General features: G+C 36.1%; 2 protein-coding genes and 2 long non-coding RNA genes across 8 annotated transcripts; 1 reads left to right on the top strand and 3 right to left on the bottom strand.

The window, feature by feature from the left end:
- Window positions 1-17,701: 17,701 nt before the first annotated feature.
- LOC126869710 (paired box protein Pax-6-like) lies at window positions 17,702-29,517 on the bottom strand. Its single transcript, XM_050626588.1, has 4 exons — window positions 29,047-29,517; window positions 24,220-24,509; window positions 20,078-20,165; window positions 17,702-18,932 (listed from the first exon to the last, which is right to left on the bottom strand). The coding sequence occupies exons 1-4, from the start codon at window positions 29,117-29,119 to the stop codon at window positions 18,469-18,471; spliced, it is 915 nt and encodes a 304-aa protein (XP_050482545.1). The 5' UTR covers window positions 29,120-29,517; the 3' UTR covers window positions 17,702-18,468.
- A 25,916-nt stretch (window positions 29,518-55,433) lies between these two features.
- Window positions 55,434-168,171, top strand: LOC126869708 (protein tipE). 5 transcript variants are annotated; one of them, XR_007690976.1, is made up of 4 exons: window positions 55,455-58,445; window positions 60,692-61,025; window positions 164,476-164,713; window positions 165,785-165,919. XR_007690976.1 is itself a non-coding variant. In XM_050626585.1 (3 exons), exons 1-3 carry the CDS (start codon window positions 57,887-57,889, stop codon window positions 166,041-166,043), a joined length of 1,152 nt encoding a protein of 383 aa, XP_050482542.1. In that variant the 5' UTR covers window positions 55,434-57,886; the 3' UTR covers window positions 166,044-168,171. The 5 variants fall into 5 exon arrangements, 3 of the variants coding, with proteins under 3 accessions (XP_050482542.1, XP_050482543.1, XP_050482544.1); XR_007690977.1 differs by lacking the exons at window positions 164,476-164,713; window positions 165,785-165,919 and adding exons at window positions 101,059-103,780; window positions 106,176-106,615 and having other exon boundaries at window positions 55,461-58,445; XM_050626585.1 differs by lacking the exon at window positions 164,476-164,713 and having other exon boundaries at window positions 55,434-58,445; window positions 165,785-168,171.
- On the bottom strand, window positions 102,685-106,178 carry LOC126869713 (uncharacterized). The gene is made up of 2 exons (XR_007690979.1): window positions 105,057-106,178; window positions 102,685-105,016 (listed from the first exon to the last, which is right to left on the bottom strand). It is a non-coding gene; the product is annotated as an uncharacterized LOC126869713 (long non-coding RNA).
- LOC126869712 (uncharacterized) lies at window positions 121,182-176,731 on the bottom strand. Its single transcript, XR_007690978.1, has 2 exons — window positions 175,532-176,731; window positions 121,182-125,278 (listed from the first exon to the last, which is right to left on the bottom strand). It is a non-coding gene; the product is annotated as an uncharacterized LOC126869712 (long non-coding RNA).
- Window positions 176,732-235,499: the final 58,768 nt, after the last annotated feature.

The following is a 235,499-nucleotide window of genomic DNA, read 5'->3' as shown; positions in this document are numbered from 1 at the left end:
TGGTCGACGGATATCTCGAAGATCGGCTTACGCTCGATCCATGTCCGCATTATAACGGTCGCGTGCTGGCTGGTACGGGCGGTGGTTTAAATCGTCACGGAACGATTCGAAAATTCCGAGTGCCACCCAGGGGAACGGTTTGACAATAGTAGCAGCGGCCTCATCAAGTAAAATCATCGTCACCAAAACTCGCAGATGGCTAAACGTAACGCGTTCCAACCCTCCTTCCCTCGTTTGGTATGGGGGCACCGCCGCCACCTCCACCCCCACGCCATTTTCAGCCCGCGTCACATCCTTCCCTCCTCCAATTCAGCCGCGTAATCTACTTTTCGTTTTGACCGTGAATGTCGTTAGCACGTTATGAAACTCATTAATCTCGCAAATACTAGCCCAACAATTTCGTGCCGCGTAAACGCACCATTGAATTGCTTCCCGGCCGCTCTCTAATGGCGAAAATACCGCGGCGCCTCTTTTCTTTCCCGTCGATTTCTCGTCGGTCCTCGATACTCCATGCTAAACCTGTATTCGTCATTCAGCCACGCGTGAAATTTCCTAGATGCGCGGAGGAGACGCGGATCGAAGTTCCCTTTTTCCCCTGTTTCCATAATTAACTATTGGCCGTGGGACTATTAGAGTGATTAAAACGATCAATTCGTAATTTTTCATGGAAATTTATAGATTTATCGTCGTTTTCGTTATGATTTTTTTAGAAATGTTGATAATAATTTATAAAGTATATGAGTAAAAAAACATATCTTTCACGTTGCGTTATGTATTATCATTTATATATCGTTCCACTGATTAACAATCCATTTGCGTACTATAATTACTTCACTGAACGTTTCTGTGAATATTATTCTTCTCGGACTAACTTATCTATTAATCTCAATAAACGAGTTTTTCCAACAGGCCTAAAATCTTGAATTACCAATCGTAAAGATCGAACTAATAAGAAGCGATCATAATACAAGTATAGTCGAACGTCTAATAGACAGTGTAATTACGCGTGTCGATTAATTAATATTATCTTTGGTACAGGTTTTACTCCATTCTAATGATAAATAGAATTTCTTGATCTATTGGAAAACATTTACTCGAATTACCTTACGGGAACGTCTCTAGCTCAAATTAGCTGCTGCTCTTCGCCAATTTCCGAATGACGAACCATGGTCGTTTACAAATCCATCGAACAATCCAAAGGTTGTTTGTATCGCGACGGTTCTCGAAACGGTTCTGTTGGAGGATCGAAGTCAACGCGGAACGATAATGGCTGGGATCGCTGAAGCGGGATCCGCGTTTAAGGAGGAATTACCGTGAGAAAGAGTCCGCAGTGGCGTCCGCTTCAGAGGTTTCTGCAAGGATATCCCCTCGACGAGGAGAGACGCCCGCGCATAGCCAGGTACCGGTAATGAACTCTTCAGGATCTCGAGGGATTTTTCGTAAGTACCTGTGACCCACAACCTCTTTTTTCCGTGACACCTTGAATGGTGTTAGTTCTAACGCCTGCAGATCAGCCCGGACAGGCCACTAAGACCGTTGTGGAGGGCCATTCGCCGCTCCCTGGATCCCTGAGTTTCGCAAATTCGGTTCATTTGCCGCATTGTACGCGGCTTAAAAGAGAAATGAGACCCTCTCGAAATGGAGAGAGCGAGCGAACGAACGAGAGTAAGCAAGTCAGGCGGTGGGGGTTTGAGGTACGCGAGCAGATCGAGAGAGTGGAACCGGCGGAGATAGACGCGGAGAAATCGCGGCAAAGAACGTTGAAGTTTACCGACGAGTATCTCGAAACCAGCCAGGGGTGGACCAGCCACCACTTGACACGCACCTTCCTCGTCGTGATGCGTTTGTGTGTCTGCGCCGCGCCGCGCGAAACCCAGTCGTTTGTCGATTTCGAAATCGGTTGCCTTCGTCAGAACTGCTATACACCAAGAAGTTTTGTCGGAAAAGGGCAGACATTCGTTGAATTGTAACATTTCATTCGTTCCGTTTCGAGGCATCGCGTTTGATATATTTTCTGATCTTCGTTCCTGAAATTTTTGCTACGGCTTGAATTAAATTCACACGTAATGAAATTTATATCCTTGATATAATATATACCACATAGATACATAAGTACGATTTGCGATATTAACGCTAGAATTATCAGTGTGGGAGAAAAATGATCAATTCGCGTCAAAACGATGAGCTTACTTTCTTTTTCGGATAGCGGTAATCGAGGAAGAGAAGCAGAGACTAGAGTGAGTTATCGATCAGACGATATGAATTTGGAAACGAGTTATTTGCGGGTGACACGATTATGGTTATGCCGCGAAACTGATGTTCGGTAAATTATGGGTAATACGATTAAACTGGCCACGAGATTAGAACTTTGCATATTGTTCTCTTCGTACGATATACGACGCAGTGATTAGATTGCCGTTACTTAGCCAGTTCTGACTGTTTCAACGGAATTACTTGGTGTCTATAAACGTTTTGTAAAATGTTCTCGACTCAATAACATCTTTGAGAATTAGCCGACTTTTCTCGTATTTCCAGAAAATAAAATGCGTGCGCGAACATCGTTTTAATAGATCCTCCGTTGTATCTCGATCGTAAATGCAAGCCATTACTTATCACGAGCATGAAATGGTAATAACGATGATCAAACAATTTCGTACGTGTCGACGAAAAAAAAAAAAAAAAAAAGGAAAATGGAAAAATATATATTTTTTAGACGAAGCGTCGTACCCGAGTAATTACGATCCTTATCAAGTAGGTGTGCGCGCGCACGGGGGTCAGTGAAACGGAAAAACATCGCGTGTGATTTATAATGTATCGAATCGTAAAACGCATGATGAGCGACTTCTTCGTTGTGTACGGGTGCGTGAACGAACGATATATTAATCATCCACGCGTTTCAACGAAAAGTTGATGGAATCATGGAATATTAATTGTGATGCAAATTCGATGACGCACGTGCAATCGAAAACGCGATACCTGTCCGCCGATTGTAATCTCGCATCGGTCCCAAAAATATTTGAATAAATCGATCATCCCTCGTCTGTATGACAGCAATTAACCTGCCTCCATTAACGCCTTAGAATTCTTTTTTAAAGAACATTACATCGATGATCGTCGACAATCGTTCCAATGTATTGAAAACATCGCGTTTCTGTTTTTAAATATCCTTGTGTTTGATTCGCGTTTTGAAATTTTTTGGAGAAAGGTTTCGGACATTTTAATTAAACTCCACCGTGATTCATACGTATATCTAAATCATTCGTCAAATGAGTATCACGATTAGACTGAAGCCGTTTACTACCGAGAACACAGAAATTTATGAATTATCACAAGACATCTCTTCATTCGAGTTTTATTTCTCTGTCAATGTTCATAAAGGTACAAATCCGTATCGAAACGTTCTTAGAGCAATTATCATGCAACAAAAACGGAATGAAAAGCTGCTAAAAATAATGATCGAAGAACGCGAAATTAGACGTTAACCAAAATGATTGTGGCAATTAGCCCGGGGAATAATTTAATACGTTCAATTTCCATCAATCGATCGATCCAGATGAAGCGGTAAAGAAGCGACACCGTTCGAAGTCCGATCTAGGATCAAAAATTACTAGCTAAAAAATCCTCTAACGCCGGAGAAAAAAGGAGAGAGGACCTTGCCGAGCAGTTATTAGTTTTGCCAGCCGGGGAGCTTAAGTTTTAAGCCGGAAATCAATGCACCCGGTCGGACGGCTTTGTAAGCTTCCTCGTATGACGGTTTTAACGAGTGCGAGTTACGTAAAAGTGACGCCGCGCCCTGATCAACCAAAAAATCCTCAAACATCTTCCATCCTTCCTGACGGGAATCCTTTCTCTACGAAACGTTGTCGATTTCGTCTCTTCCCTCGTTGGTTCGACTCGGTTTTTGCTCGATTTTCACTTTTCAATTAAACGGCGCCTCAATGAGGCGAACGTCTCTTTGTGAAAGGGTTAGGTACTATTTTGGTTTTTTAATGACAGCAAAGCCAGATTTCCGTCGTTTACTGTCAATAATTTACGTATAGTAACGTTGAAAATAATTTTAAAAGGGAATAAATAGCGGTTTGATTTCGTCTTTAACGAATGTTGTAAATTCCCCAAAAAGAAAAAGAAAACAATTCTCACGGGTACAGCGAAATGTTCCAGCAAGTACCTAATTCAGAGGTAATAAAGAAATCCGTCCTTTGTTTTAAATGATTAAAATAAATATTAAATTATTTAAATTATAACATTAAATCAGAAACATCGGCGTATATCGACAAATCTTTGTGCCAATTAGAACTAAAAGACAAATCCAATTATATGTGAAGTGGCAGAAAAAAAACCTGGGACTGAGGGACCGTTGCAAGTGCTTGCTTCTACCGAGTCTCCGACTAATCGTCATCGATTCGAAATTAGTAGCAACTTCTTTTAGTTCGATGAATTTTTAATTAGAACGCTTGTTCCAAGATAGAGGAATTCCAAGCTGACTATCTTTATAATAAGTATCGCGGGTCAGTAGTGACGCTAAACTATCGATAAGGGCATTCTAAGTTGATTTTGTTTGAATTTTATGAAACGCTGGTGATTCCACATTTTTAATTCAAACTACTCAACGAAGGTTGGGAACCGAGGAAAAAGTTCCTATAAATTCTTCATTTAGAGATGATGAAGGAATCCATTCTACGCTGACCCGAGGCAGACACGAACAAGGGCGTATATCGACGCGCGTCCGAGTTAATCAGCGCTAACCAAAGAAGTCCTTAAATACTTCTGTAGGCGGCCCCATCTTAGCCGGGGGAAGGTCTTGCTCGCTTTTCAATTAAGCGATGCGCCGTGTTTAATTTTCACGGAAAGATCCATCCAATCACGGTTGAATGGGATGCACCTTCCAAGTATCGATCAAGCCGAATCCACTCCTGCCTTTCATCTCACACAATTCGAACTTATAATAATTGGTATAATTTAATTAAGATACCAAGGTCCCGCGGGCCACGTCAAATCGACGTACAGCCTCCGGAAATGGTGACAGATATATTAGCTACGATTCAATAGAGGAGGTCGCGTTACACATTATTCGACTGGTAGATCTCTACGACAAACACAACATCAATTTTTCCCATGCAGCCCTCCCTCCACACGGCAGGGGTTCTCAGAGGCTTCCACAAGGGTAGTTCTCACTGGCCGCCCCTTTCTAACCAGCCTGTCTCTCGATGTCAACCCTGTATTTGCGAGAATCTTCCCTCTGGACAAACGTGACGCACAGGAGGAATCATTGATTCCGACCGGGTATGTTTATCGAATTTCGACTGTGACTGCTCTACTCTCGCGGAAGATGATGATCTTTGGCCTCCGATAATTAAGAATATTATCATTTGGTAAAGTCTCTGACGAGGTAATTGTGAGATGCTGACATATCAGACAAGTGCATATCTTCTTGAAATAGGTCGAATCAGCGAGAAAGTAATTTCGATTTTTGACTGTTTAAGATATGCTGCCTTTAAGCAGCTTACGTATCATTATGTGTCGTTTATCACGGTGATGTCTTTGATTTATACTACATTCAGTTTTTCTTCGAGAATTTAACAGATTATATAGATTATGTCACTATTGGACCAAATATGTAAGAACTACTTGAAATTCATTCTCGTTTTACATATTTCACAGACATACCATTGGATTATTTTTCCCAAGGGATTTCAAAAATGTTGTGAAAGAATACGATTACAGAAAGCAGTGCACGCAATAATTAATTGAACAAGGCATTAACATTGGAATAAGTTGAGTTAAAATATGGCAGTGCGAGAAAATACAGTAATCCAATAGAACTTGTCTTTTCGGCACATTCTTTTTGGAACAACGGATATTTTTCCTAATACGAAAACGACGGCCCATATGATTAAAATATTTCGTGGTTTTCCATCTGCGGTAAGGAAAGCTTTCCCTAGAAAGCCTGTTGTAGGTATGTTAAACGTTCAGACAGAATACACAAGCGCTCGCGATGACCGCAGTTATCCGATACAAATTTCACGTTGCTTGTAATTACTCGTGCTTACACTATTATTATTGAAGCTCATTAGCAGACGTTAAAAGCGAAGTCTTTTCGGCGAAGTGGAATGAACCGGGCGATACCGTGTATCACCGAGTCCGGTCATCCGGCAGAGAGTTTATGGAAGAAGAACCTGGATTTATTCGTGGATACACGGATGTTCCGTGCGCGTGTAGACGAACAACGCAAAGTGTATGTAGTGGTACGTACGTAAGTGAAAACAGGACGAAAATGGGAAGCGCTGAACTGGTATAAACAAGGGTCGCATGCAATATTAGGGGCATTAAGTCGCCATAAAGAGCGCATTAGGGGTGCGCTCGTGCCCTCGAGGGGTAGTTTAGCGTTTAATTGTCCCACCCCGTGTATCAAAGGTTTCGATTTCTGCTTGACTACGCGCGTTATAAATCCACGTACGTTCGCCGTTTCGCACGTTTATACATGATCCGCGCTCAGTTATTGTTACACGTAAGACATCGCCATTAATCTTCCATCATCGATAAAAAAAGCAAGTAAAAAGTAATAAATTTTGTTACGTCACTTCTCTCCTCAATTGCTCTTATATTCTCCATCGAAATTTCATCGAAATTCCTTCGTGTATCGTTTGACCGAAGAAATTACAACTGTCCCTGTTCTCGCCAAGAATCGTTAAGAAACGCGTCCTTGTTTAAAGAAATTATCCCAACTCTTCGATATTCCTCTGTTTTCTTTTATCTTCGTAGTCACTTGAAAAACTGATTTTCGACGCATAGTATCAAAACCTCGGTAAGGGGCAACGTGCGGTTATTCGCGACGATTCGCTTGGTTTGCGATGATGACGAAACGGCAGGCGGCGCGGCGGCGTACCCATCGACAAACCATATTCGCTCGCGTTCGCATACATACACACGCTACGGATATCTACGTACACATACGTATACATAGATAGCCGCGTAGACATTATATGTGAGGGGGTACCCGAAACGTATAAGAGGAACAGGCGAATACCCAAGTTGCTATTGAACCGATTTTGAGCAAATATCACTTGAAGCAGGTCGGGGAGATTCGCGATGCCGTAGTGACGGGGGTAGTTGGAGGTTGCTGAAAGAGCAAGGGAGGAAGGAGGAGGCTGAAAAGGGACTTGGAGGGGGTGGTAAAGGGACCAAGAGGTAAGGGTGCGATGCCAGGGAGGGAGGGGGGGTGGGTTGATGGGGAGCGGCGAGGGGGCGGGTGGAACGGAGGCAGAGACAGGAGCAGAGAGCTCACAAGCCCTTCGGCAAATTTCATAACCGAACTTGTCGTATTTGCCCAGATTATTTCAATATATTCGACTCAAGCCGGGAATCTGTTTGCGAGCGAGTGTATGCGTGAATGGAACTTGCCGCGGTCGCCGCGTCCGCCTATGTGCGGTTCCTGTCTATCTTCGCGCTATCCTGTGTTCTTCGTCGATGAAACTACCTATGCGGTGGCGCGCTTCCTCGTCCAACGTGAGTCGCGCGTGTCGTTGATGCGGCTTTTTAAGGAAATTCCATGGACGCCTCGACAAACGTTTCCCCCTTGATAGGCAATCCATCCTTAATCTTGACAGATTCTGTTTGTAAAAAGCGTTTGGTTCGGGACACAGATTCACGCAAGGGTAGGTAGGTATGCCCACTCTGCTCTGTAAGTAGCGATAGGAAGACGAACCGCGAGAAATTGCCACCGCGAGGATCACGGAACCGAGTTATTACATTTGGCGATCACTGCCTCGTGCTTTCTATCGGCCGTACGGAAAGTTTAATAACACGGTTCTTTGGAAGGTTTGCCGGTATTTCGAGAGGAGATTTTCGAAGCAGAGGATTGGTTTCTGATGATGTTTTGGTAGATCGACGTTGGTAGTGGTTTCTGAGATTTACTTGAAGCATAAACTCTGATTACGAGAATGTTATTGCAGTTTATGTCGTTATTACAACGTTATAACGTCGTTATAACGTATTATACGTTAATGCTTAATTGTAATTCGTTTAATTTACAGGAATTTATTTCATAGCCACCTATCGATCGTGCATAATATAATTCATCCAATTTACGTGGAATTTAACCCAAGTAGGCATTGATTATGCACGATATCGAGTAGCTGATGAATATTAATGCTAATAAATGTAAATAGGAAATCGGTTAGACACGATCAAATTTATCCAAAACGGATTTATGCTTGCGAAGAAGAATTTCAAATAACCTATGATATTTAGCTGAAAAGGATATCGAGGAAAGAAAATATTAAACGCGCGGTGGCCGATCAATTTTGTTATTATTAGCGACTGGTTAGCCGGGATAGTTGGCAGATTGGTTGGTCGTTGATCCGTCAAATTGGCAGGAAATGGAGCGGCGGCTAATGCGAACGCGTGACGCATTCATGAAGTTGCGCTAATTAAATAAAAGGACAGGCAGATCGCGGAGGATGAGAATGTTGCCGGTCGTGCATAACGCGAGCACGTGTCGGCACGTGTGCACGCCTTTCCCCCAAAGGCCAATCCTACGTTTCCTATAATGTATTATTAGTCCGTGGAATGCGATATATATTAGTTTGGGAACCGTGGACAGATTCAGGAATCAATTAAATAACAATAGCCGCTCGTTAATCCCGCGTCGAGACCGCAGACGCGACCGTCTGTCCGGAACGATCCCGCGATCATTAATTACTCCTACTTTACTCCGTGGTTTACGCTCTTGGCGTTCTCCGTTTCATCGCGGTCACTGCTTGTTACTATTCAGATTTTCTATGTTTTCGATAGAATGCCTGGCAATTTAATAAAGCTGCAAATAGGAGAAAATTTGCCGAAAAATGAATTGTAACAAAACGTTGTGATCGATATTTCTCTAATATTGATAATTTTCTTCAAATTTGTATTATTACGATATGATGTTACACATTTTTATCTTCCAACTCGGATACAAGTCCCTTATTCATAATATTTCCTTCCTATTTGCAAGTTAAATTGCGTAAATCTTAATCATTGCTTCAATTCTTTCTAAACTTCGTCACTCTTTATTATTAATTTATTATTCTAACTGTGCAAGCAAAAGGACATCGTAAAATGTAATATTCCTGCTATAGCTAATCGAGTTTATATTACATGATTCATAAATGAAGCTTGAATTTCGTTTAAAGAAAGCACCAAATTAATTTAGACAGTTCGTACGTCTAATATCCAATACTTTTAAAATATTTAAGTTGGAAGAATTTCTAGGAACAAGGTTCGTCTCTTGTGGAATTACTGTTAAAAATTCATTTTTTCGTTAATCGTATCTTTCAAGTTGGAACGTTCCCAGAAAAGTTATAAAGATTCGAAAGAGAACTCGCGAAGAAACTAATGTTCGGTGATCGTTCGATGATTCTGTAATCGTGTTATCGATGCCACTTATAGCTCATCGATCGATCGTCTAGCTCATAGAAGCGAGAATACCCGAATTTCGGAACATGGGGCAGAAAACATGGAGCGAAGGGATCAGAATCGAGAGTTACTGTATAAGTAGCCCATCCTTACCCCGAAAAAAACCGGAAAGAAGGGGTAATAATTGACGACAGACAGCTGATTCGAGCTAAAATTAAATTCCCTCTCTCGACGACACGTTAGGCGGATAATCAGGATTCGAGGATCGCAGTAGACGGCAGCTTCCATTGTTTCATTCGATTTACACCCGTGCTCCATACCCATAATACAGAACCTGCAATTTACAGGAGAATGAAAAGTTAAGCCCGTGCAGAAGGCTCAGGGGTGGCGTGCAGACAATGGGCCCTGGCTTTAAAATCTCTCCGGCAAACAAATGGGAAAGCCCGGCTCAAAACGTAATTGAGATATTGAGATCTGATTAAGATGAAATCAATAACACGGGACCGGTTGCCGCATTTTGCCTCGTCCTACATTTTGTCTGTTCACGAATCTTGAAACGATCTCCGATAGCGAACGGTGGCTGAAGCGAAGGGTTGGGTCGGGGGTGGTGGCAGAGGAATGGCAGCTCCTGAATACTTTCGATTTCTCTCGACGAATTCGACGAGTTCAAAGCGCCACTGCTCGAGCACAAAAGGGTTTAAGGGCTAGCCGACGGAGTGTATTAAGTAAGGTTTTCAATGACGTCGATTCTTACCTACCTAAAAAGGTAAGCTGATAACGCGATAAAAGTAGCAAGGAGAAATTCTATGGAAATTAATAAACACGAACGATATCCACGTTGCGAACGTTATCGAATGTTGCAAGGTAATCAGATCTTGGATAAAAATTATAGTTGAGTTAAATAAAGCGTGATCGCGTTATAGCGTAACCGGAAGGGACATTTATTTATCTGTACATTCATGTAACAGAATGTTCGTATCGCAAATCGTCCGCTAGATATTGTATCGAAACGCTGAAACGAAGCACGCGAAACCTAGTGGCACGAAACAAAAAGCGCGTAAAAGTAGTGCATCTTTTCTCGTGTTGACCGGTTAGTTCGGCATCAGCCGTTGTGACTGCTTTCTCCTTCGCTCCTTTTGGGCATATTTAGCACGGGCGCTAGAGACCAGACAGAAGCTTGTAAGCTTACACCTCTCGAGGGGTCCCTTTTTCGGGATCTCCTTTTGGGACGACTGAAATTACAATAAAAGATACTTCTGTGGCCAAACACTGCGCGAACAGATTATTATACGACCCTACGACGTATATATGCGGACGTACACACCGGAGACGATGTATATCCATATATACCGGGTGTCTACATCTGCCGCGGCGCCGCAGGAGGTCGGTCATAGGACCCCATTGAGGAGAAAGGCCCTCGAAAAATCTCCTTCCACGCTTCCGTGCGGACGAGCCTGTTGTATTTTCGAGTCCAGACGATCGTCAGCGCCTTTGTACCGCCAATAAGAACGACGAATTCGTGCTGGATCTACCAATCGTCAACGAGAATTCGCCACCGTGCTCCCCTGTCTCCGTGTAATCGTGTAACCGACCCCCTTTGTCGCGGCTTTTCACACCGAGAGGCGCGTACATACCAGGACGACGCTTCTTTTTTATCCAGTATCGCTAATTATCCACCGAAATCCCCTTAAACGGCCATTAAACCCGCCCCTTAAACGGCCGTAAAAGCACTTTAGGACTAAACGGATACAGTACAGTACGGGTCCTTGCTCGATGTCTCTCTTCATCTTTCTTTGCAAGGTCTCTACCTTGCCGCGACTACCGCTCTAGGGCTACCGAGTTTGATAATGTCGCTCGACTTCTTACCGCGAATTCTTCAGGGATGAAACGACGGTTTCCTCGATATCGACAGGCCTTCGTGTTTCTTCGACGACATAAACGACGCATTAGGACGTCTTCGATTTTTTAATAGCCAGCTAAGTTTCGTGGAGGACAAGACGACGGTCAATAACTTCGCTAGCAAAAGAAAGGGATCAGGGTACAGCGAGACGTTCCTCTTTTCTTCTCCGTTTCTTGAAACATTCTCTGAAGAGCAGAACCTGAAGCGTTAATCAAATAGCGTAACGTCTTACTTTCGTATTCTAACGTGATACCAAGATCAAATAACAAGATATTTTCGTATAATTTGGATAATAACGAGATTTCATAAGTTACGTCTAGGTAACCGATACTTATCAGTAAATTCTCTTACGTAATAGTCTATGTTTGATAATAAAGTAAACGAAACTGTATCTATAGATTTTATAAATCACAAATTTTTCGATTGGCCTATTTTACGCGGAATTACGCAATTGGAAAAAAGAAGTTTAACATACAACTTGTAACGTATCGGTTCAATGATATAATTAGTTGCATAAATTACTAGATTATCATATAAGGGACCGCAGATCTCGATTTTTTTCCTTCACTTAAATCGACCAATATGGAACAATACACACAGCGCAAACAAACCGCAGAATCAGAGCGACTTTTCGCGTAACCCGATTTTTCCACGTTGGGTAGCGAGCATTTGAAAAAAAAAAAAAGAAAAAAGAAACGAGTGAATTACGGTGCGATCTAAGGCCGGCTGATAAAAAGTATGTACAACCGCGCGACACAGATAATCAGCTTAATGTAATATAATATTACAGGCGAACCGAGAGACGGGGAACGGATGGTTTATCAAAGTGTACCCGCAGCCTTTCGTGTCTCACGCTTTATTAGATTGCACGCCGCCTGCTGGAAATTAATAGTACGATTAATTTATGACTACATATAAAATACGCCAAAGTCGTTTTTTCTTGCCGGCACACTTTTCCCTCGGCGAATAACGACGAAGGGCGTACACATTGTGAAACTTGCCTGTTAGACCCAATACGTATTTCTTGATGTAATATCTTCTCCATTTTTTCTTGTTACAGTCTTCCTTTGATCGCAAAGTATCGATAGCAATCGGGTTAGTAACGCGATAAAATAGTTATAAACGATCGAAGATTGGTTCGAAGAACGCGTAGCACGATACATGGCGTAAAATTTGTTCTCCGGATCTATGAAATTTCGTCGCGTTTAGACACCTCACGGCCTCGTATGGGAGACGATGGAGGACCCCCGATGCGCGTCGTATACGTGCATGGCTTGATGCACCTTTTATCCCGCGAAAACCGCCTCATTCGAGAAAATTGATCGAGTGTGAAAGACCTCGTTCCACGATCCATTAGAATGCCGTGAGCTTTGATCTTTTCAACGAGCTAGAGCATCCGATCGGTCGGACCCCCTCTTCCTCCGCTCTTTTTCCTTCTTTTTTCCCCTTCCTCCATCCTTTTTTTCTTTTCTTTTTTTTTTCGTCATGAAAAGTGTCTTTGATGGAATCAACCTCGATCCTTTTTAAACTGGATCAGGGTACAACCTTTTAGCACGTCTTGATTTACTGTAATAACTTCTTGCGCTCTTAATCGAGCTGGATTAATGGACCACGATTTAACCAGGAATAAATCCCAACTCGTTACTATTAATTTGGAGGTTGTGTACTAATATTACAGATATAATGTTTCAAATTTTGTCTTGATTGCTTGTTTTAATCTATTAATGGAGGAAAACGAGTTAATTAAATCTATCAACCTCTTGGATCTAATCTCTCTAGTTCGAGATCATTTAGAATTTTACTTAAGTCAAAGATAAATTATCACGTATTTACATTCGCGAAGCCTAAAATTGATTTGATTTTATTAACTTTCGCTTCTGTGATTATAGGAGTTTCGGCTTAAAATTTTTTCCTCAAAAACGTCCCTATATTAAGTCATAATTATTGTTCTAACACATTAATTACTGTTTTGTTTTACGTTCTAGATCATTTTATAAAACATGCAAAAGTAGAAATACGATAGTCGCGTTAGCAAGTTGTTAGAAAGTTGCAACAAAACAAGGTGTGCATTTAATAGCACCGAGTGTATTAACATGTTAGCTACCTTACTTTACGGCACAAAATGTTAATTGGTTCTTTTTCGATACAAATGTTCATCGATTCGATCAAAATTTACTTTTTTTTCTAGCCTGAAAATAACGACGAATAGTAAAAACGTCGAGATTAGAAGGAACAGAAAATATCCATGGACCGTGCAGGTATCTCAATTTCCCGGGGTGCAGGCGTATAGGGCGCTTACGATATCTGGTATAAGCCTATCGGCGTAAAAGCTATTATTGTCGGTCACCCTTGGAGGGGTTGAAAAGGCGAAAGAGATCGGCGTCGGGGGTTGCAGGTCGTCGCCTTGCTGTGCTCAGATGCCTTCTAATGGCCTTAATGAAGTGTGTATGCACCGTGTGTATAGAGTTAGAACGCAACGACACTAATTTTTAAGCATAATCGTACACTCAGCTTCACAACGTGTGAACACGAGCGGTTCCCAAAACCGTCCGCGTCGCCGGAACGCGTTTCTGCGTCTTCGCGCGGAATTTTTTACACCGCGGGTGTCCACGAATGTTCCATTGAAGTTTTGGGAATACTTTGGCCAGGAACTTCCCTGTAATTGGCTGTTTTTTTCTTTTTTTCCTCCTTCTTTTTTTATTATTTGCCGCCTGCTCGAACGGCTTTGTTATTTTGTACGATTGTGTTCCATCTGTCAGTACGAATTTCGATCACGTGGAATTTGGTACATTTAAATCCTGACGAATACTAGTAATGGTAGTAGCAGGTGGTACTAATACATACATATACATATATATAGAATAATAACAATATGAATAAATAATTATTAACAATTAATTAATGTTGATACAATAGTAACTGTGCTGTAAAGATCAATAGTAGTAAATAGAGTATGAGTATGGTGCCGATGAGATACGGTGTACCTATGACGAGTCGAAACTCGTAATATCTCTGAAAATGGAATGATTTTCCACAAGATAAAACGATAAACAATAGCTGTGCAATCGTATCACAACGGCTTCACGTTGCCTACAGTAAGCGCATCGTTTTGGTACAGCATCGTACACTATTATATCATAGTCCTATTTTCGAGTGGCTCGATGCTGCCTAACGAGTTGCAAATGTGAATACAATTTAAGCTTCGCGAAAGCTCGTGGGAACGAGAGGAAAAATCGTTGCACCTTTTCCGGGGAAATAAGGTAATTAAGTTGTGGGAGGAAACACAGGAAACCGGTTTATAATATGCTGTTCGTTACAGAACGAAAAGTAAAATAACTTTTAGATAGAATAATTGGATAGAATATTGGAATAATAATTAAAAAATCCGTTTCTCCCGACTGAAATGAAATTTGATCGGCAAGATTGATTTCAAATCTACGACTGACGTTGGAAGAAGAAATATTCTCCTCTTTGTTGCTTCGTATGGAAGCTTTGAATACAAAAGAACGTGGAAAAGGAAACGTGGAGAAGATAGAAATGGATATTTCCAAAGCACGAGAAACTCGAGGACCGTTCAGATTCCTCGAATTCAGGGCGAGTATCGAGTGTAAGTAGTACTCTATTGGGGAGAAGCGTCGGACAATAACGAAACGGGATAGGAATACACAGCGAGATAGAGAGACAAGTGATTTCAGGTTGCATGGAACGAAGTTTGCCCGTCGTTAATATTATGCGCCGTGATTTCGCGGAGGACAGGACAGTGCAATCAGTGAAAATCAGTTACTTAGCGTCTAGTGAGTCGTTGCGAGGAAAGAACAGGCGTTGAGAATAGGTAGTAATCTCGACGATGGAGGTTTATCACGGCAGATGGACTAATTGATGTCATTCAGGGTGTCATTAATGCTGGTGTTCTTGGACGTAGGTATCAGCGTAGCTAGTGATTTTCACAAGCGGAGAAATCTTTTCAGACCGTGCCATTTCTCCCGACTTTCCGCTTCTCAAGAACAGAGGAAGAGAGCAGGATGGAAAACGGGAAAAAGAAGACGGGGCGAAATAGAGATAGAGAGATATAGATAGAATAGAGGGCAGAAAGAGAGTAACGAAACAAACGTGTATGTGCAAGCGGAGAAAAGAGAGGGAGAGAACAACATAGTCGTGTTCGTGGGTGTCGAAGGCGGAAAAAGAGGGTGAGGGTGTAGGAGGGGATAGAAGTATGAAGTGAGCATATTACTATTGAGAATAAGTACCTGGCTTCGAGATGGTGGCTGTGCTCAGGGGAGAAGGTGGAAGGGGCTGAAGTAACGGCACACGGGGGTGGTACGTCGGGGGTACAAATGGGGTGGTACAATGGGCACTAATGGATCTCAAGCCGCCGCGAGAGGCGCTGCTTTTAATCTAATTGTCCTTCGTAGCCGTCGCGATCGCGATCAGTGGTATTCAACTCTGATCCCTCGTCCACGGCCCCTTAAAACATATGATTATACGCGGCGAGGAGAAAAAATATAAAAGGAACCAAAAGAGGAGAAGATGAACCACGCTTCTGCTTCGCGGCGCGAACTTGTAATGCCGGCAATTAAATTCCAACGAATAATAAACGTTTATTAAATTCCTGTATAGACTGTTTTATTAAAAATTCATTACATTCGGAATATCCCAAGTTCAGACGGAGACCGAGCAATTCGCAATGTTTCACGCCGTCAATGTTTCGCGAAACACCGCCAACCATCGTGCATCGCACACGCAAAATGAAGTTTTTCCCGCACCCTTTGTTTCTCGTTTTATCCGTTTGTAGCTCCGTGATTCGTGCGCGACCGAAGAAAATATTGAGTAAAAATTTTCCACCGATTCGACGAATGTTTTGACAGAGGAACGAACGCAATTTCCAAAGGGGAAAGAATTTGCCCGCGACCCGGTCGCTTAAACACTGGCGACTATCGATACCTAAGTGCATATCGTATGGAGACAAGTATAGGTGTGAATGCTTACGAATCGACACGATGAATGAAAGCAGGGCGAAAGTAGACCCGAAGCGTTTCTTTCTCCTTCTAGAGGTTCCATTTAGCGAAACTTTACAGCATTATGCGACACGGTCGTTGAGCTAAAACGCAAGGGGAGAGGAATTTCGAAAGCGTGCGAAGCATGTTCTTTCTAATGTTGCGAATATAAAATGTCTGCAAAATATCACGAGTATCGCACACGATCGTTCCTCTTGCTACCACATTTTCAGCGTTTTTTCTCCTGAAATAGAGCTATAACAATATTTTGCGATCTTTAAGAATCTCGTGAAGAAATATTGTTCTTCTTGTCTCTTTGTTCCTCCCATTCCACCGTATGTTATATTTTAAGCATAAAAAAAATTCTATTGATGTATGTTGTCAACAAAATTCCATAAGAATTTTTTTTTTTTAACTAAACTCAGAAAATATAGTATATAAATTTCATAAACCAATCAGCGAATCGTAAACGTAATTCGTTTGACAAATAATTCTACCAATATTCTATTGCCTAACAAAAATGAAAGAAAACGAACAGAAACGAAAAAAGAAGGGAAAAGGGAGAAATAAAACTGAAATATCATAACAGGAAAGCTCGGTCAGGAAACAAACCGCAACGTTTCCCGCAAACCCGTGGCATTATCTGGTCGATCTTATCGAGACACGACGATGACGATCGTCCCGGCGCAGGTGGCGCAATAATTACTTCCCCTCGGTGCTTTTGCTCCCTCTACATCGACCACGGGCTCGTTCAATAACGATAACGATAATTGTCGCGCGGCAGTGTCGTCGCTACGCGCCTCGTCCTTACTGAAGATAAATTTCTGATAAGATGGATAAATTGGTTGGATTGTAATTGCCGTTGTGCGTGTTATACCCAGGATGAGCAATGTATACTACAGGCCAAGGCACGTGGGAAGGCGATCCGGTGAACAGAGCGAACGGGTGGTGCGATTAAATGCCACCGTCGATGTTTACAACGAAAGAGTCCGTGGGAATGGAGTCCGCCTCGCTTGCGTAGACGAGGGCGGAGACCGCAGTCGCCAGCTGCCCGATTCAGAATTCAGGAAATTGTCGTAACAACGCCAATACCAAATCTTTTCATGATTAATGGTACGGAAGCGATTTTGTCGCGTGTAAACCACGTTAACCGTATTCTCGCAGAGGGAAAATTATATAAGAGACTAATTTTGGGTGAAAATACGTTCATTAGCTGCCATTTGTGCCGTTGTGCTTTTGATATTAACTTCGATCGAAAGGACAGAGGCGTTGAGCTTGAAAAAGATCGAGGTTACGTGATATTGGAATTGGATTAGTTGGCTTAATAGACAACCATATGTATTGATTCTTTCTCTAATGACGCAGCCTGAAAAGGTAGTTAGGCAAAGGATTGCAAAAATGACAAGTTTGTAAATCTTAGTAGTGTCATATATTTCTCTCGAGATAATTAATTAACTACATATTTACACGAAAGAAACTATGCGTGATCTATATATTTATATAATGTATGTACGTTTGCGTATAGTACATATATGTTACAAAACTTCTTTGTCCGCCAGATGATCGTCTCTTGTATGGTTTCTAAGAAATTGGATCGTCCGAGAAAGTTCGTGTTCAGCGCAATTTAGTTAGTAAAATGTCGTGAACGATCCCACGGTTTTGGCAAAAATTACCATCAACGTCATGTTCACGCGCTGAAGAGTACCAAAATCTAGTAATTTCCGAAACCATACAATAATCCATAGGGCTATTCATTAACCAATACCTTCCATATTGCATTTATACGTGTACATCAGTAATCGTTACTCAAAAAAGATTGAAAAAGAACAAAGGTGATAAGATGTATCACGATTACAAATAAGAAAAAATACCCTGCATCGTCAAAAAACCGCCAGCGGTTTCAACATCAACACTTTCCGGCTCAAATTAAACGTCTGTATCGAATAACTTGACAGACTAGCTTGTTGCGTTTCGTTCGAAGCGAGTGATCGCACGAAATTTGTTCGGTTCCAGATGGTTCGGTCTGAGACCCTAACCATCGATACTCCACTGATTTCATCCCTCATTGTTTTACTATGAAGTCAAGGCATTCAACAACGTCCAATCCAGCTCTTGTTTCAGCGTCTTCTATTCTCCGTCATATTTACATCAGGCCGCTGATAAATTTTCGAACTTGCACAGTTAATTATCCACTTTACGTAGAACTTCCTCTGCCTTCACTCTGAGCACCTCCGCGCTTTGCCTTCTGATTTCATCGTCTGACGAAGCGGAATCCTCCTCCTTGTCATGCTTCGAACTGAGATTCTGCGGCAGACTCTGCATGCCTAAGTTCAGTGGATGTCCAGGTATGTGACTTCCAAGCGTGTGTCCATTAACGTTGTTGTGGTTGAGGGTCGAGGCCGGGTTCAAGCCGACCGGAAGAACAGTGTTCAGAGACGCCAGGTTTTGCGGAAGGGGTAGGCCAATATACTGAGACAGGATCGCGTGCAAGGGGGGCAGCTTTGGCGCGCTGGCCGGCCACGGCGGTGGGAACACCGGCGGGATGAACCAGGGAAAGGCACCCGCTGGTCCTGTCGATGGATCCGCACCTGGCACACCGCCGGCGGTTTGGAGCAGGCGGGCGTGAAGGGACAGCTCGTTGACACCTGCAATCATACCGTTTTTTGCAGAGATTTTAGTTCGTTGCGAAAGTTTTTTCGACCGCCACGGGGTTGCTCCGTTTTGGCCGCTGAGGAGAATTAGCATTTCGCGATCCAACTGCGTCTTTGTCTCGATCGTTTGTCCAGAATCAATTGGCCGCTCGTTAAGAGCAATGGCTCTGATCGTGGCATTTATTCTATCTGCTGGTTTCTTTTCTCGTTTTGGCTGTGTTTCGGTGTGATGGTTGTTAGATGTTCGCTAGTGACGTTAGATGAGAGGAAAATTCAGGAAGAGGAGGTCGTAGAGGAGAGAATCGAAGGAGAAACTTGCTTGTTCGGAAAGTTCTAAATGGTTTTTAAGAAAATTGAAAGGCAATGTATTTTCATAGACTGCACACTTTATCGCATGTTATGTGCTCATACAATCGAAAAATGTATGGTAACACATGTATTCGATAGCTTCATCGTTGAAAGAACTGCATGGAGACAAAAATAAATAAATACTATGCTATGTATAGCGAATAAAATTGATCATATTTTCTCATTGAAGAAGGAAACATTGTAGATTAAACCTAACATTTAGATAGTTGGTAAAAATTCGTGATAAAGGATCCTCTTCCAATCCTGTCAAATGCAATGCAGAACACATTCACTGTTAAAAACTCGACAAATTGTTTTAACAGATCGGAGGATGGGACATCTTGAACAGTCAATTAATTTTGGACAAAGCACATCTGAAATTAGGTGTTTCGACTGAAGTAAAGATTTCGTTGGTTTGTTTACCTAGAATCTTTAAAAAATTAGCGAATGACTAAAATGATTAGATTATCCAAATTAAGATGGACGATCTATCGTTTTTCGAAACCAAAAATTTATCCGTTTCTTCCAGATAGCTGGCCGTAAAGTTTCACAGAGCACCAATCGGACCATTCATGAAAAATTAAACGATCAAGCTTCCGTCGCACGTTGTTCGCGTGTGGTAGCTACGATGGCCGACACTGAAATTAGATGTAATTGATGTTGATTGCATCTACCTTCCCTAACTTTCGCGACTCGTCTTTTCGCATATTAAATCGGCAGACCACGCGATTCTCCCGTATTGAAATAAAAAATCGAACGAGGAACAATTCTTAAAAGAGACATGTACTCACCACTTTGTTCGACGTGCATAAAACTGGTGTCTCTGCCGAGTACTTTCTCCTTCTTACGCCATTTCGCACGCCGATTTTGAAACCAGACCTGCAATCATAAGAATAATAAATTTGATTTCATTTTAATACAACACTTGTAATGTATCGTAAAAACGTTTAATCGCCTGAATCATTTGAGATGTTTTATCTTAAAATATTGCCTTCAATTTAGATTTGCAAGGATTAATTATTCACCGATACAATATCATATCAGAAGAAAATATCGAAATATTTATTTAGTATTTGACGATACTTGTCTTATAATTGAAGTTTATGTTAGTGGTGAAACTATATTATGTTACAGATACAATCTGTCTGTGTCGGATCGCAACCATAATCCATACGACGAGTATGAGGAGAAATTATAAAGATTGATGAAACGAAATGGACACGGAAAATAAAATTATTAGAACCTACTCTGCATATGTAAATAGTGCGATTTTTCATTAGAAAATAGATAGGATGCAATCTTTTCATCCATTCCCTTTGTTCTGTATTAGGGGGACGATCGTCGCGTAAAATCATCGAATTATTTCTTAGAAGAAAATACGCGCGAGCGACGCATGAGAACCCCAGGCGGCCGTATCAGAACCAGCCAACAAAAGCTTGCTCTCGAGGTTGATTAAGCTAATTGTTAACAATTATCCTGATTTCCTCCGTACTCCTGAGTGGTAGCAACCCCTGCCCTCGCACCTCGCCGCCCCTTCGAAAGCCCCCAGCACACCGTTACCGCTGGCCCCGTTGCCATATAAATGCTTTCGCTTTCCGCCTGGGTTGCTCTGATTTTTCGTGGCCACTGGCAGATTCCGCGAGAAGCAGACAGAGAACGAGGGAGAGATTGCATTTTACATCCTGCCTCCATTGTGCGGAAAATCCAGTGTTTTTCAGTCGACGACGTTCGTCGCCATTGATCCAATACGCGTAGATCGTTCGACGATATCTATTGCATCTGGATCGTAATTTCGAAGATGTTTGCTCGAAGATTTTTCATAATTCGTTCCTGAATGATTAGACACACGCGGTTCGAACCAATTCGAAATTATTAGACAGACATGATACAGATTGGAAAAGGATTGTAATTAACGTGTGTGTAACGTTGGAAATTACCGAGAATATTTCGAAATAGAAATTAGGAATATCGTTGATAGAAACTGGAAATCAAGGAAAGTTTTGAAAGTGACTTGGAACGTTCAGTTGAACGGAGGAGGAGCTTGGAGGAAGGGAAAGAGGCGAACGTCGCGAGGCTGGAGAAGGAAATTCAATTGCCTAATTGCTGTTAATTATTTAATCGCTCCTGAATACCCCGCTAACGCCTAAGTGCTCGCAAACCTTGCAGCGCGTCGTTTAACCGACCCAGCGCGAACCCGAAAGTTTGAATCCCCCCATCTACGGTCCGTACAATCTCGGTGTAACGTTTCCACCGCCGTCTCTACCGCAAATTTCCTGTCGACGCTCTCTCTTACTTGTTGAAAGCACCAGAGCCAACATTTTTCCTATGACCTTCGAAATTCCATCTATTACGACCTTCTAATATAGTGTTACAAAATAGTAGATATAAAAAGAACGCTCAACCTGTTAACCGGCTTATTTATTACGTAAAAATGAACTTGAAAATGAATAAAGACAGATTGACTTTATGATATAATTTGTTTTTGACAGAAATAAAATGACGCGCAAAAAACAAGAATTATTTAAATACCTAATTTGAAATTTGCATGTCCACAAAATTAGCAACCCTAACGGTAAATTAATTTCTCTTCTTTGGGTAACAAATGAAATTTTACTGGATGTGAATAGTTCAGTAATGTATTTACTCTGTTGTAATGTATGTATTTCATATTTAATACGAAAAAGTAATTTGCTCATCGTAATATACTTACAATGAAATAAGCACTAAATGAACATGGATATCACTATTACGGTGTTTCCATGATCGAACAAAATTTTGGTTACGAAGAAGATAATTCCTGCTGTTTCGCACGTCTCTCGAGACGCGGAGCGTCTTTTGTTCTAACTGCGATTAAAAAATCTCTTTGAATCGATAAACAAACACCGTAACAAAAAAGCGAAAGCTAGAAGGCTCGACGCGACGCGTCTGTTACGCGGGGAATGGGAAGCGGGGCAGAAACGATTCGCGATTCCATTACCATCCAGGCCGATCGACGATCGAACACGATACATCGGCCGGCCATTAATACCGAAAAATGGGTAATTTCGCATCTGGAATTGAGGGCGGCGTGGGAGGAGGAGTAGCGGAGGATTTCCTAGATTGAAATAAAGTGGCCGTGGCACCACTGCGCCGCGGCGGATCATTTAGCGGTTTTGTCGAGCGACGGCCAATTGCCGGCATTGTCGCTTGGCTGTACCACAATGGGCCAATCGGAATGCTCTCTGTCTCTTTTCAACTGCACGCCACCCTTCGACGACGGCACCATCCACGACCCTTCTCTATACTCTACATATACACACACACATATATATATCTACTATCTATATATGTATATATATATATATCTATATACACACACACACACACACATATATATATATATATATACACAGTCCTCTTTCTTACTCTCTTCTTCTCTCTTTCGTGATCAATCCCTTCTTTCGCCCCGCTTCAATTCACTGTTTCATTCTAGCTAAGAAGATCCACTGTTCGTCTCCTTGTTGCACGTACGAGCGAGGGTGCCATGATGGTTACGCTAATCGTGTAACCGATTTCCATCCATGGAAAAGTCATAATTTATGGGAGCGTCGCCAATACTTCAGTTCAACCCCTCTTCTAGTCTCCATCGCCGACGACATCGTCGTGTGCCGATTCTACGTCACGTAATTCGGACTCGTTTCGTGAATGATCGAGTGATAATGTTGGTGAACCCTAGGGCTGATATTTATTTGGGTTCGTGATCAAATTAACGTGGTCAAAAGATTTCCAGCCGAGGACCTTTTTCGGAGGGAAAGAATATTGTAGAATACGGGGAAATTAAAGAATACATCGATATCGAAAACGAAGTTTTCTCTGTCAATTTTTAGAATCGACATTTAATCAACCTAACGTGAACGACGAAGTCATAAGGAAACGCGTTGGATAATTATGTCGAGGCTATTTCTTTGAACCTTCAAACCGATTAAACAATTTGAATCGTTTGAAAATTATAATTGCGCATGTAAATCTCTTTCCCTTCTTTCTCGTCTATCTTTTTTTCGTTTTTCACTTCTTCGTTCTTTTCTTTTTTTTTTTTTTTAGTTCATAAATTCAGTTTCTTTTCGCTCCCCTTTTTTATTTTTATTTTTTGTTTTCACTGACGTCAAAATATGTGCAGGTGGTGCTCTCTCACAGCCGTTAAAAGGCACGGCTGGAAAATAATTTCAAAGCAGATTACGACCCCGTACGCTCTTTACCGTTCGACTGGCTCGTATAAAATTAATCCCTGTAGCATGAGTATGGTTTGGCGCGTCTTTCGCGAAATTACAGACGTCGAAGAGAAGCGGCAGATTTTCGGTACAATAGTATGTAATTAGTTGAGAGGCCGGCGCTGAAGTTGCGGCTCATTCACCAACGGCTTTCGTTCGAATATCAAGCTTGAAAAGCTTGCGGTGCGCATACACAGTTTTAAAGACAATTTCGAACATCTTGGCTAGTATAATCTTATCGAGCCGTGGTTAACGTTGAAAGAAATATCCTACGACGCACATTCAACAAATTCTTTCTTCGATCACGAAAATTACTTTGTGCGTAAATAGATTTAATATAAATACAAGAATACAGCTCTGGAGTCGTTAAAGAATTGTACATATAAAATTTAAATTTCTTAAAAAATGTATGGTTTGCTATGATACGCTACCTACGTTTTCGTACTGTACAGTGGGCAAGTTAAATAATATATATATGCTTAATAATTTATAGCTGAGAATCTTTTATAAGACAGAATAGCGAATTAAATAAATTGTGTCAGATGTTTTGGTACTAATTTTATAATATCAGCTATTTTTGCATTTAATTAAAAAATATTTACTTATCATAGTCCCCCTTTTCGGAAGTTAAGCTATCAGCAATGAATAATGAAAGTAATCAGTTTCGATTAAATAATTGAACTCACCTGCACCCTAGCTTCGGAAAGGTCTAACCTCATCGCGAGTTCTTCTCTGGTGAACACATCTGGATACTGTGTGTTTCCAAAGGCCTTCTCGAGCTCGTGCAGCTGGTACGTGGTAAACGTAGTGCGGGACCTTCGAACCTTGCGTGGTCGATCCGATTCTCCTAGATTTAACCGGTCCGACTCTCCTAGATTTAAAGGGTCGTGCAGGCCATCGTTTATCTGATGATCACTCAGATGACCGAGTTCTGTATCTCCGGCATCACCGATGGCATCGGACGACGTCGCGTGATCTGCAAACAAGAACGAAAAGACTAATTCACTTCGAGTTCGGATCATTCAATGAATTAAGACGTTCCTTTTCCTACAATTCTTTATGCGTCATTCGACTAAACCATTGCTATTAGAAACTAAATTTATTTTCTGATTGGCTAAAATCAAATACATCGAAATACTACTGAAGATCTTTTATATTTTTACTTTCTGAGCTTAAAGTACACAATATTTCCTTCTTCTTGCATTATTGTATTATAATATCTTGTAGTATACATCACAGTTTAATTATTCTATACAAATCTGAGGTTGAATTACAAAGTGTAGAAGCTTAACTGATTCAAATAACTCTACCTTATCATCGTTGCGGTGTTAAGCGACGATATTGGTCTTTAAATCGTTAACATCTAGATTCATCGCGAGGTATAGTGAAATAGAGACATCAACCGATGGCTGGTGTTAAAGGGCCAGGGATCGTATTGAAGTTCGGATAGATACGCGTATCAAACGGTAGCGCGGGCCTTCGATACTTGAGCGGAAGAGAGGATCGGGGCGATTAAGCTAAATCGTCAGCGCTGCCAAAACGAAATTGACGTTCAGTTGATATACACAAGCGACGAGAAACAGCGAGGAGCACAGCGTGAACACTGGCGCGGGAGGAGGTGGAGGGGAGTGTGCGAGGGACAGAGAAGGGTTGGAGATGCTGCGGGGTCGGTGTGGGTGCAATTTCATTTTTAAGCCGCGCAACGACTGGACGCCGATATACGCCCGATACGCCGATCATGTCCGATCGGCGGATTTGCCAATTTTAAGCCTCACCCGGCGCTTCATTTTTTGTACATCCGCCTATATATGAAATATAACGCATCGATGCGAACCTGTACATTATACGTACACGCTCGATAGTACTTAAAAACCGTTGCCGTCAGTGATTAGCAAATATCACGAGTGCATGTCGTACACCGGTGCCCCCCGCTCGTTCGAACCCCCCTTACGATGCAACAACCCCTTGCACGTAGCGAACGCGTATCACACGCGCCCGTTTCTCTGACCCTTCCTTCTCCCTCTATCTAACTTTTATTGCCCCTGTCGCCTTTTTCACTCGCTCTCTTCTTCCGTCTCTATTTGTGTCTGCTTTGTCGTCTTTTCTATGAACATCTACGTCGACCGAGTTTAAAGAGCTCATTAGAGTATACTACACGTAGAATGTAGTATGATATTTTTTTGTAGACTGTTCCGCAGCGGGAAAGATGCTTATGATCTCTTTAAAAGCGCGTGTTGATAATACTTTAGGTGTTTATTGACAAGAAAAAATTGTCGAGTGAAATTGTATCGGCTCTTTATCATGCAGTTAGGATTTTACTTGCTTGGTGAAGATAGAACATATTTATAAAACGAGACTTGTGTTCCATAAGTTTCAAGTTGCGTTATTTGTAAAATTTTCTTCTGAAATTTCATTCGCCTTATTACTAAACTAGTCATGTGATACGTAAAAGAATTTATTATAACCTGCAACCTGTAAAATTTCATTGATAACATTGATTCAATCGTGCAAGACTATAGAGTTATAGGAACGACCACGAGTAGAAATAGTGTCCTCTGTAACGTGTTTTAATCTAGAAAATCCTAGGTTCATTAGCGGAATCTATCTAATTAGACAGGGCGACGCTTTTGATCTCATCAACATCGACCACGAAATTAGATAACAACGCGATAACGACCACCGCAGGTAACTTACAAAGTTCCAATATCAGTATCTCATCCTTGTGCGCCGCTTCCATCATCCTCTTACACACGTTTGCTTGAACTAATTAGAAGCGCATTTACTACTCGTGCGTAATAACGCTAATCCTACTTTTCGGTGCCGCTCTAACTGCCAGTTGTTATAAATTGCGAACGAAGCGAATTGTTCGAACTGGCACGCATGTCGACTCTCTTTCTCCCTATGCTGACAAAGAGATAAAGATACGAGGAAGAGAGAAAGGAGTGATACGTGCGTGCATATGTGTGTGCTTGTGCGCGTAATCGCACTAACATTTACGCAAATAACGTACGGATAATCCACAGTGAATAGAGAGATTTTTATGTTTTCATGCTAGGGGTACAATGGGGCACCCACTTGATGCCTAACTCTCCGCTGCTTTTTATTAAATCTGCGACCGACCGATAGGGGTTGAGTCGGAGAGGGTGGCCCGGAAAGGCAGTTCGCGGCGCGAAATTAAAGATTTATTTACCGTGTTACGCTGACCACATGCCTCGATATATCTTTTTCATCGATACCAGCTCCTCAAATTTATCCTTCAATCGAAATCTTTCAAAGCTCGCATCGAGGAAACGTTCAACGTAATATGGAAGACTGAGGTTTGGAATCTAGGATCTTTGCTGGACTTCATTTCGATAATACGAACCTATTCGCCAAACATGTACAATAAGATTCAGTAAAGAAAATTCAGTAATATAGAAGATTGAATTTGTTGGTTCGGAAAGCTACCTAAACTTCGATTGATGTTTTTATCAAATGAAGAAATATTATAGCTGTGTATATGAAACGCACAAACTAGACCAAAAGTAATAAACCAGAGAGAACGATTTCGTCCCTGTAAATCACTGTATCAAAGGAACGAAAACGAAATTCTCCGATTATTTTCCATTTCTCGACGAATCTAGATTCTGTTGATCCACGAACCGAGAACGTGTCGATCTGTAGGTGATACTCGGCGAACCGTATCAATGGACACTCGATGCACGGGTATTGTCAGACGCATTAATTATGTTAGACGACTGTACGATCGAAATCCGCAAACACATCCTGATTTCTGCACGCCACAATCGGGACGGGCCAATAATCGGTCCACCTGTATACAGTGATCATCGACTGTATTCCTACTTGTGTACTCGCATGTATCATGAAACATACGTAAGCACGTAAACCAATTCGTAATGTATGGAAATTTGATCAAGCAGGAATCGTCGTAATTAACGACTACCTGAGAAAGAAAAATGAAAAGAAATTGTCTGTATAGAAATGTACATAGCTTTCCTTTGTATTTAGTAAATCCCTAAACGTTGCAGATAACGAGTTCAGGATAGCTCATACCCCACGTCTTGCTGAACAAGATATATTTCGCTAGAACGGATTACACAAGGTCCGGCTTTACGTTGAAAATCTAATAAAATCCTTAAGAGGGTTTACGGGTAATACGTTCACCGCTAAACTGGTCGGGATAATCCTTTACGGAGCAAAAAATCACCGTACCACGAGTATCTTCGCGGAAATTTAATAAGTGTAGCTTTACGCGAGGTTGATTAATCTTCTATGTGTGTCAGTGGCTACGTATCGGTATGAAATACGAATCTACGATTTTTCTACGAAGATTCACGTGACTACTGGTACACTGGCGGAACAGTTTTCCCTTATTCCGTTAATCGCTTTATACTTTCATAATTGAAGAAGAGAAAACCCCTTCTTTGTAACGTGTTAATAGTCACATCGTGTTTTAAAGCGTCTTTTGATGTCGTGTCGTGGCGCAGTTATATAACGTCCTGACTCGTGTATAGAAATGACTCTCCATAATTTATCGCGAAACAGCGAAAGCAGCACGTGGCGCGAAGTAGGAATTAACAATATTATACGTAATCGTGATTTTTTCTTGAGAAATTCATTGTTGGATATGTTTTGATGAAATAATTGCGTGTTCGTGCGTTTGCACGGGGAGCTCCCACGTAAAATGGCCTCGCAAACAAACGTGCACATGCAGCGGTGCTGGGTCGTTCGCGTGCTGTAAGTCACGTTGTAAATTTACATCGCGCTGATCGTCGCTATAGATTCGAACTTCGACCTAATTAGCCTTTTTACGCTTACGGCAATTAAAGTTACGTACGCGTAACGAAGCGGAGAAGCTGAGAAACTGGAATTTTTCCTAACACGATGATTAACGTGCGTATTACGTAGATTAGAGAAAAACGCAAACTATAGGCAGAAAACTACATAGAAGATCGATCGGTCGATCGATGTTAACGATTTTAAAAATCGGTAAAACGCCATTTGCTAAATTGCCATACAATTACGTCGGCCTATCTGATGCGGCTGGTCGATGGGTTAAGATAGATAACCCACTTTGTTTTAGTTAGAAGGAAACTTTTTATCGCAATCGTGACCAGATCGATGCGGCAGTAATAAAATGTTGGTAAATGAGACCTTAGTTTACTTAACGATATTAGATACTAGATAATAATACAATATTGCTCGGCGAGTTTGTGGAAGCCGCGCGGGTGTTTCGCGGCGAGTAAATAGAAACTAACAGGCCCGGACCGTCTCATTTTCAACGTTATAGCTATTTTGTTTGGAATAATTACTGTCTAAATAAGTTAAAATGTGACAAACGAGACGAGAACGATAGAGTATTTTCGAATGGATTCGTTAACTGAACTCGCACAATCCGACGACAACGATCTGACGATCCTAAATGCAACGATCGACGACGTTAACTTCATTTTTATTCGCCACTTTCTTTTACGTGATTATAGGAGATACACGAAGAAAAATAAAGATCTTACCTTCGTCCTTGCCGTGTCCTAATATCTGATCGATGCTGTACACGTTCCTCTTTTGATTATAAGTTTGCGCCATTCTTCTTCGCGGCAGCGTCGCCGGAAATTGCAGTTGAAATCGCAAGCCAAATAGCTATCGGATGCAGCGTTCGGTACACGATAGTTCACTGACGACAGATCCTCTCTTATCGGGTATACCCGATCAAGAAAATCGTATTTCCCGCTGTTGATTTGCAGATAGATGGAGCTTCGTGGGAGAACGTTCTTTTTGGCGCGAGTGAGAGAAAATGGAAATACACGTTGAGAAAAAATACGCGCGTGTAAGATAACTGAACGATGAAACGAAGAATCGAAGGAGGATAGAGAAATGGATAGAGAAAAGGAAAGAGAAAGACGACGGAGCGTCGGTAGTTCCACGCGACTCTGACTTCGAAAAGAAAATGCGCCAAACGACGGCGCACCACGAACTGGCTCGTCGGACATGAAAGCAGCCCTTAATATCCCATACAGTCGCCCCACCTCGCATCCCCTAACACCGCCATATTAGCCTCCCCGCCAATGAGGGCGCACGCATCTCACCCAAAGCCACCCCGTACTCGGGGCTTGAATGAGACCTGGGCGGGGAATATTTTGCCCTTTCCGCGTAAATCCCCGGATTTTTTTCCACCTCCTCTTCTACCCCCTCCCTATTCGAATCTTCCTCCTTCAATCCGATCCTCTCTCACCCTGTGTCCATCTTCGTTCATCGTGCCCTCATCCCTTTATCTGTCTTTCCAATCCACCTTTCTCCCTCGCGCCGTTTCGTATTCCATCCATTGCCGCGATATTTTCTTCCCCTTCCTTGAGAATGTGAGATTATTTACCGCGTTCTTCGGATGTACACGAATCTCTGTAATCGCAATTAATCTTCCTCCTCCCGCGTGGTTATCTGGCTAAAAGTAGATACAATGTTTTAGAGATTTCCTTTTTTTATTTTTCTTCTTTCTCCGAGAGAAAAGAAAAAGTTCGTCAAGGTTTAATTTCTTTAATTTGACTATCGCTAATTGTCAGCCTAAATTTGGTCGCTGTAGAAATTTTCAATTATTCCAGAAAATTTGAAAAACGATACGCTACACAAGCGCCATATGCCCGACAATTTATTTGTTTGCCAATTTGTCCTTAGACAAGTTTGTCCTCGGACAAACCTAACGGTCACATCAGGTAACCCAGAAAGATACTGTAACCCCATGCTTTCAACGTAATTATGAGAAATAAGATCGCCTATGTAGATCGTGCCTATTCACGAGAACCATTCGAAAATTTGCTAACGATTATCCTGCTTATTCTAAGACAACACCTTCCGATGCACAGTCTGGATGGAATCAGTAGTCTAATCTCTAAGACGTGGTTCAAGCCTGGACAAGGGAAGGGACACGCTCTCGAAACCCTGAACGTCCGTGTTACTTTGCAAGATTTCATCCATTCTGTGAAATCTCTCTTCGCAATCTGTCCTCATTGACCTGCTGTTAATCCGAAAAATTTCCGAAAACTTTCGTCCATTCTTTCGCAGATCGTTGCTTTAACAATAAGTCACTTCGATTGGCGCGACGAAACGATCAAACGAAGCAACCTGTTGGTTTTCGGATAATTGTTATTTTAAAGGCATTGGCATCCTTTTTGCTGTACCTGCGATTATAAAAGACAAATATTATTAAACAAAATAGCCCTCAAGTTAATTTTTGTAGCTAGACTGCGAACGTTCATGAAAATTCTTATTTTTATGAACATAACTGAAGAAATAGAACCAAAGTAAAGACTTGTTTCGTACTTTAAATATTCCATACACTTTTACGTATTGTGTACTTACTGTCTACGCATTTTTGCACCTTTAAATTTGCTCACAAATGGACAAACATGCGTGGTTGGTTTATAACACGACGATTCGATAAAATTAAGTTGTAAATACAAAATATCTATACTAAGAGGTTAAGATTAAATATAACTATATTTAATTCGTTTCAGCGACTTTTAACGTGATTTTTGGAACGATAACGTTACGGGTCGATAATAGGAACGCAATAAAGATGGCGATCGTAAATCGTTTATCGGGCAATAAATGAGAACCGCGGCGAGTATTCGAATATCTTTTATGCCCGATGGTGAAATAGTTCGTTTCTCTTAATTTAATGTTTGTCTCCGACGCGTTTGCGTGTAATTTTACAAAATACGATCGCATGCGACGACGCAGCCCGCTTAAACGAATTTAACGGACTCGTGCGTTTAACAAAGTCGCGCAATTAAACGGTTAAATTTCATACAATTCGGGGAAAAATTTGATCGTTACAGGAGAGTGTGCGATTCGTCGATCGAATATTAAATTTCCGGGATTTATTTAACCAAACGGAGTATCTTCCTTCAATCACGTAAAGGTGTGGGTGCACAGTGTATCGCCCCGTTCCTCCCCTTTTGTATAGTGGACTTTATAATGCAAATAAACCGTTGCAGAGGGGAACGAGGGGACGAAGAGGGTTGGCCCTGGGTCAGTGCTCCGCGTTTCGTCACGCTACAAACCAGATTTTTAGGAATATCGCGGCACCGTATCGCCGAAAAAAAATATCTCTTACACGGATGATTTTGGAAACAGAACGCTTTGTCGACGAGAAACGACGTCATGGTTTTACATACATACGAAAGCAGATTATTCGGTGCAAGGGGAAAATCGACAATGCACGCGAACGTTATATTAAAAAAAAAAAAAAAAAAAAAAAAATGGGAAATGGAAATGGTATGAGTTAAAAGTCGATCTAAAAACAAGTATTTTAAATATGATAGATAAATATCTTGAAATGATTATCGTGACATAATTAGGAGGTGGAGGTATATATCTACGTACTTTTAATTAAATACTTATTCGAAGTTGAGAGGAATGTTTCGTTCAAGGAAGCGACACAATCGAACGATGTCAAAGTGCCACCGTTTACATCGTGTAGACAACCTGAAAGGAATCAGGATGGTCCCGGCAGCCGATATTAACAAATTTTTAATTCCATACAAATGTTAATTCCTTGCTGTGGGTATTAGCGACTCCGGATGTATGCACAGAATGTATTTACAAAGATAATGGGAACCCCGATTTTACGCATTTCATAGTTTTCACGATAGTAAATAAAAGATTATCCGAAGCAATTTTCAGTTATTAGTTATTCGATTATTAGAATCTTAAAGTTAAATACAGTTTTTAGGATGACCAGTCTTGATACTTATGATTAATAGTTGAGAAACTATCCTCGATTTAGAGTCCTATTCCTTAGTTATGTCCACAAAAATATGAATTTGCATGAATATTCACGGTCTATTAGTCGTTTTACTTGTACAAAGTGATCGTATAGAAGACACTAAGCTACGATAGCGTAGAAACGATTTTTCTCGAATTGACGCGAGCCAGCCTGCTTTTGTTATTTATTTATTTGCGCTGCTCGCATATGACATATAAAAAATTAACTGGAGAGGGCCACGATATCGAATGAGATATCGAAAAATGATGATTGAACAATTTTTCAATAAATAGCAGCAAGCAGATTCGCGATGGATCAGTGACACAATAAATGTTCGCAATGAAATGACGCGCGACGTATCCTATACATTTGATGTTGAATAATTAACAGGTTTGATTCTCAAGGGAACCGACAACCAGGTAAATTTCCAGCAAGCTAATTAATGTTTATTTGGACACGCTCTTTGCATCGGATATTCCTAACTTTGAACCGTTCCCTTAGCGAGTAACACTTTGCGAAATCTTTTAAACTATCTTGCTATCCTCGCAACTTCTCAACACGGACATAGATAATCTTTCTCGTTAATCAAACTTAACTAGTGTTGATAAAAATATTCATTATTATTCGTAAAAATAATAAATTCGTCTAACATCGTTTAACAACGAGAACAATTTTCACAATTTATACTATCACTTGCACGATCACTGTGTGTATCTCGATTTGGATGTGGGACGAAAATGAAAAATATTGCAATTTTGAAAAAGAGTTTCATAATAATGTAGATACGTAAAACATGTTTGCGATATTCTATAGTATAAATATCGGATTTTTATATATAAATTGTTTATTTGCACATAGCATTATGAATAGACTGTGCAACTGAAGAAATGGAACGTACGCAAAAATTTGCTTTACCCAGTAAATATTATAACGAGTACTATCCTTTGAATATTTTACATGCTTTTGCACATTATGTGTATTCCATAACTTTTTGCACGCTGAAATTTCTCTTTAAAGTACTAACATTTGTAGGGTTACCCTGGTTTTCAGGGTTAGTAATACTAGTAAATTGACAAGTTATAAACTTGTGTTGGCTAAATATTGAATTTATAAATCAATTCACTGATTTTTATAATTTCTAATATTCATTTGAAAGTCTTTGTATCATTTAAAAACTTTATTAAGACTGGTAACCTGTAACTCGTGACTTGTGCGATCTCACCAACGATATTGTGCAAGGAAGTCTTGGTAATTTCTTACTCGTAAAATTTCGCTAATAACATTATTTCAATCGCGCAAGTGCATCTATTAGTGATCGCGTTAATCATTAAAATCAAGCATCATCGATAAGTAACTTCGATCAGCGAACCTGTGAAACGGGCTACATTTCCTAAGCAGACGAGGCAGTTTTCGTTTCTTTTGAAACTGCCAAATAAAAAAGCGGAAGGTGTATCTTTGATACGAACGACTGGAGGGGGACTTGGAGAGGGTAGTAGCTGATAACTCGTGGGTGTAATTGTTATATCATGAATCCAAGCAGGGGTGAGTAAGGGATGAATAAAGAAGGAAAGCGGGTGCAAAGAGAAGCAAGGAAGGGACAGGAAAGAGAGGAGGAAGGTATGCGAGGCGACGTTCTACAATAGGCAACATTAAATCTGCAAAAGAGGAGATTCTGTGCCGCGAGCGCGACGGTACGCGGTACGGGATTGAGGGAGTGGAAGAAGGGGATGGAATCGGACGTAAAGGAAGCAGATACAATTCACAATAGACCCGACGAACCGGCTCGAAGATCAAACGCCAGCCCCTTGGCAAGAACTACCGACGCCTATAACCGGCGCGCGACTTGGAGTGTCGAAAGTTCGGTCGTATCTCCCCCTTCCCTCTTCGTGTATTTGCTGGACGACGACGAAATAACGCTAACTCGATCACGAGCAAACCAACGAACGAAAAATAAAAAAGCTACAAAAATATGGTGAAATCTTCTCTATCTACCAGCTTCACGCTGCGGTTGCATTGTATTTCATTAACGTGACGAATAATGGCGATGGGGGCAGGAAAATCGTTCTGGTAGTTTAATTCGGCCGAATATAAAAGAGATTCGTTCTCGTTCATTTCCTTGTTTTCCTTTTGTTATCTTTCCTGTTTTATTTTCTATTTTCTCCATTTTATCTTCATATTCTTTGGTTTTTGCTTTATCGGATACGATAATCGAAGGAAATTGCGGGGATGTTCGAAAGTATATGTTGAATTATTAACAAGACCGAATTGTTGCGGATGATCGTACAGAGTATCTACTACGCGAAGAAATTGTACAGTGCTTCCTTTAAAAAATATCGAATAACACGATCACATTATGGTGGATAATCTAGCGATATAATTCATTAAACGCTAGAATCGTAACGATGACGACAGGAATTGATGAGCGCGACAGCGGAGGTGGTTGTTAAACGCGTTAATATCGCGTAACAGCGAAATGATATCGATGCTAATGACAAAGAAGGTAACGAACGAACAGCAGAGGGGGAGGAGATATTAAATCAATGTTAAAAAGGCATCGGGAATTGCAACGATGAATGAACGAACGAATCTGCCTTTTTCATCGTTAAAACGGGAGCTGAGGGGTAAAAGTCGTTTGCCTATGCGATGTGTCGCAGTCCGACTTATCGAAGCGTGTAAAAACAACGAGATAATACGAGCCTCAAATTGGCCCGCGTCCTTTCTTTTTAAGGAAAAAGGGGGAACGAGTTTAGCGCGGACTCTGTAAGGGAAGTCACGATATCAAGGACGCAGTTATTATCCCCCGGGGGCACGCGCGTATTGTTGCCGTCGAATGAACCGGAGAACCATTGAATTTTACGAGACAAACGAGGCGAAGACTGCATGTTTAAGCAATCGACGTGGCTCGAATCGGATTGAAGCCGGACGAGAGCGTAGAAAATAATCGGCGGTTTCGAACGTTTAATCTTACAATTATCGTATCACCCTTCCATGTTGCTATCCGCTTTATCCATTCGCTGATAAATTCTCCTCGATGCCTATAAATTATAAATCTCTTTTCCTCGCTAAGACAAGCTACTCTGAATTTTGCCTTTTATAAGTGAACGTTTTGATCGAAGCGATAACATATTTAATAGAAAATTATTTATAAATTCCCCTTCAACAAACATTATGTTTACATAATACTGTACGAATTACTCTTGTTCGTTTTATCAACGCGAGTAGAAGTCAAACAAGGGTGAAAAAACTCAGCGTCATGGAACAATTCTTTTCCAAAACTATCCCCTTTCTTTCTCCTTCTTCTCGTCTTTTTCCTTTTTCTCTTTTTTTTTTTTTTTTTTTTTTTGTTAACGCCCGGATCCTTTTCAAGCGATAACAACGCGGTCGAGCAGCCACGAAGAGGTCGGTGGTCGGGGGTGGACGCTCTTTCGTGGTTGTATATCAGGGGCGTCGCGTTATTGGCCCCTGAGGCGCCACTAGGCTTTGTCGGGTGGCACGCTGCGCACCGGATAAACCGAGACCGAAGAACCGCTGACTTTTATGGGATAAACGGGGTAAAGACTACCTCTTTACGTTTCTGTGGACGTGTACGATCACCAACGACCCTCCGCGTACGTATATAACGCGAAGTAGATTTGTACACGCTGTCCACAAATGAAAGAGTGCCAGAGAAAGAAGTAAGGGAGGATTACCAAGGCATTGATCTTATTGTGTCACAGATTTTTCTGATGAACATCTTGTGGTATACGAATCCCTTATAAGTAATCTTATTACTTGTTCCTTTAAGATAAAATTCTAGCATATAACACTTTGCTGTGTTTACTGGTAGAAATGATTGAATTTCTATAATAAGGGGACAATAGGCAGCAAAAGTTGACATATGTATAATATATCTTTTATAAAATACTTATTTGGTATAAAATATCGTATCTGGAATTTGTAAATATCGATAACGAAACTAAAGAACGTATACCTTTTTATATCAAGTTGTTAACACACAAGGAAAGTGACGCATGTATTTAACAAATTTTGTTATTATCGAAGAAGAAAAAATAGAAAGATATGTAAATGGAGTTTGATGAAAAATTATGCAGGATGCTATAAATATTGGATGGTAGTGAATAGAATCGTGTAATCGCAGAGAAATCAAGAGTGTCGACGAGACAGAGGGACAAGATTAAAATGTACTTACTAACCGTATAGATGGATAGATCGACAAAAAGGAAGGATAGAAACGAGGAGATGCCGACTACGCCTCTGCTAAATAAACTAACCCCCGAGGGGGTGAAGGGAAGGATCAGTGGAGACAGAGGGGGTGGTTACTGCGCACCCCGACGCGGCTGTCGGGATTTTATTAACTTCTGCACAATGACGACGCGCACCACGTTCCCTTGGAGCCAGACAGGGATGGAAGAGGCCGAGATCTCGTCTCCGACAAACAGCCAAATAAAGAGACAGTAATTATTGTGTTTGTGCCCGGGTTATTTCTTCGTTGGTCCGTGCCCTCGTCACTCCCACAATCTCTTCTTAACGCGCCATAAGCTTCAATCTCCCTCTCCTCTTTCCTTTTCTATATCTCTGCGTGTTTCTTAAAAAATCATCACGATCCACTTAGAAAAGTACCCGTCTCAATTAACTCTGTGGCGATTGTGTTTTCTTTGTTTGAAAATTACATTTTCACGGCCCTCGTTCGAGCTCCCCTTGTCCATTAGCAGAACCTTATTCCTTGTTACCTTTGAACAATCCTTATTTCGTAAAAAATTATATTTAAATTCGAAATTTTTGTTTTCGAACTTCTTTCACAAGTATCTTATTCAAGTCGTTATGCTTTCACGTTATAGTTTACTCGTAGCAGCGTTACAGGGATGCCAATTACCGCAACACAGCTAGAACGCCATCGAAAGCCTATGACGAGGGTATGATATTAAAAGGTGAGGATTGCTAGCGGGGAATGGTATAAACGATAGGATCGACGACGTAAATCGCGCGCACGAGGACAGCCCGCATACACTGACGTACAAAGTGTGCTAGGTGGATGAAGCAGGATTGGATAGAAGGACCGTAGACGAGGAACACCGACGGAACATTCGGAAGTCCGATCAGGGCCATTGGCTTTGATCCGTTACGTAGCGTAGCCGTGACTGCACGTGGCTGAATACTCTCCCCATGAGTCCCACCACCGTCATCCCTAGAAGACACCCCACCACCGCGGCAGCAAGTCGTCGTTCCGCCCTGTATTCACGGGGAATTCCAAATGATCGCGAAATAACCGCTCACTTATATCAATTCACCGACTGCTCTTTATAAAGGCGCATTCACGCGTGCCATCCACGAACGATCCATCCCCCTACGCACGTTAAGGACTCTATATTTCGCTCCGTCTCCCTCTTCGTTCCCGTTCCAACAGCTTCCTTTCGCGGCGTCCTTCTTCATTGGCCTCCTTCGTCGTTCTTCCGCGTCCCTTTTGCGCCGATCTCTTTCAGCACCCTACTGGTAACCCAGCAAACGATCGGAGCCCTCGACACAACGACAACAGAGGGACCCATCGCCATACGCACAGCATCATAGGCAGGGTGACCGTCCCCTATATCTTCCTTTTTTCAAGGCAGCTTTTAACGTCGGCCTCGAGAGGCGATCGGGAATTATCTTAGTCAATTAACTTGGACGCGCACCGCGCGTTCTCTCGATTATCGCGCGTTAATCGCTCATTGAAAGGAGCTGAAAGAGGAGCAGCACTTTGTTTGCGACGTGTGCGTACTGTCTACGTGTGGAGCGTCGTTGAACAACGACTCTGGGGAGTGAACCGACCGATTGTTGTTAGCTGGAGAACGATTGGCTCGCATGGAATAGAATCTGTCGGCTCTTTTCTTTTTACTTCTTTTCTTCCTCCTCCTCGTTTTTTGTTCATTCTGTGCTTCATCGAAGCGAACCAGGAAAACGACCGGGTCCGGAACGGGGATAATTTTAATAAACTGTCGCCGTGCGAGGAGAAAGGAATTCACTTGGACTTTGATGAACGTTGTTATACGTGACGCCTTTTTTCAGTTTTAAGCACTTCAAGTCGAGAACGTTTTACGTCGCCGGAGAAAACGTAAATTGTATTTTACATCGTTATCGGAGAAGTTACAGGTTTAACGGATCTCTGTTTATCCTCGATTGATGTACAAAATAGCATTTTATTAACGCCGGAACAATCAGAATAGTTAAAACTATTAATTCGTAATTTCTCCTAAAAATTTGTCAAGCTTATAAGGATGCACGTTTGCGCATCACTTTTTTGTAACATTGTACGCTTTAGTCCTCGACGATTCTAGCGTTAAAGTACCTAAAAACAAGCAACCGTTTGCTTTGAAAAATGCACTTTGAGTAGAAGTAACGGTGATACTCGATCGCGTTACCCTGTCAACACAACCGTCTCTATGATCTTACGTCTGCTCTATCGAGTATACATGACACGGCTCGTTGTCGAATACTCGATATCTTTGTGCACCGGCAGAACGAGGAAGAATGATCGAATTAATGGAGAGCATTGGCAGGAACGAAGAAGAACGAGACGCCGATTAGCCGTTGAAGAGGCGGCCGGATAGATAACCGGGCTCGATGACGCAGCCTGAAAATCGACGACGAACGAAGAACGAGGAAATGATCGTCGCCGAAGGAATTTCGCTGGCGGTGGGTAACGGCGACGGTGGATTGGTCGGTGGCAGGATTCAGGAGACAATAGCCAGAAGGAACGAGGAGGAAATATAATTGAGCGATTTGAGACGTCGCCGAGGGAGAAGAAGAGGAGCGAAGGATCTGAACGGGGGTGCGGAGAAGAAAAGAAGAGGAGACAGGACCGCCGCGATAAAGTATAATTATTTTCCGATAGAGTGGAAATTATTCGGGAACGAGCGACGAGTTATTGGCGATATTCATACTTTTATTAAACGGTTCTCTCTTCCTCCTTCTGGCTGTCTCCACCCCTTGCGTTCAATCCATCCCTCTTCCATCACCCCTCTTCGACTAGCACCCCTTTCCTCTTTTTCCTTTTTCCTTCTCTCTTTTTCTTTCTTTTTTTTTCTTTTTTTTTTTTACTTCAGCGTCGATCGGAGATGTATAGCCGGCACTCACGGCAAATTAAGCCCTCTGCTACTATTTTATTCCATTGTCCTTTCGGTTGAGGAGGAGATGCCGTGATTCTGTGGCCAATCGCCGAGAATGTAATTACCTGGCTTACCGTTTGTCGTGATGCGAATAACAACGATATGTCTACGGTGTAATCGCTTAAATAATTAGTTCCGACGATTAATCAGGGTTCTTTTTAGTAATCGTCACGCCGATACAGGATCCAACGGGATATCAGAACAGGAAATTTCATTACATCGAAGCCTGCGCGCTCTTACGCCTCCGGTCGGGGCTGAACGATTCCGACAATCGGAATTCGGGACTCGAAACTCCAATTCAACAGCTAACGAAGAAGAACACCGGTACTTTCGTTGTCACATCGATGATGACGAATCCGAGTGGTGCTCGAACGAAAAATTCTGTACGTTATTATCCTTTGTTCTCTGTGAAACCAGCTTGTTAACAATTTAATCGTATCCAACAGGTTTCTCCTGTCTACTCTCATGGTATAGTCGTGAAAGAATCGATCTCGATTTCTGAAAATACATTTGTCCACGCAAAAGATGTATCTTTTTTAAAAGAGCTCGAGTTGGGTGAACATAATCGATAAAAAAAATCAACGAAACACCTGCAAGAGCACGTTAACCCGCATCGGTCTAGCCAGCTTCCTTTCTGCGCCATGCTATCTTACTTTATAAAAGCAGACGATCCTCGTCCTGCTGATGACACGTTGATAATGATACTCCGCAGCTATTCAAGAACGAGTAACATTGTTAACTTTGCAATAAAGCTGGGGTGATATCGTCAGCCGAGGGAATACAGGGAAGGAGAAAGATGGGGACCGGGAGGAGGCAAGGATAGCTATGAAGCGACGAGAGCGAGAAAGAGATGGGCAAGAAGATGAGTAGAGGGGAGGGGAGAGGTGGATAAAGCAACACACAGAAAGCGAGATCTCCCATTGTAAGGTAAGGGATGATAATAGGTTGACATCTGCACTCAGCAGCCCCCGGTTCCAGCAGCTCGTTGGAAACGCAATTAATATTCGTAATTATGCCACATCCCCACCTACATTCCACTTCTAGACTCTCCTCCCAGCCCGACCGTTGCTTTCTATCCGATGCCTCGCCTACGTATTCCGACGGTTACTTTCTCAGCCCCGTCGAAGAAACAGGAATTTAACGAGATAAGTTGCAATCACGACATCGGGAAGGTATTAATTTTCTTTTTTCCCTATTTCGTCTCTACCTTCGTAACGAGTGGAGGGAGACAGGTAAGGGAGAGAGAGAGAGAAAGGTTACGCGGAGGTGTACGCAAATTTTAACGATTAACAAGAAAACGAGTCATTGTGAAAGGTTTTAAATGAACTTTCCTTTAAGGCACGTACCTAATCATATTTAAGCTGCAATTTAGGAAGACCGTCATAATTAGATTAGTTTTACTTATATTGTACGAATGATTGCTTTAGGTAATTCGTAATATGTTGACACAAATCTATTCAAACATCCTTCAGAAATATATACCTAAGTTAAAAGCTTTTACTCGTTAATACGTTTTAATCATTTGTAAGACACATAATTAACATGGTTAGAGGAGGATGGATTATCGAAGAACGTTAAACGAACGTTACAGGTCACACCGGATATACTGCGTTCCCTGATCGGCCTCGTTACTAAACAATAATGGAGTCGGGATTTATTTGCGGCATTGAGGTAACCCTCTGTCCTTTCACCCTACTAAAACTGTCACGTTCAGCTTACCACCTGCTGTCCTTCCTAATTGCCGGCGAGGAACGCCAAGGATCGATATGTCGAAGATCTTGACGATCCTAATGCGATTGCTATTTTTTAATTGCAAATTATGGTAACAAAGGGTATAGTAAAAATTTTTACAAGTGTTCTTTTTTATATGTGCAACAAGTAAAGCAACAATTCTAACCTGATATCGTCGAATCCTGAATGAGATCTACAGGTTTACTGCTGTTTCAGTTTTGGAAACATAAACCACAAGCGTTTCCTAATACCGTTATACCGTACATTATCTCTTTTAGTGACAATGACTGTAGCACAGGTCAAGGTATAAGAAGGTTATGATTTAAATCATTCAAAGACGACCGTAGTTGACGTATTAGGTTTAAGTCCACTTGGGACTGTACGCTGTATTTAACAAAATAAACAGAAATAAGATTTGAACAATGCTGTTTATAATTTCATTATTTTTTCTGTATCCCTTTGTGTATTTCCGTCTGAAAGATTCTTCCTACAATTTCGATCAAGATTTCGTTATCTGCTCACGTTTTGTTAATTCTCTTATCTTGACACTTTCGAAACGTGTTTATCGGAATTTCTGATGAATTTTGTGATCTCGCTATATCACCACGCGTACTATAATCCATAAAGTGAACCTTATTCGTCCCTTAGAAATATTGAAAGGTGACAACCATCAGAAATTAGACAAGTTACACTTTTTTTTTGGTCGATGCACTAGGAAACGCTGGCAAAGGTTCGTTTTCGCGTTGGCAGTCGCCGGTACGACGTCCCTAGGCGAAACACATAATTCCATACCTAAGAGAAACGCTCAATGGGGCGGAAATTACGCAACGGAATTTGCGACTTCTCGTCCACCGAAAGCCCGCTGTCCAAATAGAAAATGGATTAAGAGCATCGAGGTACAGTTTCGAAGCTGAGTCGCAGATATTATCGGTAATAGCGCAATTATGATAATGGTGGGTAATTCTGCACAAAATTCAGATAGAGGGAGAGAACGCGAGAAGAAGTGATAGATAGAGATAGGATGAGGTAGGGAGTAGCGAAGAGAAGAAGGAGACAGCTGAGCGAACTGAGACTGCTAATGAAGGAAACAGTTAGATTCAAACGGCCTCCAATAATTATCCTGCCAGCCATCCATATTATAGTCTCGACAATGCACGAAATTGTTCACACTTCCCTTGACAGTACATCTAACGCTCCGTAGTTCCTGAATGTTGGATGCAAAGGATGCTTCGACACACCAATACGATTCCCTGATCCGTTGTACATGGTCCAACACCCGCCTCATGACGTCGTTGTACACGTACAATAAAAGTAAACTTTGGCGAATTAAAGGTTTTCGACCCTATTGGAAGGATTAACTTCCGTTCTTGATAGACATGGTACCTATAATCGGATTTCAAATATGTACATTCAGAGGTTAAAATAATTAAACTTTGTTCTTAGGAAGCGTATTGAGCAGATATGCTCATGCCGGATTACAAGGTTAGAGAATCGCAAAATGAGATAAGTGGATTAGGAAACCGCAATTGTCAAATACAGAGCCTTCAATGGAATTATTTCTAAAACGTTGTGTTACGACCGTTCGCGGAGAGACGCGGCCACTAGGAGAACGCGTCAGCGAGAGTCGTAAATTCTCGCTACGATCATGTTAATCGACACCGCGAAATAGTCGTTCCCCTGTTTCGTTTAGGATAACAGAGGTGGTTTAATGAATGTAACACTGTATTAACAGGTTAACATAGAACAATATATTTTACAATAATCTGATGAAGATGTTACAGAAATTTGACTCGACTTTGATCTCTAGATAAATTCGTTTGCTATGTTCGGTGTGTCACGTTTGACTCGTCAGAAGGAACTGCCCGCCCTTCGATTATTTTCGTCTTTTCTGGAAGGCGACCCCCACTACATTTGAATCACGCCACATTCTTTTACGCGAGGTAAAATAACGGCCACGAGTCGACGTTTCTGGAGGTTGCCCTGCTTAATGAACCATGCGTTTGCCACTACAATGTTTGTTTGCCGGGCAGCCGCGACGATCCGTCTGCGATGTTGTAGGACCGCGAGCGACGGTTAGAAAATACAGCCTGTTGTACGTCTCGTGGCGTAACACGTTGCCTGAAACGTCTGCTGGTTGAAGCAAAAGAAACAAATCAATGGATTTGAGAATCTTCCATGTGCAGTTATTGTTCAAGTATTTCTTGACGAGGAAATTGAGGGATTAGGAAGCTGGCGAGGAGAACGCTGGTGAACGCGTTAAAGTAGAATCGCTGTAATTAATGGTAAATTATGGATTACCAGGTATGTAAATATGAAACCGGAATGTTTGCATAGAAAATACACGTTTATCGTATGAAAATGATTAAAAATATTTTATTCGAAGTATTGCCCATCGCTAGCTATACATTTTTCCCACCTGTTTGGCAAATTGGCGTGGATGCCACGCCAAAAAAACTGTCGCTCTTTTGAGTCAAACCAGTCGTCGAGCCATTTACGTACATTTTCGTAAGAAGCGAAGTGCTGGTCAGAAAGCGCGTATCCCATCGATGCAAATAAATAGTAATCCGACGGAGCCAAGTCTGGTGAGTAAGCCGCGTGCGAAAGTATTTCCCAACTGAACGCTTCGATCGTTTCCTCGACCGGTTTTGCTGTATGTGACGGTGCATTATCACGAAGCAAAATTACTTTGTCTTGCCTTTTTCGATATTCTGGTCGTTTTTCACGCAAAGCTTGATTCAAATCGATCGTTTGTTGTCGGTAGCGCTCAGTATTAACGGTTTCGCCAGGTTTTAACAGCTCATAATAGATCACAGCCTTCTGATCCCACCAAACACAGAGCATTGTCTTCCGTCCATAGCGATTTGGTCTTGTAGTCGATGTCGGTGGTTCGCCTGGAGCTACCCATGATCTTTTACGCTTAGGATTCTCAAAATATATCCACTTTTCATCGCCAGGCACAATTCGGTGGAGTAATGACTTTCTTTTGTATCTGGCGAGCAGCATTTCGCAAGTGGTTTTTCGGTTTTCCTGCTGTCTTTCATTCGGTTCATGTGAACCCATTTTCCCATCTTCTGGATCTTTCCAATGGCTTTCAAACGTATGTTTGAGTTGTTGTTGCGTTTGAGCGTCATCCTCATCCAACGATGCTTGCAATTCGCTGTCTCGAAACTTTTTCGGTGGTCTTCCGCGTTCTTCGTTCCTCGCGTCAAAATTGCCACTTCTGAATTTTTTAAACCACTCAAAGCACTGTGATTTACCAAGAGCATGCTCACCGTAAAGCTTCGACAAACATTCGATGCGATTCTGCAGCAGTTTTCTTCAAATGGTAACAGAAAATCAGTGCTGTCCGCAAATCGTAGTTTCCAGACACAAAATTTGACATGTCCAACGCTATTACAAACTATGCTGTTGTATGAAACTTGTATTATTCCGAGTCGAAAATGTTTGTAAGATGTCAACAAAGACTTTTGGTATCAGTGACACAGTTTAGTAATAACTACATTATCAGCTAGGGCCATTTATAGGCAAATTCCGGTTTCATACTTATAGACCTGATATGTTGTAAAAGTTGCAAAATCACACATATTTATAAATCATTTACATCCAAAAGTGACTCGACTCGCCGTTCTAATCGTCCTAAATGTATTTCCCATTATAATCATTCGACTCCTGAATCCCACGATCGTGCGCACCCCTCGACGATGTTATTGGTATTAAGCTCGTTCCTTCGAAATCCAACATGCATGCAGCAGACTCGTGATTGCGGACCTCTTAGGAAATATAATCAGACCGATGAATGCGAACGTCGAACCGATCGTTGGACACGTAAATTCACGTCATTCGTCGCCGTCGTCAGGGCTTAAACCTCCGTAGCCAGACACACTGCGCTGCGTTCCGTGTTGATGTGTTGATATTAGTAGAGCTAATTTGATAGTTTAATCAATTTCCGTAAGCCGACGGGAGTTTAATGGTGATGTCATCATTTTCAGCGGGGTACAATGGGGTTAATCTCGCTCGACGAGCTAATATTCGGAGAGTTAACAGAGTTTCAAATGCAGGCAGGGCCGTCATTTGCTCCCGCATCCGTTCCCGATCGTGCACGCCAGGATTAGAAAAAGGAAAAAATGCTCGAACGTCGATCGTTGCGCATCTCTTTACCATGAAAATCGGTGAATTCGATATTTTATAAGCAGAATCAGTCGACAAAGATCTAAGATCTAATGAAGAAAAAAAGAGAAAAGTATTTAATGATTAAAGGAGGGAAAAAATATACATACGGTAATCGTTTGAAGTATCATTTTGCAGCATTTCTCTCTTTTTTCTCTCGTTGACGATTGAACGATACGTTCCTAGCATCATGATACGCTATGATGACACTCGATCGCGAAAATAAAGGATCGAGTTATTTCGTGCGTGTTCGAAAAACAACGAGTGAAAAAAGACGGGAGTAAAAATGATACGAAAAAAAATAATACTTTTTCATAACTGATAACTAAATGAACCTCTCGTGGCGCGCGCACTTCAACTGGATATTCCATCAAAAATTTATACGATGACGAGGAGAGGAAAAAAATATGGAAGGTAGATAGAAAAACGAACAAAAAAAAAATCGGGTACTTTGAAACAAAACAACGTCGTCATTAAAATCAAAATGCATAGGTGAAAAAAACAAGAGAGTAGATTAGAGAAAAGAAAAAACGCTCACGGATGCACGCATGAACGTGAAAAAAAAAACGTCAAAAAAAGATTAAAAAAGAAAAGGGTGAAATCAATGTGTAATGCAGGTATCGACGATCGTATAAATGAAAAGTCAGCACGATGCCGGAGGTTCGTTTGCAAACGGACGATAAAGAATTCCCATACGATACACAGTTCGTCTCTGGCGAACCCAGGGAAAAATCAAGCCCGAATAGGCCGGCTGACTGTGAGGTGAAAGGGGTGGGAGTGCAGTCAGAGAAGAGAGGGATGCTGGATTACCACCGGCGGAATTAAAGATTCACAGGCGTGTTTCGCAGTTTTCGTTCGAGCGGCCCTGCATGCGAATCCCCGAGCGGGCATATTAGGTGGAGGCACGCAGTTAGGCAATAACCGCTGTCAATAGAACCCGGCCTCTCCTCCTCTCCTGGAGTGGCCCCCACTCGAAAATGCTACTCGCTAAATTAGGTAGGTTATATGGGCTTCGTTTCATTTGCGAGCAAACTTTAATAAACGCTAAAATTGCGTAAAAGAGCAAGGTTTTCAGACGAGCGAATCACGGTCGGGGGTGATCCTTCCTCGTCGTCAGCCTCCGCATATACGGTATTTCTTTCTTTTCTCTCTTTTTTTTTAATTCTATCCCTTTTCGTTGCTACCGCCGTGTCTGTGCGGTTAACTGTTTGCCGAGAAATGTAGACGAGCATGCCTTCTTTATATCTAGGGATTTTATATGTATCTAGGGATTAATTGCAGAGGCAAGGATGTCGAAAGTTCTCTCGAGAGAGAAAAATACGGAAAAATGATGATGTTACAATACAATGTTTAAAATTGATGTCATCTTTTTGCGGTAAATGAATTTATGGATGTAGATCATTTGTTTTATGGGTGTTCAATTAGTTGTCTACTTTCAATGAAAGTAAGAAATTAATCACAACTGGAGTTGATCAGTGTGACCTCTAAGTGTTTACGTAACAATAATATTGGTCCTATTTGTTTCTTTGGACGTTGTTTCTTCTGCCGAACGATCGCGCTGCTTCGGTATTTTTGAAATGAATGAATAATTAACACTTAAAATTTTGATGAAACAATGATTTGAATTTGTTTGTTTACATGTTCTGGTCCTCGTTTATGTGCTTTCTGTATAAAGTAGGAGATTTGTTTGAATAATCTAATAATTCTATATTTGAATGTTTTTATAATTGCGGGGTAAAAAAATATTCAAATGATAACATTACTGCCATCTGTTATTCGACTGAGAAGACATTTCCACTACTAGCTTGATAAATACAAGTTATTTACTTTCTATATCCTAATATAGTAAATTGTGATTAGTATTCTTAGATGACGATATTAAGATATAATATTGTGTGACAATTGTTTTAGAAATTATAATATACGTTGTACTTTTATTTACGTCTCAGTCGGTAACATTGAAATGACCGTATCGATGCCGGTATAGTAATACAGACCATCTGTGATAATAGCACTATGGACGACCTCGTCTATAATAACATTGACTATAGACGATACTATTCAATGATTACATGTATTTAATGCGTTATCTGATTTGCAAGATTCAACAAGAAGTCGAGTCAACAAGAGTAAACAAGAAGTCGATTCGAATAAATGACAGATTCGAAATTCTACCATGTGTTAAATACAAATTACAGGCGATATTTAAAAACAACAATATAAGTAATTATATTAATAATCGAAGTAAAGCAATACTTTAACATAATCTTATATTAGAAAATAAATCAGAGCTGAGTATATGAAAACATTTTAGATATAGATATTATATTATATTAGCTACTATTGTCTGATTTCGAAAACATGATTATTAATAAAATTATTTGAGAATCCAATATAATGGTGTCAAAAGTTCTTAACAATTGAATCTACATATTGTAATCTATTCTCTTTAATAAATTAGGTATTAAGTATTAATTAAGTATTAATTACAATAGTCGCTACTTATTCACTATCAAATAGTTTTATATCTTCTACTACGGATAATATAAATAACAATTACTTGTGAACTAAATATAAATCTGTCCAATTTCTTCCCCCCCCCCCCCCCCAATTATGCATTAAACTCACCAAACAAAATCTATTATAATGTAGGATAGATATTATATATATAAATAAAATTAATTTACGATATATAACGGGACTCGAGCGAAATTAATATCCTAAAATAGTAATGTAAATATTAGAGAACTAATATAATATTAATATAATATTAATATACGATGATTACTAGGGTGTCTATGGAGTCCAATCGAAGATCTGCAGCCTTGCCTGATATTTCGGTATACGGACAGGGTTAGGGGCTGTATTTTGATGTCCTTCATAATCCTATTCAGTAGATTTCTACTATAAGTTGACCCAGTAGTTCAGTAGGGACATGCCTTTCTAATCCTGGTCAATGGACCCTCGGGGCCGAAAATCCTACTTGTTCGGTTAGAGTGTTTCAGTTTACAGGCCTATATGTTCAATCCTTGAGGTTACCGCGAAATCATCGATCGGTGGCTTCGTGTGACTTTCCGTCCGTTAACTGTTTCGAAAGATCGTGAACTCGTTGGTTCCGAAAGCACCTCGATTTTTCCATTTTTAAGGCAAATTTAGTTCAGTCGTCTTACAGTTTATAATTTTCCAATATTTCAAAAGATATTGGTATGTATGAAGATAGAGTATTAGAGTTTGGTATAACGATTCGAATTTTTCTTTGCAAGACAAGGATTATAAATAAAGTGTTAGTAGCTTTGGGAAGTTGGAATTTCCCAAGCTATCCATTGTAAGGTCTACTACTCGGACCGCACCGGGTTCGAATTGGCATCCTAAGCACTCGACGGATCCTCTCAACAGGAAACCACGTGCCATAAACCTTAAATAACCGATGAAGCTCGTCAATAGACCGAGGGCGGTGACGCCAACGAGACGTTACACTACGCACCTTCGGCCGTCAATTGGATGACCGTGATTGGACAAAAACAGATTCCCATCTTCATACGATACGTTGACTAAAACACATCCAAAGTTTGCGATCTTAACCGAACAGTTGCAACCTGATTAATCGCCACCTAATCAATAGGTCGTGTTGACAGTTTTTATAACAGTTAATTAATCTTTGGAAAACAATAGGAAGCTAAGAATTACACTAACATAGTCTAGTCCAGTTTAGACCATCCAATATTCTTTTTGAAAATATTTGCTGTTGTGGCACGGCGTGGAATATCGCAAATAATTGTAAAATAGATATACATACGCTATAACCTACGATTTATTATTGTATAATTTTTGTAACAATCTATGTAATCGTTCTATGGAAACAGATATTGCTTGGTGTACGTTTACCTTTAAGTTTTAGGTTTAAGTATCAGTTTTAACCCTCGATCTATACAGGCAACGTAGAACGCATGCGTCTTAGCTTTAATTAATCATAAGATAGATCTACTTTAGTAAATTATTAGCGCCTGTTAGGACCGCTAGGAGCGCTAGGAGCGTTAGGACATTGTGCCAAGTCCTGGAAGATCTAAACCATGTCCATTGTGCGCGCTTTATCTACAAAAATACATTATAACTTAGGACGAAAAGTTAAGGGCTTCTAATTCTAATCTAATTCTCTAAAATACTAAATTATTATATAATGTTAAGGTTGAGGTTGACTGATTGAAGAACGAGTGGATGAATTTGTAATAGAAAAGTATATTGAAATAAATAAAGGTATGAGTATAAGTATAACTATAATGTATAAGTATAATGTATAAGTTTATGCTGATTCAGATCCTTACTCTCTTAGTGTTACAATACAATGGAATCGATAGGGAGCACGATCATATATTTACAGCAAAAGGGCATTACCAAAAAAGTTAACCTTATAGCTTTAGCTAGAGGCTACAGAAAACATAAATAGAAATCTGTTTATTAGTTCCTTTATTCCTAGACCCCAACCCAAAACATAGCAGTCTCTAGGTCACGGATGTACATAAATAAAAATATAGAGTTTTTCTTGAAGTAGTTACTTCAACATATGAAATAATTGATTTAATAAAGCGTTTACAAGTTCATTTTTTAAATTTTGCTCCAAGTTAAAGTCTTTTATACGAAAGGCTGCCGGTAGATCCGCGATTTAATGTATTTTAGTTTAAGTAGGTTTTAATGCTAAGATCTAAATTAAGTTTAGATTAATTTTTAGTTTTAAGCCTTGTTATTAGACGAGGGATGGCGAGAGATCGTGATAACGTGTAATACTTTCTGAAACGTTGTAGGAAGTTAGAATTCTATACTTCTTTGCGATTACAGAATATTCTGTTTCACATTTTATTCATAATTTCATAAAAGGCTTTAGTCTTACCTGAAACTAGTACCATTGACTAAGAATAGGAGTCGTATAGTCGTCTGTGTCAGTACTAAACCGAGTACTGTGTCGATAACGTCGCATGTGATACGAAAATGGTAAGGGGCTCAGTTAACTCTCAAAATGTGGGATATGAAAAAACATTGCATATCGCGACCATTCTATATTACCGATAAGGTACATTTAGTATGTGTACACTCTGTAGGTTAACTGTAGTACCATACAGAACCTCTTGTTCTTTGAACGATCGATATTTCAGAATATGTATGTTACATGAAGTCTCGTAAGATGTCAGGTCTATGCAATAATTCGTCTGTGTTTGATCTACTTTATCGAATCGGAAATATCACGTGTCATACTAAAATGGTAAGATAATCTCGCTCATAGAATACAAACCATACAAGACAAACCATAGCAGACAAAAGAGCATTGCTTGTCGGATTTACACTATCCACGGTTAACAATGTGTCAAACCATTATTCGTTACTCTATGTACAAGATAACAGAGAAGTTTATGATGGAATGAAAAGTGCTTGAAACGTATCTTAAGGAATATTATTCCATTTTGAAGTAATATGCACTATGAATTAAATTAAGTTAAACACTTCAAAATTATGGAACATTAAGCAATAACGATAGATAGCTTTGTGTACTTCCTAGAAATTAATTTAACGAAATTATTCATTATATAAATTATTATCAAATGCATATTTGTAGGAAAATATATGCTATTTCAAAATTTTCGCATCAATAATCTCTTCAATACATATTTCTATATACAGGGTGGTTGGTAACTGGTGGTACAAGCGGAAAGAGGGTGATTTTGCGCGAAAAAAGAAGTCGAAAATATAGAATAAAAATTTTTCGTTGAGGCTTTGTTTTCGAGAAAATCGACTTTGAATTTTCGCTCGGTATGCGTAGATCTCACTGCAGATCGTTGTCTCGATGGAAAAATGAAAAAAAAAAAAAATTTTTTTTAATTTTTTATTCTATATTTTCGACTTCTTTTTTCGCGTAGAATCACCCCCTTTCTGCTTGTACCACCAGTTACCAACCACCCTGTATATAAAATTTCAGTATCAAGGAGAACGGTCTACAATTTCCATAAGTACAATATCAGAATTTACATATTATTTTCTGAAAAGTTTCCAATAAGGTATCTCATCAACGTGCACGATTAATCATTCATAGTATTCATTACAAAAGATCTTTAAGGAATTCAGTGAGTGAACCCAATTTACAAGCACGAATATGTTTCTAGTTTCTTGTCCTTTATCTATAGCAATTTTTTTATCGGTGATATTGGCAGCCATTCTTCAGGACTACATCGATGAAGAAGATGAATCGCGCTTAAACAACGAATAAAAGCGGAACCAAGAAGAAATCCGCGAAATCGATATATTTTCTTCTAGCGATTAATTGAAACGATTGTTATCGGAAACATTGTGTTTCTACATTAAAGCTGAAAGATAAACGCGGTGAGTGGTGAATTCTAAAATATTTCAATGCTGCTTATTTTTTGATAAAACTGCGGCTTAACTGAATCCTCTTTATTCTTTTTGTACAACTGATGTAAGTTTCTTTACTTCGTAGTTACTTGTTGAGTTTATTTTTTAGACATTTCTGTTGTTTTACAAAATTCACGTATATTTGATTGATTTGTTACGGGAATACGTAACTGGAAAGATGGATTTAATTGTTTATTAAATATATCTTTGATTCAGATATATGTAGGTACAAAAGTAACGAGAAATATTTCTCTTTTCAGTTTCTTTTTAGCAGAATGATTATTACTTTGAAAATCTTTCATCTTGTAGACGTGTCATTATAGAAAATTGTCTAGCGTTGAATATCTGTGGGATTTTTTATTTTTTGAATCTTTTATCGCTTTGAATTATTGAGTGACTGCATTATCATTAAATTATAAAATATGAAACCATTATGTACATACATTTCAAACCTAATAACGATAAATATCTCGTTAAGCTACAACATTTAAATGCAATTCGAGTTTTCAACAAAATCAACTGACCACGATATTAAAAAACAGTTAGAAACGTTTTATCTTTTACGCAAATGCCATATCATGCCGAGACCCTATTCCATTCCATTCTCTACATTTCCTGTCGCTAGCGTCACGTAGGAGACACAAGAAATCACGAAATTGACAGATCACCGGTGATCTCCTCGCGTCTTAGTTCGAACGTTTCACAAATAAGCCAAAGAATTGAACGTTAGATATAGTAGTAAAATTTATTGTGCGAATTCAACAGAGTGACGGTTTAGAGTGTTGGAACAGAGAATGTCGAGAGCTGATTTTAGGAAGATTTATATACTATGGATTTGGCTCGTATGGAGGGGGTGTCGCCGGGGCCAGGTCAGAGATGGCCATGCTTTTTTTTTATTTATTAATATTTACAATCAATTCTCGCCTTGAGAATTTTCAGTAATTTTTTCTGGCGTGGCGCAGTGACATGGTTAAATACTTATAATAAGTTAATACTTATTATAGATAAGTATAATTTTTAAGTAAGTGTGGTAAATAAGTAAATATTACTTAATATAAATAACTAATTAAATCTAGTGTTTAGATCTAACGGGTAGTGTCTCTTCAGCCTGCGGATCTGGTCCGACGTATCAAGTAGTCGAGTAATTAGGGGGGTTTTGATGTTTGTTGACTCTTTTGTTATATCTGTCGCTATATTTTGCTATTTCCTCTTTGACTGTGGGTATCTCGAGGTCGCGATGTATTAGTTCGTTGGTGACATGAGATGGCCATGCTGTTACTGTTTTTTGACACTGTAACACTCTCTACGTAGTTGTTTGGATGGCTTGCGGGATGTTCGTTAGACCCCCTTGGTTTTTCTATCGCTAACTTATGGCTCTGTGACACTAGCCATGTGGAAACAAAATCATACCTTTTTACAAAGCAGTTGCTGCAATTGCGTATCATAGAAATATAAACTGAAAAGGAAGGAAAGAGGCAATAATATTCACGGTGTATCAAAATAATTTATCGTACAAGTGGATAAAAATCGTCTAAAACGGTAGAAAATGTGAAACGAATCAACGACTCGTTTCTTTTGCATATTTCTGTCGCGTAATTCTGTAGCTCGACGAGAGATCGTCGAGCAAGATCGGAACACGCAATCGTAAGGATAAAAAGGCAATAATGTTCGCCAACGACCCCGTCGACGAAAACTTTAACAGCATGTTGTATCAGGACTATGAAGGTGGCACAATACTGGTTCACAATCTAGAATCTAGATTCTAGATCCTCTGACGAGGAAGGGTTGCGCGTTAATAAACTCTCCGGTGACCGTCTTCCTATCAGGCGTTCACATCGTGGCTTAAATAGTGAATTAAGGTCGCGGGGCCGGTGATCTAGGACAATCGCCAACACCGTGCTTGATTTTCTATTGGATCATTTTCCGCTGCTCGTTAGACTCGGATAAAATCTCTGGGGAGTTATGCGACCTTTTAGTGACACGTGTTAGTCTGGAACTGAGAACTTTCGAAGGATTTCAGTCCCTTTTGGGAAGGGGTTGTAGAAGACGTAGATTTATGATAGTCGTAAAAGGGGGGATCATATTGTACCGTTATATTATCATGGGAATTTTCCGGTTATTTTATGGAAGTAAGTTTATTTAATATTTCTATATTGAGCACTATATTATTAACCCTTAACGCTCCGACTTTTAATTGTGAATATCGTCCAACTTATTCTCATCACACTTCGACTTGCAAGTTTTTAAGTGTCAGATTTTAAATGATACAATGACGTGTAAATAATAATATTAAGGTCATTCAAAACAATCTTTATTCTTATTATTTAGAAGTCGTATAATTTTGTTTACAATATTTATATTAATTATAGTTGAGTAATATGTAGAATTTTTTGAGCACCGCACATCGGCGGTGCTTGAGAGGCACACTTGGAGCATTAAGTGTTAATAGCATTGTGCGACCTGCTATAACGTAAGAAGCGTTATTGAGTTTTTATATTGTTAAGATATCGGTCTTAAGTTTGTTTGGACGATTCTAGTTTTGATAACATTTTAATAACATTGGACCTTCATTACGTAATTTTCAAATTGTTAAGATATTAGTTTCGAGCTTATCTTTCGTAATTAACAATCAAACACGTTAACGCTTGACTTAAACTTCATACTTATTTTCCAATCCTATCTTTATTTAAATGTGAGATTTTATAAAATGCGAATATCTGTGTCGAATGAAACGAAATTCGAGCGATTTCGAGTAAATCGCGATTACCATTGCAAAAGCAACGTTTTTCCGCTCCGTAAGTATTCCTGAGATGTTGAGAACACGCGTAATTAATATTTTAACGGGAATACAGGAAACGTGCCACGATACTTTTTGCGCTAACTTAACAGCCAGGGGATTTACGAGCAAACTGTTGCTTTTGTGCTGGTCCACGGTTTTGCTTTCAAAATGCTACTCGCGAACACGAATCGTTCGATTCGCGGCAAAAAGATAGGATATAGGTTTGGATAGGTTCGTGACAGGGGTTGATGTATGTATCGAATAAACGATGTCGCTAAAGTATCGTATTGTTTTTTGTACGAGGTGCCATAACCGATTGAAAACTGAGATGTGCGAATGATGTGAAAAGAATTTTCTCTGATGCTGTTTTCAGGTCAGGTCAGTTCTTGTTTCGATATCGAACGAGATCGACAAATAAAAAAGTTTATCGAAGCTAGATTCGGTGATAGAATAATATGGTTCTTCCCTAGGACGAAATTAATTAAAACTATCTCAGTTGAATAGACAGAAGTTCGCTATATCAAATGCTTTGAAATTTCATCGAAATAAATAAAGTTGCGTTATACTTAAAGTAAATTAAAGCTCCCCTTTCCAATCACGTCAGACCCATTTAACAATTAAAATTCCTCTCAACAAATTCGATCAAAACATCCTTTGCCTACCCTCTCTAACCCTTTCAATTTCATTAACGAGCGAAAGTACGCGTGGAAAAGACGGCACCAAAAAATTGGTTTAATTATAAGTCGCAATTAAATGATGATAACGGTCGGTGGGATAGGGGATGGTCGAGCGCGCGGGCATGGCGCGAAGGCAAGCAAAAAGGGAGCAAAGCAGGAGCGTAAACAAGGAGAGTGCAACGTGGGGGTGGCGGTGGTTCGCGGAGGGTGAGACGGCAACACACGCGCTCATGCGCGCCTGGAACCCCGCCCTGTCGCTTCGGACGAAAGCTTGTCCCGTCGAGGACTCTCGGTCGAGTTTCGACGAGTAGTCACGCTTTAACTCGCGATCCGCGAGGCGGATGTTATCCGGAACGCGAGTTCACAGGTGCAGGTGTGCCCAGATGTAACACGCGAAAGCTTTGAAAAAGCTGGTTGATCCTAGCTCCTGCACCCTGTGCCAGAAACATCCGGACGGAGACGTGGTTTTGAGCTGGTGACGAAACTCCAGGAGCCAGGAGACAGGTGTAGGTGTCAGGTGTCGCAGATAGGTGTTGGGGTGTTTTAGATCTTCGAGCCTGGGTCTGTCTTTATTCGACGAATACGCGGCCACCATTCCAATAGAATCGTTGTTTCGAACACTTGTGGATCGAAGCAATTCTAACGAATCACATACATATACGCGGCGACAGGTGTATTTTTTAAAGGTGATAGTAGTCGTGGAAGGTGTGGAAAGATTCAAAGATTCATTGATCACACAGCAACACGGGACACTCGCTGTCTTGGATACGCGCCTTCGCTTGTTCGAGTCGTTTAAGGTAAACACCGGTGTGTGCCACCGATCGGCCGAGATATCTAGGTCAACAGGCAGTGGCCAGAGGCAACTAGTTGCGGCTGTAATCGTTCCTGTAACCGAGGCCAGCGGCAGACGTTGTGTTCTTTTTTGGTTGAAAGAAGGAAGAAAGAAGAGATCGTTCGTGATAATCTAACGCTGGACCAATAAACGTCCGAGATACCAGAGGCGGGAGGATTTATCTAAGAGGTGTCGAGAGAAGAACGGAGAGAAATAGCTAGGCGAGAAAGGGGTCTATTGTTCGTTAAGGTCGCGTCGCTCACGATCGGATTTCCTTGATTACGGTTACGGTATCGACGCGAAGGAACAGCAGCCGTGTTCTTTCCGGTGGAGGAAGAAAGTAAGAGAATTTCGATCAATCTCGGCCAAGCGACGCGAGACGCGTTATCCTTCATCCTCGTTCTGGACGCGACTTTTGCCGATTATACGCGCTGATGACAACTGCGGATTTATTAGAAATTTTCGTTAATTAGAATGATCCTCGGATGTTTATGTCTGTTCATTCGAGTTGTTAGTTAAGGCGAAGGAACGAAGGAAAGAAAGAAGCAAAAAGACAATAAAGTGTATCATATCCGAGAAGATCGAAGCCAATTGGAATATTACAGAAATGATTGGTTGATCCGTCTTTTATCGTGTTTTGAAATATTTTTATTCGGCTTATTCGATATTCGTTAGTTAGAGTGTTTGTAGCAGTGAACGGGAATTACCAAGGCCTAATTAAGGATTTAGTTTTGTAATGATTCAAGTGTCGTCGATTACGCGATAGAGTTTAGTGATAGTTATCTAGAGAGGCGGTTTGTAGGAGTGCTCAGAGCAAAGATAACGGCCTTGAAACTTTTCCATGCACGGATCGGAAGACCGAGCTAGGAAAGATGCTCTATGCCTGACAGCGTGACTACAGCTAAAGGTCGTGATCGATCGACTTACTTCGATGGCCTAAAAGAACTTTAAACGTTCAAGGTCATTATGCATAGCGATAAAACGGAAACGTAAAGTGCGGACAAGTCGGTTGGTCCGTTCGATTGTTACGACACCTAGCTATTTCGTTTTGAAATAGCGTAACGCACGAGTCCTATTCTATTCCATTGCATTTGGCCAAGAATCTAGTCTCAATAGAAAATCCTCGTTACAGGCCAGATGAGGCGATAGCGGAATTCGTTAATCCGCACGATGTCGTGTCAAGGATACTCAACCGATCAAGAACGTCCTGGCATTCGCGAAATGTGCCACGCACATCCCTCGATCTCTCTCGAGTTCTTACAGAGTTTTTATAAGACTTCACAGACACCGTCGTGCTTAACGAAGCGACGATAACGGAGGATCGCTTCGTCAGGACTCAGACTGTTCTCGCATCACCTATGCGTTGTATCATCTAATTCCACTCTAAAAGCGGAACGTAAAAGCAACGTCGTCGGACTGATAGAATTAACGAAACCACAAAGCGTACCGATCGTATTTCCTCGTTTCCACACGGTCCTAAACATCGCACAGCCTAAAACCTCAGGTGGATCAACAAAGGCAAATCCTCGTCGATCCTCGCTTTAATTAACGCTTTGATCAAACAACCTCTAGACCAGTCGCAAGCCAAAGTGTTCGCCAGATGACATAGTTCGCTAAATGAGATCACTGAAGCGACTTGTCGATTGAACGATTCAGAAAGCTGCTACTTGTGGTCGATGCGAAAGGAGGCTCGACGGTCGACCTCGCGAACGAAACAGCTCCCGACCCCTTAGTAGTCAACGGACAAAAGCGGCCTGGCCGGCACTCGATGAGTCCTAGTGAAGATAAGGATCCTCGAAAACCCTTGATCGTTTGCCTGGAACGTCTGAAGAAGCTCCGGTTGGCACCTATTTGAGAGCGGTCGGGTGATGCGCGGGAGCAGCTCTGAACTCCTGCTGGAGGCAAGTTGCGTCCAGTGTCAGAGCGATCATCACGCCGGCGAGCACACCACCAGGCATCAGCAGCAGCATCAGCTAAACGAGAAACACGACTTTCAGGAGCGAGAGCTACGTCGTCGCAAACTGTTGGAGCTCGGGTTCGGCGCTTCGCGGCGCCGACCGCCACGGCGTACCTGCCGTCAGCGGTTCAACTTTTACGCCACCTCGGCGTTGGCATTTGTCGCGACGTCCGGCGGTGCGGCCCTATTATTTTTGGTGCCGCTATACGTCGATCCGGCCATCAGCACTCTAGCTGCCGATTTCTCGCCAGATCCGGTCATCTGCACCACCTCCAGGCGCGAAGAACTCGCTGGCTTGTTCAATTGTACCTGGAGTTCCTGCCGCGAAGGATGCACCAGTGACGTTTATAGGTGTACGCATATATACGTCACGTATACACCATGGAGCAATACGAGCATGAAGAATGACACCGGGGGTAGAGGCAATTCGGAGAACTCTACCGGCGTCACGCACACCTCAACCACTTCGGGTAAGAAACTCTCATACTGCAGACTTATGGAGAGTAGTTCTATCTTCACAGTTTAGAGCATGTACTTGTTGTTGGATTCGTGTAATTTTGGACTGTAGTGGAGAAATGGTGACAGAATGTTTTGACGAAGTAATTAAATACTGTTTTGATCATTGATACATATGACGAAGCGTGCGTCTCTATTTAATTGTGCAGGTAGCGGTGCTTTTCTATGTCGTTTTAGATTTATTTTCGATTTCATCAGTTGAATTTGATTTTTATTTGAACTTACACAAGTTTCTGAACAACTAATACCATAGAAGGATCCTAGCCTTTTATTATCATTCGAGTATTTGTTTTTATATAATTATTTTTGTTAAACTGTTAATAAAGTTTGTTCTTACTTTCAACCCACTTCTTGGCGTTCATAAATATATTCATAATTAATATTAAATATATCTTATATATAAATATACAGGGTGGTTAGTAACTGGTGGTACAAGCGGAAAGGGGATGATTCTACGCGAAAAAAGAAGTCGAAAATATAGAATAAAAATTTTTTTTCATTTTTTTTTTTTTTTTTTTAATTTTTCCATCGAGACAACGATCTACAGTGAGATCCGTTATAACATACCGCACGCGTACCGAGCGAAAATTCAAAGTCGATTTTCTCTAAAAGAAAGCCTCGAACGAAAAATTTTTATTCTATATTTTCGACTTCTTTTTTCGCATAGAATCACCCCCTTTCTGCTTGTACCACCAGTTACCAATCATCCTGTATAAGACGCATGAAATTTACATCATAAAAATCCATAGTCGATGTTTGGTGTCTGTGTTTGTCGTTAACCTTGCAACTTCGCACCTCTTTAATTCGACCGCATCACAAGGTCGATATTATCGATATCGTTTCGCTGAATTGGCAGAAAACTTATTACTGTACGTTGTACATTGTCTAGAATGATCTTGATTTTGTCTAGGTTCCTCTATTTTCTAATTCATTGACTTGCTTTGTATCATAGCAGCATTGAAAGATTTCTATTTCATTGACTTGCGTTGTATCATGACAGCATTGAAAGTTTTCTATTAAATAGATTCTATTATTGAGGTAAATCAGCGTATTACATCACGATTATAAGGTTAGTTTACTTCCAGCAATTCTTTGCAAAGCAATCACGAGGGTACTGTACAATTTTTAGAATCAGTTTATTCATTGGAAAATTATAAGTATAAATTTATGTTTCATATATTAATTTGTTAAAATATTTATTATAAAAACATGTAATTGTTTTCGTAATGAATGAATGAACGTTAAAAAATACTTAAAAATTTTCTAAGTAATATTTTTAATTCTTTTAATGTTATTAGATATATATTCATAGAGATAATTACATCTATAATTTTAAATTTAGAATTTCAATTCGTTTCGAATCATTTTGGTTTGAAAGATCTCAATTTTTCATAAGAAGGTTCTAATTGTTCTTCGCTTTAATAGCAACTTAGAAAGGCATTTTGCAAAATGATATTTATACAGTTATAAGAGTTTAGAATTTTATAAAATTACATTGAAGAAATTGAAACTAAACGGAAGGATATAAAATATTGCTTCTATTTCTATTTCGATCCTGTGGCAAATCCTTAAAATCTGTCTTTTGCTTCGTATGTTTAAGAAGCCATTTCATACAAGACTAGAAATCCCGCTATAGCAACAATAAAACTTTAAAAATATCATAACCATGTAACTTACTGGGAATAACATTACTTGCGTTTATACACCATTTTTACCCAGAATAATGCTTCAAACAATTTCTCAAAGCTTTTTATACCTTTTCGAAGATGTGTATGAGTGACATAACCATGCAGTTTGACCTGTAATGTTTTTCTTCTCGAAGAAGATCCCTTTATTAACCCTTCTATTGCGTTCTGGTCTATATCACTCAACCGTGTCTAGATTAATTTTTTGTTGAAATTCGATTTCGTCGAAAATCAGGAAAGGATCGATAATAGAAATTTCATCGGTAATTTATTACATTAGTATATAATTTTTCACATATTTGTCTACATACTTTTCTACGCACCTAGTAAAAATGTACAGAAACTGCCATGTATCCAATATTGGAGTTCAGAGAATATACACAGCCGCTGTCTCTGTGAATAGGTTAAATATAGGAACGAGGGATGAAAAAAGATCATAATAGGATTAAAAAACAAAGGTGGAACTTCAAATTGTAATCTATTCTAATATAATTTGAAATTTTGTTTTTTAACAGTGCCGACGCCAGGCGACGTGGAGGCAGTGCTCCTGGTGAACATCAAGGGGTGCGGCTATCCGCCGATCGTCGACTGCGAAAACTTCACCCGCGAACTAGGCTACGAAGGCGCGAAATTCCCCTGCCATTACAGCCGCGTGAACGGCAGCATAGTGATGGCGAACTATAACCGCGAGGCGCAGGTCACCACCATCATACACTTCTTCGCGGCGCCTTTCGTAGTGACTCTCGCGACCAGCGTCGCTCTGTGTGTGATGCACTGTGACTGCAGGTGCAGTCCACCGCCACGGCATTCGTCGCGAGGAATGAGAAGAGGCAGGGGCAACGATCTCAGGTAATGTGACTTTAAACATCGGTAAATCATCTAGTGCCCCTGTAGAATGTCTATCTTGTTGCCTGTTCCGAATGAACTTCTGGCAGTATAACTTGTTAGACAATGTTCGATTGACTAGGTCCTAAAATTTTAATCCGTAACAACATGAAAGTGCAGATCTTAGATTGTTCGGATTATTATAGTCAACATACAAGGGGTTGCGATTCGAGAAAGTTGGAAAACACTAGATTAGGTTTTAAGAAGCTCTCAAGGGGGCGGGAACGGCTGGGATGTCGACAGTAGATCGGTGAACGTTTCATTATTCATTGAACTAGTACTTGAAGAGCACGTTTCCTCTAGTGAATTGACAATGATCAACGAAGACGTGGAATCTTTCTTTTTCCAATAGTGTTTCGTGCTTCGACAGGAAGATTTTGGAGTTAGAATTGTCACGTGGTGAGATTTGAAATCGGGAAGAAGTTGGAGATAAATATAGGATACGGTGATTGTTTGAAAGGAGAATGAAAGCTAGGCAAGTTGCTTTGGGAATTTCGAGGTATAATTCGAGTATAAATTTGAATTCAGATGGTTGGCGTATGGAGTACAAAGTGGTTTATTAGCGCAGGTTCTCAAACAAATCTTGAAGCTCAGGTAAATACGATTGTTCAAATATTAAGATTGACCGACTTGCTTCTATGTGCGACATGTTGTACGTAGATGAGAGAATTATTAATTGCGAAACTAAAGCGGGGGTAATAAAGATATTTCACATGCATGGTGATAATTTTTCTATTTTTCAACGAAAATTTAAAAAGAATCTTTATATTCTTAACAAATATTGAATTTAGTTTCTCCTCTTACAAATGGTATACTAAAAATATTTAAAAATAAAATGGTAATATATACAATTTATAAAAATTTTAAAACGTTTTTTAGTATTTCAATTTTTACAAGATTATTATAATTTGTCATTATATTTTAATATTTTCTGGATATTTATGGTTTTAATAATCTAAGTAAAATATTTCACTTGTAGAAATTACGATTCTTTATTATTCTTCGTCTTAAAATAAGAGAAGTGCAAATTTAAAACTTATTTGTTTTATTCGTTCTTCATTGCACTCGGATGTCCAGCGTCTAACGCATACAAGAACGTGACAGGAATACATTTGATGAAATCCTTCGACTGATAAACATCGAACGTGATACCGCTTCAGACTGTTTCATCTCGTTAAACACAGAGAAGAAAAGAATTCCTTTATAAAGGGAATCGATCGTATCTTTAGTGATTGAGCGTTAGATCTGGAATTTTGTTAACCTATTGATGGATTTACCGTTGCGAGAGATCGTGAACGTACTGTCAATGAGGCGAAGTGTCGGGGTAAAAAATAATAGGAAGGTTTCTCTTCATTAGATGAAAATTGGCCAGGCAGCTTTCGAAATAATTTTCCTTTGACAAAAACGAAAGGATCTTCTGGTATTCAGATAATGAGATTATAGGATTTTGATTTCAACCACTCTTACCAATCGTATATAAAAAATCTTATATTGTACGTAGCAGATATTTTAATCTTAAGAGTTGAAAATACTAATAACATTGAAGGATAAAGGTTTATGCTTTATGTACAAAAGTACAGAAAATACTTACTAATAAAATGAAAAGCATATATATAATTGTCATTTACATAAAAATTATTATATTCATTCTTTTTAATCTAGTTGAGACAATTGCCGTAAATTGAAGTCGACAGGTATATTTGTTAATTATCTTCACGCGGTTATAAAATTCGATGGCCGAGGAAGGTTCGAAGAAACGAACGTGCATCCTAAAACAGCATTTGCGTTCCACAAATGCTTTGCTTGCTAAAAAAATACGGGCACATTCTGCGCTCGAGCACAGTTACATATTTAATAACAAAGATACGAGTTCGTCTTTTATTTTATCGTTAGCCCACGGGAGCTCGCGTTATTATGCGGTATCGCGAAAAAAAAGCTCTCAGAGCTTTGCTTTAAACTCAAGTCTGCTCCATTACAGGCCACTGCGTCACTGAGGCCACTTTTCCGTGTCTTTCGACTTTTTGACGTGCTTTTTGATGGATCTCCGCCATTCCCCAAATTATTCACCGCATATAACCAACACGCTCGTATAATTATTGGAAGGACAACATTTATTGCTACGTATAGAATGAAAATTAGGTATCGAGTACTATTGACAGTTTTTGCGTTTTTTGATAATAGGTCTTCTAAGTCACTAGGAATTTCTCATCTCTATAATATAGTACTACGAAGGAAATGATCTAAATAAGCGAGATAACTTTCGTAGAACCTAATATCTATCTTTCATTACATTTCCAAATCCCGAAATTACAAAAATGAAGCAACAAAATCGATGTTCATTTTCTGACATGCTTTTAACGGAATAGTTTGTATAACCACACAGGAAGTAACATTTACTGCAGTCTATAAATTTGCAGCTAGTACTCTAAAAAATGTATGTAGTAACTGGTGGATTCTTAGAGTAAGGACAAGTGATGATGGTAGAGTTTAAAGTTTAAGGTATTTTAATGAGTGATATTCAATAACAAAGGACAGACTACGATATCGTCGCACGCCGACTCACACTCCGTGTCCGCCCAACTCGCACTCTGCTTCTCGACTGACTCTCTCTGGCCGTTGTAGCATTCTATTGTCTTTTGCTGGGCCCACCGCACACGTGTTCTACAGACGCTCGTAGCCAGGGTCACGTAGGTCTTTTTGGCAAAGCTATTTACCTGAAGGACCCGGCAATGCATTGATGGAGCCGACAGCGCCTCGGCTCTCGCGACATTGTCTGTAGTTAGCTCGACGTTTCTTGGGCCCTTCTCCCCGATACTACATGTATGAACATCAATAGGCAAAGAGGGGAAAAAATATTTGACGTTTTCTCTTGTCTTTTAACAAATATATGCCACGTCTAAAATTATTCAAATATGAAATTCAAAATACCTACGTATCAACAACTTGCTACAACGTACTCGAACCTTCACTGCAATAGACAAAAAGTCAGAAGCAAATGCTAAACGAAACAGAAAAAGAGGAAATATAGAGGCAGTAAAAAACAGTTTGGCACACTTCTTGATTTACGTTAAAACCCGACTGACACAAAGGGAACCAGACAAATATACACACAAATGGCGGGCTCATAAAAGAGCCACGAGAGTTACACCGTGATGTCAGCATATCGTTGCGACGAAAGAGGTCGTGATTCCTAACCGAAAGTCGAGACATGCCCATTTTAAACGTCGCGATCGTTTGCCGAGCATCCTGCAGGCTCATCATGGCCGGCGGCTTGTTATTTTCCTGTCGTAACCCGTTTGTCATCTTTATAGCTGTCGCACGGTATACTGTATCGTGGTTGGTATTAGGAGGAACAGGCTGGATGCTCGCGCGAAAAGGATAACTCAGACGCACCACTAACCTGGACCATGATATATCAGACCTGGATTAATCGACCAAACCATCGCCCTTCTTCCAGTTCTACCGCTTTCTCCCTCTTTTCATGTCCTCCAGATCCTTTGGCTTATGAACTCATCGCTTTATTGCCCTTGGATAACGTTTGGCGAATAAATCTTTCATTTCTCCAGCGAGTGGCGTGTCGCTCTGTTTACTTGCGTATTTATTTTCCGCGATACTTTTGATGGAAATTTAGTTACTTTACGAGCACGGCGTTTTGTCTTTTATTATTTTAATTTACAGTAGTTATAAAAAGTATCGGTACACCATTGTATTTGTTATAGCATTTCTTACTGTAGAATATTTTTCAAGATGATCATTAGGAGTCTTTTTCTTATCATCGCTAGATGAACATCTCGTTCATTTCTCGTTATCTTTAATACTAGTGAAAAATTTATTTTTATTGCTGTGTACTAGACTGATACAGGCAAAAGCCGGAATACTTTTTAAGATGACTTTGAATCTTTTTTTTATCATCACTGAGCACGTGTTCAAACCATATAAACATCTTTTATGGCTGCTTCTTCTTATCCTCAACAACAGCAACAACAATTTAGACCTTCATTCTAAGTAAACCACATTACACAAAGCTGAAACGATCCTTTAAGTAAAAAAACACGGTGTTTCCAGTCACTTGCCTTAAATCCAGATCTCGTAACATTCGAAATATTATACCATTCTACATATATTGCCTATTATTTCTCAAAGTATCATCCACTCGCGCTTGTAAGCTATCCCAAAATTCATGCAACGGAATATAAACCAGGCTTGGAACCCGATATTCCATGGGTCTTTTCTCTTATCTCACCTTTCCATGAGCAGGAAATTCGAAAGGGAAGCTATTTTAATAAATTTTCAGCTGTTTCACGTATCGGTGGTCGAATGCTAAGCCCCGCAAAGCGAAAAGCACGTTGCGGAACGAATTTTCATTTGGTCGAAAGGGACGCGACGTTTTGTCAAGTATTCGAGATCTCGCGAGGCGATTTTGAACCACAGGCGGCGAGTGTGTTTAGGAACATACAGCATTGACAGAAAAGAAGCGTAGAACGTCATGGAACTTTTAATTGGAATGGCGTTCCAGAAGACTCACGAATTGTTCCCTTGACACCTGTACGAGGAAAGAGAACTCGGGAATTCGTTTCAACTAGCGGGCACTACATGTTCGACCTTGTCATCTGCAAAAATGCAGTATTTGGGACTCGGAAGTTCAGAGCATGTTGAATTACCTCGAATGCGAGAGAACAGCGTAACTCTGCGTCGTTTTGGGCAGTTTCGCTTCCAGTGTTGGAATTTCTTGAAGCTGATTTGTTACAGATAGCTTTAATAGCATTGGAGGATTTCTCACTGAAAAGTCGAGGTAGTATTCTTCCTTTCTTCTGGAAACAGTAATTATCAAACTATTCTTTATTGGAACGGGCGAATTGGACGAATAGTTCTTCAAAAATAATATGACTGTACTCATTAAACGATTCTGAAACTTTTATCGAAAAAACGTCAACCTTTAAATTTTTACAACCACGTGAAGAAAGATCGTATAATGATAAGTTGATGCTTTCAGACTATGATTTTAAATAGACATTATGGTATTTTGGAATCTTTATGGATCGTATTATGTACGATTCAGACTGAGTATGGTTTATATCCTTTTACATTCTTTTGGTTCTTCCACTTATAAAGTATTCACGATGAAAGAAACTAGTTTCTTGACGATAACGTTAAAACGTGTCTAGTCGAGGATCAAAGTAGAGTTGTTTTATAATTGTTTTAAATAATTAATGTTTGTCTTTTCTGCGAGCTATTGGAGTTTCATTGCTTCAAACTATAAAACACTTGCAATAAAGATGTAATAACTCCGAGATACAAAGGAAGTACTAACTAGCAGACGGTTGAAAAGTTTGTTCAAGTTTAACTTTATAACTGGATACATCCGGATCCCTTTGCCTTATTCTCCACTGCTCTCTTTGTTTTTGATTAATATTATCCAGGTAATAAACAACTCTTTCTCAGCCTGTTCCATACAAAGTAATTGAGTATCGTGTACACTGCTTTAAAATATGAGAATGTTGTCTTACGCTGTGTGGCAGCAATAAATTTTACTAGAGCATCTGGTGATTTTATAGTAATTTTGCTCGTGAAATTTGCGTATTTTATGAATATATATGCTTATTTTAAGCTGTGTATTTGAGTATTTAATATCTCAAATAGTATATTTTTAACGGCTTATTTGTTAATTAATTATTTATGAATTAATTATTCAAACAATCTAATGTCCAAAGTCATCATTATATCTCAATACCTCTTTCATAGCACTAACTCCCGTATTTCCACCAGAAAATAAGTTTACAGAATAGAGCACTCCCTTTCAATTTTAAGAAAACATAATAATATCCATAATAGAACCCTATTCTTCCGAGAACATGTTCGTTTTTCAATGTTTATTGTATATTTTTATGTTTTTCTATGTTTTTCTATATTTCTAATTATCTACCATTTCCGAAACATTAATTCCTCAACATGCGCAATCATTCTCTCATGGTACCCTTTACGTTCTCCATTAAATATTAACCAACAATGTACTCATCTTAAAAGAAATTAATAATGGCGAAGCAATTTCATCCTTTCAAAAACATATTCATTATTTTGCAATAATTACCTCATTGTTTAAACATCCATTCACAACATTTTCTAAACACCCTTTCTTAAAACCCAACCATATATTTTCATTTCTTTTCTAATTGCCTATCATTTTTCAGACGTCTATCCCTAAAGCTGTTTAACAAGTCTCTGGCGAAATCAACTCCCGCATTCCCCCCCCCCCCCCAAAAATTGATTCAAGCATCCACTCTAACTGCTAAAAAAGAACGTCCTTCTTTGTCGGAGAAAAACGGACATCGAAAATGTTGCTCGAGCGTATCCTCTAAAGGAACCTCTTTCCAAGAAAGTACCTACAAATCTGCTTGGGAAAAACGCAGCCCACCCTCTTAACCGACAGTTCCATTTCCTCTCCCCACATCCATATTACACCTTACAATACGAGGTATTCGATATTCCCCTATATACCTCCCGGCTTGTGCCTAGCCCGCGAAATTACGGTTTCGATCAAACTGAATCAGTCTCACGGCGTGGCTTCGAGGCCGCTCACACTTGCACATGCACCTGCATACAGAGAAATGCGGTTTCACGAGCGAACTTCTCTCCTATGTACGCGTACATATATACACATGTATATATAGGATGTTCATATTATTAGTTTTCAGCATCTTCGGTGTAAATGATAAATTCGCGAAAAAAATGGAAAAAGAAGTTTCATTAATATTTAATAGTTTGATTAGTTTAGTGATATTTTTAATATTTATGATATGTAGTATTTTTAATATTAAATCTGTAGATAACTATAGTATAAAAGATATACTAGAGAAATTAGAATGAAAGGTATAAAAATAATTATACGGTATTCCTCGTAAGCGTTAAATTTGAGATAGGAAATGGCAAAGAGAGAAGTTTGAGAATCTTTTAATGATAAAAAAGCCATACTATCTATAAAATTTCTACGAAAATTTAGTAGTTTAGTAATTAACCATCGCACATAGAAAATAATCGGACTTTGTTCTCTTCTAGTTTTCTCACAGATCTCTGTCACTTGTAAGAATAATACTGGAGACTAATTGCGTGAACATCCTGTATACACAGCCAAAACATGCATACCCATAAATCGGAATGCAGTTTCAGATGACGTGGCTGGTGTTACGAACGCTTTGGAAGCAGTTATCTGGACTGCCGTTAGGCATGATTGTAGTTTAATTACTTCTGACGCAGACTCGCAGATTTATTCGAATCCCAGAGCACCCAGCGGTACGAATCGCGTTGATCTTATTTTTTGTGGTAAAACGTCAGGAAATTGGAGCGCAGTTAAGGTTCTAGTGGTTCTACGGGGATTGCAAATGTAACAGCTTTGAAAGATACTTTTAACCGGTTGATTTCAGTGGTAGTTTGTTGTAAACAACAAATGGAGATTTATTTGAAGCTTCGCTTTACACTACACTGGTTGAAGTTTAAAGGTGGTATTTGTAACGCGAAATGGTTTTCGACTGCCTTTTGGAATACGTCTGTTAATAAATCTTATCCTCTGAAGGTAACCTTTCATTAATTATTAAACGAATTTTTTCATTGAGGTAATTTCTCACTCTGGTAATAAACAGTATACTGTGTGACAAAGTACGAATTCTAGATACGTTATTTCCTTAAATTGTTAGATTACAGTTTTTCAAAAATAGATCAACAAAGTTAGAAATCGTTATTTACAAACTGCAGAAATTGGGTTTCCCGTTTCCATTTTCATACACGATTAAGCTGAAACACACTATACTCTCTCTAACTCTCTTCTTACCAACTAAAATTAGCGATGAAGTCATCCCCCAAAATACAACTCATTTAAGAACTCAGTTTCGCCCTGTGATTAACTTAACAATTACCGAAAATTGCAAGTTTCCTACAATAACCAGGCCATCGAGATTTCAAAAAGATGAATTATACGGTTAACGAATCGGCATTAAAGTTTCTACCACACGGCATGGCTTTGTTTCTCGCGCTGTCTGCACCGCGAGAAAACATTTCCGTAATATTGCAACGCAACCCTGGTGAGTTCGTTGTCGATCGGTCTGTAACGAAGGAGAGTTGTTGCCGGAGGAAACAATGCGAGACTCGAAATGCGGGTCACGGCTCTGTCCTTCTCGAGAACAGAGTTTCTTCCCTCTGAGTTCGTCTTGTCGCGCTTTAAAATTATCCATCCGAGAGGGATATGTTTCGCCCAGGTCGCATTAGTTTTGTCGAGTATACAGTAGTTCACGAAAGTATTTAAACTCTTACCATAGAAAACTTTTATTTTTAAACTTTTATGACTTATTCTACGTGTTATAAAGAACATTGCAAAATTTCATTAACGCTGTCATGATTAAATTGATTAAAATCGAAACCAACCTGACATAGAAGCTATAACACATTTACTGTAAATATATATTTAGTAAAAAATTAGTATAAAGTACGAACATAATAAACGTGTTAAAAATGGTTCCATTGAATATCGAGGCTTGTTAATATATCGAAGGAGAATTTATAAAATTGTATTGTAAACAGATATAATATTCTGTCAACTTCATACAAATTCAAGGCAACGATCCATAACTATGTATAAAAAAAAATAAAATCAATAACGATATGTAATATCTGTAAAATTGAAAGAATTCAATGTACCGAGTCAATTATGATGTATTAACTCGAAATCGAACACGTAAATAACGTATAAGCAAAAAGATAACCATTACATTTTTGCCATTCAGATTCTTATGAATGTAAATGTTTCGAATAAAAATTACGAATTATTTAACCGGTGAACACGAAAGGGATGAAAATACAGTTTCACTTACAGCTGAACCACTGTATAGAAGGTCGCGCGAAGCTAGTACCTTCATTCGATAAATGAAACTTTAATCTCCGTGGAAATAAGGTCAGACTTCGAGTGGCGACGTATAGTGGATTCATCTTTGCTTTGGTTAAACAGTCAAGCGCTTTTAATAACTACAAACTGCGACATATTGGTTGCATTTAATCATTTCTTCGAACACATGTTTCACTTTGCGCGGCTATTGTTACGAGACGCGCGTTGCTTTGTTGCGTTTCAAGTTACACGTATCTCGGTTACACACAATTTTGGATCCTTTTGATTTACACGTAACTATAATCTAGAAAATTATCGGATTACATCTATATGTAATATGTAATTACATCTGGATATATCTATATACATATACATATTAAGTTTCAAAGAAGCGTAACTGTTTTTATGGTTAAATAGACGATGCTCATATTCAAAATACTATAATATTAATTTTCCTATAATGTAAAACCTTATACATTATAGGAAATATAGGTATGTAAATATGAAACCGGAATTCTTTTATAGAAAGTACAGGTTTATTGTATGAAAATGATTAAAAATATTTTATTCGAAGTATTGCCTATCGCTAGCTATACATTTTTCCCACCTGTCTGGCAATTGGTGGATACCACGCCAAAAAAACTGCCGCTCTTTTGAGGCATCGAGCCATTTTCGTACATTTTCGTAAGAAGCGAAGTGCCGGTCAGAAAGTGCGTGTCCTATCGATGCAAATAAATAGTAATCGGACGGAGCCAAGTCTGGTGAGTAAGCCGCGTGCGAAAGTATTTCCCAACTGAACGCTTCGATCGTTTCCTTGACCGGTTTTGCTGGATGTGACGGTGCATTATCACGAAGCAAAATTACTTTGTCTTGCCTTTTTCGATATTCTGGTCGTTTTTCACGCAAAGCTTGATTCAAATTGATCGTTTGTTGCTACCGACAGGTAGCGCTCAGTATTAACGGTTTCGCCAGGTATTAAAAGCTCACAATAGATCACACCCTTCTGATCCCACCAAACACAGAGTATTGTCTTCCGTCCATAGCGATTTGGTCTTGTAGTCGATGTCGGTGGTTCGCCTGGAGCTACCCATGATCTTTTACGCTTAGCATTCTCAAAATATATCCACTTTTCATCGCCAGACACAATTCGGTGGAGAAATGGTTTTTCGGTTTTCCTGCTGTCTTTCATTCGGTTCATGTGGAACCCATTTTCCCACCTTCTGGATCTTCCCCATGGCTTTCAAGCGTATGGAGACGGCTTCTCGTGTCACGTTTAATCGATCAGCGAGTTGTTGTTGCGTTTGAGCGTCATCCTCATCCAACGATGCTTGCAATTCGCTGTCTCGAAACCTTTTTCGGTGGTCTTCCGCGTTCTTCGCTCCTCGCGTCAAAATTGCCACTTCCGAATTTTTTAAACCACTCAAAGCACTGTGATTTACCAAGAGCATGCTCGCCGTAAGCTTCGACAAGCATTCGATGCGATTCTGCAGCAGTTTTCTTCAAATGGTAACAGAAAGTCAATGCTGTCCGCAAATCGTAGTTTCCAGGCACAAAATTTGACATGTTCAACGCTATTACAAACTATGCTGTTGTATGAAACTTGTATTGTTCTGAGTCGAAAATGTTTGTGAGATGTGAACAAAGACTTTTGGCATCAATGACGCAGTTTAGTGATAACTACATTATCGGCTAGGGTCATCTATAGGCAAATTCCGGTTTCATACTTACAGGCCTGATATTAATAGATATTACCTTTATTAAATTAGGATCATTAATATCCCGTTCATAATCTAAAATATAATAAATAGTTTCGTTAAACATAAATTTAACCGATGTGTCTTCCCTCCGCGGTATACAATATATTTCTTCTTAATTCCATAATAATAATCTGCATCATAAACGGCAACGGTTATTGTCCCCCTAAAAAGAAGCCAGGGCATCTATCATTCTTCATTACAGAGCCAAACAGCAAAAGTGCATCGGAGAAGTGTGTTGGACGTTGTCCAAATAATCAACGAAAACTTTGTAATTAGTATAGTACACTAAGATATCAGACAAGCAGATCCTGGAGCAGCGTATTTACTCGAAGCGATTAATCTTCGCCTAATACATCGATTCACAACGGTGCACGAATTACCATCACTCCATTAATTCATCGTTACTTCCAAACTTCCGAAATTTTTTCGAATAATTATAATGGTTGACAAGAAGCATATGTCCTGGCAAATAGTTCGAAAGATAAAATGGTTCTTATTCTTTTGTTCCTTGCAACTGTTAGAAATAATCAGAAAATTTAGCGTAGTTAAAGTAGATTATTATGAAGTTGAAGTTTAATTCTTTAACTCTTTTTTCTTGAAACTTCTTATAAAATCATTATAAATTGTATAATTATAATAAAATTTATAATATACGAGTAATAATAACATCACGTTATAAGTTGTAAATAATCTTCCTCTCTAATTTATAAATATACAAAATTCTGATTTCTAGAAAATATCATAACTGGTAAAATGGATTCGAGGAGAACTCGTCTCTACTTTGCATAAAACTTGAGATCCATCAATTTTACCCTATCTTATTCTTCTGCTCGTCGGTGTTAATGATGTACTGGATTCATGTGACAACGCGTCTCCGATGATTGTATTGCAATTAAACTTAAGTGAAAGATTCAAGTGAACTGTAATCCTTTTCTCTCATAAGCAAACGAAATCTCAGTTATAGGGATTTATACGTCAGCAGATAAATTAGATCCAAGAGGATATCGTTCTTGCTTTGCATAGAAATGAAGGCGATCCGCCAACTTTGCTAATTATTCGACATTGATGCATTCACATCGTTTATTCGGACGTTTTAGCATAATACGTTCCGCGCCATCGCGCAACGAGCCGTGGGGTAAGAGAGATAAATTAAATTTCTTCTTACCGTTTGGCTTATCGTTCGATCTTCTGCACTCGTGTCGATAGGAAAACATATTTTTCAGGATTTTATTAAGACAGCTTCGGACGGTGAACACCATCTGGTCCAGATTCGAAGAAAAACAATTCTTTCTGAGAGATTCTAACGAAATGAGCTTCCGGAATACCATTCTGTTTTTTCCAATCTCGCCAAGATTTTTCCATTTGATTCATCGAACCTATCCAATTCATGACAGATCAATAGAAAAAGAAATTTCATAAAAAGTTTTCCAGCAATTAAAAGAAATGTTATTTCTGTATAATAATTATCTATATCACTATGTAAATTTCTGAAGAAGAAGTTTTTACAACTTAATGATTAATTAAAAATATAAAAAATTAAGAAATAATACGAGGAACTATAGAAAGGAAAATATAATTTGAAGGAATTAAAAATGCGAGATTTTCACATCATTATTTTAAAATTCAATACAGAGCTACAGTAAAATTGTTCCAAAGAAAATTGTTACCATAAAAATTCTGTCTGTTATAAAATTTAGAAAACAAACTTAAATCTGACACAGGATGGAAAATCGTTAAAACGATTTCGCTTCAACGTTCTTCGAATGGAAATCAACGAGGATTCATCATTCGGACAAACAGTTTCAGACACCAATATGTAAGGAAACAGAGTTCGCTCCGTTTGTTTTCTCGAAGGGACCAAAAATACGCGCCGAGAACCGTGCTTGTAGGCTGAAATATTCAGAATATTCTTTCCCAGTTCTGTTGTTTCGAGAAGTTCCATCAATAACGAACAGACGTCTTTAGATTTCGCGTCGAGGTGGAATAATACAGACTGAAACAAAAAAAAAAAAAAAAAAAAAAAGAATGGTGGGAAAGAAAGATTTTTTTACGTTGACTAATATTCACTCATAAACCTATTAATATGTACCTAATCTATAACGAAAATGCATAACACATATATTTCTTCCAAATACATATTCATCTTTATATATGTAATATCTGAAAAATTTTTATGTTCGGTTGTTTATTCGACTTTAACTGAAAAATGGAAGATTTTTAAATGTTAGAGACACACTTATAAGTCTGTAAATGTGTAATTTATTGTAGAAACAGATTTTGTATTTCGAACGTTTGCTTGTTCCTTAAAAAATATCTTTAACATCTAATTTTAACAATATTTAATTCTGATAAATATGTAATACATTTCCGACTTTCTTTGTTGATTAATATAAAGATACTTGTTATCATTGAGATAAATTCGAATATTCTGATAGTATTCTTAATGTTTAACGGAGCTTCTAAGAATCTATGGGTTGGTATCGGTTAGCTAGTTAGCTAGTTGGACCTTCTGCTTTGTATCCTGTCCCCGTGAATCTGGCGTAGGCGGTCGACTGCAAAAACGTTCCTAATGCAGTTTGTGGACTGGGCCGAGTAAGTTATGCGGCAAGTATAGAACAGTGAATCAAGTTTCGAAGAAGTAGTTCAAGAGAACAGATGGCGAAACGAGACCCATCGATCGTCTCGCTTGTCGTCTTACTGGTGGCTCGTGAACAGAGCCCCACGATTCATGCGAAAGGGAAAAGTATATGAATGATCTTCGTTTAACTATGCCTGAAGACATATAGAGCCGAGAAAGAGTCTTAGGTCATCAACTGATCTTACCGTGACAACTATATATATTTTTAGGAAAATATATGTTGATATAATTGAATACTATTTCCATGTGTATGAAAACAAACTTCAAAATATGTGCTACGTGGTGTTGTTCGTTCAAAAGTTATTTAATATCGTTCAATACAATTCACAAGTTTTTGAAGAAAAGTTAATATATGAATCAATTAATAAATTTTTCAACTCGTAATGTAACGGAATACTAAAATTGTTAAAGCACCGATTTAAGTGTCGTAAAATACGGATGAAATTACTCCATATTTGGAATACCAAAGGTCAACGATAGCAGCTGATGGTTAAGAATGTTGGTAATAATATATGGAAGTTAAATACGAGATCCTGTAATATAGCGATCTGTTTTACATTATTAGATTATGAAGAATTGACGATTCTAATACTTTTATCGATTTAGAAGAATTTTTCTTACATAACTTATAGCTCAGAGAAATAAAATAATCTTAAGGTTTCATAATATAACATGTCCTTGATTTTAAATAATCCGTAAGATGAACATTTGAGAGATTGAAGATTTGAAAAATATACAGAAGATGACATTTGAGTAAAGATTGCCGCTATAAATTGAACAACGCTGCTTCGAAAGAAAAGACAGAAATGTAATCTGCGGTTGAATAATCTTGACGTATCACGAGATCACTTAGGAAAATGATATCGATCGGATTGGCTGTTGGGTAAGGCTTGTAGGGAAGAAAGGGAAGGAGGTAGGGGTAACGCGAGAAAGGAAAAAAGGAAGGATAAAATCGAAACGAAATACGGCGAGAAAAGTGAGGTGGAACCGGAAATTTGAAGACAGTCCGTAAGTTAAAAAAATCAGTAAACGATATAAATTGTACGAATATATATAAAATCAATCGAAGAAAATGTCCACTTTCAGAATTTTCTTTAAGTTTGATATTTATTTTAACATTACGTAGGTAGTCTTTTCTAGCTATAAAAATTACAATCAACATCCAAGAACAATTAAAGCTTCAACATATATTTATTCTAAATGAAATTAAATATTTATTGGAGAATAGAGTATTTAATAGAAAAATATTCTGAAGATTCTAAAGAATTGCTTAAAATAATTACTTTTCTTGATAACTCTCAGCGATAATGAAGCACTTGGTAAAAAAAGATTTTAAATAATTTCAGAATAATAACTATACGTGATGAATGTTTTCAGATAAACTAAATTAATTTAAAATTGCGAAAGTTTCTCACCAGATATCTACAATTCAGAGTAGTAGAAACGAAGGAATGCTCGGACTGAGAAATTTCAACGTACTGTCAAAACTTTGTTCCCGAGTAGAATGATTCGTTCGAGTCGTGTCTACATGGCGTTGTCGGCGTTGGCAATGCACTTTGCCCTCGTCAGTCGGTGTTTCAGCACTCTTACTTGAACATTCACGACCGCGTACACTTCGTTTTTATTCTTCGGGTACTTTGGCACGAAGCAGAAAAAAGCGCTGAGGTCGAGAGTATCCGCTGTAACTCAGCTATCAGAAAGTCGTTGAGAGAATGGTTACATCCTCACTTTGCTAGCCAGCAGGAACATCGTGTCCGAGATCGTGATCTCTTTTCACATCCGCCTATTCCATTCAGTTATCCTACGTTTTTCGTGTCCAAGATAATTTTCGTTTTCAAATTTATTGTGAAATACTATGGTCTGGACTGTATGACTTACACTAAGATTACACCGTGACATGTATTCTTTTTAGATTACTTTCTTTTCTATCTTTTCCTCCTTCTATATGATTTTTAATAGATTTTTAGCTCATCAGCAGTAATTTATAAACGGTATACGTTCATTTTTATTGATTGCCATTATGTTATGTGCATTTAGATACAGGTGTATTAATATATTTATAATTTATATATGTACATACATAGTATATGCACACGTACCTCACGGAAAAAATGCAATTCTACTGTCATTCCTATTATTATATACAGAAACAAAGAATTAATTGGTTAGAATTTATTAGAGACATTTATATCTATTTATAAAGATATTTATAAGTATTTGAATAGCTTGGGAAACGCATAATTATCTGTATATTGAAAAGGCAATAGTACACATATTCCGCGTATATGTGTCGTTTTAACACACATTCCAAGCCACAAACTATAGTTTTTATTTCCCAGCTGCTTTAGCATGGAACGGAAGATTTATCGTTAATGCCGGCTATCAAAAGGTCGTTGGAGAAATTTCCTGTTTGCTTTCTTTCGTTAACAGAAACTGCTTTGTGAAGTATAATAGCAAACCAGAGCTAAACTACAGGAATTTCGTGGAACAAATGTACTTTTAAGCCTCTCTAGACCTTTCATGTAATATTTTGGCTTTCATGGTATTTCACGAGATGGAGAAATCTTTTTTCATGTTAAAAGAATTTTTTTAAATATATCAAATGTCGGTTGTTATTCCGTAAATATTTTATAAGCTGCTTTCACTGGATCAATAATTAATTGAATGATTGCTTTCTATCGAATATTTGCTATTTGTTAATGTAAATAGAGTCATTATTGATGGAATGAAATTCATAATTGAATAATTGAAACAATAACAAAAAGAAAAGGAGCTTTTCAACTGCAAGTTTATTTTCGTATAAAAAAAATTTGAAAAAATAAAAATATTAATGAGAATTTGTTGTTTTTTGATATGATATACATATATGATTTTACAACCTTCCATTTCATTAAAGAAAAATTAACTTGCAATTGAAATCTTTTTTACTGCACTGAATACTATTGTAATTTATACATAATGTTTTCTTCTATATCATATATCTTATGAAAAAGCATATTTTTTATATCTTCAGCGCCCCTACAAAGTATTATTCCATTTTTGTATAGAAGGTATAATACAATAAGAAAGGAATAATATAATATAATAATGTAGTATAAAAAGAAATATAATATACAAGTATAGAAATATTCTATACCTGTGCTTCGTACCTTTATGTTTTAGTATATCCTTATTCAATGCAATATTCGTGCAGATAAAGAAAATAGGTCAAAATCTTGTTCTCACACATGGCTTCAAATGCATATCTTTTTTTTCTCGTATTGAAACCATATTTTCGCATTCAATCCAACGAGGCGAAACAGATTTTTAATTTTCTCTCGTGTCCGCTTTTTTCATTGTTAATTTCAATAAATGTGAGGAAACAAATATTCTTTATATTCTTTCAAAGAGAAATTCACATTGAAGAAGTTTGTATTTTATTTCAATTATCCTTCTCTTCTACTACGAATATACTTTTCCCTCAGAGATAATATATTTCTAGCTAGTTATCTAGGTTCCTTGATGTGGAAGATTGGGCATAAAATATTTTACTTTCTAATTAATTCCAAGTGTTTCTCTTGTAGAAGATAATTTTTATTTTCTATGTATCAGAGAAGCATATTTTCTTGCTTATTGGTCCTTGCTTCTATGTTTATTGCGAATTGGTGAAATACCAACAAATTAAATGATAATAAAATTAAAACGAATTGTTAACAGATTTATGATATAAATATTCTCATATTTTAGTAAACAGGAATATAAAATAAAATACGAATAGCTATTTAATACGATTCATAAAAGATGAATAAATTGTAGATAGTGATGGAGCACAAGGAATGTAACGAAAATTAATACTACTAATACGAAATACTCATAATATATTTCTATATTTTTATGTCAACACAGCTTTCGCAAATTCGAATAGATTATAGATTCATCTGTAATCTGTATTCGTCTGTAATTTTCCAATAAATCCTTGCAACTGCTTTTCCACAGATACGTTCCAAGAGCATCAATTTAATTAACACAAACGACGTTATAAATTCAATACCCGGAGGTACAATATACCAATGGAATTGCTAGTTGGCTAGGTAAAGATTAATCACGAAATAATAAAAGCGAGAATTCCACAAACCCGTAATGAGTCGTTCGTTTTTCATTATCGTACGTAAAGTGTGAAATAATCTCGACGAGGCAGACTTTAGATGCCGTGCCCCGCTAATTAATTAGTTTCGCTCTTTGTAAGCGGTCTCTAATGCAAACTTTCTCCGTCTCTACAAACTTTATCGCGGTCGTCGGTGCAATTTCCATCGAACGCGGATCCATACGGCCGGCTTACATTTTTATTCCCCCATAATTGTTTCCGCCTCCATTTTAATTTCACGGAAAGCGAATGTCGAGATAGAACGGCCGGAAGATTCCCTCTAATCTAACTAAGAGGCTGCAAAACAAATTGCATCCATATTTTTATTCGCTTTAGATCCAGCTTTTTATGCTACAATTTATTTCATGTTTCCCTACTTTTCACTTTTTACACGTTTGAGAGGTAAAGGAGATAAAAGTTTGATAGCTTGTGAATTTGCAACGCTGATTTTTTATTGCCAGTATACGAGGGTGAATACGATAGAAGCTGTTTAATAATCTCGCAATTCTAATTACTAAAATATTTCACGTTACTCGGTAAAAATCATATAATCAATGTTTACAACGTTTGAACGTTTATGTAACATTTATGTAACTCTGACGTAAGGAACAGAGAGAAAGAAAAATTCACTAATTATAAAAAATAAAAAGAGTGTAAAAATCGCATTATCAACATCAATATTTTACTCTGTGTTAAGTATATCTTCTGTATTGATTACCAATAGAAATACATCTCATCGAATAGTTTTGTAAAAAAGACATAATGTACTAAAATTGTAGACTAATTTTACAGAAAAAATACAATTATCGTTTACTCGATCAATGATTTATTAAAGTAAATATAACGTTACGTGTTCACGACATTGAATGTATACCACAACATTCACATAAACTCTGGTATGAAAGATTTAAATTACACAAAGGAAAACTTACTTATACAATACTAACGACAAAATCGAAAAAGACAGTAAAAAGCACGCCATCGTTGATAGTCAAACACCCATTGGTCGAACATCCGTTGTTCGTCCTTGTTCTTGTCAATATCGTTTCTCTCATTTACGTTCCACTTGTTCTCGTCGTCTTGCCCGTCGCGTTGAAAGCTTCCAAGGGCCGGCAAAAAGATGTCCGGGCTTTAATTCGATCACGGCCAGGCCGGGGTCACGAGCTTTCTTCGAGCAAGTCGAAACGCCCTCGGAAACCACTCGCAACGCCACCCTCTCGCGTCCTTTCTCCACGCGTTCGAAGGAAATCTGTTGCGTCCTCCACAATGAATGCGTCTTTTGCAACGCCCGACCCACCTAAGTTGTTCCTGCGGAAACAACGATCTATCGCTACTTGCAGTAGCGTGGGCAGAGGAGAAAGTGCCAAGGAAAATCGGCCAACCAGCAGTTTCGCAACGTCTGCTTGAGATTTGACAATTTCCGGCTAGGTCGTGTGAAACAGCTCGACATTTTTCTAAAGGGTCGTTCAAGAAAAAAGTACTGCTAGATTTTCGTAGAAAGATGAGGCTAAATGGAATAGTGACATGTGCTTCTTTTCATCGGATAACTTTCTTCCTCGATGGTGTGGTGAATTTAGGAAATGCTTTTTCGTTCGGCGAAATTTATGGATTGTATTTCTGTTTTCAGCTTATTTATTTTTATTCGATTGAAATATGTCATGTAATCTTGTTCTTTAATGGTGTGGTGAGTTTAGGAAATGTGCTTTAATTTGGTATTTTATATCGAGTTTATTGAATGAATCGAGTTCCGAGAATGTAGTGAAAATTTGATGAATTTTACTTTTTAAATTTTGTTTATCTTCGCGTTTTTATGATATGGTCTTCATGTTACATTATGTCTAAAATATATGAATGAGTCTTTCATTAATTTTACTAAAAAGTATTGGCGTAATTTTTACAAATATTATAGAATCCAATAGAGGTATCGATCCTTTTAGGATTGACAAAACATTGTACGCAAGAATTTCGATCGGTAAGTCTATTTAACTTTAAACGAACGATCGCAGTCAAAAGAATTCAATTTGATAGCAATTCGTAATCAAACTTGTAACGAAGCTTTGCCAAACTGGGACAATTACAAAGGCCAATTTCGTATTTCTTTTTCTGCGCAAGAACGGAAACGTAGTCACGATAAGGATTTCTTACGTTCTCTATAACGTAGAACTGGAAACGAAATCCGTGTTTGAACAGAAAAATTCAATAAAGACGCGGAGCAGGTAATCTTGTTATGGAAAATCATGAAGCTCACGACACTTAGGAGAACTTTTTCAGTAAAATAAAAGACAAGAGATAGAGGTATGCAATGAATTTCAGTAGCATCAAATCGAATTCTAGTCTGAAAATATGATGTAAAACGACTTTTTGACTCGCACCGAGGAATTCGAATTGGATAATTAGGATGTTGCGATATATTCCATATCCGCAATATAAAACCCATATTCCCGAATACTTTTCTATTTGATCTTATTTATTTATTAATGAAATCGAATCACAGAATGATTAAATTAATATAAATAGTAAATAGTTAACAACGATTATTGTGAATTGTGCTTTTCTCATTTGGTTCTTTTTTCTTCAGTGTTCCTTAAAAACAAGTCTGTTGGAATGAATATATAAAATACAGTTTTCTAGTTAATTACGTAAGGGGTCTTCTATCTATTATATAAGAAGTGATGAGAAAATCCGTAAGAGTATCACAAGTCTTAGATAACAAGTTCAAAAGGATTTGAGTAAGACATAGAATATATGTGAGAAGAGCGTAAGAGAATACTGTGTGGAAGAAAATAGGAAAGAATCGTAAGAAGAAGGATGAATGCAAGCAAAGAGAGAAATATATCGTCGCAACGTGAAAGGAGTTTTCATTTTTTTTATATTTTACAGAGATATGTTGCAATATCTGTTTTTTTTTCTTAAAAAACATAAAACTGCTACTACCCGATAATTATCTGTTTAAAATCAAGATCAAGGATCAGATAAGTAAAACAATTTTCAATGAAAAATCATTTTCCACGTATCAATTTTCCATTTAATTTTCATTTGATCATCGAACAAAACCATAACTAAAATTTCATCACGCGAATCACCCACTCGTATCGGTCACAATAACATTATCAACGAACGTACAAAGTTACGTTTCGCTTCAGTATCGAGCAATTCCGCGAATACGAACAAAAGGGGTCTGAAATATTCATTAATTCCGAAGTGACTGCTCTTCGAGCTTTACTTGGCCAAGATAGAAACTTATAAACGAGGCGGATGCCAGCGAATGAGAAACGATCGTTGCTCTTTAATTGGTCGACGTTTGTCCACGTTCGTGAAAGTTTCCGCGCGTCAAGTTTTCTAGAATCGATCCGAGGCTTGGAAAACGGAAAGGTTCATTTGCTATGGGGCGGAGTGCAAGATAAAGCGGAAACTTTCCAGCCTGATATTCAAAAGCTGTGCCCCCTTTTAATGTTATAGCCTCTTTGACACGTCGAATCGTGGAAAAGGAACTCTCGGCTCTTGCACTTTGTGCTATCCTCCTTTATGCTTTTATCGGTAAAAATTATCCTCGACGAATTGCATTTTAAAGAGCAAACCTTTGACAAGCTTCAAAATTCAACTAACATTTGCAAATCGATCCCTCGTAAACCTGTGAATGTTAAAGCAAAATCACGTTTCGTTCGTTTCTCACTTGATTTCTTCTTTCCAGCCTTTTTTCTTCATTTGCATTTGAAATTGTATACATATTCAAAGAATCGTTCGCTTCTTCGAGCAAATTTATGAAAATCTTCGCTCTTTACATTTACATCCGTTTATCATAACATTTTCACTTGAAGTTTTGTAAGAAATCTGCCGCATTCTGCGTTTTACGACCGTACATCGTGTACCTTCATTGCTTAAAAGATGGCATTTCAGATGGCACGAGGGAAAGAGGAGAACTCCGCTCGCTCATTCTCGAACAGAAACAACAGTGTCATAATAATTATAGCGTGTTAATTTTTTAGTAATATGTAATAATTCGATCGTGGATGTTTATGCTCATTGTTTGTGTCAATCACTGGGATAGATTTCTGTAATTTTCTACTGTAGGCGTTTCATTCACGACACGAACACAATGAAGCTTCTAAAGACGTGCAGGGCTTGCTCGATAGAAGCAACAAGGGACTGTTGACAGAACGTTGCTTACGCAACTTGGGTATTGCCCAAGAACTCGATTCACTCTAGTCATTATTAGAGAGTAGTAGTAGTCATTATTATATGATCTTATATTTTTCAAGAAGATAGATTCTTAAAGTTTGTGAAAAGTTCGATAAAATTGGAGTAGCTGATAAAACTGAAAATTGACACTGAAAATTTGTTCTTTTAAAATAATTCTAATTCCTCGCATTTCTCCTGAAGATTGTAGGCCTTTCTGTAAATGGTTTCGTTTGATTATTCACTTTAACAATTGACAACCAATATGAATTTATTATTAGAGTCGACACACATTACGGAGTCGAATAAATATTGTACAATTTTTTTAGACAATACGTTTTTCACAGTATGATTAGTTCTTTGAGATATAATAAATTTTGTATAAAAATTTACTATAGAGGATCAGAAAGCAATCACAAAACTCTTACGTTAGTATCATTAATTTCCTACCCTTTACCTATATTTAAGGAACACCTGACTTTTAAATTCCTGTCACTGATAATCATGGATACATTGGTCCATTAACTGTTATTTTTCTTTGTCATATATTGTATTGTCATATACACGCAGGTGATCGGGTCAAATGGAGATTCTATTTATTATTTGCCATAGTTTATTACAGTTTTCAGACGGTACAAAGCTGCTGTTTTCCTTCTTTCGCGTTTTTGTATCTCTCCACGAATTTATATCTCATTTTATATCTACCATCTTTTTCCGTGGACCTACATTTCTGCATCTTTTGTGTCCTTCTCGCGAATATTCATATTTTCCACGATTTCATATTTCCGCATTTAAACTGGGTTACTTTCTTTCCTATTCACGATACGGTTCGGAGGCATTCTTTCTGGCTATTGTTCTATCTAGAATGTTTTCGCGTGAACGTCAGGACGAGGCGATGTGAAAAGGATTTAAAGTTAATCCCTCTCGAGCAATTCCAAACCGTCCAGATATGAATTAAAGGTTCATTAAAAGAGAGGAAAGAAATGACTGAAACTTGGTGCTTTCTGATAATTATAAGTTACACGAAGTTCCGTAGTTAATGTTTAGTCAGACGATATTGAATCGGAACTTCTAAACAATGATTACCTATATGATGATTTCGTAGTGACAAAAATTTGAAAAATTTATTTTTCACCCTCAGTTTTTGCGCTAATGAAAAGTTTTATATATATATTGTCTCAATATCTTTCATTTTTGTATTTTCTATAGAAAAATTCCGGTTTCATATTTACATACCTGGTAATATTGATCCTTCGAATGTTTTGTTCAATCATTTGTTCAATCCTTTTTACTGAATCTATTTTACATTTTTAATATAATCATCCTATCAACTAAATTTCAACTAATTATAACAAAAATCGAATTAGCTATTTTGCCTAATGTCAATATCACGACTAATTTTAATTTTATAGGATGTTGTTTCGATATATGTATTATTTTATTATATTTTGGGACAATTGAGAAATTCTTAATATAAGGAGATTCTAAATTTTCCTGATTCTCAAATCTGGAAGATGACATAAATTATTTTTCCAGTACGTGTGGAATTATTCTACGGTGCTGGTATAAACCTTCTCCTATCTTCCTTGATATGCTTTCGTAGGACCTCTATTATGCCAGTCGTAAAAAAAAGACTAGAAATTTCATTCTGGTACGAATTATGCAGTGAAAGGCAGTAAAGGTCTGACAATTACGATCCCTTGGAAATCTAGGATACCGAGGTCCTCTAGCATCTGCAGAATTCAATCTATTGAAGATTTGTGGTGCATGTTTCGAGAAAATGAAGAATAACTTCAATAATTATCAGGAAGATTTGTTTGAAGACAACTTTCTTCCTAGAGAACCGTAAAGATCCCTTATTCTTTTCATAAAAAGTTATTCTCCTTTGTAACAGCGAACTTCTTTGTAATCGCATCAAGTCGCCGAAGTTATTGTTCTCACTGACTTATGATATTTAAGGCATGTAAATATGAAACCGGAATTTTTGTATAGAAGATACACGTTTATGAAAATGATTAAAAATATTTTATTCGAAGTATTGCCCATCGCTAGCTATACATTTTTCCCACCTGTCTGGCAATTTGGCGTGGATGCCACGCCAAAAAAACTGCCGCTCTTTTGAGGCATCGAGCCATTTTCGTACATTTTCGTAAGAAGCGAAGTGCCGGTCAGAAAGTGCGTGTCCTATCGATGCAAATAAATAGTAATCGGACGGAGCCAAGTCTGGTGAGTAAGCCGCGTGCGAAAGTATTTCCCAACTGAACGCTTCGATCGTTTCCTCGACCGGTTTTGCTGTATGTGACGGTGCATTATCACGAAGCAAAATTAGTTTGTCCTGCCTTTTTCGATATTCTGGTCGTTTTTCACGCAAAGCTTGATTCAAATCGATCGTTTGTTGTCGGTAGCGCTCAGTATCAACGGTTTCGCCAGGTTTTAACAGCTCATAATAGATCACACCCTTCTGATCCCACCAAACACAGAGCATTGTCTTCTGTCCATAGCGATTTGGTCTTGTAGACGATGTCGGTGGTTCGCCTGGAGCTACCCATGATCTTTTACGTTTAGGATTCTCAAAATATATCCACTTTTCATCGCCAGTCACAATTCGGTAGAGAAACGACTTTCTTTTGTATCTTGCGAGCAGCACTTCGCAAGTGGTTTTTCGGTTCTCCTGCTGTCTTTCATTCGGTTTATGTGGGACCCATTTTCCCACCTTCTGGATCTTTCCCATGGCTTTCAAACGTATGGAGACAGCTTCTCGTGTCACGTTTAATCGATCAGCGAGTTGTTGTTGCGTTTGAGCGTCATCCTCATCCAACGATGCTTGCAATTCGCTGTCTCGAAACTTTTTCGGTGGTCTTCCACGTTCTTCGTTCCTCGCGCCAAAATTGCCACTTCTGAATTTTTTAAACCACTCAAAGCACTGTGATTTACCAAGAGCATGCTCACCGTAAGCTTCGACAAGCATTCGATGCGATTCTGCAGCAGTTTTCTTCAAATGGTAACAGAAAATCAATGCTGTCCGCAAATCGTAGTTTCCAGGCACAAAATTTGACATGTTCAACGCTATTACAAACTATGCTGTTGTATGAAACTTGTATTGTTCCGAGTCGAAAATGTTTGTGAGATGTGAACAAAGACTTTTGGCATCAATGACGCAGTTTAGTGATAACTACATTATCGGCTAGGGTCATCTATAGGCAAATTCCGGTTTCATACTTACAGGCCTGAATTTTGATGCTCTACTTTTAATTTAATACGATAGATAATCTTAATTTTGTGTTTCTAAAAATCGTAATATTCCAAATTCTTTATTTTTAATTATAAGCACAATCATATTACATCTTTGTAACCTTTTACGAATCTTCTGGAATACTTATGCATTAACCCTAGTTATATTCTCTTCGAAATTCTCCCTTGTAATCATACCAAATTATTTAAATTTTAAGACAAGTTATATTTTGTTAGTACTTTATATGCGTTTTGAAATATTTTTGCAATTTAAAAAGATATTTCGATTTATAAAATAATTTCAAAGCGTCTAAGAAGAGAGAGGGAGATATCAATGTACGAACAGTGTCGGTTTTTAAAGTTCTAAAACGTAGAGCCATTGAGGGTGGCCAAGTCTCGTGTAACAGAATTGAAAAGAATGTCAATAGTTGTTCGCAAAATTTCCTCAAGTATGACCTAAAATCTGTATCGAGCTTGCATGCCGGTTACCGTATTCAGTGCTCGGTATTGTTCGGTTTCAAAAGCTTTCCTAGAAGTTTCCTTCTTCCCGGTATACGTAATCTATTAACTTGGCCTAAGGGACGATATTATGTAATCAGTCGAGACGAGGCGCATAAGCTGCATCGAAACCTCTGTTACGTTACCTTGCCTTTTATAAATTGCAACGACGCGACCGTCCATGCATCTCGTGGATCAAATGCATAAACGTGCACGTAATATCCAGCAACCCAGATATTCCGAATGAATGCATACACTTGTAACGCAATTCTGTCCCTTAATTTGCAACCAAGTGTGATATAAATTCAGATAAAAGGAGAAGACAGTGTACTTGGATTTATTTTGAAAAGTATGCAGATTTATAATTTTGATCGATTTTAATATTACCTATTACTAGATTTACATTTTTGCAGTAGAAAGTGAAAGAGATGGTGGAATTGTAATGGGATCCTGTTATCTGTATTGTTTATTTTAATGAAGCGTACGGAGGAAAAAGGATATTCACGTTTATTTAATTGTATTTTGGAACAAATATACGAATCTAAAATTTTGATTAATTTTACTAAATATAAATTTTATGAAAAATGAAAGAGGTAATCAAATAGTAGCAGAATTTTGTTACCTGAATTATCAATTAAGATCAAGAAAAATAATTTAAAAAACGAGAAAGCTAATTTCCAATTTCCAAACTGGATGTAATCAAACTCAATTTCATAATTTGTTTCGACATTCAAAATAAAAATGAAAAAAGTAATCGGTGGAAAAATTCATATTTTTACAAAAGTACACTTACGCAAATTTGATCGACCACTTGCAATGAAGTTTTTTACGTTTGCCATCAAATTTTGTTTTCCTCGCGTATGTGTGTTTTCTGCTCGCATAGTAATTTTATTTGTTCAAAAACACCGGAGTGTTCGAGCAAATCTACTTTTTTCACTAGACGAATAACGTATAGTCGCGAATATGTAGAAAAAGATAAATGTTCGGTCGAATGTCATCATGCAAGATAAAAAGTAAAAAGTAAATATAACGAGAGGAAGAGAAATGGTCAATGAAATAATGATTTATCGAAGGCGTTCTTGTAGATTAGTTGCAGCGTAAGTCACATTCGCTTTAGGAATTCGTCAAATCTTCACGACAGTCCCGAGATATCGCAGACTGTTCTTGCTCCATGAAATTACGATATCATTCACGTTGCTTGACGTGGAAATCTGTCTCGTTCAGAGTTCACAAATAGATTGAAAATCGTTTCTGCCAGTCGTCCCGCGATATTTACGCTACCTGTAATTTGATTATTATCTTATCGTGTTGCGTTCGTCAAATTGTTAAATATCTGGCTGTATAAATTAATCGGCTGATTTAATCGAATCAACTGTAGCATTAGCATTGATTTAATCTTTTATACGGTATTGGAAGATAAAAAAAAGATGCAGAGATAAAATTGAATCTACCTATTACATTAATGGTTTTTAGCATCGAATTGAGTGAAAGTTAAACGATTTATGTTACTGTTTAAGTAGTAGCATATATCTTTTAGTGGAAGAAACGCAGTAGTTTTTAACGCAAAATTGAATGAAAATTAATCAATTTAAATTGTTGTTTATGTAGGAGTATACATTTACGAATGAAAGAAACAGGTAGTATTATAATACATCCTCATTCCATGAAGATAATTGTATAATTTAGATTGCGTGTTCTTCGTTTCCACATGCAGCTTTCTCTGGAAAACAAGACATTCTACGATATCTGCCGCCATGTCGAATCTAAATAGACACACATAGGTAGTACGTGCATATACGCATAGTACGTTTATCGAATGCATACAAAGATCACCTACTCCTATAATAGTACGAGCGTTTCTGAATTTTTAATAGTAATTTCAAGCTAAGTGAAACTTTGTTGGATGATTTTATGGAAGATTTCTAAGTTAGAATCTGTAGTAAGAGTTGTTAAAGACGTATTGAGAATTTTCTCTGTTTGGAAGAGAATTGATTCAACCGAATAGTTTTTAATAGCAAGAAATTCTTTTGAATTCTTAATGAAATAAATTTTTAATCTTCAGTTCTTCCTGTCTTGAAGATAATCAGGGGAGCTGATAGTTAAAATCTATCGTGTAAATCATCAAAGAAAAGTTATGAGTTTAAGTTGTAGAAGACGAATGTTAAATACTTCCTGCTTGCAACACAATTTCTTTGGTCTAGATTTTAGTAAAAGAGATGTTTTTTTCAACTTTGTGAATCGTAGTACTTTTCAGCATTATCAAATTTGATTAGGACAGTTTCATGGAATCTTTTCATTTTTATTTCTCCGGGATTTCAAGACACATTTTAACAAATAGTTCATTGAACTCCTTCTATATACAAAGGAATTAAGTTAGATCTTTTTCCTTATTTAATCATTAAACATTTGTTCGAAATCTTAATTTAAACTTGACACAGTCAAAGGATCCGATATCATGGAACGTACAAGCTGTGCATAAATATTCAGATGAAAAGACACAATGACACTATGATCCATTACCGTTATAATACTAAATACCACCTCAAGGCAATTCGGAACTTTATCCCTTGAAAAGCATGAATGATTTCGACCATGCCAAGAGTTCAGCTTTTACGTGAATTTTTCATCATACTTCCAGTGACGTTTGTTCGTGTTAGATCTGATATTGTTCCTTGATTCTGTTCTACTCGGAAATCAAATAAAGACATTTAACCGCGTTTCTTGAAATTAATTTTGAGTAGTAGCCTAACCTAAATTAATTTTTCATTGTAACATATCAGCATTATCAGATCAAGAGGAAAATTTTCGAAATTCTTACAATTTTAATATCTACAATCTTCTTCGCAAATTCAATCAAGTCTTTATAATTATAAAGGTCGACAAAGAAATGAACACATAATTAAAATTTACAAACTATACGTCATCGCCAATAATTCGATTTACAAATTTAAATAAAAGAAATAAAAAATTGAAGACCTAGAGATAAAGATAAAGATAAAAAAGCATTTTCACCTGCTTCGTCAAGAGGAAAATTTTAGGACATACGGAACAGTTTGTCAGTGCAAACATTAATTTAAACTCCATGATCATTTAACATCGAATTCAAATGACACGTGAATCGCTGAATCGAATGGTTCACTCGATCGTTAGTATTTGCAGAATCCGACAATGAGTCAGACAGTTAATGAAGGTTGCAGAGGTCACGAGACGTAATCGACCAAACGACCATTCATTATTCATAGAAAACTTGTTGAAATCGATGTTTCTTTCACGAGCGCGTACCGCTCGTTATCAGGGAGAACAGAAGTCAGGAAAAACGTTGATATCAGTGGCAACGTGAATATACCCGAGGCGAATAAAGAATTAAACGAAAGGCCAGAGTTAGCAACGTTGAAATTATTGATGATCGCGAGACTTTTCTATGCTTCACAGTGGCTTCCTTTGCTTTCCCGAACAGATGTATGAACATACATAGTGTATTTCTGTATATATAGAAATAAGATTATCGTTAGTGGTGAAACCCATACTTACACAGAGTTGCTTTACCTGAAAGCAAAACAAAAAATACTACAACGGAATTTTCTATTTATTGCAACGAAATATTGATTAGTGCCTAGTTTCGTCCATTGAATCTACTTAATTGAACATCAACTCGTATTATATAAGTAAAAAATTATACAATAGTTTTTATCACAAGTCTTCATAAATATATTATATACGTTATATCAAACATTTTTAATTACCAAAGATCGAGTGGCCAGTTAAGTTAGTCAGTTGGTTAAGAGTGGTTAGTTGAACAAACTAGGAGATCAAAATAAATAATGCATCAAAGAACCAAATATAATATACGCGAAATATAATTATTTCAATATTTACCACAGAAAATTTTTATAAAGGTATAATGTGTTTTATAAGAGACTTTTTGAAATTTCATTACTATCTTGTAATGACACGTAACTATCGTATAAGTAGTCAATGTAACAGATGGATGATATTCCTATGCTCGCATCTATTTGACATATGTAGTAACCAGAATTTACCTTGAATATTACCATCGCGCATTACAAATCACCCTATGGCTGCGTAGTTACCATATTCATAGCTCGATATTCCTTTCCTTGTCCCAATTTCAGCGCTGGTAAGTGAATTCGTCAATGACGGGATCAGCTGTGAATCGAGATATGTAACGTTGTTAAATATCGTGTTTGATCATCGGGATGATAGGAGAATGATGTGCAAACATCATATGCATGTTAATCGGTCGACCATTTCGGCATGTTAGCTAAATTTCTCGCGTTAAAGTGATATATTCGATAGAGCCAAGTTAGACCAAAGTCAAAGTTTGTATCAAGTTGCTAGTACAATGGTTTGACGAAGTATTTCGCGTAACACAAACGTGGAATGATACATCGGTTGTTTATTAAGGAACCTGTCGCCTTGAGAAGGTTAGATTCACGAGGGTTGGATAACTGAATCGAGATTCCTGACAGTCGACTCGAATTTTAATGATCTTCGTGTTACACGCGAGATGGTATGTGGGTTAGTGCGGAACGGTTTTAATTACCTTTTGTTGATTCTGTTTGTTTATTCTGTTAGACGAGATTGTAGACGATGGATAGTCAGAATTGTGGTCGATGAAATTTTATGCGAATTCTATGCTTTAGGAGAGAAGGATTTTATTCTTTGTGATATTTTGGTTCGTTGCACATTTCTATAAATTGATGAAAAATTATGTACATATCTCACTGCTTTAAACATTTCGTTGACGTTAATGTATAACATGAGAAACTATCTATCTAGCCAAAAAGTTAATGCTTGTCTATATCTAGAAAATACTAGTATCTGTAGAATATAAGCATGAATTAATAATAATTGTAAATGTGTATCTATAGAATATTTATTATTGCCTACGAATGATGAATTTTTTCATAATTAAATTCAGGGTAAGACGAATAAAGTAAAAATTAAAAACCGAATCTTTTACAATTACGAAGGCGAAAAGGTGAAAGTTCTTATAGATTTCGTTACACTTCGATCAAGAATGATTCATCGTGGAGGTCTTCCGGAAGTAACATACAATTATTATACGCATATTTCATTTCCTCCATGCTGTTGGTTTGTTCAGAAAGTTGCACTTTATACTCGTACGTGAGTTCATGCAATTTTAAGTACATATACGTTGACCTCTACCCATGAACTTTTTACGATTGCTTTATCAGTTCCATCTTATATGTATTTTGCTTTATCCGTGTAAGTATGTATATATACATTATTTTATTTTATTTTCAATATGTATTACTGTCCGTAGAGATGGTAATAACTGTTTATATAAGTAATAGGTCGTCCCAAAGAAACAAAATATCTAATGCTATCAGTCCCTTTTTCTTCTTTCTTTTTTCTTGGTTACCGCGTATTATTATGATTATTCTGTTCCTCTATTATCTTTTTGGATACTCTTTTCATTTGTCGTGCGAGATAATTCATAGTTTGCGTGTATCAACTGTGGATATAAGATGTTCCACAGTTTTGGTTATTTATCATTGGAAGAATAAAATATGACGTTTCTTTCAAATTTACTACTTTTTGTTAGAAAATTATGCTTGAGTTAGAAAACAAAGTTGATGTTGCATTTGATACTGTTGTCATTGCACTTGTTTACAACTGGTTACCTTTAAACTATAGAATATAAATAAAAATAAGGAATATTAAGAAGAAATTTTAAAGAACTCAAACACAAAAGTATCGCGTGAAATATAAGATAAAAATAAGTTATATTTCTAAGAAGAAATATATTTCACATAGCGCATGTGTTACGTTTAAAATTACATGTATATATTCTAATAAAATGATCCATACGTTAATTAACACGTAGAAAATTAACAGTTTCGACAATACAAATTTACGATACAAGTCTTATAGTATCAAAAAGTTGCTCCGCCTTTTATCCATCACGTGTCATAAATCCGGTCGATTCTCCAAAATGCTAACAATGGGAATAAAATAGGTACACTCGCCTAACAAGCCACCCTTCAGTGTATGATTGATCCCCTAAGTGGCATAGATGGAACCTTTTCGTGACCATTACAAATAGCTTGAAACTCATACAGAATATCTTGAAAAAAAAAGAAATTGCCACTTAATTCATATTCCTATTAAACCACGCTACAAACCAAAAATTCCAATCTCTGACAAAGTGTTTTTATACCCATTGGCTTTAAATTCATATTGTTATTCGTGCAACGAGATTATTAATTCCATTACCATTAACCACCATGAACGATTCTGGTTTAACAGTGGTAAGTTTCCGAGTGAAACACAATTCGTGGCGGACGACAGAAATATCTACAACTTGGTTACTCTTGAAAATGGAACATGCTCTTCGTGAAACTCAGTCGACGAAATACCCAAATGAAATTCTGCGGTTTGTTAGTCAGATTAATTGTTCTGCGTCTGTATCGCGTCCGGTGTGAACATCGAAACGAAGGGTGCATATCGGTGTATCTCGAGTTCGACAACTATCCGTATATTCGTAATTTAATTACGTCGAGAGCAGATAAACGAATTGTTTATGTTTGTACGCCATTCTTCATCGCAATATTAAGTTTTCTGCGAGTTTGCTAAACGCACACAGCGTTTCGTGCCACTTGAATTAATTGAATATTTCGCGGTTTAATTGGATTCTTGCTATACGTCCTCTATGTCCAAAGATAAGAGATTTTGTTGCTGCATTACGTTCAAAAATATTTTGATTTAAAGGAAATTTGATATCAAACACTCTTGTAGGATCTTATACTACGATTAATTTATTTACAACAAATGGATTGTACAGATGTTGATTAAACAGGAAACGATGGTTGTTTAACGCGAACTAATCACACTAACGTACTATAATTTAGACAACTAAATAATTAATTTGCAACTCTCGTCACCATGGATCCAGCGTTTTGTCTCACGCGGACCACACTCTCTCGACAACGCAGTTCGCATTCTCTGACTTTTCGACTGATACTGACTGTTAATTCGTCTTTCTCCCTTAGCATCCCTTTGTCCTTTTGTCTTAACCCCGCCACGCACGTGTTCTGCAACCGCTCGTAACTAGGGTTACGTAGGCCTTTTCCACGAAACTATTCGATCGAAGGACCGACGACACATTGATGGGTCTGTCAGCACTTCGGCTTTCTCGCGACATCGTTTATCTCTTAAGCCTTTTGTCCACGATGCTACACTCTTGATTTTGCTTTTCAAATTAAAAAAATTAAATGGGATTTTAACAGTTTCCTCTTTCTATGAAAGTGTATAATAACCATAGTATTCGGACTAGTCAACGGTCAGTGATAATCGAATCCGGGCAGTATTCTTCTCTCTCTCGAGAGAGGACCAAGAAAATTTACAAACGTTGAAATACGTTTTCGATAGTGCGAACAACGGTATTCGCGACGATATTCCACGATCTTCGTCGTTTGTTTCGCATTACGACGCCGTTAATTTCCACCGGGCGGCCGGTCGCTAGCGTCGTAAGTCTCCTAGAGATATTTATGTAACGCCAAACTGCTTCCAAGCACCTACATTTCTCACCTACTGTTTTTCGTGATTCATCCGCGAGACAATCTTATCAGTTTCTTTTCGTGCGCACGATGTCACGAAAAATTGTTGTTAACGATGATACAAATAATAACTGATAGACTATTGTTTTATTTATAATTGCTTTGAAGGTTTATATATGCAGAGTAGTTTGACAGGAGTAGAACGTTTAGCGTTTTTTAATTAAATAAGTGAACAGAGAAATATGTTTAAGATGAGAAATAGGTTGCTTCATGGTGTGAACGATGTGTAAAAATAATTTGTTGAAGTTATTTTGAAAATATGCTGAAGAACTAATGATTATATTTTATAATTTAGTTAGAGAAGTATAAACTATTTCAATTACATCAATATTATAGTAACATATTGTTTGTTTTCATAAGCTTTTTGCTTAGTGTAGTAAGTCTCTATTTTCCCCAATCAATTAAAAGGAGAACATAGTAATGTTCTATAAATACTGCAGCAACAAAATGAAACTGCATTTTGAAAATTTAGATGTCATTATTAAAATATTACTCGTAACACCTCATTTCCAGCGTGTATTAATATTACATTCTAATTATAATAATCAATGCATCAATTCAATACATTTTGCATCGTAATCATATATCATTTCTATATCCCAAAAAAACATATAAAACAGTAAACGAGTAATAATACAATATCAACATAACGTATATAAATTAATATCAAGTCAAATATGCATTAACTAAAAAATCGATTAAAAAATATCGAAGCTAGGGAGACTTAAAGGAAATATATTCTTTTAGATCTTTTTCCTCCTAATCACTTTAAGTTATTACCTCATCTTTCATAACGGAATTTCATCAGCGATCTCAACAGAACGAATGGAATGAAAAGACAGGAAAATCGAGCTGATCTTCGAAACGGCCATCACGAGGAAAATTACTCTTACCAATGGAATAAACTTCCATTGGCGAATAAAAGATCTCGTCGGTAGTTGTTATTAGCCGAATGTTTCTGGACTATTTCCAACTCGGGATCAGTTTCGTTTGCGAGCCCGGACTTCTTGTTTCATTGGGGACCTGCTATCGGACCGTGACCTCCTCAACAAGTAATTATCTCAACTTTCCACCCCTCGATGTCTCCTTCTCTATTCATCACCCTTCAATCGGCTTGGCCTCTACGTGCATCGCATTATTACGGAAAATCCAAGGAAACCGCGGAATGTTCAACAGAATGATATTGCGTGGAAGAATTTAACAAGGCCGATATGTTTCCCAGAACATCTTCTACCTCGCTGACTCCGTCTGAGAGGAAAGGTTAGCTCATTACCGTGGAAAATGGAGATCCTCCGGTAGAATTATTTAATATTTTCCTTTTACTTCCTGCGTCGTTAGCGGAATCTTTTCTAATTTGCAATTAGTTTTATTTGTCTGATATCTCATTGGATATTAAGTACAGGGTTTGGGAACCACCCTGTCATTTGTTATTCGTTTTATATTATAAGGAAATATTGCGCGTTCTATTCATTAGGGTTTTATTATTGTTTCGCTTCGTTGATACTTTAGATGAATACCATTATATTATTCCTTTGAATATATTAATTATATGTACTAACGATATTTATTTTATGTACACATATTTTTATTACCTCGTGTTCTTAAATACCTACAATACAATTTCAAAGATTTTCCATAATTATGAAATGAATCTGTGATATGGTCTTGACGTTTTTAGCTCTCAAAGAGCCTTGAATTTCGATGACGTAACTCCCATGATTCTTCCTTCAACTTACCCATTTCAATAGCAGAACCTTCGTGGTGCTCATTGAAAGGACTAAACGCTCGTTAGTAGCGAAATTCCAGTATTATTGGAGAAATATACTTGCATTAATTTTGAACATACCCAAGACATCTCCGTGTTATAAAAATACCAAGAGGGCTCTGTCTTTCCTACAAAAAGCGTTTCTTACATTTATTTCCGTATATCTCGACCCACGCTATTAACTAACGTTAAACCCTATTTACCATTCTGAATTATATGATAAGATATTACAATAAGTTATTATTAATAACAAAGCCATACTGCTCATTCTCTCAGCTACCATACTAAACGATCCTGTTTCGAATAAGAATCTTTATTTACTTATTTACTAGTCGTTCATATCTGTTTCTAAATTACTGTAGTAAATATAAGCTACTGTAAGCATCCCGGAATCATTGAAAGCATTCTGACATTGTCAAGAAAGTCAGACCTTCGAAAATTCATTCAAAGTTACACCGTAGAAGATAAATGAGCCATGATGTTCGAAGCTTGTGTTGGAAGTCGGAACAATTTTGTAGCGAAACACAGTCAAAATTGGCGCACTCTACGAGGAACCATCCTGCTGGTGGAACACAAATAAGGGACGTACAATTCTGAAATGGAATACCGGCTGAGAAAGTATACGCGCTTGTTTAGCAGAGCATAAAATAATTTGTATCCGAGTAGGGGCTGAGGGCAGGTTACGTCTGACAAACAGCTGGATTGTTGTCAAAAAATAATAAAATAAGATACATTAGTACCTTCTTAATTTTCTTTAAGAGTATGGCTTTTAATTTGAAATTTTGATCACGTTATATTTTTATATTTCTCTTTCCATAGATATTTAATTTTTCTATTAGATATTCATTATCAGTGTCTATTTTTCATATCCTGATTTAATCTTTTAATAATGTTACTGATATTCTGTAATATCTATTCTCTCTGGTTTCTCCAAACTCAAAGTTAAACTTAAACTTAAATTAAGGAATGTTAAGTGTATGAAATTCTATTACAACTCACGATCTAGAATGCCAGCCATCTCCTCTCTTCACTTCAATTTCATTCACCTACTTGCGAAAAATTAAATCGAGTTTAAATGTATCGTTTCCGTCTCCATTTTCTCAAATTGGGTCAAATCCACGAATTCTGAACAAATAGTTCATGAAAAGGGGAAGAAAAGATTCTAATTTATCGTGTTCCACGTAGCGTACTAACACGAGGGTGAATTTAAACGTGAATTCCAGTCAGCATGTTCGCGAAAACATCAGAAACGTTCATAAGTGAGGTAAATTGCCGGTGTTGAGCGAGGTTTAAGCTTCTACGAGGAATACAACTTAATTGCAGCTTCTTAAAAGCACCGTTTACCAAGATATTCGTGTTCACCCACGACAGAAGAAAAAGAAAGGAACACGTACGTTCTTCCAGATGGTTCTAATTCCCCTCATCAAACTGGCAACGTAAGCATTTCAACACAATCCTTAAACGTTCTAAAACCTACTTTCGGTAGTCTAAGCTTGATGCTGTTCGTAAAACAGGTAAAAATATCCAACGTAAGAAACGAATTTTAATATCAGCGTAATTGTCATTCGTACGAACTGTTCCTGATTTTAACGAAGGTTGAAACTGAACATATTCTGTATGGTTATGTTATGGTGATTAACTTTAGTGTTTTGCAATTGTTTGAGACTAATTTGTGTAGTGCATTATTTTGGAAATGATTTAAAAACTGGCGATTTTATTTGTAATACCAAAAATAAGTTTAATATGTAGATAAGTATATTTGAGACTATAAATTAATGTTATTTTTAAATGATGCTGTATATAATATTTGTTAATCTGCAATATTTAACAAATTTTTAATGCTTTATTATTCATACTGTTTTAGTTTTAAATAGTTCGTGTAGTGAAAATCATATTGAATAGGATACTTTTAGTTTCAATAGATAACACAAATCGATTGTACTTTAAACTATTTCAATATCGTATTGAGAAACTTAGAAAAATATTGAATATTGAATAAAAATACTGATATTAACCGCATTGTCTGAAATCCATATGTTAGCCATAAAATTATATTAGTAATGTTGATGTCTTATTTCGTTCATTTTATCGTTTTTTACCAATATCCACAGAATTACCAATGTATTAATATAATTCTTTTAATTGATCTGGGATATGTCACAATCATTATTCAGTATAATTATTTGAAATGACAAAAATGGTAGCATGTCATCGCAACATTACCAATATAAATCTTCTTCGTTTGACTTTGAAAACACCAGATGAATTACGTGAATAAATGAACGCAAAACATGACTTTCGAAAACAGAAACTAAAAGTCAAATACGAGCTACGTAAACAAACTAGCGTACTTAACTTCAGACGATATTGCTATCTATGAAAAAGCAAAACAGCGCTTTTCGTTTAGACGTCGAACGAAAAATAAGTAGTACGAACAAATTTTTCTTCCATCAGACTCCATAAGCAAATCTCTGAAACTTCAAAGATCAACAAATTTTTATTCAAACAAACAATAAATTACTCTCTTCCGTAGCGGAAAGAAGGCTGGTTAAACATTGAAAGATCGGGACAGAATTTCTCGCTCTAATCAGATACGGAACGAAAAGTAAGTAGTACGAACAAGAAATTCATCGGACTCCAAATTTCATAGATCAAGAAATTTTTACTCGAAACTTCCAATAATAAATAAAATTCTTCGAATGACCAAACAAGCAGTAAATTACTTTTTTTTCGTGACGCAAAGGAGGCTGGTCAAAGACCAAAAGAAGTCTTTTCAGGCCTTAAGCGTATTAGGGGATAGCGAACGTCTCGCCAAAGAGGCGTATAAAAAATGTCTTCGAAGCTGGAAATCGGATTTTCTAAAGGTCACAAGATCAAAGTGGCGGGCTTCGTGTGCTTTCGTCGTATGCCAGCCACGAAATTTTCCAGCTGGACTTTTATCGAATTTCGTCGGTATCGTGACCGGTCTTACAACGGGAAAAGTTATCAGCAAAAAGGAAACGGGAGTCCTTTACGTAGAGGTATCTGCCGTGATTTTGAACATCCTCCAGGACCATCGTACATACGTGCCCCACACATGCGCGTACAGTTTTTTGTGTGCAAGGCACACGTAATGGCGATATGATGTTTTAAGGGATATAGGTCAAGGATTCGTCGGATCCTTCATGCGAAGGCTCCGAGTCGGTTGTTCTATATCGAAAGTTAACCTAAATTTTCACCAGGTCTCCCGTCTTTTGTCCACCATAGAAATCCTGCTTATAAACGAAAAGCTTATTTCCAGGTCTTAGTCGCTAATCCACTTTTTCAAACGGGACAGATTATGATTCACCCAGTTTCGCGTTACGTTCGAACTTATTACGGATTCAACTACTTTACGATGTAACGAGGGTAGAAACAACGATACCGAACGATGAAATAGATTTTGTACATAATTTCTTTTTTTTATTTTAGGTTCTGTAAAATGTTTATTTCCGAGATTTGTCTCTTGTTCTATTATTTGTTGAAATCTCTTTCTATTCCGTTAGTTATGCTTTGAATTTAAATAAAATGGGAAGGAATTCTACAATATAATATACCTATATACAATCGTTCTAATATAGTGTTATAGGGAACTAGATGCCCTGATCACGAAAATGAATAAAAGTAGAATATTTAGTTAGGTGAAGAGTAGAATTTTATTAACGTAACGACTACTTCAAATAAAGGTCAGATCTGTTATCGAGTAATCTTCATATTTCCTTGCCAGAAAGTGATCAGGTAACATAAATAACAAAGAACTACCACTTTTCATGATTAACTGAAACAATCATGTTTTAAAAATAAAGTTTTATTCGTGTTCAAAGAACGATAAAAGAATACTAAAATTAATTCCTAGTTTGATCAATTGAACGGGCGAATTTCTTTGTTCCGTGTTCTGAAATTTTAATACGCAGAAAGCATTTTGCCTCTCTTCGTTTCGGTGTATCGATTGAACGTCTTTTCTATTTCCATCGTCGAAGAACAGAGAAGGTTGTATTTATCGATAAGCGAATTAATTTACATAATGTCGACCTTCAGGTTCTCGAGATACACAGCTTCGTTTCTGCATGAAAGAATTCGACGTAATCGTCGCGTGTCCTGCAATTTGCGGACCCATTCTGTGAATTCCTCCCTGTTTATTACTAGAATTTGTTTGGGATGATAACAATCTATAGGTTTTAAGCTCGTAACTTGGAACTTTCAATGTTTGTTTATTCAACAATCATGACTCTGATGATGTATCAACATTTTCTTGTCCTCGTCCTTCATTGGCCGTTGAATACACATATGTGTGAATTTATATTAAATAAATTTTTGAATAATTACATTTCTATATTTAAATTTCCGTGGTATACAAATTATTCAAAATTGTTAGGCAATTATTAATTTCAGTTGGAGATAAAAATATTCGAACGTGCTGTATAAATAAAATAAATATAAATAAAATCTAAGCTTAATAAAATGTTCAATGCAGCTATGATTTTTATGCTCTGTATTTTAAATAAATGTAGTACTAAAAAAATGCATTGTATTATATTATCACATAGCTTTCACAAGGCAAAAATGCAATAACTTTTTATTCATTAAATATCCTCCTTCGCGCGATAAATAAAAAAATAGAAAAGCTTCGTTTCTTACACAACTCCTTCATAACAAGAATCTGTCTTTCCATTCGTTTGCTCTCTTCTCATTAAATCGATAATTCAAATTAATTAAATTATACCGTGATTAAAACGCTGCGATAAACTGAGATAAAACAAAATTAGTTCACGATTCGCATTCCAATAACGTTCGCCCTCATTTATCATTGAGACGGAAGTGAAATCGCGGCCAGTCTATCAAAAGAAAAAAAGCGTCAACCATTATTTCACCGGCTTTCCAATCGATCAGATTCCGACGGCGCATGCATCGATGGCTCGCTATCGTCGGTTTAACACGCGATTAAAAATCGTTATCCAGCATATGAATTAATTTACATAACGCAGCGCCCCGATTTGGCGACGTTTCGGAATAAATTTACAAAGCTATATGAAATTATGTAAATATCTGAGCAATTCCATTCCTTCTACCGACGGGAATAGTGTTTGTTTCGAGCTCTCCCCCTCTTTCCTCTTTTTTCGACAACTACTTTTCTCTCACTCCTACCCCCTTTTTCCCTGTCTTTTTCTCTATCTATCACGCTGTGCCGCTCTTTCTCTTCCTTTTCTCTATTCTTTTCACTGTTTCTCTGCAATTCTTCGCCCTTTCTTCTATCAATCTCGAACCGCGAATAACAATATCGGAGCCACAACTACATTGTTGCTAATGTTTCTTTTCAGAATCGAGTTATGTAAATTCTGCAACATACATATCGGCCGTTAGAACCGTCACTGTTAATATACTCGGTGTGAGTATACACCAGCTTGGTGTGAGTATCGCCGTTTTGTGATTTCGTTTTGTCTCGTCTATCAAGTGAACATGATGTTGCGTATGTTACGTTTTAAACGAGCGTCGTCGTGCGCGCGCGCGCGCGCGCAAGGTGTGCGCGTTTCGAGACCGCTTTTCACGATCGATGTTCAAGCTGACGATCTTTCGAGGCTTCTACAGAGAGTGCTTTTCAAACTGTCGTTCGTTATCTCCATTGCATTTCTATTCGTTGCGAGAGTGAATTGATTATACATGGTTACATATTAACATGCAGGATGGAATCATTTCTTTATTATGCTTCTGTGAGTTTCTGTTGGTCGATTCACCAGCTTTTGATTATTTTTTGTGGTACAAAACGATTTTATGTTATGTCAACGACTACAAACATTTTCCTTTTATAAATAGTATTGATGGTGACGTTATTTTGAAGTTTCAGGATGTATTCTCATAACTTTGTTGCGTTTGATCCTTAAATGACGTTATTGAGTCATAGATGACAGAGAATAGTTAAATTTAAGCAGGTTACCTAATTTTGGATAAAAGTAATATTGATAATTTTTAATTATTACATATAACTTAATTAATATCTGATAACCTAATTAATATCTATATAAAATGAAACTAAGTAGCCTAGTTGAGATCTAATTTGAACTATTATGATCATTTATGACTTAAACATACAAGATAAGAGAATATGACGATTTTGTAGATTTTGGAAAACTTTTTCTCATATTTTAGACGAAATTATTTCGAAATTTGGGCTATAATGATTTTAAGTTCTGCAATAATTTATATTTCACAATTTGGGACGTTTGGAATAGCTATTCACTAATACATTTATTAAGTATGGTGAAGTGCTCGACCATTCATTACGTGTATGGTACATTCTTCACTCTCGAAACGAGTAGAATAAATCTTGCTACTAATTTTGAAACCCCCTGTATGTGTCCTTAACATGCTCAGTGTTTTGCAAACATGAATTTTGGAGCTTCGTTTAAACTTTCATATTTGAAATAATAAATATTGATTTGAAACATTGGTTTATTCGTTAATGTTTATTTCGTGAATGGATCGTGAATACATTTCGAAATTGAAAAATTTTCTGACTATTATACGAAAACTATTAATTCAGTGACACTGAACGTGCTAAAGATAGAAAGTTTAATATTGTAAATTGGTTCTAACGTATTATTATTCGAAGATATTAAACTTAAATACTCACAGTTCCAATAAGTTTGTCTTCTTTTCGAATTTATTTTATTATTATTACTGTCGATAAGTAAAAAATTTTTCTGTGTAAATCTTTCTATAGAGTAAAAAATAACGATTTCAAGTTATTCATTTTTTATCACGAATTTTTCAAGTAATTTAAAAGATATCTTATTAACCTTCTCATTTGTCTAATTTCAATATTCTCTTTTTACAGTGAACTTAATGGAAGAACTAACAATAAGATATATAAAATGTTCAATTGCTATCATTTTAACCGTATCACTTTTAATTGATTATTCAGCAAATTTTTTCATTCCATTTTATTAAAAAAAAAATTTCATTCAAATCTATTATGGATCCACACAGCATATTCGCGAGAAATGCTTCAAAGAAAGTTTTGCTTGATGAAAGCTTGTGTGTTGCACTGCTGATTGCCGAGATATAGGCTATGGAAACACATGTCTGCGTGATGCGAAAATATCTCGATATACATATAACACAGAATACCGCAGTTTATATTATTCTGATATTTACGTAAATATTAATAATCTCGAAGAGACTAACTTGCGCCAATGAAACGTTTCCAGCGACGAAGGTGAGAAATGTTCCTTTGGCCCTCTACACATTATCACGTTCGGGATATTGTGCAGGGAGTTAAAAAACGGGAGTTCAGAAATTTGCAGATTTCGAGTGCTCGATGAGCTAAGCAAAGCTGATTTATCGTCAGCCGACTGTTTTATATAAAAATCATTCACGCAACTTTATTATTTATTATACTCATAATTACCTTGAATTTCAGAATTGTAAGTTGTCGTTTTCTGTTGTTTACCTTTCCATATCATCAGAATCGAAGAAAAAGTTCTGAAATAAAAGAAACATAATTTTTATTATTATCCAACCAAGAACTGACAAGTTGCGTTGAAACAGTTAATCTGAAAATGTTTAATGTCAATAACAATTTCTTGCCCAGGGACATCGAATATTAGAAGCCATCAATTTCCGAAATCACCTTTTTTAAATCTCTGCACTTATTGCTTCTAACTTGTGTGCTATTTTATTATTGTTGACCGACTCGCACGAATGTTTCTCACGTATGCGTCTTTGAGAAAGAATCTTAATTATTAAAGTCATTTACATATAATATAACAAGTATATTAGCGTACACATCGAAGCATCGTCTATTTTAAATCGATCGAAGAAGATAAAAAAGCTAGACTACGATCGATTCGTAAACTCGTGTAAGCTTACCTGTACGTTTCCCAAGTTTTTGGAAACACAATTCGATGGACCAGTCGCATTTTGTTTTATGTGTGCGTTCGTGTACCGTGCCAAGATCTCTTCGAGTTATCGATACGATTTGTTTTTCAGCTACTTCCATCGACATTGCCAAAAATCGTCCGACTTGCGACTATGGTGTCGTCGGTAAGCAATTCGGGATATAGTTTCAAGCTGACTATTTCGTTCCAGTGTACACGACACGCGTGTACACTTCGAGATTTTATTCTTTCTTTTCCTTCAATTTCTACAATGTTTCATCTTCTCGTCTTCTGTTCGTTTCTACGTGTTGCATGAATACACGAGGATGAAACGCTGGGCACAATATCAAGCACGGATAACTCGTATGGAAATTGCTCGAAACTTGTTAATTGTAGCAGCCAGTTTTCTTGTAGAAAAAGAAGTAGCAGGAGCATAAAGCTACACATAGATAAATTAGACTTTTATTAGAAATTTATATATTATAATTAATTTGTTAGTGTGGAGTATAATTGACTAAATGATAAGGTACAGAGATAGACGATGCAGAATGCCAAAGGCGATTAAACCAATTTATATAACGTATAAATCACAACGAAATGCGACTACAATGAAATAACGAAAAAGTATGGATGCAAAGAGAATTCAAGTAAAAGTATACAAACACGTTAGCAAAATTTAAAGAAACGTGAATACGAGAAATAAAGCTTAGAGCTAATCAACAGTTGACAAGGGAAACAAATGCAACTCATACTATGTGAAGCTTACGAGTGAGTTAGAGTACTGGAACTGCGAGGCACGCGGATAAGGCCAGCAATATTCGACTATGCAAATCGTAAGAAAAGTTGCAGTCAGTTGGTAAACGCGCGGTCGAAAAATTTTGCTAAGTATACTTTGTGGGGCACGCTGGTGATGCAAAAGTGACAATGCTGCACGTCTGACAAAGATAATTCGGAGCGCCCTTTTCGCTTTGACGTTTGACAAAACAACTCGCGATCGACGTAAACACGGTCAAACCTGTGTGCGTATGCTAGAGTTTAGGTACCACAAGACCACTGTCTTAGCAGAAAACGGCCTAGGCTCGAGCCCGCCGACGCTCAATGGGCGACAAAAGTGTCGTTTGTTGACATACCGTGCTAAAAATAGAACTACCGGTACCTACATGTCGATGAGTCATCGGTTTACGAAAATAACTCCGAGCATTATTCTATATTTAAATTACGTGAATTAGATGATGCCCCAAGGTTAAGAATACAATTTCTGCAACACTTAGGTATTTGTGGATGTTTCTTTTGACTACTTACAACATCTTGACAATATATGTAGCTGTTTACCATTGTTAACCCCTTCCCGTGCCATTTAGTTGGACGAAACTCGAGCCCAAGCGGTAGACATCGACGAGCGCTGAACAGACCAGACTGATGCTCGTAAACAATCGCAATACGAACCGAAATGTAGAAACTAACATTCAGTCACGATCGTAACGGGGCAACAAAACAATCCGCGAGCTCGGTTGTTATGTTTACGTTTGACCCAAGTATCTGGTCGCGAGTCAGACTCGCGATATTTACGTTTGGCCCAAGTATCTGGTCGCGAGTCAGACTCGCGATGTTTACGTTTGGCCCAAGTATCTGGTCGCGAGTCAGACTCGCGATATTTATGTTCGGGCCAAAATCTTCATCGCGAGTCTGACTCGATAAAGTACGGGAAGGGGTTAGATATCTGTGGTTCAGAGTTGAAATCTTTTTCTTTTTAAAACTTTGACTTACATTTTTGTTATGAAAAATTCTGTATCTTAGAACATTAATCAAGGTATTCAGCAAATAAAAGTAATAGTAAAATAATATACACTTCAGTAAACAATATATATTATTCCTAAATATTAAATGGTTTAGCGTAAAAAGTTATACACATAACGATTTTCTAAAATTTTTACTATCCGACTGCGAAAAAAGGAAGAAGAATGTGAAGCGAAGGTTATAGTCGAACGTAACAAGTTTCGAACATTTTCCGTAGCACACACATACACAACAGTTTCGCAGGAAACGTCGAGTTCGTTCATTAATGCGGGGCCAAAAAGTAGATGTTAACACTAACAACTCCTATACTCTCTAAGCGCGACCTATTTTGATGCTGAATTTCACTTTTTCGAGCATTTACAGTGCATACATACATACATGTATATATACATACATATATATATATACACAGACACATACAAAAGCTTTTTGAAAATTGTAATCGTTTAACAACCGAAGCTATATTACGAAAGAATCACACATTTCCATTTTTGTACTAAAAAAAGAAAAAAACAAAAAGAAAAAAACGCGTTAAAAAATATTCGGAAATAAAAATTTAATCAAGAACGATCTTGATTACGATTTGCACTTCTTGTTATAAAGATAAAATCCATTTTAACGATTGCGCTTGTATTTTTCGCTGTGTGCTTTGCATCGTTGCACGTGCAAACATCAAGAAATCAAATTAAATCCGATTGAAATCCGGAGAACGGAAATCGAGGAAGAGAGAGAAAGAGATCTGCAATTTGCGTACTTTTCTTTAGGCAGATCGGTCTTTCGAGCAAAGATTCGACGCTACAGACGCGGCTGCGACGCAATCGAGGATGAAAGATCGTCGTTTGCGATTTTCATCGACGCGCTTGTGCACGGAAATCGAGACACGAGATCGTCGTATGGACGACGTGATGGCGCGCGCGAATTGCCGGAAGTTATAGTCTCGCGATGCAGAGCTGCAGCTGGAACGCATGGAGCACTGAGAAGATCCGGGCTCCACGGTAAAAGTTCTCGCGGAAGTTAGAAATGCAAATTCCTGGTAACCGCGCTGAAGCGGAATCCCGTTTTTAAGGGTGAGAGGAGGAGAAGGAGAAAGAATTTCTTGGAGTCTCTCAGCGAGCTAGACTCGTATCGATGAACGGCGTACATTATGCTTGAATGAATGTATGTAACTATGGTGTATCATTGAATGTAATAAAAGAATTGTACAGAGATATTCGTGTCAAGATCTGTTGAATCCAAAATGATCTGCTTTAACACTAGAATTACCAAATCTCATTTAATAAAAGGAGAAAGATTATGTAGGTTTTGGAAAAGTACTCAAGCGCTCTTTAGCAAAATTTCTATTGACTTATAAATATGATATATTTGACTTATCAAATAGGTACATAGGTTTGTTTTTATCGTATCATTCTATAATTATGTATTAATGTTAATAGATTAATAGATTAATAGATTTACAAGTCAGGAATTCTGGTGTTAATGTTACGATACCTGTATTAAAGCCCAGTAAGTATTTTAGAATTTATTTATATTATTATTATATTTATTATTGTATATTATACTTATAATCATTCATTGACCTGTTTAATAATATTTTTACGTTTCTTTGAATATTTAGTCGATTCCTTCGAAAAATGGAAGTTTGGTAATGAAATATTCAGCGGGTAGATACGCAGCAGAATATCGAGAATTATATTGTTTACTAAGATTTTGATATATGATATTTATCATTTTTACCAATTTCAACAGCATCTATTTTAACAATGGTATGTATATAAAGTGTTCAGGATTCTTTTTTATATTTTTTACTTCTTCTCTGAAATATTGTTACTGGTATAAATGACCAGGTATTGCACGTAAAATTTTGAATCATTGTCAACTTTATTGAAATCACGGGAATTTGCATGTAATTTTTACATACTTTTACATATTTTATTGCTATCATATTTTTGCAGTTATATTGTCTTTTTTCACTGTAGAATTATCTGCTACTATACACCTAGGTTTATTCAAATATTTAAATCTTTAAACTTAGACCAATTTTCAGTTCCATTCCTGTTCAGACTACGTTGACTTTTACGAGTATTACATTTTTGCCATACATTGAAATATATTACTGTCCATTGTACGTAATTTTCTTACGTATTCAAGTTATTACATACATTATAAAAACTTGTCTTTTGTAAAAACATTTAGACATCTTAATTTGGTAACATTACATTTTATTCAGAACAATACATATGTTACCTTTTGCATAAACTCGGTCATTTTTATGCTTGCCTGCTATAACCATAATTGTATTATCTATAACTTACTATACTACACATATATCTAATACTTAGAGTCTCCTAATACAATTTCTGAAGCAACTTCAACGATCTACTTATGCTAAGCCCTGCATAATCCGAACTTCACTAATCAATATCTATTATTTATTCCTTTCTAACTACACTTTTATCATAACTATAGTCCGTTTCCAGACTAAACCTATAACTTTACATCATTTTCATTCTCCTCAAACAATCATCGAACTCCAATTCAATCAAACATCAAATTACTTAGATCTATTTCTATATTTACAGTCCAAACTTTATCAATCATTATCTATCTATTATATCTAAACTTCAGATTTCTAGGCAATTTATGGTAAATTTGAAAATGCAACATACATACAGAATGTATATACTGAAGTAAGAAATTTTAAGTATATAAAATATCGAAAGTAAAGCACTGGTTATAATTTCTATCGAATAAAACGAATCCTTTATCTATCAAAAATATTTCTTTATATTGTATTTATATTATTACTTAAGAAGTTGCTTTATGCTACATAAAAATATAATTCTACTCAGTCTACTTACAATTGTATCTCACCTGCAGATTATATCTACAATGTTATTTCTATTCTTCTTAAAAAATTAACTTGTTTAACTAAGCCATTCTACATACACGATCCGAATCGATTTATAATTGGAACATCAGTTAAGCAGAACAGGGTGCATCGATCGAAACCGAGGTTCGAGGCGGCCGTTATCGCCAATTCTTCCAGTGTGGAATAAAAATCGGTCGCTTGCAGGCTCGCGTGGCCGCGCTGATAGGAGCGTGTACGCGCGCTGCCCCAGCTGATATGACGGAAAAGGGAGACACCTATTGTTCCGTCTTTTGTCCGCGAGATTTCGCGAGTCTTTTGTCCCGCGAATTGCACCCTTATTGTTTTCAGGAAACGGGGGAAACCATTTGCGCCCTTATCGATGACGATTTACCCATCCCACCAACCCATTATACCTATAGTAATTATACCAGAGTTATTTAATATATTCCTAATATATTCCCATTATATTGTCCTAAGTTAAGTCGCTGGAGAGAGGAAGTCGTTTTCCTTCGAGTCAACGTATTCATTTGCATGTCCACGTGGATATAACGGCACGGTGGATCTGTGTACTTAAATTAGAATAAAAATGGAATATGCTAGAGTCCGAAGAGTGGATTGGAGTTTATGAATGTAAAAATTATAAGTGATTTTATTTAAAAACAGACAGGACTTGGATAATTGAAATTGAATAAGATTATTTCTGAATGAAAAAGAAATATTGAAATACATAATATAGATATATTAATAAGAACTTGAACTACTATTGCTAAAAATCCATTGAAAGTAAAATAAATAATCCTATAAGTCATCGATAAAAGTACATGCATTGTAATTAATGCTTCTTGATCGGAGAATCAGTGATAAACATTCTAAAATATCTCTAACATGGAACAGCTGGAATTGTGGATCTCCAGCATAATATCATGTATTCTCGAAAACCTTAGTCTTACCCTCCATTTCCATTTCCTTCTCCTGTTCCACTCCAAAAGTTCTCTTTAACCTTCTCCTTCTAAAAGTATCAACCCCAAGGTAACATCTGATCCCTTCAGCTGTTCGTTTTGTATCTTCACGATTTCTATATATATACCACAGTTATTGCCTCTTGTATTTTAAACTTCCCCCATTTGAAAATACCCAAGGACCCGGTCTTTGTCTTGCATATTTTGGGTCGCGGCAACCGATAAGTCGCACTTGTTCTATTTCGATTCGGACGCCGGTACCCAACTCGAAACACGTTGTTGAAGCGCGAGAAAAAAGCCTGCGTACTGCTGAACAATTTTATCAGCGGTAGGTCAACCTTATCTTATATTTATGAGAAATTTCGGGCTGCCGGAAAAAAGGATATAAAATTAATTGTAAGACCTGGACAAAAGTTAATATTGTAGGAATAACGGAGCGGATGACTGTCACGGGAAGTTGAACTATTAATTTATTCCATTAGCTTACACTCCCTGGCGAAGACTCTCTTGTCTTCACACACACACACACACACACACACACACACACACACACACACACACACACACACACACACACACACACACACACACACACACACACGCACGCACATCCCTTTTGGCCTAAGCCTACATGCCCCACAAGGATTGTACGTGGCCACCAGCCCCTCATCGTCTGCTAACGATTAAAAATAAACAGAAAACTATCGGCAGTCAGTTCCACCGATAACTCTGTTTCCTTAATGTATTTATAATGTAACCCTTATCCTAACTTATACACTGACGCTATAATATATTGTTGGAGACTTTACAAAAGCGAACTGCTTAAGTTGAATAAAACATCTGAAGATATCAGCATGCAGAATAGTAAGTTTTACTGTACATGGTGTCTTGTAATGGAGTAGAGTATATATACTCGTAAGTAGAAAGTTATTTTGTTTAAGGGGTTACATTTTTATGCATTAATGCGTCTTTTAGCGTCTTTAAAACAACACCGAACGAACTTTTTAATCGTTATCCGTTACATTTTGAAACTATACACATTTCTCTTAATTGTCTGCTTGCATTTTGAATAGCAGTAGGAATAGTTTAGACGTACAATTTAAGTGGGACATTTTATGTATTGGGATGTTTGAAAGTTATATTCGTTTATGTATTTGAAAGAAGAAATCGGTTTTTTCTTCAATAAGATTTTCATTCATTAACACTGTCTTTTAACTTATCGCGTTTTAACTTACTTCCTCGTTATAGAATTCTTCACATTTATTATTGAAATATTAAAAAATATATAGTATTACCAAGTAAAAGAATTTTTTACAAATGATAAGAATATGCAGGGTGTTTCGCTTAACCTGACCATGTTAAGCATCTCGGTTATTTTTTATGATAGGCAAAAATATCAAGGGAAGCATATATTCGGTCCGAAGGAGTAAATGTGGTGATAGATAAAAAATTTTTCTCAAGGTTACTTTTTTCAAGATTTCAATGTCATCGAAATATTTTTAAACAGGACAAACCTATTTTCATCGTAACAGTCTTATAGCTGATAAAAAACAAATTCAACGATGTGCAACATGTTGACCTTCGCATAATCTGCAACGAGAAAATCATGTTTGTATGGAGAGAAGGTAAAGGTAAGATTCATATGTTTCAATGCAAAATATTTATGTCAGAAGGTGCGTAAAAAAGAGGAAAAAGAAAAAGATTCTTCGAATCTCTCAAACATTTACATTTTCCCAACAGACACATACATTATCTGAAAATATCTTATTTTGCTTAATAAAATTCCTATTCCTATCTTCTATTGCTTTGAAACCAGAATTTAATCCAATTATATGAACCATCCTGTAGAATTAAGGTTCTTGCGTTTCGTAGAAATCCAGAAAGCTGGTCGTAAACGTAACAGGTAAAATATAGTGACGGAACTTTCCGATCAACCTTATAATTCTTCGTTTTCTCTGCAGAGTAAGACGGAGGATTGGATCGAAATACGGAAGGGTGGAATTAAAACGGGACAGTCGGGGTTTATTTTTAGTTAGAAACGCTCGACGAAATTGGCAGTCTACACTTTCACCGATCGCGATTAAATATTGAACATAGCCGTGGGAAAGGCACGGGGTGAGAAGGAGAGAGCTTATTTCGTAGAGTACCGTCGGCATCCAAGCCGAACAGCAAAAGGCAGGTTATTTATAGGCGAAAAGTGTTTATAAAAGAGGAATCTGTTTATAAAATCTGTCGTCCGATGGAAAGGTTGAAATCGCACCTTGTCCAGATTTCCATTATAACTTCCACTGTATCATATTATCTTATTTGGAATTAAAAAAGTCATGTCCACACTTTTATAATAATACTGCATTTATTCATTACTAAATTGTGGGTGTTTATGCATTTATGGAAAATTTACATGTACGTAATATGCAAAAATATTATATATCGCAAATAACATATTCAAAATAAAGCATTGGTTACAATATTTAATGGATGAAACAAGCTTTTACTCAGATTCCACTTGTTTATTTATATTAATAAAAATATGAATTTGCATAAACATCCGCTATTTGTTATCTTATCTTTTTACCCTCGTATTTTATCTTTTCAGCAATCACAAGAAATCTATTTATAAAAGTAAAAAAAAAATTGAAAGTGATTTTAAAATTATTTTATAGTTTATAATATAAGAACATAAGAATCTATAATCAATTATAGTTTCTCTTTTTCCAAAATCAGACAAAATTCGGATTATGGAAGATTAACCTCGCGGATCAGCGAGGTATGTGATTAATTCAATTATATTACGTGCACATTAATCCTCTTAGCCGAATGATTATGATCACTCACGTACTATAAGCTTATAATGTTTTGATTGGTTTTAATTTTAATATATACGTATATTTTGAATATGTATATATTTGATTCCAGTGGAAATTACATATTTGGTTCTGATTCGTTACAGTTAATATGTACTTTTGGATGCGTGCGTTAATTATGTTTTCGTTGCGGGAGGTTGGAATGAAACGAATGTTTATTTGCCAAATTGATTCTGTGAAACGACGATAAAATGTTTTTTAGGTACTAGTAAGGCAATTTCAGTTAATGGAAGAATATTGATGGTCGAATGATGTTTTTCTTTGCTCGTCACAATTAAAGGTAATTAGAGAACAATTTGCTTTAATGCGTCTTTTCATGTCAGATTGCAAACCAGCTTGAATTCTGCCAACGTACAGGTCGCCAGATAATTGCCATTAATAAAAAGACTATTTTATTTTTTTAGCTTGGTATTACGATATCGTTATCGCGAACAATACGTTGCGAATTAATATTCCATGCTTCAAATTTCATCATTAATGATTATCAGTGAAATAACAATCGACAATTAAACCGTGGAAATTTCATTCTTCGTTAATCTGACAGATATCTTCATTATTTAATAATTCCAAGTTAAACGCGTCTCTATTCCAAAACATCGTTCAATAATCCACAAGTAAAATTACCTTGAAAAATAAATCAATAATCCACTCGTCAAAACGTCTTTACTTCACTATCCATATTACAACATATAAATTGAAACCAACCAAACGCGAACCAAATGAAACATACTTGCACACGGTTCTCATTAGTCTATCCAGCCGTCCATGTATTTCCGAGGTAGCCGAACACAGCATAATCTGAACGTAGCAGTTTCTAGGGAGGTAATTCACCAAATATTCGAAATCATAGTTAAATCCCAGGGAATACGGGTAGCAGGCGAAATTAATAACGCGGGACCAAGTATCCCGCTCGTCGGTTGCTACTGGTCGAGTCCAGCGTAAAGCTTTTAGTCTGGTAAATTTATTACGATCACGCTAACCCGAGATACGTGCGTGAGTGCACGCGCTTCTTCATCAGCTACACTCGACTAGGGAAATGTCTGAAATTTCTCCGCGGAGTGAAACGGTATTCAGGGGCGCACCGAGTCGATCATTTTCTTAAAATCAGCCCGTCACGCGAGCTTTCATGCTGTCGATCGTGGTGCGTGCGAGTTAGACCAAGGGCAAGGACAATCACCCTCCGCGGTTTCCAAGTATGTGTTCACCTAACTCCCTACCCGTCAGCGATCGTTGATGGTATGGATGTGGAAGTTGGATGATTTTTCTCGGGACATTGTGTAAGGAAAGATTTTTAACAATATTATGTATATTCCTGAATTGAAGAGTGTTTAGATACAGTGAGAATTCTGGTTTTGGAAACACTATAATATTTCACGCATAATACAGTTGAATTTCTTATTTCTACACTTCCGATCCTAATAACATTATGTAAATTACAGAGTGTGCAGCAAGATATTTTTTGTCATGTTGTTTGTCACTTTATCATTGTTAATAAACACTCTATATAAAAAAAGGGCTTGGGTTCGTAATCGCAAAGAGTGGTCGTTGGTTTGAATCTCAATAAACAGGCGAGTTTTCAGCCGAATCTCTACAACTCGATTTATTCGTAGTTATATGTGTTTATTTCAGCGCGATCTCTGGTATTTTAGAACCTACCTGAAACTGTAGCTTCACTAGAGACACAAAATGATGCTAACTATACTTTTATTTCTTTATTTAAGCAATTTCAAATTGCATCGATATTAATGTTCGCTTTTTGGTTGATGCATTGTTATCAGAAATTGGTTTGGATAAACTTTCCGCCTGGTGCTCGCATAATAAACTTAGTTTTAATGTGTCTATGTGCCGTATCACATCTGCCGTTTCAGAGGGCAGTTATGTTAACAGGGCCTGTATTTACCTTTTAAAAAATGTAAATTTTAAAAAGCCTCTCTAAAATTTGCGTTTTTTAAGTTTTCGTGCCACTATCAATGCCAGGCAGGGAAATAACCAGCATTTTTGGTTAATTTTAATACACCTTTTATTTTATTTTTTGTTATTAAACCTATAAAATTTCACTGTCACCAGTAGATACCATATACTTCTTGTATCTTGCTGCAACTTAGACCACTTTATTCTAACAAACCTCCGTAAGCATTGTGCTCAACGAACAAGAATACTTGGAATCAAGTCTTGGTATCTCAATTTCCAATTATCCGGTCACCAATATTTGTCGAAGTGAAAGCATTCGATCCTTCAAAAGAGCCTGTCTCACCGATTCAACGGGGTTTAATCCTCTAGATGGATCCTCGTATACAAACGTTGTCGTTAAACGCGGCTCTGACCTTTTCAGAATGTCAGCGAACGTTATAGACAGTTAACAGGGTGTGGGTGTGGCGGAGAACGAGATGGGGGATAGAGCAAGAGGACAAATACTCGACCCCCTTTTCGCGTCGTGACTTGTATCCTCGACGGAATTGAAGTTATGATTATGAGCAGCGTGATGGCAAATTTTAAAGCTGCTTCTCGGACCAGATTTCGTCGAACGCGAGATATTGGATCCGTAGCGGAGCACGCATTTAATAAGGCCTCCTGTGGCTGAGATCGAGACGATTCGAGGATTTCGATTTTTACAAGGTCGAGGATGTCTGTTCATTTATTTTTTGTCAATATTTTTTTCCATATAGATACGTTTTTCTCAGGTCCTTTTTATTATTTTTTATAATGGCTTAAGGTTCCTGTTGTGTAATAAATTAGAATTTTATAGGAGATAGAAGAGTATGTGTGTATCTGGAGAAGAAAAAGAGAAGCAGAGGTATATGTAATTTAGATCATTTTGATTGTAGGAATGGACGTATTAGGATATCAAGGAGAGTTTGATGACTGGAAGATGTTTTATTTTCGGGTCACCTTGCAGTTGCAAAGATAAGATAAAAATTTCGTGCGGATAAAAAGAAACGAATCTCTGTAGTGTTGTATCGGGGAAATAAAGGCCATAAATATCAAAGAACATTCAGAATATTAAAATGATATCTTATAGATCATGCTAGTAATTATGGAATTTATTTGACGTAATCCAAGTTTATTTCCACTTAAATCAACTATTCATAGTCACGGTAGATACTAAATTAATCATATTGATCTCCTTAGCTCTTCTGGATATTATTAATTATCACCGTATGATTTTATTCTATTATATACGATTTCGCGCTTTATCTATGCATTACGTATTTAATACTATATATTTTCTACCATATTCTCATCGGCATCATTTTCATCTCTTATCATCAGCAGTAGTAACCCATCCAATTTCCAAACCATTCCAGTAACCTTTAAGATAAGATCTTTGTCATAAAACGAATAATATATCCCTAGTACAATTTTACCCCTAAATTGTCACAATTACACAAGGATTCTTATCAAGGCAATCTCGAAGGCCATTCACAGGCTATCGGAAAATCAGAAACACTCTTATTAGCGATTTCGCGGTACAATGTTCTTAGAATTGAGTTTCTTTCGAGAACTATCGTAAACAGTGTTCGGTGTGCATTAGTTCAAATCGATAACTCGGTAACACGACAGTCGGCTTGTTAGTATAATAATGTTGACACATAACTAATTCGGTGGGACAAAAGCGGGGAGCACCGGTTTCGTGATCGATCTCTTGGTTACGAGTATGATTCGTTCCGCCTGTGGGTAGATCGAAACCGCCGCTTTAATTACTCTTGCCGGTATCTTGTTCCATGCCCAGCAACGTTTTTATCGTACCATATTGCAGAAAAAAATATATACGGAAGAAAGGTAAAAAATAGCGAAGAGAATAAAGAAAAAAGTAGCTAGTGGCAGAAGCAATCGATAGCTGCGCCACGATAAAACACCACTACCAACCACCTTCATATTCCGCGGCAAATGGAAATTCTGCTGCGCGGAAATCGATATTTAATAGACGCTGCTACAAATTGAAGCGAATCACTCGTAATCGCGATTTAATCGCGTCTAATATCTATAATACCGTTCTCGACATTGTCGATAATTCGAGCATGGTGTCATTCGAACGATGATTACTAATATCCTTCTATCTTCCCCTTAATTCATTAAATTCTTTGCGTTTGTGTCATATTATCGTGATATTAAATATTCAGTGGCTAACATTAAGTGATATTAATCTGTTTCGTAAATTCTTTATTGATACGTATTTATCATTCAACGTTTTCGAGATTTTGAAAAAATTCTGATGAATCGGAATCTTATCAGAATCGTAATATCGTTGCGACACGTTTCGCCTACGTTTATATTTCCCCGCAACGAAAAAATTTAAATTAACAGAACGACCGTTTCAATGCCTCACTAAAATTGCTTCCGCACATCGTCGTTAATGGAATTTCTGCTCAAGCAGATCGATTATTAACCATTAATAGGTCATACTCGATTTCCAGGGAATGAATTGAATGTCGGAATTTTCATCTCACTATGTCTTCGATCGCTATTCTATCTACTCTGCTAAACAATTTTAATAACATTCGAAAATTAATTATATGTAAAATTCCATTTAGTGAAAAGTTTCAATAGTGAAAAGAGAAACAAAACATCCTCTGTCCTGTACCTTCGACTCTTTTAAAGTTTAACCTTGTTGTAACTTTTGGATCATTTTAAAAAAAAGTTACAAATTTTTTTCCCGCCTTATCGTTCTGTTCTTCCGTTAAAAATTTCTTAATTTCATGTCTTGCGTTAAAACTTCTTTTATCTCAAAATTAACAAAACAGGAACACAATTGGGTCGAAATAAGCCAGGAAGATTTTATTACAGTCAAAAAGTTTGTAATATCTATACTAATCATCGTTAAAATAAAATAATGACTAAAGTAAAGTAGAATTTTAATGTTGTTCCTGATGACAAAGATGTCTGATTTAATAAGAGACGTCGTAAGAATTAACGCGATTATAATCGTGCTTGTCGATTAAATGCTATCAAGGCATATGCGTGTTCTGATCATAAACAGTCGTGACTACTAGCTATCTACGCTCGACCTCATATTACGCGTTTCGAACGATTTCTTCTAAATCATCAAAATGCTTAAGCGTTGCGAGCATGGCTGGCGTACTTCTCGATTACGCAATTGATAAATACATGGTATCGATTTTCATCAGCAAGCTATTCAAATAGATTAAGAGCCTTTATATAGGGCAACAGTAGCGGCTGCTCGAAACACTTTCCACGTATCAAATAATTGGTTTTTATACGAGGGCGCTTGCATGTATATGATATATATATATATTATTCATGTCTTTTTTCTTTTTTTTTAGTTTAATATATCTCAACATATATAGGAGGAAAAGCAATGAATTGTAATATAAAATAGAATTTTATTAACTATGTAGTATATATTATAATTTATTCATTATCCATATTTTCATGTTTGGAATATTTTGTATTCAATTACTTCCTTTGGACTAGTTAATGCTACAATTGTATATTATTATATTTATTGTATATTTTATATGCTTTATATGAATTGTTTAATGTTTATTAACCTTTTGTGACGAATAATACATAAATATTAAAGAACAACAGGAAGTTTTAATTTGAAAGAAATCATAGATGGGAACATTTTATGATAAATGAGCAGCAGTGTTCGCTGCTTCACATTTTCTAAGCTACGTTCTAAGAAACTTCGTTTCTATAATTTATTAAAATTCATCCAAACAGGTATCTTATATTATTATATATATTATTACATATGTTACATATTTCTTATGTCGTTCTTACCCTTTTCTTAAATTTTCCATTCAAAGGATGTAGCCATCGAAATAATTGGATTAATCTGAATACATGTAGCGTATCACAAAATATTAAGATGATTTATTTCTAATGGATCACCCCATACATTAAGAACAATTATTAAATGCATTGATGGGTTCATCAAAATGGACTCACAGCTGCGCAAACAGAGACGAGTAAATAACTTAAAAATTCTTACGTGCGCTCTAACGAGGCCTATCACGCAACTCACAGCGTTGTCTGACCATTATCAGGTCATAACTACTGCGCGAGCTTCGTTGCCTCGTCCGATATGATCGGTCCGCAACCGCTGACAATGGCCCGGCCTCTATTCTCTGTTCTTTTCACAGCCGCATCGATGTAGGTCATGGTAACATCATATTCAGGTTTTTTACAGTGCAACCAGTGAATTGCTACCAGCTTTGCAGTTCTATTGCCATTTTCTTTTTCCATCCGTCCTAATATTCTTTCCTGTTGTCTCACCCTCTATCTTCCACTTTCTTTCTTCTCTCTTCTTCACTACGTTTCTTCACTTTCATTTTCCTTCTTTTACTTGAAACTTTAATCTGTCCCTCTCCCTCTGTTTCTATCCTCTTTGTGTTCCATCCATCCTTTGCCATCTTTTCTAGTTTTGTCCTTCACTTGATATTCCCCCTCTTCCTCTCCACTCTTTGCCCCAAATCCTCCTTTTTTCTTTTTATCCTTTACAATGCTCTTCTCTTATATCTTTTTTACTTCCATCTTATTCTTATCTTTTCTTCTTAATCCTTTTGAAGTATTTGATATTTGTTTCTATGGTGTTCCGTCCTTGTTTGTTAAGGCATTATAGCACTTCTGTATTAGTTAATAGCTCATTTATTATTATTATCGTTGTTATTACAAACATTTCACATAAGTCTTGAAAATATTTTCTAAGGCAAAGGGATAATTTCTTGCTTTTTTATAAAATCCCCTTACAACAGCCATCAAACAATTTATCACGATTCAACTTTCAGCTATTAATACTTAATACCTCAAAACACCAATTTTTCAATGAGCCTTCTATGCTGAAGTAGCAGCCAAGCCCTATTCTTCACTCAGGATGTAATCAAGGGAATCAATCTACGATATTTGGATTGAAGCATTTTTTCGACTCGTGAACGAAGGCCCGACAACGTCGTTGAACACGTTGGAAGGTTCGAGGAAAGGATGGAAAGTTAATTTCGACCACGATCCTCGTCTCAGCGGCTATTGTAAGCTGGTTGAATCATCAGTCAGATCATAGCGAAGAAAATTATTCGCGGCTTGCAGACCTATTGTTCGCAGAAATTGATCCTTTTGAAACATGAACCGAGGATCTAACGTATTGTTCGCGACAGTCTTTTATGAGACACATCTGTCCGCGGCGTCGGAAATTATTTGCATTTTCGACGAGCATTGTTCGAAGAATTTAATGTTCATATCGTTCATATTCACGTGCACTATCATCCGAAACTGCTCGAACTTCAGTATCTTCTTTTAAATATTATGTGATTTAGTTTATGGTAACATAAGTATCAACAATTTTATTACTTAATTATTTTTTGCCAATAAATATTATTTAAACTGTTGAATAATTTTATTCTTCTAAGAATATTTGCATAAGAATAGAAAATTATTGCAATACACGTGCACATCACAAATTTGTTTAGATTGTTTCACTATCTGCACTCTCAAGTGAATTTGTCTCTGCTTTGGCAATTATGGTGTTCTTGCAACTATATCGATACACTAAGTTACTTAGATTAGATTATTAAGTCATACAAACCGAATTGGGCTACTTTTAATAATCAATAATTAAAGATGTAAGTGAATTAATAAATTAATAAATGTAACAAAGAGCGTTATTAGATGGCACAGAAACAAATATAAATATAATATGATAGTATAACATAAAAGTAAGTATAAATCAAGGAATAATGAGTAATAAAATCTGCAAACTTTTCTATAAAAAATGGAAAAATGAAATTTCTGTACATTCGAGGAATCGCAAATGATGAAGTACCGTTGCTGCAACAATAAAATAGTCCAATGGATAAAAGAAACGAATGCAAATTAAAACACGTGCTTTATTGTAAATATATCCGTTATATTCGAGAATTCTTTATCTAAAAAATATAATAAAATCGATCTGTTTCTTCTGATATTCATTAATATCATCTTCGGTTGTCTTCTTTTGATTATCAAATTAATTAGCTCCTTTTCTTCTGTTTCAGCGATCACTCGATAAGCAATCGCGTGGATCGACGAGGTCATCCAACGCACTGTGAGTGCGGCGAAGTGACCAGACCCTTATGACGACGCGAGGAAACGGCCGAGAGTGCTCTGGCCACGTCGCAGTCCGACTTTTAGGCCTATTCCACTCACTTCCACGTCCCGCCCTCGGCCGTTTCAACCTCTTCGAAAAACTACCCCTTGCCATCTGTCCAACTCATCGCACCTTGTACGTAATACACCTGATCCTTCCCTTCCACTAGCATTCCATTACACCTGTACACGTATAATACACATGTACAAAATGACACGTGTAGCACCGTGTAAGGAACGGAGCAAGCCAAGGTATAAAGAGAAAGGAAACGATCCTTCGAACGATGGGAATGGAATTTTTACCATCTTTTTTCCAACAAGAAAGTTAATCTCTGTTAAGGATCTCGATGCAGGTAATTCGTCATTTAATTCTTGACTCTGATGAAAATTAGGTGTGAACGAAGATGGAGGAGGAAACGTTTGTAAAATGTGCACTCGATAGAATCAAATTGAATTATTGATTTTATTTGTGTATATAATATTTTTAATTTATCATGGAAATTATTTTCAAAGCTATTGGAAATTATTTGGAAACTGTTATCTAAGGAAGAAATCATATATGAAATATAGGTTTGCGTAAAAAATAGCGATGTAAGTAGATAAAGATATCTGTAAGTGAGAAGGATTTGATTCTGGGGTGCGATGAAGATTGAAAGTAGGATAAAATTCATCAGTTGTATCTCAGGAACAATAAATAGATAACTTGAACATGCCCTAAAGTGTCTTAACTTTTACTAGGGGAGAAAACGTTCTTCCTTTCCTTCGGATTTGAACTTGGAGGAATTGTAGGAAATTTAAGGGGAACGAAAGACAACCGTAGAATGCTTTCTGACTCTCCAGATATATTCGAGTCAATTTAGTAATGAAACAAGATTCAAATATATCAATTTCTATTAGAAATTTTATGCAGGTTACCTCTTGCCGATGTTCTGTACATATTAACATTTCAGACCCTACACGTAACCTTTCATATGTCCGTAATAAAAGAGGTTCCGATTTTGTTTTTTTAATAAAAAAATTCATCTACACAGCGACTTGTAGAGATTCTTGTCATCATTTCATCTTCAACTTTTAAAGATGGAACATTAAAACACATTCTAATCTTCACAAGTAAGAGACATCTACTTTCCCTATATTTTACATAATGCAAAACTTCTATCAATTCCTCTCTTCCAAAGCAGAGCTGAAAAGACAATAAAAAAGCGTACAGGAACTTCTGCATATTACTACACTTCCATTAACCATTAAGCCAAAGCGTCGAAGCATTATAGCTTGGAACGAAAGCCGAATTTCCATAAATTTAGGAAGTTTCACAGGCAGTAACTGTTTCGTGTGCCATTTTACAAGCGTCCTGTTGCGTGGCTTTTATCGTACAACATCGTGAACACGTTGTTATTGCTGGAATCAAAACTGCGACAGGAAGATTCAGGCAGTAATTGCCTTTGATGTTTGGAAACGAGCTGGAAGTTACACGATAATCGAGTGTCATTGTGTCGTGATATTACGAGGTTGACATACTTCTAAAAGGAACTGTAAATACCAAACGTATAATAGTGTAACTTCATTAAGGAGAGTCATGGCAAACTTATTCAAAATTTATCTTTTTTATCTTTTCTTTCACGATAAAAAGTTCATTGTGTGCGAGCTTCTTCTAATATTTATTTACATTAGTATTTTAATACTCATGTTTAATATTTACGTTTCAATTGTATCAATATTTTAATATTTTTTAAATATCTTGAAAATAATTGCAACTTATATTAATACGATAACGTATACATAATTGAGAATAATTCAGAAGAACTTTGGAATAAAAAATAATGATAATCTATATAATATGATCTAAATTTAGTAAAATAAATCGTTTGCATAGAACGGTCATTCATTAGTTATCTTTGAATACGAATTTTAACAAGTAAATTTCCTCAATGAAGTGAAACAGTTGATTATTGGTGATTGTCAGTTTGATTTACCATTGCATTAGATGGTCATTAGGGTATAATTACTTCGCACATTCGATCGTACGACATGAAATTTTTCGGTAATTACTAGTTGAATTAAAATGACATGATGCACGATAACGGACATGTTTATCGAATGAATGCGACAACAATGATGTGAATTTAATTTCCCATTATCGATGGTTGTTTCCAGTTAAAAGTACATTCACACGTGTAATAGGTGCAGTCGTGTGTTTCGATGAAAAGGGTGTTAAAAAGTTTCAATGAAAATATGTTAGAAAAGAATCGTTGGATCGTTTCCTTCTAAAGAAAAGAGAAAATAAAATTGACAAAATAAATTATCCTGAAACTATTAAATTAAGAGTTAGGTCAGATAATGTAAAACGGCAATAGTAAAATGCATAACTGCCTGAATAGCCAGACGAAAGAAAAACGATCGAGTTGAATGAAAATTATCATAAAATTTATTTTTTATTACGTCGCAAGTGGCTGTTTTTGAAGCTACGGTCGATCTAACTTGTAGGACCATTTTTCCTAGAAAACCTCCGCCGTTCACAAACTTCGTTTCATACGTATTTCAAATTTATGCGAAACGTTGAAATCTTATAAAATTTCACCCGAATGGGAATCAGAATTGTGTTTTTAATATTTGATATAAAACTAAGTAAATCAAACTTTTGTGCAATGCAGAAATTTATTATATATTACAATCTATTGAAACAGAAATTCTTTTAATTCATTGAATTTTTATCTGTTTCATTAGGAGAAAAATTTTATGCGGAGTTTTGTAAACTCGCAAATTTTCAAAAACTTTCGCAGAAAACTTCGTAATCAAAGTAAGAAGTTCATGACAGGGATCCAAATTATAATTTATTTAAAAAATTTTTCGTTTGCTATTTGCTAGGTTAAAGAATTAACGATTTTGCAAAATTTATGTTTCAAAGAAAAATTTTTAAACGAAGGACGAAAAATTTATTTTTTATTAACAGGAATTACGATTTACGTAAGAAATTATATACCTACCTATAAAACTGATGCACTAGTTGACAATCCACTGTTTAGCCCATTCTCTTATCTAGAGGAAAGGAGAAAAAAGGAATTGTTGCTCGGTTGAAAAAATTTACTAATTGGCTAAAGATTTACCATATAAAGGAAGTCAGGTAACCAAAAACGTTGAATTTCTTGAAATATTGCAAATCGATAGAAAATATTCTTTAAAATAGCTTAAATGTTCTATATGAGTTTTACATAAAATTATAGCGAAATTAATAATGATTTCTTAAAAGTTTCATTTAAAGAAATTTTACATTATGTATAAATATCGTTTTGCCAAATCAAAAAACGTATAATATATATAATAAATATATGAAATCTAATTTATTACTATAATTCTACAATAATTCTACAATAATAATACAGCTATCAAGGTCCCGGCTCTTAACACAAGCTGCAAAATTTAAAAAAGAAATAACAATTTTCGAGTTACGGAAGCTGTCTTGTAAGGACGGTGGTCAGCACTTCCGGTGGCCTAAACTAGATCCTAAGAGTACAAGTTGCAAAAAAGCATACGTCCGGTCTCGACCTTTTAGGGATTATGTTCATTTGCATATTACGTGGCGGGCTTTTGGTTGTATGCGTGTGGACGGTTGCCAAAATGCACGAGGCACCGGGTAAGTTCGCGCTTCCGCTCGAGATTATCGATACCGCAATTCACGACAGCGAGAAAGAAAAAAAGAGGTGGTCGTTTCGTTACTTCTGGCAATATCGGTGATGGACAGGCGAATCTGCATTTATCTAATAGCGGAAAAACATTTCATCATGAGATGCGCCAATTACATTATGATTTGGAACATTGTACACAATTTTTGTTTTTCGCTTGATCGTGTAGAATTTGAATCGTATAAAGAAATTTAAATTGAATTTTGTTAATGACAGACGAAATTTAACATGAAAATAAAATTTTAAACTTTCATATTGCGTAGAGAAGAAGCTGTAAAAGAAGGGCCGATTAATCGGAGAATTGAATTAGGTTTCGGAAATAAATTATGAAATTATTCTAATGCTTTTTTATTTCAGTGATATTAAAATGCTCTTTCTGTCTTTGGAAAAATTTGTCAACAATTTTTTATTTAAGATATGTAGTATATGATAATTTTCGAAGAATCGCTTTGTAGCGCTTTTATTTAAATCAATTTATTGCTACGTATGCTTTAAGATAAATTTTGAAAACTTCATTCTTAAATTAAATCGATGTTCGATAATTCTTTTAATATAAAAAAAGGTATTTTAGTTGGGATACCTGTGAGAAAAATATATGATCTACTATAAAATGAAATTGAACTACAATAAGTTCTATAAGTTATGTATTTATCGATTTCTTATTAAGTGTATCCTCGTTCATATCTCACCTGCTAAAAATCTTGACGAAGAGATTCTTTGAAGTATTTCGAATGAACATAATTATGAATAGAGTCGAAGAATTGCTTGGCAATTTTGTGCCAAGACATCATAGATTGTGCACTACTATTATTTTCGAAATATGTTTCCCCAGTTTGCGATGGCACCTCATATTCGACTTAAATCATAATGAATAAAAATAGATTTATACGAGAAACGTAAAAGTAAATTGGAAGATTCTTCTTCTTGTTTTATTAAATTAATTTTAATTATTTATAAAGTGCGATAACTTGTTATTTTTATTAGCAGAAAATTTTAATTGTTTGTTTGCTGCTGTACACAGAGTTGTGTTCGATAGATCAAAAAGTTACACGAGGTACAAAAGTATTCTCGTTTTCAATTCGCTAAATGGGAATCTGAACAAGTTTCTGATTCAACTGAAGATTGCTTCAGTAAAACAAGTATGACATTTGTCACATTCGGAGATAAAAAGTCTACTTTATAAAAGCTGTACACAAGTTACAATATTGCGAAACTAACAAAATGTTTATTTTTATACAAGTTATAACCTTTCTTTTTTTTTTTTTTTTTTTTTTGTACGCGGAGAAATCCTCATAGACACTCCGTTGCTGCAGTAATCGCGTAACAGCAGAGTAGTGCAGGACTCCTACCGACTAAAACTCCATGATGACCATCCTACGCGTGTAACAGGGGTGCTCCAGGAAGAGTTCTAACCTGTAAAATACGCAATTATATTTAACTCGTTTAAATATTATAATATTATATAAATTAAATCACCAAACACTACCGGAAAGGAAACATCTATTCTAATGGTAACTGAATAGTTCGCAAAACTGCTTGATCTTTAAAAATGTTATATCATTAAAAAATCTTCTGAAACATTGAATAGAAAAATATAAATATTAGAAGAAAACATTTTTCACGATCTTTTTAAATTCTGCAATTCGACTGCACTTAAATATTCCCTGTGGAAGTTTCAAATTTTCGAATCTGGGCGCACTTGGAAATTCCGAACATCGAGATGGTCGTTTTCGCGACACAAATTTTTCCGTAAATTCCACGTCGTCCTGCCTCGACGGTTCTGTTCCTCCGAATATGTAAATAAGTCAGCTTCCATAGGCAAAAATTTCCGCACACGTCCACGGACGCGTGAATTAATGTGCGGACGCGTCAAGAAAATGACCACGCACTCGTGATCGGACTTCCACCGGTTTAAAGCCGCTCACGTACGAGTAGTAATACAAAGTCAAAAGTACAACAGAGATGGATCATGTCACGAGAGTTTCCAGTTGGTACGAAGCGATAGAAACCATTGGTTGTGATGGTAGTTCGACTTTCGGAGAACGAAACTTCGTTAAATCCGGTAGACTATGTGAAGATGAAGATAACGTGCAGTTTATCAAACTTTTATACGGTGTACGTAGTACTTATTATAAAGGAAAGTATTCTTGGTACGTAAGTTAAAATGAATGAAAACTGCTTGCGTTAAAGTTTTGGTGTCAAGTGATTCAAACATTCAATTTTCGACGTGTATTAATGTACTTGGATAAAGATTGATGTTTCCCTGCCGTGTTTATTTCTTTCTCTTATTTACTGATATTCTTTTTATGTCCTTTCTTTTGAAAGTGAGATGATTAAACGTAACGATAGATCACTTATTTCTGACAGGTGCTTGAATTTTTGTTCAGAGGATAAGATGTACGACACTGTGTCATGAAAATAAAAGATCGTAGCAATTCGCAAAAATATTGACGTGAATTCAGCGAACTAAGATTAAACAAAATTGAGGAACTACGCCTCTGAGTAAATAAAATTAATATAAAATTAGAAAATGCCTTTAACACACGGATAAATCAATAACAAGTAAATCAACTAAAATAAAATTTATATTTCATGTCTCAAAATCCTTATTTCAACAAATCACAAATCCTAGATTCTTATCGTCATATAATTTCTTACGCACAATTCTGATTTCAACGGCAGCACGAATGAAGTGAATAATCGTTAAGAAACCCCATCGAAATCTTAATCAAACGAATGAAAGGAACCCTTAAACCACCATGCAAAGTGGATGAAGAAAAATGCGACAAAAGTTAATCGATCGTAGCTAGCGTAGGTCTCCCAATAGCTAATTTATTTTCTTGCCACGCTAGGAGGTCATTATTCCGGAGAAACGCAAAAAAAAAAAAAAAGAAAATGAAAAAGCAAAGGGTACCAGAGGCAGTAAGTCGCGAAACGAACAGTAAGGAGACGTTCTCATTCTCGATACCTTTGAGTATCGAAGCGAAACAATGAACGAAAAGAGAGCGAAGGTGAAAAAGAAGAAATCGAGGAATTGGTTTCTTCGAGCCCGATTCTCCTCGAGGGTATCGAAATTCATTTACGTAAAGAGAAATTTACTTCTTATCGATCATTAATAGTAGAGACACATTTTCTGTAATATATTAGTAAAAAAGACATAAGGAACTAAAATGTCAAGATCAATTTCAGGATAAGAAGGCAATTACGTTTATCGTCTAGTTATTTAACAATTTGTTGAAATATAATGTATATCGAACGGAAAAGTTCTAATCCGGACCACCGTTGAGCAATAATCGATACAAATTTTTCATTGATTAATTTTCGAGACTGAAGTCAGTTGATCTGCAAAAATTGCAATTAATTTAACATTGGTGAAATTAATCGTCAATTGAGAGTTAGAAATACCGATCGTTAATCATTAACCGATGATTAAAAAATATTGATTCTCAATTACCAGTTGTTACCAGTTTTAAACCAAAATTTAATGAAGTATCGTGTTAAGTGAATATCGTTAACTACTGAAGCTAATCAACTTTAGATTTGAGACCAAATTTACATACTAATTTCATGGCGAATGGAAGTGCAAAATCTAATCATTAATCCAATTGGCAATTAAATGACCAATTTAACCGTTCACCTAATTAATTGACGATTACCTGCTGTAATCGTTAACTATGATTATACATTGATTGGATCAGAATTTAATTGTTAATTGTACCTCATGATCAAATATTTCAATTGCAATCGCAAACTGTTAATTTCATTAAATATTTCCCGATATTGATGACCAAAATTGGCAAATATCAAATATACGTTCTTGTAATTTAACTTTGTTGCAGTTTAGTGTCTGAGACTTTTCTGAATCGGAAATATAATTGAAATATGTAGCTAGAGAAAAGGATAAAAATTTTTCATTTACATAAGATATATTTACATATTACATAAGATATATTACATAAGACAATTTTCAAGTTTTTTTGTGTCTCCTTTCGCATTATGATTATATTAACATGTCAGGTATTACCTCGCGTGAAACTTGGGGAGTTGAAAGTATTGTACAACTGCAATTAGACATACTCGATCTAATAAGTAAAAAATCAAAGTGTCCATGGTACGCAATAATACATCATTTGACAAATTTAATCAACAAATTTATTCAATACTTCTTATTAAGCATATAACTATTTTAGAATTCGCATTCCTGCGTGAGATTTCGTCGGCTGTGTATCACGATAACAATTTACAAAGTAAGGTAAATTCCGAAATAGTTACGATTAAATCTTTAGTGTGCAAATAAATGTTTTGCTATCTCGCCAGCAGGGGAATTAACTGATACGAAAGAGAAGGAAGAAAATAATTTAGTCAAACGATCATTACCTTCGGTGCGCCATTACGAGGAATGCAATCGCGTGTAAAGTACACTGCGCGACCAACAAGACGTAATAGTTACTATTACAGCCATTATACAACATTAACGAATTACCCGTAGCACGCGACAATATATTAAGTTGGGCCACCGCTTCGGCAAATCTTGGTGAAATTGGTGTGACCCGACATCGCCGATAGACGACAGGAAGCGTATCGATTAATCGTTAAGATTTACAGAAGCCTCTAATACGAATCGTAGTATAATTCAGCTAAAATATTTCGTTTTCGTCTCGATAAATCCGTAATACGAACGTGTGGTTATAATTGGAGAACGATTTGCATATACTTTGCATTATGGAAACGGATTCAAACCTTGGATTACTTTGTTTTCGAGTATTTGATAAATTACAGCGCTTTCCATTTTGACTGGAGGAAGAGATAAAGAAATATAGTATATCTTTCATCGCTATATTAGAATATCAAATAGATTGTGTGAATATCATATTCTATGTTGCCATGTCATAAGCTGGTTAATTAATCCTTTCGTAATGTAATATAACAAAGATTCGTGCAATACATCAGAAGTGAAGGTTACTTTCTTAATCGTGAAATTATTGAAATTCTTTCTTATGATCAAATAAGAATTATTTTATCCGACATCAAAAATGCAAAATATCGTAAGAATAATCATTAAAATATTCTAACAGATAATCGTTAATTTTTTATTATGGTATCGCAATTATTTAACTTAATACTTTCCAAATTATTCCTTTTAAGCTCCTCGTCATTCCATTACATTATGAATAGAACAACTCGTGAAGGACATATAGGGCGCTTTGTTGCCACTATAAAATTAATTATGTATTCTTATTTTTTCTGAAATTTATTTTGAATTAATTACTTAATTTACTATGAGCTTTTAATAACCGCGATAAAATACGTCGAACGAATGTAGTAATAGAATTTTGTAGACTTAACAATCGTAATCTTGAAATTCCCATTAGCATTATACAAAGAAATATGAGGAAGTAATGAATTGAGAATTAAAAGAAGTACTATACAGCAGTACCAGAAGTCAGAAAATTAAGCAAATGAATACCCAGAGCACCATTCCAAATACCAAAGGAGCTTATTTTAACAAGAATCATAAACAGGCACGTAATACCTTTTATGATATTAGAGTGAAATAATGAACTAGCGAAAAAAACAGAAAATTGTTTTTCTCTTTAAAAGATAGGACACTACAAGTTCTTAAATTCTCACAAAAAGATCTGCTTTTTGTTCAGCAAAAGATAATCTCAAGTTACCCAAGTTTTACTATATTTTCCAGGAAAGAGAATCCTCTTACATCATTAATTTCCTATATAATATTAATTCACAAATTGTAAATTAACCAAATGAGTGGTTAACGAAATCGCATTTTCTACTATATTAACAGTGAACCAATGTGCTACTGATATTAAATACTTTCATTCTATATCGAATATTTTATCTTTCCCATAAATAACGAGTTAAGGTAAAAAATTACTCACTGTTAAAATTTTGATTGTGACGCAGTGTAAAAAATGAAATTCTTCGGAAAAGGAAAAAAGGTCGGTTCGACTGTGTTTTTCTGCGATGCAGAATAATTCTAGTATCGAAAGAAGCTTTGACCTATATTTTAAACAGATCTCCGTCGTACAGAATTTTATAACATTACACGCGAATATCACACATTAATTAATCATTTGCGATTCAACTTTGTATTTCGTTCTATTGATTTTATATTTAGTATATAGAATAAATTCTTCCATATCGATAAATTTAAATTAAGAGGAACGTATTAATAGAAAATATTTAATCAAAAAATTACTAACGGAAAATATTTGATAAAAAATTTATTTAATTTATAACTGTAATTGAATGATGAGGAACCTTTGAATTTAATCTGTTAAGTATGGCTCATTTACGATAAAATGTTGAATCTGACTCATTCCGAAATAGCAAATAATTAACCTTTTTTCGAATTATCGTCGTACGGATTAAGCAGCGAAATTTCATGAAAATTTCAGGTTTGACCAAGATCTCACTATATGTTTCGGATAGAACGAATCTGAGATTGCACAGTACCATAAACTGTACAATACGTCTATTGCGCCCGTATCGAACAAATCCATAGCCGACAACGTGGTAATCAACCTGAATTTCCAGAACGATTAAACCCGCTTCCGATTTTCGACTGGATTTATTGAGCCCGGGAAAACTTGAACAGATATCTGTCATCGATCGCGTTAAACTTGTTCATCGCCATGAAGGTTATATTCCCTTTAAAATACTTATCGAGTACCGTGCAAATAATTTACGAAAATTAATATAATAATACCTATTCGAGAGACCTAATCAAATTTCCTCAATTTTTGAATTTTTATTTTAAAATTAGTTTGAATTTTCAAAGAAAGAAATAAATCAATGGAAAATGCTTATATCAAAACGATAAATACAACAGTTTACGTAATTCAATCTTCGAAGGTCTCCATTAAATTAAAAAGACAAACTTTAATGCATAGCAATATATTTTAAGAATCCACCCACGTATATTTATATATCGATATACGTTTGACGATCTCATTAGAAGAAACAAAAAACTCAAGTTGGTCCGAAACAATTCTGCATTGATTAATCGCAGCAACGTAGAACGATTCTTCGCGTTCTCCTTTATATTCTCTTTCCCCTCTTCTCGTTTCTCTTTCTTCTCTCCACTGACATTTATGTCTGGTAGGTTCGCGAGTTCGCGTGCTTCTTTTTGTTGAACAGCCAGGTTTTTAGAGCCACTGAAATTCGTCCTGGCATGCAAATAATTTGTATAGCCGTGGCCGCTACACTGTCGAACACGTGCTGCTGTATAATTCGAAATGGAGGTCTCTCGAAGGCAGTGTTCGCTTCGCTTGTAATCGGGAAATATTCGACGATGACGTGGTCCTTTTCGTTCTATCTTTACACAGTTATATCGCACAAGTTTGTTCTTTCTTTTTTGTTGAGTAATAGGTAGTATTAAGTTGAGTCATGATATTTATACTATTATTTTATATTTTATAATATATATATTATAAATTATAAAAATTTTTTAATTAAATAAATTATAATTTGATAATTATTACTTATTGTTATGGTTATTATTGTAAATAAAAATTATTTTAGTTTATATATTAATTAATTGAATTATATTGCATTGTTTGAACGTCACTGAGGAAGCGTAATAAGTATTGTGTATTACAACTGATTCAAAGACTTCGAGTAAGATTTCAAAATATTATGACTCGTGTTTGAGGTACTTGCATTTTTAGGGTAAATGAATTAGCTCAGAATGTTCCATTTAGGATATTTTACACAACATAATGTTATTTTGACATTAAAATAGGCTCTTTTATCTTTTTTTGATTGAACATAACGTTGGTTTTCAAAATAATTCCCATATAATTTATTGATGCAAATTCGTTTTCAATGTTATTGATATTATTGTAGATATACAGAATATCGTCAATTTATTTTGTATATTGTCCAGCTGTTACTCTACATTAAATGCATATCAAACGAAAATATGTAACATGCGAGAATGATGAAAATAGTCAAAGTGAGATAACATTGAAAAAAATCTATAAAGATCGTATTTTTTGAAGTTAACACTAGATTTAATATTTAACATACAAATAGTGCTGGATATTTGATATTGAATTAAATTGAACAATAAGTTACATTAATTTTAGAATAAATTAGGAAAGACATCTGAAAAAGTGACAAACGAAAAACATAACACAAATTTTTTAATCACTTTTCTATAACCACATTAGAAATGCATGGATCACTTTCACTAATTAACAGGACAACATAAATAAGGTTATATTCACGAAAGAATCATATTGTTTCTCATTCATGAAGAAAAACTCATTCAAAAATTATGTTTATTATTCTACGTTTGCCATGACTATCCATATGTATTCAATGTTATAAAATACGACTCTCGTTATATGCGTTTACAATTGGTTAAATTACAATCGCAAGCTCGTTTAGCTCATTAGTTCGCCGGTGAACAACGGTCCATTTGCACACACAGTGTCGTTTATCAAACCCGTAACTACATTACCATAGATTCAACTGTTCAATAATCAGTTTTTCGGTTCGATTGTCCATGCGATACTCGTTAACAATGTAAATTGCCACTAATTATACAATATGTTTATTATATCGCGATACCAACCGGTAGAAAATAATATCGATTCGCGGGTAATATACAAGGTAATTACAAAAATAAAGATTTTATTTAATTAATGTAGTTTGACATGTATGATTAAACTTAGAATATTAATTTATAACATCGTAGCTTTAAGTCTGCTATATATTCGAAAAAATGTAAGAATTAATAGAAAAAGTGAAGTAGAAAAATATTTTCTAGCACCGAAACCTTCCAGAAATAAAAAATCAATGTCAGTTCCAAAAATGAATAGGAAAATTAAATATAGGCCAGCGGTTTTCATCTTCTTTTTTAAATACCGAAATGTTCACAATCTACCTTTTCCTTTGAAGAATATCGAGTTGAGATGAATAAGGCGACATTCGCAGTGGAATTTTCTAATGTCCGGAAAAAGGCGTTAGTAAATTGAAACTTAGGGAACGGCTTACGTTGACGAATAACGGCGGAATAGGCGTGAAACGAAAGTAATTTCGTGTCCTTCGCATTCTTTACCGTCAAAATGTAATGCCAAAAATCAATCTTCTCGCGTGATGTAAGCGTAGAGTCATCGAGCCGATGTTGCTTGGTAATATATTTTTCCACGTAGCTCGACAATCAACCTTATGAAATTTACTTTGCATGCGACGCATGAATCAAACTTCGATCGTGTCGTTCTCATTTAATTAAATCTATCCGAGTAACTACGGTTTAGAAAGGACAACATTCAAATTCACTTTACGGATCAACTAATGGCAGTACTTCTTTCTTATTTTTCTTCGTTTAACTGTTACCTAACAGTATCGAGAAAGTATTAGCTTCTTAATAAAGAGATCAGAAAATTATACGATGTAAAAATAGAATTAAAATCTTGTTACTTTATTCTGAGCACTCTGGACACTTCGATTAAAATTGTTTTGTCAGATAGATGAAATGGTTCATTTTTAAATATAGAATATTCATTTGATACAATTGGCTTAAAAATGAAATTTACTACCCTCGAGAAGAAAGCCTTAATCCTGTTGCATATCTCGAATTGTTACACGAGCGTTACAAACTTGCTCTCATTTTAGGAAACAAACAGAATGTGTAATATTTAAAAATGTTTGACATAAAACTCATATTTTGTTCGGACATGAAATATTTTTAACGCTAAAAAGATTCAATTGGATCAAGAATGACAGGAAGAACGAAATAGGATTAAATTATAATTTCTATCGATATCTTCTATGCGATTGAAGTATCAAATTTGCATTTCTCCGGTAAATATGGCGTCTTCTAAAACAGCTGGCAAAGTAGGATAAAAAAATACTGCAATTACAATTGATTGTTGCCTACGAAAAATGTTATAATAATTATCTTCTCTCACATGTATTTAAACTTCTTTTCAAATCCTTATATTATCCTTATTGTCTCGTTATATAAAATTTTATGTTAGAATATTGTATTTTCTAATTTCGACGATAATACGATTAAACTCTATTACTATCATTCAAAGCCTTCGTAGCAAAAAAAGTTGTTTCAAGTATTAGCATTCTGTTTACGATACTCAGCCTCGCGAAGAGGATTTTTCAACCTCATATAGATTAACTGTTTCTTTTCCACGAGATGAACTCGTAGAGATTGAAACTAGCTTAAGAGATGTAGATAAAGTTAGTGATTAAGGTTTCGGGAACAGACATCGTTCATTCGCGAGCAATTAACGATAACCAATTGCGCAGAAGGTAAAGATATATAAAAAGAGAATCGTGAACGTACGATGTTTGTCTCCGGTATTAATTATACATATATGGGCACTGCCAGGCTTGCAACTCTAATCAAAAAAAGACAAACCGGCATAGCCAATTTCAAAGATTTCGATGAAAATCGACAATTTTGCCTGGTCGTCGACAATTTTACTACCAACAAATAAAAAAGAAAAAAAAAAGAGAGATAATTTCGAAGATAATTTCAAAACGATTTTGTCGACGATTTCTCGCTATATTATTACGCCGGAGGAAAGCTCTGACCAAGCTTCATAGAAGACCACTCGAGAAACAAATTAAACCAAAAAATACATGGTCACGAGCTTAACGTACCAAAAATCGAAGCAGCGGGAGGAAAACAGAAACTCTAAGAAATTAAAACGTTAAATGAAACAAACAAAAAAAAAGAAAAAAAAATAAGAAATTCTAGAGATATTTAATCGAGTAACGAGCCGAATTTTCGTTAAGAATTTTGTACGCTAATCCTTGACAGCTACCCCTGTGTGCCCTTGTAGGGTGTCTTACACATAGAGAGAACAGTTCTCGTTAATCGAGAAGCGTTTCAAAGACCGAAGAGGAACAACTTTGAAAATAATTGAAAAATAACGCGACTTTTTAAAACACTTCCTAGAAGAAAATAACATAACGCAATTTAACTTGTTGTTATTCGTCACGTTTGTCAAGGATGTTTCTCTTTGTCCCTCGAGATAATCGATTGGGAAATAACGAGAACTGAGGTTTAAAATGGAGCTGTACCCGTAAACTACTTACGTAGCTACGTTTTAAAGTAATCGACAAACACACACGATCATACTCACACGATACACACAGACACAGGTACACTTCTCTACAGAGACACGCCACTGTAAATTAGGCAGAGCTGTAGCATCGCGGAAGAAGAAGAAAAAGAGGACGAAGGTAAAGAGGAAGAGACGATAAAAAGAAAAAAGATGAAAAATGTAAAGTTTCAAGTTTGTTGAAATGGAATTTAAGGTAAATGCGATACGATATGTTACAAATCGAGAATTAAGAGTATTCTATAGCCTCCCGATGTTGGCATTTAGCTGGTCTAAACCGCAAAGGGTTCGTTTCTACTAATTATATTCGTATACATATACATATACATACATGATATATAGTATATATATATAGTGTCTATATATTATATATATACCATATATATACTATACTATATTATAGCGCTGTTGAATTTTATCGATTGTGAGAGAGACACTTTATTCCGTGTGAAAAACGATCGATGAAGAAATCGATCGCCATAAATCGATATTTCTACAGAGACGCTTGTAAGGATGAGAATAGAGCTATATGGAAACGCGAAATCTGGAATCGATCGAGCTCTCGCTGGCCCAGAACGATCCGAATATCCATGAAAGTCAAATCAGAAGCTGGAATTGAAATTAAATGACGGACGTCAGGAAAGACCGTCAGATATAGAAATTCGGTTTCCTCTACGCGTGTCGAACAGGTGAGATACCCCTTTAATTTTATGATTTACCACGAGATACATTTGCTTCCGTGTTATTTCGATGCAAACTTTCTTTTTCGTTTTATTTATGATTTGAAATTTTTATGAATTGCGGGAGTAAATCAGCTTGTTCGTGGGTAATATTAGAAAACGTTTGTAATAAAAAACGTTTGAAAATAAAAAACAATATGTAACGCGAATTATAATTTTTGTGTGTTAATACATGACGAAGTTTATGTTTTAAGTTGAAAATTGTCGTTTGTACATATGATAAAAAGACGTTTAATACCTCTTCTCCACTGCAAATAGAACGTAAATATGAAAAGTAAACTAAAAAAAATTTAATGTTATCAATAGGTACGAACAAAGAATGCTTTTTAAAAAAGACATGGGATGTATCTGAACTTTGGTTTTCGCGTGGCTACAAAAGGAGATAGTTCACAGACTTCTGAGTATTTACTTCTGCGGACAACTGATTTGCTAAGAGCTAGAAGCCTACCGCATGAACCGTGTAAAAGTTTCGTTAAAATCATTGCTTTCATGTTTCTAGAATTTTCTTCTCATTTCAGAGAATAAAAATCTGAATCCTCTTATGCACTTGAATTAATATTATTAGCAAAATCACACGACTCGTACGAATCGTACGAGTAAGTTATTAGTTAGAAATTAAGACGCTAATAAATTTTACAACTTATCGCTTGCCTTAGTTCCCTAATATTGATAAACAAATTAACGTACGAGGGGACTTCACATAAAGTTTAAGCTGTATAGGCTTGATGGGACACTATCTATATCTCAGGCAACCTCGAGCGATAAATTAGCTAGTCGGTGTTCGACGCATCAGTTCCTCAAGATCGAAACCTGTGCGCGTGTACACGCCGGTGCATCGTTTCATCGTCGAGTGCAATCTCTGTTCCGGCGCTGTCTTATTTCGAGCGCTGCTCCACCGTCCTGACCTTAATTGTAGAGTAACCCAGATTACAGATGCCGAGAGGGAAACGGAGATAGGACTGTGAACGTAGAGGACGAGGGGCTAGACGAACGAACAATCTCAGAAACGATACGGTCGAGCAGCTTTGTCATTAAGAAACCCAGATCATTGCGCCTTGTTGCGGCTTTTCTAATTTTCCCGGCTATTTTACCGTCGGCTGTCTTCGTCCTGCGATGTATCTTCATCTTATTCTTTGATCGCGCTCCTGTATATAGGAATCCATTTCGATATTCCGACTGTTGTCGTCTGAGAGTTTTTTAGGTTTTCGTGTTGAGTTATTTCGGTAAGCATGATTTATCATTTTCGTTATGCCCTGTCTTCTTCCATAAAATTATATGACTATCGTATAATACAAATTATAAATTACAATCTGGTTCTTATACATATGTAGATATAAGTTAAACAAATTACAAATTTTGTTTGTATCTCTAGATGTGTAGGTGGAATTCAGTTCTAATTGAGAAGTTTTATCGGTTTATTTTTGTATGATTATGTTCACACAGTTTCAACAAAACGACGTAAGTCCTTGAAATGAAAATAGACTCGGCACATGGAGGTTACGATAATGTTTACAAATATGAAAACATTGTTTCGACAGCTCTAGATGAGTCTCTAGATAGGAAAACTTTGTATGGAGATTAAGATGTTCTTGAAAGAACAAAAATTTCCAAGAACAAAATACTTTCCTGATATTTTCGAATTTCTTGATAATTTATAACCAATTTCAAATTCGTTGCAAAAGGAATTAAAGTTTTGCGAAACTAGTTTAAGTTTCATATTTTTAAATTGATCTATTCGATTTGTACTTTAATTATGCATAATACCTAACATATAAATGCATATGTGATTAATAACAGTCTTTTTGATAGTAAGGACCTAAAAGCAAGGTCGGATGTGTCAAAAGTATACTAGACTATAGAGAACACGAGGTAAAGAGCATAGGATATAATACGATACTCATTACACGTAATCTTATAAAGTACTAATTGGCACAAATTCGAGTTATATGACCGCTTATTAATTCCTTTCCTCATAGTGACTTGCACAGAATGATAGTTGTAAACGTCGGAGGAGTATAGGAATAAAAAGAGAAACACGAAAGCACGCGAGTCATAAGAGTAACCAGTTTAATCAATTTTTCACCTAGTTTCATCGTTGTGCGTCTTTCTCGTAAAATCAATTAAAGATCAAAGGCTCGAATCCGGGAACAGTATTCTGAGAAAATATTCTCGGAGGAAATGTATTGTAATCAAAATTAACGTACTCCAGAATATCTTTTTCCCATTTCGAGACTTTTTTTAAGACCACACAATTTCCTCTAATATTATTTGAAGCATATCTAAATTTATCTTTAGATAATAATAATATGCTCGACCGATCTATGTAGGGATTCATTTCTGAGGATTTTTGGGACAAATAGGTTCTCTGAAAAGAAGGTCAAACGGTTTATGTTGTCAGAAGTACTTTTTTAGTAATTACATTGTCGTCTGAGACTACAATTTGTTCCAAATTGAAGTTCTTGCGCGGACTTACTTGCTGGATTTTAAAACATTTCAAAAGTAAATTCTTCCTCGTTTCCTCGATATATAATTATTTTCAAGAAAACTTTGAAGAACGAAAAGATTATTTGTAATTTCCAAGTCTAGAATGAACAAAGTGTCTTTTGACTCTTTGTGTCTTTCTGACTCGATTGAATTAACATAACGTACGATCACCATTCCAAACCAAACGAACCAAAAATTCTCAGCAAAGGTGACGCGTTATATAATATTCGAGCTTTCGCATTCGCAGTAATGCAAAACGTAGCATTTGTTATTAGCATTTCGGTGGAGGGATATTGTTGTGCCGGCCACAGGTCGGTGTGTTTGTACGAGGCCGATTCGCAGTGGTGTGCGCGTGCAACGCGGTTAGATGGCTCAATAACGAGCATTGTGTGATTCCCGTGACCCGCGTCGCATCGATCACATCGCGCTTCGAGCGTTATCACTCTCTCTTTACCCAGATATCGGTCGTTGTCAGTAAAAGCATCGCGAAGGCTGGCTTCGTCGCGAAAAATCTTGGAAATTGTTTCTTGGTCACGGCTTCAATGATAGCATCTAAAAGGGCGAGAATTTGCAGTGTTTGCGAGAACGGATTTTCGTAAGATCGCGCCGTTGTTAAACAAATTTACATTTCATGGAAATAGTACTTTGTCGGTGGTTGAAAAGTAGGAAATGGAGAAGAAACAACGTTGAAACAGTTCGAGAGGAAGATCTTCGTAGGATTACGTGATCGTACAATTTGCATTCTGTGAGAGTGGTATTTTGTTAAAGCGCAAAATGTGAATAACGCGAATAAAGCGGACAAGGATGAAAAATTGGTAAAACAGAGCTTTGTGGGGAGGAGGTATTTTAGTAATTAAGGAATTTTATACATTCCCTTTGCTTTTTTTTAACAGTGTATGAAGTATGAAATACTACAAAGAGTCAAAGTCGTTTTATAATAAGCTCATTCGCGATATGGGATTCGATATTCCATTGAAAACAAAGGCATGAATACATTTTATCTCATGCAACGACTGGGATTTCGACAACGCGATAAAAGCCTCGTTTTCATGGAAATATTTCAGTGAAATACTAGTGCAGATTTACATCTAAATAAAATAAAAAAAAAATACGTGTGACAACATACGTGTTGAAACGCACGAAATAATAAAAAAGTAAAGGAATGATATCGCATATTGAAAAACGACGAGCAGAGTAGGGTATATTTTTGCAGTGTCCATGTTACCAACATTATCCTCTTGTTTGATTTTGGTGTTAACCGCGTATTTTTACACTTTGTTTATAGCTTTAAAAATATTGCTCGTCATAATACTAAAATATCATTTTAACAGCTGTGTTTTTATTGCTTCTGCAAAATGTGTCAGCTATATTTCTGGATCTAACAGATTCTTTCCACTTTCCATTTTCCAGCAATATTATGTTGAAATATTTTTAGTCATAAAATGACATTAAAATAAAAAAAATCTACAAAACTGTACCTATCGTTTGTCCCTGTGAACTTCAACTAGAAATGTTACTTTTACCTCTTTTTATTGGCCACGATTAGAAATAAAGCGAGAGTACGACCGATTTCATAGTGTAAGTAACTCGAGAAAAAAATATTCGTTACGTAGAACACGTATACATGTTGACACAAGCGTAAAGAATGAACAAAAAAATGAGGAAAATTATATAAAACGTGTAAAGTTATACATATGTACATGTACGACATACGAGATTCCTGATTTTGTAAAACCAGCGACACGTGTTACATAAAACAATAATAAAGGTGATCCATGACGTTTTATAAAAGAGAGCTCATTCTCTGAGATACGAAATCTTTATTTCCTTCCGCCTCTACGTTCCCCTGTTAATCTTCCTTTCTGCCGCCGCCGAGAGGGTGGCATGCGCACGTGCCAATAAAATCTTCGTTCCTCTTTTTAAAAACGCGTATGTGTGTACGTGTACCCTGCGTGAAATCCACTTTTACGATTATTGAACCTGGAAATAGCGGAAACGGTAACTGCACGGTTTTTTTATTCGACCTTGCTTCCGGTTTTGCCCCGTCTCGCATTCTATTTCGCGTAGTTATTGCAAATGGAGCAATGGAATAATTTGTGATATATTACGAATCAATATGTGGTCTTTTTCACTTTCTATATTGCATTTGTTAAGGTAAAATTGGACAATGAATTATTAATAATTTACTGGTAATATTATGGTGACTCGTTTGTAATCTAGAACGTCGTTGATTAAAAATATATTATACAATAGAAATATCAAAGATGGTTCTCATATTTCTTCAAAATATTAAAATAATTATCAGTGATTAGTTCTTTCGAATTTTGGACAAATTTATTGCAATTGTGCCATACAGAATTTGATCTTAAATTACAACTGGCAGGTATCATATTCGAAGCACTGAAACATCAATATTTATTTTACATATTATTATTTTAATCATAGTCTTTGTGTCGACAAATAATATTTTATAATTGTACAGAATTCGACATTTCAGTAACAATGAACAATCTGTACAGAATGTACGAATAAATTTTAATATATTACACGATATCTCTTTCATTTCTATCTCAATTATTATTCATCGAACGAGTCTCATTTATTCCAATTTCAAACAATTTAATCGAGTCTTCGTAATAGTTCTTTTTTAAATAGCACTATTTAATCGATGCAGAATTTCAAAATTCTTTTCTTTTTTTCTTGATGACATAAAATTATATTTTCAAACGATGTTCGTAGCAATAGAATTCTCTTTCAAAGACCATCTTTAGTATTCCCTGAACGTAGAATCCGTTTATTTCCGCTCATCCTTAATTCTCTTTTACGCTGCATTGCCACGAAAATTTCCAGATCTCTGTGGTAACTTTCGAAGTAGAAAGCTGTTGGGCAAGAAGCGTCAGCATTCGGAAATGTTCTGCGATGCGGCCTTAGTCTGCCATAAAATACGCAAACAGATCTTTCGTTTCGTAGTTTAATCTCTTATGTACGTTGCGCCATTATAGTGACTTTCGCGGATGTCATCTTATATTACGAGTTATAGTGGGACTGCAGTGACTCACTTTACTATTCATTCACTCACCGTTTGAATGATCTTTTTCATTTGTCTTGTTTCACACTTTTCCTGCCCTCGCAACGTTTTATAACAGTGTTAACAATATACAGATAGAATATATAGTCTTTGTTTTTGATACGCCAGTGTCAGATATCAATTGTTGCTTTTCGTTAAAATAAATATACCATTATTAGATGCTCTTTTTAACATGCCGATCCGTATCCTTATAACTTTTAAGAATCTTCAACATCAAAATGTCGCTTCAAAATAGAAAACGAAGAGCAATTTGAAAAACACTATCGCGCTATGAGTGTGAAAATTGTGACGTGGGTCTGTGTGTCGTACCGCGCTTTAAAATATATCACACTCAATTGTATTATTAATTATTAAAGTAAATTATTAACGTTAAAATATGTTATCTTCAAGAAAAATTATAATTTAATTATCAAAAACTTCATTTCAATGCGTTTGCATAGAGGACAGCACTATCCGTCACACATTGCAGTGCTGTATCGTTTACGCATAATTCGCGTCAAACTCTGCCGTACAGAGAAACAGCTCCGCACAAAATTCAATCGTATCTACGGGGTTAAGGATGAACGAGAGGCAAACAATTCAGTATTTAATCGTAATTACTGACAGAATATTTCAAACTGCTTCTTCGACTTTTACTTTTTGTACTTTCCTTCATTTTTCTGTTTGTATATAATATACTATAACTTTAGTTGGAATCTCTGATTACATCGGTAATCAATCAAAGTAATGACTTTGAGACATAATTTTCAGTTTCAGCTAAAAACTTCTGCCTTTTATGACAGTTTTAATATTTATTTAGATGTACAAGATGAAGTATAAAACTGGAATCATTTCGATAACCTGTTTAATCCCAAAGGTAAGCTGTTGTACAGTTCCAAAGAAACTATACGGTGCATTATATGGTTTCCTCTCGTTACATACACATTTCGAAATTTCGAGAATATCTTTGATTTTTTATTTATGAAACAAATTCTACCTTCACATTGAAAATTATCGGTGATTAAATTAAACTATGATCACACTACTAATCACACTTAGATGTATCTTTTCTCGAGAAATCTTTTTTAAATAAAAATGAGACGAGTTATGAAAAGTACATTTCGCAAATATTTAAACAATTTGTTTAATATTTCTCTTACTTCCTTATTAAGTTTCGTGCTTAAATATTCAGAAGGTGTAAGATTAAAAAAATAAAAAAACGCACACTTTTCTCCACTCATCATTTGTCCTCGTACATTTCAGCATGTGAAGTTTCTATGCAAACGAGAAACAATGAATTCCATTTCTGTCGGCAATTTCGCCCACGCATTCAATTATTTTCTGCATCGAACGCGTGTATGCTATTTCGAAATGGAAATAAATATTTGTCACGCGTACTTGTTTGTTTGATTAAACATGATTTTCATTCTCGTGGATAAGAATATAGATTTTGGTAACGTAGATTCTAGAAAAACTTGTTGTCTCCTTGTTCAATATATTTCATTTTCGTTTTATTATATACCAGTTATTTTCTCATGAACTTTTTTCAAAAAAAAAGTGAATTAACGTTACTAGGTACACTTTACGATAGTTTTGTGTAAAATGATGTTAAATTGAAAAATATTGCAATTTTGCATTCAGTAAACTAAATACAGAAGCTAAATTTCTTATTGAAAAGCGATTGTTCTATTATTATTCAAAACTATCGATAAGATAACGATTTATGACACTGCTGAGTGGGTCCTAAGAAAAGTCTAGACCCGAAAACTTTTGGAGGGACAACAGTGTCATAAACCACTTTGTAAAAAGAAGCAAACTTTTATCCTTCACCTCCATCTTGAGCGGTAAACAGCAGAAGCGAGAAATCAGTCGTCAAGAGCTGTCGCCTTCCATCTCACGAAAACCAAAGGTTGTTGCCTGGCCGCCACACACGAGAGGCAGAGGCGCCAAGGAGCAGTCATCAAGAGTAAGGTTGTCACCCGTCTTACGACACCTCCGGGTGATGGTATGACCGCCGAAAATGACAAGACAGATTCAGTTAGTCGTCCAGTACGGTTCGTCTCCGTCTCACGAAGTTCAACGGTCCAACCGCCGGATACGACAGGGTAGATACGAGCAGTCATTCATCGAGTACGGTCGTCTTCCGTCTTACGAAGTTCAAGGACCGTAGTCTGACCGTCGAACACGACATAACAGTCAATATTGTGTATTATATCTAGAAAGGACAGTCCCTTAATAGTCACGCATCCAATAAAATCATACAGTTCGCTTTGTGATCAACTGTCTGGCCTGTAACTTCTTTCCTCTATCATCCCGCTCACAAACCGCGAGTGTTCGGAAGTTATACTGTCTTTAAAAATATTTCCAACTATTTGTACATTATTAACGGACATAGATATGTTGAGAATAAATTATAGTATGTATTATAGTTTATTTATCTAGAAACGAAATTTTATCACTATCTATTTACAGTGTTTAATAAAATATAAAAATTGGAATATATTTTCTAGATTTTTTCATTCGATAAACATCGATGGTATCGCAAGGTATCAATACTTGAAGAATTTCTGGGCATTTCAAACGGAATATCTTGCATACCATTGGCCTTTGAATTCCCCTTTTCTGTTCGTTTTCAACAACTTCCAACAAAATCGTTTGATCTACACACCGCGAATTTTCCGCAGAACGATTGCATATTCCATGAAGAGACATATAGTCTTTCACGCTCTCCATTTTCGGGACGAATCCCACGAGTGCTATGAAATGTATGCCAGCCGTGGGAGTTTCTTTCGCATCGCAATTTCACCAGGAATGATCCTGTTCGACGATCGTAGCTCAAACAACGTTTACATTTCCCACCAATTTTCATTGATTTCTTCAACTGACACATTATAATCGTTATACTTTTTTATATCTTCTTTCGTTTCTTTGTCAAAAATATAATAAAATTCGAATATTTCGTTATCGAAAATTTCGAGTTCTTCAACTCCTACAATTGGACTCTATCGAGTTATTTGCGAATGAAGGTAGCTCAAAATTCTAATTAAGATTTAGAGTACTTGGAGCTTCTATCTTTTTCTCAACGGCAATTGTGATAGTTTAAACCCATGAAAATCCTTCTCTTTGAATATTTCCTGGTTAATAACGATTATATTCAACCTATCCTTCTGGATTTTGAATTAAGGTTTAAAGATTTTATAAGCGTCAGAAAATCTTTCCAGTAATATTGTACCAATAAGTATCAATCATTTAGTACATTCTTGAATTTTGAAATTATTCAAATCTGATATCAAGAATTCCAGAATCATCGAATCACTATCATTCTAAATTTTTTCAATCAAACGAATTTCCTCTTAATTAACAGTAAGCTATTCAAATGTCTGTATTTAGAGAATGATTAGGTATTTAAAAGGTATTTAAAGTTGAAAGAAAAACTTCTCAACTAATATTTCCTAAATTAATTCTGACTTTGACGTAGCCACGACTTACGTTCCATTTGGGCTCGCTGAAAATAGCCAGAAAAGCTCGATAGTTCCGGGTAGTTTCTGGAAAGTAGCATTCCTGAAACTTTCAAGCGTGCCTCGAGCCTTTGATCGACACGCGATTTTTCTTCACGATTGCTAGCAAGTGACCACAGTACACGTCGAGTCAGACACAAAGTACTTGCGGTCGTTTGTTATACGGAAACTCGAGACAGCTACCAGACGGTTACCACGAGCTCTTTGTAAACCGAGAAGTATCCCTTCAAGATATAGTTTGCTTCAAAGACATAATTTATAAACAATTTAACGAATAATCAATATTCTGTTCTTTTGTCTGCTAAAGATATAAATAAGTTTTTATGATATTCCTTTGAAAGTGAGTATTTTACTTTTACATTGTTCCGAATAAGCTTTCGTCTCTAATTTAAGCTACTTTTACGTAATCACTTACTTTGATGAAAAGCGAAAGTATATATATTTTAATCGAAGAAGATCGGGATATCATATGAAGATCAATTCAAATAGCACTTAAATTAATAAACCAACAAATGTAGACACTTTTTTTTCTTATAGTCTTCGTATGAAAAACAAAATACATGCCATATTTTTCCTCTTTATGCGTTATGATTTAATAAAAAATTTCAAGCAAAATCAAGTACTCTTCTGCGGTTTCGGGTGTTACAATGGCATCGTTTCGTTACCCTTCGATAAGCGTTTCTGATATCATCGATTCGACCCGCTTTTTCCGCAGTTTCTCTTCGTCCCCGAACCAACAACAAACGGCCAGCCTTTCTCAGCACTGATCCTACCTAATCGGTTGGTCTACGTCACCGGTCAAGCGTTTACTTATTTGCAAGGGCGTGGCGGGCTCACTCTATATATCGTATCTTGGCCATTCAGTTTCTAGGTGGGGCCTAGCTTCAATGAACTTCTATTGGTTCGTGCCAGAAATATAAATTCATAAATTACGAAGGAAGCGGTAAACCACGGGAGCAGCTGCTAAACTTGGATTATTCGCAAATCGATACCATTTGATTTCTTCATTGAGCTTCCTTCTTCCTCTTTTTTACTTCTTTAGCAAACTAAACGGAGTTCCGTTCAAATGGTTTATGGAAATGCCAGCCATTCACTGTAATTTGTATGGTTTTGAGCTAAGTAGTTTAATACGAACAGGTAGAAGTACCGAACACTTAAGATTGGTTTAGGAGCAAAGCTTGATGCCAGTGCGTGTTTTGCTTAAATTTACTTAAATTTGGAATTACTCCGAATATTTTGACCTGATCATTTTTATCTGACCTGAATTTTCGGAACATTCTGATACTTCCCTCTTTGCCGTGTCTAACTTAGATTCGTTACAACTTCGTGCTTCAAAAGTATCGATTAACGCTGAAAAGCTTACGCGCCGAATACTCCTGCAATATGTACGGCTACTTTTCTCGGTCTGTGAAAACTTTTCGTTGAAACGACCAGCAAGAACTTATCCAACTTATTCCCAATCTGTTAGGAAATACGAGCACGTTCCACTGAAGTTACTTAATTTAAAAAATCTACAATCTGGTTTTCCGACTTTTAACATAATGTCAAATTGCACATTAGATAAAAAACATATTGATAATCTTACAATGTTCACATTGGAGGATAAGTTAGCAGTTTCGAAGCTATATATTGTTAAATAAATAGACAATTTCACTCTTACGTAAGATTGTTTTCTTGGCAGTTTGACATTATTATTAAACTAAAACTTCATAGACGCAATTAAATATTAAAACATATTATATAAGTATCTCGAAATTAGTTTGTTATTTTAATTGTTAGAATAACGGAAAAATATTATACGGCAATACAAAATAAGATGAGTTATTAATAAAACTTTACACATCATACAGAAAATCTTCGTACATATTTTAAATAGAAAAGATCGTACTGAATTTTCACGAAATCTCTATTGCTTCCATTTTCTATATCGAATAAGTAGATACTGATCTCCTAACAAAGACGACAAGCCTGGAAATTTTTTTTTTTTTTTTTTATTATTTATTTGTTGAAATTACAATCAATTCTCGCGTTGAGAATTTTCAGTAAGCCTGGAAAGTAACCTGAATTTTCAATTGTGGCTAGAGAAAGTTAGCCTCGTCACAAAGGTATCGTTTAATGCGATCGCAGGTCGGCCACGAGGGAGATCGATTCACGGCTCGTTTTTACCGCATTACAGATGGCTTCCTGAACGGATATACAGTAGGATACTGGCCTATTTTGCACCGTCGACTTCCTCTTTAGACACAGCGTATACAGAGGCCCCGAACGCTGGGTAAACTCCAAATGGAAGAGCTTCTCGCGCTAACTCGATGGCTGCCTCTACCTGATTTACGTTAAACTAATTGCCGCGGCCCCTGCCAAAATCAACTTCCGCGAGATAAATGTCATTCTACTTCGCGGAATATTGGTGTTCACGTTAAAGAGCAATTTGGAGGAAATAAAAACATTTCATGGTGTAATAGTCTGTTTTTATTGTTTTAAAACGTAGTGTTACGTCGCGTAACACTCTACCTAGCCCAGGCCACACACCGCGGGCAATATGGCAACCAGATGTCTTCGGATACTCACAGCGTATCCTCCATAGTTTCAAGTATCTTCCATAAATCTCATAGATTTCCTAGTAAAGGTCCTTCAAACCAAACAAACGTCTATTTCCGAAGAATTTCTAAAGACTATTGTCTACCACGGCTGGATAAGGGAAAGTTAGTTTTTCTCACGTACGCTGCAACTTTCCTCCCACTAACCACTTTCTCTCGAGGGCGGTTAAGACCCTTCGTTTAACCAATTAACAACGAAGCCTATTCCCTCACTCTACTGACTAAAATCGTCACCAACAAATCCGATGGTCCCGTGCGCTAAACACACCCATCCTTAGCTCTCCTCCGAGACAGCATCGTCTCCCAAGACAGTACTGTTTTTGCATCCTTCGAACGATCAACATCCTTTAACCGGGTATACACACCCGTAGATCAGCCACTCACTCATCTCGTACATACGCACCAGCGTAACTGCCTTCGTTATAAGTTGTTGGAATAAACGGTGAAATATAATTTACTCTGCTGTGTCATATTCATTTAACCACCTCTGTTATCTTAACCGAAACAGGGGAACGACTACTTCGCGGCGTCGATTCACCGAATCGTAGCGAGAATTTACGCCTCTCGCTGACGCGTTTTCCTCGCGACCGCGTCTCTCCGCGAACGGTCGTAACACGTAGATGGATAAGTCGTAAAGTATGAAATTTTTATTCGCAAGTTGTCAAACAGTGTGCTTTGTTCTTCATAGAATAAAATGTAATATAAGATATAAATCCATCAGAATCGGTGTTATTCAACTTGATATAAACACAGAAAAATAGCTGTACCGATGAATTGGAAAATTTAAAATTTCTCTTGTATAGATTTACTTCAGTTATTTATATAATTCGTTTAAATTTAGAACTATCGACGATTACAGTACAAAATATGTGGTGAAGAAATAGAACTGAAAATGCAATATAAAAGCTAAAGAAACATTTAAGATAATATTCTATTCAAGAAATTGTGTGTAAGATAATTTATGAGTAGCGTACTAAAGTGCCATAGGATTCTTTGAACGAAGAATAACGATAGGTCGTTTACTGGAGAAATTAGTGGTAAATTAACGGATCGGAATAATATTTCAAAGCGTCACAACAATACCTTTCAGGATCAAATAACGTAATGTCTTCGAGCCATTTGGACAATTAAATCTACTCTGCTTCGAACGTATTGCTATGCCAGTTGCCAAAACTGGACGGAATGTACTGAACTGAAGAAAGGCACGTCGATCAATCGATGATATGAACGAATGAAACATTTGTATAAAACAAACGAAAGATTCGAATTGCTCGATTTATTTTTTCAACATTTCCTCCTTCCTTATTAAGTGAATTAAGATTAAGTAATAATTTTCCAATAATATATATATATATATATATATATATATATATATATATATATATATATATATATATATATATATATATGTATATGTATTCGACTGTTTAAAGTAATTATAATAACATTTATATTACTTCTGGACAATTATATAATATAGAAATATTCGTGTTCGATTTTTCTTAAATTGTTTAAAAAAATTTTTAACATTTCTTAGATAAGGGTGATCAACGGATAAAAACAGAGTTGGAACGTATGTTCCTTTAAACGTTAAAACGTGGTTTTCTCGGTTACGCAACGCTTAAAGTACAATACGGCTTATTAAAAGTTCCCAAACGAACATTTATCCCTTCGCAGAACATTATTTACTTCCCACCTTTTTTCGTTCCCTTTCGTTGTTTACGCAACAGCGTCCCCAGAAAACTCTCGAGAAATTCTCGTTCTTTCGAGTGGAATCCCCCCTCCCCTCTACTCTTTTTTACTATACCCATTCAACTTTCTGTAACCAATCGGCACTTGGCGAGCACCTTCGTTTTTGTTCTTCTCGCCACGCGATAAAACGGAAACATTCAAGTTTTATAACAGCCCTTCGATTCGACGAGCAATCTGGTACGAGTACTTTACACGATCATTTCAAAATTTGTATTCTTTTGCAAAGGAAGTTGGACCATTCTTTGACGAGTTAATACTCTTTAACAAGTATTGATCGCTTGTAATTTGAGCAAATAAATTTTCCAGCAGTGTACAAGTACATTTCTTTTCTTTTTCAGGAAATACAGGATAAGATTTGAAAGCACTTATAAATTTAACCTTGATATATGTTTTGTTTTCATTTTCTTACATATTTCCTAAACACCATAAAATTATGGGTTTCTTTTTATTTTAAATTGGAATTCAGCTTCATACTTGCCAGAAATATTTGAAGTTAAATTAATGTCTTTGTTCATTTTTTAATTAATGTTTGGTATCGATTAAAATATAACGCAGTAAATCAAATTAATTTAGTAAAATTGAATTAATAGCGAACTGATGTAAAACTTCGTTACTTTATACTTCATGTGTAATCTGAATATATAATTAACAAAGCGTTCAGTCTACCAAACTGATATTCAAACTCATATTTCTTCAACAATTACATATTTCCAAACATCTCACATTTTTACACTTTTCATTCGCTCTTTCCAATTTGACGAACAGATACAAAACAATATGTAACATTGCAATATTATGTCACAAACATTAATCAACAAATTCGATCTGTTAATAATAAAGGATCTAGAAAAATAAAGATTCTTCTCGTTTTTATCTCAAACTGCATTCCACGATCTCTTCCAGTTTCCGTTTCGCGTAAATTCTTCCAGCTGACATCGTCGTCGTCGTCTCAATGAAACGGTTCATAGAAAAATCGAGCAACAGGAGCATGACAAAAGTGGCTGTGAGACACGGTCACGGAGACTTTTAAAGTAAGCTTTTCAACAGCTGCACGACGAACAGCCATCGTTGAAACATCACGTTCTTTTTTCCTCTCCGTGAGTCGCGTTTCTGCCTGCTTGGCGCGAGATTACTAAGTTCCTTTCGTTTGTAATAAAGAGGAATGCAGAGAACAGAGAACAAAATCTCTGGTCTATATTCTGCATTGTACTTACGAGACTAATCTGGGCTAAATATTCTTTCGACCGATTTCTTGGTAGCTTTGTCTTGTAGATATTCGTAGACGTTTGCTGATCCCAGATTTACTAACAAAGCGTTTTTGTATTTTGCAGTTCTTGGATGGAAAGTTGTTTGATTGAAGACTTAAATAAACTTTGTTGTATTAATTTTTTCTCTTTTCACCGATTTGAGTAGAGTAATTCTTTTATCTATATTATTACTCTCCAAATTATTAATTCTAAATTCTTCTTCATTTTAGTGTACCATCAAAGGAGTAACCCTTTCGCTTCGGCAGTCCAGTCCGCCGAAGTACTGTCACTGAATGGAAACGCGCGCCAGAAATACGCACAGTGCACGTGGTTGCTATATATACGTTTTCCTAAGCCTTAAATGACAATAATTCTTGCAAGAACCGTGTATGAAATATCGTTTCACTGTCAATGAATCTAATAGATTTTTTCTAGCATGAAACAGTATACGATTGTTTGGATGTTTGAAATATATTGCGTGAAAAGTTTTGATGTTGTTTCAACAATGAGTAACTTTAAGAAGTGTTTAATCCAATATGTCAATGAAATCAACAGAAGATGCCGATAACAAAAAAATATATTATTGACTACAGATAGCACTTGTATATGCATCATTTGGATATCGGATATATGGGGTGTCAGACCCAGGAGTCGTCGCACGGTCGCCGCCTATAAGCGGTACTCCAAGCGAAAGGATTAATCAAATCCAAATTTCCAATTATACATTCTCAATAAAAACTTTACACATTAAAAAACACGAATAACAAAAAGTGATACGTATATCGTTTAAGCTATTCCCTTCATTGGATAACGCAAATAGAGATAATTACAATCCCATATCTCATGTCAGAGATAAACATAATTCTAACCTTCTATTGCGTATGTGTACTATGTACAATAACAAGTACAGCGACACGGAAATGACAATAATGGCGAACAAAAGTAAAGGAGGTGACAAGGGAACACAGATGGAATGTTAGTTTTCCGTATCTTGCTTTCTCCTTCTACGAAGTGCTGTATGAAGTGAAAGTACGAGATTATCAAATGATAATCTAACACCTAAAGAACCAGTTGTATGCGTTTCTTAGATTTGTATAAGTTTAAATAAGTAGATCGTTGCTCCATGGGGCAAGATTGACCTCGATGACGGTACATATCGAATAAACAATGAAAACATAACGAAGAGCGCGTGGAATGCTTTTCGTAAGCGAGAATGAGAACAGGTGGATAAACATTAAGATAAAAATGAAATAGCGCGTGTCTCTCGATGGCACGATTCGATAAAAGGGAAAATAAACCTCCTGTTTAGTGGTAAGTACACCAACGAATAAATAGTTTCGAATAAATGCTTGAAATTAAGATTTTCTTTTTCGTTCTTTAGGTGCATGATTTTTCCAACTGTAGAAAATATGAATGTATGCGTTGCATGACTATAGAATAAGTATATGATAATAAAAAGTTTATTTTTTAATTTTTCTGTATCTTTTTATATCTGGGAAGAAAGATTATCTGTCAAACAAATGGAATTTGTGTAATTGTTCTGACAATGCAATAAATTATTTTATCTGATTGGTTGTATATCATCACTAATCTCGTAATTGGGGAATGTTTACTATATATAAACTACTCGTTGTTAGATTTTAAGAATGAAACAGGTTTCTATTCAGATTTTATTTCCTTACAATTATTGTTGCTCATACGAATATGAATTTACATGAATATCCGCGGTCTAGTAATTAATATTATATGTCTGTTACACTATGTTTACTACAAGTGTTACGTGTCTACCACGTTATATCTACGAGCATTATGTATCCGCATGTAATGTCAAATAGGAATGTATTTAAGAGATAAGCTGTGACATGAAATATTTTGCGAAACAATGATGAATTATTCGTTCTGGTAAAATAATAAATAAAAATTTAACTTCGTTAAAAGAAAGTTAATAAAATATTTATCTATAGTTTTCAGTAGGCTATGAGAAAACTATTTTGTGAATGACTTCTTTGGAATATTTTATTTATTCCTTTATTTTTAAAGAAAGATTTTAAATAAATGTAATGAAATTAACGTTAATTAATAAAAAATTGTATCACAAGATCGTGGCATCAATTAAACGAAATAACTTACTTTCAGTACAGTAAACTTTTAATAGAAATAAAAATATAAAAATAGGGCAGGGATAGAAATACGTACGCGAAACGTAGTTCTGAAAATAAGAAATTGCTTTTATCGGAGTCTAAATTTTTCGCTCCAAATGGTAATTTCCACGAAAAGTATACTTGATCAATATGTCATAAGATTAGAGAAGAAAATGTCCCAATATTCATATTACCAATATATAAATGCGAAGTTACTAATGGCGTAAGAGTATATCATTTTTAATTTATTCGTTTGATTAGTATTATAAACTGTACTTGACTAATATCGCCATTTTCAATGATAGTACAATTCAGAAAGAACTCATGTCGTTTGTTCTTTACGTACCTTCTGTTCATCAAAATTTGGTTTTACTTTAAGTAGCAGATATAATATACTCTCGATATTACTTTCAGAAATTATGAGCAGCTCCCTATAAATTGACCAATAATTTTGACGATCCAATAAAAATTCCGTTCACGTCGGCCCCAACCTGTCGTGTAAAGACATTTCGTTATCTCCTTTCGTACCTTCGAAACTTGTGGAACATAACTTTTGCTCTAAATAAAAGTTTAACAGTTATCTTATTTCATATTCGTGTTACTTAACTCTCTTTAAAATTACGTGTTTTTTACATGCAGATTTGGTCGCACCGAGTACATTTTGTCATTATTTATGAAATTATTTTTCTATCGAATTTGAAATACTTTACAGCTCCATATTCAACAATTTTTTTCATGTTCGTTGAATACGTTCGTTCGTATTGGCAAACATATTCCATTGTTCATCCTTATAAATATTTGAAAAAACCAAAACAACATACTTGTACTGTAAATTTTTCTATCTAATCCTTGAATATGGAAGTTTGCATTCATATAGGACGTTAGTTAAAACTCTCACCGTTTTTAAAATCAGTTCGATAAAATATTTTACAACTGCACCTATAGTTAGATATAATACATTCTCGATATTTAAATCCTAGTAGAATTCGAATGCAAATAAGAACATAAACTTAATATTTCTTTTTCTTTATCACAATTTTCAACGTTATTTTTCTAGTCTAAATATATCTATTCAATGTTTCTATCAATGTTAGCTAGTTTTTAGAAAGTAATCAATAATGAAGCTAATAACTAAATGTTGTCTGAAAGCGTGCGACAGTATCCAAGATACAAATGGAAAAACGCAATGAATATTCGATACTCTGCAACTCATGAAAGAATGGAACAAGGAAGAAGGGTGGCGAAAGAAGGGTTCGGCATGACTGCTTTATAGTGCGGCAGTAGAATAACTTTGACCTGGATCGCTTGCATTGGTCGCACATAACTGCTGGCCGCTATCACTTTTCATAGCAAATACTACGGTTCGCTGTTTGCGACACGCGGTCTCAGAGCATTCGATGCACTTACGGCCATCAAAACATCGCGTAGAACACGTGCGCGCACGCAAACATGCGCGTAATTGCTTCGTAATTGCCGCGGCGACTTGACCGATTGCATTTGGTCACGATCTACCAAAGATTTACTGAAACCCATGTCGACAATCCTACGTTTCACTTTCGAGCGTATATTTTCAGCGTGTGGTGTCGATTTAGCACGTATATTGAGTATTGGATATTGTGACTACTGTGTCAAACTAGCTGAAAATTGACCTGGGGTTTGTTAGAACATTTTGGAATTTAATATAAGAAAATATACATACGTAGGAATTTTCATTGCGTTATCTTCAAATAAGGTGAGAGAGTAGACTTATTATAAATCAGAATTATTGGATTATTATTTGTGTAATTCATTAAAACGTTATCGTATGTTATTTTGAAGTTAGAAGGTACTACCGTTTAAGTAGATTCAATTCAGAGTTTCATTGGGTTCTATGTTAATTAAGTTTACGAGAATCTTCCATGAGAATTTTAAAATAATCAATTTGCACGATTTAACCATGTGAATTAATATGATTAATTAGGAAATATATGTAGCTATTATAAAGCTATTATAAAGCTATTATAAAACGAATATACTATACAAATATACTATATATAAAGCTATTATAAAACGAAATAATAATTTAATACCATTATCTTGAAATCTTGATATTCATAAACTCTTACGAAACAGATAATTTCAATAATTTGGTATAATTCTATAATTAAAGGTTCTACTTTATAAATTTTTAATTCTAGTTATAAACTTACACTAAAAGTTAGGGGATTCAAACAATCGCACATGTTCGCAAGTTCCCCGGTGCCAATTAACTTCCATTATAGAGGAGAAATTTTCGGAAACTTTTTCCATTATATAAATAACCGTATCATAGCGAAGATATACGGTACAGTGATATGCACGTCTGACATAATATAACTTTATGATTATAAGCTAATACAATAGTTAACTTATCTAATCACTTCCTTACCTTTATTCCTCTTATATTTTTTTCCATACCCCCTTTGAATTCTATAGTGGGGACAACTTCAGGCCAAATTATGCAAAACTATTCCATATTGGATATGAAAGTATTTTAATAATATTTCTGTAATATCGGAAAATAAAGATATAAATTTTTTCTCGATTGCTTACAATTTATTAATATTAAATTGAATATACAAATATAAATTGGACAGAAACGATATTTGTTTAACTGAAACTAAATGTGATACTCGTATCTATATCAAATAACTTTACAGTTATTTGGCCACTCTCGTCACAACGAATCTAACACTCTCTCTCTCTCTCTTTCTCTCTCTCTAACAACTCGATCAATTCTCTCAACTCTACTCTTCGATGTCTCGATCAACTCTGACTCTCGCAACACACACACTTTTCGACTCGCATACTCTGACCTTTCGGTCGTCCCACCTTGAAACACGAAACCGTCCTTCTGATCTAACGTTATCTATTGTTTTTCTCATACCTATGTAAGAACTCGATGACTTTAGTCACATAGGCGCTCTTAAATGTAAACGAACCACAGAAAGACGACATACACGGTTTTTTCTAATTTCAACCGATCTCTAGTTCAAACTACTTTACGATATTACACTTCAAATAAAAATTCGCTTAGATGTAAATTGCCAAATAACGAAGTTTTTAAAATTTTTATTATCGTCGTTTCCATTTGGAGACCGTAAAGAAGAAATTTATTTGAATTTTTTATCATCCATTATAATTTGCATTATAATTAGCAAATAGAAATTCTTTTGAAAATGTAAAAATAAACATAAGAAATTACTCTTTTTAGTTTTTAATTTCATAGGAAAACAGTTAGCAAAAATGGGCCAATTAGAAATGAGTTTATTAGAATTTAGAAGTTTGAATTATTGTAATAACTAAATAGAATTTGTAAATCAGAATATTGTTGTAATTTAATACGCGACCTTCAATTACATGACACGAAAATACCAAAAACTGTGTCCCAATTTTATTAAAGTAACTAGTTCTTTGGATACTTGATGGCCTTTTATAAACTTCTACACAGTTCGTGTCCCACACTACGAATAATTACACATTCGTGTTAGGCATAACTTGTAGTTGACTTGCCTACAAAGCACGTTGACTATCGACACGTGACACGACTCTGGACACGACACAAATATAATGTGTAGTGAATTTACAATTAGAATAATAGTTTGCGTAAAATGCTGTACCCTGCATCTACATAATTACTACATTACCCGTTTATTAGTCGCACAGTGTTTTAATTTCAAATTAATGAGATACGCTTAACCTTGCGTTTTTGAAAATGAGATTATCGTCATGTTTAAATTTTGGAATTAATGCAATTTGAAAGCGTCATTGCGTTTCGGGAATTTTCAAGTAATTTTAAATTTAAATAAATTTGTTTCTCCATTTTAATATATTTTATTACATAAAGATATTTAATGATTATTCTAAAGTTAATAATTGCATTAACGAATATGAAATTTGTAGCAAATCCAAATAAATTCTATTTTAAATGGAACGAAAAATAACAGCTGGGAATGATGAATCATCTCTATCAATTTATTATTAATTCAAAAGACATTAGTTTAAAGACATTAGTTTAGGTACATCAAATGAAGGGTTGAGCTTGATAGTTAAATAATTCAAGGAAAACTTATTTTCTTTTTAGTATAAGCCAAGGCGTGAATATTTTAATATTTTTATAAGAACCACAAAAAGTAAATTATTTAAATAATTATTTGTCAAACATTCCACTTAAATAGTATGTAATCATTTTTTTTAGATATTTTTATACAAAACTATATTTTATATCGGCAAACTGTTATCTTGTGCCTGCGTTCTCCTTCATACAGAAATGGAAGGAATAACAGAATACTTTGGTGTTTGAAATACTACTGTATCAGAAATCCTTCTTGTGCTTTGATCTCGTGATTCATGGAAGCGAACAGGATTTCAAACACGAACGGAAAATATAAACTCTTTGTGTAGACTATACAGTCGTGTAACACGTTTCAATTTTTTCTATAGCACGTTGTGAATTCTGTATATGCAAAAAATATGCATACGAAATCTTGAAAATATGAAAAGACTTTACACACACGAAGAATAAATATTATTTTAACTATTTTCTTATATCTTCATTTTATTTTCTTCTTTTTGTAAGTTTATTGTTTGTCTAATAAATTCAATTTGCAAATATTACAGGGAACTTCATTTATGTTAATAAAATGTTTGTTAGTGCCTGATTAAATATACTTCTATTGGCTGAATTCACTTATCTGAATCTGAACTCTTATTATGTGAATAAAAAGTCGTAGATATTAGAAAGAATCAATGAACTCTTAGTATATAAACATACCGATTAATTCCATAAATTAAGATCCATAGAAGAATGATAATAATAGACATTATTTTTTTCAATTTTCTTTAGAATCTACAATTGTTTGGGCTATAGAATAGATAGATTTTGTCCGTCAAATGTATTTTGAATAAATAAATAAATTATTTACAGACGAATTCTGTTTATTATACTGGTCGGGGGAGAGCCGGAAAATTCAAATTCGTCTTCATTCGATGGTTACATGTAGCGGCAACATTGTTTTGCCCGGAGTTTATTTGTTCTTACATTACTTGTAATCTAACGGTCTTGGTACTCCGAGGCAAAACAACAACATGATTTGAAATGTCCTCTGACTCATGTGCCGCTACAGATTTACGAAAATAAGATTTCTTATTAACGTGTTGAATGTTAGCCCCTTCCCGTACTTTAGCGAGTCAGACTCGCGATGAAGATTTTGGCCCAAACATAAACATTGCGAGTCTGACTCGCGACCAGATACGTGGGCCAAACGTAAACATAACAAGCCGAGCTCGCGGACTGCTTTTTTGCCCGTTATGATCGTGAGTGAATGTTAGTTCTTGTTTACGAGCACCAATCTGGTCTGTTTATGGTAGCGCGCGTCGATGTCTACCGCTTGGGCTCGAGTTTCGTCGAACTAAATGGCACGGGAAGGGGTTAATCATGTGCTTGAACAATGTGAAATCGATAGGTTTATAAAAGATAGAGATAATCGGTATAACTTTTGAGAGATTCATTTGCCTTCCGAAAAGACCATATAAACGGAGTTCTGATGTATTCATTTATCTTTTACTACATGTGCCAACATCACCAAAACCTTTTTCATCAAGATCAAAGAAGCACAAATGAAAATTCCTGCAGTATACCATTATCAAACGCACAAATATCCTATTCGTTTTTCATTCATATTCGCCATAAGCATACGGTAATTGTACAAAAGAAGCCGACGAAACGAACCAAGACGATCGTCGGAATAAATTCAAAGTCTTGTAGAAGGGTATACACTCATCCACGTTATCAGGAATCTTTGTTCTCGCTTTGATCTCGCGGATAAGAGGTTCTTTCAAGCGAATCGAGGATACGCGAGTTTCGCGAGTCGGAGAAGCAAGCGGTCGGAATATCGATTTCAGATTTTCTGCTGTCACACAGCTTCGACTGATGTTCCACTTTTTAAGGGAGAGACCAGCCCACGGCACCGTCAATCGAGTGTGCATGAATTATCGATCATTGCCGACGCGGAAGCGTGAAAAAGAAGTAAGAACTGTCGACGTTCCAGTTCTCGCGAAGCCGCAAAATATCGGACCGATCGTTCGTACAAATTCTCCATCGATGGCCGTTTTCATTCCATTTCGTCAAGTTTCATTCCCTCTCGGCAGATTAAGTTGCTAATTCTCGTCGTCTCGGTATTTAGTCCCCACCGTGGGAATCGAAGCACTACGTGCTATTCGTTATACTTTTTATGATTCTTCAAAGTTTCATTCTTCGTGTGGAGCGGTGAAATTATTTTTCGATATGGTATCTTGTTTCTTTTTTTATTAAAGCAATTAGAATCGTGGTTGAATTTTTTATTCTTATATTATTAAAATACGGGTTTAATGGCGATAAATTATATTAATAATTATGTTGCGAATATGTTTTATATGAGAAATTTAGTGAAATTTACAACGATATATAGAATTTAATGTAAAAAATATGTCAAACTCCTATTACATCGTAAGTAAAGTGCTCGTTGTAATAATTAAGGGTAGATAAAGAAGCCGCTTTGCTTTGTTTATCTGCTTCATTCTAATTACTTTAATTTTATAAAAGAATGTACGTGGATGTAAAGTGACTTACAATTCTAGCAACTGTCTTCGTGATGAATGTAATAAAAGCTAAATTACAAGTGTAAACGCTGACGCTATTCTTGGATTAATTAAAGCAGTAAAAGAGAAAGCACGCGCGTGGTTAACATTTTTAATTTTGTTCATTCACTAGGGAACATATGTTCTCCTTTTACGACCATGATTCAATTTCATTCTGTTCTTCATTAACGTTTCACCCTAATCCTCAAAAGTACATAATAATTTTATGCGAGTAGATTTTTATCTTCTTACTTTTATATTTTTTATATTATGTTTTATATTGTATTTCTCTAAATATTTCTATGCTTTTTATTTGTCATAATTGTGTGAGAGGAACCATAATATTATCTATCTCTTAAAATTTATTTCGTAATCCACATTTTCCAAAATATTTCAATGAAAAGTTGTTCCTTAGAATCTAGAAAAAAAGCACCTACATAATGAAGAAGAACGGGCAATTAACCTAAAGAAGCTTATCAAAATACGAACGAAAGAGAACCGTTTTCGGAATGTTGAAAGCCATCAAGACGAAGAAACATCAGAAAGATGAACCGAAGAAAGCCCCTTTGGGAATGTCGGTGGGTCATTAAACGCGTGTAACAGCCACCATGGAACATTGTTCCATGGTAGACGAAAAATTCGTGGAACGCGGCTCACTCTGATACCAGGCGAATGTTAATTCACTGAATTCCTCGAGCACATACTTGAATGAACTCGACGATTCGTCACTGTGTTCATCACGACGTAGCCCAGAGGGTTAGGAGGCGGATCATTAATTTCCGCGGGAAGCCGAACGTTCGTGTGTCTGTTCCGACATGCACACGACTGGAGGATAATAAAAAATGCCGGGTACGCCGTCGCGCTAATTGCGCTCATCTTTTATTTGCTTCATTAGACGCGTTCGCATTATCTCGCATTCGCATACTCGCACGTGCCAAAACGCTCTCACAACGCGGGCAAGACGTCGATTCTCTGACATCTCGTCTTTTGGATCTTCATTACGCTCGGTCGCCTGCGGGCTAACGAACTGTGAATGATTTTTAATGGCACCGAGTGCTGGTTCTACCCTCGCGAGATTCATGATTAACAAGTCAATATTTTACGACGTGAGACCGTTCGAAAATATAATGGTCTTTTATTTGATTCTATCGTTATGAAAAGCGTGTAGGGTATATTAATGAGAGAAAAAAATGTAGAAGCATTAATGTTTTCTAGATATGTTATATGTTTTTCTTTATAATCATGCGATAATAAACGAAGCAGTATAAAATAACTTTTTACGGATCAACTCCTTCAAAAATAAAATTAGGATAAGGGGTATATAAATATCGTTTTTATCTTATGACGATATTAATCGAATCGCGAAGACAAAATCGAACAAGTATATATTTCTGCGCTCTGGAAATTACAAAATAAGCTTTCTAACTTTATACCTTCTTCTGAGATTGTTCAATTCTATATTCTTTTACATTTCATGATATAGAAAGAAAATTATTTGTTATGATAATTATAGGAAATAAAGATACCAAAAAAATATTTGACCCTTTGCAATCTCAATGCAAATTAAAAACAAAATTCACTGATAATTTTTGAAAAAATCAGAGTATTCTTCATAACTTTACTGCGCTACTATCCTCGATTCAACGACAACCAGTTCAAAAAATCTATCGATCGGATTGACTAGACGCCAATGACGACCCTTTACGGCGATCAATCTCGATTTCGCCCGGTGGCGTGTTACTAAACGTCCACAGTCATGTGCCAAAACACGTTCGTCCTAATTATTTGCCGTTGCATAGGGGCCTTAAATCTTCCCTAGACGAAAATTTTAGGCTACATTCCCTGGTTGTATTCGCGCCGTAACACCAAAACTAATGCGCCAGAAATCCGAGTCGTCGTTGCAAGATTCAGTAGCACGCGCGACCGGGCGTGTTGCCAAACCAATTCGATTGCGATAATATTTGCATAAACTGATTTCATCGTATCAGCCGAATAAATCACGGTCTGACACGAGTAAATTTATTTCATCTCTATTACTTTCTCCTATGTTTTCCTAATAAGTATAGAAAACGTGAAAATTGACAACATTTCATTGCTACTAAATGAAGAGGAGTCGACTTAACGAGGAGAATATGATGAATATGACGAACTCGACGCCGTTGACGTATGACGAGATAACGTGTATCGTGCGGTAAAATAGCGAGTCCCGAGGACTCATGTCGCTTGGTGGTTTACACGGGTGTCGTTTTGATGTATTTCGGGGCATATTTCGAGATCTCTGTGTATGGAAAGAGAACCTGCTGATACAGAAAATGGATTTGAAAGCGATGATTGAGGACTGATGTACGTTAAACGAGACACAAATGGACATGTCTGCGATAGAATCCTCATTTTATAGTAAATGAAATGAAATGAATAACTGAATAACTAAATAGTTAGTACTTGTCAATTATTAAAATGTATTTTGATAGTTATTGGTCTGGTGTGATGTGCATGATGGAGTTCAATTTAACGTTACAAAAGAATTTATCTTCTAACGATCTTTTTGAAATTAGGAAAATATCGAAAAGATACATTTAGAAGTACAGAGTTTAATAAATCTTTATTATATAAATAAGATAAAAGTTACCGAGTGATTGGTAGAAATGTATCTTGATAATAGTAAGCCAACCGTGATTTGCACAAAAGACATCGATTTAACGTTAAAAAAGGATTCAATTTATAAAAAGCTTTTCAATGTACGAAAACTTCGTTTCACTGATCAGAGAAAATCTTTAACTGCAACGAAAAAGTTTCCTGTAAAAGAACAAAAAAAGTTCTTACTTTAAAATCCAGTAAAGCCTAAAATGTACACTCTAGTTTAACATGTTTATAAATGTTCTTCTCTCGGTCCAGAACATATCATAATAATACATACTGAAAGAAATCACTAGTTATTATTTACAATTCATAGATTTGCATAATACACGTATTAAAATAGATACTGGATAATGGATATCAATTCCTTCCCGTGCCATTTAGTTCGACGAAACTCGGGCCCAAGCGGTAAACAGACCAGACCGATGTTCGTAAACATTCAGTCACGATCGTAACGGGCAAAAAAACAGTCCGCGAGCTCGGCTTGTTATGTTTACGTTTGGCCCAAGTATCTGGTCGCGAGTCAGACTCGCAATGTTTACGTTTGGGCCAAAATCTTCATCCCGAGTCTGACTCGATAAAGTAGGGGAAGGAGTTAAAATGGAGCTTCTGAATAAACTAAGATGTCATCTTATGTAGCTTCCCTTCGTCAGTACTTTTAGAATCATTTCATCTAATCCTACAATAGTTAATCTTCCAGTTCTATGTTATACATCCACTACCGACGCGACGCGATGTTAAATCTATATTCTTAACCCTCTGAGGAAACGTTATTTCCTAATACACCCTCATGGTATTTGATTACTGCCTAATTCTACGATCGTCATAGTTTTGAAGAATATTCGTCAAGTAGAAAATATAAATATATTCTGTTTCGATGATAAGCGAAGTGTATTAATTCTAAAATAAAAATCTTTTAGTAAAAATCCTTGAAGAAAATAAAATTTTAAGCATAAGGAAATTACATTCGGGAAGATTTTTGAGAATTAAACTCTTTCTCGTTTTCTATTCTGAAGATATTTTGTCGCTGAAAAAGATCAACAATTTTGTAATTAGGCTGCGACCAATATCTAAGAATAAAGTGACAGCTGAAATGTGGATGTGGATTAATTAATACCAACATCAACTCAGACTTGATTAATATCAATGTCAGCTAATCGACATACAGCTAATCTTCTGTTGTCACAGAATATCTTTGAGTATACAAGCTTCCTCGTACTTCCAAACAAAGATTATTTTCACACTTCAGAGACTGTTAGAATTTTAATTTCCAGCTGATTCAGTATCACGCTACTTCCTACTAGATACTTTGCTTTGATAGAATTACTTGATAACATTATTTAATAATCCAAGTGAACCATTTAGTTTAATATTTCTATCATTCATAACAAAAATGTATTGATTTCTAATTACGATACAACAAATAAGGACTACGATACAAATTGATATTTTACAAATGTATTCAGTTCGTGTGTTCTCATCTTAATCGATTAACCTATTACTTTGAAAACTAATATATGTGTCTGTGTAGGAAATAGGGAGGATAATTAATACATCAAAAGACATGAATGGTAATCCATTTGTTCACCTATAAGTTATCAATTGCAGTTAATAACCATTTTCTTAAGTAATTTCTCGTAACAATATCTCATTCATTAATCTTACTCTCATAGCAAAAAGTAACCAATAATATACAACTAAAAACACGAATACTTATAATTGACATATACAATATCAAAAATCTTATCCAACCCGATTTCTTGAAGTATGTACTTATACTACTATTTAAACGTATTCGAATACTTTACATATAATTCTTTCAAATGACAAATTTTGTAGCACTCCTTTTCCTATCCTAGTCAATTGACAACTGTTCCATTATATAAACCAATGATTAATTCACCTCAACCAACAATTCGCAACAATCATTAGACTGCACCTTATACAGTACTCGCCAATCCATCAATTCACAATTAATAAATCGAATTCATTATACAACACCCTGATCATCGCATAGAACCGATCATTTCGTCAATCCACGATAGCGAGAGAAACAAACATCTAAAGCGGATTCAACCAACTCGCATCATCGAAAATATTATAATACGAAATGTCGCGTCGTGTCGCCACTTTTCATCACGAAACGTCGAACGTTCTCTTTGTTGCGAATTCTCAACTAACTAGCGACCAGTCATTATGAATGAATTAACGCTCAAGGTGGAGTAAATGGAATATATCGAGTGCTAGTGTAGTTTGGCACTTTATTTGCACTTTTAGTATATATGCAGAGTTTGATGTTCTCATCACGACGATTGTACGATTTTGTTAAGACTGAAGATGTAATTTTTCACGAACGGCAAGACGCTCTGACGAAGATTGTCCCAAGATGTTATCGCTTCCCCCTTAGCTTCCCCCTAGGTTTTCCCCGATGTACCTGTACTCTCGGGGGTGCATATCCTCTGGTGTTACCAGGTATTTCCCTATGCCCTGACCCATTGACACTTAAGGTGTCTTTTTAATCTCTTAATAATGTTTGCAGCATAAGGTCTACAGCTTGGGGAAATAGGCAATTCGGGCTTTCCCAAAAAAGGGAGAGGTGCTGTCCGAGTCATAAAGGCCACTCCAAATCCCGAACACTCTTGTTGACAACTTACTCACAGCATTTTTCTTCCTTCAGTTCGCCAGTATCGACGAGCTTTTATCATCTCGTGGAACACTGGAGCCAGTTCGTTTGAGCTCCCGGAAATCGAGTTTGACTGTTGAACGTTGGCAACGTTCTCCGTGGCGCGCAATTTTCAGCTCCGAAACTTCATACGCACACCCGTTTAATGTCAGTTATCGCAGAATTTATGGAGCGTAACGACGTCATTAACAGCCGCGCGTTTTTTGCACCTCCGTTCCGAAAGGAGGAGAAGGTAAGTCTTTTAATCAAAGATCCGGTTAAGCTGCATACGCGGTACTCCGTTACTATACTTTCTTTATCGAAACCGTAAAATGCCGCAGAAATATAAATTAAGGAAATTTAGAGGATCTGGTTTATGGGCAACTGCAAAATAAACCTCCGAAAGTAAATTTTTAGTTTACGGCGAGATTATTGATGAGCAAGAATTATGTGATTATAAATTTATAAGATGTAATATGGTGTTGCAAAATTCCGGAATATTTTAATATCAGAGGCAGCAAATGGGTATTTGTAGCTATTAACGAATCGACGAAAGTATATGAAAGGTGTGTACGAAAATTAGCATTTTAGTTAGTAATCTCAGTTAGTATATTTAAGTAAAAGACAGCGATGAAAGGTATCAACAAAAATAGTTGGCAATGAGAAATCGTACTACGATTGTTCAATTAGCCCGTCATTTTCCCCTTCCCGTGACATTTAGTTCGACGAAACTCGGGCCCAAGCGGTAGACATCGACGCACGCTACCATAAACAAACCAGATTGGTGCTCGTAAACAAGAACTAACATTCAGTCACGATCGTAACGGGCAAAAAAACAGTCCGCGAGCTCGGCTTGCTATGTTTACGTTTGGCCCAAGTATCTGGTCGCGAGTCAGACTCGCGATATTCGTGTTTAGGCCAAAATCTTCATCGCGAGTTTGACTCGCGAATGGAAGGGGTTAATATAATAAAATGTGCAAGAGAAATAATAACTTTTATGAAGAGAGGAATACGAACGATATTCGCCGAACATATGACAATAAAATTCCGTTTGCTCGATAAGCCATCTTGATTGCCATTTCTGTTCGTACTATAGGATATTGAAATTTGTAGAGTATGCTGAAAAATTTGCGTACACGAAGATTGAAAATTTTCGCTAATTTCAGCGTTAAATCGAATGGTAAAAGAAACACGAAGCGAGAAATAGTTTGAAATTAAAGGCGGAAGGCGAATCTGCAACTGCGAAATCGATCGGCAAACAGCGGTGTAGCGGTATCCCCGTGTGCTGACTAAGGAACTGACAGTGATTTTCGTATTGTTACAGAGCTACTGTCAACAGTGCTGACTGCTCGAGCGGCAGTTTCCAATTGGAACTTCGCTCTCCCGGAACGAACGAAATTTGTTGCAATTCACCGCAGTGTAAGATGCATCGAAGACCTCTTCTATGCTCCTTCGAACAGTCAAAGCGTGTACTCGACAGTTTTCAGAGACTCAGAAGTGGATCGAAATTCTTTCTCATTATTTCCGAGATTCTCCGACGAGACCTTCGCTCCCTCGAGAACTATTCCACTCTTCCACCATAGACAAATAGATAATTTTGATTGAAGAGCAATCAGACGCAATATGGTGGCTCTTCGATAGACAGTGAAAAGATTGCTTTTAGGAGACTAATGTCAATTTCCGACTATCGTAAGATAAATAATTTTAGATAGGTAATAGTTATCACTATTTACAATATATTCAGATTATTGTCTCTTTTAATTTCTACAAAACCATTTAAATGATAGAAATATAGGTTTGAAGGAATCCTTTTACTGCAATTTTGTCTCTTTAATTTTATGGAAGATAGTGGAAGTGTACATGTTTATTATAGAAATCTATTTCTATGACACTTCAATATTTTACCTTCATAGCGTCTATCAAAAAATTGTACGTTATAAAGTCATCGTTACAAATAAAATTGTTTGAAAACAAAAGATTCAAACACCGTTAAATCGAACTATCGTTTGTTTATTACTGTTTGCTAGAAAGCCATTACTTGAAAAAACATAATCATTCAAAAAATTAACTATTATTAACCCTTACTAATTTGATAAAATGAAAATATCGATAGAATCATATACTCTGTTGAAACTTGAATGAAATTTATCTTAAGAGGACGTAACGACCTTTCCATGTAAAACGGTATGATGTTCAAAGCGCAACCGACTTCAAGTAGGTAAGTCTCGTAGTGCCATAGGTGTAGTGCACTCGATTCGTTCCTTTCTCTGATAATCGATCATTCAAGTAATTAGTATTCAGATAATTGGTATTCCCGTTAATCGACATACTGACTATCGACGTTTCATTGCATGTCATTGCTGCACTTCACTGACCCACGCCAGCAAAGACAAGTTAGAAGGTATGAAAGACACACTAGTTATAAAAAATTACGTTAACATCATCCATCATTAATAGACTGCCGATATTTATGTATTTATGAATTTAAAATTTAAACATGCAAAAATGCAAAAAATGCACGTAATATACATAAATATATAAAATATCTGGAGTATCTCTTATGATATTTATTTATTTTATATAATAACAAATAAAACAAGTCTGTATTTGAGTCTTTGCTTTAGATATGTATAAATATATAAAGTATATATAAAGTATAATGATGAATAGAATTTATGAGGAAAATAAATATGATCGGAATTAAATTTTTGACATAAAACTTCTTCCAATTAATTCTAAATAAATATGTCTTACTGACAAATTTCTGAGCGAAAATTACGTAAATTCTTATTTGCAAATTGTTTCGGCGAGTAACAAGTGCATAAATTAATGAATGATGAGATATTATAAGTTGAAGCATCTATTTCGTTATGTATAAAAGGTGTAATATGCTATTGGATATAATGATGAGATCACGTTTACAGTATAATACAAGAAATGAGTTGCACTTTAAAGAGGACGACGATGAACACTACACGCAATGTTTCTACGATAAATTATTGAATGATACTCTATGAATTATTTTGTTAAATTCTAAAAAATTACTCGAATATTGTTATAAATATAGACTATTTTTTAATATACAGTATATATTAAATTTGTTAAACTGTATATGGGTTAATAACAGCTTGTAGTTAATTACGTCAAAGTCAGCTATTCTGTCTAATCATCTTTATTTCTATTGAGATATGTATAATTTTATGTGCTAGACTAGATTAGATGCGTAGTAGAAATACTTGTATGTGAATATCAGTGTGTGGAAGTATGTGTGTGCGCGGCGTCTCGAAAACAAATGAATGTAAACTGTTCAGTCGGTTAACAGTCGGGTATGGAAGAAAGTGCTGAAACGCGTGCAAGTGTGTATCGATGAATGTCTTAGAAATCGCTCATCAAATAAATATATAACTATTCTAATATTAATTCCAAGTGTAAATTTAGCGTTCCTATACCATGTACGGCTATCAAGATCCAAAATTCTCAACAATTTCTACAGAAATATAAGGGAAATTTAAAATGGAAACACTATGTACAAGATTCTGTAGAATGTCATTACAGCGTAATACTGAAATCCGAAATCCATTGTGCACACCAAGAAATAGGCAAGAATTTCTACGAGAGCTCGCCAACTAAAACATGATAATCCGTCGTTCAAGTGTTAAGTCCGATTAATTTTGAAGAAGCACTCTGCGTAATGGAACAAAGGAATTATTTACACTAACAAAAGTTTCAGAAGCTAACTTCGAACTCTATGTAACTTCCAACCCTTTTGAGAGGAAACGAATTCCTATACAATGCACCTTAATGTCGTCTACAGTCTCGAAATAATCGACAGATCTCGTTCTTCTGTCGCGTCTTTGTTCTTTTCCTTTTGAACAAATAAACAAGGACATTCAATTAAAACTTCCATACAGTCGCGGGTCCGTTAATAAACTTTCTCGTTAAATTATAAGCCAGATAACAAATCAAGAAGTCTATGAAATTTTGTTAATCAATTCACTCCATTGACTGGTATTAAATGACGAACTGTAGATTGGATCAATGAATTCAGTAGTGATTATGTTACGGGATAACGTAATAGAATCTGATTAAGATTGTTTGATTGTATAAATAAAATCTTTGCTAAGTAGTTGCGTAAGTGCTTCGTTTATTTGAAATGAATGTTGGTTGTTTAATAATACTCGAAGCTATTGCCCGTATAAATACTGGTCTATGATCGAAATTAGTCTGTGATCAAATCGCTTTATTAAAACAAAAGTTCAGTAGTAGAATTATTTCGCGAAACAATGACGTTAATTGAACTTTTACGTTTGAGCAAATTACTTTCTTTGAACTATATATCTGAGGTTGTTTGAAAATTAAGACGTACATCAATATATGTGTAGTTCTTGAATCATTTACGAATTTAAAATTGAAATTCAAAACGTTTCTCAACAAGATCGAATCTCAATTATGCTCAGGTATTACCAAGAATTTTAAGAAAGGAATGACTACCTGTCGAAACGATTGTTGTGATTATTTAGCTGATAATGTTTTCTATATAAAACTATAATATATCAAAGTTTATGTGCGTTGAAACAAATTTTTATGTTTTCTAGATTAATACTCATTTTATTACAAAAAATATTTTAGAGCTCTTAAAGAGAAATTCTTTATTTAATGACCAACAATCTGCAATCAAAAATTCCCATATTACGGAAACATCCCTTTTTGTAATGTCGTGATTTCTATGGTACTTTTATGATTCCGACCTAAATCATAAGCGAAAAATACCTATAACTTGTTGTATTTTATACCCATCACATGTCGAAACGCAACACAGTCGAACGATGATCCGCGATCATATCGATTGACAGTTCTCCGTTGTGACTTTTAATCACGATGGATTTGTGGTAACACAATCGTTTCATCTCCCATGTTATTCCCTGTCGATGAGGCTGCGGCTCAATACACGCTGCGACGCGTCATAATCTGTCACTAAACCGCAACTGACGCGAGCACAAAGACAGCGAAGCCTCTTCGCAGGGAACACGTTCGGTTTTCATTGTGGATTTCTCCATGTCTAGGGAGCATCGTATTACTGCTTTAATGATAACACGGTTTATGTACGCCACATAAAGCATGGAATACTGTTAAGGTATAGAGAGGATTCGGAAATACAAATAGTTTAGTTTATTCACACACATATATATTACACTCTGAAGACCTCGATAAACTTCTTACACGCACGCTTGTTGTCAACCGCCTCTTCTAGATTCTTCTAACAGCCTCCAATCGTCTTTTGTCTCAACTGAGACCTGGACGCCCTCTGACGCTTACACACACATTCACATGTACAGTGTAAATGTATCATCTACCTAACCCACCTCCTTACATTATACTCTACACTTAATCGTATTTACATGCTTGTCGAATTAATTAACAGAAAATTTAACACTTATTGCTTTATTTACATTTCTCTCATTTTACATTCATCCATGACCTAAACCTTTCGAATTTCTCCCTACACAGTGCCTGTGAAAAATATCCGCAGTATTTTCGTCTGTACCTACTTTAATTATATTTATCTTATTTCCCTTTAAGCATTCGTTAACGTAGTGGTAATGAACTTTCATGTGTTTAGAATTTTTTGTGAAATTTCTGTACTTTGCTATACTTATCACACCAGAGTTATCATCATAAATTTTTACAGGGTTATTGTCTAGATTTACATTGAAGACCTTCATAATTTCTCTAATGGACATTAATTCACTCGCCGCTTTCGATAGAGCTACATACTCTGCATACGTCGAGGCTTTTGTCACATACCTTTGTTTTTTAGACTTCCAACCGATTACATTTCCATACAATTTAATTATATATACAGAAGTAGATTTCCTATCTAAATGATCTCCTGCCCAATCAGTGTCCACATAACAATCTATCGTTCCTTTTATAATGTAACCTTAAATCTCTAGTCCGGTACAAATATTTCAATATTCGCAAAACATATTTAAAACGTGTCTCGCTACAACAACCTTGAAATCTACTTAAATAATTCACACTATAACTTATATCAGGTCTGGTATTTGTACTAATATACAGCAATGCACCAATTAAATTCTTGTATCCAATGTCCTTTCCATTTATCTCAGCTTTTTCAATTTTTAAATTTGTCTCCATAGGTGTAGAGTAGAATTCGCTGTTTTGTAATTTATATTTATTTGCTAATGATTCAATGTATTTTGTTTGGCTTAGTCTCATTTCATTTTTGATATAATCATACTCTATATTTATTCCAAGATATTCTCTTACTTCACCTAAATCTTTCATTTTAAATTTATCTGTTAATAACTTTTTTTTGTTTTTACTACAGATCAACAAATCGTCTACATATATTGGCAAATAAACAACATTTTCACCCTCTCCATGAGTATATAGGCACAACTCCATGTTATTCTTCTTAAAACCTAATCTCGTCACATACCTATCTAAACACTCATACCAATCCCTCGGACTTTCTTTTAACCCATAAAGCGCTTTCGATAATTTACAAACTCTATTCGTTCCGTCTGCCTATCCCTTTGGTTAATTTATATATACCTCCGAGCTTACTTCACCATTTAAAAAGGCAGTTTCTACATCCATTTGCTCAATGATTAATCCATTTTGACAACAATATGATAGCAATATCTTGAAGGTCTGATTACTCGCTACTGGAGAATATATGTCATCGACTACGTTTCTTTGTTGAAATCCTCTTACCACTAATCTAGCCTCATACCTGTCATCTGATTTTCTCGTGTAAACCCATTTTACATCTAATACTTATGTGCCTTTTACCCTTTCTACCAACATCCAAGTTTTATTTTTACAGAGACATTCTATTTCTTTATCCATATAGTAGCATCGTGGACGAGGGGCCTGGGGTGGGTCGTGCGAATTATAAACAAGCGGTTGCTGAGCATGTGCATAATGGGGCTTAAACAAAAGATATGAGGCTAAGACAAAAGACAAAGGACTGCTAAGGGACATAAACAAATTAACGGCAGTATGAGTTAAGAAGCCAGAGAGTGCGGATTGCGTTGTCGAGATAGTGTTGTTAGCGTTGTTGAGAGAGAGTTGAATCTGTGTTGACGAGAGTTGTTAATTAATTATAATACGTTGTCACAATTAGTTCATGTTAAATAACCATTGTTTTCTGTTTAATCCATTTATTATTAATCAACTAATTATTATATTGATGATACTACAATTGGGGGCTCGTCCGGGATCGGACAAGATAGAAAGCGAAACGTTTAACAGAACTATTCGTGCTAGTTTTGAATTTGCCGGTGTGTGGTGCGATAAAAGACAATATCGCTGAACGTTGAAATTCGTGTAGTGTTGAGAAAAAATAATAAAAAATGGCAAACATTGAGGACGAACGATTGTCAAGTGAAGAGGGTTTGGCTTGAAGAAATAGCAGAAGTGTGTGGTTGGTCAGATACCCACATGGTAGCTTACGCCAAGAAATTTCTCACAGGCTATGCTCAGGCTTCGTACGACAAGAACGATGCACGAAGTCCTGGGCAAAGCTAAAAAAAGCGCTAAAGGATGAATTCGAGAACGTAGTGAGTGACCAGCAGATACATCGCGAGCTGGCGCATAGAAGGAAAAAAGCAAATGAGAGTCTGCAGCAATATATGTATAATATGCGTAAGATTGCGTGACAAGGAGGGGTTGATACACAGTCGTTAGTCAACTATATTATTCAGGGTATTACTGATGAGGTCACAAATGAGGTTACGTTATACGGAGCCAGGAACATGCAGCAGCTGAAGACACGTTTCAAGCAGTACGAAGCAATGAAAAGGGACATGAAAGTGAAAACAAAATTTGGGGAACGCAAGGACGATATGGGAAAACGATCAGAAGTGCGAAATCAGTCGAGACAAACAAGTAGTGACAAAAGAAGATGTTTTAATTGTGATAGTGAGGATCATTTAAGTGCTGAGTGCCCGAACAAGTCGAGAGGACCTAAGTGCTTTAAATGTAGAGAGTACGGACACATCGCATCGAAGCGCGATAACCTGAGCGAGTCCCTTAAAGAGGTTGGTAGCATGTTTCGATTATTACCGACGAAGCGTGGTAAAAGCGAAAGACCGGAAATTTCGAATTAAACGCGCTGATAGACACCGGTAGCGAATTAACCTTAATGCGAGCGAATCAGTATGTAAACATTGGAGCGCCCAGATTGCCAGAAAATTGTTAAATTTCGCGGTATCGGGTCCGAAAGAAATTGTACACTCGGAGAATTTTCGACGAACATTTTGATATATAATGAGTCGTACGATATAACGATACATGTAGTTTCAGATACCTTGATGCCACACTCGTTGATAATTGGCACAGACTTCTGGAATACCGTCGAATTAAACATAAAGGAAGGAAATGCTTCTATTCGTAAAACAGAGGAAAAAGATTGCAATAGACTTCCGGAGGTGTTTAAAGTAGATATAGAAATACAGCAAGACGAGGTAATAAATCAGTCTCAATCTGACTTTGCAAACCCGATCGTAGTTGAAAAAAGGAACGGATCTCTTCATGTTCCTATCGAGAAGAATAGTAGAGAATATATGGCAGTTGTAGTTCCCACGAGTGCTTGTCTCAAGGACAGCGTTGTAATGAGCAAAATTTTATTAGATGAATCGGTTGCGACGAACATAACCGCGGTAGCGTCGGGTGGAAACGACACGGACGGTTGATGAAGTTTTTGTAGGATGTATAGAGTATTATCGTGCGAATTGTAGAGTCGAACAAACAAGTTCTAGCGCGAGTTCTAAGAAGCGAATGAAAAGCGAGAATGAGGCAGCAAAGAGAAAATTTGAGGTAGTGCGAAGGCACTGGTGGCGATCAAGAGGACGCAGGGCGGTCCAGAGCTAAAGTTGCATTCGAAGATCCTTGGGTCGTACCGCGTGGTGAAAGTCTTGCGGAATGATCGCTACATGGTGCAACGTGAAAGCGAACACGAGGGGCCGCAAACGATCTCCATGGTGGCTGGTCATATGAAGTGGTGGCACATTGATAGTGTTAGTGACGCGAGTGAAAGTAGCGATGGTGAGCACATCTGAGGGCAGATGTTTTTGTCAGGTATGGCCGAGTGTAGTATGGAGGACGAGGGGCCTGGGGGGAGGGGGGAGCGTCGTGCGAATTATAAACAAGCGGTTGCTGAGCATGTACATGATGGGGCTTAAACAAAAGATATGAGGCTAAGACAAAAGACAAAGGGTTGCTAAGGGACATAAACGAATTAACGGCAGTATGAGTTGAGAAGCCAGAGAATGCGGATTGCGTTGTCGAGATAGTGTTGTTAACGTTGTTGAGAGAGAATTGAATCTGTGTTGATGAGAGATGCTAATTAATTATAATACGTTGTCATTGTAGTTCATGTTAAATAACCATTGTTTTCTGTTTAATCCATTTATTATTAATAAACTAATTATTACATTAACGATACCACAATAGCCTGTTTCCAATCTTCACTATTTTCACAACAAATCGCCTCCTCAAATGAACAAGGGATATCTACTCTACAATAATTTGCGTGAATCTCACTACTCTTTTCCTTTTCTGGATACCTTACTGGATTTCTCTTATTACGTGTAGATCTCCTAGGGATCTTTAAGCTTTCAGAACTATTATCATTTTCATTTTCTCTACTTTCTAATTTTTCCATATTCATGGTGTCCAATAAATAATTATCTTTACTATCATCGCTGTCTGCATCGAATGAATTCTCCTCAAAACCGATACATTTTGTGCCTGTTTCTATGACCTCTACATGTCTAGCTACTGTTATTTTTCCACCTAATAGGACTCTGTAACCTACTTCACTATATCCTAACAGAATTCCCATATCTGCCTTCTTATCCCATTTAGAAACTCTTTTTTGTTCTGGCCTTCTTACAAAAACTTTACTTCCATGTAGATATCAATTTTCAACACTTGGTTTTCTCCCGGAGGATATTTCAAAAGGTGTCTTTCTCTCTACAGCGTTTGCTAGTATTCGATTTTTCAAGTATGCCGCTGTACATACTATTTCCGGCCAATACTTTTTATGTACTTTCGCTTCCGTTAACAAGCAACGCGCCATGTCCATCACTGTTCTATTATACATTCCCGCTGTCCCGTTTAATTCATGTACGTAGGTTGAACAATTATTTATTATGATACCTTTATCGCTAAGAAATGTATAAATTCGAATGTATAAATTGTTTAAGTATTCTCTTCCATTATCGCATCTCAATATTTTTAACCTCCTGCCCGTTAAGTTTTCAATTCATTTACAAACTGTACGAGAGAATCAAAGGCCTCATCTTTTGATTATATACAATAGAACCTAGCTACTTTACTATAATCATCGATAAATGAAATAAAATATTTCTCTCCATTTAATCCGGTAGTCTTAAAGATACCGCACACGTCCGTATGAATAATTTCCTTTATCTCCCTAGCCTTAGATCGATTATTTTTAAAAGGTAAATTATGCATTTTACTTTCTATACACACCTTACATTTCAAAAATTCCTTTCAAGTTTATTCGGTATACCTGTCACTAGCTGCTCTTTACCCAAAATATTTAAGTATCTAAAATTTACGTGTCCTAGCATCCTATGCCATCTTTCCTTTTTACTCATACCACTACGTTCGGCACTGTTTACTAAGTGCTCCTTCCCTTTCAATATACTTTTCATTTTATATGTACCATTCTCTTTGACCACTAAAGCTGTAAGTTTATTGTTCTCATCTATTATTTTTGCAATATTTCCTTTTGAAATAACCATATTATTATTATCTATTAACTTGCCTAAACTAATCAAGTTTGCGGACATTTCTTTCGCATAAAAAACTTTATTCATATTTATTTTATTTCGCTTTTCAAATGCTTCAAAATAGCTTATAACATTTCCTACTTTTGTTGCCTTTATCGATCTATTATCGCCCAAATGTATATTTACCGGTTCTTTAATGTCGATAGATTTATCAAAATAATTTACATCGTTAATTATGTGATCGGCACAACCGCTATCTAATAGGCACATTATTTCGTTACCACTTATCTCGTTCATCTCGCTGCTGTGTGGTGCGTGCGCTGTTGCCATCCATGTGCCTGCTCCTGAGTTGCCATACTCGCTCGTGCCGGCTGCTGATTGACGATGGAAGTTTCCACGTCCCCTGCTCGTATTGCCTTTGTTTCCTCTTCCTTTGCTGCGACCACGTGTTGACCCACACCGATAACTGTTACTGCTACCCGATTGGACGTCATTTTGACACTCTCTCGCAAAATGTCCCACTCTTCCACATTTAAAACATCCTTCCTTTTTCGCAGCAAAGGCGTTAGTTTTCATTTCTCCTCGATTAGGTTTATCTTTCTTCTCCGCTATTTCTATTTTGTTTTTCACGTACACTACCGTTTGATTCTCTTCTTTCAATACATCTATTATATCCGCTATATAACTACACTCTTCGGGTAACGTATTTAGCATGTGATTCAGCTTTTCCCTCTCACTCACTTGTGCGCCCGCACGTTTTAATTCATTTATTAATTTTTCAAAATCGCTAAAGAAGGATGCAGAATCACTGTATTTATCAAGACTATCTTCTCCAATCTCCTTCTGCACACGATCTGTAATGGCGTCGACTCTTTCAAGTACATTTCGTCGAACTTTTTCATTATTTCATACGCTGCTTTTTCTTCCCTAATATATTCTAATTGTCTATTTGAGATGGCACTATAAATTATGTTTATTGCCCTATGTTTATTCCTTTTTATTCCAGTCTAGATTGTCTGTTTCAGTCTTCACTCTAGTTATAACAATATGGCATTCTTTATACCACAGAAACATCGTTATTCTTGTCTTCCACATACCGTAATCCTCACCATCAAATATCGATGTCATAATTTCCGATCTCTCGATTTTAATTGATTTCTTATTCTTTACTCAAGCGTTCCTACGTGCTCGAAGTATTTTTTCTTTTATTTTATATCCTTTGAACGTTTCTTCCCTCACTAAACTCACTCGAACTAACTCGCAAGACTAAAAACCACGCACTAAATAGCTTGGAAAACTAGTAACCACGCTCTGCTACCATGTTAAGGTATAAAGAGGATTCGGAAATACAAATAGTTTACTTTATTTTACACACAACAGCTATATATATATATATATATTACACTCTGAAGACTTCGATAACCTTCTTGCACGCACGCTTGTTGTCAACCAACTCTTCTAGATTCTTCTAACAGCCTCCAATCGTCTTTTGTCTCAACTGAGTCTTGGGCGCCCTCTGACGCTTACACACACATTTACATGCACAGTGTAATGTATCAACTACCTAACAAATACTATTTGATCATTGTCATACGGGACAACATTGTAGGTTAATTTCTCGTATTCGGAAGATTGGTTCAGTATATTAGAGCAAGGTATATTGATTAATTTGCAAGTTGTAATTTGAAAAAGTTTCTCAATTTATCGGATATGGATGACATTTTTTACTTATTGAAGCAATTATTGAATTATATAGGTAAGTCTTTCATAAATGAAATATTTCACAAGCGTTTGTGTGAAACTCAAGTTTTAAAAATATCTGCAAAAAACATATTCTGAAGCTATATATTAAAAATATATAATTAGGATTATATTAAATATTTTTGACTCATCATTTAATACCAAATGTTTAAAGTTCTATATTCTCATTTCAAGCTGGAAATATCAAATTTTTATCAAAGAGAGTATCAAAGACCCAATCCTTTCCATCATAAATGATTGGAAGCGGCCTAGAGAATTTGTTATATAGATTTGAGAGGGGATTATTATTCCTCCTCATTCCATGTTAATTCTAAAGTAACTTGTGCCAATGATAGTCAGATGAGTGTTGTAAATGGCACGAACGTTTCTTTGCCGATACAATTTGTCACGAACGAGAGCTCGGGACAAAGACGCATATCGAACGACTCTTCACCTCCATTCGATTGAGAATACTTGACAGTTCTTTTATCTACCTCGTCATTGACATCGGCCCCCTTTTGCTGACGATGCAAGATGTACCCCAAATCTACCGATCAAAATGAGATACATGCCCACGCTGAGAGCTTCGTATATTGTGACTCAAGACTCTGTTCTCTTTCTATCTCCTCTTTTTTACTGCATTGTAACCATCGAATGGGGGGAATTCGATGCTTTCTATGCATTTCTTCTACGAAGCAGTTTTTTTCAATTTTGTCCATTGAATTTTTGTATGTCTATGCTATTATATACATGCAAATATAATACATGGAGCTGTAAAGGCTAATGCATGTTTTTATAATAGAGGTAAAAAGATAATAGTGAGAAATATATTTGGAGTAACATTTAGCGAGAGGTACTTGAAGTATGAACAGATAAAAGTAATGGATGTGATACAATAGGATAAAATATGGTAATAACGCGAAATAACAATGGCACAATGACGATAAGTTTTAATAGGGCTCATTTCAAAGATAACGAAGTATTGATGACGCAGAAGCTCGATTACGGAACATAGAATTGCTTATAATGTAGACTATCGATTTGAGGAGCTCTAAGGTAACATAGAAATATTCGGTATAAAAGTATTATATGAAGTTAAATTTAAATGAAGTTGGTATACGGTTAGCTTTTCGTAGGTTGTACTTATAATTATTATTCTATTATTTGTTGTTTATTACTCTAATTAGAATTCTTTGTGAGGTTGATGAAATTTGATATTCAATTATACTACCTTCTTTAAAAAGTCATTGTATAATTTAGTATATAGAAAGATGATTGCATTCCAGTAATCACTTCTTAATTTAAATTACATTCTTTAAATGTATATTTCTATTTAATTAATTAATTAATTAATCATTTAATACAAAGCTACTGAATTTACTTATCTCCGATAAATTGTATATTTACTCCACGATGATTTACAATTGTTAGTTCACTAGAAACTTGAAGATGAGAGATCTTATGCTGTACACTATACGATACCGAGAAGTCGCGTCAAATTAAGGCCAATGCACATTTTAGTGACACGAATGCAATCTCACATCTTCGTGAATTGACACTTCTGATACGAGCATCGATAAAATATACCAAAGCACGAAGTCGCATGTTATAAAATACTAATTTTTTGCTACTTATCAGGAAAAAGTATAAAATTATATCGTTGATTCAAGTTGATTTCGTTCATTTTCTTTCATTGGATCTTATTTACTTTTCGTATAATTTGATGTCACAAGAATATTAGACAAGTTGTTTCTTTAAAATAAAATTATTTTGAGAAATATAATTCATTATTATTTTCAAAATTATGAGGATATCAGATTATTAATTATTGATTATCAATAGAACTGTCACATTACATATAATGTAATATATCTCAAACAACGTTATCATTTCTCTAGAACTTATTTCACAGAATCGTGAAATTCACGAAGATGAGCCCGTCAGTCGGTGGAGCTAATTCAGACAGGGAGGAACTCGTTTTAAGCATTAAGTGTACAGCGCCACAGTGAATTTGCTACGTGCCGGAGATTCTGCAACATGAGGCTAATGTACCGTGTAATATATTTCCGGCGTACTTGAAATTAGAACCTTATTTATTTATCGTTCGGTTCCTAAATTTCATTATGTATTTTTAAGTTTGTTTCGATAAATACATTATTCGAAATTTTCCATTTTCATACATCCTCGCAGAATGTGAACTAATAATGATAATATATACTTGAATGTACTAAATCATGTACTGAAAATTCGCCAATTATTTATTATACTAAGATTCCTCGTACAAATATTTTTATTTGATTAATTATTATTATTATATTGATTTGATTGTTATAATTATATATTATTTACATTAGGCGTCCTCGTTCAAAGAAGTAAACTCAGTCAGCTTTTGCTCAGACACTAACTGAAACGTCATGCCAATAAATGAAGTGCCAGTTCTATTGTCATAAGCCTGCGTATCTATGTTCGTCGATTACGTACAAATATTTTTAATATCTAGAAAACTTTCCCTATACTATATTTTCACAGAAGACATGGTTCCTATAGACGAAAAAGGAGAAAGATCTCGAAAGCTAGTTAAAATCGAGTCTAACGCGTTCTTCATCAGGTTCTGTCGTTCCGAATTGAGGCCAACGCACATTCCACGGTAGCGAAACGTCGATCGACTCATGTCTTTATGCAAACATCGTACAAGAAATTCGTTCCAGGTTGTGTAGAACACCGAAACGTGCGCGTGACGAGCACAGGGAAATAATAGCAGTTGCACCCGTCCTACAGACACCGGATCTGTGTCAATCGATCCTTCTTTTTTTCTGTCCATCATAGGCCGCGTGCGAATTTCATCCACCGCATGTGTACGTTCCTTCTGTTCTCGTATTTTATCGACCGTTTACGATCCTTTCTTCTCCTTCCACTTTTTTTCATCATCGCCGATTCCCCCTTTTCGAATATAAAATATAAAGATAACGGGCGTGGACGTACAAGAGAAAACGCATCTCCGATCTTATTGAAATAAAATCGTGGAACAAAATGTTCTGCTGCAAGGATTATCTAAAGTTTATAGAACGGTAAATCGAATTTGAGGCATGTGGGTCGAGGTCATTCGAATTATGGCGTTTTAGCAGGGTGAAAATGTAACTCGCTTTTGTTTATGCTCTATCATGCGTTGAAATGGGCATGCAGTAAATGGAAATGATCGTCAGATGATTTATTCCGCGGATCGTAAAATCGATTTCACAGGTGTGTTAAAGGTGGATAACACAGACAGAATTCTTTCATAATGATATTCTTAATAATAAGATAGATATAAAGTTCTTTTACATAAGGCGTTTAATAATTTGTTTAAAAGAATGTTTGAAAATTCGTGAGTATGATTTATAATCTCAGATTGAATGTCTGGAATATTTTCTTAAGTATAACGGTACGTACATTTAAGGGTAAATTTATGAGTTCTCATAAAAAGTTACTGGATCTTCGATACTTCGTGCAACAGCTTGTACTTAATGAAAACATTGTACGATTTCATTAGACCTTTGGCCTGCTTATGTTAAGTTTCACCAAAAAATATAATTCTTAAACACACCTTTTGTGATAAAATAATGAACGATTAGATTTAAGTATTAACCATTTAACCTACGATTTACGTTCGAGAATTTTGGGCCGATTTACGTTTGGCCCGATCATCGTACTACGGGCTATGCCCGTAGTTGTAGGTTAAGGGGTTAAGCTATCATTAAACTGGGTTTGAATTTATTAAAGCTATAATATGTAAATAAAAGCATTGGAATTTATAAAAAGAGTTAAGAGAGAAAAAGTTATCGATACAGAATAATCTTCCTTTCCCGGTTTTCAACAGCTTTTACATTTTTATAAATGCTTTCTTCATTTAATATAAAAACGATTTTTTCCATCTGTAATCGATTCAGATAAAAAAGAATTGGAAGAAGAAAATTAGAAAATTAAAGCTTCAATAAAAGTAAATATATAATTATATTAGTATTATCTTATGTCGAAAATTAAGATACACATGCATCGAATTTCTACAAAATTTTCTATACGATCCAAAATTAAAATCGATGATCCAAGTGTCGAATTTCTCTTATAGTTCCTCGAACGTCCTGACGTCGGGATACAGCGTAAAAACAACTTTTACCCGCGTCGTGAAACCGTTAAAACGTCGGACGTCGACAATCTGGGGAATATCGAGTCCTTTCCCTCTTATCCGCATCGTTCCGTCTCTATCCTTCGGTTTTATCCGCCGTTCTTTTTCCATTTTCCACGTTGTTACGTTATCATTGAATCGTATCCAAACGGGGATACCGCACCGTTTTTCCCTCCCGTCAATTAACTTTCTGAGCGGGTAAACCGCGCACGATCGTTCCGCGTAAATGTCGCGTGTGATTAATTTCGCTATCTATCCGGGCTAGACAGGCACGCCTCATTTTTACTTTTATACACACATTTCATGACATTTGTGGTAAACTGAGATGTAAATAGTGTATATTATAATCGTTAGAAATTGTTTCTGATTTTCGCTAAAAATATCTCAGCAGATTTTAAGATTTATTCTAAAATTAAGATATCTTCTTTAATTAATATTAATTATAAGACCTTATAAGACCTTAATTAATTATGTTAAACGGGAAATCATGCATACGAATATGACTCCTTTCATATTTTGTCCCAACCCTAAAAATACTTTCTACCTGTTAGGAAAATACAGCTAGGTTGGAAATGATCGAAAGAATGTAGCAGGTTTAATAATTTATCTCTTTGAAAAGGCAGCTTCAGGTACAAGTTAAATATTTAATATGGAGGAAAGGTCAGCATGACATTCGGTGAGAATGCAATAAGACGCCTCTGAACATCTTTCGGCCTCCATTAGATCCAGTAGCGGTTTCCGGTGAACTTTATGATTCTCGCAGGAGAACTACATCCCCTACCTCTTTCGGTTAAATTACCTGAGCATCTCCTGTTTCAGCAGTTATACAAATTTTCTTCGTGGTACATCGGTTGTATCGTGATCAAGGGAGGATATCTCGAGACAACATCGAACCGCGTTAACGTCCTCCGATAACGATCGTTAGAAGCTCAAACACGACGAAGCTTCCTGTTTTCCACGGACACGATTCCTAGCGTTGTGTGCTCGTATAACGAGTTCATCTAGCCGATTAGGTGCGTGTTCCAGACTTGTGTAGCAGGGTTGCCGGAGGATGAAAACAAGGCTGGTTTCACCATCAGTTTGTAACTAGTTAGCGCCGCGGGATCGGCTCCAATTAGTCGGACTAAGTTGAGGTCTTGCTTTTCCGTCAACCATCCAAGGTGGGTAGTCTTCGGGTAATTGAGCCACAATCGAACGGCTTGACTTAGAGTTGGAGCTTTGATGTTTGTATAGTATCAATTTGAAAAGAAAAATCTTTTTGGAGAAAGGTCTCATTTTTATTAATGAATATTTTAAAAATGGTAAGAGAAAAATAAATAAGAATGAACTATGTAATAGTTATTGATAAAGATTATATAATCATGATGTAAAAAATATGAAATCCTTACGATCTGGCATACGTAATTGATTAATTAGTTATAATTTCATAAGAATGTCTCTATGCTAATTAAATAATTATATAACAGACAACAGAAATTAAAGATCCATAAATTTTATTCTTAAATTTCTTTGTTCTTTTACTCCATTGACAATCGGAACAGTATTTCTTCCTACATTTCAATTTATATTTAACATATATCTAATTACAATTCAACCTTACTAAAGGATAGCAAAGGAATCCGTAATATCCCTTTCTAAATTCAAAAGCCTCCACCCATATCTCAATCAACTCTACAAAATAAAATATATAATAAGCAGAATATAGAATAACCACGATTTCAATTTATACATGAAATATCTCTAATTAGGGATTTCTATTTACATCTCAGCAAGATTTTATCCCGCTTAAATACCTCTGAATTCATTCATTCATTTAATACCGTGAACGATTGAATTTGCATTGCAAATGAAACAAAACAAAGCCGGATAAGGTTTTGCACCGGTCTCTCGCGTAAAAAGTTCGCTTCCACGTTATACTGACCTTTATATCGTCAAGCTTACGTAACTTCATCTATTATTTTACGACGGTTGCATTTCGTTATGCTCCGCATATTCACGAGAAATCGTGTGCTACCGGCAAATTTCAGATTATGTTCCAAATCCTGGGCTGGTTTCTATAAACAGAAAGAAACTAAATAGAAGAAAATTCAGTCAAATCAGTGCGATTATACGCATATTCGTAACTGACAGGTAGTAGTTGGTGTACTTGAAACGAAAAACACTGTTTTTCCGAATCAATTATTACGAGAATATTTCTGCTGTTTTCCTTGTATTCCAGATTGTCATACAAAGATAGAGATTCATTTACGATTTCCAACTATCCAAGAGTAAAGTATAAAGTAATATAATATAATGTAATACAATATAACATAATATATTAAAATATAATATAATACAGCGTAACACTATATAGCGTAAAACAATATAACGTCATATAATAGAACATAATACTATATAACATAACACACTATAACGTAATGCTGTATAACGTAATACATTATAAAGTATTATAACATAACGTAATATAATATAACGTATTTCAATATAACGTAATACTATCAAACGTAATACATTATAACGTAATACTATATGACGTAATATATTATAACGTAATGCTGTATAACCTAAAACTGTATATCGTAGTGCGTTATAACGTAATACGTATTGTTATTAAATATAGGTTTGGGGGTGATATTTAATGGATTCACTCAGATTGAATTCTACTTTCTATATTTCACCACCTCGTACAAAACGTCTGAACACACCGGATACACTCAGATAATTAACATGTGACGTCTATTCACATCAGAGACCAGGCCACACACCGCGGACAGGATGGCACCCAGATGTCTGCACACTCTTGGTGCGCACCCTCAATAGTCTTAAGTACCCACCAGGGGTCTTGGCATTTTCATAGTTAAGGTCCTTCGGACCAAGCGAGTATTTCCTGTCTTAGATATCCCTTTACGTTTATTGTCTACCACGTGTTAGCTTAGAAAGTTGGTTTTCTTCACATCTGGTATGTTCCGTTAGTAACTTTCTTGCGAGGGCAGCTAAAACCCTTCCTGGTCCACCAACCGTCTTATTATCCAATCGGAGACGGTGTCTACTGCCCTCACTTCCTTAACCAAAATTGTCATCAACAAATCCGATAGTCCCGTGTCCTTAGACACACCCACCTCTAGCCTTCCTCAGACATGGTATCGCCAGAAAGACTCACTTATTCTGTATCCTTAGAATAGTCAACATATCTATACCGGTCTCTACCCTTATAACAGTCGCGTACTTAACGTATCGTTGTAACTAAGTCTTACATAACGTGGTTGGAGTGAATTGTGATTTATGTTAATTCAGTGTGTGTTACATTGTGATTGCTGAATTCATAATAAAGTTTAATTAAAACAAAGTTACTAGTTGTGTTACGACTCAGCTACTTTTTATTTTCATCAACTAACCCCAAAAATTACGTAACAAACACGTGGTCGCCTCCTAAGACAAAAGAGCGTCGTTAAGAGTCGTACCAACTTAGCTTATAGGAACTAGCGATCATATCAATTACATAACGTGATACTAAATACAGTAATGCGTTATAACATAATATTATATATAGTAATACGTTATAACGTAATACTATATAACATAATACTATCTACCACAATACATTAAATGTAATAGTCTATAACGTAATACTATGTTGCGTAATATTACATAACATAATACTATATAGCGTAATACGTTATAATGTAATAATATATAACGCTATACGTTATAGCGTAATGATATATAATGATATATGTTAAACTGTTACGTCGGGCGACACTCTACCTAGACCAGATCACACACCGCGGCCAAGATGGGAACCAGATGTCCGCTCATCCTTACTGCGTACCGTCAGTAGTCTTAAGGACCCATCATAAATCTCAGGAATTTTCTAGCTATGGTCTTTCAGACCGTATAAACATCTCTTTACTGAATCGTTTCTAAAACTCACTGTCTACTACGGGAAGACACGGGAAGTTTTTCTCACGTATGATACTTCACACTAGCAACTTCCTATCGAGGGCGGCTAAGACCCTTCCTAGTCCACCAACCTTCTTTTATCCAATCAGAAGCAATATCTACTGCCCTCACTTTCCTAACCAAAATTGTCATCAACAAATCCGATGATCCCTTGCGCTATACACACCCATTACTAGCTTTCCTCCGACACAGCATGGTCACTTTATCTTACTTATTCTTCATCGTTAGAATAGTCAACATGTCATTGCCGGATTTCTACCCTTAAATCAATCACTTACTTAACTTATACGTACGCATCAGTGTGATTATCTTCTTTACAAAGTTGTTGGAATAAACATTAATTTATACCTGCTAATACAGTGTAAACTCAATTGAACCACCCCTATTATCGCAACAGAAATCAGGGGATCGATCAGTTCATGGCGTCGATTATCTAATCGTAACGGGAATTTACGACTCCCGTTGACGTGCTTTCTCGCGATCGCGTCTCTCTGCGAATGGTCGAATAAACATAAACTGTAATACCATATAACGTAATATGCTATAACGTAATACAATATAACGTAATACGTTATACTGTAATACTATATAACGTTATACGTTATACTGTAATACTCTATAACGTTATACGTTATACTGTAATACTGTATAACGTAATACGCTATAACGTAATACTATATAACGTAATACGTTATACCAGAATACTATTAATCGTAGTAGGTTATGCAGGATATGGAGGAAGTAATGGAGTCTGCATCAAAGGTAATCAGAAAATCCATGAGGCTCGCAAGTAGGATGGATAAACCAGAGGAATCAGGCATGAATCTGGTCATGGCTCCAAGCGCCGAAGCAGATGCAAGAAACACCACGGCAGGAAACTCGCAGGGAAGTGCGAGTTCGGACGTCGAAGAGCTGATGGCCTATGGGGCCCCATCCTCATCAGAGACTTCCAGAGGAAGAAAAAGAAAGCTGACACTCACAGCTCAAGACATACTATGGAACTGACCTCGGAGATGAGAACATCCTCCACAGCGGACATAGGAGCCGAACCAACTCGGCGAGTAGAAGAGATAATGAAGGTGGCGACAACATTGTTGAATTTCAAAAACACCTACCATTAGAGCTTAAAGGAGGCAGCAAGCACCATTGCCGCGGGCACTGAAGCTGATAAAGAAAAAGGGACCCGCCTACGGCACTGAAGCTGCGAGGATGGCGGAGGTGCGGGTGTAAGTACTAAAGAAGGAGATGGATGTCCTCCGGGAAGAACAAGCAGGAAAGGCCGGCGGTGTCCATCAGGAGAACGCACAGTGTCACGCCACCACTTCAGAGCTGGGACACCCTAAGGAGGATGACGGGGGGGGGGGGGGGGGGGAGGAACGTCTTTCCGCCCTCGAGAGGAAATTCGAAGTGCTCGAACCTTCACTAATGAGGGCCCTGGAAGAACATCTACAGGACTGGTGTCATAGTCCGGAAACAAGGCAGAGAAAGACAACCACGGTTGAGGGCAATGCCACTCAAATATAATCGCCCTCGAAGGAGCGTGAGGGTGGTGAATGGAAGGTGCTCGAACATAAGAGAAAGAGGAAAGATGCGAAGAGACCAGCTGCTGCCAAGGCGCATAGGACCTCACAACGAACCCCAATAGGAGGGCTGGTGCAGGAGACCAGGAAGGTGGTGCTCCCTCCACCTCCGCGGTCATCTGCGGTGACCCCAACGCTGAGCGAGGGGACGAAAACATCATATCCCGAAGTGCTGGCGACGACTAGACAGAAAGTCCCGCTATTCGGCAATGAACGAGTTAAAATCAAGAAGGGAATGACTGGGAGCGTCATTCTAGGAGTTCCCGACAGAAGGCAGGACGACAACGCGAGAGATCTACCCTAAGAAGAGGAAAGGATCACGAATGGGGCAGATGGCCGCGAGGAGGCCATGGATATGGACTTAGTAAAGTAGATTCATGCGGCTCCTCCAGATCAACTTGGGGCTATCGAAACGGACACAAGACCTGCTCTTCCAGATGATAAGAGAGATTGTTCTGGCAGAGGTAGCCGAGCCCTATCGTATACTAGACACCCTTAAATGGGCCGGAGACCTGGACGGCTTAGTCGCTATAATGTGGACGTCAGGACCGGGTACACAAGCCGCAGGGAACCTGCTCGAGCAGGGCAAGGGGTATGCCGCGATCGAGTGAGCTGGGATGTTTGTGGTGGGTGTATATGTCTTACCGAACAGTGGCCTGATCGCGTTTGAGGAGTTCCTAGACGGGGTTGGCGATTGCGTGAGACGATACTTTCACGTCAGGTCCTCGTTCTGGGAGACTTTAATGCTCACTCCTCGCAATGGGAGAACGCAGGGACAGATGTTCGTGGCCGGGTGCTGTCAGACTGGGCAGCGGGCCTCGGGCTCCTCTTACTTAACAGAGGTTCGACCAGCACATGCGTGGCGAGGAGAGGGTGTTCCGTCGTCGATATTACATGGGATATCCCCAATGCCTTCCGGCAGGTCTCAAGCTGGAGAGTAGTTGGAGGGATTGACCTGTATAAATACATGAACATCGGCCCGGAGACAATGCCCGCGAGAAGGGCCCGCGGCATTAGGGGAACGGAACGCTTTCGCCCGCCTCGAAGATGGCGCCTCAAGGATAGAGACAACGAGACGCTCCAGGCAGCAGCCATTGTCGCGGCGTGGAACTGGGAAGCCCGTACAGAGGAGACAAGAGTGGACGCGGAGGCTACTGACTCCTACCAATCAGGACGATCACTGTGGAGGTTGCAGCCGGTACGAATCCGGGACTACCCGGCGCCCTGTCCCGGAGGGCGTGGGAAGCCTAAGAAGGTTTCCTCCACGACCAATTACGTAATATAGTATTACGTTATAATGTATAATATTATATAGTATTACACTATAACGTATTACGTTATTTGGTACTGCAGTATAATGTATAACGTTATGCAGTATTGCTTTGTAACGTATTACGTTATACAGTGTTGCGGTATAACGTATAATGTCATATAGTATCACAGTATAATGTATAACAATATATAATATTGCTTTGTAACGTATAGCGATATACAATATTACGTTATAGCATAAAATGTTATATAGTATTGCAGTATAACGTATAACGTTATATAGTATTACGATATAACGTAATACGTTATATAGTAGTATGTTATAACCTATTACGTCGCATAGTATTTCGTTATATAGTATTAGAAAATATAGTATAACGTCATGTAGTATAACATTATAGCGTATTAGGCTATAGCGTATTAAGTTATAACGTATTTCTATATTTCGAGAAACTACATAACGTAATACGTTATAACGTTATACTATATACCGTAATACTATAAAAAGTAATACGTCATTACATTATACTATATAACGTAATACGTTATAACGACTTTCCATAAAACGTTATACTATATAACGTAATACGTTATAACGCGATCCTGTGCAATCATAATTCTTCACAACGCTATACGTTATTTGGATTTGACATTCGATTTGACATTGCACCTGACTGGTAATTGCATTATATTTGACAGGGACCAGTGTTGGCGCAGTGGAAACAGACTCATATGTGCTGTATTAAGCATCAAATGTCGAGTACAGCGCGCTTCGAACTGTCCATCTATCCCGAAAAGCAGCGGAGATACGGTGATTTGAATTTTTACCCTTGAGCATTAAAGAAATTTAAAATTGCATCGCATTTGACAGGGACCAGTGTTGGACCAGGGACCAGTAATACGTTATAATGTAATGTATTATAACGTAATACTATATGTCATAACCGTAATAGCAGTCGCCTACCCCGTCCGAGAACTTCTGGGATGCTGTTCATTCGCTGGTGGGCAACACATGCACGGCCACTGCCTCCATTCCTGCCCATTCGACCGCTGCGTATCCGTTGCCGTGGTCCAGTGGATCCCCATTGGCGGACGACGCCGGCGCTGATGTCCAGGAGTCTTTATGGCTCGGCCAGCACCGCTAGGTCGACCGTGCTCTCCAGGATGGTTTGGAAGAGCAGGTCTTATGCCCGTCTTGACCGTCCCTGATTGGTTTGGAGGATGCGCAAATGTTTTTCAATAGCTTTTCTACCCTTCTAACTTCATTTTTGCCGATTAAAAGTATAAAATCGTACACGAATGTACCATTTCACCCTTCTTATTAAAATATTATAGTATTGCATCATTAAAATATTGAAACGTTAAAATATAAAATTTCTTTCAAAGTGCAAACTGTTATCGTTCTTTTGTTAAGATCTCTTCGATTGAGAAAGAGATCTATCCAAGCACCTGTAACTTAATATTACAAAAATAGAAGCGAAAATCTGGCATATCAAGTCTAAGCGTGCAAAAACCTAACGATGTGTTTCCTTTTTAGCGATAAACTGTTTCAAACGAGTTCTCGCTATTATAGTTGGTACTGTAGAAATCCTCCGTCAAGGCACTCGTTAAATAAGAAGAAAATTTTGAAAGAACGAAAGCCTCCGTAGAGATTGGAGAAATGAAAATTGAATAAAATTTGACTTTCCAACGAAAAATTATTTTTCGAACCTCTCTGCGATACTCGTCTTAGAATGAGAATGGAAACTAGTCAGTTTGAGATGAAGATGAAGATTCGTCAGGCTTTCGCCAGATTCGAGAATGATCGTTACTCTTTCTCCGTTTTTCGTTAATTTTTCGATGATCTAGTCGCAGCAACCTGGGGTCCATATCATAGTTATTAATCGTGCCACGTGATTTGCCAGGAATAACATGAAATAAATTTTTATTAAAAAAAAGACCAGTTAGAATAGATCAAATCATTTTATACCTTTCTACGAAAATTCACACTCATGAAATCCCCGACAAGTTCATTCCTGTAATGATTAATTACCGAATGATTTTAAAAACAGTACGAGTTTACGGTTGCACGATCTATTTTACGAAAAAGATAGTTATCCGACGATGTTAAAAATCTGAGCATAATGGAGATATACGTACAACAAATACTCATGTGAAAAACCAACGGGACTAATAATAAAATCAATGAATTAGAGCTGTAGGCAAATATCTTATAATATACAGTGGCATAATCTGCAATTTATTATAAAATAATTGATCCGAGTAGAATCTATTATAAAAGAAGGTTGCTGAATATGACAGACATTGTCGAATACTAATTGAATAAAATCATTTAGTTAATTTTCATAGAATTTCATATTTCTTCGAGGAATCAATAAGTCTCTCGCTAATAGCCTAATAGATCCTTTGATAGATCTAACGAAGTATCTAACCGGGATTATAGTCAATTAGTTCATATTATTCGCTACATAATTAATAATTGTATCACGTACTGCGATGCAGGTGGTATTGAAGAAAAAAAGCCATTTTATGTTACAACTATAGCGAGTAAATTTACTCGTTTAACTTGAGAGGCATTAGAAAAGAACCTGACTTTTAAGTAAGCATTAAGTAAGAATTTTAAATATCGCAAACAGTGATGTAGGTGTTATTCAAGGAAAAAGTACATTTTATTTTGTAATTAGCACGAGTAAATGAACGAATATCGATAATATAATATAACGCTTAATATGAATGTTATCTGTCTGATTATTTAATACCTTGACTAATTTCATAGTAACGTCATCGACCGCTGTTAGGCTCTTTTCCCTTTTAGTTCAAACTAATTGATAGTCGAAAACTAGTATGAAGGAGGTGTGAATTTAGTCTTAGTTTGTAGAAACCATTAAAATGATAAAAATGGATATCGTATTAAATCGTTAAAGATGCCAATTTGCGATAAAAGTTAAGAAATCGTTTAATTTGATTTTGTTATAATGGAAAAACCGTCTCCTGCTAAGTCAAAAAATCGTTACCGTTTGATTAACAAACCGACACCTTGTCAAGGTATATAAGGAACACGGAAGTCGCGCGCGAGCTCTTTTGTGCCTGAAATTCCGGAGAGTGAACATCGAAGAAGAATTTAAATATAAGGTAAATAAAAAAAGAATCAAATAACAACATTGCAACCAGTAATTTATAACGTCTAAACCATTAATTTACAACACTTAAGCTATTAATTTATAACATTTATGCTATTAATTTATAACATTTAAACTATTAATTTATAACATTTAAGCAATTATTTATAACATTTATGCTATTAATTTATAACATTTAAGCTATTAATTTACAACATCTAAACCATTAATTTACAACATTTAAACTGTTATTCTATATATTTAAGCCATTAATTTATAACATTTAAGGAATTAATTTATAATGCCAAAACTATTAATTTATTACATTTATACTATTGATTTATAACATTTAACCTATTAATTTATAATATTTATGCTATTGATTTATAACATTTAGCTATTAATTTACAACATTTAAGCTATTAATTTAAAACATTTAAACTATTAATTTATAACATTTAAGCTATTAATTTACAACGTCTAGGCCATTAATTTACAACATTTAAACTGTTATTGTATACATTTATGCTATTAATTTATAACATTTAAGCTATTAATTTTTAACGTCTAGGCCATTAATTTGTAACTTTTAAACTGTTATTTTATACATTTAGCCATTTATTTATAACATTTAAACCATTAATTTATATCACCTGAGCCATTAATTTATAACATTTAAGCCATTAATCTAAAACAATTACTCCATTAATTCTTAACAGTTATACCAATAATTTATAACCACATTCTGCCATTAATTCAAAGTAATTACGCTCTTAATTTATAGCAGTTGTACCGTTAATCGGTTGTAACTCTACATTCATTGATTTAAATCAATACCATCAATTCGTAGCGAGTGAATTAATGATTTATTTTGTTTCATTTTATTAACGAAATCTATCAAGTCTTTGATGTACTATTTTATTTCTATATAGCATTATTTTTTAATTTTAAATACAGTATTTAATTTCTCATTTCACTATTTCGTATAAAACCTGTCTTAACACAGAGTGTAATCTTAAGATGTAATTTTCCATGTCTGCTCGAAAGTAAGGAAGCAACCACCATATTCATGGAATCAAGGAAGCGAGTGCAATTTAACCGAAGGCAACCACATCTTATCTGTAGCTGGACATGAGTCAGAGGACATTTCAAATCATGTTGTTGTTTTGCTTCGGAGTATCAAGACCGTTAGATTACAAGTAATGTAAGAACAAATAAACTCCGGGCAAAACAATATCGCCGCTACAATGTCGCTTTATTATAAAATAATTTTACATCTCTGCTTCCAATGTTTAAAAACTGTTTATGTAAATGGGACCCGAGCGTAGTTACCTCCTCGTGGTGGGTCCCGGTAATTGGTATCGTTTCCCAAATAATAATACACCAAGTACTATTTTGAATATTAGTATTATTATTTGAGAAACGATATCAAGCTAAAAACTACTTGAATATAGTCTGGTCTCGATCATCCAAAATAGTTTTGGTGATCTAGACTGGACTAATACTCCCCGCGGGGGCGCCGTGGGAAATCGTGGGACATCGCGGGACATCGCGAGACACCGCGGGATGCGAGCGTTTTAGTCTTAATTAATCATAAGATAGATGCCTATGTTATGTGCATTGTGAGCTCATTCTGTACAAAGATACTTATCTATCTTGGAACGAAAAATAAAAATCTCGTCTCTCGTGATCCCCCCGCTTACCACACTGGAAAAATTGTTTCCGCGATTTATCGGTTCACGGTCGCTCAGTTCTTTCAAACCGTAGCGTAACGTACTCGTTCGTGCGTATTCCGGGTACGTGCGGGTCAACGTACACTGGACAACTCTTTGGATTCGTAAGTCGCCCCAAGGACACCTCTGTCTTGGTGACTGCTCGACGACTGCTCGACGTTCGCATCGGATCGCGGGAGTTGTCGTCGCGCCGGTGGTGCTAGCGAATCTGTTGGGGATTCAGTCGTGGATCTGCAGTCCTGTCCGATTGGTACTTTGGTACTCGGTCAGGGACCTGCAATTTCACGTCCTCCGTAATTCTGACCGGGCCCGCGGGAGTGGACCCCACTGTGCAGTTGAGGTCAATGCCTTCGTAATCCTGTTCAGCGGTCCCTCCCCGTGAGTGGACCCCACTGTTCAGTTGAGGCCTCTTGCCTTCGTAATCCTGTTCAGCGGTCCATCCCCGGGTTCCACATGTTCAGTTGGAGTGTGTTAAGTTGCTGGCCTATGTGCTGGATCCACCGCTGAATTACCCGTGAATCACTAGCATCATCGGTCGGTGCCATCGACCGCGACTCGTGTAAGTTTCGAACGGCGAAACAGGAATCGAGTTACGGTCAATTCTTGGGCTTTCCGCTGAACCTCGGGGTTATCTCGTGTACGGGGGTACGTCGCGTAGGTTTGTTAGTTCTTTCGAGAGATCGCGATCTCGTTCGTTTCGGGCGCGCCGCGATTTTTTCCTTTATCATCTGATTCATCGGGCATTTTCTCGTTTTCCCATTTTTAAGGGATACGTATTGAGATCACGTTAGAGTTTATAACTTTTCAGTATCTTCAATATCTTACAGTGTCGCAAAAATAGAACGATAACTAGTTAATACAGCGACTCGTATGTCCCTTCTGCAAGACGCGAAATCGTATATACAGTGTCAGTAGCGACATTTTCTTCTTTTCATTCCAAGTTAGATAAATGTGTGTTTGATACCGAATGATGCCAGTAGGGATGCGAATTATTGTACGATATTTGTACTGATCGATGTAATCGTTGTGTGGGAGATAGATGGTGTGTTATGTATGATGTTTTACGTTTGTAAAGATCTATGCAAGCGCTGCGTTCGAGATATGTGTTTCGCAGTTAGGCTACGAAACAACTATCTCTTTACGCAGGTCCATGATCAAGTAGAGTCAGAACTCGACATTCTTGCCAATAGGTTGAATGTCGAGACCGATGCATAATGTTAAATAAATCATGGGCGGGTCTCGTGCGTAGTCACCTCCTCGTGGTGAGACCTGGTAATTGGCATCGTTTTCCGAAAATTAATCAGTTGATTAATCTTTGGAAAACGATACCAAGCCAAGAACTACGCAACAGTCCAGTTTGGATCACCAAAAGCCTCTAAGAGAATTTTGGATGATCTAGACTGGACTGCACCGTGGGACATCGTTGGACACCGTGGGACGTCGTCGGTCCAGTGTGGGTCACGAAATGCCGCGAAAAGAATTTTGGATGATCTACACTGGACTGTAACGTGGGACATCGTCGGTCCAGTGTGGGTCACCAAATGCCGCGAAAGGAATTATGGATTATCTACACTGGACTGCAACGTGGGACATCGTCGGTCCAGTGTGGGTCACCAAATGCCGCGAAAAGAATTTTGAATTATCTACACTGGACTGCAACGTGGGACATCGTCGGTCCAGTGTGGGTCACCAAATGCCGCGAAAAGAATTTTGGATGATCTACACTGGACTGCAACGTGGGACATCGTCGGTCCAGTGTGGGTCACCAAATGCCGCGAAAGGAATTTTGGATTATCTACACTGGACTGCAACGTGGGACATCGTCGGTCCAGTGTGGGTCACCAAATGCCGCGAAAAGAATTTTGGATGATCTACACTGGACTGCAACGTGGGACATCGTCGGTCCAGTGTGGGTCACCAAATGCCGCGAAAAGAATTTTGGATTATCTACACTGGACTGCAACGTTGTACAACGTTGGACACCGTGGGACACCGTTGGACATTGTTGGACACCGTGGAACATCGTTGGACACCGTTGAACACCGTTGGACACCGTGGGACACCGTGGGACACCGTGGGACACCGTGGGACACCGTGGGACACCGTGGGATATGTCTTGGCTATGTCGAATCCATTCTGAGCCCATTCTGTACAGTGATACTTATCTGACTTGGAACGAGATATAAAAATCTATTCTTTTTTTCCACTGAATCTTGCGGTTATTTTGTGCACAGGAGTGCGTCGCGCGAGTCCATTGATTCTTCTGAAAGATCCCGATGTATGAAATCATTCTCTTATTTCAAGCCAATTTTTAACGAATTATCTTATTGTTTCAAATTGAGTTATAACGTCATAAACTTGCAACTTAGTAACAGTTGGATTCAAATACCTCGAAACAAGATTTCGCGCGCGTTTGTGCAGTATTCTTTAAGTATATTTAAGTGGCGAACTTTTGAATCCTTGCAAATATTTTCCAATATTTATAACACGCGACTATAGTGTATTAGTGGAATGTATATTTCGTATTCTAATAACGAAAATTGATAGTATATGTTCTAATTGCGAACAGTATAATTCTTGCAAACGATTGCATTGCATTCGCGGTATTCGTAAGCATTTGTTCGCTATCGAGAAATATCTTACAATTTTCAACTAAATAATATTTTTCAAACTTGTTCCAATTACTTAATAATAATTTTTAAGTGTAAAAAAATAGCAGTATTTTCTAAATAAACGTTCGATAGGAAAAAAAAGAAAATTGTCGAAACGATGTTTGGCTTCTTTCTCACCCCCCTCCCCCCACCCGCCCAAAAACAACCACCATTTCCACCACTGGACTTTCAACGGCCCCTGCCTGATGTTAGTCTTTCTGATCATATTCGCTGGGTTATCGCAGCATCTACGGTAACGTCCTCTGTTTCTCTGCTTCAAACGGTGAGTCGCATGCATTTCTGTTCCTCCGGTCACTCAATCATGTCGTAGGATGAAAGGTCCGAATCGGCACGGGTGACTGGTTGTATTACGTAGAATTTTTTGCGAGCATAGTGACCGCGGGTATTTCTTATACCCGCGAGTAGTAACATTCTTTTTTTAAATTTATTAGTTTAGGATAGATCTTCTTGCGCAGCGCGATTATAATAATTAGACTTTTAATAATTAGTTTAAACTTTAGACTACACTTTAGAATATATTCGTGTTATTTATAAGCATGCATGTTAATATTCCGTATGAATATTTGCAAATGGCAAATATATACACGAATATACTTGTTTGACATAAATATACTTGTTCTTAAGCAATGAATTAATCGTGACAATATTAAGTCACGTTCGTTTATTTCACTTTAGCTAGAATTTAAATACGAGTTAAAATTCATTTTTTCCCGTACAAGAATATGTGAAATTTTACGTGCAAGAAGACACTTCGCGACAGGCAGATTTTTGAATCAAAGCAATAATTTTGAACACTGCTTCTGCACTTTCGAGTATATGCTTTGATAAAGAGATCGCCTGAGATTATTTCTTTCTTAGTAATATATTTGAAGTCAATTATTCCATTTGATCGAGTCACAGTCTTTTTCAATTAACGCTACCTTTATGCAATATTAAAATTTTGTTCTGATTTATTAAATTAATAAAGTAGAGTTACTTGATTACTATTAAATTAATAAAGTAAATTTAATCAGATACAAAGTAGTAAAATATAAAATCAAAGAACGTTAGTCCGTTAAATAAAAATTACACAAACCATTCATCTTTTTAGATCAGGATTTTCAGGTTTAACCCTTTCCGTGCCCATTGTCAGGATCTCATTCACGTGCCCAGGTGCTACTTGAATGGGAGAGAGACATTGGGCACGATGATTTAGAATTAAGTAATGTAATAATTTGTCAGCGACTGACGATGTGTTAGTGTATCGTGCACGACGTATTTTCCACATTATGTGTGTGTGTTGTTAGGCCGTGGAACTGCCTCGCTTTTTCTCATTCGTTAAAACTTCAAATATTGAAAATGTCGAGACATATATCGATTCAATTTACGTCTCGATAGAATCACAATTTGTGGTAATATCGTCCACGCGATTAAGTGTAACCACGCTTTTAATATTGCCGTCAATTACAATTATAATTCCAAGTTTACTTACATTTATTTTAACGATATCATTTCCTCAGACGTGTTTTATCACGTTTTACGCAATGGTCACTAGCCTTCGTCAGTCGATTTCAGGAAAACGGTACGTACCTTAGAGTGTGCATGCTGTGTGTTAAGCTCGGGTGTCGGAGGCGTCCCGGGACGTCCTCTCTAGTGTAAGACCTTTGCGCCCGAGCGTTTGTGTGAGAACCGTGGAGCGAGTGTGTTGGTGTGCCTGTTTTGCCATTTTTAAATATAGCGCTAGGTAGGATAGGTAGTATACTTTCTGGTATGTCTGTTAATTATAAGTAGGTAGGGCCGGGCAGGTTGGCACAGTCTCTGGTCGGGTAGGCGCGTTTTCGTGTAGCCAACCTGTTTCTGGACATATTTGGAAAATCGACGGTGAAACTGGCACGAGTAGAGCATGCACTCGTCTCTGGTTTTGCCTTTCGATTTTTCGAATTTCGCGGTCGCGGTCGCGAATGGGCTCGAAACGAACGTATATTGCTCGAGCACGCACATGCGAGTGGGCAACGATCACAGCAGTGATCGTTGGTCAGTCCATGTACACTTCAATCAGCTTCCGCGGTTTATATTTTTATTTTACCTTGGTAAGTTTTTTTTTGTTTGCGATTTAGAAGTCTCGAGCTTAGATTTAAGTTTCAGCGGGCATTGCGCCCGAAGAAAGAAGGGGCTATAAGCCGAAGAGGCCCGGCAAACTGCCACTCAAGAGGGCAACTACTAATGGCTCCCCATCCTCTGGGTCATCCAGAGCATGGGAAGTCATTATTGTTACTACTTTGTCACTGTGCTCGATTTTAGTACTTGTAGTAGTAGTAGTAGCAGTAGTAGCAGTAGTAGTAGTAGTAGTTTGCTTTTTTGACCGATGTATATATCGGTCCATCGTCCCATTGGGCAAATCGCGATTTTTCTTATTAGTGTTGCGACAAATTAATTACGGATTGTATTAGAGTTGCGAAATAACATCGCGGCTTTCCATTAGTGCGGCGAGAAAATGATTACGGTTTGAATTAGAGTTGCGATAAAATGATAATCGCGTTTGCTTTAGAGTTGCGAATTACGATATCGCGATTGTCTTTTGCAAATTTTATTATAAATTTTTAGAATTTCTTATAGAATTATACGTATCAGAATTTATTCTGTTTTCTATTGTTAAAAATTAGATTGTAAAAATGTTAGTTTTCCATTAATTTTATAGTATTACAAGTAGCAATATCAGAATATTTAAAGTAGCTTTTTCACATAGTAAATAGTAATTTTTATTTGAATTCAATATAAGAATTAGCCTTGCGATAATGAATGATCGCGTTTTGTTAAGTAGAGTTGCGTTTACAAAATGCCCAAACCCCCCGACTGCATTGGACGGACACTGTTCCTGGATCACACGATACAGCTGCAAGAGTTGTACAAGTGTGATCGTTCATCGGCAACCTCCTAAATGGTTGCACTGCGATATGTCAGCCCCCCCACTCGCGACTTTTCTTATTAGTGTTGCGACAAATTAATTACGGGTTGTATTAGAGTTGCGAAATAACATCGCGGCTTTTCATTAGTGTGGCGAGAAAATGATTACGGTTTGAATTAGAGTTGCGATAAAATGATAATCGCGTTTGCTTTAGAGTTGCGAATTACGATATCGCGATTTTCTTTTGCAAATTTTATTATACGTATCAGAATTTATCCTATTTTCTATTGCTTAAAATTAGATTATAGAAATGTTAGTTTTCAATTAATTTTATAGTATTGCAAGTAGCAATATCAGAATATTTAAAGTAGCTTTTTCATATAGTAAATAGTAATTTTTATTTGAATTCACTATAACAATTAGAGTTGCGATAATGAATGATCGCGTTTTGTTAAGTAGAGTTGCGTTTACAAAATGCCAAAATCCCCCGACTGCATTGGTCGGACACTGTTCCTGGATCACACGATACAACTGCAAGAGTTGTACAAGTGTGATCGTTCATCAGCAACCTCTTAAATGGTTGCACTTCGATCTCTCGCTATTAGTGTTGCGTATTGCTTAAATACGAGTGCGTAGATTTATACTTATTAGCGTTGCGTATCAAATTTCGGGAATTTTCAGACTTTCCTTTTCTTTTTTTTTAATGGTAGATTAATTGGTATTGCAGATATAACAAAGCACTCGTCGTGTTTGATTTTGAGAATTTTCTGCTTCATAAATATTGGTAGTAATTTAGCGTTGCGAAACAAGAATATTCAGTTCCACTCTCGGCGTGTTGATCGGGTTTATATAGAGTGGAAGACGATTGAATTTTAGTAGCCCTTCTGGCTACTACTTCGTTTCTTTTTCAGCGCCCCTTATTAATGCACCCCTTATTACTACGTTTATTACTGAAAATACTGCTATAAGACATTTCTTAAAAGTTAAAAGTTAAAAGACAAGGCAGTTGATTTTATAATAATCGGGGTTTCTCTCATCTTAGTTATTCCAAATGAACTTTTCAATTTTTAAATCAGTTTAAATTCAATTACTTAAAATTCTTGTTCTCATCGTAACCCTTCGTTTCGATTAAAAAGATACAAATGATTTTCTATATTTGCTAAAATTTAATCAATAGTAATTTGATCTATAATTGACCATTATTAGTAGTTTATTTTTCACTTTTGAAATTGTTCTCGTTTGAAAGATGACTGTTTCTTTCATATACCAAAACCAGAAAATGAATTTGTTCCAGAGTTATCAATTTACAGAAAGTACATTTCAATTACATATATGAACATTTCACAGCATATTAAATATGTATGCTAGATACCTACATGATTTTTCTGCCATTGCCTGATTGTTCAGGCTTCTTCCCGTTTCCCCATTTTTAAAAGAAGCATATTGCCGTAATGTTGAAGTATATAACTTTTCGATAACTTCATAAGTTTAGTACAATGAGTCGTATGTCTCGTTTGCAAGACTCTAAATTGTATATGCAGTGTTAATAGTTTCATTTCCATTCTTTCGTTCCAAGATAGACAAATGTATCATTGTTACCGAATGTTGCCAGTACGATTGCGAATTATAGTACAATGTTTGTACTGATGGATGTAATCGTTTTCGCAGATTAATCAGTTGATTAACTTTTGGAAAACCACTATATCGATAAGTGCAAACATTGCACAATAATTCGATACCAAGCTAAGAACCATGCTATTACAGTCCAGTTTGGATTACGAAAAGCCACGAAGAGAATTTTGGATAATCTAAACTGGACTGCAACGTGGGACACCGTGGGACACCGTGGGACACCGTGGGACACCGTGGGACACCGTGGGACACCGTGGGACACCGTTGGACACCGTGGGACGCCGTTGGACACCGTGGGACGCCGTTGGACACCGTGGGACGCCGTTGGACAACGTGGGACGCCGTTGGACACCGTAGGACACCGTGGGACGCCGTTGGACACCGTAGGACACCGTGGGACACCGTGGGACACCGTGGGACACCGTGGGACACCGTGGGACACCGTGGGACACCGTGGGACACCGTGGGACACCGTGGGACACCGTGGGACACCGTGGGACATCGTTGGACACCGTTGGACACCGTGGGACGCCGTGGGACATCGTTGGACACCATTGGACAACGTTGGACACCGTGGGACACCGTGGGACATCGTTGGACACCGTTGGACACCGTGGGACGCCGTGGGACATCGTTGGACACCATTGGACAACGTTGGACACCGTTGGACACCGCTGGACAACGTTGGACAACGTAGGACGCCGCTGGGAACGGTTGGACGATGTTGGACACCGTTGGACGACGTTGGACACCGTTGGACAACGTTGGACGCCGCTGGACACCGTTGGACGATGCTGGACACCGTTGGACGACGTTGGACACCGTTGGACGACGTTGGACACCGTTGGACGACGTTGGACACCGTTGGACATCGTGGGGCGCCGTTGGACACCGTGGGACGCCGTTGGACACCGTGGGACGCAGTTGGACACCGTTGGAGACCGTGGGACGCCGTGGGACATCGTTGGACACCGTTGGACACCGTGGGACGCCGTGGGACGCCGTTGGACACCGAGGGACGCCGTTGGACACCGTAGGACACCGTGGGACGCCGTGGGACATCGTTGGACACCTTTGGACACCGTGGGACCCCGTGGGACATCGTTGGACACCATTAGACACCGTTGGACACCGTTGGACACCGTTGGACACCGTTGGACACCGTTGGACACCGTTGGACACCGTTGGACACCGTTGGACACCGTTGGACACCGTTGGACACCGTTGGACACCGTTGGACATCGTTGGACGTCGTTGGACGTCGTTGGACAACGTTGGACACCGTTGGACACCGTTGGACATAGTGGGGCGCCGTTGGACACCGTGGGACGCCGTTGGACACCGTAGGAGACCGTGGGACGCCGTGGGACGCCGTGAGACACCGTTGGACACCGTTGGACACCGTGGGACGCCGTGGGACATCGTTGGACACCGTTGGACGTCATTGAACGTCGTTGGACAACGTTGGACACCGTTGGACATCGTTGGACAACGCTGGACAACGTTGGACACCGTTGGACATCGTGGGACGCCTTGGGACATCGTGGGACACCGTGGGATACCGTGGGATGCGTACGTCTTAGTCTTAATTAATCGTAGATACCTATGTTAAGTGCATTGTGAGCTCATTCTGTACAACGACATTTATCCACCTTAGAACGAAAAAAAGAAACATCTCGCCTCCCTTCACTCGCGTACCACACAGTACATATTGTACTCGCGATTTATCGGTTCGCGATCACTCAGTTCTTTCAAACCGTAGCGTGACGTACTCGCTCGCGCGTATTCCGCGTACGTGCGGGACAACGTGCACTGGACAACTCTTTGGATTCGTAAGTCGCCCCAAGGACACCTCTGCCTTGGTGACTGCTCGACAACTGCTCGAAGTTCGCATCGGATAGCGGGAGTTGTCGTCGCGCCGGTCATGCTAGCGAATCTGTTGAGCTTCAGTCGTGGATCTGCAGTCCTGTCCGATTGGTACTTTGGTACTCGGTCAGGGACCTGCAATTTCACGTCCTCCGTAATTCTGACCGGGCCCACGGGAGTGGACCCCACTGTTCAGTTGAGGTCAATGCCTTCGTAATGCTGTTCAGCGGTCCCTCCCCGTGAGTAGACCCCACTGTTCAGTTGAGGCCTCTTGCCTTCGTAATCCTGTTCAGCGGACCATCCCCGGGTTCCACATGTTCAGTTGGAGTGTGTTAAGTTGCTGGCCTATGTGCTGGATCCACGACTGAATTACCCGTGGATCACTAGCATCATCGGTCGGCGCCATCGACCGCGACTCGTGTAAGTTTCGAACGGCGAAACAGGAATCGAGTTACGGTCAATTCTTGGGCTTTCCGCTGAACCTCGGGGTTATCTCGTGTACGGGAGTACGTCGCGTAGGTTTGTTAGTTCTTTCGAGAGATCGCGATCTCGTTCGTTTCGGGCGCGCCGCGATTTTTTCCTTTATCATCTGATTCATCGGGCATTTTCTCGTTTTCCCATTTTTAAGGGATACGTATTGAGATCACGTTAGAGTTTATAACTTTTCAGTATCTTCAATATCTTAAGCTGTCGCAAAAATAGAACGATACCTAGTTTAGTACAGCGACTCGTATGTCCCATCTGCAAGATGCGAAATGGTATATGCAGTGCCAGTAGCTACATTTTCTTCTTTTCATTCCAAGTTAGATAAATGTGTGTTTGATACCGAATGATGCCAGTAGGTATGCGAATCATTGTACGATATTTGTACTGATCGATGTAACGTAATAGGTTATATGGTATGACGTTATAACGTATTTCGTTATATGGTATGACGTTATAACGTATTGCGTTATATGGTATGACGTTATAACGTATTTCGTTATATGGTATGACGTTATAACGTATTACGTTATATGGTATGACGTTATAACATATTGCGTTATATGGGACGACGTTCTAACGTATTGAGGTATATGGTGCAACGTTATAACGTAATAGGTTATATGGTATGACGTTATAACGTATTGCGTTTTATGGGATGGCGGTATAACGTATTACGTTATATGGGAGGACGTTATCACGTATTACGTTATATGATATAGCGTTATAACGCATTACGTTATATGGGATGACATTATAACGTATTACGTTGTATTGGAGGTCGTTATAACGTAATACGTTATATGGTATGACGTTATACCGTATTACGTGATATAGGATGACGTTATAACGTATTACGAAATATGGGATGACGTTATAATCTATTAGGATATGTGGTCTAACGTTATAACGTATTACGTTATATGGTATGACGTTATAACGTATTTCGTTATATGGTATGACGTTATAACGTATTGCGTTATATGGTATGACGTTATAACGTATTTCGTTATATGGTATGACGTTATAACGTATTACGTTATATGGTATGACGTTATAACATATTGCGTTATATGGGACGACGTTCTAACGTATTGAGGTATATGGTGCAACGTTATAACGTAATAGGTTATATGGTATGACGTTATAACGTATTGCGTTTTATGGGATGGCGGTATAACGTATTACGTTATATGGGATGACGTTATAACGTATTACGTTATATGGAACCACGTTATAACGTATTATGTTATATGGGACGACGTTATAACGAATTACGTCATATCTGACGACGTTATAACGTATTACGTTATATGTTTTAATGTTGTAACGTAATACGTTATATGGTATGACTTTATAACGTATTACGTTAAATGCTATGACGTTATAACGTATTACGTTATATGGGATGACGTTATGACGTATTAGGTTATATGGTATGACGTTATAACGTATTACGTTATATGGTATGACGTCATAACGTATTGCATTATATGGTATGACGTTATAACGTATTACGATATATACTATGACGTTATAACGTATTACGTTATATGGAATGACGTTATAACGTATTACGTTATATGGGATGACGTTATAAGGTATTACGTTATATGGGATGACGTTATAACGTATTACGTTATGTGGGATGACGTTATAACGTATTACGTTACATGCTATGACGCTATAACGTATTGCGTTGTATGGGATGACGTTATAACGTATTGCGTTAAGTGGGACGACGTTATAACGAATTACGTTATATGGGATGACGTTATAACGTATTATGTTATATGGGATGACGTTATAAAGTAATAGGTTATATGGTATGACGTTATATCGTATTACGTTATATGGTATGACGTTATAAAGTATTGCGTTATATGGTATGACGTTATAACGTATTACGTTATATGCTATGACGATATAACGTATTACGTTATATGGTATGACGATATAACGTATTACGTTATATGGGATGACGTTATAACGTATTATGTTATATGGGATGACGTTATAACGTATTATGTTATATGGGATGACGTTATAACGTAATAGGTTATATGGTATGACGTTATATCGTATTACGTTATATGCTATGACGTTATAACGTATTGCGTTAAGTGGGACGACGTTATAAGGAATTACGTTATATCTGATAACGTTATAACGTATTACGATATATGTTTTAACGTTGTAACGTAATACGTTATATGGTATGACGTTATAACGTATTACGTTATATGCTATGACGTTATAACGTATTGCGTTAAGTGGGACGACGTTATAACGAATTACGTTATATTTGATGACGTTATAACGTATTGCGTTAAGTGGGACGACGTTATAACGAATTACGTTATATGGGATGACGTTATAACGTATTATGTTATATGGGATGACGTTATAAAGTAATAGGTTATATGGTATGACGTTATATCGTATTACGTTATATGGTATGACGTTATAAAGTATTGCGTTATATGGTATGACGTTATAACGTATTACGTTATATGCTATGACGATATAACGTATTACGTTATATGGTATGACGATATAACGTATTACGTTATATGGGATGACGTTATAACGTATTATGTTATATGGGATGACGTTATAAAGTAATAGGTTATATGGTATGACGTTATAACGTATTACGTTATATGGAATGACGTTATAACGTATTACGTTATATGGGATGACGTTATAAGGTATTACGTTATATGGGATGACGTTATAACGTATTACGTTATGTGGGATGACGTTATAACGTATTACGTTATATGCTATGACGCTATAACGTATTGCGTTGTATGGGATGGCGTTATAACGTATTATGTTATATGGGACGACGTTATAAAGTATTGCGTTATATGTCTTAACGTTGTAACGTAATACGTTATATGGTATGACGTTATAACGTATTACGTTATATGCTATGACGTTATAACGTATTACGTTATATGCTATGACGATATAACGTATTACGTTATATATTTTAACGTTATAACGTATTACGTTATATGGGATGACGTTATAACGTATTAGGTTATATGGTATGACGTTATAACGTATTACGTTATATGGAACGACGTTATAACGTATTACGTTATATGGGATGACGTTATAACGTATTACGTTATATGGGATGACGTTAGAACGTAATAGGCTATAAGGTATGACGTTATAACGTATTACGTTATATGGAATTACGTTATAACGTAAAAGGTTATATGGTATGACGTTATAACGTATTACATTATGCTATGACGTTATAACGTATTACGTTATATGCTATGACGTTATAACGTATTACGTTATATGGGATGACGTTATAACGAATTACGTTATATTTGATGACGTTATAACGTAATAGGTTATATGGGATGACGTTATAACGTATTACGTTATATGGTATGACGTTATAACGTATTACGTTATATGCTATGACGTTATAACGTATTACGTTATATGGGATGACGTTATAACGTATTACGTTATATGGAACGACGTTATAACGTATTATGTTATATGGGACGACGTTATAACGAATTACGTCATATCTGACGACGTTATAACGTATTACGTTATATGTTTTAATGTTGTAACGTAATACGTTATATGGTATGACTTTATAACGTATTACGTTAAATGCTATGACGTTATAACGTATTACGTTATATGGGATGACGTTATGACGTATTAGGTTATATGGTATGACGTTATAACGTATTACGTTATATGGTATGACGTCATAACGTATTGCATTATATGGTATGACGTTATAACGTATTACGATATATACTATGACGTTATAACGTATTACGTTATATGGAATGACGTTATAACGTATTACGTTATATGGGATGACGTTATAAGGTATTACGTTATATGGGATGACGTTATAACGTATTACGTTATGTGGGATGACGTTATAACGTATTACGTTATATGCTATGACGCTATAACGTATTGCGTTGTATGGAATGACGTTATAACGTAATAGGTTATATGGTATGACGTTATATCGTATTACGTTATATGGTATGGTGTTATAACGTATTACGTTATATGGGATGACGTTATAACGTATTATGTTATATGGGATGACGTTATAACGTAATAGGTTATATGGTATGACGTTATATCGTATTACGTTATATGCTATGACGTTATAACGTATTGCGTTAAGTGGGACGACGTTATAAGGAATTACGTTATATCTGATAACGTTATAACGTATTACGTTATATGTTTTAACGTTGTAACGTAATACGTTATATGGTATGACGTTATAACGTATTACGTTATATGCTATGACGTTATAACGTATTGCGTTAAGTGGGACGACGTTATAACGAATTACGTTATATTTGATGACGTTATGACGTATTGCGTTAAGTGGGACGACGTTATAACGAATTACGTTATATGGGATGACGTTATAACGTATTATGTTATATGGGATGACGTTATAAAGTAATAGGTTATATGGTATGACGTTATATCGTATTACGTTATATGGTATGACGTTATAAAGTATTGCGTTATATGGTATGACGTTATAACGTATTACGTTATATGCTATGACGATATAACGTATTACGTTATATGGTATGACGATATAACGTATTACGTTATATGGGATGACGTTATAACGTATTATGTTATATGGGATGACGTTATAAAGTAATAGGTTATATGGTATGACGTTATAACGTATTACGTTATATGGAATGACGTTATAACGTATTACGTTATATGGGATGACGTTATAAGGTATTACGTTATATGGGATGACGTTATAACGTATTACGTTATGTGGGATGACGTTATAACGTATTACGTTATATGCTATGACGCTATAACGTATTGCGTTGTATGGGATGGCGTTATAACGTATTATGTTATATGGGACGACGTTATAAAGTATTGCGTTATATGTCTTAACGTTGTAACGTAATACGTTATATGGTATGACGTTATAACGTATTACGTTATATGCTATGACGTTATAACGTATTACGTTATATGCTATGACGCTATAACGTATTGCGTTGTATGGGATGACGTTATAACGTATTGCGTTAAGTGGGACGACGTTATAACGAATTACGTTATATGGGATGACGTTATAACGTATTATGTTATATGGGATGACGTTATAAAGTAATAGGTTATATGGTATGACGTTATATCGTATTACGTTATATGGTATGACGTTATAAAGTATTGCGTTATATGGTATGACGTTATAACGTATTACGTTATATGCTATGACGATATAACGTATTACGTTATATGGTATGACGATATAACGTATTACGTTATATGGGATGACGTTATAACGTATTATGTTATATGGGATGACGTTATAACGTAATAGGTTATATGGTATGACGTTATATCGTATTACGTTATATGGTATGGTGTTATAACGTATTACGTTATATGGGATGACGTTATAACGTATTATGTTATATGGGATGACGTTATAACGTAATAGGTTATATGGTATGACGTTATATCGTATTACGTTATATGCTATGACGTTATAACGTATTGCGTTAAGTGGGACGACGTTATAAGGAATTACGTTATATCTGATAACGTTATAACGTATTACGTTATATGTTTTAACGTTGTAACGTAATACGTTATATGGTATGACGTTATAACGTATTACGTTATATGCTATGACGTTATAACGTATTGCGTTAAGTGGGACGACGTTATAACGAATTACGTTATATTTGATGACGTTATAACGTATTGCGTTAAGTGGGACGACGTTATAACGAATTACGATATATGGGATGACGTTATAACGTATTATGTTATATGGGATGACGTTATAAAGTAATAGGTTATATGGTATGACGTTATATCGTATTACGTTATATGGTATGACGTTATAAAGTATTGCGTTATATGGTATGACGTTATAACGTATTACGTTATATGCTATGACGATATAACGTATTACGTTATATGGTATGACGATATAACGTATTACGTTATATGGGATGACGTTATAACGTATTATGTTATATGGGATGACGTTATAACGTAATAGGTTATATGGTATGACGTTATATCGTATTACGTTATATGGTATGGTGTTATAACGTATTACGTTATATGGGATGACGTTATAACGTATTATGTTATATGGGATGACGTTATAACGTAATAGGTTATATGGTATGACGATATATCGTATTACGTTATATGCTATGACGTTATAACGTATTGCGTTAAGTGGGACGACGTTATAAGGAATTACGTTATATCTGATAACGTTATAACGTATTACGTTATATGTTTTAACGTTGTAACGTAATACGTTATATGGTATGACTTTATAACGTATTACGTTAAATGCTATGACGTTATAACGTATTACGTTATATGGTATGACGATATAATGTATTACGTTATATGTTTTAACGTTGTAACATAACACGTTATATGGTATGTCGTTATAACGTATTACGTTATATGGGAAGACGTTATAACGTATTACGTTATATGGGATGACGTTATAAAGTATTACGTTATATGGTATGACGTTATAACGTATTACGTTTAAATGGTATGACGTTATAACGTATTACGTTTAAATGGTATGACGTTATAACGTATTACGTTTAAATGGTATGACGATATAACGTATTACGTTATATGGGATGACGTTATAACGTATTATGTTATATGGGATGACGTTATAACGTAATAGGTTATATGGTATGACGTTATATCGTATTACGTTATATGCTATGACGTTATAACGTATTGCGTTAAGTGGGACGACGTTATAAGGAATTACGTTATATCTGATAACGTTATAACGTATTACGTTATATGTTTTAACGTTGTAACGTAATACGTTATATGGTATGACGTTATAACGTATTACGTTATATGCTATGACGTTATAACGTATTGCGTTAAGTGGGACGACGTTATAACGAATTACGTTATATTTGATGACGTTATAACGTATTGCGTTAAGTGGGACGACGTTATAACGAATTACGTTATATGGGATGACGTTATAACGTATTATGTTATATGGGATGACGTTATAAAGTAATAGGTTATATGGTATGACGTTATATCGTATTACGTTATATGGTATGACGTTATAAAGTATTGCGTTATATGGTATGACGTTATAACGTATTACGTTATATGCTATGACGATATAACGTATTACGTTATATGGTAGGACGATATAACGTATTACGTTATATGGGATGACGTTATAACGTATTATGTTATATGGGATGACGTTATAAAGTAATAGGTTATATGGTATGACGTTATAACGTATTACGTTATATGGAATGACGTTATAACGTATTACGTTATATGGGATGACGTTATAAGGTATTACGTTATATGGGATGACGTTATAACGTATTACGTTATGTGGGATGACGTTATAACGTATTACGTTATATGCTATGACGCTATAACGTATTGCGTTGTATGGGATGGCGTTATAACGTATTATGTTATATGGGACGACGTTATAAAGTATTGCGTTATATGTCTTAACGTTGTAACGTAATACGTTATATGGTATGACGTTATAACGTATTACGTTATATGCTATGACGTTATAACGTATTACGTTATATGCTATGACGATATAACGTATTACGTTATATATTTTAACGTTATAACGTATTACGTTATATGGGATGACGTTATAACGTATTAGGTTATATGGTATGACGTTATAACGTATTACGTTATATGGAACGACGTTATAACGTATTACGTTATATGGGATGACGTTATAACGTATTACGTTATATGGGATGACGTTAGAACGTAATAGGCTATAAGGTATGACGTTATAACGTATTACGTTATATGGAATTACGTTATAACGTAAAAGGTTATATGGTATGACGTTATAACGTATTACATTATGCTATGACGTTATAACGTATTACGTTATATGCTATGACGTTATAACGTATTACGTTATATGGGATGACGTTATAACGAATGACGTTATATTTGATGACGTTATAACGTAATAGGTTATATGGGATGACGTTATAACGTATTACGTTATATGGTATGACGTTATAACGTATTACGTTATATGCTATGACGTTATAACGTATTACGTTATATGGGATGACGTTATAACGTATTACGTTATATGGAACGACGTTATAACGTATTATGTTATATGGGACGACGTTATAACGAATTACGTCATATCTGACGACGTTATAACGTATTACGTTATATGTTTTAATGTTGTAACGTAATACGTTATATGGTATGACTTTATAACGTATTACGTTAAATGCTATGACGTTATAACGTATTACGTTATATGGGATGACGTTATGACGTATTAGGTTATATGGTATGACGTTATAACGTATTACGTTATATGGTATGACGTCATAACGTATTGCATTATATGGTATGACGTTATAACGTATTACGATATATACTATGACGTTATAACGTATTACGTTATATGGAATGACGTTATAACGTATTACGTTATATGGGATGACGTTATAAGGTATTACGTTATATGGGATGACGTTATAACGTATTACGTTATGTGGGATGACGTTATAACGTATTACGTTATATGCTATGACGCTATAACGTATTGCGTTGTATGGAATGACGTTATAACGTAATAGGTTATATGGTATGACGTTATATCGTATTACGTTATATGGTATGGTGTTATAACGTATTACGTTATATGGGATGACGTTATAACGTATTATGTTATATGGGATGACGTTATAACGTAATAGGTTATATGGTATGACGTTATATCGTATTACGTTATATGCTATGACGTTATAACGTATTGCGTTAAGTGGGACGACGTTATAAGGAATTACGTTATATCTGATAACGTTATAAATTATTACGTTATATGTTTTAACGTTGTAACGTAATACGTTATATGGTATGACGTTATAACGTATTACGTTATATGCTATGACGTTATAACGTATTGCGTTAAGTGGGACGACGTTATAACGAATTACGTTATATTTGATGACGTTATAACGTATTGCGTTAAGTGGGACGACGTTATAACGAATTACGTTATATGGGATGACGTTATAACGTATTATGTTATATGGGATGACGTTATAAAGTAATAGGTTATATGGTATGACGTTATATCGTATTACGTTATATGGTATGACGTTATAAAGTATTGCGTTATATGGTATGACGTTATAACGTATTACGTTATATGCTATGACGATATAACGTATTACGTTATATGGTATGACGATATAACGTATTACGTTATATGGGATGACGTTATAACGTATTATGTTATATGGGATGACGTTATAAAGTAATAGGTTATATGGTATGACGTTATAACGTATTACGTTATATGGAATGACGTTATAACGTATTACGTTATATGGGATGACGTTATAAGGTATTACGTTATATGGGATGACGTTATAACGTATTACGTTATGTGGGATGACGTTATAACGTATTACGTTATATGCTATGACGCTATAACGTATTGCGTTGTATGGGATGGCGTTATAACGTATTATGTTATATGGGACGACGTTATAAAGTATTGCGTTATATGTCTTAACGTTGTAACGTAATACGTTATATGGTATGACGTTATAACGTATTACGTTATATGCTATGACGTTATAACGTATTACGTTATATGCTATGACGCTATAACGTATTGCGTTGTATGGGATGACGTTATAACGTATTGCGTTAAGTGGGACGACGTTATAACGAATTACGTTATATGGGATGACGTTATAACGTATTATGTTATATGGGATGACGTTATAAAGTAATAGGTTATATGGTATGACGTTATATCGTATTACGTTATATGGTATGACGTTATAAAGTATTGCGTTATATGGTATGACGTTATAACGTATTACGTTATATGCTATGACGATATAACGTATTACGTTATATGGTATGACGATATAACGTATTACGTTATATGGGATGACGTTATAACGTATTATGTTATATGGGATGACGTTATAACGTAATAGGTTATATGGTATGACGTTATATCGTATTACGTTATATGGTATGGTGTTATAACGTATTACGTTATATGGGATGACGTTATAACGTATTATGTTATATGGGATGACGTTATAACGTAATAGGTTATATGGTATGACGTTATATCGTATTACGTTATATGCTATGACGTTATAACGTATTGCGTTAAGTGGGACGACGTTATAAGGAATTACGTTATATCTGATAACGTTATAACGTATTACGTTATATGTTTTAACGTTGTAACGTAATACGTTATATGGTATGACGTTATAACGTATTACGTTATATGCTATGACGTTATAACGTATTGCGTTAAGTGGGACGACGTTATAACGAATTACGTTATATTTGATGACGTTATAACGTATTGCGTTAAGTGGGACGACGTTATAACGAATTACGTTATATGGGATGACGTTATAACGTATTATGTTATATGGGATGACGTTATAAAGTAATAGGTTATATGGTATGACGTTATATCGTATTACGTTATATGGTATGACGTTATAAAGTATTGCGTTATATGGTATGACGTTATAACGTATTACGTTATATGCTATGACGATATAACGTATTACGTTATATGGTATGACGATATAACGTATTACGTTATATGGGATGACGTTATAACGTATTATGTTATATGGGATGACGTTATAACGTAATAGGTTATATGGTATGACGTTATATCGTATTACGTTATATGGTATGGTGTTATAGCGTATTACGTTATATGGGATGACGTTATAACGTATTATGTTATATGGGATGACGTTATAACGTAATAGGTTATATGGTATGACGATATATCGTATTACGTTATATGCTATGACGTTATAACGTATTGCGTTAAGTGGGACGACGTTATAAGGAATTACGTTATATCTGATAACGTTATAACGTATTACGTTATATGTTTTAACGTTGTAACGTAATACGTTATGTGGTATGACTTTATAACGTATTACGTTAAATGCTATGACGTTATAACGTATTACGTTATACGGGATGACGTTATGACGTATTAGGTTATATGGTATGACGTTATAACATATTACGTTATATGGTATGACGTTATAACGTATTGCATTATATGGTATGACGTTATAACGTATTACGATATATACTATGACGTTATAACGTATTACGTTATATGGAATGACGTTATAACGTATTACGTTATATGGGATGACGTTATAAGGTATTACGTTATATTGGATGACGTTATAACGTATTACGTTATGTGGGATGACGTTATAACGTATTACGTTATATGCTATGACGCTATAACGTATTGCGTTGTATGGCATGACGTTACAACGTATTATGTTATATGGGACGACGTTATAAAGTATTGCGTTATATGTTTTAACGTTGCAACGTAATACGTTATATGGTATGACGTTATAACGTATTACGTTATATGCTATGACGTTATAACGTATTACGTTATATGCTATGACCATATAACGTATTACGTTATATGGTATGACGTTATAACGTATTACGTTATATGGGATGACGTTATAACGTATTACGTTATATGGGATGACGTTATAACGTATTACGTTATATGGGATGACGTTAGAACGTAATAGGCTATAAGGTATGACGTTATAACGTATTACGTTATATGTAATTACGTTATAACGTAATAGGTTATATGGTATGACGTTATAACGTATTACATTATGCTATGACGTTATAACGTATTACGTTATATGCTATGACGTTATAACGTATTACGTTATATGGGATGACGTTATAACGTATTACGTTATATGGTATGACGTTATAACGTAATAGGTTATATGGTATGACGTTATATCGTATTACGTTATATGCTATGACGTTATAACGTATTACGTTATATGGAATGACGTTATGACGTTTTAGGTTATATGGTATGACGTTATAACGTATTACGTTATATGGTATGACGTCATAACGTATTGCATTATATGGTATGACGTTATAACGTATTACGATATATACTATGACGTTATAACGTATTACGTTATATGGAATGACGTTATAATGTATTATGTTATATGGGACGACGTTATAAAGTATTGCGTTATATGTTTTAACGTTGCAACGTAATACGTTATATGGTATGACGTTATAACGTATTACGTTATATGGGATGACGTTAGAACGTAATAGACTATAAGGTATGACATTATAACGTATTACGTTATATGTAATTACGTTATAACGTAATAGGTTATATTTTATGACGTTATAACGTATTACATTATGCTATGACGTTATAACGTATTACGTTATATGCTATGACGTTATAACGTATTACGTTATATGGGATGACGTTATAACGTATTACGTTATATGGAACGACGTTATAACGTATTATGTTATATGGGCGACGTTATAACGAATTACGTCATATCTGATGACGTTATAACGTATTACGTTATATGTTTTAATGTTGTAACGTAATACGTTATATGGTATGACTTTATAACGTATTACGTTAAATGCTATGACGTTATAACGTATTACGTTATATGCGATGACGTTATGACGTATTAGGTTATATGGTATGACGTTATAACGTATTACGTTATATGGTATGACGTCATAACGTATTGCATTATATGGTATGACGTTATAACGTATTACGATATATACTATGACGTTATAACGTATTACGTTATATGGAATGACGTTATAACGTATTACGTTATATGGGATGACGTTATAAGGTATTACGTTATATGGGATGACGTTATAACGTATTACGTTATGTGGGATGACGTTATAACGTATTACGTTATATGCTATGACGCTATAACGTATTGCGTTGTATGGGATGACGTTATAACGTATTATGTTATATGGGACGACGTTATAAAGTATTGCGTTATATGTTTTAACGTTGCAACGTAATACGTTATATGGTATGACGTTATAACGTATTACGTTATATACTATGACGTTATAACGTATTACGTTATATGGAATGACGTTATAACGTATTACGTTATATGGGATGACGTTATAAGGTATTACGTTATATGGGATGACGTTATAACGTATTACGTTATGTGGGATGACGTTATAACGTAATAGGTTATATGGTATGACGTTATATCGTATTACGTTATATGCTATGACGTTATAACGTATTGCGTTAAGTGGGACGACGTTATAAGGAATTACGTTATATCGGATAACGTTATAACGTATTACGTTATATGTTTTAACGTTGTAACGTAATACGTTATATGGTATGACTTTATAACGTATTACGTTAAATGCTATGACGTTATAACGTATTACGTTATATGGGATGGCGTTATAACGTATTATGTTATATGGGATGACGTTATAACGTAATAGGTTATATGGTATGACGTTATATCGTATTACGTTATATGCTATGACGTTATAACGTATTGCGTTAAGTGGGACGACGTTAGAAGGAATTACGTTATATCGGATAACGTTATAACGTATTACGTTATATGTTTTAACGTTGTAACGTAATACGTTATGTGGTATGACTTTATAACGTATTACGTTAAATGCTATGACGTTATAACGTATTACGTTATACGGGATGACGTTATGACGTATTAGGTTATATGGTATGACGTTATAACATATTACGTTATATGGTATGACGTTATAACGTATTGCATTATATGGTATGACGTTATAACGTATTACGATATATACTATGACGTTATAACGTATTACGTTATATGGAATGACGTTATAACGTATTACGTTATATGGGATGACGTTATAAGGTATTACGTTATATTGGATGACGTTATAACGTATTACGTTATGTGGGATGACGTTATAACATATTACGTTATATGCTATGACGCTATAACGTATTGCGTTGTATGGCATGACGTTACAACGTATTATGTTATATGGGACGACGTTATAAAGTATTGCGTTATATGTTTTAACGTTGCAACGTAATACGTTATATGGTATGACGTTATAACGTATTACGTTATATGCTATGACGTTATAACGTATTACGTTATATGCTATGACCATATAACGTATTACGTTATATATTTTAACGTTATAACGTATTACGTTATATGGGATGACGTTATAACGTAATAGGTTATATGGTATGACGTTATATCGTATTACGTTATATGCTATGACGTTATAACGTATTACGTTATATGGTATGACGTTATAACGTATTACGTTATATGGGATGACGTTATAACGTATTACGTTATATGGGATGACGTTAGAACGTAATAGACTATAAGGTATGACGTTATAACGTATTACGTTATATGTAATTACGTTATAACGTAATAGGTTATATGGTATGACGTTATAACGTATTACATTATGCTATGACGTTATAACGTATTACGTTATATGCTATGACGTTATAACGTATTACGTTATATGGGATGACGTTATAACGTATTACGTTATATGGTATGACGTTATAACGTAATAGGTTATATGGTATGACGTTATATCGTATTACGTTATATGCTATGACGTTATAACGTATTACGTTATATGGAATGACGTTATGACGTTTTAGGTTATATGGTATGACGTTATAACGTATTACGTTATATGGTATGACGTCATAACGTATTGCATTATATGGTATGACGTTATAACGTATTACGATATATACTATGACGTTATAACGTATTACGTTATATGGAATGACGTTATAATGTATTATGTTATATGGGACGACGTTATAAAGTATTGCGTTATATGTTTTAACGTTGCAACGTAATACGTTATATGGTATGACGTTATAACGTATTACGTTATATGGGATGACGTTAGAACGTAATAGACTATAAGGTATGACGTTATAACGTATTACGTTATATGTAATTACGTTATAACGTAATAGGTTATATTTTATGACGTTATAACGTATTACATTATGCTATGACGTTATAACGTATTACGTTATATGCTATGACGTTATAACGTATTACGTTATATGGGATGACGTTATAACGGATTACGTTATATGGAACGACGTTATAACGTATTATGTTATATGGGCGACGTTATAACGAATTACGTCATATCTGATGACGTTATAACGTATTACGTTATATGTTTTAATGTTGTAACGTAATACGTTATATGGTATGACTTTATAACGTATTACGTTAAATGCTATGACGTTATAACGTATTACGTTATATGGGATGACGTTATGACGTATTAGGTTATATGGTATGACGTTATAACGTATTACGTTATATGGTATGACGTCATAACGTATTGCATTATATGGTATGACGTTATAACGTATTACGATATATACTATGACGTTATAACGTATTACGTTATATGGAATGACGTTATAACGTATTACGTTATATGGGATGACGTTATAAGGTATTACGTTATATGGGATGACGTTATAACGTATTACGTTATGTGGGATGACGTTATAACGTATTACGTTATATGCTATGACGCTATAACGTATTGCGTTGTATGGGATGACGTTATAACGTATTATGTTATATGGGTCGACGTTATAAAGTATTGCGTTATATGTTTTAACGTTGCAACGTAATACGTTATATGGTATGACGTTATAACGTATTACGTTATATACTATGACGTTATAACGTATTACGTTATATGGAATGACGTTATAACGTATTACGTTATATGGGATGACGTTATAAGGTATTACGTTATATGGGATGACGTTATAACGTATTACGTTATGTGGGATGACGTTATAACGTATTACGTTATGTGCTATGACGCTATAACGTATTGCGTTGTATGGGATGACGTTATAACGTATTATGTTATATGGGACGACGTTATAAAGTATTGCGTTATATGTTTTAACGTTGCAACGTAATACGTTATATGGTATGACGTTATAACGTATTACGTTATATGCTATGACGTTATAACGTATTGCGTTAAGTGGGGCGACGTTATAAGGAATTACGTTATATCGGATAACGTTATAACGTATTACGTTATATGTTTTAACGTTGTAACGTAATACGTTATATGGTATGACTTTATAACGTATTACGTTAAATGCTATGACGTTATAACGTATTACGTTATATGGTATGACGATATAACGTATTACGTTATATGTTTTAACGTTGTAACGTAATACGTTATATGGTATGACTTTATAACGTAATAAGTTAAATGCTATGACGTTATGACGTATTACGTTATATGGGATGACGTTATAACGTATTAGGTTATATGGTATGACGTTATAACGTATTACGTTATATGGAATGACGTTATAACGTAATAGGTTATATGGGATGACGTTATAACGTATTACGTTATATGCTATGACGTTATAACGTATTGCGTTAAGTGGGACGACGTTATAACGAATTACGTTATATCTGATGACGTTATAACGTATTGCGTTAAGTGGGACGACGTTATAACGAATTACGTTATATCTGATGACGTTATAACGTATTACGTTATATGGGATGACGTTATAACGTATTACGTTATATGGTATGACGTTAGAATGTATTACGTTATATGGGATGACGTTATAACGTAATAGGTTATATGGGATGACGTTATAACGTATTACGTTATATGGTATGATGTTATAACGTATTACGTTATATGCTATGACGTTATAACGTATTGCGTTAAGTGGGACGACGTTATAACGAATTACGTCATATCTGATGACGTTATAACGTATTACGTTATATGTTTTAATGTTGTAACGTAATTCGTTATATGGTATGACTTTATAACGTATTACGTTAAATGCTATGACGTTATAACGTATTACGTTATATGGGATGACGTTATGACGTATTAGGTTATATGTTATGACGTTATAACATATTACGTTATATGGTATGACGTTATAACGTATTGCATTATATGGTATGACGTTATAACGTATTACGATATATACTATGACGTTATAACGTATTACGTTATATGGAATGACGTTATAACGTATTACGTTATATGGGATGACGTTATAAGGTATTACGTTATATGGGATGACGTTATAACGTATTACGTTATGTGGGATGACGTTATAACGTATTACGTTATATGCTATGACGCTATAACGTATTGCGTTGTATGGCATGACGTTACAACGTATTATGTTATATGGGACGACGTTATAAAGTATTGCGTTATATGTTTTAACGTTGCAACGTAATACGTTATATGGTATGACGTTATAACGTATTACGTTATATGCTATGACGTTATAACGTATTACGTTATATGGGATGACGTTATAACGTATTACGTTATATGGGATGACGTTATAACATATTACGTTATATGGGATGACGTTATAACGTATTACGTTGTATGGAACGACGTTATAACGTATTATGTTATATTTGACGACGTTATAGCGTATTGCGGTATATGGTATGACGTTATAACGTATTGCGTTGTATGGGATGACGTTATAACGTATTACGTTATATGCTATGACGATATAACGTATTACGTTATATGGTATGACGATATAACGTATTACGTTATATGTTTTAACGTTGTAACATAACACGTTATATGGTATGACGTTATAACGTATTACGTTTAAATGGTATGACGTTATAACGTATTACGTTTAAATGGTATGACGTTATAACGTATTACGTTATATGGTATGACGTTATAACGTATTACGTTATATGGTATGCCGTTATAACGTATTGCGTTATATGGTATGACGATATAACGTATTACGTTATATGTTTTAACGTTGTAACATAACACGTTATATGGTATGTCGTTATAACGTATTACGTTATATGGGAAGACGTTATAACGTATTACGTTATATTGGATGACGTTATAAAGTATTACGTTATATGGTATGACGTTATAACGTATTACGTTTAAATGGTATGACGTTATAACGTATTACGTTTAAATGGTATGACGTTATAACGTATTACGTTTAAATGGTATGACGATATAACGTATTACGTTATATGGGATGACGTTATAACGTATTATGTTATATGGGATGACGTTATAACGTAATAGGTTATATGGTATGACGTTATATCGTATTACGTTATATGGTATGGTGTTATAAAGTATTACGTTATATGCTATGACGATATAACGTATTACGTTATATGGTATGACGATATAACGTATTCCGTTATATGTTTTAACGTTGTAACATAACACGTTATATGGTATGACGTTATAACGTATTACGTTTAAATGGTATGACGTTATAACGTATTACGTTTAAATGGTATGACGTTATAACGTATTACGTTATATGGTATGACGTTATAACGTATTACGTTATATGGTATGCCGTTATAACGTATTACGTTATATGGTATGACGTTATAACGTATTACGTTTAAATGGTATGACGTTATAACGTATTACGTTTAAATGGTATGACGTTATAACGTATTACGTTTAAATGGTATGACGATATAACGTATTACGTTATATGGGATGACGTTATAACGTATTATGTTATATGGGACGACGTTATAACGTATTGCGTTATATGGTATGACGTTATAACGTATTGCGTTGTATGGGATGACGTTATAACGTAATAGGTTATATGGTATGACGTTATATCGTATTACGTTATATGCTATGACGTTATAATGTATTACGTTATATGGGATGACGTTATAACGTATTGCAATATATGGTATGACGTTATAACGTATTGCGTTATATGGTATGACGATATAACGTATTACGTTATATGGGATGACGTTATCACGTATTACGTTACATGGGATGACGTTAGAACGTAATAGGCTATAAGGTATGACGTTATAACGTATTACGTTATATGCTATGACGTTATAACGTATTACGTTATATGGGATGACGTTATAACGTATTACGTTATATGCTATGACGTTATACCGTATTGCGTTAAGTAGGACGACGTTATAACGAATTACGTTATATCTGATGACGTTATAACGTATTGCGTTGAGTGGGACGACGTTATAACGAATTACGTTATATCTGATGACGTTATAACATATTACGTTATATGGGATGACGTTATAACGCATTACGTTATATGGGATGACGTTATAACGTATTACGTTATATGGTATGACGTTATAACATATTGCGTTATGTGGGACGACGTTATAACGAATTACGTTATATCTGATGACGTTATAACGTATTGCGTTAAGTGGGACGACGTTATAACGAATTACGTTATATCTGATGACGTTATAACGTATTACGTTATATGGGATGACGTTATAACTTATTACGTTATATGCTATGACCTTATAACGTATTACGTTATATGGGACGACGTTATAACTTATTGCGTTATATGGGATGGCGTTATAACGTAATAGGTTATATGGTATGACGTTATAACGTATTACCTTATATGGGATGACGTTATAACTTATTACGTTATATGCTATGACCTTATAACGTATTACGTTATATGGGACGACGTTATAACTTATTGCGTTATATGGTATGACGTTATAACGTATTACGTTTAAATGGTATGACGTTATAACGTATTACGTTATATGGTATGACGTTATAACGTATTACGTTATATGGTATGCCGTTATAACGTATTGCGTTATATGGTATGACGTTGTTACATAACACGTTATATGGTATGACGTTATAACGAATTACGTTATATCTGATGACGTTATAACGTATTACGTTATATGGGATGACGTTATAACGTATTACGTTATATGGGATGACGTTATAACGTATTACGATATATGCTATGACGTTATAACGTATTGCTTTAAGTTGGACGACGTTATAACGAATTACGTTATATCTGATGACTTTATAACGTATTGCGTTAAGTGGGACGACGTTATAACGAATTACGTTATATCTGATGACGTTATAACGTATTACGTTATATGGGATGACGTTATAACGTATTACGTTATATGGGATGACGTTATAACGTATTACGTTATATGGAACGACGATATAACGTATTACGTTATATGCTATGACGTTATAACGTATTACGTTATATGGGATGACGTTATAACGAATTACGTTATATTTGATGACGTTATAACGTAATAGGTTATATGGGATGACGTTATAACGTATTACGTTATATGGTATGACGTTATAACGTATTACGTTATATGCTATGACGTTATAACGTATTACGTTATATGCTATGACGATATAACGTATTACGTTATATGCTATGACGATATAACGTATTACGTTATATGGTATGACGATATAACGTATTACGTTATATGGGATGACGTTATAACGTATTATGTTATATGGGATGACGTTATAACGTAATAGGTTATATGGTATGACGTTATATCGTATTACGTTATATGGTATGGTGTTATAACGTATTACGTTATATGGGATGACGTTATAACTTATTATGTTATATGGGATGACGTTATAACGTAATAGGTTATATGGTATGACGTTATATCGTATTACGTTATATGCTACGACGTTATAACGTATTGCGTTAAGTGGGACGACGTTATAAGGAATTACGTTATATCTGATAACGTTATAACGTATTACGTTATATGTTTTAACGTTGTAACGTAATACGTTATATGGTATGACGTTATAACGTATTACGTTATATGCTATGACGTTATAACGTATTGCGTTAAGTGGGACGACGTTATAACGAATTACGTTATATTTGATGACGTTATAACGTATTGCGTTAAGTGGGACGACGTTATAACGAATTACGTTATATGCTATGACGATATAACGTATTACGTTATATGGGATGACGTTATAACGTATTATGTTATATGGGATGACGTTATAACGTAATAGGTTATATGGTATGACGTTATATCGTATTACGTTATATGGTATGGTGTTATAACGTATTGCGTTAAGTGGGACGACGTTATAAGGAATTACGTTATATCTGATAACGTTATAACGTATTACGTTATATGTTTTAACGTTGTAACGTAATACGTTATATGGTATGACTTTATAACGTATTACGTTAAATGCTATGACGTTATAACGTATTACGTTATATGGTATGACGATATAACGTATTACGTTATATGTTTTAACGTTGTAACATAACACGTTATATGGTATGTCGTTATAACGTATTACGTTATATGGGAAGACGTTATAACGTATTACGTTATATGGGATGACGTTATAAAGTATTACGTTATATGGTATGACGTTATAACGTATTACGTTTAAATGGTATGACGTTATAACGTATTACGTTTAAATGGTATGACGTTATAACGTATTACGTTTAAATGGTATGACGATATAACGTATTACGTTATATGGGATGACGTTATAACGTATTATGTTATATGGGATGACGTTATAACGTAATAGGTTATATGGTATGACGTTATATCGTATTACGTTATATGCTATGACGTTATAACGTATTGCGTTAAGTGGGACGACGTTATAAGGAATTACGTTATATCGGATAACGTTATAACGTATTACGTTATATGTTTTAACGTTGTAACGTAATACGTTATATGGTATGACTTTATAACGTATTACGTTAAATGCTATGACGTTATAACGTATTACGTTATATGGGATGGCGTTATAACGTATTATGTTATATGGGATGACGTTATAACGTAATAGGTTATATGGTATGACGTTATATCGTATTACATTATATGCTATGACGTTATAACGTATTGCGTTAAGTGGGACGACGTTATAAGGAATTACGTTATATCGGATAACGTTATAACGTATTACGTTATATGTTTTAACGTTGTAACGTAATACGTTATGTGGTATGACTTTATAACGTATTACGTTAAATGCTATGACGTTATAACGTATTACGTTATACGGGATGACGTTATGACGTATTAGGTTATATGGTATGACGTTATAACATATTACGTTATATGGTATGACGTTATAACGTATTGCATTATATGGTATGACGTTATAACGTATTACGATATATACTATGACGTTATAACGTATTACGTTATATGGAATGACGTTATAACGTATTACGTTATATGGGATGACGTTATAAGGTATTACGTTATATTGGATGACGTTATAACGTATTACGTTATGTGGGATGACGTTATAACGTATTACGTTATATGCTATGACGCTATAACGTATTGCGTTGTATGGCATGACGTTACAACGTATTATGTTATATGGGACGACGTTATAAAGTATTGCGTTATATGTTTTAACGTTGCAACGTAATACGTTATATGGTATAAAGTTATAACGTATTACGTTATATGCTATGACGTTATAACGTATTACGTTATATGCTATGACCATATAACGTATTACGTTATATATTTTAACGTTATAACGTATTACGTTATATGGGATGACGTTATAACGTAATAGGTTATATGGTATGACGTTATATCGTATTACGTTATATGCTATGACGTTATAACGTATTACGTTATATGGTATGACGTTATAACGTATTACGTTATATGGGATGACGTTATAACGTATTACGTTATATGGGATGACGTTAGAACGTAATAGACTATAAGGTATGACGTTATAACGTATTACGTTATATGTAATTACGTTATAACGTAATAGGTTATATGGTATGACGTTATAACGTATTACATTATGCTATGACGTTATAACGTATTACGTTATATGCTATGACGTTATAACGTATTACGTTATGTGGGATGACGTTATAACGTATTACGTTATATGGTATGACGTTATAACGTAATAGGTTATATGGTATGACGTTATATCGTATTACGTTATATGCTATGACGTTATAACGTATTACGTTATATGGAATGACGTTATGACGTTTTAGGTTATATGGTATGACGTTATAACGTATTACGTTATATGGTATGACGTCATAACGTATTGCATTATATGGTATGACGTTATAACGTATTACGATATATACTATGACGTTATAACGTATTACGTTATATGTAATTACGTTATAACGTAATAGGTTATATGGTATGACGTTATAACGTATTACATTATGCTATGACGTTATAACGTATTACGTTATATGCTATGACGTTATAACGTATTGCAATATATGGTATGACGTTATAACGTATTGCGTTATATGGTATGACGATATAACGTATTACGTTATATGGGATGACGTTATCACGTATTACGTTACATGGGATGACGTTAGAACGTAATAGGCTATAAGGTATGACGTTATAACGTATTACGTTATATGCTATGACGTTATAACGTATTACGTTATATGGGATGACGTTATAACGTATTACGTTATATGCTATGACGTTATACCGTATTGCGTTAAGTAGGACGACGTTATAACGAATTACGTTATATCTGATGACGTTATAACGTATTGCGTTGAGTGGGACGACGTTATAACGAATTACGTTATATCTGATGACGTTATAACATATTACGTTATATGGGATGACGTTATAACGCATTACGTTATATGGGATGACGTTATAACGTATTACGTTATATGGTATGACGTTATAACATATTGCGTTATGTGGGACGACGTTATAACGAATTACGTTATATCTGATGACGTTATAACGTATTGCGTTAAGTGGGACGACGTTATAACGAATTACGTTATATCTGATGACGTTATAACGTATTACGTTATATGGGATGACGTTATAACTTATTACGTTATATGCTATGACCTTATAACGTATTACGTTATATGGGACGACGTTATAACTTATTGCGTTATATGGGATGGCGTTATAACGTAATAGGTTATATGGTATGACGTTATAACGTATTACCTTATATGGGATGACGTTATAACTTATTACGTTATATGCTATGACCTTATAACGTATTACGTTATATGGGACGACGTTATAACTTATTGCGTTATATGGTATGACGTTATAACGTATTACGTTTAAATGGTATGACGTTATAACGTATTACGTTATATGGTATGACGTTATAACGTATTACGTTATATGGTATGCCGTTATAACGTATTGCGTTATATGGTATGACGTTGTTACATAACACGTTATATGGTATGACGTTATAACGAATTACGTTATATCTGATGACGTTATAACGTATTACGTTATATGGGATGACGTTATAACGTATTACGTTATATGGGATGACGTTATAACGTATTACGATATATGCTATGACGTTATAACGTATTGCTTTAAGTTGGACGACGTTATAACGAATTACGTTATATCTGATGACTTTATAACGTATTGCGTTAAGTGGGACGACGTTATAACGAATTACGTTATATCTGATGACGTTATAACGTATTACGTTATATGGGATGACGTTATAACGTATTACGTTATATGGGATGACGTTATAACGTATTACGTTATATGGAACGACGATATAACGTATTACGTTATATGCTATGACGTTATAACGTATTACGTTATATGGGATGACGTTATAACGAATTACGTTATATTTGATGACGTTATAACGTAATAGGTTATATGGGATGACGTTATAACGTATTACGTTATATGGTATGACGTTATAACGTATTACGTTATATGCTATGACGTTATAACGTATTACGTTATATGCTATGACGATATAACGTATTACGTTATATGCTATGACGATATAACGTATTACGTTATATGGTATGACGATATAACGTATTACGTTATATGGGATGACGTTATAACGTATTATGTTATATGGGATGACGTTATAACGTAATAGGTTATATGGTATGACGTTATATCGTATTACGTTATATGGTATGGTGTTATAACGTATTACGTTATATGGGATGACGTTATAACTTATTATGTTATATGGGATGACGTTATAACGTAATAGGTTATATGGTATGACGTTATATCGTATTACGTTATATGCTACGACGTTATAACGTATTGCGTTAAGTGGGACGACGTTATAAGGAATTACGTTATATCTGATAACGTTATAACGTATTACGTTATATGTTTTAACGTTGTAACGTAATACGTTATATGGTATGACGTTATAACGTATTACGTTATATGCTATGACGTTATAACGTATTGCGTTAAGTGGGACGACGTTATAACGAATTACGTTATATTTGATGACGTTATAACGTATTGCGTTAAGTGGGACGACGTTATAACGAATTACGTTATATGCTATGACGATATAACGTATTACGTTATATGGGATGACGTTATAACGTATTATGTTATATGGGATGACGTTATAACGTAATAGGTTATATGGTATGACGTTATATCGTATTACGTTATATGGTATGGTGTTATAACGTATTGCGTTAAGTGGGACGACGTTATAAGGAATTACGTTATATCTGATAACGTTATAACGTATTACGTTATATGTTTTAACGTTGTAACGTAATACGTTATATGGTATGACTTTATAACGTATTACGTTAAATGCTATGACGTTATAACGTATTACGTTATATGGTATGACGATATAACGTATTACGTTATATGTTTTAACGTTGTAACATAACACGTTATATGGTATGTCGTTATAACGTATTACGTTATATGGGAAGACGTTATAACGTATTACGTTATATGGGATGACGTTATAAAGTATTACGTTATATGGTATGACGTTATAACGTATTACGTTTAAATGGTATGACGTTATAACGTATTACGTTTAAATGGTATGACGTTATAACGTATTACGTTTAAATGGTATGACGATATAACGTATTACGTTATATGGGATGACGTTATAACGTATTATGTTATATGGGATGACGTTATAACGTAATAGGTTATATGGTATGACGTTATATCGTATTACGTTATATGCTATGACGTTATAACGTATTGCGTTAAGTGGGACGACGTTATAAGGAATTACGTTATATCGGATAACGTTATAACGTATTACGTTATATGTTTTAACGTTGTAACGTAATACGTTATATGGTATGACTTTATAACGTATTACGTTAAATGCTATGACGTTATAACGTATTACGTTATATGGGATGGCGTTATAACGTATTATGTTATATGGGATGACGTTATAACGTAATAGGTTATATGGTATGACGTTATATCGTATTACATTATATGCTATGACGTTATAACGTATTGCGTTAAGTGGGACGACGTTATAAGGAATTACGTTATATCGGATAACGTTATAACGTATTACGTTATATGTTTTAACGTTGTAACGTAATACGTTATGTGGTATGACTTTATAACGTATTACGTTAAATGCTATGACGTTATAACGTATTACGTTATACGGGATGACGTTATGACGTATTAGGTTATATGGTATGACGTTATAACATATTACGTTATATGGTATGACGTTATAACGTATTGCATTATATGGTATGACGTTATAACGTATTACGATATATACTATGACGTTATAACGTATTACGTTATATGGAATGACGTTATAACGTATTACGTTATATGGGATGACGTTATAAGGTATTACGTTATATTGGATGACGTTATAACGTATTACGTTATGTGGGATGACGTTATAACGTATTACGTTATATGCTATGACGCTATAACGTATTGCGTTGTATGGCATGACGTTACAACGTATTATGTTATATGGGACGACGTTATAAAGTATTGCGTTATATGTTTTAACGTTGCAACGTAATACGTTATATGGTATAAAGTTATAACGTATTACGTTATATGCTATGACGTTATAACGTATTACGTTATATGCTATGACCATATAACGTATTACGTTATATATTTTAACGTTATAACGTATTACGTTATATGGGATGACGTTATAACGTAATAGGTTATATGGTATGACGTTATATCGTATTACGTTATATGCTATGACGTTATAACGTATTACGTTATATGGTATGACGTTATAACGTATTACGTTATATGGGATGACGTTATAACGTATTACGTTATATGGGATGACGTTAGAACGTAATAGACTATAAGGTATGACGTTATAACGTATTACGTTATATGTAATTACGTTATAACGTAATAGGTTATATGGTATGACGTTATAACGTATTACATTATGCTATGACGTTATAACGTATTACGTTATATGCTATGACGTTATAACGTATTACGTTATGTGGGATGACGTTATAACGTATTACGTTATATGGTATGACGTTATAACGTAATAGGTTATATGGTATGACGTTATATCGTATTACGTTATATGCTATGACGTTATAACGTATTACGTTATATGGAATGACGTTATGACGTTTTAGGTTATATGGTATGACGTTATAACGTATTACGTTATATGGTATGACGTCATAACGTATTGCATTATATGGTATGACGTTATAACGTATTACGATATATACTATGACGTTATAACGTATTACGTTATATGTAATTACGTTATAACGTAATAGGTTATATGGTATGACGTTATAACGTATTACATTATGCTATGACGTTATAACGTATTACGTTATATGCTATGACGTTATAACGTATTACGTTATATGGGATGACGTTATAACGTATTACGTTATATGGAACGACGTTATAACGTATTATGTTATATGGGACGACGTTATAACGAATTACGTCATATCTGATGACGTTATAACGTATTACGTTATATGTTTTAATGTTGTAACGTAATACGTTATATGGTATGACTGTATAACGTATTACGTTAAATGCTATGACGTTATAGCGTATTACGTTATATGGGATGACGTTATGACGTATTAGGTTATATGGTATGACGTTATAACGTATTACGTTATATGGTATGACGTCATAACGTATTGCATTATATGGTATGACGTTATAACGTATTACGATATATACTATGACGTTATAACGTATTACGTTATATGGAATGACGTTATAACGTATTACGTTATATGGGATGACGTTATAAGGTATTACGTTATATGGGATGACGTTATAACGTATTACGTTATGTGGGATGACGTTATAACGTATTACGTTATATGCTATGACGCTATAACGTATTGCGTTGTATGGGATGACGTTATAACGTATTATGTTATATGGGACGACGTTATAAAGTATTGCGTTATATGTTTTAACGTTGCAACGTAATACGTTATATGGTATGACGTTATAACGTATTACGTTATATACTATGACGTTATAACGTATTACGTTATATGGAATGACGTTATAACGTATTACGTTATATGGGATGACGTTATAAGGTATTACGTTATATGGGATGACGTTATAACGTATTACGTTATGTGGGATGACGTTATAACGTATTACGTTATGTGCTATGACGCTATAACGTATTGCGTTGTATGGGATGACGTTATAACGTATTATGTTATATGGGACGACGTTATAAAGTATTGCGTTATATGTTTTAACGTTGCAACGTAATACGTTATATGGTATGACGTTATAACGTATTACGTTATATGCTATGACGTTATAACGTATTGCGTTAAGTGGGGCGACGTTATAAGGAATTACGTTATATCGGATAACGTTATAACGTATTACGTTATATGTTTTAACGTTGTAACGTAATACGTTATATGGTATGACTTTATAACGTATTACGTTAAATGCTATGACGTTATAACGTATTACGTTATATGGTATGACGATATAACGTATTACGTTATATGTTTTAACGTTGTAACGTAATACGTTATATGGTATGACTTTATAACGTAATAAGTTAAATGCTATGACGTTATGACGTATTACGTTATATGGGATGACGTTATAACGTATTAGGTTATATGGTATGACGTTATAACGTATTACGTTATATGGTATGACGTTATAACGTAATAGGTTATATGGGATGACGTTATAACGTATTACGTTATATGCTATGACGTTATAACGTATTGCGTTAAGTGGGACGACGTTATAACGAATTACGTTATATCTGATGACGTTATAACGTATTACGTTATATGTTTTAATGTTGTAACGTAATTCGTTATATGGTATGACTTTATAACGTATTACGTTAAATGCTATGACGTTATAACGTATTACGTTATATGGGATGACGTTATGACGTATTAGGTTATATGTTATGACGTTATAACATATTACGTTATATGGTATGACGTTATAACGTATTGCATTATATGGTATGACGTTATAACGTATTACGATATATACTATGACGCTATAACGTATTACGTTATATGGAATGACGTTATAACGTATTACGTTATATGGGATGACGTTATAAGGTATTACGTTATATGGGATGACGTTATAACGTATTACGTTATGTGGGATGACGTTATAACGTATTACGTTATATGCTATGACGCTATAACGTATTGCGTTGTATGGCATGACGTTACAACGTATTATGTTATATGGGACGACGTTATAAAGTATTGCGTTATATGTTTTAACGTTGCAACGTAATACGTTATATGGTATGACGTTATAACGTATTACGTTATATGCTATGACGTTATAACGTATTACGTTATATGGGATGACGTTATAACGTATTACGTTATATGGGATGACGTTATAACATATTACGTTATATGGGATGACGTTATAACGTATTACGTTATATGGAACGACGTTATAACGTATTATGTTATATGGGACGACGTTATAACGTATTGCGGTATATGGTATGACGTTATAACGTATTGCGTTGTATGGGATGACGTTATAACGTATTACGTTATATGCTATGACGATATAACGTATTACGTTATATGGTATGACGATATAACGTATTACGTTATATGTTTTAACGTTGTAACATAACACGTTATATGGTATGACGTTATAACGTATTACGTTTAAATGGTATGACGTTATAACGTATTACGTTTAAATGGTATGACGTTATAACGTATTACGTTATATGGTGTGACGTTATAACGTATTACGTTATATGGTATGCCGTTATAACGTATTGCGTTATATGGTATGACGTTATAACGTATTGCGTTAAGTGGGACGGCGTTATAACGAATTACGTTATATCTGATTACGTTATAAAGTATTACGTTATATGGTAACACGTTATAACGTATTACGTTTAAATGGTATGACGTTATAACGTATTACGTTTAAATGGTATGACGTTATAACGTATTACGTTATATGGTATGATGTTATAACGTATTACGTTATATGCTATGACGTTATAACGTATTGCGTTAAGTGGGACGACGTTATAAGGAATTACTTTATATCTGATGACGTTATAACGTTTTACGTTATATGTTTTAACGTTGTAACGTAATACGTTATATGGTATGACGTTATAACGTATTATGTTATATGGGACGACGTTATAACGTATTGCGGTATATGGTATGACGTTATAACGTATTGCGTTGTATGGGATGACGTTATAACGTATTACGTTATATGCTATGACGATATAACGTATTACGTTATATGGTATGACGATATAACGTATTACGTTATATGTTTTAACGTTGTAACATAACACGTTATATGGTATGACGTTATAACGTATTACGTTTAAATGGTATGACGTTATAACGTATTACGTTTAAATGGTATGACGTTATAACGTATTACGTTATATGGTGTGACGTTATAACGTATTACGTTATATGGTATGCCGTTATAACGTATTGCGTTATATGGTATGACGTTATAACGTATTGCGTTAAGTGGGACGGCGTTATAACGAATTACGTTATATCTGATTACGTTATAAAGTATTACGTTATATGGTAACACGTTATAACGTATTACGTTTAAATGGTATGACGTTATAACGTATTACGTTTAAATGGTATGACGTTATAACGTATTACGTTATATGGTATGATGTTATAACGTATTACGTTATATGCTATGACGTTATAACGTATTGCGTTAAGTGGGACGACGTTATAAGGAATTACTTTATATCTGATGACGTTATAACGTTTTACGTTATATGTTTTAACGTTGTAACGTAATACGTTATATGGTATGACGTTATAACGTATTAGGTTATATGGTATGACATTATAACGTATTACGTTATATGGTATCACGTTATAACGTAATAGGTTATATGGGATGACGTTATAACGTATTACGTTATATGCTATGACGTTATAACGTATTGCGTTAAGTGGGACGACGTTATAACGAATTACGTTATATCTGATGACGTTATAACGTATTGCGTTAAGTGGGACGACGTTATAACGAATTACGTTATATGGGATGACGTTATAACGTATTATGTTATATGGGATGACGTTATAAAGTAATAGGTTATATGGTATGACGTTATATCGTATTACGTTATATGGTATGACGTTATAAAGTATTGCGTTATACGGTATGACGTTATAACGTATTACGTTATATGCTATGACGATATAACGTATTACGTTATATGGTATGACGATATAACGTATTACGTTATATGGGATGACGTTATAACGTATTATGTTATATGGGATGACGTTATAACGTAATAGGTTATATGGTATGACGTTATATCGTATTACGTTATATGGTATGGTGTTATAACGTATTACGTTATATGGGATGACGTTATAACGTATTATGTTATATGGGATGACGTTATAACGTAATAGGTTATATGGTATGACGTTATATCGTATTACGTTATATGCTATGACGTTATAACGTATTGCGTTAAGTGGGACGACGTTATAAGGAATTACGTTATATCTGATGACGTTATAACGTATTACGTTATATGTTTTAACGTTGTAACGTAATACGTTATATGGTATGACTTTATAACGTATTACGTTAAATGCTATGACGTTATAACGTATTACGTTATATGGGAAGACGTTATAACGTATTACGTTATATTGGATGACGTTATAAAGTATTACGTTATATGGTATGACGTTATAACGTATTACGTTTAAATGGTATGACGTTATAACGTATTACGTTTAAATGGTATGACGTTATAACGTATTACGTTTAAATGGTATGACGATATAACGTATTACGTTATATGGGATGACGTTATAACGTATTATGTTATATGGGATGACGTTACAACGTAATAGGTTATATGGTATGACGTTATATCGTATTACGTTATATGGTATGGTGTTATAAAGTATTACGTTATATGCTATGACGATATAACGTATTACGTTATATGGTATGACGATATAACGTATTCCGTTATATGTTTTAACGTTGTAACATAACACGTTATATGGTATGACGTTATAACGTATTACGTTTAAATGGTATGACGTTATAACGTATTACGTTTAAATGGTATGACGTTATAACGTATTACGTTATATGGTATGACGTTATAACGTATTACGTTATATGGTATGCCGTTATAACGTATTACGTTATATGGTATGACGTTATAACGTATTACGTTTAAATGGTATGACGTTATAACGTATTACGTTTAAATGGTATGACGTTATAACGTATTACGTTTAAATGGTATGACGATATAACGTATTACGTTATATGGGATGACGTTATAACGTATTATGTTATATGGGACGACGTTATAACGTATTGCGTTATATGGTATGACGTTATAACGTATTGCGTTGTATGGGATGACGTTATAACGTAATAGGTTATATGGTATGACGTTATATCGTATTACGTTATATGCTATGACGTTATAACGTATTACGTTATATGGGATGACGTTATAACGTATTACTTTATATGCTATGACGTTATACCGTATTGCGTTAAGTGGGACGACGTTATAACGAATTACGTTATATCTGATGACGTTATAACGTATTGCGTTAAGTGGGACGACGTTATAACGAATTACATTATATCTGATGACGTTATAACGTATTACGTTATATGGGATGACGTTATAACGCATTACGTTATATGGGATGACGTTATAACGTATTACGTTATATGGTATGACGATATAACGTATTACGTTATATGGGATGACGTTATCACGTATTACGTTACATGGGATGACGTTAGAACGTAATAGGCTATAAGGTATGACGTTATAACGTATTACGTTATATGGAATTACGTTATAACGTAATAGGTTATATGGTATGACGTTATAAC

This window comes from Bombus huntii, chromosome 9 (assembly GCF_024542735.1).
Source record: "Bombus huntii isolate Logan2020A chromosome 9, iyBomHunt1.1, whole genome shotgun sequence".
In the NCBI taxonomy this organism is placed as follows: domain Eukaryota; kingdom Metazoa; phylum Arthropoda; class Insecta; order Hymenoptera; family Apidae; genus Bombus; species Bombus huntii.
Note: the sequence above shows the minus strand (reverse complement) of the source record. Positions and strands in the feature narration are given on the sequence as shown.

Excerpts from the sequence above, each read along its gene's own strand:
- LOC126869710 (XM_050626588.1), bottom strand. The coding sequence starts at position 29,119 with ATGGCGCAAACTTATAATCAAAAGAGGAACGTGTACAGCATCGATCAG. Across the intron at positions 24,510-29,046 it reads AGGACACGGCAAGGACGAAG|ATCACGCGACGTCGTCCGAT; the intron begins GTAAGATCTTTA and ends TCTTGTTTGCAG. Across the intron at positions 18,933-20,077 it reads TATGCACGTCGAACAAAGTG|GTGTCAACGAGCTGTCCCTT; the intron begins GTGAGTACATGT and ends GTATGATTGCAG.
- LOC126869708 (XM_050626585.1), top strand. The coding sequence starts at position 57,887 with ATGCGCGGGAGCAGCTCTGAACTCCTGCTGGAGGCAAGTTGCGTCCAG. Across the intron at positions 58,446-60,691 it reads GCACACCTCAACCACTTCGG|TGCCGACGCCAGGCGACGTG; the intron begins GTAAGAAACTCT and ends GTTTTTTAACAG. Across the intron at positions 61,026-165,784 it reads GGCAGGGGCAACGATCTCAG|AGCTACTGTCAACAGTGCTG; the intron begins GTAATGTGACTT and ends GTATTGTTACAG.